At 36.6% G+C, this 288358-nt stretch overlaps 1 protein-coding gene across 4 annotated transcripts; it reads right to left on the bottom strand.

Moving 5' to 3' along the window:
- Positions 1–55113: 55113 nt before the first annotated feature.
- LOC149830032 (ASI1-immunoprecipitated protein 3-like) lies at positions 55114–219800 on the bottom strand. Of its 4 annotated transcripts, none has more exons than XM_090016269.1 (8): positions 219482–219800; positions 165266–165328; positions 163463–164212; positions 116603–116737; positions 114476–114559; positions 104379–104441; positions 104072–104158; positions 55114–55656 (listed from the first exon to the last, which is right to left on the bottom strand). In XM_090016269.1, the coding sequence occupies exons 1-8, from the start codon at positions 219770–219772 to the stop codon at positions 55378–55380; spliced, it is 1752 nt and encodes a 583-aa protein (XP_089872395.1). In that variant the 5' UTR covers positions 219773–219800; the 3' UTR covers positions 55114–55377. The 4 variants fall into 4 exon arrangements, with proteins under 4 accessions (XP_089872395.1, XP_089872398.1, XP_089872396.1 ...); XM_090016272.1 differs by having other exon boundaries at positions 163463–163879; XM_090016270.1 differs by lacking the exon at positions 55114–55656 and adding an exon at positions 55997–56133.
- Between the last annotated feature and the right edge of the window lie 68558 nt (positions 219801–288358).

Here is a 288358-nt window from a genome sequence, read left to right as displayed (position 1 = left end):
AAACATTTCTTCACTCCTTTACCAAGTTCATCTCAGAATACTTGGAAATTTCTAAATCAATTTTCAAAAGAGCATACATCCTTGCATTGCACAAGTATGATTCTTTGTGCATTTAGATCTTTAGGATAAATTCTTAGATTATATTTAGGCAAAGCAAAAGGCATAGATTCGATCATTGGTTTGATTACCCCTGGTAAAGGCGCCAGGAATGGTCGAACCTCGTACCGACGAGCGAATCCCGTCTCTCCATCTTCCCGCAATATTTTCAAAAATGGAGGCGAGTTAAATTTCTAAATATTTTTCAAATTAAGGTCAAGTGAGACCGCGCAAAATAGTTCCTCTTCTCTCTCTCTTTCTTTCTTTTCTCTTCTCTTTCTCTTTTCTTTCTTTTATTCTTCTCCCTTCAAAAAGGAGGAAAATAGAGGTTAGAAAAGGAAAAGAGAAGGAAGAGAGAGAGAACCACAAGAGAGGAAAAATTTTGCGATGATCACAGTTTTGGCGACCGTGATGGGACTCGTCTTCGTCTGGTTGAATCTATGCTTTTGCTTTGCTTTTATATAATCTAAGTCTTATTTCTTCATATGTCAGCTTCATTTCCATGCAAACCTTAGGAGCCTAGACTCTGTCCTAAAGCTGACATCATTGCATATAGGATCTAAGTATGGTTTGGTAGGACCATATTGAGGAGATTACATCCATGTTCACATTAGACTTAGGTCTTAAATACAACTCTCCTCAATTTTAGGGATTGAATGCAAAACAATGTATGCAAGTGTACGCTTCTTCTTATTTAAATCTATCTCTTTAGGACTTGCATTAGAGCCTTCTGGTTTTATTTGCATGTTGATCATATTTTGAAAACATCCCTACCTATATTGTCCCGGTCTTCACGTTGCTGGGCTGTCTCACTGAACCATAGTTCGGGAGAGAGCCTCACAACTGGGCCACTTATTTGGGTTCACGACCCCCTACCACGTACCTAAGGGCCATAGTCCGAGGTATATCGGTAGGTGCTCAAGGATGCTGGGAAGCCATTACCTTAGAATTGAAGAGATATCTTATATGCCACGTACTTCGAGCTTCGGCTTGAGTATATCGACGTACCTTGATTGGAAACAGATGATATAAATCTTAGAGTTAGGATTAAGGTCCTACAAGCCATTTCAAATATTGCATATAGAGTCAGCTTTAGGGAGTGCTGTTTGTGCATCCTTGCTTGTATATCTATGATTGTGTGATATTTTATATCTTCCTTATATTTTCCAAAAACCTGGGTATATATCTTCAAGATTTCCCCTTTGTTTTTAAAACCCAGGTGTGTTTTTCTTTCTCTTCTTTTTTTCCTTCTTCTAAAAAATTCTTCAAAAATTCTTCTAATCCTGCCTGCAAGTTCTTCAAAATTTAAATCTTTACCATTTATCCTCAAATTTCATTTATTCTCTTATCTTCTTCTGATTTTATATTCTTGTTTATATTTTCATAAAAATCTCTTTCCGTCAAGAGATATCTTTTTCAAAATGGCATTTTCTTTCATATTTTAGTTGGTTACTCTCCCTCGTAGGGTAAACAACTCAATTGTCACAAATTTTGTGGCGACCCAATCCCTAGTAATGGGATACAATTTTTAGATTTCAACCTAAATCCTTCCTTTCGTCAAAACTTCTCCAAAAGAGTTTCTTTGGTCTAAAAAACCTCCTCTTTCCTCTACAGAGAGAGCACTGATATCCGAAAATGGTTACGACAAGAGCGGGAAAAGAAACAGTTCCTCAACTCAGCGACAGTGAGGCGGAGGAGATAAGCTCTCCTAAATCAGTCAGGGGACAGGGTCAGAGCAAGAAGGATGACATCGATCCCGCTATGTATGACATGTTCCAAAAGATGATGGCAAGGATGATGTCGAAACAAGCCGAGGCCAAACTGAAAGAGGCAGTTCCTAAAAGCAAGCTGAGGAAGAAGCCTGTAAAGAAGCAAGTCAGAATCATCAGAAAGAAGGTGCAGCCAGACACTGCTTCTGAGGAATCAGAGTCAGTCGAGGAAGAGTCAGAAGAGGAAGAGCAGATTGTCTATAAACAGAATCCTCCAAGGCAGTCCGTAAAAATAGCTGCAGAAGAGCCTGAGTCCGTCAACAAGCCCAAGTCTGGGGCTCCAGCAGAGGACTTGATGAGCAAGCAGATGAAGGAGATGAATCGAGCTATTAAGGATATTCAAGCCAAGGGTAAGGGCAAGCAGACCTACACCGGCGAAGATTTTTATGATGGTCTAGATGGGGATGATAACCTGGAGAATCTTCCTCGCAAGTTTCTCAAATTTGATGGAACTGGCAACCCTAAAGCCCACTTAGCCACATTTTTTGCAGAGTGCAGCCGTTTCAGGAAAGATAACAGGGCTCTGTTCATCTGTTTTCCCCGCAGTCTAGAGGGTGTAGCAGCCAGATGGTATGCTGATCATGTGAATCCTATCGAACTACGAGAGTTCAATAAGGTAGTCAATCTGTTCATAGAGTGTTTTCTATTCAACACCGAGGTTTCACCTACGCTCAATCACCTTTACAACCTAAAGCAGAATGAGACTGAAAGAGCAGGAGAATTCATTCACAGGTGGAGAAGCACCTGCAACAAGATGAAAGTTCCCATTCCAGAGGAACATGCATTGCAAATAATCCTCAGCAATTTCTCTCAGCCCCTGAGAAGCCTCATTGCCACTTCTCCGGCAAAATCTTTTATCAAGTTGATTGAACGAGCCGAATGGCTCGAGGCAGGAATAGAAAGTGGGCTTTACGAGGGCATGCCTCTGACCAAAAATATCCAAGATCATAAAAAGAAAGTGTAGTTCACTCATGCAGCTGATACCTCTTGCAATGATCTTGATAGCAGCAGAAGAAACAGAAATGACAGCAAGAATGGCCAGAACCACGGCACAACTCAAAGGGAGAAGTCTTCCAAGCAGAACAACAAGCCGTCTCAGTCTAACTTTCCGCAAAAGGAAAAGATAAAGCGCGAAGGTTGGAGTAATGATCGTGAGTTCACTCCACTGAAGCAAACGCTCGAAGAATCCCTTGAATTCATGCTAGCCAAAGGATTGGTTAAACTCCTAAAAGTCGCGGATCCTCCTACGGTCATGGGAAGGTTCACAAATCAGTTATGCAAGTTCCATCGAGCAGTGGGGCATGATACCGATCACTGCTTCGTCTTCAAAAATATTGTTCAGGATTGCGTCGACAAGAGTCTCTTTGTTGAAGACGAAGAGGAAGATGACCTAGCCGTCATGACCAAGTCTCTCCCCGGCTACTCAGAAGACTGAAGATGTCAGAATTCTTCTACTTTTTCCCTCTTTTGCCAAGTCACCTTGTAGGGGGCCAGTCAGTCCAGTCTTTTTTGTGACCTTTTGGTCAAAATACTTGTAAATATTTCAGTTCTTTGTTATCAGTTTTTCGTCAATGAAATGTCAATTTTTCTTTATATCTCTAAAATCACAATATTTTCTTCCTCTGCCACATAGGGGCATTTGCTGCTAAAAATCTATATTTCAAAAATCTCTTTATCGGCTTCTATTAAAACCGCATTTAAATTCCTGTTTTTTTCAGAATGCGGGACTAATCCTGACATCATTCATGAGAGAAATGATATTACCTATGAGGGCCTTTTACAAAAATCATGAAAATTCAAAAATTCTTCGTTATGACCAAAGAGTTCAAACATTCTTCGGTCCAAGCTTTGTCAAAAAATCAACCCTTGTGTTGATCATGTTTTCAAAAATAGGTTTTCGAACCATCGCATTGAAAAATCAACCCTCGTGTTGATCATGCTTTCCGAAATAGGTTTTTGAACCATTGCATTGAAGGATCAACCCTTGTGTTGGTCTTATCTTCCAAAATAGGTCTCAAATCTTGTGTTGATCATATTTTTCCAAAAGTGATTTTTCAAAAACGTTATATTCAGAGATCAATCCTGGCATTAGTCTCTCATCTTCCAAAAATTGATTTTAAATCATTATAGTCAAAGACCAACCCCTGTGTTGGTCTTGTCTTCCAAGTTTGGTTTTTCAAAACCGTCACATTTAAAGATCAACCCTTTACGTTGATCTTATCTTCCAAAATGGGTTATAAATCATCATATTCAAAGATCAATCCTTGCATTGATCTTATCTTCCAAAAATGGGTTTTAAATCATTATATTTCAAAGATCAACCCCTGTGTTGGTCTTATCTTTCAAGATTGATTTTTGAACATTACCTTCAAAGATCAACCCTTGTGTTGATCTTATTATCAATTTCAAACTATTATTTTTAGAAATCAAATATGTTGTTGATTTTCTTTCAAAAATTAGATTTTCAAATCATTGCCTTCAAAAATTAACCCTCTTGATGATCTCTCATGTTTGATTTAAAGGATCAGATCTCGCGCTGATCATTCTTCTTATGATGGATTTTCTTCCCCTAAAATGATTTCTCATTTATCTTTTAAATAAACATTTTCCTTTCAAGATCCCATATGCAGGCAGGATCAGAAAAAACTCTTTTTTCTCTTAAACCCTATAAATTTTCAGGTAAGTTTGATATTTTTATCAGTTTCATTCATTTTATTCAAGTTTATATCAATTTTATCAAGTTTTATCAAGTTTATCAATATTTCCTCAATTCCATTAAATTTTATCAATCTTTCTACCCTTTCAGGTTAAGGGATAAACCTGATGCCTCTTTCCCATGAGGTATTTCCTTTTATTCTTTTACCCTTTCAGGTTAAGGGATAAACCTGATGCCTCTTTCCCATGAGGTATTTCCTTTATTCTTATTTTTCCCGCTCAGGTTAAGGGATAAACCTGACCCTCGTTGTCTGAGGTGTTCCCATTCAGGATAAGGGACAATCTTGAAACCCCTCGTAGGAGCCACAATGCTTCCTATGAGGATTCTTTCATAAATACAAGTTTTGCCAATCTTTATTGATTCTCTAGATTTATATCAATTTTCCTTCATTTACTTTTCTTAAATTCAGGATAAAAGGATAATCCTGAAACCCCTCATAGGAGCAACAATGCTACCTGTGAGAATTCTTTTCCAAAATAAATTTTCAAAATTTCTTTCCTTTCTTCTTCTCCATTTTTATAAATTTTATTCTTCTTCCCTTTCAGGTTAAGGGATAAACCTGAATCATTCCTTTCTAAATTCTCATCAAATGTCTATTACATTTCCCCTTCAGGATAAGGGAAAATCCTGAAAAACGCCGACAATCATTCTTGCTCAAATCTCAAGTATCTTAAAGAATGTCGGTGTCCCTTTTTTTCTTCAAAATCTCCATCAGAAAACCCAGTATTTACACTGGGGCATTTTTTTTTTTTTTGGAAAATTCAATACTCATACAGATAAACTTAGCACTCGTGCTAGTGTCTGGCTGACCGATCAGTTAGTCCTCAGGTCACAATCTTTCCTCAATTTTTCTCAAAGTTTGTCAATCTTCTATCTATTTCTATCCCTTCTCATCAATTTTCCTTCAAGATTCGAGCTTTGACTCGAACTTTCCTGCTTATCTTCGAAAATTTGAGTTTTGTCTCAAGTTTTCTTGCCTTCAATAAATGAATTTTCAAGTTTTCCTTCAAGATTCGAGCTCTGACTCGAACTTTCCTGCTTTCCTTCGAAAATTTGAGTTTTGTCTCAAGTTTTCTTGCCTTCAATAAATGAATTTTCAAGTTTTTCCTTGAGATTCGAGCCCCGACTCAAACCTCCCAGTTTTCTTTTGAAAATTTGAGTTTTTACTCGAATTTCCCTGCTTTCCTTGTAGAATCCGAATCCTGATTCAGATACTCTTTCAAAAGCTTACCTTCAAAATCCAGTTTTATGTCAAGCTTACCTTCAGAACTTTAAATTCACATTTACCTTCAAAATTCAGCCTCATGTTGGATTCTTCCCCCAGAATCCCACTGATATGTCAAAATTCGATGTTAAGCAAAGGCTTCATCATCAAGGATTTCAGGAATATATTGCCAACTTGCCATAAAATAGTTGTTGATCTCAAACTTTTATTACATAAAGAATTTTCTCAAATCTCCTTAAGTATTCCTTCCAAAAGGGTGAAGCTTCTGTGAAGAAAGGCTCAAACTCCAAATTTTCTGTTGGTCAACCAAGAGGATGAAGAAAAATCTTCGACATGACCGGTAAAGGAAATATTCAATGATGCAGAAGAGTCATAAATGAGCTGATATTGATCATAGCTATGGCACATTCTTAAAAATTATTCTTTGGCAGCAGGACAGTGGAAATATCCTGGGCAGTCTGAAAAGAACCTACCCAATCCATGTCTCCTCAAGTCAGCTAAGCTGCAAATCAAATATCCGCAAAGGGGATCTCTCAATTGTCGTCAAGATGAAGGCAAATTAAGCGAGTAGACCCCCAGGGCCAAAGAAGATTCGAAACATCTCCAAGATGACGAAGTTTGTGACGGATCCTTCCAGGGAAAGTTTGGATCACCGTCGAGATGAAGGCGGATGTGATGGACCTACCGACAAACCCTAAAAGATATTTGATTCCAGCTATCATCTAAATACATTTGAGCCAATACCATCATATATAATCCCTGAGATAAAAGAAGGATCGGAACATCTCCAAGATGAAGGAGTTTGTGACATACCCTTCCCTGAAAAAGAGAGAAAAGTCAGGACATCTCCAAAATGAAGGATGATGTGAAAGCCCAAGAAAGCCCCATGACTCAAAAGAGTGCAAAAAGATCATCATGGGAAAATACCCAGGATATCAAACTGCCCAAACTACAAAGAATCTCCTTTACCTATGTGAAATTCTTCTATCAATATCTGTTCATTCAATTACTTTTATGAAGCTAAGAATATTTCCTCTCTTTTCATATCAAGGAAATTGATAGCATCCTTGAAGAAGACCAACAACTAAATTTGACTTTGATCTTGGATTCTATAGAGTTAACCTAGTTGGGGGTAATACTCTAGGTGGAAAAGGGAACATCTTTCGAAAGTACTTACCTTCAATTACCTTGAAACAACTATAAATGTTATCATTTTGGCAAAATTTTCCAGCTTTCCTGATGAGAAATAAGAACTTGACATCTGTTTGGATATATCTTGGTGTTGCCTTTTCCTTCCTTCGCGTAGTCGAAAGAGTTGCCTTCCCCTCTTTCATAAGAGTTGCCTTCCTCGTCTTTCGTTTTGTCGAGAGACTCGCCTTCTCCTTGATAAAAGGATTGCCTTCTCCGTCTTTCGCTTTGTCAAAAGACTTGCCTTCTCCTTGATAAAAGGATTGCCTTCTCCGTTTTTCGCTTTGTCGAGAGACTCGCCTTCTCCTTGATAAAAGGATTGCCTTTTCCCGTCTTTTGCGTTGTCAAAAGATTTGCCTTTCTCCTTGATTAAATGATTGCCTTCTTCATCTTTCGCTTTGACGAGAGACTTGCCTTCTCCTTGTTAAAAGGATTGCCTTCTTCATATCCTACATTTTTCCTTCTCCTTACCAAAAGGATTGCCTTCTTCATATCTTACATTTTTCCTTCTCCTTGTTACAAGGATTGCCTTCTTCATATTTCACATCTTACATTCTCCTTGTTACAAGGATTGACTTCTTCATATTTCACATCTTACATTCTCCTTGTTAAAAGGATTGCCTTCTTCATATTTTACATTTTGCCTTCTCCTTGCTAAAAGGATTGCCATCTTTATCGTCATCTTCATATTTTCACATTTTCCCTTCTCCTTACCAAAAGGATTGCCTTCTTCATGTCTTACATTTTACCTTCTCCCTGTTAAAAGGATTGCCTTCTTCATATTTCACATTTTTCCTTCTCCTTACCAAAGGGATTGCCATCTTCATATCTTCATATTTTGCCTTCTCCTTGCTAAAAGGGTTGCCATCTTCATTTCCGTCTTCATATCTCGCTTTTTACCTTTTCCTGTCCAAAGGATTTGCCCTCTTCCATCTTTTTGCCTTGTCAAGAGATTCGTCTTCTTGATAAACAGTTCGCCTTATTCATCTTTCACCCCATCGAAAGATTCGCCTCCTGTTACCCTATTCATCATTCATTTTGTCTCACATCTCCTTACTTTTCATTTCTCACATTTTCCGGAAGAGTTACCCCATTCAGTTGAAGTATCTCTCCTGTCCCATCACGGTTTCAAGAAATTCGTATGGTTGTTCCCACTCAGGTTAAGGGTCAAAACCTGTACTTCCTGCGAGAGGTCATTAAATTCAAAAGTTGGTTTCAGTCTCAGCAATGAGACACCCAAGTTCATCCCTTTTTCAAGCTTTAGGGAACCCCATTTCCTTCCTCCTTTCGCAAACCCCTTTCGGATTTGTTCGTTCAAACTCCGAAGGTCCCATCATGGTCTCTTCACTCGAGGATTCCATATGGTCGTCCCCTTCAGGTTAAGGGTTAAGCCTGAACCTCGCCCCTCGAGGTATCTTCCTTTTTTAGGTTTGGTTAAACCTGAGTCTCGTTTCGACGAGGTGTTTCCTTCCCAGTCCCATCATGGTTCTTCATATCGAGGAATCCATGCTTTGATCCTACTCGAGCTTCATCTCATGAGACATTTGCCAAAAATGTCCCATCAAGGTCATCATATATTCCTTTCTCCATTCAATTCATCGTGATATATCTTCGTCCCATCCAAGTTAAGAGCTAAACCTGAGTCATTCAAAAGGCTGACCTTGTCTCGCCCACGAGACTTGATCTAAATTCTTATCTTTCATCATTTCAGGATCTTCGCCCAAAGTCCCATCACGATTTCCTCATCTCTATTATTCAGTCATATCATTTTCGAGGATTTCATCTTCCCAAGCCATTCAAGGATAAAATTTTAAACCGGAAAAATTATGTCTTTTGAAAAAATTCTTCCACACCCAGTTCAGATCTGCTGACTGGGGCATTTTCCAAAATTTGGAGTGTTTTCTTTGCCACTAAGCTCGGCTTTCAACCGGCTTAGTAGCAAAGAGGGGCATCTGTGAACACCCCAAATTTTTCAAAATCTTTTAAATATTCCCCTTTTGCCCCTAAATTCATTTTTTGAGTAAATGAGTCATTTTAAATCTAAATTCCAGTTCATTTCTAAGTTTTATTGAAATTAAATTCATTTCATATGTTTAAATTGATTTTGGATCTGGATCCATTGCCCAGATCCAAAATCTGAATCTCCTCGTTCAAATTTTAAATTAAAATTATAGAAAATACCAAAAATAGCCTTTAAATAACTCGGATAGTCCATTCGACATCCCTTTGGATCCATCACATTGTATTTGTCGATTCGAGTGTCAAAACTCGAACATTTTCTCAAAACCTGGGTCCAAACCCACTCTTTTGAAGAAATTTCCCCGAAATGGTCGGAAATTCTCAGAAAAATACTTTTGTAAATATTTCTTACAAAAATACAAAAAATTAGTGTTTAAAACTTAGTTTACTTTTAAAATCTTAGTTTTCTACTACAAAAATACAAAAAAATGGAAAAGCAATATAAAAATAAAAAAAATTTGAGGAAGGCAAATGGTTTTAAAACTTGAAAAATTGAATTTTTGCCAAAAACCTCTTTTTGAACCATTTTTTTTACAAAAAATTCTTTCAAGGAGGCCTTCTTTTGGAAATTTGGAAAATCTCCAACAAACATCTCCCGCGCATCCTCTCTCTCGATTCTCCATCATCGATTTCGAAACAACCTCTTCCTTCTTCACCTTCCATCTTCAACCGAAATCCCCTCTCAAAGGCTCTTCTTCAGCCTTAAAAGGAGATCACGGAGGGAGAGCAAGGGATCGCTCTTCACCCCCGCATATTTCCTTCTTCAGCTTCTTCTAGGAAGTCGACTACAAGATTCCCATCGCGCCTTCTTCTTCTTCATTTTCCTTGAAGGGAGTCCCACAACCGAGCTCCTCTCTTTCAGAACTCCAGCAGTCACAGGTAAGTAAGGGCTTCTTTCCTTTTTCTCTTTCTGTAAAATTCTTCTTTCTCTATTACGTTTTCCTTTATTTTTCAGGGTTTATCTCTTGGTTTTATTTTGTTTTCTCTCTCCTTTATGATCTCCCGTCTTCTTTTTTTTTTATATATATATATATATTTATGTGCATCTTCTTTTGGGTCTTCTTACGCACCATGGGCAAGGTCGAGTTGCTTGTGCAACCTCGATCCACCCTATGCAACATCAATTGAAATGACATCCATTCCAACATATTTTCCTCCATTTATATTTTATTTCTTTACTGTATAGTTGCTTCCATTGCCAATTTTTTTTTTATCCCCTGTTCGCATCACATTTTCATTTTAATTTTAATAATTGATTGATATTTTCTAATTTCTAATCCCCATTTTCGTTTCAACTTTGAATTTTCGTTTTATTTCCCTTCTTGTTTTTCCTGTTTATATCTGATTTTTTGTATTAATCACCCCTTTGCTCACGATGTTTCATGGATGCTCACGGTAGACACTCTCAATGTTTGTAATTTCTCTGCAAGTTCCCTATTCACGATAAACCATCGGGTTGTCTTAAGATCTAATGTATGTTCATGAAGTTTTGATATATGCTCAGTACCAAAAGAAAAGAAAAAGTGAGGTTCGTATTTGGTTCACTAGGAAATGGACAAATTCTGATTTATTCCTCTAAAACAAGATCTTAAAACATTAGCATATTCTCCCCATTTCCTTCATATCTCCTTTAATGGCTTGCCATATCGATTAAGAGAGTTTCACTTCCAAAGCATCAGCCACGAATAAGATATAACCTCGACCTCCAGAAAAAACATCAATATTCGATTGAATAAATTATTGTTCTCCAACGGCTGGATCAGTTAAATATGGCAGCGTCCTGCCATGAATATGCTTGTTGGAAATCTGCAAACAATCTAGAGTTGGTGATGGGCCTTCTCAATTGCCATGTTCGAGGACATTCATGCGTGAAGCATCAACAGACGACAATGAAAAGCATCCAGTTACAAGTTTTTTTTTTGTGGCGATAGAGGACAAAAAGTTGTTATAGCTAGCTGAAGCCTTGCTTAAAAGAGGCCTACTACAGTGCACTTCTTAAGAGGCAGCAACAGCAAATAGTGCCATTGTATCAAGCACTGCGAGTACTATTTCTGAACCACTATCTCATCGGCAAGTTGGAATGAAGGCAAAAAGAGAATATGATGGGGGCGATGATATCGAATGGTAAGAGTCTCAATCCGCAGGTATGATTTGATGGTTTCTGTGTTGTTAGAAGGCATAGTTTGGATTAGCAATTTCTCATTTTCATTAGTTTGCTTCTTAATTTTGTCCTCCCCACAAGTTTGAAGTAAAGTTTTGCTCCTACTCTTTCTTTCAGTTAGGCAAGTTTGGATAGTTTTATCGGACCCTGCCTTTGGTGGCATGACAGGGATATGTAAATAACATTTAGTGCATGTTCGATGTAGGACAAATTTTTTTTTTCTGTAACTTATTATTGGCTTTGTTTGCTCTTGGATGATCTTTGTCATCACACATTTCTTATGTCCATGTCTGTGTCTTGGTGATGTAGCTAACAGTGTTTAACACATTTTTTTTGTTGTTCTAAATAGAGGTTACAGTAGTTTAGATTTATGAAGAGGTTGATAAAAATGAGCTTATGTGGTTTAAAACGCTGGTTACATTTATTTCTGGATGGTTTGCAGTATTATTTGAAAGGGAATTGAAAGCTTAAGCAAGTTTAATGATTGTGTTAGCTTCCTGGGTGTGTGTGTCCATGTGCATGTATCAGTGTTTTCTTAAGATGCTAAAAAGAGGTTACTATTGTCTAGATTTATTAGAAGCATGATAAATAGGGCCCCCATAAGAATATAGTTGTGTGAAAAAGCAAGGCCGAGATGTGTCAATGGATTGTTGTTGCGTAATCTACCTATTTTCATTAAGTGAATTTAAGGCTAAAACTACTACAGAATTTGTCTGTCAATGCAAAATGGCATAAGATGCCCTTACTTGGCAAGCCTTGAAATACCAAGATGAAGGCAGCTATATCAAAAGACTGATGATAGAAATTTAATGGAGAATATCTTGGAGTAATTTTTATAAGTTTCATTGTCCTTCTTTACATCTGATTTTGTCATGAATCTTAGTTGCATCCTTTTTTTTTATTATTATTTACCTGTTTCAAATGGGACCCATCCATTTTATCTTGATCAATCAGACTCAATAAACTTTTTTTTTTTATGCTTAATCTGACGATTTGAAATGCTTGGATTCTCTGTTGAATTGGATCTAATATAGTGTTACTTGACTTTACAGAATGGGACTGCAACAGGAAAGTGGCAAATGCCTCTGTATTCTCATTAAAATGATTACGGATATCAGTGACTCTATATTCGTTGGTTGTTTCCTGTTACAGGCTATTTGAATTCCAAAGCTTGAGTGTTTAGAAATACACAATCTTAACTATGGTTGATGTTGTTTCATGATTATCATGACTGCCAAAGCAAGGTTTTCTGATTAGTCATGCTGCAATTTGGTCTCTCTGGCAATAATGGGGACTTCACTGTTGTAGAGTCCATGCCTTTTTCTTTCTTTCTTTTGTCCCTTCAGCACCAAGGATATTAATTGACAACATCTATTCACACCTGTAAATAGGCAAATCTTTAGATTCTCTCAGCCTTTCCTTTTATACATGCCATATCACCCACAATAACCCCACTCATTGAAATTTCCCCCTTGTTGCCACCTTACATAAACATTTTGTTTATATCGTTCATAACACTCCACTTGCTGCACAATTCATGTGAATGCCACCATTCACTCTCCAGCACTTCCACAGTCCACATTACACCATGTTTAAATACCATGTGTCACTTCACTGCACTACACAGGTGCACGCGCACAGCATATCACTATGCACCTTTATGCACTGCTGTGCATTTCTCACTATATCACCATCCTTCCCTCCACTTAGTCTGATTCATTCCAATACCATATTCCACATTAGTCCTTCTGCATTGCCCCTTTATTTTCTGTTCTCATAATCTATGCCATTGATTTTTGTTCCTTACAAATGTTTTTTCAATCTGCTCCATCCCATTCCATTGGCCTTGTAGCATCATAAGTTGTGGAATTAGCGTTGGCAGAATGCTTTGCATTCACCCGTACTCTTACTTCATTAAAGTCTGCATAGCTTCCTATCGTCTCTGCAATACTACAACATCATCGCACCTTCTCAGGACTTCATCCCACCTATTTTTTTTTTCTTCCATTTTCGTGCCAATAGTTACTTTCCTGCCTCACCCCTTTCACCAACTGGAATTTGTTTTTGCAAACTACGTTATTCCCATCTTTCCCTCTCTATATCACCTTCAGCCACCATTGTTTCTTTTCTTCACAGCAGCTTCCACCATATGACACTATGCTGCCTCTTTTCACTCTCACCTTTCCCTCAATACCTCCTGCTGTAAGTATCTCAACAGCATCCTGTTGTTACCGATTCACTAGCACTGTATTTTCCAGCCTTCACCTCTGAAAATGCTACAGAGCTGAGAAACTTTTTCAGTGATTCGCCGAGAAATGTTGTGGCTTCTCTTCCTCATGGCAGTTCACCAAAAGAACTGCCATAAATTGTGATTTCCCATAGTGGTTCATCACAAGCTGCTTGGCTATCATATTTCATAAATGGTTCATCTTGGACCATCTCGGTCCTTGCTTTCATCCAGCCTCATTATCTATAGTCCACTAGCTCATTTGTCATATATATATATCTATATGTATATATGTATATATATATATATACAACATATGCATGTATATATACATATGTATCAGCATACATATCATCCTTCCACCATTCATGTCTTGGTATATGAACATTTTTAGATATCCATGTGATATATGCAATTTATTTCCATTTTTTATTATTATTATTAATCAAGTGTTTTGCAGGGAATGTGAGGGGAGCATCATCATTTGAGATTTATATTTTCAAATATAAAACTTTGTAATAATTTAGATCTTAATGAGAATTTACATTTCCTGCTTTAGGTAGAATGAATGAGCATTGTAAATATCATGAATTACTTGTTCTTCATGCATTTTCCTTTATTTCTCAAAATCTCACATTAGTGAAACACGAATGGCACGTGCACCATTTTGTAAGAGGTAAATTAATCCTAAGTTGATGATCCACATCAATGGCCATAGTCAGGGTGTGGATAAAACTTAGTATTCTTATCGTTTACAAAATAACATTGGATCCACACTGGACCCATTTTCAAAATTCATCATATTTTCCTTAAATATTTTCTCTTTTTATCAGAATTTAACTTAAAATTAATTCAAAATATATACCAATGGCCATAGTCAGGGTATATTGAAAGTTAATTTCATTTTAAATTCTATAAAAGCACCAAATGTGTTTCATTCTTCACCTGAATTTAAATATAGATTACTATATAATACATTCAATGACCATAGTCAAGGATGTATTATATCTTCAATCTTATTTTAATTCATTTAAAGAATGGGATAGCTTTTCAAAATCCAATTTCAAAAATTTAAATTCATTCATCATTTAGGATAGAACTGCATCATATTTTCAAAATTACTTTTTCAAAAACTCCAAGTGATGTAAATATCTTCCTCAATCTATCTTCAATTCTTATCATTTTTAAAATTCAATTTCATTTCTCAATCTCAAAGTTCAATTTAACTTTGAGATTTCAAATTTATTTTATGTCCAAATTCAAATCAGATTTCAACAATCAAATTTGACTTTGACATTCCAAAATTCATTCAAAATTCCAATCCAATCTCCCAATTCAATTTAACTTTGAGATTCTTGATTCATCTTCTAAATTTCAAATCCAAGGTCTAATTTGACTTTGAAATTCATTTGTATATTCAAAGATTCAATTTCTAAAATTCATTTTCCAAGTTCAAATTAAACTTGGAAGTTCTTGATTCATCTTCTGAATTTAACTCCAAATCCATTTTAGGATCCAGGATTCAACACTCATATTGGATCTCAGATTTCAGATCCAATTCCTCTTTAGGATCCAGGATTCAACACTCATATTGGATCTCAGACTTCAGATCCAATTCCTCTTTAGGATCCAGAGTCCAATTCCACTTTTGGATCTCACACTTCAGATCCAATTCCTCTCTAGGATCCAGAGTCCAATTCCACTTTTGGATCTCAGACTTCAGATCCAATTCTTCTTTAGGATCCAAACTCCAATTCTACATTGGATCTCAGACTTCAGATCCAAAACCCATCTTAGGATCCAGAATCCAACTCTATATTGGATCTCAGACTTCAGATCCAATTCCTCTTTAGGATCCAGACTCCAATTTCACTTCGGATCTCAGACTTCAGATCCAATCCCACTTTAGGATCTAGAATCCAATTCTACTATGGATCTTAGACTTCAGATCCAAATCTATCTTAGGACCCAGAGTCCAACTTCACATTGGATCTCAGACTTCAGATCTGAATCCATTCTAGGATCCAGAACCCAATCCTACATTGGATCTTAGACTTCTGATCCAAATCCATATTAGGATCTAGAACCCAATTTTATCTCGGATCTCGGATCCCAGATCTTAAGTCCATTTTTAAGATCCAATTCCATTCCTAAATTCTAGATTTCAAATCCAGTTCCATTTTCAGATCTCGTCTGAATCCATTTTTACTTTCTATATCATTTGGATCTCTCAAGCCTGTCCTGATTTCAAATCTTAAGATTACATTTTCAAATTTCATCTTCTTCTCCTAAATCCATGATTAAATTCAAAGTCCATTTCTAACTTTGAAATTCCATTTTCTTTCATTTCAAAGCTTCAAATCTTTCTCTTTAAAATCAATAATTATTTCCCAAACTCTGAAAACTTAGAACTTCCCTGATCTATCTCAAGTTCTAAGTTAAATTCAAACATTTCTTCACTCCTTTACCAAGTTCATCTCAGAATACTTGGAAATTTCTAAATCAATTTTCAAAAGAGCATACATCCTTGCATTGCACAAGTATGATTCTTTGTGCATTTAGATCTTTAGGATAAATTCTTAGATTATATTTAGGCAAAGCAAAAGACATAGATTCAATCCTTGGTTTGATTACCCCTGGTAAAGGCGCCAGGAACGGTCGAACCTCGTACCGACGAGCGAATCCCGTCTCTCCAATTTCCCGCAATATTTTCAAAAATGGAGGCGAGTTAAATTTCTAAATATTTTTCAAATTAAGGTCAAGTGAGACTGCGCAAAATTATTCCTCTTTTCTCTCTCTTTCTTTTCTCTTCTCTTTCTCTTTTCTTTCTTTTATTCTTCTCCCTTCAAAAAGGAGGAAAATAGAGGTTAGAAAAGGAAAAGAGAAGAAAGAGAGAGAGAACCACAAGAGAGGAAAAATTTTGCGATGATCACACCTCTGTTCTGAAATATTTGCGAGAAAACTAGGAGACGGGATTCGCTCGTCGGTACGAGGTTCGACCGTTCCTGACACCTTTACCAGGGGTAATCGAACCAAGGGTCGATATCATGCCTTTTGTTTTGCTAAGAAATTATCTAAGAATTTATTCTAAGTCTAAATGCACAAAGAATCATGCTTATGCAAATGCAAGGATGTATGCTCTTTTCAAAAATGATTTTTGGAAAATTCCCAAGTATTTCTGAGATGAATCTGATAGTGAAGAAATGGGTTCTAACTTAGAACTTAAGATTTTTAAAGTTCCAAGTTTTAGAAGTAATCAGAGTTTTGGGAAAATAAATCTAGATCTTGAGAGAAATGATTTTGAAGTTGAGATAAAAGGTGAAGAAAGGAAATCTCAAAGTCATGAATGGACTTTGTATTTAGAATTTTGAATCAGGATAGAGATGAAAATTGGAATGTAATTCGAGTTTCAGTTGCAAAGCTTGAAATCAGAATAAGATTTAAGAGATAGAATTTGAGAAATAGAATTGGTTTTTGGAATTTTGAGAATCAAGACAAACTTGGATTTTGAAACCTGGGATGAAATGGAATTGGATTTAAGAATTGGAATTGAGAATGGAAGTTGGTTTGACATCTAAAATTTAAAATGGAATTTGAATCCAAAGTCTAGATTGAATTCTGGATTGAGAATCCTTAATGGGAATTGGATCTGAAATCTGAGATCCAATGGTGGAATTCGGATCTGAAGTTTGGAATGGAATTCGGATCTGAAGTCTGAGATCCGAGATGGAAGTAAATTCTGGATCCTAAATGCAATTTGGATCTAAAGTCTGAGATCCAAAGTGGAGTTGGATTCTGGATCCTAAGATGGATTTGGATCTGAATTCTGAGATCCAAACTGGAAGTTAAATTCTGGATCCTAAAATGAAATTGGATCTGAAGTCTGAGATCCAAAAAGTGGAGATCGATTCTGAATCCTAAAATGAAATTGGATCTGAAGGTCTGGAATCCAAGATGTATTTTGGATCTGGAGTCTGAGATCCAAAAAAAAAGTGGAGATTGTATTTATAAATCTTGATCCAAGTTGATCTAACTTTGGATTTGGACTTCTAAGAGTCTAAATAGGACTTTTGAAGATGGATCTGGGTTTTGAAAACCCAGATTGAATTTAAAATTTAGAAAGGTTCAAGCTTTTGAGATTCAGATTTAATCTCGAACTTTTGATGTTGAAGATAAACTTGAATTTGAATCAAAAGATGAATCAGAAACTTTCAAAGTTAATTTGAACTTTGAAGTTGAATTTGAATTTGGAAATTTGAAGTTTTTGAATATGAATTTGAAAATTTCAAAGTCAAATTGGACTTTGAAATTGAATTTTGAATCTTAAAAATGAGATAGAATTGATTTTTGAATCTATAAAATAGAATTGATTTAAGAAATGAAGAAAGGTACTCAAAATCACTTGGAGTTTTAGAAAAAGAATTTTGAAAACATGATGTAATTCTACCTTAAATGATGAATGAATTTAAATAATTTTGAAATTGGATTTTGAAAAACATATTTCATTCTTTAAATGAATTGAAATAAGATTGAAGATATAATACACTTCTGACTATCATCATTGAATATATTATATAATAATCATATCTAAATTCAAATGAAGAATAAAATACATTTCGGTGCTTTTATAGAGTTTAAAATGAAATTAATTCTCAATATATCCTGGCTATGGCCATTGGTATATGTCTTGAATTAATTTTAGACTAAACTCTGATAAAAGAGAAAAATATTTAAGGAAAATATGATGAATTTTGAAAAGGATCCAGTGTGGATCCAATGTTATTTTATAAAAGATAAAAATCCTAAGTTTTGTTTACATCCTGACTATGGCCATTGATGTAAATCATCAACTTAGGATTAATTACCTCTTACGAAATGGTGCACGTGCCATTCGTGTTTCACCATTGCGAGATTTTGGAAAATGAAGGTAAAAAGCATGAAAATAAGCGATTTATGATATTAATAATGCTCATTCATTCTATCTAAAAAGCTGGAAATGTAAGTTCTCATTAAGACCTAATTTATTACAACATATAAAATTGAATTTACAACTCCAAGTAATGATATTTTCCATATATTCCCTGCAAAACAACTGGATTAATATGAAAATAGAAGAAAATTGCACATAAAAAAAATGTTCATATGCCAAGATATGTAAGATCTAAAGTGTAGAGAAGATGAAAATGATATATACCTATGTACATATATATATGTATATATGAATCTATATACGTATATATATATATATAGGTGGAATGGAGAAGTACCAAATGGCTATGCATATGTACTATAGATATGTAAATATAATTTGCAGAGAAGATGAAATATGAATGCAGTACTGATGACGTGATTGAGGTATGGAAATATAGTAAATATAATGTGACATATGTTGTGAAGGTGAAAGTGTCATAAGTGTAGGGGGAAACATGTAATAGGGTACAGGGGAAGAGGGTACATAGTGGTAGTGGTTCTTGGAAGGTGAAGCATAGCAACAATGAGGTGGAGGACATATGGGATATATTTACTACAGTAGGTAAATGTTATGCTGAAGATACTATTCTAAAGAACCCAAGTGTGGTGGGCAGGTGCAACAACAAGTTGTATGTTTCAAGTGGCATGTTGCAAATGGGGTGCATATGTACTGCTGCAAGTGGAGTGGTAGTGATGATAACAAACCACAATGAAGGGTGATGTAGGTGCAGGAATACTGTGTATAGTGGAATAAAGTGAAAAGATCATTGCTACCATTATAGCAATTGGATAGTGCTAAGTGTGAAGGTGGGGTATGTGCAAGATGGCTGTTGTGAAATGCCATGGAATGTGCAGCAAGAAGCACAAAGGTTGCAGATGAGTGCTGCAACAGTGGAGGTATGAGGGTGAATTGTGGGTATTGTTGTAATTATAGCAATAAGATAAAGCCTTGTGTGTGGGGAAAGATAGGGATATAGTAGATGGAGATGTCTGGAATGGTTGTGGGGTTAGGTGAATAAAGTACAGATGTTGGGAAGAGTGAATTTGCAGGAAGAGGCTGGGACAAGGTTGCTGCAACAGCTTGAGGATTCACTGACGATAATGTTGGAGGATTAAAGGGCACAGAACTTGGTGGAGCTGGAGTTGCTGAAGTAACTGGAGTATACTTCCAACAACAAGATTTGACGCAGATTGTTCATGAGCATTGACATCTAAAGATGATGTATTTGGCGTAGGTGCTGGAGCTGTAATGCACAACTAGTAGATGGATACTACTCTGCTACAGTAGGTGCCCAACTACTATAAATGGAGCCTAACATGGGCGGGGTTGAAGTGGTGGAAATAATGCAGTTGAAGACAATAGTTTAACTGTATGGACTTTAGCAGCTTAAGACTTCCAAGCTTCCTTCGTGGGTCGAAATAGATGGGGCGCAGATGGAAATGATACAGTGAGGCTCGACTTTTTCCACTGAAATCACGCCCCCAAGTTAAGCAACAAAGATCCAATCACAAACTAAAAGTCTGTGTCACTATAACCTTAATCACTATCACACACGTCAACTACTGAAAAATACAACCCCTGGGTTTGCTGATTTTAGCTAGCCAAATAGCTACTTGCAGCTACTGGGATTTAAGCAAGAAAGAGTAGATTCAACCTGGAGGCAATTGCGAGCCGATATCAAGGGATATAATCCCAGGGGATGGTAACGGTAAATACCAAACACAGAACCAGTCGAAGGTGACTTGCAAGGGTTTGGTTTGTGGGTAATGGTTGGCAGTGCTGTGAGTATGTGTTGTTTTTCTTGATATCCCATCTGTGAGGTTGTTTGGTCCCAGATCCAATACCATTGAATTGACACAATTGAAGAAGTTGTCTGGGATCTTACTATTGAGCAACAAATCATCTTATAGACTGTCGGATCTGACCTCGTTTGCTTTCAAGGCATGCTTGAATCTTATTTTGAAACTAAGAGTCCCCTCCACAGCATTGATCGGTAGACCCTTTCAGCAAACAATTTTTCATAGTTGATTTGTAACAAACGGTAAGTGTAAATGGGAATTCACAATAACTAAAAGAGGATTTTACAGATGCAAACATTGGTTCATCTAACAGATATGACATGTCAATTTTAACCATCATACCTTTGAAATTCAGATAATAAATGAATGGGACTGTTAATCCTTGGCATGAAACTCCAGGCAACAAATTAACCAGCGAACCCAACCCTATCATCAAACTTCCGAAGTTTTAACAGTAAATAGATTTCTAATTGCAGGATGAATTGATTCATGCTTGAGAAAAGCAAATTCTATCTTCTGAACCTCTACTTACCTGGCCTGGAGAAAAGCCTCCAACGCTTGTGGATGCCTTAGCGAATTGTTCATGTTCACCAGGCAAGTTGGGGAAAATATTTTGAGAGCTACGTATGGATGCAAATGTTAACTATGCAAGGAATAGGAATAAAACTTGGCAAACTTAGAGGTGACATTGCACAATGTTGGACTCATCAATATGCGACAAGCTTGAGGAAACATGAATCAGACAGGAGATTGACGATATTGTGTGCCTTTAATAGAATCATAACGAAGATATATGCTATACTATGCAGGTAAATAGCAACAGGAAAGAAAGGATTTAAAACATAATGAGGATGGTTGCTACATAATGAACCAAGCGCACCACCCGATCGAAATCCATGGGCAAGATCATGCATCTTTATTATAAACATATATTTGGGGTAACATCGCAAAAACATCATCCCTAGGAACAAGAATCGCCCAGGTGGGCAATCTGCTTGAAACACCATTTCACAACAAAAAAAAAGTATAACCCGAATGGCACCCATCGCAGAAGAGATCGATGATTTTGACTTATAAATGAGACGGATACGTTCTCAGAGGTCATAGAAACACATTGTGGGAGTATATATCGCGAGATGCAAATACAACGGAGAAGTGCAAGATAAAATAAGATGAGGAATTCGAACCAAAGGAAAATTTACAAATTAGAAATAAAATGTTGGAATAATTCATGCCTTTTACTGTTGCACAAAGATGAGTTGAGATTGCACAGGCAACTCAACATCATCGATGGTGCTAAAATGGGGAGAAAAAAAAAACCAACAAGTCGGGAGTAAAGCGTAGAAGGTAAAGAAGGAAACTTAAAACATCGTAAAAACAAAGAAATGCTTTACAAAAGATCAAGAAAAGGGGGAAGAGGATGACTACTTACCTGATTGTTGCAGGGATTTTGAAGGAAAGACGAGAGGAACGACGCTCGGCTGTAGGACTTCCTTCAGAAAAAATAAATAAACAGAGGATTAGAGCCGTGTGGAGGGGTGAAGACGATGCTTGAATGCTTCCCCATTGCGTCCCTCTTAAAGAGAGGAAGATGGTTTTGGAAGGAGGCCATGTTGTTGGGGATCGACGATGGAGGAAGGTGTTTCGGAGATGGATGGTTTGAGGAGAAAAGCCATGAAGGAGTGCGGCTGAGAGTTAGAGAGGGTTTCTGAAAAACAGAGGTTGTGCGTGAAGCTTTGTTTGTGAATTTTTCTGATTTTCCAAAAAGAGGCTCTTTCAAAAGATTTTCATAAAAAGTGTTTTTAAAATGAGTTTTTTAGCAAAATTTAACTTTTAAAAGCTTAAACTCAATTGTTTTTCATGTAATTTTTTCCATTTTTTTGGTTTTTGTGTTATTTTTCATTTTTTTGTATTTTTGGAATAAAAGTCTAAGACTTTACGAGAAAATAAAGACTAGACACTAATTTTTTTGTATTTTTGCAAAGTATTTACAAGCGAGAGTTTTTCTGAGAACTCAAGGCTTTTTTAGGAAACTTTCTTCAGAAAATAGGTTTATATCTGGATTTTGAGGAAATATTTGAGGTTTAAAGCCTCGAATCGAGAAATACAGAGTTGGGGATCCCACAGAGTGCCGGATGAACTGCCCGAGCCATTCAGAACCATTTTTTTGGTATTTTTGTAATTTTAATTTGGAAATCAGACAACGGGGCTCAAATTTGGGTTTAAAACACTGGGTTCGGATCCGGAATCGAGTTGGATATATCGACATGGAATTTAACTTAGAAGATCTGAAGAATAATTGAAATTTGGGTTTGATTTTCTCAGAAGATGGAGTTAGGGGCAAAATAGGTTATTTTTACAAAACTTTGAAAAATTTGGGGTGTTCACAGATGCCCCTCTTTGCTACTAAGCCGGTTGAAAGTCGAGCTTAGAGGCAAAGACAACACTCCAAATTCTGAAAATGCCCCAGTCAGCCGATCTGAACTGGGTGGGGAAGAATTATTTTGAAAATATGACTTCTCAGGCTTAAAACCTTATCCTGAATGGTTTTGGGGAGATGAAATCCTCGAAAATGATATGATTGAGTAGAAAATGATGAAATCGTGATGGGACTTTGGGTGAACATCCCAAAATGGTGGAATAAGAATTTTGATCAAGTCTCACGGGTGAGACAAGATACGCTTTTTGAAATGATTCAGGTTTAGCCCTTAACCTGAATGGGACGAAGATATATCAAGATGAATTGAATGAAAAAAGAAATATTGGAGGACCTTGATGAGACATTTTTGGAAAAATGTCTCGTGAGGCAAAACTCAAGTGAAATTCTATCCTGATGGATATATGAAGCATGGATTTCTTGATGGGAAGAACCATGATGGGACTGGAAGAAAAACATCTCGTCAAAACGAGGAATCTCGTCGAAACGAGACTCAGGTTTAACCCAAACCTGAATGGGAAATCTACCACACTGATTTCTCAAATGGAGAAACCATAATGGGACCTTCGGAGTTTGGATAAACAAATCTGAAAGGGGTTTTGCGAAAGGAGGAAAATAGGGTTCCCTAAAGCTTTGAAAAGGGGACGAAATGGGGCGTCTCATTGCTGAGACTGAAATAGCTTTTGAAATCAATGACCTCTCACAGAAGGTTCAGGTTTGACCCTTAGCCTGAGTGAGAACTACCATACGAAATACTTGAATGAAGAAACTGTGATGGGACAGGAAAAAATACTTCAACTGAATGAGGCAACTCTTCCTGGAAGATATAAACAACGCTAGGTTGCATGAAAATGGATATTGAATATTTATTTCTTTTTCGAATAGCTAGAAAATTTTGCCAATAAGATAAAAATATAGTTGATTCAAAAGGCTTGAAAAGGTGCACGTATGTGCAAAGATATTTCCCTCTTTTACCTAGAGTATTTCCTCCAATGAGGTTAACTCCTCGGTTCTAAGAGCCAAATTCAAAATTTTAGCGTTGATGATTTTCTTCAGGGAAGCTATCCATTTCCTTGATATGAGAATAGAAGAAATATTCTTAATTTCATAAAAGCAAGTAGTGAAGAGATACTGATAAAGGAATTTCTCATGAGAAAAGATGACTTCTGGCAACTTTAGCAGTTTGATATCTGGGTGTTTTCCACGATGATCCTTTTGCACTCTTTTTGAGTCACTGAACTTTCTCGGTTTTTCTCATCATCCTTCATTTGGAAGTTCCTAACTTTTCTATCTTTTTCGAGGAAGGGTACGTCACAAACTCCTTCATCTTGGAGATGTTCTGATCCTTATTTTGTTTCAGGTATTATATAGGCTCAAAGAGTCTTTAGATGATAGCAGAAATCAAATATCTTTTAGGGTTTGTCGGTAGGTTCATCATACTCGCCTTCATCTCAACGGTGATCTGAACTTTCCCTGGAAAGATCCTTCACAAACTCCTTCATCTCAGAGATGATCCAAATCTTCTTTGGCCCCGGGGGTCTAGCTCGTCTATTCGTCTTCATCTTGATGATAGTTGAGATATCCTTTTTGCAAATATTTGATTGTTGCTTAAATGGTTGAGAAGAAATGGATTAAATGGATTCTTTTTATAGCTCAAGATGTTTCCACTGCCTGATTGCCAGATAGTTGTCTTTAAAACATACGCCATAACCATGATCAATATCAATTCACTTCTGGTTTTTCAACATCATTGAATATTTATTTCACTAATCATATCGAGGTAATTTCTTTCATTCTTTTGGTTGATCAACAGGGAAAGGTTTTGAATTTTATCCCTTTTCACAAAAAGCTTCACCCTTTTGAAAAGAATACTAGAGGTAATCTGAGGTGATACTTTTGTGCAATAAAGTATTGGAATCAACACATATTTTAGCAGATTGGCAAAATTTTCGAGAATCCTTTGCGAAATAATCACTCAATATAGATTTTGATATATCCTTTAGCTGAAATTTTGGAAGAAATAACATGAAAATATTGGTTTTATCACACAACATTGGCTCAACAGGGACTCAACCTAAGAGCCATAAAGAATATTGGATCCGTAGGGATTCATCCTACAGATTGAAATTTTGAAAAATGAAGTTTGATTTAATAGGAATTCAACCTAAGAATTTTGCAAAAGAATTTTTGACTAATAAGAATTTATCCTACAAACTGAATTTTCGAAGAATGAACTTGGTTTAATAGGAATTCAACAAAAGAATATAGATCAGTAGGAATTCAGCCTACAAAAATGAATTTGGTTCGATAGGAATTCAACCTAAGAACTGCAAAAGAATATAGATCAGTAGGAATTCAAGCTTCAGATTGATTTTTTTTTTTTTTGAAAAATGAATTTTGGTTCAATAGGAATTCAACCTAAGAACTGCCAAAGAATATAGATCGGTAGGAATTCAACCTACAGATTTACCTTTTGAAAAATGAATGTGGTTCGATAGAAATTCAACCTAAGAACCGTAAAAGAATATGGATTAGTAGGAATTCAACCTACAAATTGATTTTTTGAAAAATAATTTTTGGTTCAATAGGAATTCAACCTAAGAACTGCCAAAGAATATAGATTGGTAGGAATTCAACCTACAGACTGAATTTTGGAAAAAAATGAATTTTGGTTCAGTAGGAATTCGACCTAAGAACCGCTAAAGAATATAGATCAGTAGGATTTCAACCTACAGATTTACTTTTTGAAAAATGAATGTGGTTCGATAGGAATTCAACCTAAGAACCATAAAAAGAATATGGATTAGTAGGAATTCAACCTACAAATTAAAATTTGGAAAAACGAATTTTGGTTTAATAGGAGTTCAACCTAAGAACCGCAAAAGAATATAGATCGGTAGGAATTCAACCTACAAACTGAAATTTTGGAAAGAAATTAATTTTGGTTCAGTAGGAATTCGACCTAAGAACCACTAAAGAATATAGATCAATAGGATTTCAACCTACAGATTTACTTTTTAAAAAATGAATGTGGTTCGATAGGAATTCAACCCAAGAACCGCAGAAGAATATAGATTAGTAGGAATTCAACCTACAGATCGACTTATGAATGGTCTGAAGGGAATTCAAAATGAGAACTGCGAATTAATAGGAGTTCTACCTAAAGATCGTGGATCAGTAGGGGTTCAACCTAAATATCAACTAAAGGAAAGGGTCCTAAAGGATTTCAACCTAAGGACTGCGAATCAGTAGGATTTCAACCTAAAGCTCGCTGATCAGTAGGAGTTCAGCCTAAACATCGATGGAAGGAAAGGTCCTAAAGGATTTCAACCTAAGGACTGCGAATCAGTAGGGTTTCAACCTAAAGTTCATTGATCAGTAGGAGTTCGGCCTAAAGATCGATGGAAGAAAAGGTCCTAAAGGATTTCAACCTAAGGACTGTGAATCAGTAGGATTTCAACCTAAAGCTTGCTGATAAGTAGGAGTTCAGCCTAAAGATCGACTGGTTTGAGGAGGAATTTTGGTTCAAGAGGGATTTAACCTGTGAGCCATATTGGTTTGACAGGGGTTCAGCCTACGGGCTTTCGATTCTATAGGAATTCAACCTAAAGATCTCAATTTAAGAAGAAAGGATTCAATTTGTGGATTTGAAATAGACCATCATAGTTAGCTGTATATGGTTCGGTTTTCAGTATTGCCCCCTTATCTTGACTGGGGAAGAGATAAGATTTGTGAAGAACTGGCGAGAAATTTATGGAAGATTTGACTAAAGAGAAGAATCAAGGACATTTATGAAAATCATCTTTGTAAAAGAATTTTCACAGGTAGCATTGTTGCTTCTATGAGTGGTCTCAGGATTTATCCCTTATCCTGAATGGGAAAGAAATAAAATTTTGGCAAAAGTTGATAAAAAGGCTTGATAAAGAATCAAAAGAATCAGCAAAGCTTGAAAAATTGATAAAGAAAAAGATTTGGCAGAGATAAATGAAGCTTTAAAAGAGGAAGAAAGACATTCAGGACCATCCCTTATCCTGAAGAAAGAAGGACCTCGTAGGACAAGGTTTCAGGTTTATCCCTTAACCTGAAGGGGGATAAAAGAAGGAAAAAGAAATACCTCATGGGAAAGAGGCATCAGGTTTATCCCTTAACCTGAAAGTGTATTTTTGAAATAAGAATTGACAAGAAGAATTAATAAAATGGATGAACAATCAATAAAAATGAATAAAAGCTGATAAAATTGATAAAAAAAGTTGATAAAAGTTGAGAAAAAGAGTTTGATCCTGCCTGCATGTGGGATCTTTAAAATGAGAGAAGAATATGAGAAAATCATTTTTGGAAAGAAAGATTAGCCGCGAAAGCTGATCTTTGAAAGGGGATCATTCACGAGAGATCATCATGAGGGTTAATTTTTCAAAGCAATGATTTGAAAACCAATTTTTTAGAAAATATGATGAACACGAGGGTTGATCTTTGAATGCAATGGTTCGAAACCAATTTTTAGAAAATATGATCAACACAAGGGTTGATCTTTGAATGCAATGATTCGAAATCAATTTTTAGAAAATATGCTCAACACAAGGGTTGATCTTTGAATGCAATGGTTCGAAACTATTTTTTAGAAAATGTGATCAACACAAGGGTTGATCTTTGAATGTGATGGCTTAAAAAACCAATTTTGGAAAATATGATCAACACAAGGGTTGATCTTTGAACATAATGGTTGAAAAACCTATTTTTTGGAAAAGATGATCAACACGAGGGTTGATCTTTGAAAAGGGTTGGACTAAAATATGAAAAAATTTCACGATTTTTAAAAGACCCTCATAGGTAATATTATTTCTCTCATGAATGATGTCAGGATTGTCTCGCATTTTTTAAAAGAATAAGAATCTGATGGAAAGAGAATATTTTGAAGTGTAAATGAAAGTTTAAACAATAGAAGATGCCCCAATATCGCGAAAATAAATAAGAATTGAACCTCAAAGATAGGAAGGAAATTGACATTTCATTTATAAGCAAAATTGATAACAAAGACTGAAATATTTACAGGTATTTTTGACCAAAAGGTCGCAATAGACTCGAGCTGACTTGCCCTTACAGGATGGTTTGGTAAAGAAAAGACTCTAGTGTCATCGGCTTTTTGAACGATCTGAAAAAGGCTATGTCCGGACGGCGGGCAGCTCTTCAGTTTTCTCTTCTATCAGAAGGTGTTTATCGATGCAATCCTGGACGATATTTTTCAGAATGAAGCAGTGCTCTGTGTCGTGCCCCACTGCTCGATGATACTTGCAGAACTGTTCCTTGAAGCTGCCCAAGACTACTGAAGGATCGGCAGCTTTTGGCAGATGAATCATATTCTTTGTGAGCATATATTCCAGAACCTCCTCGAGTGCCTGCTCCAAAGGGGTGAATTCGCGGTCAGGACTCCAATCCTTGCGCTTTGGTTTTTCCTGATTCTTTTCCTGCTGCTGAGAATTGGGTTGGGAAGGCTTATTGTTGTTGGAAGACCTTCCTTTTTGACCTCTGAATCCTTCTAAATTGCTGACATGATCATCCTTGTTACCCTTGTTGTCGGATGAGGGACCAACAGAAAGAGTGAAATGGGCTTTCTTCTTTGCATCTTGATTGCTCCTTGCCATGGTGGTACCGTCATAAACTCCGTTATCTATTCCCATCTCGAGCCATTCAGCTCGCTCAGTCAACTCAATAAATGACTTGGAAGGGTATGGGAAAATGAGGCTTTTCAGAGGTTGAGAGAAGTTATTAAGGATGAGTTGAAGGGCATGCTCCTCTGAGATGGGGGTTCTCATCTTGTTGGAGGTATCTCTCCACCTAAGGATGAAATCTATGGCCTTTTCTTTGTCATCCTGCCTCAAATTGCATAAGTGATTGAGGGTTGGTGGTGCCTCAGTATTGAACATGAATCTCTCTACAAACAGGTTGACAACTTTATCAAAATCACGCAGCTCGACAGGGTTGATGTGCTCCGCATACCACTTAGTTGCTATGCCCTCCAAACTGTGAGGAAAGCACAAGAAGAGGGCCCGATTGTCTTCACTAAACCTGTCACATTTGGCGAAGAAAATTGTGAGATGGGCCTTTGGGTTGCCGGATCCATCGAACTTAATAAACTTTCGGGGGAGGTCTTCCAAGCTGTTGTCCCCATCTAAACCGAGGTAGAAGTCCTGTCTGGTATATATCCTCTTTCCCTTATCTCGAATCTGCAGATCTTTGACCATCTTAGTCAATACTTGAACTAAATCTTCTGTCGAGACCCCATCTTTGTTGACTGATTTAGGTTCTTCTGTCACTTTCTTGGGCTGTCGCAGATATTTTGGGATGAACACAAATTGTTCTTCCTCGGAATCCTCTTCTGTTGATTCTGTGCCCTCAGATGTGTTGTCCTGCTGGACCCTCTTCTTGTTGATCCTGACATGCTTCTTTACTGGCTTTCTCTTGGTCTTGCTTTTAGAGGATGTCTTCTTTGAACTTGCCCCAGCTTGCTCGGACATCATTTTTGCCATCATTTTTTGAAAGATCTTATACATTGCTGGGTCAACATCATCTTGCTCTGAATTATGTTTTCGAGACAATCTAAAAGAGTTTATTTCTTCCACTTCGCTGTCATTGTGTCGTTGAGCTGCCCTTCTTCCCGCTTTTGTTTGAACCGTGATGAAATGTTGACGTTTTCTAAAGAAATAAATGAAGGGTTCAGGACAAAGAATTTTTGAAAGGAAGAGAGATAGTGAAAGAAAATTTTAAAAGATTTGAAAAGAGATCCCTTGATGAAAAAGGATTTTATATGAAGAAGATAGAATGTACGAGGAAGAGTATTTTGAAGATGAATGACAAGACCTTGAATACTTTTGAAAAATTGCATGCAGGATCAAAAGATTTAGGTAAATCAGAAAAAAAAGGAAGAAATATGCCTGGACTTTTTGAAAGATAGGAAGATTAAAAAGACATGTCGAGTGTTTTTAAGAAAATGAAAAAATAAAGAAATGAGAGATATACAATCCTGGATTTGAGAAAACAAAAGAATTTTTATAAAATACATATCCAGGGTTTTGAAAAATAAGAATTTTCAAGATAATATCTAAAAAAAAAAGAATCAATTTATACAAGCAATAATACACAGAATAGCACTCCCTAGAAGCTAACTCTAAAATGCAATAATTTGAAATGGCTCGTAGGACCTTAATCCTAACTCTAGGGTTTTAGATCATCTGATTCCAATCAAGATATGCTGATATACCCAAGCCAAAGCTCGAAGTACGTGGCATAGAAATATTTCTCCGGTTCTAAGGTAATGGTTTCCCAACATCCTTGAGCACCTACCGATATACCTCGAACTATGGCCCTTAGGTACGTGGTAGGGAGGCGCAAACCCAAATAAGTGGCCCAGTTGTGAGGCTCTTTCCCGAACTATGGTTCAGTGAGACAGCCCAGCAACGTGAAGACCGGGACAATATAGGTAGGGATATTTTCAAAAACATGTTCAATATGCAAGAAATCAGATGGCTCTAATGCAAGTCCTAGAGAGATAGATTAAAATGAAAAGAAGCATACACATGCATACATTGTTTTGCATTCAATCCCTAGAATTGAGGAGAGTTATATTTCACACCTAAGTCTAATGTGAACATGGAATAATCTCCTCAATATGGTACATTCAAACCATACTTAGATCCTATATGCAATGATGTCAGCTTAGGACAGAGTCTAGGCTCCTAAGGTTTGCATGGAAATGAAGCTGACATTTATAGAATAAAGGCTTAGATAATATCAAAGCAAAGAAGAAAAAAACATTAAATTCGACCGGACGAAGACGAGTCCCATCACGATCGCCAAAACTGTGATCATCGCAAAATTTTTCCTCTCTTGGTGTTTCTCTATCTTCCTTCTCTTTTCCTTTTCAACCTCTATTTCTTTCTTTTTGAAGGGAGAAAATAAAAGAAAGAAAAGAAGAGAGAAGAGAAGAGGAACTCTTTTGCGGGGTCTCACTTGACCTTGATTTGAAAGTATTTAGAAAATTACTCACCTCCGTTCTGAAATATTTGCGGGAACACTGGGAGACGGGATTCGCTCGTCGGTACGAGGTTCGACCATTCCTTTACCAGGGGTAATCGAACCAAGGGTTGAATTCATGCCTTTTGCTTTGCTAAGAAATTATCTAAGAATTTATTCTAAGTCTAAATGCATAAAGAATCATGCTTGTGCAAATGCAAGGATGTATGCTCTTTTCAAAAATGATTTTTGGAAAATTCCCAAGTATTTCTGAGATGAATCTAATAGTGAAAAAATGGCTTCTAACTTAGAACTTAAGATTTTTAAAGTTCCAAGTTTTAGAAGTAATCAGAGTTTTGGGAAAATAAATCTAGATCTTGAGAGAAATGATTTTGAAGTTGAGATAAAAGGTGAATAAAGGAAATCTCAAAGTCATGAATGGACTTTGTATTTAGAATTTTGAATCAAGATATAGATGAAAATTGGAATGTAATTCGAGTTTCAGTTGCAAAGCTTGAAATCAGAATAAGATTTGAGAAATAGAATTGGTTTTTGAAATTTTGAGAATCAAGACAAACTTGGATTTTGAAACCTGGGATGAAATGGAATTGGATTTAAGAATTGGAATTGAGAATGGAAGTTGGTTTGACATCTGGAATTTAAAATGGAATTTGAATCCAAAGTCTGAATTGAGAATCCTTAATGGGAATTGGATCTGAAATCTGAGATCCAATGGTGGAATTCGAATCCAAAGTTTGGAATGGAATTCAGATCTGAAGTCTGAGATCCGAGATGGAAGTGAATTCTGGATCCTAAATGGAATTTGGATATGAAGTCTGAGATCCAAAGTGGAGTTGGGTTCTGGATCCTAAAATGGATTTGGATCTGAAGTCTGAGATCCAAAGTGGAAGTTGAATTCTGGATCCTAAAATGAAATTGGATCTGAAGTCTGAGATCCAAAAAGTGGAGATGGATTCTGAATCCTAAAATGAAATTGGATCTGAAGGTCTGGAATCCAAGATGTAATTTAGATCTGGAGTCTGAGATCAAAAAAAAAAGTGGAGATTGTATTTATAAATCTTGATCCAAGTTGATCTAACTTTGGATTTGGACTTCTAAGAGTCTAAATTGGACTTTTGAAGATGAAAACCCATATTGAATTTAAAATTTAGGAAGGGTCAAGCTTTTGAGATTCAGATTTAATCTCGAACTTTTGATGTTGAAGATAAGAAGATAAACTTTAATTTGAATCAAAAGATGAATAAAAAACTTTCAAAGTTAATTTGAACTTTGAAGTTGAATTTGAATTTGGAAATTTGAAGTTTTTGAATATGAATTTGAAAATTTCAAAGTCAAATTGGACTTTGAAATTGAATTTTGAATCTTGAAAATGAGATAGAATTGATTTTTGAATCTATAAAATAGAATTGATTTGAGAAATGAAGAAAGATACTCAAAATCACTTGGAGTTTTTGAAAAAGAATTTTGAAAACATGATGTAATTCTACCTTAAATGATGAATGAATTTAAATAATTTTGAAATTGGATTTTGAAAAGCATATTTCATTCTTTAAATGAATTGAAATAAGATTGAAGATATAATAAACTCCTGACTATGGTCATTGAATATATTATATAATAATCATATCTAAATTCAAATAAAGAATAAAATATATTTTGGTGCTTTTATAGAGTTTAAAATGAAATTAATTCTCAATATATCCTGGCTATGGCCATTGATATATGTCTTGAATTAATTTTAGACTAAACTCTGATAAAAGAGGAAAATATTTAAGGAAAATATGATGAATTTTGAAAAGGATCCAGTGTGAATCCAGTGTTATTTTATAAAAGATAAAAATCCTAAGTTTTGTTTACATCCTGATTATGGCCATTGATGTAAATCATCAACTTAGGATTAATTACCTCTTACGAAATGCTGTGCGTGCCATTCGTGTTTCACCATTGTGAGATTTTGGAAAATGAAGGTAAAAAGCATGAAAATAAGCGATTTATGATATTAATAATGCTCATTCATTCTATCTAAAAAGCTGGAAATGTAAGTTCTCATTAAGACCTAATTTATTACAACATATAAAATTGAATTTACAACTCCAAGTAATGATATTTTCCATATATTCCCTGCAAAACAACTGGATTAATATGAAAATAGAAGAAAATTGCACATAAAAAAATGTTCATATGCCAAGATATGTAAGATCTAAAGTGTAGAGAAGATGAAAATGATATATACCTATATATATATATATATATGAATATATATATATATAGGTGGAATGGAGATGTACCAAATGGCTATGCATATGTACTATAGATATGTAAATATAATTTGCAGAGATGATGAAATATGAATGCAGTACTGATGACGTGATTGAGGTATGAAAATATAGTAAATATAATGTGACATATGTTGTTGGAAGGTGAAGCATAGCAACAATGAGGTGGAGGACATATGGGATATATTTACTACAGTAGGTAAATGTTATGCTGAAGATACTATTCTAAAGAAAGCATTAAGTGCCCAAGTGTGGTTGGCAGGTGCAACAACAAGTTGTATGTTGCAAGTGGCATGTTGCAAATGGGGTGCATATGTACAGCTGCAAGTGGAGTGGTCGTGATGATAACAAACCACAATGAAGGGTGTTGTAGGTGCAGGAATAGTGTGTATAAGGGAATATAGTGAAAAGATCATTGCTACCATTATAGCAATTGGATGGTGCTAAGTGTGAAGGTGGGTATGTGCAAGATGGCTGTTGTGAAATGCCATGGCATGTGCAGCAAGAAGCACAGAGGTTGCAGATGAGTGTTGCGACAGTGGAGGTATGAGGGTGAATGGTGGGTATTGCTGTAATTATAGCAATAAGATGAAGCCTTGTGTGTGGGGAAAGATAGGGATATAGTAGATGGAGATGGCTGGAATGGTTGTGGTATTAGGTGAATGAAGTACAGATGCTGGGAAGAGTGAATTTGCAGGAAGAGGCTGGGACAAGGTTGCTGCAACAGCTTGTGGATTCACTGACGATAATGTTGGAGGATTAAAGGGCACAGAACTTGGTGGAGCTGGAGTTGCTGAAGCAACTGGAGTATACTTCCAGCAACAAGATTTGACACAGATTGTTCATGAGCATTGACATCTAAAGATGATGTATTTGGCGTATGTGCTGGAGCTGTAATGCACAACTAGTAGATGGATACTACTCTGCTATAGTAGGTGCCCAACTACTGTAAATGGAGCCTAACATGGGTGGGGTTGAAGTGGTGGAAATAATGCAGTTGAAGACAGTAGTTTAACTGTATGGACTTTAGCAGCTTAAGACTTCCAAGCTTCCTTCATGGGTCGAAATGGATGGGGCGCAGATGGAAATGATACAGTGAGGCTCGACTTTTTCCACTGAAATCACGCCCCCAAGTTAAGCAACAAAGATCCAATCACAAACTAAAAGTCTGTGTCACTATAACCTTAATCACTATCACACACGTCAACTACTGAAAAATACAACCCCTGGGTTTGCTGATTTTAGCTAGCCAAATAGCTACTTGCAGCTACTGGGATTTAAGCAAGAAAGAGTAGATTCAACCTGGAGGCAATTGCGAGCCGATATCAAGGAATATAATCCCAGGGGATGGTAACGGTAAATACCAAACACAGAACCAGTCGAAGGTGACTTGCAAGGGTTTGGTTTGTGGGTAATGGTTGGCAGTGCTGTGAGTATGTGTTGTTTTTCTTGATATCCCATCTGTGAGGTTGTTTGGTCCCAGATCCAATACCATTGAATTGACACAATTGAAGAAGTTGTCTGGGATCTTACTATTGAGCAACAAATCATCTTATAGACTGTCGGATCTGACCTCGTTTGCTTTCAAGGCATGCTTGAATCTTATTTTGAAACTAAGAGTCCCCTCCACAGCATTGATCGGTAGACCCTTTCAGCAAACAATTTTTCATAGTTGATTTGTAACAAACGGTAAGTGTAAATGGGAATTCACAATAACTAAAAGAGGATTTTACAGATGCAAACATTGGTTCATCTAACAGATATGACATATCAATTTTAACCATCATACCTTTGAAATTCAGATAATAAATGAATGGGACTGTTAATTCTTGGCATGAAACTCCAGGCAACAAATTAACCAGCGAACCCAACCCTATCATCAAACTTCTGAAGTTTTAATAGTAAATAGATTTCTAATTGCAGGATGAATTGATTCATGCTTGAGAAAAGCAAATTCTATCTTCTGAACCTCTACTTACCTGGCCTGGAGAAAAGCCTCCAACGTTTGTGGATGCCTTAGCGAATTGTTCCTGTTCACCAGGCAAGCTGGGGAAAATATTCTGAGAGCTACGTATGGATGCAAATGTTAACTATACATGGAATAGGAATAAAACTTGGCAAACTTAGAGGTGACATTGCACGACGTTGGACTCATCAATTTGCGACAAGCTTGAGGAAACATGAATCAGACAGGAGATTGACGATATTGTGTGCCTTTAATAGAATCATAACGAAGATATATGCTATACTATGCAGGTAAATAGCAACAGGAAAGAAAGGATTTAAAACATAATGAGGATGGTTGCTACATAATGAACCAAGCGCACCACCCGATCGAAATCCATGGGCAAGATCATGCATCTTTATTATAAACATATATTTGGGGTAACATCACAAAAACATCATCCCTAGGAACAAGAATCGCCCAGGTGGGCAATCTGCTTGAAACACCATTTCACAACAAAAAAAAAAGTATAACCCGAATGGCACCCATCGCAGAAGAGATCGATGATTTTGACTTATAAATGAGGCGGATACGTTCTCAGAGGTCATAGAAACACATTGTGGGAGTATATATCGCGAGATGCAAATACAACGGAGAAATGCAAGATAAAAGAAGATGAGGAATTCGAAGCAGAGGAAAATTTACAAATTAGAAATAAAATGTTGGAATAATTCATGCCTTTTACTATTGCACAAAGATGAGTTGAGATTGCACAGGCAACTCAACATCATCGATGGTGCTAAAATGGGGAGAAAAAAAAAAACCAGCAAGTCGGGAGTAAAGCGTAGAAAGTAAAGAAGGAAACTTAAAACAACGTAAAAACAAAGAAATGCTTTACAGAAGATCAAGAAAAGGGGGAAGAGGATGACTACTTACCTGATTGTTGCAGGGATTTTGAAGGAAAGAGGAGAGGAACGGCACTCAACTGTAGGACTTCCTTCAGAAAAAATAAAGAAACAGAGGATTAGAGCCATGTGGAGGGGTGAAGACGATGCTTGAATGCTTCCCCATTGCGTCCCTCTTAAAGAGGGGAAGATGGTTCTGGAAGGAGGCCATGCCGTTGGGGATTGACGATGGAGGAAGGTGTTTCGGAGATGGATGGTTTGAGGAGAAAAGCCATGAAGGAGTGCGGCTGAGAGTTAGAGAGGGTTTCTGAAAAACAAAGGTTGTGCGTGAAGCTTTGTTTGTGAATTTTTCTGATTTTCCAAAAAGAGGCTCTTTCAAAAGATTTTCATAAAAAGTGTTTTTAAAATGAGTTTTTTAGCAAAATTTAACTTTTAAAAGCTTAAACTCAATTGTTTTTCATGTAATTTTTTCCATTTTTTTGGTTTTTGTGTTATTTTTCATTTTTTTGTATTTTTGGAATAAAAGTCTAAGACTTTACGAGAAAATAAAGACTAGACACTAATTTTTTTGTATTTTTGCAAAGTATTTACAAGCGAGAGTTTTTCTAAGAACTCAAGGCTATTTTAGGAAACTTTCTTCAGAAAATGGGTTCATATCCGGATTTTGAGGAAATATTTGAGGTTTAAAGCCTCAAATCGAGAAATACAGAGTTGGGGATCCCACAGAGTGCCGGATGAACTGCCCGAGCCATTCAGAACCATTTTTTTTGTATTTTTGTAATTTTAATTTGGAAATCGGACAACGGGGCTCAGATTTGGGTTTAAAACACTAGGTTCGGATCCGGAATCGAGTTGGATATATCGACATGGAATGTAACCTGGAAGATCTGAAGAATAATTGAAATTTGGCTTTGATTTTCTCAGGAGATGGAGTCAGGGGCAAAAAGGGTCATTTTTACAAAACTTTAAAAAAATTGCGGTGTTCACAGTATCCACCTTGCTGGGTTCTCCTCACACTTGTAGTAATACAAGGCACGACTATGAGTTCTTTGCACCCATAACAGTGCAAAACACTGTTGTGTACTTATATTTGCAGTAATGCACACCATAGATGTGCTCTTCTTGCATTCATAGCCATGTAAAGCATTGTTGTGACCTCATGCATCCATGACATTTTGTCATAATCATTCATAAGTCACCCATTCCAATCATCCCCAGTAGCCTATAACATTCACTTGTTATATCCTCTATATTTCCACGAGTTATATCTATATTTTCGCATTGCACTTTTCATCAATGTCAAAAGTTGCTCGTACATGTTGATGTTATCCTTGAATATAGGCATCTCGCATGCATCTTAAAATCCATTTCACCATTTGCCTTCTTGACATCATGAGATATTGCCATCTCTCTTTTCATTTATGCTAACCAACTTTGTTTTACAGGAAATAAAAAATAATAATAATAAAAATAAAAATAAAAAAATAAATAATATATGTTATTTCTCTTCTTAGCTTAGAAGTTGTAAATTTCAATTTTAGAATGGTAATAGCCAGGACATTAATAAGAACGCTTATATTTCATGTATTATATTAGAATGTATGAGCATGTAAATATCATGAATTATCTGTTTCCATGTCATTTTCTTCTTTTATTCACGGATGGGAACACGAATGGCACGCGCACCATTCTAATAAAAGGTAATGAAATCCTAAGTTGACGAATTGCATCAATGGCCATAGTCAAGGTGTAAACAAAACTTAGGATTTTCATCTTTTATGGGATAACATTGGATCCACACTGGATTCTCTTTTAAAAAATCATCATATTTTTTAATATTTTTTCCTTTATCAGAGTTTAACTTAAAATTAACTCAAAATGTATATCAATGGCCATAGTCAGGATATATTGAGAGTTAATTTCATTTCAAACTCTATAAAAGCACAAAAAAAATGTATTTTATTCTTCATCTGAACTTAAATATGATTATTGTATAATACATTTTATGACTATAGTCAGAAATGTATTATATTTTCAATCTTATCTCAGTTCATTTAAAGAATGAAATATGCTTTTCAAAATCCAAATTTCAAATTCTTTTAATTCATTCATCATTTAGGATAGAATTACATCATATTCTCAAAATTCTTTTCATATTATTTCAAAATCCAAGTGATTTTGAGATAATCCTTCAAATAGCTTCTTCACTTCTCAGATCAATCTTCAATTCTTATTTATAAATTCAAATTCTCCTTTCTATTCTCAAATCCTATTTTATTTCAAAATTCAAACTTCAATTTCAAAGTCCAATTCTAGTTTGAAATTTCAAATTCATTTCTAGATTCAGAATTCAATTCCCAATTCAAATCAAATTTCAAAGTTCATCTCAAACTTTGAATTTCCAAAATTCATTCTTTAGAGTTCAAATTCAAATTCAACTCAATATTCCAGATCAAATTTCGAAGTTCAATTTGTGATCATCGCAAAATTTTTCCTCTCTTGTGGTTTCTCTCTCTTCCTTCTCTTTTCCTTTTCTGACCTCTATTTCTCCTTTTTGAAGGGAGAAATGAAAAGACAGAAAAGAAAGAGAGAAGGGAAAAGAAAGAAAGAAAGAGAGAAGAAGAACTCTTTTGCGGGGTTTCACTTGACCTTAATTTGAAAATATTTAGCAAATAACTCGCCTCCAATTTGAAATATATTGCAGGAAAAATGGAGAGACGGGATTCGCTCGTAGGTACGAGGTTCGACTGTTCCTCTCGCCTTTACCAGGGGTAATCGAACCAAGGATCGAATTTATGCCTTTTGCTTTGCCGAAAATATTATCTAAGAATTTATCCTAAATCTAGATGCACAAAGAATCATGCTTGTGCAATGCAAAGATGTATGCTTCTTTTTTTAAAAAAATGATTTGGAAATCTCCAAGTATTTTTGAGATGGACTTGATAATGGAGTGAAGAGATGGTTTTTGAATGGTAAAATCTAACTTAGAACTTGAGATAGATCAGAAAAGTTCTAAGTCTTTGAAGTAAATTAGAGTTTGGAAGAATAAATCTTGATTTTGAGAAAGAATGATTTAAAGCTGAAATGAAAGGAAATGAAGTTTTAAAGTCAGAAATGGACTTTGAATTTGAATTTTAAACTTTGGATTTAGGAAAGGAAATAAATATTTGAAATGGAATTTGAATCTCAAATTTGAAATCAAAATGGACTTGAGAAAATCAAATGGTATTAAAAAATAGAAATGGATTTTAGGAAATTCAGATGAGATCTGAAGATGGAATTGGTTTTGAAATCTAGAATTGGGAATGGAATTGGATTCTGGATCCAAGATCTGGAATCCAAGATGGAATTGGATTTTGAATCCTAAAATGGGTTCTAGATCTTAAAATGGATTTAGGATCTGAAATCTGAGATCCAAGGTAGAGTTGGACTCTGGACCCTAAGATGGATTTTGGATCTGAAGTCTGAATTGGATCCAAAATTTGAAATGGATTTTAGATCTGAAGTCTGAGATCCAAGATGTAATTGAATTCTGGATCTCAAATAGATTTTAGATCTCGAATCTGAGATCCAAAGTGGAATTGGATTCTGGATCCTAAAATGGATTTGGATCTGAAGTCTGAGATCCAAAGTAGAATTAGGTTCTGGATCCTAATATGGATTTGGATCTGAAGTCTGAGATCCAAAGTAGAATTAGGTTCTGGATCCGAAAGTGGATTTGGATCTGAAGTCTGAGATCCAAAGTGGCATTGGATTCTGGATCCTGAAATGAATTTGGATCTGAAGTCTGAGATCCAAAGTGAAATTGGATTCTAACTTTGGATTTTGGATTTTGAAAGTCCAAAATGGGACTTTTTGAAGATGGATCTTGGTTTTGAAAACCCATATTGAATTTAAAATTTAAGCAGGGTCAGGTTTTGAGATTCAGAATCAATCTCAAACTTTGATAGAAAAATAACTTGATTTTGAAAACAAAAGATAACTTCAAAGTTAAATTGAACTTTGAAGTTTGGATATTGATGGAATTTTGAATATAAAGATTGAATTTTGAAATTTCAAATCCAAATTGGGCTTTGAAATTGGAATTTAAACCTTTGAAATAAGATAGAAGAAGGAATTAAAATAGAGATTGAAAAGAGATATTTGAGATCACTTGGATTTTGGAAAAAGAATTTTGAAAATATGATGTTGTTTTATCTTAAATTATGTATGAATTTAAAGAATCTTGAAATTGGATTTTGAAAAGCTATTCCATTCTTTAAATGAATTAAAAAATAAGATTGAAGATATAATACATCCCTGACTATGGTCATTGAATGTATTATATAATAACCACATTTAAATTCAAGTGAAGAATAAAATACATCTTTGGTGTTTTTATAGAGTTTAAGATGAAATTAACTTTCAATATACCCTGACTATGGCCATTGGTATATATATTGAGTTAATTTTAAATTAAACCCTGATAAAAGAGGAAAAATATTTAAGGAAAATATGATGAATTTTGAAAAGGATCCAGTGTGGACCCAATGTTATTTTTTATAAAAGATAAAAATCCTAAGTTTTGTTTACATCCTGACTATGGCCATTGATGTAAATCATCAACTTAGGATTAATTACCTCTTACGAAATGGTGCACGTGTCATTTGTGTTTCACCATTGTGAGATTTTGAAAAATAAAGGTAAAAAGCATGAGATCAAGCAATTTATGATATTTACAATGCCCATTCATTCTATCTAAAACTGGAAATTTAAATTTTCATTAAGATCTTTCTATTATAATACATAAAATTGAATTTACAACTCCCAATGATGACACCTCCCACATCTTCCCTACAAAACACTTGATTAATATGGAAAATAGAAAGAAATTACACATATCACATGGTGATCAATGGTGAAATGCTTATATGCCCAGATATATATGATGAAAAGATAAAAAAAATGACATATATATATATATATGCATATATATGTATATGGATATATATACATATGAGTAGACGTATATATATTAATAGCTTGGGAAAACGTAGGGGCATATGTATATATATATATATATATATATATATATATATATATATATATATATATATATATATATATATATATATATATATATATATATATATATATATATATATATATATATATGAGTACAAAGCATCTAAGATCAAATGAGAAACTACATATGAAAAAGACATTCAGAATCTTGCCTTGAAATAAATGATAAAATGCATCTTTACACAATTGGTTTATTGTATAGTGAATGACATACTATGCACATGTATGATGGTTTAATGGATGTGCAAGTATTAGAGAGGAGGCCTGGGCGTGATATCATGGTGGTGAAGTCACTGTGGGTAGAAACAGGGTCAATCATTGGACCCTAACAATTTACTTTATATGAGACCATGGTCAATTGGTCTCAACATACCAGAACATGACACATAGAGATTTACAGGTCTGCACACAGTCATGATATATGTGTATACATTGTGTGGTTTAATGTAATATTGCAACGAATTAGTCAGATGATGACTTTCTCACCAGGCCACTAAAAGGGATAGTATCTACACTTGGGCTGACATATGCATAGAGGAAGTGTGTGTCATATTCTGATATATAATTGCCAATGAAGCTTATCTTGCCTCCAGTGGGCGGTGGAGTGAGGGCAACTAGTAAAAGATGGTACAAGTAATGACAGATGGCTATTGATATATAATAGGGAAGTGCAGAAATCATGAGTACCAGAGATAATAATGCAAGAATTATCATGGAGATTAATGAATAAGAGCTAACGATAACTTAGATTTATGAAAACATTGATTCCTTCACTTGGTTCTCTGCAACAGATCGACCTCAACATGCACAGCAGATCAAATCATTCACCCAGTCTAACATAGCACAGTGAATCAACAAGTCACTCCCAGCGGCAGGCCTACTTGCAGCAGGTACATTTCTACGAGTTGGATTCTGCAGACCACTTTCGACCATCCTAACAAGTGACTTTCCAGCTATATTAAACATCCCTGGCATATTCTGTTTTCTGAGCACACTCATACTGTCAGCCATTATGGTAGTTGTTAACGGTAACTGGCTTTTGGTGGCAAAAGGAATGATTGGATAAGTGGGGAAGGATGCAGGATGCTTGAATAGGATAGTGAACTGTTGGCAGTATAACATGTGGTAGGTGCAGCAGACATAGCAACAATAGATATATCCAACTTACAAAATGCATTTATCGTGACATATACCATTTGTGAAAAGCATCAAATGCTGGGTAAGTGAGTTGATACAGGTGTACTAACTCATAAAGCAAATTCATTTAATGCTAACATATTACTAACAGAATCTCAGAATTATGACTAAATCCAGACATGCATCCGACAGACTCTTACACGACTTTTGGAGACAAATAGTGAATTGCACAAAATCCCACCATGAAACCGCGCAAGGCTCACAATTTGTAGTCATGAGCCAAAAGGTACTCTAGTTGAGCAACAATATCCAACTAGAGGTTAGCCATCTGTTGGGGACTGTTTATCAATGATGAAGCTTCTTGTTGATCAATAACATTCAACTAAGACAACATTCAAAAGAGAACAAATCACAACAAATGAAAGCTCAGCATAACGCTACTTATTTTAGTGAGATTCACCTACCAAGCTCGGGCGTAATATCCAATAGGCAGTTGCTGCAATGCCCAGCACAAGTGATATTTGGCAATAGCTGTAAAATATGCCTTTCTGAAGAGTGGATTTTCTGGAATAAAAAATAAAAAACAAATAACTAACATCAATGAGATTCGATAATGATTTAAATAGAATGATCACTGAGGATTCCCACAGCTGAATTGATGTTGGCCTCTGATTAATGCCGGAGGGTGGTCATGCATCAAAACTTTGGAAAGTTACCAGATATCAGTTCATCGATCCAGATGGTCGATTTTAGTCAACAAGAAATACTCAGTAATTGCTGAAATGGGCAACAGTGTTCAGTGATTCCACATAATCTCAATGATCCACAAAACCATAAATCAAATTATTCAGTCATTATTGGACACTCTTGTTCATCAGATTTTCAACAAATGAAGTTTCTAAACATCCAGCAGTAAAAAAAAAAGATAAAAAAAATAAGTTTGCAGGCATGCTATGAAGTGCGGATGAATATACCTCATGATGTAGGGAAACACACAATAACAAGATGAAATTATACTTACAGGATTACAACCTGATGAATGTACTGAATATGAATGATAAATGAGGTAGGTGGAAGTTGTTGGTGGTGAAATATATGGAGGGAAGATGCAATATATGGCATATAATGAAGTCACGAAACAAAAAAAAAAAACTAGAGCAACCATAGGACTGCTGTGCTACCGAAATGCAGGAAGCCATGGTGGGTATGGTAGTGGGAGCTACAATGATATGGTGGGTTTAACTGGTGCATGGTGAATCAGAGATTCTGATTTTGACTAAGTCACTTAGAAAGGTGAACATAACCATTCAAAAAGAAATAAAAAAATGAGATAATAGCTAAACCTGACATTAAGCAGTGCATGAGCACCGAGGACAAGGGAGGGGTATCGATGCATTTTGACAGGTTGAAAAACTCCAAACACCTAAGCAACCTTTATATACAAGCAACAATCGAATCTCTGATATGAATGATGGTGGCACGCAATCAGTGACAAGAGATGGATTAATCCAATATTCACAGCAAAAAACCATAGACAAACCTGAGTATATAGCAGAAACACAGTCAATTTTGTTTAATGTTAAGCGATAAAAAAAATGATTAAACCACAGGATATCCTTTTCCATCGACAGTTCAATTCCTGCACTGTTACACAAGTGTGGCTTGGAAAGCCATTCTTGTATTCCTCACAATCCTGATCTGATGTCATTCTGGATACGTTATAGCATAGCTAAAATCTGTAATGTGATTTCTGAACCATAACTTACTTGGCATCATAATGGTGCTATTCATATCAACCAAGGGAAGTAACAGAGACCTGTGGGGGATCAAATGCACAAGCAAGGTTGCTGGAATTTATAAGCACAAAGGAGCCCACCTTCGCGGGGGATTGGAACAAACTGACCAAAGCGAGAAAAAAAAAAACAGGTTTAAGCAGGAAAGAGTATTAAATCAGCAAGAAAGGTTTTATGTTTTTAAACATTTGGACCTATCCTTGGTTCTTCAATTTCTCACACACAGAGGCGTTTGATTACCCACCATCGATCCATCAGAGAAGTTTGATATCAAATGAACTCTAATAAGCTTGAAAGGAAGGGGGCAGTAAACAATTTAACATATAGTTTTGGGCTAGTGGAAGCCCTTTTACATACAGACCACTTCATACATCGTGCAATTACACTTATTATGCATATAACAAAGCATGGATGCTGATAAAAAAAAATTAGACAGACTTTAGATACAAGCATCATAAAGAAAAATGCATATCAGACATTACAGAAGCTGATCACTGGTTTGATTCCTGACGAACTTGGAGGAAGACATAGGTTGGATAAAATGAAAGGGGAAAAATTGGACACTAATTACAAACTCTTATGAAGGTACAAAGAAAAAAAAAAAAAACTAAGAAAAAGAAAACGAATGAGAAATAAAGGAGAGCAAAGCATTATAAGCCAAATTGATTAATCATACGTTAACTGTAAATCACAAAACAAAAAAAAGTATTAGACTAACATGGCATGAATCAAAACGATGAGATGGGTTAACATACGGGTGTTTGAAGGCACATGTGAGCAACTAGGTGGAGATCCACGGGCAAATGAGAAAAAAAAAGACAGGCGAATGAGATATTCCCCTTGTTAATTTAGTAAGACTCTGTCAATCGACCTTTGAATCAGATATCAGCATCCAGACGAGCCTTCCCAAGGGAGTTTTACCAAATACTAGTTCAAAGACAGTGAAAGAGGGGCTTCTAACAGTTAATTACTGGAAGTTCGTTTGATCAGCCATCACATGGCTACTCGGTCGAATATAGGGAATCCTCGTGCGTCAATAAAAAAAAAAGAAATAGAAAATCACAATTCAAAACCCAAAAAAAAATGAGGATGAAACCTAGAAGGGAGACTGAAATCCAAAGAGGAACAGATGAAAGTTTATAACTAATCGGTGCTAATATAAGCAAGAATTTAAGATGTTGGAATACTCTGATTCTGTCAGTTTTGCACATCAGTGACCTGATTTCGCTATAGGCGAATCGATGCTACCGGTAGGTGCTTTACTAGAACGATAAACAAAAGAGAAGAGAGGAAAAGAAACAACAAATATATATATATATATATATATATATATATATATATATATATATATATATATATATATATATATATATATATATATATACAGAGACGAGAGGGGCGATCGGAAAGACTAACAGAAGGAAAATAGAATATGGAGCTAGAAGGTGAAGACATTCTTACCGTAGCTTGCAGAATTTTGTGAAGAGCGAGATTCCCCTTTTCCTTCTCTTCTTGCCCCAGAGACCTTCAAGAGGCTGTAGGGGTCTAGGAGGAGGAGGTCGGCCTTCGATGGAGATGATGGGTAATATTTGCAGATGATTCCTCCAGAAGAGTAGTCAATGGAAAAGCAAAATGGATGACCAGAGAATTACAGATGATGTTGATAATGGCTTAGCAGACAAACTCGATACAATGAGATTAAGAATGGGTGTCGATAAAGGATGATGAAAGTAAGGGATGCCCTTTCTTTTCCCTCGATGTCTGTTAATATAGACATCAGAGGAACCATCGAGAAGGGGAAGTGTCGAGAAGGAGCGACTGTTAGCGATGGAAGGTGGAAAAGAGGGGTAACCGTTGGAGATGAACGATGGTGAGGAGAGGAGGGAGGAGGATTGAAGGGTTGAGGAAGGATGGGGATTCCGTTGGAGATGAAGGGTGGATAGATCGATCGATCGAGGGAAGGCGATGGAGGAAACTCATGGAGGAAGTCGGTGATGGAGGGTTTTCAGAGGGTTCGTGAGGGAAGGCCGAGAGAGGGAGAGCTTCTGTGGGTTTTTGTTACGGAGGGCTTTTCCAAAATTTTCAATAAAAGGGTCCTTTTAAAAAGTTTTCTCAAAAAGGGGTTTTTAAAACCATTTTTTTGTAATTTTCTTTGCTATTTTGATTTTTTTGTTCTTTTCTTCATATATATATATATATATATATTGTATCTTTTTGTTATTTTCTATATATTTTTTTTGTGATTTTGGAATAATATTCCAAAATCTAAGCAAAATGAGAGATTTAAAAACTATTTTTGTATTTTTGAAAAATATGTATAAAAGATGAGTCTTCTGAGAAAACTTTTGAAATTTTCTTAGACAACGGGTTCGGATCCAAGGTTTTGAGAAAGTATTTGAGTTTTGGTTCTCGAATCGAGGAATATAGGACAATGGACCCAAACAAATGCCGGATGGACTGTCTGATCCTTTCAAAAATTTATTTTTGGAATTTTATGAATTTTGATCAAAATTTGGATAGCGAGGCTCAGATTTTGATTTTAACTGGATATGGACCAAAATTAAGTCAGATATAAGAAGATTGATTTGATTCCAGAAAATTCGAGAATAAATTGGAGTTTTGTTTTAAAATGACTCAATTTTGTCAGAAAATGAGGGTCAGGGGCAAAAGGGGATATTTATAACATTTTAAAAATTTTGGGGTGTTCACACAATTCAACTTTGAAATCCCAGATTCATCATTTGATTCCAAAAATCTGAATTTTAAATTAAGTTTATTCTCTCTTTAAATTCTCAAATTCTTTCTATAATTTTCTGAGTTTAGATCTTCAAAAATTCAACTCATTTTGGAAATCAAGAATCAAAGCTTCTAGGTTGGCTCTAAAAATTGTTTTTCTCTGAAATTCAAAAATTAAAAATCAAAATTCAATATGGATTCTCAAATACAAATCCATCTTCAAGATTTATCTGGATTTCTTGAATCCAATTCCAATTTTCAAAGTTTCACCTTAAAATTCTGGGTTTTTCAGATCCAATTCCATCTTGGATTCTAGATCCAATTCCATCTCAGATTCCGGATTTCGGATCCAATTTCATCTTGGATTCCAGATTTCACACCCAATTCTAATTCCAAATCCCATCTAAATTTCTTAAATCTCATCCAACTTTCATTCTGATTTCAAAACTTTAAATCTAGAATTCCACCCTATTTTCAAATTCCATCTTGACTTTCAATTCTAAAACCCCATTTTTGAAATCCATATTCAACTTTCAATTCTTATTTTCTAAACTCCATTCTTCAAATTCAGGTTCATCTCAAACTTTGATTATTTCAAAACTCAAGATCTATTCTGAATCTTAAGTTAGAAAATCTAACTTCTCTAAGTCTGTTTTCAACTTTCAAAAACCATTTCTTCATCATATTCTTCATAATTTCAAAAACACTTGGATAAAATTTCCAAATTCTTCTCAAAAGTGCATACATCTTTTGCATTTACACAAGCATGATTCTTTGTGCATTCTAGACTTAGAATAAATTCTTAGAAAATATTTTAGTAAAGCAAAAAGGCATAAATTCATTCTTTGGTTCGATTACCCTTGGTAAAGGCGCTAGGAATGGTCGAACCACGTACTGACGAACGAACCTCGTCTCTCATTTTTCCCGTAAATGTTTCAAAACGGAGGCGAGTAATCTTTTCAAAATCTTTTTAAGGTCAAGTGAGACCTTCGCAAAAGAGTTCATCTCTCTCTTCTTTTCTTTTCTCTTCTCTCTTCTTTTTTTGTCTTTTATTTTCCCCTTCAAAAAGGAAAATAGAGGTTAGAAAGGGAAAGAGAAGGAAGAGAGAGAAACCAAGAGGAAAAATTTTGCGATGATCACAGTTTTTGGAGACGGGTCCGTGAAGGATTGATGGATCTTGGCTCTGGCTTCAATAGGGAGGAAAAGGGTGCTTCCTTTGAATACTGAGTGGATCAGGCTCCTTCAGAAAAAAGAAAAGAAGAACAGAGGAAAGGGAGAAGAAGAAGATAAAAAAAAAGCGTGAAGATGATGGGGTGAAAAGTGGTGCGTGAAAGAGGAGTAGAGGAAATCTCGAACATGGGGAGATGAAAAAGCAGTGTCTGACCCCTTCTCCTGTGTGTCCCTTTTAAAGAGGAAGATGAAGAATCTGGAAGGGAGACTGTTGGAGATGAACGGGAGAGGAAGATGCGATCCATCAGAAGGTCGATCGAGAGAGAGCGATGGAAGAAGGCGATGATCGATCTTGTGTAACAGAAGGTCGTTACGGGCTCTTCAAAGGGGTCTCTTAGGTTTTAAAATTTTTCAAGAAAAGGGCTCTTTTACAAGGTTTTTTGGAAAAGGGTTTTTCAAAAAAAAAAAGGGGTTTTAGCTAAAAGGGATTTCTGAAAAGGCGGGCAAAACTAATTTTCTGAATTTTTGAAGGAAAGACCCGAAAATGTAAGGAAAAATGTGAGGATTTTAACAAGAGGGACCCAAATGAGGTCTTTGAAGCATTTTTACAAAATTTTTGTTTTAAGATTTTAAGATTTTTATGAATAATGCAGTATTTGTTTCAGAAAATGAACCTCAAAACGGATCTAGATCCAAGATTTTCAGAAAATGTTGGGTTTGGATCTCAATTTGAGATCAAATCCAGATAAAATGTCCGAGAAAATCCAAAGAATTGATTTTTTTTTGAAGAAAAAGAGATTCGGGATCATAATTGGATCCAGATATCCGATTTGGGTCAGAAATGAAAATTGAGTCTGAATTCCAATGAATCCGAGAAATAAATGGAATTTTGATTAAAGATTGACCCAGTTTATTTAGAGAACGAGCTTAGAGGCAAAAGGGGAATTTTTTGAATTTTTTAGAAAATTTGGGGTGTTCACAGATGACCCTCTTTGCTGCTAAGCCGGTTGTAAGTCGAGCTTAGTAGCAAAGAAGACACACCAAATTTTCTAAAATGCCCCAGTTAGAAGGTTTGAACTGGGTGTGGAAGAATTTGTTTTTGAGAAACATTATTCTCAGGTTTGGCACTTTATCCTAAGTGACTTTGGGAAGAAGAACGAAGTCCTCGAGAATGAAATAATTGGACAGAAGGAAAATGAGGAAATCTCATTTTCCTTTTTTGAGCACTAAATTCAGATGCATGATATATATTTGTTTTATTATATTTTAAATGATACACATTTCTTTGGAATAAAAGTATTTTAATTGTGTCATATTATTCTCTTTTGAATTGAGTATAATTATTTTGAGTGAAACATAACCATTCTGATGTTTTAAACCTATGTTTGAAAAAGTTTTCCCTAAAGATTTTAAAAAGTCATTTTTTTTAAAGGGTCTGAAATCTCGGGGCATTACATAAACAAGGATCACTTTAAATCGACTGCTCGATGTATTTAGTTGCATAGAGTACTGATTTAACATGGCATAATGGCTACTCTAGCGTAGTGACCTTTACGAGTACGGTGCCCTTGAAGGCGAAAAATGAAATGAGCCATGTGGGTAGGATTCCCACAATGAGAGCAGCATCGTGCCATGCATACTCACTTAGGTCAGTATTTTGCCAGAATTTTTTATAGCATCTTTCTTGTTTAACATGAAAAATGTGACATTCCTTTTAACACAGAAAACATCTTGTCAGAAATTTCAATATCTCCCATGTTGAACGAAAAAATTGATATGTTTATTTTTTGATAGATGCACACCGTTGTGTGTACTTTGCATCTTCTATGGTTTATTGAAAACCTAGGTCATAGTTAAGGCTTACGCTTGTGACTTAGATGTTTATGTAAATGCAGTTTTATGCAAATTTGAAACCTTTCCAATAAAGATTTCTAATGTTATGAATAAGGTAAGGCATTTGAAATCAATTTGGGTGATAGGGATCAGTCACCATTTGTACGCTTATTATAGCTCAGTTATATTTAGTAAAAATAGGAGCATGTGCACAAAACTGTGCAATGACAAAGTAAAGTGTAGAGAATAAAACCATGCATCGGACTAAGTAAAGTGCATAAAGCAATACCTGGGGAATGAAACCATGCATCGGGCTAAGTAAAGTGCATAAGCAGGGCCTGGTAAATGAAACAATGCATCATGATAGCGGACTCAGTGCAGAAGTTGATCCACGATCTGAGATCCAAATGGATCTCCACGCGCGAACGCTAAAATTATAAAAGGTAATTTCGTATAGGACCCAAACACTTGTGATTTGAGGCTTGAACACTATTTTGATAGGAGAGGTAAACATAGGAAAGTTGTGCAATGGGAACACCTTTTCAACGGATCCAAAAACACAGAATTTGGATCTGTGATGGTTGAGTTATGACATGATCTCTGAGATAGATGGACAGAACACCCAGAATAAATCGGTGACCAGTCTGACAGCTTTGAGAGGATTTTTGGCCCCTCTGTCGACTGAGTTTGGAAAAACTCAAAACAGCAAAGTTGTGTATAATTATTTTGTCTTTTCAAAAAGACAAACTTTGTAATTTTTAGATCTATATTCAGGCAGATATGAGAAAAATACGTTGAGATGCTTTCACAACTAATTGTTCAAATTTTAGTGTAGAAAAATTTTAGCATGCAGAAACAAACTGGAATTGAAGTAGTCAAACGAATGATTCAGCTAATCCCTAAAACATGAAAGATATGCATCAAGATGTTATTAATCCATAACTTCAATCAGATCAATAGACAAAGTTGAAATGAACAAGATATGACAGAAATACGAAACCCTGTCAGGAATTTCAAATAACAGAATCTAACTCAGACCACATGCAACAAAGTAATTTGTCTGGTATTTTCTACACTCAACGAGACTGAATCAGGCAAAATGGTAAAAAGAAAACTTGTAGAGCCAGACGTTATCTTTTCAACAAGCTATGGCTCGCAAATTTTTATTTAACAAATAAGAAGATATGATTAAAATATGGAACACTAGCAAAGATACAATTAACAGGACAAAACTTTAGTCTCTTCCAGACAATCAAAATTTGCCAAGAATTTTGAGGACTGAACGAAAATGACTCAGGTAAAATGGTAGACAAAAACCTTGTAGAGGAAAATCTTATCTTTCCAACGAGTCTAAGATCACCCAAATCGGACTAGTATATAGAGAGATAAGTTCCAAATACCTGGACAGTGTCTGACATCCCGAATGCATAAACGCTCATGAATCATCCAACAAAAGGAAAGCTGATTTTCCCTTTAGAAGAAAATAAGTTTTAGAAATCAGATGCAACTCAAACAATCTGAGTTTTGAAAAGATAGAATCACATAAACAACAACAATAATAACTTGAAAATAACTCCACAGTCTTCAGCAATTGTTTACAGCAGTCAATGATAGCAACCATGAAAAAATAGGAAATGACAGACAAGATACATTCAATTATTAATTCAAAAATAAATATATTCATATATACATTCATTCATTCATTTGAAATGAACCAGTCCATTAATTCATTCATTCTAAAATGAACTTTCTCTTACATATATTCATTTATTTATTAAAAAATAAATATGCTCATACATACATTCATTTATTCTGCCTATTTATTCATCACCAAATGAAGATGCTTATAAATATGTTCATTCATTTAGCAGAAAAATGAACCTACTCATACATATATTTATTCATTTATTAAAAAATAAACTTACTCATATATACATAAATTTATTTATTCAAAAATGAACTTGCTTATATATATGTTCAATCATTAATTAAAAAATAAATATACTCACTCGTAGCTCCTCAAGCGCATTTATAGCTCCTCGATGACCCTATCATAGTTATTAATAAGCTCAACTTGATTTCGTATAATAAATTCCTTTGCAGCAAGCATATCCTTCAACACATAGATTTCATTATGTGTAAGAGTTCACTCTGCATCTGCTCTACTTGTTGTCCTTCTGTGCTTTTGACTCATCGGCTCACATGCCTCCTCATCCTCCTCAATTGACCTCTTTTTGGAGGGACTGTCTGCAAAATAATGGGATTGAGCAGCTATATCCTCATTGTCACTAGCAAGTAACATGGAGGACAAGTTGATGTCTTCATTGTCGTCACACCAGTTTAGAGAAGAATAGGATGGGCTAATCATTTGTCCTATCTTGTATTGCCAACAGGATAGTTTTGTTAACTGCGTCAAGGTGATCTGTTGGTTGCTGAACATGACCAAATTGTTGGACCACTCGGCTGACCATTTAGAGCTCAACTTCATTCATGTTGTGCAACCAAATGTTTGCTCTCATAATGGCCTTTGTTTGCACAACCACATCATGATTCTCCTCCTCCTACTTTGCATCTTCATAGGGCCACAACTTTACCTAAACAATGAATATTCATTCATGGATAGTCTTATATTACATTACTTATAAACAAATATAAAATATTATAAAAAATACTTATATTTTCCTTGGTCATTGTATGTAATAATTTTAAGTAACAACCTCTGTCTAAGTGATGACCAGATGCTCTTCAATTAATCTCCTATTTTTTGCCTAACCAGTTCCACCTTACAACATAAAATTTTAGGGAGAATGTGACATCTCAGAGGCCTTACAATAGATATGTGCTCTCATATCCAAACCTATGGGAATTCATATAAGAATAACACATTAATGCATAAAATATTATATCAAAAATATTGAATAATACTTTAATTTAAATCAATAATTTAGGTACAAATGAAGGAATAACTACCTTCAACAACACAAATATGCCGGTGATGTTCATCCTTTCAATCCTTACGCTACTCAGACCTGCATAGAGGTGTGCAAGTGCAGTAGCTCTCCATGCATATTGTTCGACGCAATTCAAGTCTGTCGCCAGTTTAATATACAAACTATAGATCGACTTTCCACCATTATTGATGAATATATATGTGCTAATAGTGCAAGAATGCTCTCAGTTCCTTATCCAAGATATTATCGGTACCAACCTTCCCTCCAACACACGGTAGTGTCTCCTCCATTCTCTTCGACCTGCTAGGGTCAAAGTGGCTCCTCTGTCATGATAACTTTAGTCTTTCTCCTAGGAATGCATTATTCTTCGCTCTCAAATAAATAGTGCACATATTTCAAATCTCTCCACTAATATCTACTCACATGCTCCCCATGACACAGAAATCTGGTGATTCGTGCCACGTCCTCTAATGTGATGGTTATCTTAATATCAATAAACTGAAATGTATTGGTTGTCATATTCCATAATTGCATAATGGCCTCTATGAGGTGACTAATGTTTTATGGTGTGATCTCTAAGAAATTTCAAAAATGCATATGATCAAGTATATTCTTTGCATCCTCTAATATAGACAGGAACCACTACTGTGTTTGAAACTAGTGTAACTGATGCATATAGCTTTACGCTTACTCTCCTCACCTTGCAACTACTACCATAAATATATATGATAATTTAATAAATGATTAAATAGAAAATAGAAAATGATTGCAAACATCTTAAAAACATTTATATACAAAATAACAAATGACTAAAGTACCTATCCAGGACCATTGGACCTTCTTCCTCACTTTGATCTCTTTCTCGGAGCTTGGACTTCCTTCTCTGCATCCTCCCCTTGCTAAGGTGCATCCTCCCTTTTTTTCAGAGTTCCTACTCTCCTTACTGAGGTGCATCCTCTCATTCCCCTTGTTAAGGTGCATCCTTCCATTTTTTTCATAATTCCTCCTCCCTTTACTGAGGTGTCTCTCTCATTCCCCTTGTTGAGGTACCTCCTCTGCCCCTCTATCATCCATATTCTCCAAGGCCGTGCCTCCATCTTCATCTTTCCGATCATTGACGTTAGCAACAACTTCAGAGTGAGCACATAGGTCAAACTTCTTGTTCGTTGAGTCCTCCACCTCTTCCTTCTTAGATACTTTCGAGAAACATGATTGTGACAACAAACTCCATCCTTTTTTGCACATTTTGCTTCAGTTTTGTGACGCTCCTTTAGGGGTGGTGAATAACTGAGGTTGCATTTTTGTGATAAAAGTTGGACAATCAGCATTTTGGTCACGGAGCAAGCTCCCTCTCTATCCACGTGTCAAGCTGATGACATACATCATAGTAGATAGGATGATTCAATACATAGTTTTTCTTCTTTGGCATTTCTTACTTTGCTCCAACACTAGCAGACGATGTGGGTGTGAGCCCCTCAGACACAGACTTCTCAATCATCATATTGTGTTTAACTTTACAAAACTCAACATTAAAGTATACACAACACTAAGAAATAGAATTTATTCATTAATAAGAATAAATTAGTAGTTATAGTTGTTATTACTAGATCAGTATACAAAACAACTTAAAAAAAAAATTAACAGTGAACTAAACTAACGTCGAAAAAGTGGCCGAAAATAGTTGCCAAAAAAGTCGACAAATTTTTTTGCAAAAGATTAAAGAGGACCACAAAGAAACCCTAGAATATGCAAAAATAGCCTTGAAATGCAAACAATTACTTTTTAAAACCTCGAAGTCACATTTATTATATGTTGATTCACACAGTTTTCAGTGACTTTAGTATCAAATATATGTGATATTGCTAAGGTATTCGCAAAGTTACTATCACAAGGAGGTTCACAAAAATTGTTTTTACGTACTTCGCAAAGACATCAAAAATGTGTAAGAACATACATTTAAATGATAGTTAAAGAAAGGAGAAAGAAAGTATGCACAATTTTCCATGACTTTAGTATAAAATATGTGATTTTATGATTAATAGAGAAGACCACATAAATAACATAATTTTTTGCGCGCTTCAATAAGGCGCAAAAAAAAAATAGGCGAGCATCTTTTTAAGTGAGTTTGCAATACCCAACCAGTAGAGCAATATATTGCATGAACTTCTTGAGTTTTACCCATGCAAAGGGTAAAAAGGTTCTACCGAAGTTAGCTATTTACAATTTTGGTCATCAAACGGATTTAAAATTTTCAAGGTTTTTAAGAAAACACATCATTTTTTTACCAATTTTTCATTTTTTTTATCTAATAAGGTTTACATGCTCCATTTAGTAATAATCAGCTTTTGGTTAGCGATCGAGCGTGTGGACATGCTTTCTATGATTGAGTTATCAAAACTCATAAATCACATCTATTATGTTCCATTGAGTCAAAACAACTCACTATCGAGTTTTGACTATTGACACCGTACACGTCTAGAAGAGTAGCTGCTGACAGGTTAGGTGCGACTCATGTGATCTGTAGAACAGTGTAACAAAGACATCTTTGTCGGCCGTTATGACCCACTGCTAAAAAACCCTTTTGGCAGGGTTTTTTTTTGCACCCCGTCGTATCTTTTGGGATCTAATGGTGGTGTTGATGTATAGGCAGCTACACCTCTCAGAGAGAGAGAGAGACTAACAAGATTATGATAAGTTTTGTACATGGTAATCCCACATCCCTTTCAATTCACATTACATTTTCTTAAATTGTTAGCACACACCATGAACCCATCTCTGCCACTAAAACAAAGGAAATTAAACCGATTGTAAAGTCACATCTTTAGTCCTATTTGTTCCTCTGGCAACATCAGCCCTTTATAGCAAGGCAAACCAAAAAATATGCACAACCTAAAAGGGGCTGAACTACCTACAGAAATCTGCGGAACACTTCATGTTTTACCCAGCAGCCCTGAAGGATCCCCAGTCCTTGACCTACTATTGAATGATTTCTGGCTCTCGAGAGTAGCTGACTTACTTTTCTGAAAGATATCTGGTGATGGTTTCTCACTTTCGCGGGGACTGACCAGCTTCTTCTCGACATCCTCAAACTTAGCAGTTGCCCATGGTGCAGTGCCAACGGAAACAGCAAGGTTTGTGGTCTCATGTGTCAAGGATGAAATGGCATCACGTGTAGTATACCACGTGTTACCGCATTGCAGGCATTCCAACTGCATTGTCCCAAGAGCAGCAAAACAGATACTCATGTCAATCTTTGTCAATATCTTTTAATCCAGAAAACCATAAGGAATTAGAATATGAATGTCCAATTTTCCTTTTTCAAAAAAGAAAAAGAATATCATAACCGGTTTTGATGCCCTGCAAATGCACTCTGCATTATCATAAGATTTTCTACTAAGAGTCACCAAAACAATAAAACGTAAATATTGGGCAACCATAACAAGTCCTAGATAGCCATAATTTGGTCAGTTTCATAATAAATGAGAAATCCAACTCAGACCTTCAGCTGGGTTGTGGGTAACATTAGAGAAACAGGAAAACTAGTCGAAAAAGGGCCTATTTTAGCTTCACAGAAATCCTTTCAACATAGTCTCAAGATATTCTCAAACACAGTTCCCCATCCATAGAGCTCTTCAGCATTTTTGAGAGGCATTGACAATAATGCACTAAACAATCAATATCAACACCTATCAAATGAAATTCTGATAGTTAAAAGCTGAAACTGAAGATAAAAAAGAAAATAACCAGTAGGCTGTCATTCAAAACTTGAGAGTGTGCATTCTTATCAGTTTTACTGCTAGCAGAATCTCTGAAACTAGTTTATAAGCATCGTGGCTACGATATGCATTATAGCTATCAGGCAACTCAATATGATACGTACCCATATCTCAATACAGGTGCATCATATTTGTATTGGGTACAGTACACCATGATACAGGGCATACGATACACCCTTGTATCTTGTGAGATATGCATACCATTCATAATATATTTATCTTGATTATTAGATGTTCAATATCTTATGTAGTTCATAATTTTTTTCTGAGTTTGCATTATGACATTTTTAGAAGTTTTTCTAATTTTTTTTATTTTTCAGATTTTTAATAAAAGATTGATTTTTCAAGATATGATACGATGCATATCTTATTTTGGGTCCCGACTCCCAACCGATATGGGCACCGTTACACTTTTTACAACCTTGAAGCAAATATTGGCATCCAAACATGTACAATATATATATATTCTCATCAGTTTCATAATTAAAGAGAAATCCAACTCAAACTTTCAGCAGAGTTCCTGAAGACATTGAAGAAACAGGAAATCACTCAGAAGGGGGCAAATTTAGTTGGGTGTACTTCTCACTGGACTCTATTAGTGCAAGAGTCCCACAATTGTAGTATTTCTGGGTAGAAGTTTTGAGAGTAGACTTGATTTCTTGCCTCAATGTTCTCAAGTTCTACATCAACTGGCATTGTCTTGCCTAGTTTCTCTTCATATATTTGCTAAAGAACAGAGCATGCATCCCTGGTTTCTTTAAATTTGTCAAGATTAATTGCAATGCCCTGTTCTACTGACCCAAGAATCCATGACTTCACCATAGCATTATTCATCCTCCATTCCTTCATTATCCTATCATACTCGGCTACCCCAATTTTGGGCTTGCCACTAGTCCTATCCAAGAAACCTCTTAGGCCTCTTTCTTCGATAAATGCCAAAATAAATTCTGACCAATATATATATAACTGGTCCCATCAAGTTTAACCGGAAAATAGTTGTACAACTTCATCCTTGTCCATATCTCCAATAACTCAAAAACTCAACAATTGTCATCCAACATTCTTCAAGAAAGCAGCAATATATCCAATAACAGCAAATTTATCAAGAAAATGGTAATCAGTGTGAACAACCTCAAGAAAAGCTAGGGTTTGTAACCATGAAAGCACAACATTTTATTTCATGGATGAACATAATACGATGCAAGAGAGATACCCTTTATCTCTAGAAGAGCCCTTATTAAGGAATAACAACAATGCCCTTAGTAAGTAAACACACTACAATATTACATAAGGGCAATAAAGTAAACTGTACATAAGCTTTTAACTAAGAAACAAAAGAAAAGCAAACACTTCTATTTTTAACCACCCTCAAACTCTAAATACTAGTAATTAGAGTTTGAAAGTGATAAGTGCATGTGGTTGTTTGCCAATAGAAGTGACTCCAAGCTTAGAAAGGAGGGAAAGAAAAAGCAAGGATGTGAGAGGCTTAGTGAAGAAGTGTGCCAACTGATCTTCAGATCGAAGATAATGTACGACAATGGTACCACGATCACACTCCTCACGGGCATAGTGGTAGTCGGAACAAATGTACTTGGACAAGTCACTGAAGTCTGCTCTTAGCAATTTGAATGGCACTCATATTATCGCAATAAACTGGAGTAGGAACAGACTCAGCTATATCCATATCAGCTAACAACCATCTCATCCAGGCAATATCAGAGGTAAGATGAGAGAGAGCTCTATACTCTGCTTCTGCAGTGGACTTGGCAACACATTCTTGCTTCTTACTCTTCCAAGCAACAAGAGAGTCCCCTATAAAAATACACAACTTAGTGATTGAGTGAGAGTCTATAAGGTCCCCTGCCCAATCAGCATCACAGAAGCCATGAAGCTCAAGAGACGAGGTGGCGGAGAAGAGGATGGGGAGATGCAAGCTATCACGAATGTACCGCAGAATCCTAGTCACAGCAGCCATGTGAGATGTACAGGGAGCACTCATGAATTGGCATACCTTGTGCACAGTGTTAAAATGTATTCTTCAATCATTGTAATCATATATATGTATTTTATATATATAAGGGATGATACATATACATATATGGTATATATGTATTGTTAGAATACAGTTTGCATATGCGTATGGATCTGGATCCAGATCCATACGCATATTATATGAACACATGCAATATAACCTCATTAATGGCATTTTTGTAATATCACTGTACATGATTTACTTTATAATGTTTAGGGTTTTGGAGGTCGAGCATTGTAGTGCCGCCCCAGCCATTGTGAATCTCTCTCTCTCTCTCTCTCTCTCTCTCTCTCTCTCTCTCTCTCTCTCTCTCTCTCTCTCTCTTTCTCACTCTCTCTCTCTCCTTATTTCCTGTAAGCAAATATGATATGGTATCAGAGCATAGGTTAATCATGTGCGTGAAGAAGTTCTGAAACAGCAATCTCAGATCGTGATTCTTCAGCGTGAATAGTTTCAGCGTGAACATCAAGCCCAGATCGTGATTCTTCAGCGTGAACAACAACCCCAGCGTGAACAGCAACCCCAGATCGTGGTTCTACAGCGTGAATAGCAAACCCAGATCGTGATTCTTCAGCGTGAACAACTCCCAGCGTAAACAGGTCTTCAGCGTGATCATCTTTTTTTTTTATCTTAAATTTCATCTTCTGAATCTGAAATCTCATCTCTATTCTGAAAGGTGGTACCTCTTTTTTTTTTCTTCCCTTTTCTATCTCCTTCATTCATCGTCTGTGTTGATTTCATCTTTTCTTCAACACCAACGACTGGTTTTCAGACCTGTGTTGGTTCCATCTTCCCTCAACACAAACCGACTGCAGTTCCCTTTTTATTACAAACCAGTTTTCTCTAATTCCACAAGTTTTCTTTCCTTTATTGTTGTTTCCTTAATTGTTGTTTCAGTGTTCTTTCTGCAACACCTTTGGTAGTACAGGTATATGCCTTATTCAAGGTTTACTGATTGATTAAGTGATCTCAAATTTGTTTTATTTCTTCCCATTCATCTTGTTTGCTTATTCACTGTTTCACTGTTATGGATTTCTCTTCGTCATCCGGTCCCTCTGTCAATTTCTTGAGTCAACTCGTTACTGAAAAACTCGCTCATTCTAATTTTTTGACTTGGAAGAGGCAAATCCTTCCTTTTATACGGAGTCAGGATCTCGATGAACATTTGAGTGGTTTAGTTCCTATACCACCACGGCTTATTTTGCAGGAAACCAAGGATGTGAAGGGTGACACAATATCCATTTCTATTAAGAATCCAGAGTATACAGCTTGGAGGAAGCGGGATCAGTCTTTGGTTGCTTATATTACATCAACACTCTCTCAAGAAGTGTTGGTTACTCTTTCAGATGATTGCACTGCGGCAGATCTGTGGAGTAAGTTGTCTCAGACATACTCTCAGATATCAGAAGCCCGAGTTATGTACTTAAAAAATGAATTTCAAAGTTTGAAGAAAGGCTCCATGACAGTCATGGAATACATAGGCCGCTTGAAGAGTATTACTGATCAATTGGTTGTTGTTGGAAGTGTTATTGCAGATAAAGATAAAGTTCAACAACTTCTAAATGGATTGGGTCCTGATTTTGACATGTTTACCACAGCTTTATCATGCCTTCCTCACTTGCCTACTTACAAGCGAAACTTCTCCAGCATGAGATGATTATGAAGCAAAGGGCAGAAGGAAATGAATCAGCTCGTCCTCATTCAGTCTTGGCCATGGACACTTCTGTAGGTTTTGGACGAGGGAATGGAGGGCATCAAGGAGGTAGAGGCCGCGGACGTTTCGGGCAGGGAGGACGTGGTATCTGTTAGAAAGTGACTTTGAATATTTTAGGTTCGATAATGAACCCATACACATGCACATTAAGTGCGAATATACCCACTCAAGGAAACAACACAAGCACATCATGTGTTAATACATAAACCCATAAAAGGGATAAATATGACTTAAAGTCATAAGTTGAATATTATTGAAGAAATAGGAAGAAGAGGGTAAAAACCCTATACAATGGAGCATAAGCTCCTCCAAGGAGTGAAGGAATTACAAGGGGGAGACCCCTATTTATAACACAAGAGAGGAGCCACCTAGGGGGCTCCCAAAGGAGTCGTTGGGGGGTCCCCAATGACTCTTTGGGGAGCCTCCCTAGGTGGCGCAAACCACAAAAAAAGAAAAATAAAAAAAGAAAATTAAAAGTAAAATTACAAACATATTCCAAATGAAATATGCGTAAAACTATGAAATGTCTAAACTACCCCTATGCTTATAAATAGAGAAATATATATTTTATATATATAATTAGGATAATACATATGCATATATACCATATATGAATATGTATTATCCTTTATATATATAAAATATATATAATATTACAAATGTTGAATGATACATTTTAACACCCCCCCTCAAGCTTTGCGTAGGGGAACAAAAAGATTGAAGAAAGCAAGAGGAAGAATCTCAAGGCTTCAAGAGCCTTCAGTACGAATGTCATTGCAAATGTCTTCCTCCAACGTCTTTAACGATGAGCACCTTCCATGATCTATCCAAGGTACTTTTCCTCTTATCTTCAAGATCCTGAGGAACAACAACAAAGAACAAGTAAAAAATATCTTTGCACTTAAATCAAAAAAGAACATTCCTAACAAGGTGCAAAATTTATGCATAATAGGATAATTACTTTAGCATGAAAAGAAAATTTAGAAAACCAAAGTTTCAAAAATCAAATAGCATGTTAAAGAGTGAGCGGAAACGAATTGCAAGAATGCATAATGCATTCATAAGGTCTATCATTGGACAATCACAACCCCATAATGGGAAATAACAAAATGTTCCACTAAGGGACACCACAATAAGCCTACGAAGAGGCATAAGCTACATATGCTTTATTGAATGAGGGCCTTAAAAGGCCATAATGAGCATATGCATATACTATCATGAAATGAATTAACACATAAAGAAAATTATTAATGAACATGCTCCAAACATACTTTAGTCAAAATGAACACGGATGCAAATGTTTTAAAAGCATGATGAATATGAACTTCAAGAGGCTTTATAATTTTAACATGCATAGATCAACAATAGAGTTTTTCACATCTTTAGGGCGAAGATCTATGTCAAACAAATGTCATATATAAGAAGCATACAACAACAACAACAACAACAACAACTACGCCTTCATCCCAAAACAATTGGGGTCAGCGATATGAACCAAAAAATAAATTCATTTTGGGTCTTCCACATGAATCCTATTCCTCCAATCATTTCTATCCAATGCCATGTCCTCGGTGAGGTTCAAAGCATTCATATCCTTTCCTATCATCTCCATCCAAGTCTTCCTAGGCCTACCCCGACCTCTTTTAACTAATATATTTTCCCATTTCTCCAACCTTCTAACAGAAGCATCATTAGGCCTTCGCCGAATATGTCCAAACCACCGTAAACGATTCTCTCGCATCTTATTTTCAATGGGTGCAACACCTACCTTCTTATGTATCTCCTCGTTCTGAATCTTATCTTTTATTGTATTTCCACACATCCATCTAAGCATCTGCATCTCAGCTACACTCATTTTTTGAATATGATGTCTCTTGGCAGCCCAACATTCCGTACCATATAGTAAAGTGGGTCTAATAGTCGTCCTATAAAACTTTCCCTTCAACCGCAATGGCATTCTACGATCGCACAGCACTCCAGTTGCACTTTTCCATTTCATCCACCCAACCTTTATCCTATGATTTACATCTCCATCGATTTCTCCATACTTTTGAATTATGGATCTCAAATATTTGAAATAATCATTCACCGGTATTTCTTGCTCACCAAGCTTCACTACACTCCCATCACTACTTCGTTGCTTACTAAACCGACATTCCAAATATTCAGTCTTACTCTTACTCAACTTAAAACCTCTAGCTTCCAATGTCTGTCTCCATAATTCTAACTTAGCATTAACCCCAGCTCTAGACTCATCAATCAAAACAATATCATCAGCAAACAACATACACCACGGTACATTTTCTTGAATTGATCTCGTAAGCTCATCCATCACTATCGCAAATAGGAAAGGGCTTAAAGCAGATCCTTGATGTAACCCCACCGTTATTGGAAAATTGGTTGTCACCCCTCCACAAGTACGGACATTGGTTACTACTCCTTCATACATATCTTTAATTATACTAATGTACTTGAGAGAAACACCTTTCTTCATCATTGTCCACCAGAGAACGTCCCTAGGTACTCTATCGTATGCCTTCTCTAAATCAATAAAAACCATATGCAAATCTTTGTTCCTCTCTCTATATCTTTCAATAAGTTGTCTAAGAAGATGTATAGCTTCCATAGTTGATCTTCCAGGCATAAAACCAAATTGATTCTCCGATATCATGACAACCTTCCTCAACCTAGACTCAATCACCCTCTCCCAAAGTTTCATAGTATGACTCATGAGTTTTATACCACAATAGTTTGTGCAATCTTGTATATCACCCTTATTCTTATATAAAGGCACCAAAGTACTTTTCCTCCACTCATTAGGCATCTTATTTGTTTGCCAAATCAAGTTAAAAAGATTTGTCAACCATTATAAACCTTTCTCTCCCAAGCATTTCCAAGCCTCGATAGGTATACCATCTGGGCCAACTGCCCTTCTTGATTTCATTTTCTTCAAAGCCTCTGCAATTTCTTTCTTTTGAATCTTGCGCATGAAGTCACGATTAATCTCATGAAAAGGAATGGAGAACTCTCCAAGATCTTGAGCATGACTATCATTAAATAGCTTATCAAAATAATTTTTCCATCTCTCCCTAATCTCCTCATCTTTGACTAAAACCCTTTGCGTTTCATCTTTGATACATCTAACCATACCCAAATCCTTCGATTTCCTATCTCTCATCTTTGCAAGCCTATAAATATCCTTCTCGCCTTCTTTGATATCCAACTTGTCATAAACCTCCTTATATACCTTAGCCCTCGCGTTTCGAACAACTTTTTTAGCTTCCTTCTTTGCTATCATATACTTCTCCAAATTCTCATTATCACGACTCTTACTTAGATTTCTATAACACTCTCTTTTAACCTTAATAGCTAATTTGACATCCTCGTTCCACCATGATGTATCCTTACCTAGTGATGCACCGCCTTTAGACTCACCCAATACCTCCTTAGCCACTTTTCTCATGCCACCCGCTATCTTATTCCACATTGATTCTGAATCCTCCTTGAGACACCAATCAGCTTCCTTAACTACCTGCTCTACAAACATTCCTTGTTTAGCTCCTTTCAGTGCCCACCACTTAATTCTAGGATCTATCCTATGTCTAGCCCTTTTGCGGCATTGTCTAATTCTAAGATCTAAAATTAAGACTCTATGCATGATTTGACTAAATATATTAAAGCATCCACCCAAGATTCAAGAATGAATATCATTTGAGACAAAAGACTCATTTTGCATATCAAATACAAAAGATGCCGAAAAACTGTAAGCACTTCATATATAGATTAAATGTTAAAATATCAATTTGATTTAAAAACATATCATGGATATGATTCACTTGTATCTAAAAACACAAGTTATGAATGAAATTTTGCAATTTTCAATAGTAGTTCATCCACTACAATCAACTACCTCATTAGTCCTCCAAAAACTCGTAAATCAAGTGTATAAGCTACTAGATCAAGAATACAAATAAAATGCCATTAAAGGCCAAATGACACACACAAAAGTGTGTAAAAATACCTCTTGTCTACATATAATAATACTTGAAATAAGTGCATCAACGACAGGAACAAGAGAATACACGCCAACATGGACAAAAAGCATCTCTTGTCTACGTAAAAATACACTCAAGACCAAGTATGTTCAGATACTAGAACAAGAGTATTAAGCCAACCATGGGCTAAAAAACACAATACATCTCTTGTCTACATAAAATGGCACTTGACTTGAGTGAAAGAAGCCAACCATGGGCATACAACTCAGCGACTAGAACAAGGACACAAATGCCAACATGGATTAAAGATCACATACCATGGTGTGAATCAACGTGCCTTGTCTACATATGATAACACTCAAGACAAGTGTGTTTAGCTACTAGAACAAGAGAAACAAAACCAACAAAGGGCTACCAACACACAAATGTGTAATAAAATTTTTGTCTACATATGATGACACTTAGATAAGAGTTATAAAAGGAGAAGACTTTTGAGGTAATAAAACTTGTAATGACAAACATATATATAAATCAAAACCTTGAATCAATAGAACAATATTCTTCAAAAAGAATACTCAATACAACAATATTTTGGAATAAATGTGTGAATATATGCAAAAGCACAAAAGACATATGTGCAAATGCACTCATACGATTCATAAACAATAAAAGTTGTGCACAAATGTGCTTTTGTGCACACACACCAAGAATACTTGTATGCAAAAGCACAAAACACATATGTGCAAATGCACTCATACGATTCATAAACAATAAAAGGTTGGGTAATAATCCCAAAAACCTTAATTTTAATATACCTTAAAACATTTAAGGTTTCAAAACATCATATATTCATCACATTTATATATAAATAAGAGCATTCATAAAATCAATGGCCAAAAACAAACGAGTGGCACACTCATAATTAGAGATCATATACCAAATCATTCTAGAGTCCCAAGGTGCCCATAACTAACCTCAATCACCATCTATAATATGGCAAGTGAACAATCTAAAATGACATAACACAAGGTGCCCATAACTCACCTCAACAACCATCTCTAATATAATAATAAGGTCATAAAAAGAATTTGATGCATCATATAACATGTGATGGATAGAAGATAAAATGTCATAAAAAGGCAATGAACTCTTAGGGAAAACATTTTCCAAATATGTGATTTTTACAAAGAGGGCCGATTCAAAGGTCCAACATAATTAATCACAACAATATGTCATATAACAATAATGTTACATATATACGAGATTATGTTCAATCATGATCATTATACAAAAAGAAAGACTTTAATAAACACAACATGAAATATTTAAGCTATGTCATGTGTGAGAATTGGAATAATCCAAGAAACAAATCAAGCCTTTATAATTTGCAATTATACGTATACCAAGATGTAAAATGGCAATAATCTTAAATGTGCAAATTTGGGACAACATCTACCATGAGAAAATGTCTATGAGTAGACAATACGTATACAAGCATGAATACTTTATAAAAGAAGTGTACAAAGACACTCTCACAATACTTGAACAAAATACGAACAAAGCCTAATAATATCAAACATGCAATAATGCATGTATTTTATAAAAGATGCAAATGCTTGAGACTCTCAAGCTTTAATGCAATTTAAGACAAAGAAGACCATATTATGGCCAATGTAGGCATCCTTAGAGATACAATCAAGAGGTTTTTGCAACCTTATGTGAAAAATACAAACAAATACGTTTATAAAGTTGCATCATTAGAAGAAAAATAAAAAAATAAATGAAATCTTTTATACCAAAGGATGCAGTAGATACACTATGCATTCTATATAGTGTGGGAAATTCTTTTAAAAGATCTTTTACAATGGTTCGAACAACCTATTTATCACAAACAATTTTTCAAAAATCCTTTAAATAAACCAAAAACATTGAAACATCTTTAGGAGTTCTCATAAATAGTTATCATTAGCAAGAACTACTTATGATTCATAACAAAAATAAAGATGTGAGAGATTCTTATATAAGAATTATATCAAGATTTTCAAAAAACATGCACTAAAATCCATAAACAAGAGAGGAACTTAAAACAAATTAGACTTTATATGAGAGAAAAGAGTTTTAAACAAAGATCATTAATCAAGACATCATATATAATTTTTAAAAGGTAATTTATAGGTCAATCATGAAATACTTATGTAAACATCATAAATCCCACATAATTGAAGACAATTTTAACAACATAAATTACTATTATATGTGATGAGGAATCGATAGCCAAGAATTATATATTTGAATAATAAACAAGTTTACCAAATTTAAAAATAGATATTTTAAAATATACGAACACGCGAAATGTGAAAGGAAATGATTCCACTATCAAAAACACTAGATATTTTAAAATATAAGAACACGCGAAATGTGAAAGAAAATGATTCCACTATCAAAAACACTAAATGTGTAAGAAAAATAGTTTCATAATGCATAATATGTTAAGAAAAGAGATACATACCGAAAACTTTTAAAAAAAAAAGAGGAACAATGAATACTTCACCATTTCTTGAGCACCACGCTTTCCGTTGCGCCAAGAGACAACCCCATCGTAACCGGGCTGTGATACCATGTTAGAAAGTGACTTTGAATATTTTAGGTTCGATAATGAACCCATACACATGCACATTAAGTGCGAATATACTCACTCAAGGGAACAACACAAGCACATCATGTGTTAATATATAAACTCATAAAAAGGGATAAATATGACTTAAAGTCATAAGTTGAATATTATTGAAGAAATAGGAAGAAAAGGGTAAAAACCCTATACAATGGAGCATAAGCTCCTCCAAGGAGTGAAGGAATTACAAGGGGGAGACCCCTATTTATAACACAAGAGAGGAGCCACCTAGGGGGCTCCCAAAGGAGTCGTTGGGAGCCCCCAACGGTCACATTTGTGACTGTTGGGGGCTCCCCAACGACTCTTTGGGGAGCCTCCCTAGGTGGCGCAAACCACAAAAAAAGAAAAAGAAAAAAAGAAAATTAAAAGTAAAATTACAAACATATTCCAAATGGAATATGCGTAAAACTGTGAAATGTCTAAACTACCCCTATGCCTATAAATAGAGAAATATATATTTTATATATATAATTAGGATAGTACATATGCATATATACCATATATGAATATGTATTATCCTTTATATATAAAATATATATAATATTACAAATGTTGAATGATACATTTTAACAGTATCTTGCCTACACCTAATATTTCAGGGGCTTTTAATATAGGGAATCAGAGGAGAGTGCCCACTTGTTTCTTATGTAACAAACGAGGACATGTGAAAGTTGATTGTTGGTTCAATCCACAGAATAGAGGAAAATAAACAAAATTGAGAATAAATCAGCTATTGTTGTGGACACAAAAGTGCCATCCACAGATGTGCAACAACTTCTGTTATCAGCATTGTCACAGATGACAATCAAGCAAAATGAACAAGGTGAATGGTATGTTGATTCAGGTGTCGCCACACATGTTACGGGTAATGAGAGTAAGTTATCTCACTTACTGCCTTATTTTGAAAAAGGTAGTATAGTTACAGGAGATGGAACTTATCACTCCATTAGTCATACTGGCAATGCACATATCCCTATGTCAAAGTCCTCACTTCATTTGTCAAATGTCCTTCTTGCTCCTAATATTAAAAAGAACATTGTTTCTATAGCTAAACTTGTTGACGATATGAATTCTTCCGTCGAATTTACTCCCTCTTCTGTTTATGTTAAGGATCTACAAACGAAGGAGACGTTCGCTAAGGGGGAGCGACAAGGAAACATGTACGTCTTCAAGGAGATTCCTTCAGTGTCTTCGCCCTCAGTCTCAGTCCTCCAGTTGAAGTCGTCCCAGCATTCTTCAGTGTCTTCGCCTTCAGAGTCTCTCCTTTTTCCTTCATTGGAAGTTTTTAATTCATCTCATTGTAATAAGCCAGATATTTGGCATAGTCGTTTGGGACATTGTAGTCGAGGCTTCGTTGAAAATCTTGTATCTGATGGTCTCCTTCCAGAGTCTAGTTTAAGTTCATTTTTTGATGATAATAATAAATGTTCTTCATGCGCACTCTGCAAAAGCCATGTTCTTCCCTTTCATATTATAAATAAAAGAGCTTCAAAGCCATTTGAGATTATTTGTTCCGATGTTTGGGGACCCGCACCTATTCCTTCTCTTTCTGGCAGTCGTTACTATGTTGTCTTTATTGATTCCTATTCCCGTTATACTTGGATATATTTCTTAAAACACAAGCATGAAGTTTTCAAATATTTCGGGAATTCCATTCGATGGTCAAAACAAAGTTTGCTTGTGATATTGTGCATTTACAATATGATGGTGGAGGAGAGTATTCGTCGAACGAGTTTATTGCCTTTCTTCGGGATAAAGGAATAAGCCGACAGGTTTCTTACCCTCATACTCCTCAACAAAATGGGGTTGCGGAGAGGAAACACAGGCATATTGTCGAGAGTATGATGAGCATGTTACATGATAGCAATGTGCCCGTTAGTCTCTGGACAGAAGTTTTTCACACATCTGTTCATATCATAAATTGTGTTCCTATGGCACTTTTGGATCGAAAATCTCTCCATTATACTTTATTTGGGCAACATCCCTCTTACGATGAGCTGCGTGTTTTTGGTTGTGTATGTTATGTACATATTGATTCATCTCTGCGAAATAAGTTTCAGGACAAGGCTGTCAAGTGCAGATTTGTTGGGTATGCAGATGAATACAAAGGTTACCGATGCTATGACCCTACTACAAAACGTATTAGGACCTCCAAAAATGTTGTTTTTTACGAACAAAATTTTCAGGTCAATGACTCTGCAGTGTTGCCACCTCGAGACTTAGAAGTATATGATCCATGGATGAGCGCAGATCTTTTTGCTAATACAGGAGAAACATGTCAAACAAATTGTCCTTCCTTCGGCTTGAGTAGGGAGTTGAATGACTCACAAATGCATGTTAAATTATCTTCAGTTGAGCCACCCCCAGTAGAACGTTTCTCTGGACAGATATACACTAGACGGGACAAAAATACAGAGCCGAGGAATGTGGAGGAAAGCATCGCCAATGATTCGGCTCACGCATTAAGCATCCCATTCAACGATTGGTGAGTTATGAGACCTTCTCACTTGATTTCTAGTTATTTATGTCTCAGCTCACAAAACAGGATGAACCCACTCGTTTTAATCAAGCTCTTCAATCCCGTCATTGGACTGAAGCTATGAATGAAGAAATGGAAGCCCTTTATGAATGCCAGACTTGGGAAATAGTCCCTCGGCCAGAAGGAAAGAATGTTGTTGGCTCAAAATGGGTTTATAAAATAAAATATAAGCCTGAAGAAAGTATTGACAGATATAAGGCGCAACTTGTTGCTCGAGGATTCACACAACAATATGGTGAAGACTACGACGAAACTTTTAGTCCCGTAGTCAAAATGGGTACTATTCGTATCATCATATCCCTAGCAGTCGATCAAGGTTGGAGCCTTAGCCAGATGGATGTTAAAAATGTATTTTTGCATGGAACTTTAAAGGAAGAAGTGTATATGGAGCAACCACCTGGTTATGCCAAGAAGGATCCTATTGCCTGGGTGTGCAAACTAAGAAAATCTCTGTATGGGTTGAAACAGGCGTCTCGTTCCTGGTTTGAAAGTTTCTCTATGCAGATTCAGAGTTATGGTTTTAGAAGATGCTCTCTGGATCACTCACTCTTTATTTACCAAAAGGCGGACATTGTTATACTCCTTATATATGTTGATGACATTGTGATCACTGGGAGCTCAGATAGTCATGTGCAAGACGTGAAACAGTTTTTAATGAAAACTTTCAAGATGAAAGATTTAGGGGAGTTACGGTACTTTCTTGGTGTGGAAGTTGATAGACAACAAGACACATTGACACTCATGCAACAAAAATACACTCTTGACCTTCTGGAAAGAGCCGAGATGACGAATTGCAAACCAGTCAGCACTCCTAGTGTATTACATCAAAGGCTAAGCTCTGAAGATGGTCATCTTTGTGTCAACCCTACAATGTATAGAAGTCTCGTGGGGATGTTACAGTACTTGACCTTTACCAAACCTGATATAGTTTATGTTGTCAATCAGGTATCCCAGTTTATGCATGCTCCAACGGAGGGTCATATGGAAGTTGTGAAGCGCATTCTACGCTATTTAAAAGGAACTATAGGAGACGGACTTGTTTATCGCAAGAACGATAATCTGCATAGAGGACATGAACTCATCACTTATACAGACGCAGATTGGGCAGGGGATCCAGATGAGAGACGATTTGTCTCTGGATATTGTGTATATATTGGGCACAATTTAGTGTCCTGGAGCAGCAGAAAACAAAAGGCAGTGGCACGATAAAGTACAGAGGCTGAATACAGATCGATGGCTGCAGGCACGGCAGAAGCCACATGGATTAGACACTTATTGAGTGATCTTGGGGAGACAATTATTTGATCATTTCTTTTATGTGACAATCAAAGCACAATAAACATTGCATGTAACCCTATCCAGCATAACAGAACGAAGCACATTGAGATTGATCAACATTTCATACGGCAGAAAGTCGAGGTGAAGGAGATAGAACTATGTCATGTTCGAACAGAAGATCAAGTGGCAGACCTGTTTACCAAGGGATTAACAGGACGTCAATTTTGGCTATTGAAGAGCAAGTTGTACATGCTCCAAAATCACGTACAACTTGAGGGAGGGTGTTAGAATACAGTTTGCATATGCGTGTGGATCTGGATCCAGATCCATACGCATAATATATGAACACATGCAATATAACCTCATGATTTACTTTATAATGTTTAGGGTTTTGGAGGTCGAGCATTGTAGTGCCGCCCCAGCCATTGTGAATTTCTCTCTCTCTCTCTCTCTCTCTCTCTCTCTCTCTCTCTCTCTCTCTCTCTCTCTCTCTCTCTCTCTCCTTATTTCTTGTAAGCAAATCTGATATGTATATGTATCTTCCTAATTATATATATAAAATATATATTTCTCTATTATTAACCATAGGGGTAGTTTAGTCATTTCACTTAATTTTACACATATTCTATCTAACGAATATGGTTGTAATCTTTTTTTTATTTTTTATTTTATTTTTTTTATTTTTGTACTTCTCAAAGTACATTGGGAGCCCCTCTTTTAGAGATGTTGGGCCCCTCCAACGATCACAATTGTGACAGTTGGAGGGGCTCCAACATCTATAAGAGGAGCCCCTCCTTGCTTCTCTTTTGTGTTACAAATAGGGGACTTCCCCTTGTATTTGATTATTCTTGTAGGAGCTTTAGCTCCATTGTAAAAAGGTTTTTACCCTATTTTTCATAATAAAGAAATATTCTTTTAGCCTTTTGGCTTAACCCCTTTGTGGGTTTATGGGTTTAGCACTTTATGTGCTTTTGGTTGCCCCTTAGTGGGTTTGTGTATTTGCACCTTAAATGTGCATTTATGGGTTCATTATCGAACCTTTTGTTTTCTAACATGGTATCGGAGAAAGGTTGTGATCAGGTTGTCTCTTGGTGCATTGAAAAGTGTGTCAGTCAAGAAACTTCAAAGAATGGTGAAGTATCCATTATTTTTTTCTCTTTCTTGAAGCTATTCGGTATGTATCCCTTTTTTTAAAGTATTATGCATTATGAAATTATTTTCTTGCATGTGCTTCGTTATCATTATGTTTTGCACATTTAGTGTTTGTGGTACTTGAGAACTCTTATTTTTTACATATCACATTTCACTTGTTCGCATGTTCTAATATATTTCCTTTTAAAAATTGGTAAACTTGTCCTTTTTTATGATTGCTCAAAAATGGGCCGTATATCATATTTATTTGATGTCAATCCTATTTGAACTCGTGTATGGCTTTAGGAGTTTTTTTTTTATTATGTTGACTTCAAATATTAAAAGCTTGAAGTTCATATGTATTCGTGCCTTTGTGCACTTGTGAGAGTTCTCCTTGTGTCTTTGTGCACACTTCTTGTTTGTTAGCATTGTGTTTATAAACAAACATTTTTTTATAGAGATTTTTGCATACATGGTTGTGATAAAATTTGTTTATATGTATAGGAAGCTCTTAAAGAAAGTTGGGTTGAGATTGAAATTTTTTAGTATATGAAGGATTGTGATAATTCACATACTTCTCTACACTTATAAAATTATATATGTTTTCTTGCTAAATGAAACTCCGCCTGTGTATAACTGTTTAGTTATACACTGCCGGTCCCAAGCCCGGATAAAGGAGGAGGGTTGCGGTAGAGCTGTGACAGCCAGCATAAAAACTTAGTCATACCCTATGAATATGAACCAATATGAGAATTTCGTTGGGGCGTTCCCTACTGAGCGACGTGCTGTACTCTATAGGCCCGGAGGCAGTGATAAATGGGCAAGGGTTGCTAGGTCGTCGCCCGGAAGCGACGCGTCACACCGGCGCCCGGGTGTGGTGTCAAATAGGCAAGGGTTCCCTCACTTTGTTGGACAGGTGGGGGTAAAGAAGTTAGTCCAAGACCATAAAATTAGGTTAGCCACTTGGAACATAGGGTCTTTAACTGGTAAGTTGGTAGAGTTAGTAGATGTTATGTGTAGGAGAAAGATTGATATTTTATGTCTACAAGAGACCAAATGGGTAGGTGAGAAAGCAAAAGTGATAGAACCTTGGGGATATAAAATTTGGTATACAGGAATAAATAGGAATAGGAATGGAGTAGGGATTGTTATGAGTCGTGAGTTTATAGATAATGTAGTTGAGGTCCGTAGGAAGGGTGATAGGATTTTACTTATTAAATTAGTATTAGGTACGAATATTATTAATATTATTAGTGTTTATGCACCTCAAGTAGGTTTAGATGATTCCATTAAGCATCAATTTTGGGAAGATTTAGATGAAGTAGTGCAAGGGATATCTTATGGAGAAAGGCTTTTCATCGGCGGTGACCTTAATGGGCATGTAGGCATTAGTAGGGATGGATTTGAGAGTATCCATGGAGGCTATGGTATAGGAGAAAGAAACGAAAGTGGAGAAAGGATTTTAGATTTTGGTTTGTCCTATGATATGATCTTAGCAAACACTTGGTTTAGGAAGAGGGAGTCTCACTTAGTAACATTTAAAAGTGGGGTTAATACGAGTCAGATAGATTTTTTCCTACTTAAAAAGAGAGATAGGGGTTGTTGCATCGATTGTAAGGTTATACCGGGAGAAAGTGTAGATACACAACATAGAGTCTTAATTTTAGATCTTAGAATTAGACAATACCGCAAAAAGGTTAGACATATGATAGATCCTAGAATTAAGTGGTGGGCACTGAAAGAAGCTAAACAAGGAATGTTTGTAGAGCGGGTAGTTAAGGAAGTTGATTGGTGTCTCGAGGAGGATTCAGAATCAATGTGGAATAAGATAGTGGGTGGCATGAGAAAGGTGGCTAAGGAGGTATTGGGTGAGTCTAAAGGCGGTGCACCGCTAGGTAAGGATACATCATGGTGGAACGAGGATGTCAAATTAGCTATTAAGGTTAAAAGAGAGTGTTATAGAAATCTAAATAAAAATCGTGATAATGAGAATTTGGAGAAGTATATGATAGCAAAGAAGGAAGCTAAAAAAGTAGTTCGGAACGCGAGGGATAAGGTATATAAGGAGGTTTATGACAAGTTGGATACCAAAGAGGGTGAAAAGGATATTTATAGGCTTGCAAAGATGAGAGATAGGAAATCGAGGGATCTGAGTATGGTTAGATGTATCAAAGATGAAACGCAAAGGGTTTTAGTCAAAGATGAGGAGATTAAGGAGAGATGGAAAGATTATTTTGATAAGCTATTTAATGAAAGTCATGCTCAGGATCTTGGAGACTTTTCAATTCCTTTTCATGAGATGAATCGTGACTTCATGCGCAAGATTCAAAAGAAAGAAATTGCAGAGGCTTTGAAGAAAATGAAATCAAGAAGGGCAGTTGGCCCAGATGGTATACCTATCGAGGCTTGGAAATGCTTGGGAGAGAAAGGTTTAGAATGGTTGACAAATCTTTTTAACAAGATTTGGCGGACAAATAAGATGCCTAATGAGTGGAGAAAGAGTACTTTGGTACCTCTATATAAGAATAAGGGTGATATACAAGATTGCACAAACTATCGTGGTATAAAACTCATGAGTCATACTATGAAACTTTGGGAGAGGGTGATTGAGTCTAGGCTGAGGAAGATTGCCATGATATCAAAGAATCAATTTGGTTTTATGCCTGGAAGATCAACTATGGAAGCTATACATCTTCTTAGACAACTTATTGAGAGAAATAGAGAGAGGAACAAAGATTTGCATATGGTTTTTATTGATTTGGAGAAGGCTTACGATAGAGTACCTAGGGACGTTCTCTGGTGGACAATGATGAAGAAAGGTGTTTCTCTTAAGTACATTAGTATAATTAAAGATATGTATGAAGGAGTAGTAACCAATGTCCGCACTTGTGGAGGGGTGACAACCAATTTTCCTATAACGGTTGGGTTACATCAAGGATCTGCTTTAAGCCCTTTCCTATTTGCGATAGTGATGGATGAGCTTACGAGATCAATTCAAGAAAATGTGCCGTGGTGTATGTTGTTTGCTGATGATATTGTTTTGATTGATGAGTCTAGAGTTGGGGTTAATGCTAAGTTAGAATTATGGAGACAGACATTGGAAGCAAGAGGTTTTAAGTTGAGTAAGAGTAAGACAGAATACATGGAATGTCGATTTAGTAAGCAACGAAGTAGTGATGGGAGTGTAGTGAAGCTTGGTGAGCACGAATTACCGGTGGATGATTCTTTCAAATATTTGGGATCTATCATTCAAAAGTATGGAGAAATTGATGGAGATGTAAATCATAGGATAAAGGTTGGGTGGATGAAATGGAAGAGTGCAACTGGAGTGTTGTGCGATCGTAGAATGCCATTGCGGTTGAAGGGAAAGTTTTATAGGACGACTATTAGCCCCGCTTTACTATATAGTACGGAATGTTGGGCTGCCAAGAGACATCATATTCAAAAAATGAGTATAGCTGAGATGCGTATGCTGAGATGGATGTGTGGAAATACAATAAAAGATAAGATTCGGAACGAGGAGATACGTAAGAAGGTAGGTGTTGCACCCATTGAAAATAAGATGAGAGAGAATCGTTTACGGTGGTTTGGACATATTCGACGAAGGCCTAATGATGCTCCAGTTAGAAGGATGGAGAAATGGGAAATATATTAGTTAAAAGAGGTCGGGGTAGGCCTAGGAAGACATGGATGGAGGTGATAAGAAAGGATATGAATGCTTTGAACCTCACCGAGGACATGGCATTGGATAGAAATGAATGGAGGAGAAGGATTCATGTGGAAGACCCATAATGATTTTCTTTGTTGGTTCATATCGCCGACCCCAATTGTTTTGGGATGAAGGCGTAGTTGTTGTTGTTTGTTGTTGTTGTTTTCTTGCTAAATGAGTATTACTGGTCTTTGCTTAATACTTTTGACTCTCATCTGAAACTTAGTTTGTTTTGAGGTTCTCTCTTATTTGTGTGTCTTAGTGCACTTTTTGCGCAAAATTAATATATGAATTTGGTAATTCTTGAATATGAATTTCTCACATTTGAATTAAGTCTTTGTCTTTCCGTTTTTGTATGAACCTAAGTGGTTCTTATCAATAATAACTATTTGTGAGAACTCCGCGATCCTTGTGAAAAGAAGGATTGTAAAGGTCTTTCAATGTTTTTGGTTTATTTAAAGAATCTAAAAAAAAATTTATGGTATGTTGTATGAACCATTGTGTTCATTAAGAAAGATCTTTTAAAAAAGAACTTCCCACATTATATAGAATCTTAATATGCATTATTTAAAATTTCATAGTGTTTATTGCATAATAAGATCTTTTGGTATAAAAGATTTCATTAGTTTGGATTTTCTTCTAAATGGTGCAAGTTTATAAACTTGTTTGTTTGTATTTTTTCACATAAGACTTCCAAACCTCTTGATTGTATCACTTCTATTAAAGGATGCCTACGTTGATTGTAATATGTTCTCGTTTTCTTGCATTGAATTTCACTTGTTGAACATATAATTGCATAATTAAAGCTTGAGAGACTCAAGCTCTCCTCTTTCTTCAAATATTTTTTCGTTACATGCCTTTGTGCATGTTTGCTTTATTTTACGCCTTTGTGCGTATTTGTTCAAGTGTAGTTTGAGTGCCTTCGTGCACATCTTTTGTGAAAGCATTACTGCTTGTTTGAAATACTCTTTAAAGAGGCTTTTATATTTTAGTACCTTTCTCAAGGCTTGTGTATGTATTATTCCTTAGTAAACTTGGCTATTTACTCTTGTATTTGCCCATTATAGGACATTGTAAGTGATTATAGCACTTTTTATATTTTTGCATATCTCATTACAATCAAAGAATATTAAAGCTTGGTTTTACTCTTGATTATCCCAAAAAAGGTTCTTTCACATAAGCATTGCATATTCAAAAGAATGTTGTTTTTTAGAGAGTATTCTTTGCCTTTTATGACACTTTTATGATTGTCCATCACAAGTTGTTATGTTATGCATCAATCCCTTATGGCCTTGTTATTGTTATATCAGAGATGTTTATTGAGGTGAGTTATGTGCACCTCGTGTTATGTCATTTCAGATTGTCAACTTGTAGTTTGACTCTAAATGGCTTGTTATGAGATCTCCAATTATGAGTGTGTCACTTGTTTGTTTTTTGGTAATTGATTTTATGAATGCTTTTAATTATGTATACTTGTGATGGATGTCTAAGGTTTGAAACCATAGTGTTTCGAGGTATATTGAAAATTTGATGTTCTTTAATTGTATTTTCATTACAAGCTTCATTACCTCAAGTGTTTTCTCCTTTTATGCCCCTTATCTAAGTGTCATCTTATGTAGACAAGAAATGTTGTTCACACCTTCGTGTGTATGTTTAGCTCATTGTTGGCTTTGTTCTCTTGATCTGGTAGCTGAACACACTTGTTTTGAGCGCCATTATATGTAGACAAGGATTGTTGTTTCACATCATTGTGTGTGATGTTAGCCCATGGTTGGCTTTTGTATCCTTGTTCTAGTCGCTGATACACTCATTTCAAGTGTCATTTTATCTAGACAAGAGACGTGTTGTCACACCTTAGTGTGTGTTTTAGCTCATAGTTGGCTTTGTACTCTTGTTCTAGTAGTTGAACATACTTGATTTAAAGTGTCATTATATGTAGACAAGAGTTGTTTATTCACATTTTTATGTGTGATTTTTAGTCCATGTTGGCATTTTTTCTCTTGTTCTAGTCGCTGATACATTCATTTCAAGTATTATTATATGTAGACAAAAGATGCTTACACACCTTCGTGTGTGTCTTTGGCCCCTTGGTGGCATTATATTTATGATCTTGTTTTAGTCACTTATACACTTGATTTGAGGCTTTTTGGAGGTCTAATAAGGTAATTGCTTGTAGTGGAAGAACTTTTGTTGAGATTTACAAAATTTCATATTTATGGGAATTTGAAATTTGGTTTTAATATGAGATTTTCTAATTCATATTCATTTTATAGCACAATTGCTATGAGCACATGTTTTCTTTTAATCAAAGAATATATTTTGGTTGTTTTGTCTCATAAGTGAAACTTTTGAACTCTTGTATTTTATACACTCTCTTTTATCATATGCTCTTGAGCATTTCCTTTGTAAAATCTCCTTTAAGAGAATTGCTCAATTCAATAACACTTGTCTTTCTCGTCGTGGAAGCTCAAGTAATATACCTGATTAAAGAATGCTTGGAGCATTGTTCTCCAATTGTTCAATAAAATTCTTTATATTTTGGCATTTGTGTTCTCCATTTGTACCTTATGTACATTTTGTTCTAAGTGTTCTAGTGCCTTTGTGCACATATCCCTTTGTGGAAGTGGTGCTTATTTTGCACATTATCTCTTTTGAGATATTCTCACTGTAAGAAAGTGGTGGTGTTCCACCCAAGCACTTGAACCAAGCAATCAAAGTCTAGAAAGACACTTCACACATAACCCGTAAAAGGGTAAAAATGAAAAACACAAAAGTAAAAAAGATTTTTATTAAAATGTAGAATGCTTAAAAAGCATTTACAATAAGTGAGTTTACAATGGGTGATGAACCCCTTATTTATAATAGAGAGGAGGAGAGAGCTCATAAGGAGCTCTCCCTCTAGCAGTTGGAGGTCCATCAGCTAGAGTTTGGTCAAGTTCCAACTGGAACTTGACCAAAAAACTAACTATCTAGTTCTATTTGAACTAGATAGTTAAAATACAAAATAAATAAAAATAAATAATACAAAAAAAAATAAAAATAAAAAATTTGTTACATTTTAACACTCCCCCTCAAACTTACGGTACAATGAGCAAAAGTTTGTTTAAGAGAAAGTGAAATCGGGGGGATGCAAGAGGCTTGGTGAAGAAATCTGCTAACTGGTATTTTGATGTAACATATGGCAGATCAATGGTTTTATTTAAGTACTCCTCTCTGACATAGTGACAATCCATTTCAATGTGTTTGGTGCGTTTGTGAAACGTCCGATTGTTTGCAATGTAGATTACACTCTTGTTGTCACAACACATTCGTGAAGCATGTGTTGTTGCTGCTCCTATGTCGACAAGCAGACGACAGAGCCATACGACATTCATTGTAGTGGTTGTCATAGCTTGATATTCGGCCTTAGTGGAGGATAGAGAAACCTTTTGTTGCTTCTTGCACCTCTACGATATGAGAGATTCACCTAAAAATACACAGAAACTAGTGGTTGAGTGCATATTATTAGGATAACCTCCCCAGTTAGCATCAATATAAGCAATTAAATCTAATGATGATGAAGCAGGCAAGAAGAGTTCTCGTGAAAGAGAATTATTTAAATATCTAATAATACGTAGAAATGCTCCCATGTGAACAGAGGTGGGAATATGCTGAAACTGGCTGGTTGTATGTACAACATGCACAATGTCTAGCCTAGTGATGGAAAGATAGGAGAGTGCTCCAATAAGCTATCTGAAGGGGGTAGGATCAACGAGACGCTCTCCATCATCAATTTTCATTTTAACATTAACTACTTCAGGGGTGTCCACCGTCTTTTCATCTGTAATGTCAGACCTGGAAACAATATCATAAGCAAATTTAGATTGAGAGATCAGATATCCTCGAGGAGAATAAGCAACTTCTATTCCTAAAAAATATCGTAAAAATCCTAGATCTGACATTTCAAAATGGGTTTTAAAAAGAGTTTTTGTAACGCCCAAAAAATCCAGGACTTGTAACTTTTAGAATAGTTTAGAAAGCTTTGAAATCATACAATTATCAGAGTCTAAATAGTACTTCAGCGGAAAATGATATTTTTAAAACAAGTCGATGGACCTTGAGCACATTACAGCGTAAACTTTCCTTTACCGAATTTCGCACAACTATTGAAATCAAATGGTTTTAAAATGCAATTTTAATGATTGAGAATTTGTTTGTTGAAACCAAGAAGAAGTTTACTAAAACAGTTTTAGTAACTCAAGGCTTAATAAAAGGAGAAATTTTGAAATACACTTTATACCAAATTTACCAACATGTCCTCAGGAGTGAAACGTCAGGGAAAGAGCTCTATCTTGATCTCATCACGCCACCGTGCCATCGCAGACTGTATTACCTATCCATTACCTGCCCATAAAATGGGTCAGTTTCACTAAAAACTGGTAGGTGCACATATAGGACGATATAGAACATAGTTAAGCAAAATAATTTAATATGTCAAGTAGACAGGCAATTATATAGCAATTTAAATTTCAACAGATTCATGGAGTAACTATCATGAGCAAAATGCTAAAATTATTACAAACATTTCACTGGCACAAGTAGGCTAATTATTATAAACAAAGCACTGCATAAGCAAGCAAAATACGATGCTACATCGACCACACACACAATTTCATAAGTATTGAAACTTGTTGCATGCTATAGCTTTCATGTGTGCATAACTCAACAAATTGTGTGATCGGATTTAAATTATGTTTCGATATTAACTAGCCAAGTGGGTACGCACAAGGCACGACTCTAGAAACAGCCTAGACTGATCTGGGGGTTTATTATGCTATGTATATTAAGATAACCCGGATAGATGACTGAGTCCGCACCTAAGGGGATGGTCAATGACCAAGAGAGAAATCCCCAAAGCAGCATAAACAATGGATGCATCCCGAACATGAAGAGCTACCACCTAGGATAATTATGGTAGTCCCTTTCCCCTAACTCCGATGACTGGGAAAGCTGAGTCTTTTGCTCGTAACGGTCATTAATGGCCTGTCCATCGAAGTTTTTGTACCGTTCCGTCCTCTCTCCTGACAGGAGTCAGCGGTTCGAATGAGTACATCAGGAGTAGTTAACTGAAGACCCATTCTACATACTCTGGTCTTTCGACCCAACTCGAGTATCTTGCCGGTGAAGGCGGAAATCATCACTTATTTAGGTGATCTCAGCATTTTGTTATTTGCACTCATCAAGGTTGTCACAACCTACTCATCCAATCATCGCAACGTAAGAAGACGTATTTGTCAAAAGTACGGACGTACTTGTCAAAAGTACGACTACGATAAAAGGGATATGGTTTCACCAAAGAAACCCCAACAGATATTATCTGCATAAGAAGTAACACAACACGATTTGACAAGATAAGTCTTGAATTCATTTCAACAATATTTTGCATATTTCATGATACAAGGTCGTCTCGGATCTCTCGTCTGATCAACAAAGTACTTAACATGTTGTGCATGTCTAAAAGTACGCTACACTGAAAAAGGGAGGTGCATAGGCTTCTCAAAAGGAACACCTAACACACAACTTCATAACGATCCAAAGAATATATGAGTGCTCATTTGGCACGATTCATCCTTAAAGCCACAATGCCACATTAAGTTATTCACACAAGGCACAACACTATCAATCTTGCATCCAAAATTTATCTTAGTATCGACATGCGATACTAGATTGATAAATGAAGAATGGGTCCTTCAACAGAACCCCACTCATTCATAGGATCATGCCCCTGGTCGGGGTTATTCGAATTGGGTCGCAACTCAAATCGGGGTTATAAAACATTTCTCCCAAGTGTGGACTTGGGAGGGCCCAAATATGACTTCGCAATCTTGCGACTTAAAACTTAACTTTGCAAAAGCTGTGCAATTTGAAGAGCACTGGGTTGGCAGAAGGAAACTCGCTTTTAAAGAACTGCAATGCACAAGCACAACTTCTAGTGTTTTGAAAACAAGTGATATCAGGATAGGCACAAGACTATGTTTATGTAAGTACATATTTACCATAAATGTGAGCATATGCAGGTTATAACATGACAACAAGCAACTCTCGACTTGCGATGCCGCACATCGAGGGAAAAGCACATAAGTAATACACACGAAGTCATACCTCACTCAAGGGAAACGTGCAGGCAAAAATATATGCAAGCAAACAAGGGCATAGGTCTTGCACGAAGTACGAAACCACACATCAAACTCATAAGCAACTATGCAAAATAATGATCAAAGAATGAAATTGTACCTCGACCCATGAGCATGCAAACAAGATAATGCGAAATGCAGAAGCAATATAACTCTAAGCATATCTAGCATGTGCATCTTAATTATTTCAACTTAAATAGGTTCATTTATTGCCCTTTGTGCGACTTTACCCTACCTCAGAATGTTGTGTAGCTGCGTACGCCTACGCGTGAGGATAATACGAGGGTTTGGCCGCGGAGCACGAATGGGACCTATTGCGTAAATCTGCAAGAGTGTGAAACATTTAATTAAGCTAATCTAATTAATGGTGCGACGAGGACATGGGTAGGTTTAGGCGACAGGGACGAGCCACTGCCGAAAACAGCAAGGCGGCAGAGGCCCTCAGCTCCTTCCGACAGAACAATAAAATAGCAGGGGCTTCGGCCCCTGCCTGCCAAAATAGCGAATGGCAGGGGCCGAGGCCCTTTGGCTATGAGTCATGCTTTATATCTTTCTAGGGTCCCATCACTTTTGGTTTTGACTTTATAAACCCATCTACACCCTATAGGTTTCTTTCCAAGAGGAAGATCTTGAATGGACCACATCCTGGCCTTTTCTAAAGCATCCAATTCTGCTTTCATAGCTTCAACCCATTCTTTATGATTTTTGGCTTCAGAGTAAGAGGAAGGTTCAACATAGGATTGGATTAATGCTAAGGCAGCCCTATATGATGGTGAAAAGGAGTCATAAGAAACAAATTTGTTGAGAGGTCTAGAAATTCTAGAAGTCCGTTGAGGGGGAACTTCGGAGAACCTTTCTAACGCACATGGAGGATGTGGTTCTCCAACTCTTCGTCTTGTATACTGCAGTCCAACATCCCTATTGGTTTGGTCTCTACTATCAATGTCAGGAATAAAGGGGCTTTGATCATTGTCAAAGTTGGATTCGAAATCTTCTTCACCAGGTTTTGAGGTTAAATCAATTAGAAAGGAATATTCAGTAATATCCTTAGGTTTTTCACTCTCAAAAGCATTATCCTTTTCTAGAAAAGACACATTTCTTGATACATATAATTTGCCATTTTGAATATCATAGCACCTATAACCAGGGTTTTAAAACTCGCCGAGTCAACTCGGTGACTCAGCTCGGCTCGGCCCTCCAACGAGTCAACCCGGCAAGGTAAACTCGTTTTGCTAAAACTCGGCCTTGACTCGGCCGAGTTTTGGGCACTTTTTTCTTTTTTCAAAGGCTATGGGCAATTTTTTCATACGTAAGTGTTCATTTTTCAAAGAACAAATAGCATAATAACAATAGGCTTACCAACTTAATATAAAATCACAAAATTAGTAAAAGTCTATCAAATTTCACGTCCATCATTCATTCCTTTTGGTAGCTCCATGTAAGGAATCAAACCCAGTACCCCTTAATGTACATAGAGTGAATCCACTAATCGAGCTAACATACCTGATCCATCATGCAACCATCTATGCAACACTGACTTTGTTTGCATATTGATACTGCATACCAGGTGGTTGAAACTTGAAACACAAGATGAAAGTCATCATTATTCTTCTATATCCTCCATCAGATCCCACTTGAACTTGAATCAAAACTCCAAATCCTCCTCCTAAAGGGTTTGAGTTTATTTCTTTCATTAAAAGTTCACCACGCCACTACTTACAAAGAACTATATAAGTACATAGGTACATAGAGCAAATGTCCATAAGGAAACTTTGTTGCTGTGAGACCTACACAATAGTTGGCAGCCTGTTCAAAAACAACATCATAAAATGCCCACATTTATCATTATAATATATATACATCACAGCATTCTCATTATCCAAAGCTTATATGCATTTATGTGCAGATATATAAGGCATGGTCTAATCAACTCTACATCAGACAGACGCTTACAAATATCAAGATAAAGTTCAATGTTCCCAAAATTTTGCAAGGATTTTTTGAGGCCCTGCAACACACCAGCTATGTCCATATATTCAGGATGTAAACCATGATCGAGCATGGTTATTAAAGTTCTTGAAGCTAGTAATTAAGTCATTCTTTATATATTGTCGTGAAAGACTTGTTCCTGCTTGTGTAGTTTCTTTAGTAAATGTGAGATTTGAATTAAGAGCAGTTTTACTTGATGTTATTTTACTTATTAATTAATTAAACTAGTAATTAAGTCATTCTACAAACCTTTATATGTTTAAATGACAATTTATATATTGTCTTTCTCTTAAAATCAAAAGTTAACAAAACCCGGTCCGAGTCACCGAGTTGACCCGCCGAGTCACGAGTAAATAAAAAACGAGTCGATTCCCGAGTCACGGGTTTTAAAACCTTGCCTGTAACCTTTTTGATTCTCAGAATATCCAAAAAAGACACATGGGATTGCTCGAGGGGAAAATTTATCATTTTTGTCTTTAAATACAAAACATTTGCAACCCAAAACTCTCAACCTATGTCACACGAACTCGGCTCCAAGGTCGACGCACCCGCGTTGACACGCACTGATACGGGTGCGGACACGGCAGACTCGGTCAACCTGACCCTGGGTGCGGTCAACGCACCTAGGGTCATTTTGGTCCATTTTTTGGATTTTTTTTTTAATTCTGGGCTACAGAATTTAAAAAAAAAATCTTGGGGGGGGCGGGGCGCTAGGGGTGGCCCCCCCTAGACCCGCATCGGGGGGAACCCCTCCCTGTAAGGAAAAAAACCCTAAATCAGGCTTTACAACTCATCACCTGTCCCCTAATGGGCACAACTTTGACCGAGTCTTATATATATATATAGTCGAGTCCCCGTGTCCAAAATTTTTGAAATTGCGCCGCACCCGTGTCGCACCCGCACCCATGTGACATAGCTCTCAACCTAGAGTAGTCTGGTGTTAAATCATAAAGTTTCTCAATTGGAGAAATATTTTTCAAAGAAGAGGATGGCATTCTTTTGATAAGATAGGTGGCAGTTAAAACTGCTTCATCCCAAAACCCTTTAGGAACTTGACTTGCAATTAGCAAAGTCCTAGTGGTTTCCATAATATGGTGATGCTTGCGTTCAGCAAGGCCACTTTGTTGAGGTGTATGTGGGCATGATCGTTGATGAGTAATGCCATGTAGATTAAGATAATTTTTAAATTCTTCGAACATAAATTCTCCGCCTGAATCCGTGCGAAAAATAGCTATATTACTTTGAAATTTATTAATAATCATCTTATGAAATATTTGAAAATGAACAAAAACCTCATATTTATGCTTAAGGAAATAAATTCAAGTGTGTCTAGAAAAATCATCAACGAAGATGACATAATACACATAACTGCCTTTAGAAATAACTAGTGCGGGTCCCCAAACATCCGAATGCACTAACTCAAAAGGTTTTGTAGAGACAAAGGTTCTACTAGAAAAAGGTAATAATTTTATTTTACCAAGAATGCAGTCTGAACAAGCAAAATTTTCATATTTACAAAATTTTCCCAAACTTGGGAAGAATTGAATTTTAGACATATGAGGATGGCCAAGTCTTTTATGCCATAATTCTATCTCCAATTCTTAAACCTTTAGACAAAAAACATTCTTTGGTAATTCCAAAAAGTCCATGTAATATGTCTTCATTCTCTATGGCCTTCCCCAATCAGCTTCCCTGACTGGCGATCCTGTACCCAACAATCATCAGAAGAGAAGGATATATTACATCCATAATCAGAAATTTATGAAATAGATAAAAGATTCAAATTTAATTTTGGAATATATCTAACAATAGAAATACAAAAATGTTGATAATTTTCAAAACAACCTATTCCTTTTATTTAAAGAAATGTTTCATATGCTGTGAAAACTTTTGATATACTTAAGTTGTTTTTAAGGCATTCAGATAAGCATTTGTCATTTGGGGTCATATAAAATGAACCACCAGAATCTAAAAGCCAAGGAAAATTACCTGAACTGGAAACAGATGCAACTGCCGCTCCAGTTGAGGCATCAGTTGAAGATGATACCCCTTTGAGAAAAGGTTGGAGGATCTCCATCAGTTGAGCCATGGAAACAGGCACATCTTGATCTTTTGGCTCGGCTTCAACGGTGGCAACCCTTTTCTCGTCCCTCCTTTTAAGTTTGGGGCATTGGGGCCTGTAGTGCCCTGGATCATGACAGTGGTGGCAAATAACTTTTCTCTTGTCAAACTTACCATTCTGTCTTCCAAAGTGAGGTGGGCCGGTAAGTACGAGTATGATTCCCAGGCCAAGATACTGCTAAGACGGAATCATCATCAGCTTTAGGGGTGCTTTTCCGAAGATGATTTTCCTCCATTGTTAATTCTTCAATAGTTTCCACAATAGTGGGAATTTTTTCACGATGAAGGAGGGCCGATTTGGTGGACTCAAATTCTGGCCTTAACCCAGTTATAAACTAGTAGAAATGTTCAACATCGAGCTGCTTTTGACGAAGCTCAATATCCTCGGCACAGTGTCATTTGGGTTCCAAAAGAGATAGTTCTTCCCAGAGTTCGGATAGCCCATTGTAATATTCTTGAATTGATTTGTCGCCTTGGGTCATCATCCGAACCTTCTCTTGAAGATTGCACACGTGCAATATCTTTAAGGGAATACATATTTTTAAGGAATTCCCATGCGTTATCGGCATGATCAAACTTGGCAAGACTAGAACATTTTTTAATGTCAACACTATTGATAATCCATGACATTATTTTCGCATGTCTCATTCTCCACTCTTTCCATTTTTTTTCAAAGAGGCTAAAGCCTTGATTTTTTCTTCCTCTGGTAATGGGACCTCTTTATCTCCATCTTTCTTGGTAAGGGAAAGTTTAGGTTCCGAATCGGAACCATCTACGATTCCCCGCAAGCCTTTACCCCATATGTGATGCTTCATGATTGAAGCCCACGTTACAGAGTTTGTGTCACTTAATTTCATGGGAATGATGATGACTTTTTCATTGTCATCCATCGTTTACAAAAGATAAAAAAGAAGGATAGAAGAAAAGAAACGAGAAAAGAAAAAATGTGTGAGAAGGGAAAGAGATACAATACAACAATGTTGAAGCCCTTCAAATGATACGTTTTGAGGCAGATAATGAAGTGATGAAACACTTCTCTCCAAGTAACGAAAAATACCTTTGCAGGAACAAGGTGATAACACACCTTTTGCACAAGGGGCACGAAAACCGAGGCAGACTTTCTCCAAGATCTAATAATCCCGTAGCTCTAATACCATGTAAGAAAGTGGTGGTGTTCGACCCAAGCACTTGAACCAAGCAATCAAGTGTCTAGAAAGACACTTCACACATAACCCGTAAAAGGGTAAAAATGGAAAATACAAAAGTAAAAAAGATTTTTATTAAAATGTAGAATGCTTAAAAAGCATTTACAACAAGTGAGTTTACAATGGGGGATGAGCCCCTTATTTATAATATGGAGGAGGGGAGAGCTCATAAGGAGCTCTCCCTCTAGCCGTTGGACTAGCTCCAACGGCTAGAGTTTGGTCAAGTTCCAACTGGAACTTGACCAAAACACTAACTATCTAGTTCTATTTGAACTAGATAGTTAAAATACAAAATAAATAAAAATAAATAATATGTTACATTTTAACACTCATATGGTTCATTAAATAACCTTTTTAATGTTGATTCATTTCATTACATGATATCGTATGCATATGCTCACAATGGCTTTTTAATCTCTCACTCAATTAAGATTCATATATTTTCTTATATGTTGCCTCTTTAAAGGCTTCTTGTGTTGTTCCTTCGTGGACTATTTCTTTATCCCCATTGTGGTTTCTTATTTGTTCATTATTGGACCATGCAAATGCATTAAGCATCCTTATTATACATTTTCGCATACACTTTAAAATTTTCTCACTTTTACTTACTTTCAAGGATATGATTTTAAAGTTGGTCTTCTAGAAACATTTTGCATGCATAAGTAATTATCTTGTCTTGACGAATCATGTGCTTTAAATAAAATAATCATGCTTTTATTATGTATAGAATATCTTTTTACACCATTGTTTTTTTGATGAATCATATGATATGGTTTTGATTGATTCATCTTATTTGAAATATTCCACTTGATTAAAGTGCAAAGATATCTTTTACTTGGACATTTTCTTGGTTTGTTCCACAGGATCTTGAAGATGAGATGAAAAGAAGTACCTTGGATAGATCATGAAAGGTGCTCACCATTAAAGACAATTGGAGGAAACTAAAGACTCTTGAAGCCTTGAGATTCTTCCTTTTGTATTCTTCAATCTTTTCGTTCCCCCACGCAAAGTTTGAGGGAGGGGTGTTAAAATGTATTCTTCAATCATTGTAATCATATATATTTTATATATATAAAAGATGATACACACACACGTATATATATATATATATATATATCTTCCTAATTATATATATATAATATATATATATATATCTTTATTATTAGTTGTAGGGGTAGTTTAGTCATTTCACTTAATTTTACACATATTTTATCTAACGAATATGGTTGTAAGCTTTTTCTTTTTTTTATATTTTTTATTTTTATTTTTTGTACTTCTCAAAGTACATTGGGGGGCCCTCTCTTAGAGACGTTGGGCCCCTCCAACAGTCACAATTGTGACCGTTGGAGGGGCTCCAACGTCTATAAGAGGAGCCCCTCCTTGCTTCTCTTTTGTGTTATAAATAGGGGACTTCCCCTTGTATTTGATTACTTGTAGGAGCTTTAGCTCCATTATAAAAGGGTTTTTACCCTATTTTTCATAATAAAGAAATATTTTTTTAGCCTTTTGGCTTAACCCCTTTGTGGGTTTATGGGTTTAGCACTTTATGTGCTTTTGGTTGCCCCTTAGTGGGTTTGTGTATTTGCACCTTAAGTGTGCATTTATGGGTTCATTATCGAACCCTTTGTTTTCTAACAAAGAGCATGCATGATATCAAGACGAGCGATAGATAGAGAAGATTCCCCACAATGTGCCTATAAACAGTAGAATCATCCAGTGGTTGTCCATTTGAAGCCCGAAGCTTAGCATTCAATTCCATGGGAGTAGTAACCTTTCGAGAGGAATCAGCTAATCCTGCTCGAGAAATAAGGTCTGCAGCATACTTGTGCTAAGACAAGAGAATCCCATGACGAGAATAGGCAACTTCCAATCCTAGGAAGTACCTCAATTGTCCCAAGTCTTTCATCTCAAAATGAAGATCCAATCTTGCCTTAGTAGATGCAATCATCTCATCACCATCCCTTGTGACAATCATGTCATCAACATACACCAACAATAGGGTAATACCCTTTGAAGAACATACAAACAAGGAGGATCATGTGAGCTCCCGCGGAAACCAAGGGATACAAGTATAGAGCTGAATTTGGCAAACCACTTTTGAGGTGTTTGCTTTAGCCCATACTGCGCAACAAACACACTCTCCTATCAAAATCGAAGAGATTTGAGGGAAGTTGCTTGAGACTTCCTCCTTCAAATCTCTATTGAGGAAAGCATTTTTAACGTCAAGTTGTGAGAGGGTCCACCCTTTCACTGCAAGGTCCTAAGAGTAGTCATACGAGCAACAAGAGCATAGTCAATCCTAACCTGCTGGGCATAGCCCTTTGCAACCAATCTAGCCTTGTATTTTTCAACCTGGCCATCAGCTCTAATATTGATCCTATACATCCATATGCACCCAATGGCTTTTTTTTCCTTTTGGTAAGCGCACCAAATCCCATGCATGCATCATGTCCATAGCACCCAACTCCTCAACCATAGCCTTTTGCCAGTTAGGAGATTCAACAACCTCCTCATAGGAAGAAGGCTCTATATGTGAGAAAACAACAAGGAATCTCTGATGCTCAACATAGACAGCATCATATGAAACAAAGTGAGTAGGAGGGCAAGGAGTACGGGAACTACAACGAACCTGAGGTGGTGCAGTCTCAGCAGCAGGTTCGGAATCCAGCACATCACTAGGCATACCAGTACCTCTTGATTCCACTTGATCAGACAAAGGAACATGAACTTCTCCTCTGGTAAGATGAACATAAGTCTTAATAGGATTTTGGGAAGTAAGAGTCTCAATAATTGTTTCTTTCCTAATAGGAGTGTCTTCACAAAAACCATCCAAGAAGGATAAAGAGATAGGTCCTCTATCAGAAGTACCCTCAGCAAAGAAGTAGGGAATATGCTCAGAGAAGACAACATGCCTAGAGACATGCATCATATTTCCCTTCACATCAAAACATTGATATCCCAGGGCGACAACTTATCATGCCCCTGCTTGGAAATAAAACATAACATGTGCATCCAAAGACACGAAGCACTTCATAGTTTAGTTTCTCACCAAACACTATAAAAAAGGGATTGTCCCATAAAAAGTTGAGTGGGAGTCCTATTAATCATGTGAGTAGTGATGTTAACTGTTTCTCCCCAACATTGCCTAGGAACATGAGCATGAAACATAATGACTCTTGCAGTTTCCAAGAGGTGTCTTTTTCCTCTCAGCAACTCCATTTTCCTGAGGAATATGAGAACAGGTTCTCTGATGAAGAATCACCTTTTTAGTCAATATTGACTGAAACTGAGCACTCATCTATTCTCTTCCTGAATCAGAACATAAGACCTTCACCCTAGCAGAAAACCGAGTTCCAATAAGAGTAATGAAATAAAAAAAGATATTGACAAACACCTTTTGTTCAAAAAAATATCCATTTGTATCTGGAGAAATCATCTACGAAGGTTACAAAATAGGAAGCCCCCACTTTACTCAACACAGGTGAGGGTCTCCAAACATCAGAGTGGAAAATCTCAAACATACTAGAAGACTGACTACTACTACTACTAAAAGGAAGAGGATGACTCTTTTCCAGCTTACAGCTCTCACAATCTTCTACTTTACTAACACTACTATGTGGAGATCTCTTTAATTCTCCAGACAAAAACATGTGTTGCAATCTCTGGCAGGAAAGATGACCTAGACGTTGGTTCTATAAAGCAGATGGATCCAAGATGGCAGCACTGCACCGAGGAGAAATCTGATCACTTTGACTCATGTCCAGCCAATCAAGGTAGTACAGATAATTGTGCCTAGTGCCATGTCCAATCCTCTTTCATGACTGTTGATCTTGCACACAACATTCAGAAAGGGAAAACACAACAACACAATTATGCTTAGTGATCTAACTCACAGAAATAAGATTCACGGACAGAGAAGGGATTACATGAACATCAGATATAGTGAGATCTCCTGATACAATGGAGGGAACAACAAGATCTCCAACCTTGACCCAGAGATAGTGACACCATTAGCCATACAGACCTGACTCGAATGAGATTGACAATTAGAAAAAATAGATTCATTTGTCGTCATGTGAGACGACGTACCTAAGTTTATGAGCCATCTCGGAGAGACACACAGTACCTAAGGAGGAAGGAGCATAGGAGAAAGAAGCAGAAAGTTCAGGTGCACCGTCAGAATGAGTGAGCAAGTTGGAGAACTGTTGTTGGATCAACTCCAACACACGAGACTATGAAAGTGTAGAGACACTGGCAGATATAGTAGGCAAGAGCAAGATAGGATCAGATGCAGTTGTTATATATATATATATATATATATATATATATATATATATATATATATATATATATATATATATATATATATATATATATATATATATACTCCAAAATACCCGATAGGGGTATTTTGGTCTTTTCACATATTGTAAAAGTTGTTTTTATTAAAACCACCTTTTTTGTTTTTTATTTTCTTCACAAAGGAGACCTTGGGGGCCCCACTATTGGAGTCCCCAACGGTCATATTCCATAAGTGGGAGTCCCAAGGCATCCCTCTCTCCTTTTTGTTGTATATATATAGGGGGTGTTCCCTGTTAAAATGTATACTCAAAAACATTATTGTAAGTATAAATATATATACTTATATACATAGAGATACGTATACATATATTATATGTATACGTATCTCTATATATAAGTATATATATTTATACATTTTTCTCTTTTTACCCGAAAAGGGTATTTCTGTCTTTTTATATTTTGCGCTGTATCTTTTTCCTTTTATTTTTGTAATTCTTTTTATTTTATTTTTTCCTTTTTGCATATTCAAAAAGGTGCATTGGGGGTCTCCCCAATAGAGTCGTTGGGGAGCCCCCAACGGTCACAATTGTGACCGTTGGGAGCTCCCCAACGACTCATTTGGGGAGCCCCCTCTTACACCTATTCTTTCTTGTATAAATAGGGGTGTTCCCCCTTGTTGTAATATAAGCTTGAGAGTCTCAAGCACTTGCTTCCTTTTTATGAAATACATGCATTATTGCATGTTTATTATTTATACACTTTTTGTGTATTGTGTTCTAAGTGTTGTGAGAGTGCCTTCGTGCACTTCTTTTTTAAGTATTTATGCTTGTATGTGAATTGTCTCTTCGTAGACAATTTCACATGGTATCAGAGCTCGGTTGGTGATTAAGGATCGTGGGATTCTTCTTTTTTCGAGTGCCTCGAAAACCGTGCCTTCGAATTCTTAGAAGTTGAAGTGGTGGATCTTGCTTCTCAAATATTTTAGAAGGATCTTGTGCAAGCTAGAAGTTGAAGCATTGTGTTGGTACGCCTCTTTCTCCTTTTCTTTACTCCTTAATGGGTGAAAAAGAGTCTCACTTCGCTCTTGTCTTCAAGTTGAATGGGTTCAACTACCATATTTGGGCCGGGAACATGGAGGCTCACATAAAAGGTAAAGGATTATGGGGTTATGTGTAAGGCACAATTCCGGAACCAGAACCCAAAATAACCGTGATGGACGAAAACGAAATCAAGATTCTTGAGGGAGAGGAAAGGATCAAAGCTCTTGAAGAATACTCCAAGAAGCACGACGAATGGGAAATAAAGAACTTCAAGATTCTTTATTGGTTCTTCGCATCCGTCGAAACAAAGATTAATGCCAACATTATCAAGTTCAAGAAAGCATCGAAAGCTTGGCATTATCTCGAGAAAATGTATACATCAAGAGATCTATCCCATAAGTATTACCTTCAAAAGAAGGCCCTCTCCCTTACTCAAGGTGAAATGTCCATTAGGGAATATTATGCCGACCTCTCCTCCATTTGGGATGAGCTTTCCATGCTTAAACCAAAATGGAGTGGAGAGGCAATTGAACTCCGCCACAAGCAACTTGAAGAAGATCGGTTCTTCAACTTTTTGAATGGGTTAAGACCGGAATTTGAGCAAATAAGGTCATCACTCCTATCCTCATTTACTCCTCCATCTCTTGAAGATGTTCTCACCAAATTAAGTGGTGAGGAGACTCGTATGAGTTTATGTAAACAAGGATCAAATGTTCTTGTGGTTCCTTGTAATCATGAAGAAAACAATGAGGTCAATGCCGTATCAAGACCCGGAAATAATGTAAAGACCTATCGCCCTCCTCATTTCAAATTCCAAAATCAAGGAGGAGATGGTGGACAAAGAGGAAAGAGGGACTATAGCAAGACTATTTGTCACTTTTGTAAGGAACCGGGGCATATCAAGCCCGTATGTCCCAAATGAAAGAGGCTTCTCGCTATGTCCACCATCGGTGTACCACAAAAGGAAGAGGCATCATCAAGTGGGTCACTCTCGTTGAATCAAATAGTGGAAGTCCTTCAACCTCTTCTCAAGGGAGCTACATCCGGTGCCGCCGTGTCTACCTCTTTCATTCCAGGTAAAGTCTCTTGGCTTTTGGACTCAGGTGCATCTTTTCATATGTCCCCAAACATGTTTTCACTTTCCGATTTTTCAAAAAAATGTTTCTTCATCCTTTGTTTTCACTGCGGATGGAACCTTTCTTGAAATTAAAGGAATAGGTAATTTTGAAACTCAAGATTTTTCCATTCCAAAAATTAGATTTATACCTAAACTTAACTTAAACCTTCTCTATGTTTATCAACTCTCGGACCATGGATGCGATATTAAATTTTCATATGACAAATGTTTAATACAGGATCGCCGGTCCGAGAAATTGATTGGGGAAGGCTTTAGAAAAGGAGACTTATACTATATGGAATCTCTCCAAGTTCTAAAATCATTTTGGAATGTTGCCCGGAACAAAGATATAAACATATGGCACAAAAGACTTGGTCATCCTAATGTCACCAAGTTATCTTATTTACATTTTGCAAAGGATCTATGTAAAAGTTCATTTTCCTGTAATGATTGTATTCTCAGAAAAATGCAAAGTTTACCTTTTGAGCAAAGAACTATGTTCTCATCTAAAACCTTCGAAATTGTTCATTCCGATGTTTGGGGACTCGCACCTGTTGTTTCAAAAGGAGGCTTTTCTTACTATGTTATTTTTGTGGATGATTTCTCTAGGTATTCATGGATCTATTTCCTAAAGTACAAACATGAAGTTTTTACATGTTTTAAAACCTTCCACTCAATGATCAAGAATCAATTCAACAGTAATATAAAGATTTTTAGAAGTGATTCTGGAGGAGAATATCTCTCCAACCAATTTAAAACATATCTTGAGGATCACGGAATTATTCACCAAAGGTCTTGTCCTAAAACCCCTCAACAGAATGGATTGGCCGAAAGAAAACATAGGCACATCATTGAGACCACTAGGACCCTGCTTATTTCTCAAAACATTCCTAAGAACTTTTGGGCTGAAGCAGCTCTCGCTTCTGTTTATCTGATAAACCGCTTACCATCTAGGATATTAGGAAAAATATCCCCTTTTGAGATCTTATATAAACTTGAACCTGATTATAATAGGTTACGTGTTTTTGGGTGTAAATGTTTTATACTTACGGATAAAAATGACAAGCGCTCTCCCAAAGCTATCCCCTGCGCCTTTCTTGGGTATTCTGAAACTCAAAAAGGGTTTTGTTGCTATGATCTTCGAGATGATAAATTATATGTTTCTAGAAATGTAACGTTTTAAGAAAATGAGAGTGGATTTGAAAAAAATGTTTCTCAACAAGAAAATTTTGATTACTCATTCCTTTTTTATTTATTGGCTAGTAATGATGATATATCTAGTGATGATGATGTATCATCCAACCACGATGAGGAAAATGATGGTGATGTTGAAGAACATAACCCTCTCAATGATCAAGAAAACAGGATTTCAAGTGATCCGATAACCTACTCCCGTAGAAACCAAGACACCTTTAGAAGTGCCATTGACCAATATAGTGAGCTTGTACCTACTCTCGATCACCGAAGATCTGAGAGGAATAGGAGACCGCCAACTCGTTTTGTCTCTTTTGATTCTTTTTCACCCCGGTATAGGGCTTGTCTTAGTGTCATTCACTCTTATTTTGAGCCAAGGAATTTTGAAGAAGCTAAAAAATGTATAGAATGGCAAGAAGCCATGCAAAATGAACTTAGTGCTCTCAAAAGGGCTGAAACTTGGGATTTCCAAACTCTACCCATAGGAAAGAAAACTATAGGTTATCGATGGGTTTTTAAAGTTAAAACTAAAAGCGACGGATCCCTGGAAAGGTATAAAGCTCGCTTAGTTGCAAAAGGGCATGGGCAAGAGTATGGAATTGATTATGAAGAAACTTTTGCTCCTGCAGCCCGAATGGTTACAGTTAGGTGTCTCATTATTATTGCATCTATTAAAAATTGGAACATTTTTCAAATGGATGTAAAAAATGCTTTTTTAAATGGTGATCTTAACGAAGAAGTGTATATGGATGCCCCACCAGGCATGAAGATTCCTAAAGATAAAGTTTTTCGTCTTCGAAAGGCTCTCTATGATTTGAAGCAGGCTCCCAAAGCCTGGTATGACAGATTTACCAGTGTAATGTTGGAAAATGGTTTCTCCTCATGTTATACTGACATTGGTCTATTTACTAAAAAATCTAAGGCAGGGATTGTCATATTATTGCTCTATGTTGATGATATGTTAATTATAGGTGATGTTCAAGGAGTCAAGGGTATTAAGTTCGTCTTGACTTCAAAATTTGAGATGTCAGACTTGGGTTTTCTGACATATTTTCTTGGAATTGAGGTTGCCAATTCGCAACGTGGTTATTTTCTATCTCAGTCTAAACTTGCTTGTGAGATTATTGACATATCCGGGATTTCTGATGACAAAGTATGCGAAACTCCTGAAGTTGTGGGAGCAAAAATGAAAATTGACGATGGTGTTCCCTTAACCGATCCTACCCCTTACAGGCAGTTGGTAGGTTCGTTAATGTATCTTAGTATTACTCGACCTGACTTGTCACATGCTATACACATCGCCAGTCAGTTTCAGCACGCTCCCACAACCGTTCATATCAGTGTTGTTCTTCGCATCATCAGATACTTGAAGGGCTCAGTAAATAAGGGAGTATTTTTATCTTTTTCTGATTTAAAATTACTTGTTTATACTGACTCAGATTGGGGAGGTGACCCTACTAACCGTCACTCCACCACTGGTTTTTGTGTTTTCTTAGGTGAATCTTTGATATCATGGCGATGTAAAAAGCAACAGAAGGTCTCTCTGTCATCCACTGAAGCCGAATACAGAGCCATGGCATCCACTACCATGGAAATTGTATGGATTCAACGCCTTTTGGAAGATATGGGAGTGCCTATCAGAGAACCAACAAAGTTGTGCTGTGACAATAAAAGTGCAATCTATATTGCCAAAAACCACACCTTTCACGAGCGAACAAAGCATATAGAAATAGACTGTCATTATGTCAGGGAAGAATACTTGAAGAAGGTCATTGATCTACCATACGTGACGTCTGAGTATCAACTTGCGGACTTCTACACAAAAGCTCTTTGTTCACCTAGATTTTATTTCCTTCTTGACAAACTTGCGGTTATCACACCGTAAGTTTGAGGGGGGGTGTTAAAATGTATACTCAAAAACATTATTGTAAGTATAAATATATATACTTATATACATAGAGATACGTATACATATATTATATATATACGTATCTCTATATATAAGTATATATATTTATACATTTTTCTCTTTTTACCCGAAAAGGGTATTTTTGTCTTTTTATATTTTGCGCATATTCCATTTGGAATATGCTGTATTTTTTTCCTTTTATTTTTGTAATTCTTTTTATTTTTTCCTTTTTGCATATTCAAAAAGGTGCATTGGGGGTCTCCCCAATAGAGTCATTGGGGAGCCCCCAACGGTCACAATTGTGACCGTTGGGAGCTCCCCAACGACTCCTTTGGGGAGCCCCCTCTTACACCTCTTCTTTCTTGTATAAATAGGGGTGTTCCCCCTTGTTGTAATATAAGCTTGAGAGTCTCAAACACTTGCTTCCTTTTTATGAAATACATGCATTATTGCATGTTTATTATTTATACACTTTTTGCGTATTGTGTTCAAGTGTTGTGAGAGTGCCTTCGTGCACTTCTTTTTTAAGTATTTATGCTTGTATGCGTATTGTCTCTTCGTAGACAATTTCACATTCCCCCCTCTTTTAGTTATCTTTCCTCTCATTCTTTGTAGAGTGTTTTACACTCTCTTAATAAAATTATTTCTTTTTAGCCTTTTGGCATTACCCCTTTGTGGGTTCCCCTTAGTGGGTTTGTGTATTTGCATTTTATGTGCGTGTGATTTCGTGTCCTTTATTGGATCTTCAAGTGTTATCACTTGCTATTTATATTTTTTGACTATTTTCTTACATGGTAAGCTATTCTTTTGGTGCATCGGGATGCATGCCATTCAAAAATTGAGAAGGTGGTGAAGTATTTGTTACCTCTCCTTTCTTTTCTTCTCTTCTCCTTGGATTTACTCGGTATGAATTTTACATTTCTTAATTATTCTTTGTGCTATTTAGCTCATGCATTGTGCATGAGAAAAACATCTATTTTCTTTATCATTATACATATATATATATATATATATATATATTTTATGTTATGTCTTTTAAATTAAAATAAAAACAAAATGTATGCTTTGAAATTTTAAAAATGGTATTCTTATCATCATTGAACTTGTGTTTCTTATCTCTTTTGCTTATCTTAAGAAAACTAAATATATGTATCATGTTTGAATCTTGAAATTTTTCAAAACTTGCTTTAATATATATATATATAGTTATGTATGTTTGAACATGTGTTGTTAGCCTTAGATAGTTCGTTTGAACCAATCGTGATTATAAAAGTCAATCAAGTTCATATCTTAAAATAATTTGATAATGATGTTGTATAATTTTACTTGAACTTGTGTGTATAACAATAGTAATGATATTAGGTGTTTGGAACTTATGACTATGATCTCATGGAATTATCTTATATCTCTTGCATATGATTTAAATATTGTGTTGCATACTTGGTGGACATGTGTGTTCATTTTTAAAACTCTTGACTCATTGTACACTTAAAATATAAATTTTATATAATGTCTTTAGTACTTGCATATATGCTTAAATTTGTTGGTATGCATGTCTTTTGTATGAGATATGTGGCTTAGATTATTGCATATACATGAATCACTTTAATCTCTTTATGAAAATATATGCATTTGTATTTTCAAAAATCTCTACATATGCTTTGGTTCTCTTTAATAAGTATTGATTGTCGCATAGTAGACTTGTAAGTTAAATCTAAAATAGCTTCTTTCAAAATCAAATACATTGTTTTTATCTTCTTTTTAAGAGTCATTAGACCCCTTGCATGTAATATGTCTTAGTGCACTTCTCTTTTGATTGATGTATTCATGAAATTTTTTTGAAGAATTGCTTATAATAAGCATGATTGTTATTTGTTGAACATGTGACTCTTTCTATGATTTCATCTTAGTTGTTGAAATTGTAAGTTTGCAACTTTATATGTTCAAATTGGTTCTTTTTTATGAAACAAATCAAGTTAGCTCTTTACATAACTTGATTATGTATCAATGCTTCTTAAGCATTTTGATTATAAATAAAAATTTATTATTTCATGTTGTGTTCTTTTGTTTATACTTTTTATGGGTCTTGTTTGAAGTGTCTTTGATAGACACTCTTTTGAGAAATTCAAGTGTTTTTGTGGAAGACCACTATTTCATTACATGATTATAATTACAGGAGCATATGAGACCAAGTTTTCCATTATTGTAGATGATTTGAAATTTTGCTTTTCAAATAAGTATTTTGTTTGGAAAATGTTTTTCGTGAGTATTTATTGTCTTCTTATGGCATTTGTGTTGTCCATCACAGACTTTTATATGATGCAACAATCTTCTTGACCTTGTTATTATTGAATCAGAGATGTTTGTTGGGGTGAGTTATTGTGCACCTCGTGTTATGTCATTTTAGATTGTCAAATTGTAGTTTGACTCTAATTGACACTTGTGTGATCAATGATTGTGAATGTGTTGTATCACTCATTTGTTCTTTGGCCATTGACTTTATTATGGATGCTTTTAATTATGTGAATCTGTGATAGTTATCTATTTTTTGAAACCATGGTGTTTCAAAATATGGTTAAAATTGATATTAATTGCATTATTGTGTTTCTATTATAAGCCTTCTTACCTCGGTTGTCTTCTCCTTTTTATGCCTCTTATCTAAGTGTCATTATATATAGACAAAAGATGTATGTTCACACCTCCGTGTGTGTGTTTAGCCCATTGTTGGCATTGAGATTATACTCTTGATCTAGTAGTTGATACACTTGTTTTAAGTGTCATTATATGTAAACAAGAGATGTTAATTCACACCTTCGTGTGTGATTTTTGGCCCATTGTTGCCTTTGTACTCTTGCTCTAGTAGCTGATACACTTGTTTTAAGTGTCATTATATGTAGACAAGAGATGTTAATTCACACATTCGTGTGTGATTTTTAGCCCATTGTTGGCTTTGTACTCTTGTTCTAGTCGTTGATACACTTGATTTTGAGTATCACTATATGTAGACAAGAGATTTATTCACACTTTCGTGTGTGATTTTTTAACCCATTGTTAACTTTGTGCTCTTGTTCTAGTTGCTAATACACTCGTTTCAAGTGTCATTATACGTAGACAAGAGGTGTTTTTACCATGGTTGTCAGTCGAGGAAGTGGGAGCGAAAAGTGATACGGAAAGCAGAAGCGAGAAGCGAGGCACTTTCAAAATTTTAGGAAGCAGGAAGCGTGGGACGACTTAGGAGTGAATCAGAAAGCGTCTCGGAAGCAACCTAGGAAGCGAACTGGAAGCGACCTAGGAACCGAGGGGGAAGCGAAAAAAGAGAAAAAAAGAACAAAAAAAAAATAAAAATACAAAAAAAAATGAAAAAAAAAATGGGGGAAGCACGCTTCCCATAAATGGAAAGTGTGTTTCCCATAAATGGAAAGCGAGCTTCCCATAAATGGGAAACACGCTTCCCAAAAAAAAAGCAAGCTTCTCAGCGTGTTTCGAAAGTGCGATGTTTCGTGCTTCCCCAGTTACCTAGGCGTTTCCAGTAACTGGTTTTTACACACCTTCGTGTGTGTCTTTGGCCCTTTAGTAGCATGATGTTATGCTCTTGGTCTAGTCGCTGATACACTTAATATTTGAGGTTTGGAGAACTAGGAGGTGATTGCTTGTGATGGTTAAACCAATGCTCTAATTTACTCCTTCAAATATTTGAGAATTTTTAATATATTCAAAATTGTCTAACTCATCTTCTCTCCTATGGGAGATGATTGATTGAAATAATTTTATGCATCTTGCATTGCATTATTAAAGTTTGCAAAATATCACTTCTTGATAATTGTGAGAATGAAATTTATCGCAAATTAGTGTTGATTTGCAAATATCATTTTATAATATTTTTAAAATCTCTCTTTGAAATTTCTAAACTTTTACTGTTTATTTCAATGAAAGATGTTTATAGATAAAACTTTTTCACATACTCATATTATGAGTCTTCTTGTGTACTGTATGTCCCTTAAATAAATACTTGAGTATTGTTATAACTAAAGGTACTTGATTTTTAGATTAGATTCATGCTTGTTATATGCATTTTATAGTTATCTTTTTTATGTGCATTAAAAATACTTTAATTGCATGATGCATATGAAGTTAATTAGATCTTTCTAAATCTTTTGTGATGTTTACTCTCTTTCAATAAAGAATTTATTTCTATGCATGTGTGCATGTTTTCTCCTTTGTGAGCAATTTCTTGTGCCTTTATGCACATATCTTTCTTTAATAATATAGTGAGTTTATCAAGTTTCTTTGAGCTTGATCCTCTTAATGATATTTTCTCATGGTGCTTGATTGAAATGCGTAAAATATTTTTTTTATGCACTACTGTTTTATCTCTTTTGATGAATCATATGTTCTTTAATAATCGAATTTTCTCTTGAACAATGTTATGGTTTCTTGAAAAATGAGTTGATATATCTTGTTTGAAATATTTTATTCTTGTCTTTTAAATTATATTCGACAAAGATATTTTTTCTTATATACTTGGAACTCTCTGGTTTGTTCATCAGGTTCTTGAATATGAGATGGAAGAGTACCTTTGATACATCATGGAGATAGTCAATGAAGGTGCTAGGAGATGATCACCATTAAAGACAATTGAAGGCTAACATTTGCAAAATTCTCTGATATGCGAGATGGAGATTTCCATTTAAGATTCTTGAAGACTTGGAATCCTACATTATTGTATTTTCAAACTTTTCGTCCTCCCCACAAAAAGTTTGAGGGGGCGTGTTATATATATATATATATATATATATATATATATATATATATATATATATATATATATATATATATATATATATATATATATATGTGTGTGTGTGTGTGTATTTCTCTATTTACTCCAAAATACCCGATAGGGGTATTTTGGTCTTTTCATATATTGTAAAAGTTGTTTTTATTAAAACAACTTTTTTTTCCTTTTTATTTTTTTGTTTTTTTATTTTGTTCATAAAGGGGGGGGGGGGGGGGGGGGGCACTATTGGACCGTTGGGGCTCCCCAACATCTCCATATGCGGGAGGCCCAAGGGGGTGTTCCCAGCTCTTTTAGTTATCTTTTCTCTCATTCTTTGTAGAGTGTTTTAGACTCTATTAATAAAATTATTCTTTTTTAGCCTTTTGGCATTACCCCTTTGTGGGTTTATGTAATTGCACTTTACGTGCTTGTGAGTTCCCCTTAGTGGGTTTGTGTATTTGCACTTTATGTGCGTGTGATTTCATGTCATTTATTGGATCTTCAAGTGTTATCACTTTCTATTTGTATTTCCGCCTATTAACTTACATCAGTCACCAGTCCAGTAATGTTCTGAGCAAGGCGCCTCCCCACATATCCTCTATTATCCTGCACTGCCCTATTCTTCTTCAATTCAGGACAAAAGGCCCTTATCTGACCTTTACCCCACACTCATAGCATGTGATCTGACTAAGGTCCTTACGGAATGAGTTAGGGGTTTGTCCTTGTCTGGCTTCACCTTTAGCATAAGCTCCCCTGGCTACAGACAACACAGAATCTCCATTTGCTGCTCCATTGGTACACTTGTTCTTCCTCTCCTCAGCAATAAGTTCTCCCACCACCGGTTGGGAGCGGGTCTCTATGGAGAAAGGCACTCCTAACGTTGTCAAACTCATATCTGAGTGCCATCAGAAACTCAATCACCCTACTTTCTTCCTTCTTAAGTTCAAGATAAGCAGAGATGGCCTTATTTGTAATGACTGGAGAAGAAGGCTCCATCATATCCAATGATTCCCAAATATGACCCATAGTAGAGTGAAACTCCATAACAAATTTTCCTCCTGTCTCAACTGATGAATCTCCTGCGTCAGTTGATATAACCTAATCCCATCCACCTGCTGATATATCTCCTCAAGGACCTTCCATACCTTGGCAGCAGTCTCATACTTATGTTAAGAGCAATGCTCTTTATCACAGAGTTTAGTATCCATGACGTAACCCTGGCATTATACATCAATCACTCATCTAGCTTGGCTTCATACCCTTCAATATCAGGTGAAGGTTGACTTTTAGTCCCCTTAATATATCCTCCAAGTCCCTTCCCATATATATGAGTCTTTAAGAGTCTAGACCAATATATGTAATTTGTCCCAACAGATTTTACTGCAATATTAGCCACCAAATCATCCTTTCCATGACTGCAAATCACACACAATCCACACGATTGAGTGGGACAATGTGAGCAGTCCACAACAACTTCTACGGAAAACCCTCAACTTACAGAGAAAACTCCCCAAATCAGCTAGGCAGCCTCCTTTGTAAGCCAAAACAACATTCACAACACAGAACACTGATCCACAGTCACCACCTTGAATCAACCTTCATACAAACTCAACCCACAACCATATACCTGTTCCAAATGCAAAACCCCTTTGCACACTCTCAAACAGTAAGAAAAACAACCCAAAAACGGGTATAGAAATCCCAGCTAGAAACAGTTTTTGACTGAGTGCTCAGTTTTTCAAATCTGCAGGGGGCAGCAACCAAAAACAAGAAAAAAAACCCTAACTTCTTCATCCCAGCTCCAAAACACCTCAAATCTGTTTCATAAATCCCTAAAAAACACCTTCAAGTGAACATGCATCACCCACAATGCAGCTGCCTTCACGATCTTGCAACTCGTGATATGGGCACCTCCTCAAAGACGTCAAGAAGAAAAAGGAGAGAAGGAAGCACACGACAACAGCAGCAGCAGCTCCCTTGTCCTTGGCTCGCACACAAGCTCTGACCCTTTTATCTATAGAAGGGCTCTTATTAAGGAATGACAACAATGCCCTTAGTAAGTAAACACACTACAATATTACATAAGGGCAATAAAGTAAACTGTACATAAGCTTTTAACTAAGAAACAAAAGAAAAGCAAGCACTTCTATTTTAACAATCAGCAATACTCTAATCAACATCCCAGCAAAACTCAACAAGTTCCACAGCGAAAATTACAAAACAGTCAAAATTCTAGCCCACTGCCAGTCATAACTCATGAAGAAACCCTTCAAATCTCCCAAAATGCATCCAATCTTGCACCCAGCCATAGTCCTCTATCAAAAATAACCTTACTAGGACAAACTCCAGCTCTCAAAATTCTGGGATAGAATTTCCAGATTTACAAATCTGGCCAGAAAAACCTCACCAATCCAATATTGGAAATCCTGTAAAAAAATCCAATGCTCAGCAGATCAAGACAAAACTTCTCTCAAAAATCTTCAAAAATGATTATCTACTGAATGCCAAAAACTCACAAATCAAGTCTGGAACTTACACACCAGGTGCTGATCCCAAACATGATGTCTGCACTCCGTGTAATAATTCCAATGTTGGTCAGAAATCTGCCTTGAATGAAGCTCGCTTCCTTCTAAATTCACCCCTTCAGTCTCTCCTTAGGATATGGCCCTACTCTAACACCAGCTTTGGTTTCAACGGAGAGGCTCAAGAATGAGGCAGTAGAAAACTTCATTACAATTTGAGTTTATACAAAACCTTCAAGGGACGTTCCCTCTTGTTTACAACTTTTCCATGTCTAAAATACCTCTAAGCTCATATCATTTACTTCAATAACAAGAAACTGAATAATGACAGGTTTGCCCTTATACACTACAAGAATGACTTAGTAAACATGTTATGCACAACTTAAGACTTACTATTTACAAATAATCTAGCGAAGACATGTATACCAACCTGATATCTGTCACCATGGCCAACCGTAATGATGTCAGAAACTCCAACTTTCTTCTCCATGCATCTCTTGCATCGAACATTCGTCATCTGTTTCCAGGTTCAAATATCACCAGTGTGTAGGTTGAACACAAAAAATTGAATACTAAAATAGAAATTTGGTCTATTTAGTTTCCCTGTTCAACCCAATCAGCACCTTGGAAACATGATAAAAAAGTGCCCTCAAGTTCTGGAGAGAAATTGAACTGCTTTTAACAAACACAAGCACTTCCCGAAGGGACTTTGAGCACATGAAGAGAATGACACTCACTTGCATCGGCTCTTCCGATTGCTGAGGCTCCTGAGTTGATTTCTCTTCTGCAGTTATTCCCTCCTGAAAAGACAATCATGCAACCATTTTTAACAGTTTAACCAACTTGAGTTCATTACAGCAGAATATGTCAAAATGATGGGATGCTTATAACTATTAAAAAAAAAAAAAAATCAAAGATAGGTATTAAAAAGACTCCTGCATTACAAGCATAACATAAGAATATTTATCACTCCAAGTAGGTATGAACTGCAATTTCCCTCATCCTGACAAGTATAACAGAATTTGCCATAAAACTACATAGACCATTCTCATAATTGCAATAAAATTGAACCCTAGGAACTATAAGCAGCCAAAAAAATCACACATTCTATTGTATCCTTGTTATCTAATTTTATATATTTTTATCTTATTTTTTTAATCAATAGTTCTTTCCTTCTAGAGATTAAAAAGATGAGGGGGATTTCCTCAGTAATTAAAAAATATTCTCAATTTTAGTGCATCTATCATTCTATTTCCTTTCATATCTTCTCTATTTTCATTCGCCTGTTCCTTAATTTTCTTAACTGGTCGCATCTCTCAAGTTTTTCTTGGTTGTTTTTCTCCTTAATAAAGATATATCGCACAAGAATCTTTCATAAATTAAAAGGATCACACTTTGAAGATGTTATACAACAAAATTCTGAAAATGTCACAACATTCTCAATACAACACAAAAAAATTAATTTTACATAATATAAGTATCACAGTATAACAAGATTTTCCTGTTATTTTGCAAAAAACTTAACTTCCTTTTTCCATGTTCTTTCTTTTTATTTTTTCTTAAATCTTACCAATAGGATTTCAAGATTTTAATATGTTTATTTTTCCATATCTCCTCGCAACATTCCCTAGTAAAGAGATCTTTGAGTGCTGAACATCAAGGCAGCAAGAAATATTCAAATGATTCCAAAGCTGCAGACCAAAAATATATAAGTGGTACCTAAAATACCTACTCCAACATTGATTAAGTAAATCCAATTCATGGAGGTCATAAAATATATTGAAGTCTTCAAAACAACCATGTCACATAGATCAGGTGTGTTTTACAGGATATACAAAGGGAACGACATGGGCGTTTTCAAAAGGATGCATATTGGGGTACAGCTATACATATATGCACATATACATATATATTGGAGAATATTGGCTACCCTCAAGTGTACCATACAAACTGCTCATTCCTTCGCATTTTCTTGATGTATGAATCTAGCCCTACAGATATATTTATATGGTTTGTTTAGTCAAAAACATGTTTTAGTTCGTCTGATCATGTTGTATAAGAAGATTTTCTTAGTGTTGTCAGTATTGTATAATATCCATAGTCACCTATATAGTTCAAGAAAATTTCTCAAAAAGTGGTTTTTCTAGGAAAAATGTCAATAATTTTAAAAGTTAAAAAATATAAAAATAATAAGAAAATAATAGGTTTTGTATTATTTTTCTTGCAAAAATATAGGAAATAAGCTTGAAAAGTTTTTAAAATACAAAAGAGACAAAAAATACAAAAAACAGGCTTAAAATATATAAAAATAAGATTTTTCAAAAATATCACAAAAATATTGTGATAATATATTATCACAATATTTTGATTTTTGGCAATATTAGTGGCTTCCCTTAATTTGCCAATAATATCACCACATTGTCCAAATATCAATGATATAGGTGACTATGATCACATCGTACGATACGATACAGTGTATTATCGACTTGTAGGCCAATATGATATGACCACCATTGAGGTTACAATTATCAGGCTGTATTGAACCGTATGGTATGATACATGTGTATCATACGATACACCCTATATTGTATGAACCGATTTCCTTTTTTCCCTTTTTTGACGTCGGAAAAGTGGTGACTGACAACTTATGAGGGCCATTTTTAAGGCCCCAAGGGTCATTTTGACTCTAACTTTCTATCTTCTCCATCCCCAAAATCTCATTTGGGTTTTTATATCTCACATTTTTTAGATCAAATCAACCTCAATATTTGGGTTTTTAGCAAAACCAAGCCCTACGAGTTGTTTGAGCCTAAATATACTCCTTTCCTATGTCATATAAGTGGAGGTGCTGCATCATGGCAATTTCAAAAAACTTGGTGGCAACGGTGTGGATATATATAGTCAAGCTGGGTTTACTTTGACCCAGGTCTGAGTCAAATCAGACTTGGGTATTCGTAGTCCCAGGTCTAAAACAAACCTAGGCCAAAACAAACCCAAGTCTACTTTGATCCAGATCAAATTCAAAATTATTTGCTTTGACCCAAGTCTGAGTTAGACTTGCGTCAAAACATAACCCAAGTATAAATAGGGGTGGCAATCGTGTCAGGTTGGTGGGTTGGCGGGTCAGCATACCTCAACCCGAACCTGACCCGTTTATTAAACGGGTCGGTTGTGGCAAACACGAACCCGACCCGTTTTGTAACGCCCCAAAATTTTAACCCAGATTTTTCAGGATTTTTTTTTTTATGAAACCAACAAATGATTCTAGGGTTAAGCATTTCAGAACGATACAGGAAGGTAAAAGCAACCACACCATTTATTTTTATTTCAATAATAATAGAATCCAAACAGAGTTTATCACATCATCAGTCTTAAAACAAAAATTTCAATCAAAAAGCAATTAGGACCGCCAGGGAACAAATAGACCCAGTCCTGGTCAACGCCTCATCCTGCTTCGCTCATGGACTACTCTGTGCCTGAAAATGATAAAAATTATAGGAATTAGACTACCACGTCTAAGTAGGAAAACTGTAATTATTCTGGCAAGTAGATCATGTGTCAGGTGTGTGATGTGGGTGTCGTGTTTGATTTTCAGTCTATACATAAACACATAAGGAAGTCGATGCAACAGCAATAACAGACATATATCTAAATAAAAAAAAGTAGATTATATAACAGTTATACTAAATCACAAAAAGCACGTTATGCAACTACAACAATTAAGCGAGGTATTAAGCAAATAAAGCAGAACTTACACTAACATGAATAACATCTATATAACATCCATAATATGAATTCAATTAACTAATATATGCACAGTTTAGGATGTTGTTTCCTCATAAGCATCGAATATAAAGCATGATGAAAAAGTATGCAAATGTCTCTTTAATGACTCCACACAGTGATACCTAACTGTTCTAGTTGATGTTTATCTTTTCTTATCCCACGGGTACACACGGGCCAAGGCAACCATCACAGAAGAGAACGTTCGGGGGTATATTATTCAAGGTTGTTTTATTAACCCGAACATTCTAACTGTGACTGAAAATCCCAAGGGAGCGGCCAGTGACCGAGAGAAACTCCCAAAGGCCAAAACCAAAACAGGATGCATCCCTAACTTCTGCAGAAGAACAAAAGAGCTACCACCTAGGATATATTGGTAGTCCGGGTCCCCCAACTCTGAGGACTGGGACCAACGAGTTGCTTTACGCTCGAAACCAAAACATGTGTCCCCAGAGTTTTGTACCACCTACCCTCTCCAAGGTAAGCTCAAGAACTGAGTGGGTTAATCTTTTCATTTAATTTATTTTCCGAAGTACGGGGTATTTTCCCCAACTTCCCCCACTACCACAGCAGTAGAATTCCTAACCTTAGTCATTTTACTAAGGTGAAATAGGGCAGTCCCCATTTATTTGCCATATTGATTTCATAACCCACCCTAGGTGCTCCGGTGCCTTTAAACCAGTCAAGCACAATGCCCGGTGTCTTTAAACCAGTTAGACATTCAATCATTTATAATAAGTTCTTTCATCAGTTTCATTGCCATAGCCTACAAGCTAATAGTTCCAATACCCGTATCGGGTATTCAACCCATTTTGTCCATTAGGCAAGGTTTTCCAATGTAATACCCTACTAAGTGAAACTATCTTTTATTGGTTATAGAATATCAAATGACAATATTAACAGCATATTGCAACATCGACCGAACAAGACATACCAGATAATCTATCTCGAACATCACTAAGAAGCACATGATTTAATCCAATTTATTCTGAGAAAACAATGAATTCCACTTAAACAAATCACATCCAGCATACTTTAACTATGAGAAAGAAACTTATGAGACTGCAACATATAGAATTTCACCCAACATCATGCATACAATTATACACTCTTATACATGGTTTCAAGTACTCAGATCTGATCACATCTAACAAACTAATAGAAAACTTCAGACTTAATAGAAAACCCCAAATTAACGTATTGCTCTAGTATTACAACCATCAAAATAGCATAACATCTCTAGACTGTCATACTCTTAGAGATTTGTTATTTTAACAAAACACATATTCCTGATTTACTATTTTAATATGTCAATCATGCAAACTCACAATTTACTGTTTAAACATATCACCAATTCCGATCAGCCGTTTCAACCCTGAGAACCGGCAACCAGTTTTTTTTTTGTTTTATTTATTTTTTTATTTTTATCTTGAAAGCCATGCAGCATAATCGCATAACCCCAATCTGTTTTAGTCACAAATATACTGGTAAATATCACAGAACCATAAGCTGTATGGCGCCGCTGCAACCTTGCACAACCTCAAATAATCATTGTGACTTCTACCTTAGCTCATAAATGTTGAACATTTATTCCAGTCACCCTGTTGATCAATATAATCATGAATCATGCATATACAAGAATGAAACATGAATCATCCCACAATGATTTTATCACAGTTCCTAATACCATTTATTCAGGAAAAACCCAAATCCATTTTCTGTCGAACACCCTAAGGGTTCAAACCCTGACTATATGTATGATTACCAGGAATTTCCTAAAGTATACCTACTTTAATGATACACAAATGTCATCACTGTACACATGAAATCAGAGGAATTCAATTCTGATAAAAATGACTAAAGTCTGGTTACAGGTAGTTAACACATAGGTATTCAGACTTAATAGCAATTAATAATAGCATATTAATAGAGAAATGACCGGAAAGGAAATCTGATAACAGGTTAGACTTTACTCATTTACACAGATTCAGTTAAGCATCACAGGAGTTTGATAACCATTGTTATGTAATCTTAAATGAACCAGACTCAAGGGATCGGCTAACCTGCTACAAGTAAATTTCTATTATTTAGGAACCCTTTCACATTTTAACAACTTGTGCATTATAATGGTAACTGATATAACTAAAATTCATAAAATGTATTACAGTATACAACCAAGAGTCGAACCCCCACCCAAATCGATTTGGATTTGGGACTTTAGGGTTAGGGTTTGGGGGTTTTCCGGCGTGGGATTTACTGAAATCCCCAACTGTCACAACACCCCCCGTGATTTGGGGATTTTCGATTCCCCCTTCCCACTCACTCACACCCCCAACACGCGAGTTACCTACAGAAAAAAAACAGTAACCTACCATTATCCGGCGAGGTTGTTGCGGCATCCACGAGAGGGGTCGGTCGGCCTGGACAGCACCACCACCGACGAGGTTGGCTCTTCACTGCAAGGCCTCGAGCTGCAGCCCGAGATCGGAGGGTGATTCGAAGTTTAGAGAGGTAGAAGAGAGTGAGAGAGAGAATGGGACAGCGAGAGAAAGAGAGAGAGAAAGAGAGGTTCGGGGGTCCCCTATTGTAGGTGGGTGGCCTCCCGAAAAGGGAGGAAATCTTACCTGTCCGGCGGCTGCGGTGTGCTCCCCCACCTCCTCATCCTTACGCGTTAGGGTTCCACTGAACCCTAACGCTCGATACGTCAGGGGAGGGGTTTTCCCCCCCCTCTTGTTACGTGTATCGGGCAACCCATATCGGGTTGCCCTCCCCTTTTTATCCCTCCCTGTATTAAAACTTTACAGGGAGTGGGTCGGGTCCGGGTCCGACCCCCAACCCGAAATGCTGGACCCAATTTGATTTGGGTCCGGGTCGCTTGAACAGCAGTGGACCCAGGGGTTGGATCCACTTGGGTCCGAACCGTGGATTTGAAATATCTAAATTCTTAAATATTTATTTATATAATATTACTAAAATACTCTAATATGCGCATTTTTCTTTTGGATCCAATAACGGATCCTAGGCCCAAATCCACATAATTCTTAAGTTTTAGTATAAAATTTGTGGTTGTTACACGTTTAATAAACGGGTAACCCGACACGACCCGCCAACCCATTTAATAAATGGGTTGGGTCGGGTAAACGGGTTCTCAGGTTGGCGGGTCAGGTTGACGAGTCAGGTTGGCGGGTCGGGTTGACGGGTCGGGTCGACGGATCGGGTTGGCGGGTTGACCCGCCCACCTAACCCGTTTATTAAATGGGTCAGCCGGGTTGGCATACCCCCAACCCGAACCTGACCCGTTTAATAAACGGCTTAGGCGGGTCGACCCGTTTATTAAACGGGTTGGCTTAAGCCCAACCCGAACCCGCCTAAGAGGCAGGTTGGCGGGTCGTGTCAGGTTTTGCCACCCCTAGGTATGAACCTAACCTAGGTCAACTTTGATCCATGTCTGATCAGATTTGGGTCTGACAAAGGTGCAAACCCAGGTCTGATTGTAACACCTGCTATGCTAGGCGTTACAAAAGACATGATTGACAGAAATAACACTTTGGGATTAAGGCCCCCTGCTACCTCACGAGAAAGAGAAAGAAAAAGAGAAAAGTTTATGGGAAAATAAATGCAGCAAGGGTCATGCCAACCTTTAAGTCACGCCCAACTCTATGTGTATATATAGATGGTGTACAAGAATGCCCCTGCACATAAAGGTAAATTACAATTTTACACTAAGGTACAAATGTGATGAAAATACCCTTACACACTATAATACATATTCTTAACACGCCCCCTCAAACTGAACATGGGTTACTTATAACCAGAGAGAGTTTGGTCTTAAGGAACCAATGCCTTGCACAAGTTAACAACTTGGTATATAAATTTGCGGCTTGTTCTTCACCTTTGATAAAGAAGGGCTGAATCTCTTTGCTTTCAATTTTCTTCCGTATAAAGTGTTGATCTAACTCAATATGCTTCATCTTCCCATGCTGAACTGGATTGGAAGCAATGGTAATGGCACTCCTATTGTCACAAAATAATAGGGATCCAGTAACAGGTTGACGTAGGGAGAAGAGAAGATGACGTATCCATAAGACTTCTGCAGTGACAACTGTCATTGCCCTATACTCTGCTTCTATGCTAGATCGGTCGTGGTTCGTTGCTTACGACTAGCCCATGATACAAGATGATTACCAAGAAATACTCCATACCAAGGTTGCCAGACTAGGAAGTGAAAGCGAGAAACGATACGGGAAGCGGAAGCGAGAAGCGATGTATTTTAAAATGTATAGGAAGCGGGAAGCGAGGAATATTAAAAAAGAAATATAAGAATTGAATGAGAATCAAAATGAACCGCAAATAAAAACTAAAATAAAGTGACTAATATTAAATTTCATGATTTTTTTAGTGTAAAAATTAAAATTTTAACAAAATCTAAAAATAATGACTACCAATTTAGAGAAAACACATGAAAGTGATTAAGAAGAGTGAGAGAAAACACATAAAAAAACATGAAAAGTTGAGTAGGAAAACATATAAGAAGAATAGATGAAGCATGTGGAAAGCATAGGAGAAGCGTGAAGAAATCGAGGTTCTCATCAAGTTTCGGAAGAGTGGAGTATCGTTCTTCCGAAGCGAGTTTCCGAGAAGTGAGCTTCCCACCTATCTAAGAAGCTTCTGGTAACTCTGCTCCATACCCTGTCACAGATCGTTTAGTCACGAGATCTCCCACCCAGTCAACATTTGAGTACGCCTATATCAAAAGAGAAAGACTTGAGCTCTTATTGGGACTTTAATGTGCCTTAATATTCTTTTGGTTGCCGCCATATGACTCTTCTTGGGCTTATACATAAATTGTGAGACTTGACTTACAGCAAAAATCAAGTTTGGACAAATGAATGTGAGGTATTGCAGCACACCAACTAAGCTATGAAAAACTTGTGGTTCATCAACAACTTCAACATTCGGCTCCCTCATAACCAACTTAGTGTTCACTGCTACAGGCGTGGAGACAGGTTTGCAATCCAACATACCAAACCTATTAAGGAGGTTAAGAGCATATTTGTGTTGTGTGAGAGTTATGTACTAGTGCCTCCTGTTAACTTCGACACCCAAGAAATATCTAAGACTCCCAGGTCTTTCATATGAAACTTGGAGCTGAGGAGTTTCTTTAGCTTCATAATCCGAAAGGTATCACTTCCTGTAATGATGATGTCATCAACTACACCAAGACCACCTTGATATATTGCATGTCATGATGGAGAAACAAAGATTATTCACACTAACTTCGGATAAAGCCAAGGCTGCGTAGGGCACTACTAAAGGTTTCAAATCATGCCTGTGACACTTGCTTGAGGCCTTAAAGGGCTTTCTTCAATCGAAGTATTGTAGCGTGAGGATTTCCTTCTGCATACCCCGGTGGATGTTCCATGTATACCTCTTCATGAAGCACCCCAAGAAGAAAGAAATTATTCACATTCAATGTAAGTGACTACAAACCACGTACATTGGAGATGATGTGAATGTCGAAGTAGGAGGAAAAGAAGAAGAAGAAGATAATGATGATGATTGATGGTATATTTTTAATTTGGTTATTGTTTCATGTGTTATTTTTTTAAAAACTTGGTTATGATGTCTTATGCAGCTCATAGATACATAAATGCTTCATATGTGATTTTATGGTAGTATTTTGTGAAATTCATGGTTGTTTTATTCGTTATGAATTTTTGCTAATTTTTCATGATTTTTTTAGAATTTTTTGAAAATTTTATTAAAAATTTATGATTTATGATACGATACGATACATATCTTATTTTGGACCCGACCCATATGGGTAATGATACGATACCTTACAACCTTGGTTTTGAGTCACATCCACCTGCACCTTGGCCAACTTTAGCAATTGACATTGTGGCACTTCATGCACCTTTAAAACCATATATTTGATTTTTCTTTTTGCAGTTGTTTTATCCAGTCTACTCCAGATATCATACTTACTGGTAGATTTTTCAAGTTTAACATTCAACAAAAATATTACAAATATATGCATCAAAGTGGAACACAATACATGTGCATGTGTTCCATTTCCTAGTCATGGTACAGCAGCAGCACTCCTCTCACTTCAATTTCCTTGCTGAACGTCTGTGATGCTAACGGACTAGTCACACTCCATCGAGGCGAATTTATAAACTGCTTCTATATTCTCCTTCCAATCCTTCACTAACCAAAAATCCATATACAGTTGATTATGAAAATTCTAAGGTCGCCAAATTCTCAAACCTCCTTGTTCAGAACTCTCAAAATTCTCAGGTCCGTGTGTATCACATATCGCAATTGATACGACATCAAATGGAAAGTCCTTTAAAAGTTTGCATTGTGCTCTAAAATGATTATCAACCCTAAATCAGCTTGTTTGAAAGTTTCAAATATTGATACATGTATATAGAGATGTGTATGCTTTGGCACTTGACAAAAATCACAAGAAATTTAAATGTTCAACGTTACTATTGTGAAATTTTCCAATATATAGGGGAATAATAAAATTTCAACTTTTAGAGATCTTTTACGCCCTTAACCGCAAAATTGCAGTTTATCTTTCATTCTGTTCAACACTTTGTTTTGTGAAGGGTTTTAGTTTTGGCACACAATATACTTAAATATTTGTCATCTAAAGGAAAATTTCCCATTCCTTTACATATCAATACCATTAACAATTTCTACACTTGTTACCATTGTTATCTTCAAAATAAAATAATAAAAGCTGAGGAAGCATTTCCTAAGGAAGAATAGAGACAAAAAAATTCCTTCAGGACATGTAATATACGCAGCTCAGTTGAACATGAACGGAATTTGGAATAAAACAGAATTATTTGTAGGTACACACAAAGTCACACATACAGAAACAGAACTCCATGAACATACAGATTCACGTTTTATTACCATATGAGAGCAGTTAATAATACCAATGGCCTAGTTGAGAATCAAAATGCACTTTGCACAATATGTGACACATATAAATCAGTAAATAAGATAAATTGAAGTGAGTACATGGATGCACTACCTTCAGTTCAGTGGGAGACATGTTCAAAATAACAGATGGTTCCAATTCTTTGTCTAGCAAACGCCTTGCCAGCAGAGCATTGTTCTGAAAGTTGTTTTTAGGTCATCAATGTCACATGGAATAAGAACTTGAGGCACTTCATGCAAGATATATATTAGCAAGAATTACATAAGCAGCAACTGCAAGTAAGCACCAAAGGACTTCAAAGAAAAATTAACAATATGTTTCTCCAACAAAAACAAAACAAAAAGGTGCAAATACACTTCTAGAACATGCATCTTTAAATCACAGTAACAGATATTGGCGATATTTTGAAAATATCGCAATAATATTGATGTAAATTCATAAAATGATATTAAAGGCAAAATCTCGGGATATGTTGAAAATATCAAAAAATCAAATTATCACATATCACGATATTATCAGTTACTTTTTATTTTTTACTTCTTTTCTATATCTTAAGTATGTTTTTTTCTTCTTCTTTTTATATTTTTATTTATTTATTTATTTTATTATGTGTATTTTATTATATATATCTTAAGCAATTCTTGTTATTGTCTTACTTCTTTCTGCTATTTTTATGTTTTTTATAAATTTTTTAATCATCAAGATTTTCGCAAGATTGACCAACTAAACCTGACATTGCGAGAAATTGCCTTGCTGAGATATAGCCGAGACCAATATTTGTGGTTACACTTTAAAACTAGGAAGTCATCAGTACCAAATGAAAACAAAATTCAAAATAATTGGTAGGAAAACGCATCATAACTCTAAAGCTATGTCACATAAATTTGGACTCTGAATACGGGGATACACCCATTTTATTGAAATTTTCAATATGACTTGTATAAATATATATAGATCAGGAGTCAAAATGACGTGTCAGTGTGACATAGCTCTTAAGATATGCCATACAAGCACAATAAAGAACCGATTTGTTTTTAAGAAAATGGAAAAAATGCAATGTAAGTTGCATATCCCAGACATAAATGGAACGAAACTGAAAGTTCTGCATCGCTGCATCCACACCAGCACCCGCATCCACAACCGTACCGATGTGTAGGGGGTGTCAACGGGTCGGGTTTGGTTCGGACCCAGGTGGAACCAGACTTGGACCCGATTATCGGGTATGGTATTGGGTCCAGACCTGGGTCTAATCGGGTCCACTATAAGAGAAACCATACCTGGACCCAATAAGAACTACATGAACCATACCCGGTAAAATAGTATTTTTTTATCATTTTGACATTGAAAATTGCAGGTCTTAATCGGAACTCGGGTCGGGCCCGGGTCTGGTATAAAATGTCACAAACTATACCCGGATGCATGTATTAATCGGACCTGTGTGTTAATCGAGTCTTCTTATTTATCACCATACCCAGACCCTATAAGGTTTGGTCTGGGTCTGGGTCTGGGTCTGGGTCTGGGTCTGGTCCGGGTAAACCCAAACCGTTGACACCCCTACCTATGTGACATAGATGCCATCATTTCAGAAAGATTCAAATGGACATGTTTCCTCAATTCAGCTAATGGCTTTGCTTGATAAGTCCTTAGTGATTTCCAGAAGACCACCTTCGAGACAAACTCATCCTACCTTCTCTGGCATTGTTAAGCAAGAATTTTTCTAACAGTCTGATCTTCATCATCAAAGGCTACAAACTCAAATTACTGATTAATACCCACTAGTAGCTAATATTGCTTCAAATCTCTTCCTTGTTAACACAAACAACAATTTGCAGTGCACTTGGTTTAGAGCAAGAAGAACGTGGCTCATTTTTTGCATAAACTAGACAGATTATCCAGCTATTCACCTACGCCAAGGATTCATAATATACTGCATAACAAAGAATAAAAAAATTTAACAAGCAAAAGAAGTCCAGCAGAAGAAGATAATATCAACAAAGCCAAGGACCATAATCTAGGGCATATACAGCTGCACAGCCTACTCTACCTATGTAAAAAGCATCTGGACGCTAGTTGCCTAAATCAGAAGATCACTTATCAGATGTCATGCATATTTTTCAAGATGATGCATTTGGAATGCAAATACATGACAATACAGAAACCTACTTATACATCACAAAAAGTTAGTGAAGAAATGTGGATGCAAGAAATGCAGATGTAAACCTTAAGGTTGAAAATCAACTGCCGCATCTTTTGGTTATACTTTTGAAGGTCTGAGCCAAGACTCTCATGTGAAGCCTTTTCAAGAGCAGTAACAGCTGAAACAGCAGCATCTGGCCAACGAACGCTTTCCTCACCCTAAAAGAATGACCTCATTTCATCAAGGCATTAAGAAAAATAAAAGAGCAAACATGCCATTGATTCTCCACAACATCGCCAGCATATTGAATATGTGCTTCTAACTGATATATTTACCAACAAATACACAATATGGAAACCATAAGCAAGATGGATATCCTGAATCATACACCAGCTCCACACAGAAATTTAAAACAACAATATGAAACAAAAATGAAAAAGAAATCTGGTAGGTGCGGGTGCGGCGATGCGGCACTTTTAAAAAACTATATATATATATATATATATATATATATATATATATATATATATATATATATATATATATATATATATATATATATATAGTTTTAAGTTAACACTATGTGTATTTGTGTGCATTTATATATTTATATATATATATATATATATATATATATATATATATATATATATATATATATATAATATAGATAAAAATGGACTTGATTAGGGTTAACTGAATCTACATTTGGATAGAAATGGACCTCAGTGTGGTTGACTTCATCTACCAGAAAGGAAGTTGTGTCCAAGTGTTGCACCCACCTGGGTGCGAGTGCGATGCGGGTGCGGTGCCCTGTTAGAAGAGTCCGTGTGACATACATCTGGATGAAGGAACAAATATACTCCAGCCAGCACGATACAACTCCTATGAGATTCAAATTGATCAATACTGCCCATGCACTACGTAATCGAACATAGTTAATCACATCTCTGGAGAATGCCTCAAAATCGAGTTTGGATGCACTGAGTTAGCAGAGATATCAGAGTGCACCATTTTCTAAGCGAGTAAATTATGTCACAGGATACCTGTATCATGTCCCCTTGTATAATAGTCATATTGAAAACTTCAGAAAAATGATCATATTCATGCAAGATAGTCAGTTCCAAGGTTGTAAGTATTGTATTGATACCCATATCGATCAGGCCCAAATTAAGTGTTAAAATATTATGTCTCTTTAAACTGTAAACTGAAATACCCATCAGGGGTATTTCAGTCCTTTTACTCAATAGGTGTCAGCCACCCTAATGGGCTAACATTTTTACTTTTTCATTTTTTATTTACTTTTGCTTTTTACACTTTTTTTCTTTTTGACTGTTGTGAAAGGGACAGCTCCAAATAGTTGTTGGAGCTGCCCCAACAGTCACAAATGTGACCGTTGGGTGCAGCTCCAACAGTCATATTGAGCTGCACCTGTGGCTTCTTTTTGCATTATAAATAGGCCTTAGTGGCCCTTGTAAACATATCCTTTTTTGTGAGTGCATATGCAATAACAATGCTTTTGTAAAGCCCCTCTTGGGAACTTATGAATTGAAGTTCATTTTGTTTCATGCTTTTGTGCATGTATATCCGTGCCTTCGTGCACTTGTGAGTGTTCTCCTTTGTGCCTTTGTGCACTCTTTGTATTTCTTGTATTGTGGTGTTACACACAATCTCTTTTTGTAGAGATTTTCACATGGTATTGTTAAAATATGTACCTAATCATTTAATGTAATATATATATTTTATATATATAAGGTATATATATACATATATTAATATATATGTATATGTATCTACTTATTATATATATAAAATATATATTTCTATTTGTTTAGCCGTAGGGCTAGTTTAGTCTTTTCCTCTATTTTGCACACATTCATATTTTTGAATGTGATTGTAAATTTATTTTCTTATATTTCTTTTTCATTTTTATTTTTTATTTTTATTTAATGTACCAAAAGGTACCTTGGGGGGCCCACTCACATAGACGTTGGGCCCCTCCAACGGTCACATTTGTGACCATTGGAGGGGCTCCAACGTCTATGAGTGGAGCCCCTCCAAGGCCCCCTTTGGTGTTGTTATAAATAGGGGTTCTCCCCTTTGTATTCTCTTATGGCTTTGAGTCAAAGCCCAAGTGTTCAATAAAGTGATTCCATTATTTTTATGCCTTTGCGCATTTGTGAGTTGTGCTTTTGTGCACAAGTGTTCTAAAGTGTTCTTATTGTGCATCCGTGTCGGGTTCATTATCAAGAATATTAAGGTCTTGATCTTAGTATCTTGTTGGAGATACTTTTACATGGTATCAGAGACTCGTTGAAGGAGGAGGATCGTGCATCTCGTCACTTGTGAAGTACCTCGAAAAATGTGCCCTCAAGTTAGTGAAGTTTTGGAGTAAATCATTTACTTCAGGCAATATTTTAGAAGCAACTTTTGTCAAGAAAAGTTTGAAAATCCTTTAAGGTACGCATTATTTTCTATCTTCTTTCCTCTCTAATGGGTGAAAAAGACTCCCACTTCTCCCTTGGGTTTAAACTTAGTGGTTCGAACTACCATGTTTGGGCCGGCAATATGGAAGCCCATATCAAAGTGAAAGGTCTTTGGGGATACGTTCAAGGTTCCATATCGGAACCCGAACCCAAACTTTCTATCATAGAGAAAGGGGATATTAAGATTCTTAAAGGAGAAGATAGACAAAAGGCCCTAAAAGAATATTCCAAAAAGCATGATGAGTGGGAAATGAAGAACTTCAAAATATTGTCTTGGATTTTTTCATCCGTTGAAACCAAGATCAATGCCAACATCATTAAGTTTAAAAGGGCCTCCGAAGCTTGGTTGTACCTTGAAAAAATGTATACTTCAAGGGACTTATCTCACAAATACTATCTCCAAAAGAAAGCTTTGACTCTTCAACAAAACGATTTATCTATTCGAGAATATTTTGCCGAACTATCATCTATTTGGGATGAGCTTGCTATGCTCGAACCAAAATGGAGCGGAGAAGCTATTGAATTAAGACACAAACAACTAGAGGAAGATCGATTCTTCAACTTTCTAAATGGTCTTAGACCCGAATTTGAGCAAATTCGGTCCTCTCTTCTATCTGTTTTCACTTCTCCCTCTATTGAAGATGTCATCACCAAGATAAGTGGTGAGGAAACACGTATGGGGATTAGTAAAAATAACTCAAGCATTTTTGTTACGCCTTCTCAAAGTGATTATGAAGTGGTTAATGCTGTGTCAAGACCCGGAAATAATTTGAAGACCTACAAACCGCCCCATTTCAAAAATCAAGGGCAAAATGATCGATATGGCAAGAGAGATTATAGCAAATTAACTTGCCATTTTTGTAAAGAACCGAGACATATCAAACCCATTTGTCCCAAGTGGAAGAAATTTCTTGTCACGGCTTTAGCATCCCAATCAGAGGAACGACCTTCGTCATCAAATGAGTCTCTTTCGCTTCATCAAATTATGGATGTTCTTCAACCTCTTCTCAAATGAGGCATTTCTGGAGCCGCTATGTCATCATCTTCCTCTCTCGGTAAGTCATCTTGGCTCCTTGATTCCGGTGCTTCATTTCATATGACTCCAAGTCCTTGTTTTCTTTCTGATTATTCTAAAAAATTTCTTCCATCTTTTGTCTCAACGGCGGATGGAACACCTCTTGAAATTAAAGGAATGGGCAATTTTGAAAAACAAGACTTCTTTATCCCAAAAATTTGTCTTATACCAAAACTAAACCTAAATTTACTTTTCGTTTCTCAACTCTCGGACTATGGTTGCGATATAAAATTTTCTTCTGATAAATGTTGGATACAGGATCGCCAGTCCGAGAAGTTGATTGGGGAAGGCTCTAGGAGAGGAGACCTCTACTATGTTGATTTTCTTAAAATTCCCAAGAATCAATTTTGTAATGTTGCTTAAAACAAAGATATTCATGTATGGCATAAGAGATTGGGTCATCCCAACATTGTTAAAATCTCTTATTTGCCTTTTATTAAGCATCTTTGTAATGAAAATTTTGTTTGTAATGAATGTATTCTTGGAAAAATGAGAAGTCTTCCCTTTCCTCAAAGATCCATGTTTACAACAAAACCTTTTGAAATCGTTCACTCCGATGTATGGGGTCCGGCTCCAGTGATATCTAAGGGAGGTTTCTCATACTATGTTATCTTTGTAGACGATTTCACTAGGTTTAGTTGGATATATTTTCTTAAACATAAACATGAAGTTTTCTCAACTTTTAAAACATTTCATACGATGATTTTAAATCAATTCAATGGAAATTTAAAAATTCTTAGAACCGATTCGGGTGGCGAATATCTTTCCAATGAATTCAAAAGTTATCTTGAAAATTATGGAATTCTCCATCAAAAGTCTTGTCCTAAAACCCCCCAACAAAATGGGTTGGCTGAACGAAAACATAGGCATATTATTGAAACAACACGAACTTTGCTCATTTCTCAAAATATTCCGAAAAAACTTTGGGCTAAGGCAGCCCTTACATCTGTCTATCTCATAAATAGACTCCCATCTGAAAACTTGAACAAGATTTCCCCATTTGAAAAATTATACGAAAAAAATCCTGATTACAGCAGGTTAAGGGTTTTTGGATGTAAATGTTTTGTCCTTACTGATAAAAATGGCAAACTCTCCCCTAAGGCCATTCCTGGTGCCTTTCTTGGTTATTCTGAAACTCATAAAGGCTTTCGCTGTTATGATATTAAAAGTGATAAACTATATGTTTCAAGAAATGTAAGCTTCTTGGAAAATATTAGTGGTTTCGAAAAACTTGAAACTAATGACGAGAATATAGACTATTCATTTCTGTTTGATTTATTGACTGAAGATGATGATACTAGTGATGATGAATCAAATCAAAATGACTTAAGTAATAATGAAACCCATTCTGAGTCATCAACACTTCATCAACACATCAATGAAGAACCACATAGGGATCCCATAGCCTACTCTCATAGAGATAGGAATACTTTCAGAAGTGCCCTCGAAAGATATGATAGTGAGTCTACTCCTTCGAGTGAAGAAAATCTTCGTAGGACCGAAAGACCAAGAAGACCCCCTTTCTAGGTTCATCTCATATGAGTCCTTCTCACCTAAATATAGAGCATGTCTAAGCGCCATTCACTCTTACATAGAACCTAGGAACTTCGAGGAAGCACGAAAATGTCCGGAATGAATAGTCGCTATGAATAATGAACAGAAAGCAAAGACCTGGGAGTTTCAAGACCTCCCTAAAGACAAGAAAGCAATAAGGTGTAGATGGGTGTTTAAGGTCAAGACTAAGAGTGATGGGTCCCTTGAGAGATATAAGGCCCGTTTAGTTGCAAAAGGATATGGTCAAAAATATGGGATTGATTATGAGGAGACCTTTGCCCCGGTAGCTCGGATGGTCACCGTCTGATGTCTTATAATCGTTGCCTCAATCAATAAATGAAACATCTATTAGATGGATGTTAAGAATGTTTTTTTAAACGGAGATCTAAACGAAGAAGTATATATGGATGCTCCTCTTGGAATGGAGTCTCCTAAAGGAAAAGTGTTTTGCCTTCGGAAAACACTTTATGGTTTAAAACAAGCTCCCAAGGCTTAGTATGATAGGTTTAACTTCGTAATGTTAGAAAATGGTTTTTCATCTTGCTTTACTGATACTGCTTTGTTTGTTAGAAAATCTAATGCAGGGATTATTCTTCTGCTACTATATGTGGATGACATGCTTATAACTGAGAGCGATTCTAAAAGGATTAAAAGCATAAAATCCATTTTAAAGGATAAGTTTGAAATGTCTGACTTGGGTTTCTTAACTTATTTTTTGGGTATTGAGGTAGCATACTCTCATAGAGGATATTTTTTATCTCAAACTAAGCTTGCATCTGAGATTATTGACAGGTCAGGTATTACAGATGATAAAATTTGTGAAACTCCTGCTATAGTAGGAGCTAAAATGAAGATTGATGATGGTGTTCCTCTCTCCGATCCTACTCCCTACAGGCAACTAGTAGGATCGTTGATGTACCTAAGTATCACCAGACCAGATATCTCACATGCGGTGCATACGGCAAGTCAGTTTCAGCATGCACCAACTTCTGTTCACATGGGTGCTATCTTATGTGTCGTAAGATACCTAAAGCACACTATCAATAAGGGAGTTTTTTTGTCTTCCTCTTCTGAGTTAAAATTGATTGTTTATACCGACTCTGATTGGGGAGGTGACCCAAATAACCATCACTCCACCACTGGTTTTTGTGTATTCTTAGGAGACTCATTGATCTCATGGAGATGCAAGAAGCAGCAAAAGGTGTCTCTATCATCAACTGAAGCCGAATATCGTGTCATGGCGACTACTACCATGGAAATTGTTTGGATTTATCAGTTGCTGGAAGACATGGGGATCACTATTGAAGGGCCTACCAAGCTTTGCTGTGACAACAAAATTGTGATTTATATTGCTAAAAATCACACTTTTCATGAGCGGACCAAACACATAGAGATGGATTGTCACTATGTTCGGGAGGCGTACCTCAAAGGAATCATTGACCTTCCATATGTCACGTCCGAATATCAATTGGCGGATTTCTTCACTAAAGCCCTGTGTGCTCTGCGTTTCAACTTTCTTCTTAGCAAACTCTCGGTCATCCTGCCCTAAGTTTGAGGGGGGGTGTTAAAATATGTACCTAATCATTTAATGTAATATATATATTTTATATATATAAGGTAATACATATACATACATTAATATATATGTATATGTATCTACTTATTATATATATAAAATATATATTTCTATTTGTTTAGCCGTAGGGGTAGTTTAGTCTTTTCCTCTATTTTACGCACATTCATATTTTGAATGTGATTGTAAATTTATTTTCTTTTATTTCTTTTTCGTTTTTATTTTTTATTTTTATTTAATGTACCAAAAGGTACCTTGGGGGGCCTACTCACATAGACGTTGGGCCCCTCCAACGGTCACATTTGTGACTGTTGGAGGGGCTCCAACGTCTATGAGTGGAGCCCCTCCAAGGCCCCCTTTGGTGTTGTTATAAATAGGGGTTCTCCCCTTTGTATTCTCTTATGGCTTTGAGTCAAAGCCCAAGTGTTCAATAAAGTGATTCCATTATTTTTATGCCTTTGCGCATTTGTGAGTTGTGTTTTTTTGCACAAGTGTTCTAAAGTGTTCTTATTGTGCATCCGTGTCGGGTTCTTTATCAAGAATATTAAGGTCTTGATCTTAGTATCTTGTTGGAGATACTTTTACAGGTATCAGAGCAAGGTTGTTTGGAGAAAGAAATTGGTGTGATTCTTCTCAATATCAAGTGCCTCGAAAAACGTGCCTTCAACTTTTTGGTGATTGGAATGGAGGCTCTTCTTCATTCAATATTTAAGAAGATTACTACAACAAGAAAGATTTAAAATCTTAATGTGGTACGTATTATTTTCTTTCTTCTTTCCTCTCTAATGGATGAGAAAGACTCCCATTTTTTCTCTTGGTTTCAAGCTAAATGGCTCAAATTATCACGTGTGGGCCGGAAATATGGAAGCTCACATCAAAGGGAAAGGGCTTTGGGGTTACATTCAAGGCTCGATTCTAGAACCCGAGCCTAAAATTACTTTGGTTAAAGAAGGGAAAATCAAAATCCTTGAGGGAGATAAAAGAACTAATGCTCTTGAGGAATATAGTAGGAAACATGAGGAATGGGAAATGAAGAATTTCAAGATCTTGTCTTGGATTTTCTCTTCCGTTGAGACAAGTATTAATGCCAACATTATAAAGTTTAAAAAGGCTTCTCAAGCATGGGAGTATCTTGAGAAGATGTATACTTCTAGGGACTTGTCCCATAAATATTATCTTCAAAAGAGAGCGTTAACTCTTGTTCAAGGTGATATGTCTATAAGAGAGTATTTTGTGGAACTCTCTTCAATTTGGGATGAGCTTGTCATGCTTGAACCCAAGTGGAGTGGAGAAGCCATAGAGCTTCGTCATAAGCAATTAGAAGAAGACCGATTATTCAATTTTTTGAATGGGCTAAGGCCCGAGTTTGAGCAAATAAGATCTTCTCTCCTATCCTCTTTTACCTCTCTTTCTCTTGAAGATGTCTTAACTAAATTAAGTAGAGAGGAAACCCGTATGGGCATTAGCAAGCAAAATCCTAGTGTGCTTGCAATGTCCACAAATCAAGAAGAATGTGATGGTGTTAATGCCGTTTCTAGACCCGGTAACAATTTAAGAACATATAGACCTCCTCATTTTAAGAATCAAAATCAAGGTAATCAAGGAGGAAGAAGAGATTATAGCAAAATCTCGTGTCACTTTTGCAAAGAACCGGGTCATATCAAACCGGTTTGCCCAAAATGGAAGAAACTTCTAGCAATGGCAACTACATCTCAACCATCCAAAGAGGAATCTTCAAAAGAAGCTCTATCTCTCAATCAAATTGTGGAGGCTCTTCAACCTCTTCTAAAGGAAGCTATTTCCGGTGCCGCCGTATCCACCTCTTCTCCTCCAGGTAAAACGTATTGGCTCTTAGATTCGGGTGCATCCTTTCATATGACCCCAAACATTTCATATCTTTCCGAGTATTCTAAAAATGTGTCACCTTCTTTTGTTTCGACCACGGATGGTACTTCTCTAGAAATTAAGGGAATTGGAAATTTTAAAACCCAAAACTTCTTTATTCCAAAAATTAGACTTATACCAAAATTAAATTTAAACTTGCTTTCCGTTTCTCAACTCACGGACCTTGGGTGTAACATTCAATTCTCATCTAATAAATGTTTAATACAGGATCACCGGTCCGGGAGATTGATTGGGGAAGGCTCTAGGAAAGGAGACTTGTACTATGTGGACTTTCTTCAAATTCCTAAAAACACCTTTTGTAATGTGGCCCAACATAAAGACATAAATGTTTGGCACAAGAGACTTGGTCATCCCAACATTACCAAGTTATCCTATCTACATTTTGTTAAAGATCTTTGTAAAAATACTCTCTTGTAATGATTGTATTCTTGGAAAAATGAGAAGTATATCTTTTGAACCAAGAACTATGTTTAGTACTAAACCTTTTGAAATTATTCACTCGGATGTTTGGGGACCGGCACCTGTCACATCCAAAGGTGGTTTTGCTTACCATGTGATTTTTGTGGATGATTTCTCACAATATTGTTGGATACATTTTCTTAAACATAAGCATGAAGTTTTTTCATGTTTTAAAACATATCATATGATGATTAAAAATCAATTTAATAGTAATTTAAAGATATTTAGGACCGATTCCGGAGGTGAATATCTCTCTAATGAGTTTAAGAAATATCTTGAGGATTGTGGCATTGTCCATCAAAGATCGTGTCCTAAGACCCCACAACAAAATGGTTTGGCCGAAAGAAAGCATAAGCATATCATTGAAACCACTAGAACCCTTCTCATTTCCCAAAATATTCCTAAAATTTTTTGGGCCGAAGCGACTCTTGCTTCCGTCTATCTTATCAACCGACTTCCATCCAAAAATTTAGATAAAATTTCTCCCTTTGAGATTATATATGAAAAAGAACCTGATTATAATAGGTTGAGAGTTTTTTGTTGTAAGTGCTTTGTTCTTACCAATAAAAATGATAAACTCTCACCAAAAGCCATTCCTTGTGCTTTCCTTGGCTATTCGGAAACTCAAAAAGGATTTCGATGTTATGACTCTAAGAATGATAAATTATATGTTTCAAGGAATGTAACTTTTTTGGAAAATGATAGTGGTTTTGAAAAAAATGAATCTCATTTAGAAAATGCCGATTACTCCTTTCTTTGTGACCTTTTATCTAAGGATGATGATATCTCTAGTGGTGATGAATCAACATATAATAGTGAAAATGAAATGGTTGTGATCAACAATAACTCTAACTCTTCTACCCCTCAAGAAGAAAATGTATCTAGAGAACCCATCACTTATTCGCATAGAGATAGAAGCACCTTTAGGAGTGCTATTGAGCTATATAGTGAACCTAGTGAGACTATTTCCACTCATGATTCTCATCCTAGGAGAACTGAAAGAACTAGAAGGACTCCCTCTAGATTCGTATCTTTTGATTCTTTCTCTCCTAAATATCGAGCTTGTTTGAGTGCCATTCACTCTTATTTTGAACCAAAAAAATTTGGAGAAGCCAAACAATGTACTGAATGGAGAGAAGCCATGGAGAGTGAACTCAAAGCTCTTAAGAAAGCTAACACTTGGGAATTTCAATCTCTTCCCAATGGCAAGAAAACTATAGGATGTCGATGGGTGTTCAAGGTCAAGACTAAGAGTGATGGTTCTCTTGAAAGGTATAAGGCTCGTCTTGTAGCTAAAGGGTACAGTCAAGAATATGGGATTGACTATGAAGAGACATTTGCTCCAGTAGCTCGTATGGTTACTGTCAGATGTCTTATCACCATTGCTTCAATTCGAAAATGGAATATTTACCAAATGGATGTCAAAAATGCCTTTTTAAATGAAGATCTTAATGAAGAAGTTTACATGGATGCTCCACCTGGTATGGAAATCCCTAAAAATAAAGTTTTTCGTCTTCGTAAAGCTCTTTATGGACTGAAACAAGCACCCAAGGCTTGGCACAATAAGTTTAACAATGTAATGACTGAAAATGGTTTCACTTCATGTTATACTGACACTGCATTGTTTGTTAAGAAATCTGATGCAGGGATTGTTATATTATTGTTATATGTTGATGATATGTTAATAACAGGTGATGATATCAAAGGAATCAAAAGCATTAAATCTATTTTGACTTCAAAATTTGAAATGTCAGACTTAGGATTTCTGACATATTTTTTGGGAATTGAAGTTGCATATTCTCAGAGAGGCTATTTTTTGTCTCAAACTAAACTTGCTTGTGAGATTCTTGATAGATCAGGAATCACAGAAGACAAGGTCTGCGAAACTCCGGAAATAGTAGGTTCGAAGTTGAAGATTGATGATGGGATTCTCTTAAAATATCCCACACCTTACCGGCAACTGGTTGGATCCCTAACGTATCTCAGCATTACCAGGCCTGATATTTCTCATGCAGTACATGTTGTTAGTCAATTTCAACATGCACCTACTACAGTCCATATGAGCGCCATCCTTCGCATCATCAGATACATAAAGGGTACAGTAAACAAGGGAGTATTTCTATCTTCTACGTCTGAATTAAGTTGAATTGCTTATACTGACTCTGATTGGGGAGGTGACACAAATAACCGTCACTCCACCACTGGTTTATGTATTTTTTTAGGTGAATCATTAATCTCTTGGAGATGCAAGAAGCAGCAAAAAGTATCGCTTTCATCCACCGAAGCTGAGTATAGAGTCATGGCATCTACTACCATGGAGATTGTTTGGATTCGCAACTTGTTGGAAGATGTGAATATTCAAGTTCAAGGGCCCACAAAATTATGCTGTGATAATAAAAGTGCAATCTACATTGCCAAAAATCACACATTTCATGAGCACACGAAGCATATCGAGATGGACTGCCACTATGTTCGTGAAGAATATTTAAGAAAAAACATTGACCTTCCTTATGTTACATCAGAATATCAACTGGCAGACTTCTTCACCAAGGCGTTGTGTTCTCCAAGATTTAACGTCCTTCTTGGCAAACTTTCGGTCGTGACACCCTAAGTTTGAGGGGGAGTGTTAAAATATTATGTCTCTTTTAACTATAAACTGAAATACCCATCAGGGGTATTTCAGTCCTTTTACTCAATAGGTGTCAGCCACCCTAATGGGCTAACATTTTTACTTTTTCATTTTTTATTTACTTTTGCTTTTTACACTTTTTTTCTTTTTTACTGTTGTGAAAGGGACAGCTCCATATAGCTGTTGGAGCTGCCCCAACAGTCACAAATGTGACCGTTGGGTGCAGCTCCAACAGTCATATTGAGCTGCACCTGTGGCTTCTTTTTGCATTATAAATAGGCCTTAGTGGCCCTTGTAAACATATCCTTTTTGTGAGTGCATATGCAATAACAATGCTTTTGTAAAGCCCCTCTTGGGAACTTATGAATTGAAGTTCATTTTGTTTCATGCTTTTGTGCATGTATATCCGTGCCTTCGTGCACTTGTGAGTGTTCTCCTTTGTGCCTTTGTGCACTCTTTGTATTTCTTGTATTGTGGTGTTACACACAATCTCTTTTTGTAGAGATTTTCACATTAAGACCATATTGTATCGTATCATAAAATATCATAAATTTTTAATAAAAAAAAATTAAAAATCCAAAAAATCAATAAAAATCAGAAAAAAAAATCTAAAAAGTTATATCACATGAAACAATGATGAATAGCACAAAATACAACCATAAAATCACATATGAAGCATTTATGTCTCTATGAGCTATAAGACATCATCAAACATCAACTAATATAGAATCATAGATAGTATTGCATGCATATCTCATAAGAACAATGCAAAATATTAAATATCTTGCAATTAAGAATATCTCACAAGACCCGTACTTCCATATTACATAAACCAGTGTTGTGAAAAGCGTTGAGGCGTAGCGAGGCGCTCAACCAAAAACCGAGGCGAGGCGTAAGCCTTGAGGCGTAAAGCGTAAGCCTCAAAAATTTTTTTTGAAAACTTTTAAAAAATTATAAAAAAATATCTAAAAATACAAATAAATAAAGAAATGCGTTATTGATGAAATTGACAACCAATAAGAAATAGAAAATGTCAAATAAGTACTAAAAAATATAAGATTAACATATAAAAGTAACTAAAACCTGATTACATAACTAAAAAATATATGAGATTAGCCTACAAAAGTTAAAATATATGGGATTAACCTATAAAAGTTAAAATATATGAGATTATTCTAAAAAATATGAGATTAACATATAAAAGTAACTAAAAAATTGATTACATAACTGGAAAATATATGAGATTAACTAAAAGAAATTAAAATATATGAGATTATTCTAAAAAATATGAGATTAACGTATAAAACCTAACATCAAACCATGACAGTATATCATACACCTAACATCAAACCATGGCAGTAGAAGTAAATTTAGCCACAAACAACTTAGTTATTGTATTGTGGAATAATTAAAGATTGATAAAATTGATTAAATACTTAGTATCAAGAGCATTTACATTATTATGCCATAAAATAAGTTTGTTTGCATGTGCACACAGTGTTCTGGCCAATGAATGGAAACTCTAAATAAAGTAAAGTAAAAGGGTAAAGAAGACATGAGAGGGATCCCCAACATGAAAAGAGATCTGATATTTTTTTATGACATAAGAAGCGAACCAATACAATTAGCCAGAATCCTATATATTCCCAAACCTATACCATGTGCTTGAAGTTAGACTATTGGATTTGATTCCTGAATTAGTTATACTTGTCAAATTATGTGTTGAAAACTACGTTTCTATAAGCTAAGTAACCAGTGAAACTATGGTTCTCTTTACTGATCCAACTGTGATTTGCATCTTTTTATGAGACAGCGTGCAAAATACAACACTCCCAGTGTGGATGCTATTGAGAAAGCAAGAACAGTTCAACTGTTACAGTTGTATAAACTGCAGTGAAACAACCGTGACACTTTCATTAACGTGACACCCTTTTCTAAGATCTAGTTATTTAACTAATCCTAGGGATGATGTTTCTATATATATACCTATATATCCATTATTTTTGTAGAATAAGATTTAAGTCTGAGCAGAAAATTGGCCTATTGTTGGCCCATCTTTAAATTCTTGTATAATAGTCTACTACACTTCTAATCTTACTAAAAGTGAATCTAACTTATTGCTTATGACTTGAATAGTAAATTCCAGGACAAACTAATTAAAGTTGAACGATTAAACCTATACAAAGATTCTCACAAAGCACATATGAACAGACACACCACAGGGAGCACTTTGGAGTGGAGATAATAATAGATCGATAAGAGAATCCTGGTATTAATTCTGTGTAAAAAGGTGAATGTGGATATGATGAACATATAAGTGATCACTTTATTGAAGGGGAAAAGTGGGCATGAAAATCAATTATATAATTTCCTTCTTCGATAGGCATGTATCTATGGATTATATAGAGAGAGATTCAGATGGCATATGCTAGCTGTTGGAGAGTATAATTTGCTAATGACATAGGATAAAGTTAATTACCCACTTAGTTCTTAATTTCATAAGGGGGTTTACTGTTTTCATACAACTTGCAAAAGATTGGTGTTTGAGTTGGACTCCCACTGCATAAAAGTTAGAAAAAGTTGGAGAGAAAATTCAATAGGACAAAACCAGTGTTATTAAAAGCCTCACCTTGAGGCGCGTACGCCTCACCTTGAGGCGCGCCTCGCTCTGAGGCGTACGCCTCAAGGCGTATGAGGCGTGCGCCTCAGGGCTTTTGCGCCTTATGCCTGCGCCTCAAGGCACAAAGCCCCTCGCCTTGAGGCGAGGCGCGCTTTTTGCGCCTTGAGGCGCGCCTCGCTCTGAGGCGTACGCCTCAAGGCGTATGAGGCGTGCGCCTCAGGGCTTTTGCGCCTTATGCCTGCGCCTCAAGGCACAAAGCCCCTCGCCTTGAGGCGAGGCGCGCTTTTTGCGCCTTGAGGCGCGTTTTTAATAACACTGACATAAACAAAAATATTATGGCAATAGTTGCACTCGATTTTCAATTGGTTTTTACTCATTACCTGAGTGTCTCATTGCCATTATGGATCATCTATGCCATTTTTGTTGGAAGAGTGTGAAGCCTGATTTCTACCTTGATATAAATATCTAATTTTTGTGGATTCCCGATGCAAATCATTTTTGGAGGGTAGCTTTGTAATCTTACTCATAATAAAGATTTTTTACCTTAACCTACTTCCTTAAGTGAAAAAATTGTGAAAATCCACTTCTACTTTAGCAAACCACAAAATCCTTCTCCCTTGTACACGGATTGACACCCAAATCGCTCTTACGAGTCCTAGGGTGCGTGGATACCTGTCTAATGGCTTCCACACAAATGAGGGAGTCAGACATCAAAAGGTCTTTAACACCCAAAACTGAAAATTTAAGATTTGGTCATTTTTTAATTGTTGACCCTGTATCGTACGATACGGTATGGTATGATACTGGCATGTATTGTACGATACATACGATATAGCTATAATACATACAACATTGGTCAGTTCAAGTAATACAATGGTCAGCCAACTATTTGCGGAGAATCTAGAATTGTTTGAGGTTGAGTGATATATCTAAGTGAATGACCTCACTGTTGATCTATGACCTAATGTATTAGCAATGAAGAACTGGTGAATGCTTCAGCCATCATTGATGGAACTTTCTCCTAATCTCTAGATATGGCCACCTAATGAACTTAGCAACTAGGCTTCCCATCAGCCTCCATTTTTCATGCTTTCTACTTTGGTCTTCTCTTTCCTGTTCTTTTATGAATTTGACTAATATGCCTATAGCTTCCCTAAAAGTTCGGGTGCTTGGGAGCTTTTTACAAAAAGTACCAATCTCTGTGGGACCTACAAACAGTAACACAGACATACGAGGCAGTCCCCATCAGGAAACTGCTCTGCCTTATCATCTTTTCTGCTTAAAACCTGAAGATGGGAAGCAGGACTCTAAATCTTTTGTGACATCTCTATCTGCAAAGAAAGGTTAATGCTAAGGAGTAGTGTTTCATTCTTCTTTTCTTTTACGATAGTCACAACATTATTCTTTTCTTTTATTGATATCATTGAGATTCATGAAATTGATATCATTACAAGTATTTACATGTTATCCACTAAAAGCACAGGCAGACATAAACATCTGCATACACATACTGTACTTTTAGCAAATTCTTTGTTCTTATGATACACCTTTGACTGTCAAATTCTAGCACTCAATCTGTTCAAGTGGATTTCCCCCTGTTAGTGTACAACAAGGCTGAAAAAGCAAAAACAAATGGTAGGAGTGTTCTGAGATGAGACATAAGCCTCAGAAAGTAGCAAAACATAAACATTCACGACAAACATAAAATATTCAAAAAAAAAAATAATAATCACAAGAATTTCATGAAATTGAATGAAAATAGAAACAAAACCAAATAAATGAGAGACGTTACTATCCAACATATTGTGAGGAATCACACCAGACTATGTGTGTGCAGAGGAAGAAGATGAGACGATGTAAAAGGGGCGTCAATTGTGATTGTGTGTACTCACCATCGTGCCCTAATATATTAAGAATACAATGTGGGTCGGGTCTGGAATATAACGTCAGACCCAAATACAATAGACAACCCATGGAAAATATGTATAAGTATGAATCGGGGTCCCAGACCCGTATCCGAATAACACCAATCTCAATTGTTAAAATACATGTAATCAATATATATATACAACAACAACTACGCCTTCATCCCAAAACAATTGGGGTCAGCGATATGAACCAAAAAAGAAATTCATTTTGGGTCTTCCACATGAATCCTTTTCCTCCAATCATTTCTATCCAACGCCATGTCCTTGGTGAGGTTCAAAGCATTCATATCCTTTCCTATCATCTCCATCCAAGTCTTCCTAGGCCTACCCCGACCTCTTTTAACTAATATATTTTCCCATTTCTCTAACCTTCTAACTGGAGCATCATTAGGCCTTCGCCGAATATGTCCAAACCACCGTAAACGATTCTCTCGCATCTTATTTTCAATGGGTGCAACACCTACCTTCTTACGTATCTCTTCGTTCCGAATCTTATCTTTTATTGTATTTCCACACATCCATCTAAGCATCCGCATCTCAGCTACACTCATTTTTTGAATATGATGTCTCTTGGCAGCCCAACATTCTGTACCATATAGTAAAGCGGGTCTAATAGTCCTCCTATAAAACTTTCCCTTCAACCGCAATGGCATTCTACGATCGCACAGCACTCCAGTAGCACTTTTCCATTTCATCCACCCAACCTTTATCCTATGATTTACATCTCCATCAATTTCTCCATACTTTTGAATGATGGATCCCAAATATTTGAAATAATCATTCACCGGTATATCTTGCTCACCAAGCTTCACTACACTCCCATCACTACTTCGTTGCTTACTAAACCGACATTCCATATATTCAGTCTTACTCTTACTCAACTTAAAACCTCTAGCTTCCAATGTCTGTCTCCATAATTCTAACTTAGCATTAACCCCAGCTCTAGACTCATCAATCAAAACAATATCATCAGCAAACAACATACACCACGGTACATTTTCTTGAATTGATCTCGTAAGCTCATCCATCACTATCGCAAATAGGAAAGGGCTTAAAGCAGATCCTTGATGTAACCCAACCGTTATCGGAAAATTGGTTGTCACCCCTCCACAAGTGCGGACATTGGTTACTACTCCTTCATACATATCTTTAATTATACTAATGTACTTGAGAGAAACACCCGATAGGGGTATTTTAGTCATTTCACATGTACCCGATAGGGGTACTTGTTTTTCTCCTCTTTTTATTTTTTGTATTTATTTTTTTATTTTCTTTTTTTATTTCCTTTTTTTTTACCCACTTAAGGGGCCCCACCATTGAGTCGTTGGGGACTCCCAACGACTCCATAAGAGCCCCCTTTGTGGCTCTCCTTTTGAGGCCATGTGGCCTCCCCCTTCTCTCATTTTATTTGTATAAATAGGGGTGAACCCCTTTGTATATTTTCATTCTTGAGAGCTCCCTCTCTTTCAACAAAGAGACATTTATATTTTGTGTTGTGTTGTCCCTTTGAGGACTTGGCTATTATCTCTTTTGTTTGTCCATCGGTGGACATTGTAAGTGCTTATAGCACTCTTTGTATTTCTGCATATCTCCTTACATGGTATCAGAGCCTTGTGTATGCTCTTGATTCTTGATATAGCTAGTTGACTAGTTATATTTTTTTATTTTGTATCTCTCTTTCTTGGTTTGTCTTCTTGAGAGAGGTTAAATGGAAGGAGAACAAAAGATTGATCTCTCCTTCAAACTTAATGGTTCCAACTACATGATGTGGGTCGCCGCCATGGAGAACAACCTCAAGGGTAAAAAGCTTTGGAGATACATTATGGACACCATTCCGGAACCGCTACTCCAACTCACCAAGATGGATGGTGATCAAGAAAAAGCTCTTGAAGGAAATGCCTGCATGAAGGCCATTGAAGATCACCAATCTAACGTGAAAGATTGGGAAAGCAAGCATGCAAAGATTCTTGCTTGGTTCATGAACAATGTGGAGCTCAAAATTTGCGCCAACGTTGCTAAATTTCTGATGGCAAATGAAGCATGGTTCTTTATGAAAGGTATGTATACTCAAAAAGACCTTGCTCATCAATTTTTTCTCCAAGAAAAAATCCGGACTATTAAGCAAGGGGAAATGAGTGTAAGAGATTACTTTAGCACTCTTAGACCCTTATGGGATGAGCTATCTTTACTAGAACCAAAGTGGGTTTCTAGTGAAGATGTGGAACTGAGAAGAGAACAAATGGAAAAGGAACACTTTTTTCAATTTCTATATGGGCTTAAGCCCGAATATAAACAAGTTAGATTTTCCCTACTTCATAGATCTAAGCCTCTTCCTTTGGAAGATGCCATAGCCGAAATATGTCAAGAAGAAACTTGTCTTGTCATGATTAAGGGAGAAGATAAGTTTTTGCCGTGTCTAAACCCGGCAAACATGTGAAAGCCTATAAGCCTCCACACTTTGGGAGGCAAAATAACTATAATGGCAACTATAGAAAAGTCATTTGCCACCATTGCCAAGAATCGTGTCATATAAGACCTAATTGCCCTAAGCTAAATGAAGCACCAAAGAATAAGGTTGTCTCCGTTGAAGAGATTACTCAAAAAGGAGGAAACTATCAAAGGGAAGGAGTCCTCTCTTGCTCAACTATCGGAAGCACTTCAAATTCTACTCAGATCGCCATCAACCTCAGGTGCCGCCATAGCTTCTTCTTCTCCTCCAGGTATGTCTTATTGGATTCTTGATTCTAGAGCTTCCTTTCATATGACCCCTCTTGAAAATGGGGGGTTTCTGATTTGTGTAATAACTCTAAAAACTCTTATGTTTCAACCGTCGATGGTATATCTTTACAAGTAAAAAGTTTTGGAACTTTAAATTTTTTCAAAGATTTCTTTGTGCCAAACGTAAGAGTGGTACCTCAACTTAATTTAAATCTCCTCTCTGTTTCTCAAATATGTGATCATGGATGTGAAATCTCCTTCTCAACTAAGGATTGTTCTATACAGGATCTCCGGTCCGGGAAGCAGATTGGGCAAGGCTATAAGAGGGGAGATCGCTATTACATGAGCAACTTGAAACTTCCCACTAACTCTTTTTGTAATCATGTCCAAGATAAAAATATTGAAACTTGGCATCAAAGACTTGGACATCCAAGTTTCTCAAAAATGTACTTCTTTCCTTTTGGAAAGAAATTTTGTAATGAGAAACATTTTGTTCGCAAGAATTGTATTTTTGAAAAAATGAAATCCACTCCTTTTCCAAATCAAACTTTTGTGTCCAAAAGACCTTTTGAGTTAGTCCATTCGGACGTTTGGGACCCTTCTCCGGTCATATCGAAAGGAAAATACTCCTATAATGTTACTTTCATTGATGACTACACTAGATATGTGTGGATCTATTTTCTCAATTTAAAATCCAAAGTCTTTGACTTCTTTAAGAAATTTCATATGATAGTCAAAAATCAATTTTCAAGTAATATCTATACTCTTAGATTTGATTCGGGTGGAGTGTATCTATCAAATGAATTTCAAGATTATTTGGAAACACATGGCATTTGTCATCAAAGATCTTGTCCTAGGACTCCTCAACAAAATGGTCTAGCCGAAAGAAAGCATAGACACATTTTGGAAACCACTAGGACACTTCTTATCTCCAAAGAAATTCCAAAATGTTTTGGGGCCGAAGCCGCTTTAACTTCAACTTCATAAATAAAATGATATCTTCATCCTTACAAAATACATCTCCATATGAAAAACTATTTGAAAGAACACCTGATTTCAATAGATTAAGAATTTTTGGGTGTAAATGTTTTGTCCTTACACATAAAAGAGACAAATTATCTCCTAAAGTTATTGAATGTGTTTTTTTTAGGATATGGTGAAAATCAAAAAAAAATTAGATGCTTCGACCTTAAAAATAACAAACTATATATATCCAAAGATGTGACCTTTTTAGAAAATGAAAATGGTTTTGAGAAAACTAAAGATATTGACAAAAGCGAATATGCTTTCTTATTTGATCTTCTCTCTCAAGAAGATGGGACTCCTTAAGAAGAGGAAATCTCTAATGATTTGTTGAATGATCTAGAGGATATTCCTCTTAACAATGTTGAAAATGAAAGTGATAGACCCATCCAAACCTATGTTAGGTGTGGTCAACAAATTCCCATGAGTGCCTTAGAAAAATACTCTCAAGGTTCCAACATAGAAGAAACCTCTTTAAGGAGATTTGGCTGAATCTCCAATCCTCCTAATAGGTTTGTTTCCTATGAGTCTCTAACCCCAAGGTATAGAGCGTGTCTAATTGCGTTACACTCTTTTCATGAATCTTCACATTATAATGAAGCCAAAAACATTCCCCAATGGGTTGAAGCCATGACTTAGTGCCCTTGAAAAGGCAAAAACATGGGAAATAACTTCATTACCCACTGGAAAGTGATCGATTGGATGTAGATGGGTCTTCAAAATTAAAACTAAAAGTGATGGATCATTAGAACGATATAAAGCCCGGTTGGTAGCAAAAGGATACGCTCAAGAATACGGTATAGACTATGAAGAAACCTTCGCGCCAGTAGCTAGGATGACTAGTGTTAGGACTCTTATTGCGGTTGCGTCAGTTAAAAAATGGCCTATAGATGTTAAGAATGCATTCCTAAATGGTGAATTAAATGAAGAGGTTTACATGGATCGTCCACCAGGAGTATGTATTGGTGAAAATAAAATTCTCAAACTTAAAAAGGCATTATATGGTTTAAAACAAGCTCCAAAGGCTTGGCATGATAGATTTAGCAATATAATGACAAGTTTGAATTTTCGTTCATGCTATACTGACATTGCTTTGTTTGTGAAAAGTGCAGGGTCTTCAGTAGTTATTCTACTACTTTATGTTGATGATATGATCATCACTGGAAGTGATGAGCAAGAAATCAATGATATTAAGAAAGCTTTAAAAGAAAATTTTGACATGTCTGCCCTTGGTTTCTTAAGATATTTTTTAGGAATTGAAGTAGCGTACTCTCCTCGAGGGTGCATTCTCTCTCAAATGAAACTTGTTGCTGACATTTGTTCCAAGTCTGGTATCTCCAATGATAAGAAGACAGAAACCCCTGAAGTTATCAATGCAAAATTAAGGTTGGAAGATGGAACACTCCTCGAGGATCCTACTCCCTACCGCCAACTTGTTGGATCTCTGACCTACTTATCCATCACTCGGCCAGACATAGCTCATACAGTTCGCTCAGTCAGTCAGTTTCAACATGCACCTACAACTGTGCCCATGAGTGCAGTCTTAAGGATAGTCAGATACATCAAAAACACCATAACTAAGGAAGTTTTTCTTTCCTTTTTGTTATCACTTGATTTAATTGTTTATACTGATGCGGATTGGGGAGAAAATCTCAATGATAGAGTCTCAACTACTGGTTTTTGTATTTTCTTAAGTGACTGATTTCTTGGAGATGCAAGAAGCAGCACAAAGTATCATTGTCCTCAACAGAAGCAGAATATCGTGCTATGGCCACTACAACCATGGAACTTGTGTAGTGATATGGGCATAGTCATCTCTACTCCTTCGAAGATGTGTTGTGACAACAAAAGCGCAATCTATATCGCAAGCAATCACACCTTCCATGAGCGTACTAAACACATCGAGATGGACTGCGACTACGTTCGTGATGAATACCTAAGAGGAACCATAGCACTGTCTTACGTAACATCCGAGTACCAGTTGGCGGACTTCTTCACTAAAGCCCTTGCAGCTCCTCGTTTTATATTCCTTATCAGCAAGCTTTCGGTTATATCTCTGTAAAGCTTGAGGGAGGGTGTTAAAATACATGTAATCAATATATATATACATATAAACATATATATTCAATTATACCCGATAGGGGTATTTTAGTCATTTCATATGTACCCGATAGGGGTACTTGTTTTTCTCCTCTTTTTATTTTTTGTATTTATTTTTTTTATTTTCTTTTTTTATTTCCATCTTTTTTACCCACTTAAGGGGCCCCACCATTGAGTCGTTGGGGACTCCGAACGACTCCATAAGAGCCCCCTTTGTGGCTCTCCTTTTGAGGCCATGTGGCCTCCCCCTTCTCTCATTTTATTTGTATAAATAGGGGTGAACCCCTTTGTATATTTTCATTCTTGAGAGCTCCCTCTCTTTCAATAAAGAGACATTTATATTTTGTGTTGTGTTGTCCCTTTGATGACTTGGCTATTATCTCTTTTGTTTGTCCATCGGTGGACATTGTAAGTGCTTATAGCACTCTTTGTATTTTCGCATATCTCCTTACATGAATACCCTCCCTCAAGTTGTGCATGGTGTTGCACCATGGACAACTTGTTCTTTAAGAACCAAAATTTTATACTTGTGAGACCCTTGGTAAACAAATCAGTGACTCGATCTGTTGTTGGGACATAAGCTGGTTCAACCTCTTTGTCTTCAATTTTCTGCCGAATGAAGTGTTGATCGATCTCAATATGCTTTGTGCGACTATGATAGACAGGATTGAAAGTTATTTGTATAGCACTTTGGTTGTCACAGAAGAGAGTAGTGGGCAAAACATTCTCGCCTAATTCAGTGAGAAGATAACTTAACCATGTGGCCTCTGCAGTGGCTGCTGCCATAGACCGATATTCAGCCTCAGTGCTGGATCGCGCAATGGCACGTTGTTTCTTGCTGCTCCGGGCTATGAGATTCCCATCAATAAAAATGCAATACCCTGATATTGAGCGCCTGTCATCTAGGTTTTCAACCCAATCAGCATTTGTATACACGCCTAGTCGGTGTCGTGCATCTTTAGCTTTAGTTTGATGATAAACTAGACCATCCCCAAGTGTCCCTTTCAAGTATCGAAGAATCTGCTTGACTGCATTCATATGCTCTGTGCGATTGGCTGCATACACAATGTTTGGTCTAGTAAAGATGAGATATTGGAGCATACCAACAAGACTACAATATTGTGTGTGATCTCCATATGTTTCTCCATCTTGAGAGCCAAGCTTATGATTAAGTACACTAGGAGTGGAAAGAGGTTTACAATCTTGCATTCCTGCCTTATCTAACAAATCCAAAGTATACTTATGCTGCATTAATGAGAGACGTTCATCTTGCCTATCGACTTCAACACCCAGGAAATACCGCAAATTGGCCAGATCTTTATCTTAAACTTCCGACTCAGTAAAACTTTTGTGATTTCTATGTGATCAATCGAGTTCCCAGTAAGGATAATGTCCTCCACGTATATAAGGAGGAGAGTGGTTACCTGAGGATCTCGGAAGATAAATAGAGAATGGTCCAAGCGAGATCGAATGAATCCATGCCTTTGAATTTCAAGGGAGAAACTATCAAACCATGAGCGGAAGGCCTGCTTTAGCCCATAAATGGACCTTTGTAGTTTGCAAACATGTGTGCTTGGACTATTTTCTGCATAACCGGGGGGGGGAGTTGCTCTATATACACCCCTTCTTTCAGACTCTCATGGAAAAAGGCATTTTTGACATCTAGTTGACTGAGGGGCCATCCATAATTGACTGACAAAGACAAGATTAATCGAATGGTTCCCATCTTGATCAAGAGGCTAAAGGTTTCTTTGTAGTCTTGTCTATATGCTTGTGTAAAGCCCTTGGCTACGAGTCTCACCTTGTGTCGTTCAATGGATCCATCAGGTTTGTACTTTATTTTATAAACCCATTTAGACCCTACAACATTCTTTGTCTAAAGGTCTGGGAACAACCATCCAAGTCCCACACTCATGTAAAGTCGCTATCTCCTCATTCATAGTTGTCACCCATTTGACTGATTTAGATGCTTGCAAGAAGATGACAAGTTCATCATGCTTTTCAATTTGAGAAATGAACAACTGCAATTCTGTGGAGAAGTTATCATAACTGACCCACTGTTCGATGGTATGACAAATTCTTGCAAACTGCCTGGTGTTAAGATATGTAAGATATGCATATACATGTGTATATGTATACATATACACATATGTATGTTAAGATACAGATTTACATATACATATATGTATGTTTAAAGTGCTGTAAACCGAAATACCCATCAAGGGTAAATAGGCGTCAGCCCAATAGGGGCTGACAATCCTTTTTATTTCTTTTTTATTTTCTTCTTTTTCTGTTTTCATTTTTGCTTTCTAGGTTTTTGTAATATTGGGGAGCAGCTCCAAGTGACTATTAGAGCTGCTCCCAACAGTCATAATTCTGAACGTTGGGAGCAGCCCAACAGTCACCTTGGGCTGCCCCCAATGGTGAACTTGTTCTATAAATTGGCCTTAAAGGCATTGTATTCTTTAACACTCTTACGAGTGAATTTATGCAATATCAACATTTGTAAGACCCTTGTGTGGGTAGTTCGGTGATTCAACCAAGCATTCAACTTGATTGAGAGTTTATTCTTACATGTTCTTGCATGTGTATCGGATTCGATCCATTTCATTACATGGTATCAAAGCTTTGGTGTTGTTCCAAAGGACGTTTGCTAGAAAGAAGATCGTGATCAAAAGAAGGATCTTGGACTTGGGAAAATTCTGGTTGTTGCATCGGGAAGCGAGCCATCTCAAAAAAAAAAAAAAAAACCTTGTATCACATCCTTTTTCTCTTTTCCTCTTTCTCACCTTCTCTTGTTTTTTGTTTTCTGTTTATTATAAATGGAGAATGAGAGGGAAGTGATTGTCTCCATTCTCATACGCTTAAATGACACCAACTATGTGATGTGGGCATCCATAGTAAAACATAAAATATGGGAAAAGGGGCTTTGGGGTTTAGTTGACGGCTCCGACAAAGAGCCAAAACTCATCCTTACAAAGTTCGAAAATGGAAAAGAAGTTGTGACTCAAGGAGAGGAAATGGCTAAAGTCGTTTCCGAATACGAGAAAAGGTGGAAGGAATAAAGGATGGGTCATTCCAAAATTAATGGATGGCTCATCAATAGTGTGGACATTCATAAATGTTCTAGTTTGGCAAAGTTTGACTTCGCTAGTGATGCTTGAAAATACCTTAAAGACATGTATAGTCTTAAGGATATTGCGCATATATGTAATGTCCAAAATAAAGTGAGAACAATGACTCAAGGGGAGATGAGCATAAGAGAGTAGTACAATGCATTATCTCTCCTTTGGGATGAATTGCCTCTTCTTGAGCCAAAGTGGCATTGCCCACAAGATGTTGAGCTCCGCAAAAATCAAATCAAAGGGGAGCATTTTTATCAATTCATAAATGGGCTTAGGCCCCAATTTTAAGGAACTAAGTCCGCTCTTCTTCATAGAGGAGTTTCTTCCATAGTTGAGACACTTGAAGAATTAACTATGGAAGAGAATAGGTTGAAAAAGTCATCCACTTCTAAGAATGAAGAATACGTGTTTGCTATGTCAAAGCCCGAAAATCATACCAAGAGTTATAAACCACCTCATTTTGTAAGAAATGAAAATGATAGAAACCCCAACAACTATGAAAATAGGGGTGATCATGAGTCAAAGAAAGGTGGAAAAATTATTTGCTATCATTGTTATGAACCGAGAGACATCAAACCATTTTGTCCAAAAAAAATGAGGATTATAAAGAAGAAAAAAGAGTGGCTTCGGTTGAAATTAGTGAAGTGGAAGACTCCAAATGCATCAGTTCACTATCCTTAGCTCAATTGATGGAGGCATTGCAACCTATGTTTAAAGCTCAATCTCCTTATTCAGGAGCGACCGTATCAACAAGTGACAACCATGGTAAGACCTCGTGGATCTTAGATTCTGGTGCTTAATTTCATATGACCCCTAATGAGTCCATACTATCCGAATGCAAATCTAACTCAAATGATTTTTGTGTTTCCACTGTCGATGGCACCTCTTTAAAAATCAAAAGTTTTGATATTTATCGAAAAACACCAATATTTCATATACCAAATATTAGAGTAGTACAAAAATTAAATTTAAATCTCCTATCGGTTTCTCAAATTGCAGACTATGGTTGCAAAATAGTTTTCTCATCTAATGATTGTTTAATACAGGATCTCCAGTCCGGAAAGCCGATTGAGCAAGGCCATAGAAGAGGAGACCTCTATGTTATGGACAATCTTGAATTGACAAAACAACTTTTTTGTAATTTTGTGAAAAAGAAAAATATAAAAATTTGGCACAAAAGACTAGGACATCCCAGTGTGACCAAATTATAATTTTTTTCATTTCTCTCAAATTGTAAAAGGAAAAATTTTGTATGCAAATATTGCATTCTTGGCAAAATGAAGTCTTTACCTTTTGGAATAAGACATCTTATAACTAAGAATCCATTTGAATTAGTGCATTCGGATGTATGGAGGTCTCGCACCGGTCGTATCCAAAGGTGGTGTTTTTTATTATGTTTTGTTTGTGGACGATTATAGTATAGACACTCTTGGATATTCTTTTTAAAAAAAAAATCGGAAGTATTTAATTGTTTTAAAAAAATTCATAGTTATATAAAAAATTATTTTAAAACCAATATTCAAATTTTTAGAACTGATTCTCGGGGAGAATTTGTGTCAAAAGAATTTAAAAGTTAGCTTGATTTAAATGGGATTGTACACCAAAAATCATGTCCATATACCCCTCAACAAAATGGTCTTGCTGAAAGAAAGCATAGACACATTATTGAAACCACTAGAACTCTTCTAGTATCTAGAAATATTCCAAAGAATTTTTGGGCCGAAACGGCTCTTACGGCAGTCTACTTGATAAATAAAATGCCTTCAAAAAATATTGAAAACATTTTTCCTATTGAAAAACTTTGTAAAATGTCTCCTGATTACAAAAGGTTGAGGGTTTTTGGGAGCAAATGTTTTGTTCTTACCAATAAAAATGATAAACTCTCCTCTAAAGTCATTCCTTGTGTGTTTTTGGGCTATGCCGAAAACCAAAAAGGATATAGGTGTTATGACATTGAAAGAAACAAATTATATGTTTCTAGAATTGTTTCGTTTCTTGAAAATGAAAGCGAGTTTACCAAAGATAATATCCAAGAGAGTTATGATTATTCGTTTCTCTTTGATCTAGTCAATGACAAGATTGAAAATATTCATGAGAGTCAAAACATTCACGTAACAAATGAAATGGGAATAGGAGTCTTGACAATGTGGACCTATCTCATGATAATTTATAAATTTATACTCGTCGTACTTAAGATAACCCACAAAGTGCTTTAGAAAGATATTCTCAATGCCAAGAAGAAGACCCTTCTAACCTTAGAAAATCCATAAGAATTTTGAAAGCTCCTAGTAGATTTGTATCGTATGATTCCTTTAAACCTAGGTTTAGATCTTGCCTAATAGTCATTCACTCGTATTCCGAACCTTAATCATATCATGAGGCTAAACACCAGCATGAACGGATTGAGGTCATGAATGACGAGTTGGAAGCATTAGAAAAGGCAAAAACTTAGAAAATCCAAACCTTACCTAAAGGAAGAAAATTATAGGGTGCAGATGGGTTTACAAGGTAAAAACTAAGTACGACGGAATATTAGAAAGATATAAGGCTAGGTTAGTAGCCAAAGGATATAGTCAAAAATATGGGATTGACTATGATGAGACATTTACCCCAGTTGCTCGCATGACTACTGTGAGAACTCGCATTGCTATGGCATCGATTAGAAAGTGACCCATATTTCAAATGGACGTTAAGAATGCATTTCTAAACGGCAACCTAAATGAAGAAGTATACATGGATCTTCCTCCTGGCTTATCTTTAGCACATGAAAAAACTCTCTGATTACGTAAGGCCTTGTATGGCCTAAAGCAAGCTCCAAAAGCTTGGTACGATAGGTTCAGTGATGTGATGACGAAACTTTATTTTAAATCTTGCTTTAGTAATACTGCATTGTTTGTTAAGTCTTCTAATGCAGGAATGGTGATTCTATTGTTATACGTAGATGATATGATAATCGCATAAGATGATAAGTAGGGAGTTAACCATATCAAAGATGTGCTTAAAGCCAACTTTGATATGACAGATCTTGGGTTTTTACGATATTTTCTCGGAATAGAAGTTGCCTACTCAAATCGTGGTTATTTTTTGTCACAGACTAAATATGCAGCGGAGATCATTGAAAGATCAGGATTCTCAGATGAAAAGTTGGTCGATACTCCGGAAGTCATAAATGCTAAAATGAAGATAGATGATGGAGAGCTCTTGCAAGATCCAACGCCCTAGAGACAAATGATTGGGGTTTTGTCTTACCTCTCTATTATCTGACCTGATATATCTCATTTTATTCATTCTGCTAGTCAATTTCAACATGCTCCCACTATAGTGCATATAAGTGTTGTAATGAGAATTATTAGATATATTAAAAAATCTATTAACCTTGGTTTGTTCTTATCATCCTCTTCCTCACTATAAGTCATTGCATATTCTGACTCTGATTGGAAAAGGGATGTCAATGATAGACGCTCAACCACTGGTTTATGTGTTTTTGTAGGTGACTCTCTAGTCTCATGGCGATGCAAAAAGCAGCAAAAGGTGTCACTCCCAATTGAAGCTGAGTATCGAGCCATGGCAACCACTACGTCTGAGTTAGTTTGGTTGAGGCAACTTCTCAAAGACTTGGGGGTTCATACTGCAGAACCTTCAAAATTATGTTGTGACAACAAGAGCATTGTTTACATTGCAGGCAATCATACATTTCATGAAAGAACGAAACACATTGAGATGGATTGTCACTACGTTCGTGAAGAGTTTCTGCGAAAGACTATCACACTACCTTATGTTTCATTAGAATAACTCGCGGATTTCTTCACCAAAGCGCTACCATCACCCAGATTTCACTTCCTACTTGGCAAACTCTCGGTAGTTGTACCATGAGTTTGAGGGGGGTGTTAAGATATGTAAGATATGCATATACATGTGTATATGTATACATATACACATATGAATATGTATGTTAAGATACAGATTTACATATATGTATATGTATGTTTAAAGTGCGGTAAACTGAAATACCCATCAAGGGTATTTCAGTACTTTCACTGTAATAGGCATCAGCCCAATAGGGGTTGACAATCCTTTTTATTTCTTTTGTATTTTCTTCTTTTTCTGTTTTCTTTTTTGTTTTCTAGGTTTTTGTAATATTGGGAGTAGCTCCAAGTGACTGTTGGAGCTGCTCCCAACGGTCATAATTCTGAACGTTGGGAGCAGCCCAATAGTCGCCTTGGGCTGCCCCCAATGATGAACTTGTTCTATAAATTGGCCTTAAAGGCCTTGTATTCTTTAACACTCTTATCAGTGGATTTATGCAATATCAACATTTGTAAGACCCTTGTGTGGGTAGTTCGGTGATTCAATCAAGCATTCAACTTGATTGAGAGTTTGTTCTTACATGTTCTTGCATGTGTATCGGATTCGATCCATTTCATTGCACCTGGGTAGCACATCAAGTCTCTGATCATGGTTCGTATTGCGTCGTGTATAGATAACCCTTTTAAACTTTATGACATCCGGAGCGGACCCCTGTCCATCGGGCGGCTCATCCCGTTGTGCTTGTACATGTGGCTCATTCTGTACAACGGGTTGCATAAGATCTGACAGGGTACCGTGTGTTAAAATGTATTCTCTTATATATATATATATATATATATATATATATATATCAAACCCGATAAGGGTATTTATGTAAATTCACATATTTTACGCATATTCTCACTTGAGAATATGATTGTAGATTTTTTACATTTTCTTTTGTTGTATTTTTCTTTTTTGTCTTTTTTATTTTTTTTATTGATGTGACATGAGGGGGCTCTCAATGTACATGTTGGAGCCCCCTCTAACGGTTAGAATACACACGTTGGAGGGGCTCCAGCGTGTGTATTGGAGCCCCTCCCCCCCATGACTCCAAGGCCTTATGATATAGGGGTGATCCCCTTTGGGTTTTTCTATGCTTTTGTAAAGCCCCTCTTGGGACCCAATATATTAAAGTTGATATTTTTTATGCTCTTATGCATTTGTATTCATACCTTTGTGCACTTGTGAGAGTTTTTCCTTGTGCACTTTGTGCTTCTTGCTTTGTGTTTATACACAAAATCTCTTTTTATATAGATTTTCACATGGTATCAAAGCAAGGTTGCTTGGGAAAGAAAGTCTTGTGATTCTTCACAATATCGAGTGCCTCGAAAAGCATGCCTTCAATTTTTTTTGATTGGCGTCAAGACTTCTTTTCATCAAATATTTTAGAAGATTACTACAACAAGAGTTAAAATCTCTTTGTGGTACGTATTTTTTCTCTTCATCTTATCTCTCTAATGGGTGAAAAAAGACTCTCATTTCTCATTTGGCTTTAAGCTTAATGACTCCAATTATCACGTATGGGGCGAAAATATGGAAGCCCATATTAAAGGAAAAAGGCTTTGGGGTTATGTTCAAGACTCAATTCCGGATCCGGAACTCGAGCCTAAAATTACTTTGGTAAGTAGAGAAATCAAAATTCTTGAGGGAGATGAAAGAACGAAGGCTCTTGAATAATATAGCAAAAAACATGAGTGGGAAATGAAGAACTTCAAGTTTTTATCGTGGATTTTCTCATCCGTTGAGACTAGAATCAACACCAATATCATAAAGTTTAAAAAGGCTTCTCAAGCATGGGAGTACCTTGAGAAGATGTACACTTCTAGGGACTTGTCCCATAAGTATTACCTCCAAAGGAGGGCGCTAACCCTTCTTCAAGGGGAGATGACTATAAGGGAGGACTTTGTCGAACTCTCTTCCATATGGGATAAACTTGCTATGCTCGAACCCAAGTGGAGTGGTGAAGCATATAGCTTCGTCAGAAACAATTAGAAGACGATCGATTTTTTAACTTTTTGAATGGGCTAAGGCCCGAGTTTGAACAAATTAGATCTTCTCTCCTATCCTCCACCTCTCCCTCTCTTGAAGATGTCATTACAAATTAAGCGGGGAGGAAACTTGTATGAGTATTAGCAAGCAAAATCTAAGTGTTCTTGCAATGCCCATAAATCAAGAAGAATGTGATGGAGCAAATGTCGTTTCTAGGCCCGACAACAACTTGAGGACATATAAACCTCCTCATTTTAAAAACCAAAATCAATGATCCAATGGTGGTCAAGACAAAAGAAGGAACTATAGCAAAATTGTGTGCCACTTTTGCAAGGAACCGAGTTATATCAAACTGGTTTGTCCTAAATGGAAGAAATTACTAGCAATGGCAACCACATCTCAACCACAAAAAGAGAAATCTACAAGTGGAGCTCTCTTTCTAAATCAAATTATGGAAGCCCTTCAACCTCTTCTTAAGGGAGCTATTTCCAGTGTCGTCGTATCCACTCCTTCCTCTCCAGGTAAAACCTCTTAGCTTTTATATTTGGGTGCATCATTTCATGTCTCCAAGCATTTTTTTTTTCTTTCCGAATATTCTAAAAATTTGTCACCATCTTTTGTCTCAATCGCGGATGGCACTTCTCTTGAAATTAAGGGAATTGAAAATTTTGAAATCCAAAACTTCTTTATTCCTAAAATTAGATTTATACCAAAATTGAATTTAAACTTACTTTCCATTTCTCAACTCTCGGACCTTGAGTGTGACATTCAATTCTCGTCTAATAAATGTTTAATACAGGATCACCGGTTCGGGAGGTTGATTGAAAAAGGCTATAGGAATGGAGACTTGTACTAAATGGACTCTCTTCAAATCCCTAAGACCACCTTTTGTAACGTGGCCCAACATAAAGACATAAACGTTTGGCACAAAACACTTGGCCATCCCAACATTATCAAGTTGTCCTATTTGTATTTTGTCAAGAATCTTTGTAAAGTACTTTCTCTTGTAAAGATTGCATTCTTGGAAAAATGAGAAGTATGCCTTTTGAACAAAGATCTATGTTTACCACTAAACCTTTTGAAATTATTCATTTGGATATTTGGGGACTGGCACCCGTCATATCCAAGGGAGGTTTCGCCTATTATGTGATTTTTGTGAATGATTTTTCACGATATTATTGGATATATTTTCCCAAACATAAGCATGATTTTTTTTCATGTTTTAAATCATATCATATGATGATCAAAAATCAATTTAATAGTAATTTAAAGATATTTAGGGCCGATTTTGAAGGTGAATATCTCTTTAATGAGTTTAAGAAATATCTTGAAGATTATGGTATTGTCCATCAAAGATCATGTCCTAAGACCCCACAACAAAATGGTTTGGCCGAAAGGAAGCATAGGCATATCATTGAAACCACTAGAACCCATCTTATTTCCCAAAGTATGCCAAAAAAATTTGTGTTGAGGCGACTCTTGCTTCCGTTTATCTTATTAATCGTCTTCCATTCAAAAATCTAGGTAAAGTCTCTCTTTTGATATTCTATATGAAAAAAGAACCCGATTACAGTAGGATAAGAGTTTTTGGTTGTAAGTGTTTTGTCCTTACAGGTAAAAATGATAAACTCTTACCTAAAGTCATTCCTTGTGTTTTTCTTGAGTATTCTGAAACCCAAAAAGGATTTCAATGTTATGATACTAAGAATAATAAGTTATATATCTCAAGGAATGTAACGTTTTTGGAAAATGATAGTGGTTTTGAAAAAAATGAATCTCATTTAGAAAATGCCGACTATTCCTTTCTTTTTTATCTATTATCTAAGGATGATGATATCTCTTGTGATGATGAATCAACATATAAAAGTGGCAATGAAGTGGTTGTGATCAACAATAATTCTAATCCTACTACCTCTCAAGAAGAAAATATAACTAGAGACCCTATCACCTATTCTCATAGAGATAGAAACACCTTTAGAAGTGTTATCGAGCAATATAGTGAACCTAGTGAATCTATCTCCATTCATGATTCAAATCCTTAAAGAACTGAAAGAACTGAAAGAACTAGAAGAACTCCCTCCAGATTTGTATCCTTTGATTCTTTCTCTCCTAAATATCGGGCTTGCTTAAGTGCTATTCACTCATATTTTGAACCAAAATATTTTGAAGATGCCAAACGATGTACTGAATGGAGAAAAGACATAGAGAGTGAACTCAAAGCTCTTAGGAAAGCCAACACTTGGGAATTTCAAACACTTCCCAGTGGAAAGAAAATCATAGGATGCAGATGGGTGTTCGAAGTCAAAACCAAGAGTGATGGATCTCTTGAGAGGTATAAAGCTCGTCTACTAGCTAAAGGGTATAGTCAAGAATACGGGATTGACTATGAAGAGACATTTGCTCCAGTAGCTCGCATAGTTACTGTCAGATGTCTTATCACCATTGTGTCCATTAGAAAATAGAATATTTATCAAATGGATGTCAAAAATGCATTTTTAAATAGAGACCTTAACGAAGAAATCTACATGGATGCTCCACCTGGTATGGAAATTCCTAAAAATAAAGCTTTTCGCCTTCGTAAAGCTTTTTATGGCACGATAGGTTTAACAATGTAATGACTGAAAATGGTTTTTCTTCATGTTATACAGACACTGCATTGTTTTTTAAGAAATCTGATGCAGGACTTGTTATATTATTATTATATGTTAATGGCATATTGATAACAGGAGATGATACTAAAGGAATCAAAAGTATTAAACCTATCTTGACCTCAAAATTTGAGATGTCAGACTTAGGTTTTTAGACATATTTTTTGGGAATTGAGGTTGCTTTTTCTCATAGAGGTTATTTTTTGTCACAAACTAAACTCACTTGTGAGAATATTGATAGATCAGGAATCACAGATGACAAGGTATGTGAAACTCATGAAATCATGGGTTCGAAGAGGAAGATTGATGATGGCATTCTTCTAAAAGATCCCACGCCTTACAGGCAATTGGTTGGATCCCTAACGTATCTCAGCATTACTAGGCCTGATATTTCTCATGCAGTACATGTTGTCAGTCAATTTCAACATGCACCTACTATAGTCCATATGAGCGTCATCCTTCGCATCATCAGATACATAAAGGGTACAGTAAGCAAGGGAGTATTTTTATCTTCTTCTTATGAATTAAGCTTAATTACTTATACTGACTCTGATTGGGGAGGTGACCCAAATAACCGTCACTCCACCACTGGTTTTTGTATTTTTTTAGGTGAATCATTAATTTCTTGGAGATGCAAGAAGCAGCAGAAAGTATCGTTGTCATCCACCAAAGTTGAGTATAGAGCCATGGCATCTACCACCATGGAGATAGTTTGGATTCGCATGGATTCGCAGCTTATTGAAAGAAATGAATATCCAAGTTCAAGGGCCCACAAAATTATGTTGTGATAATAATAGTGCAACCTACATTGCCAAAAATCACATATTTCATGAGCGCACGAAGCATATCGAGATGGACTGCCACTATGTTCGTGAAGAATATTTAAGAAGAACCATTGACCTTCCGTATGTTACATCAGAATATCAACTGGCAGACTTATTCACCAAGGTGTTGTGCTCTCCAAGATTTAACTTCCTTCTTGGCAAACTTTCGGTTGTGACACCTTAAGTTTGAGGGGGGTGTTAAAATGTATTCTCTTTTATATATATAGAAAGATACATATACATATATATATATATATATATCTAAGTATATATAAATATATATCTCAAACCCAATAAGAGTATTTATGTAAATTCACATATTTTACGCATATTCTCACTTGAGAATATGATTGTAGATTTTTTACATTTTCTATTGTTGTATTTTTCTTTTTTGTCTTTTTTTTATTGATGTGACATGAGGGGGCTCTCAATGCACATGTTGGAGCCCCCTCTAACAGTTAGAATACACACGTTGAAGGGGCTCCAACGTGTGTATTGGAGCCCCCCCCTGACTCCAAGGCCTTATGATATAGGGGTGATGCCCTTTAGGTTTTTCTATGCTTTTGTAAAGCCCCTCTTGGGACCCAATATATTAAAGTTGATATTTTTTATGCTCTTGTGCATTTGTATTCGTACCTTTGTGCACTTGTGAGAGTTTTCCCTTGTGCACTTTGTGCTTCTTGCTTTGTGTTTATACACAAAATCTCTTTTTATAGAGATTTTCACACTGTGTGCTCCTACATGATGCTCCAGTTAGAAGGATAGAGAAATGGCAAAACATATTAGTTAAAAGAGGTCGGGGTAGGCCTAAGAATACTTGGATGGAGATGATAGGAAAGGATATGAATGCTTTGAACCTCACCGAGGACATGGCATTGAATAGAAATGATTGGAGGAGAAGGATTCATGTGGAGGACCCAGAATGATTTTCTTTTTTGGTTCATATCGCCGACCCCAATTGTTTTGGGATGAAGGCGTAGTTGTTGTTGTTGTTGTTGTGCTCCTATATGATCGAATAGTTCAGTTGCAAGCCATGGTTGGTATCCTTCAACCTCTTGATTGTGGCCATCTGCACTCATTAAATCTCCAGCAATAGTCTCATCGAAAATGTGTCACGAGACCCTGATGCGATGAGTGATGGGATCATAGCAACGATATCCTTTGTATTGGTCTGCATATCCCACAAATTTACATTTGCACGCTTTATCCTGAAACTTATTACGCTGAGAACTGTCAATATGAGCATAACACACCCAGCCAAACACCCGTAATTCATTGTAATCAGGATAGACTCCAAATAATATAAAATAGAGAGATTGGTTTTCTAGGAGCTTCATTGGCCGGCGATTTATGATATAAGCAACTAAATAAAAGGCTTCCGTCCATAAATTGAGAAGAATATGGCTATCGTGTAGCATGCCGAGTGCACTTTCCACAATATGACGATGGTTTCTTTCCGCTACACCATTTTGTTGAGGTGTGTGTGGACAAGATATACGATGACTTATTCTGTTATCTTGAAGAAATTCAGTGAATTCTTTTGATAAATACTTTCCCCCACCATCACATTGGAAATGGTGAATTGTAGATGAAAATTGATTGCAAACTAGGGCATGAAATGAGCGAAACAGCTTAAACACCTTAGACTTGTGTTTCATAAAATGGATCCACGTATATCTGGAATAGCTATCTATGAAGGTGACATAATAACGACTTCCAGATAAAGAAGATTAAGGAGCAGGTCCCCAAACATCAGAATAAATAATTTCAAAAGGATGGAAAGCTCTTTGATTTATTGAATTAAAAGGAATAGCATGACTCTTACATAATTGGCAACTAGAACAAAGTGAAACATCGGACTCAAGATGCAAACTGAACTTCAGGACAAGCCCTTTTGACACAAGTTTCTAAACAAAAGAATGATTACAATGAGCTAAGCGACGATGCCAGATTTCTGGCTTATTACACTGAGAAAGACTAAAAACATTTTTAGACAACGATGGCAAAACTGGTTGAGTGTTTGATGTGTTGGAGGAATCATCACGAACAAAAAAAGCTTCATTGAGGACATACATATTTTCCTGTCGTTCTCCTTCAACGAGCGTCCTCTTCGTGAGAAGATCCTTGACACAAACAGAAGGAGTAAATTCGACAGAAGAATTAGTATCATCCACAAGTTTAGAAACGGAACAATATTTTTAACAATACTGCGAGAATGATAAACATTAAATAAAATCACGGAAGAATTAAGTAATGAGAGGAAAACATTTCCGACATGAGAGATAGGACGGAGAGCACCATCGCCAGTTTTAATATTGTATTTCCCACGATAAGGAACAGGTTTCGAAATCTTACCAAAATCACCTATCACATGTGCGGCAGCCCCGAAATCAATGTACTAAGTCCCTTGCTCACTTTGTTTGAAGCTCAGTCATGAAAGTGCAGATATTAGGAGATTCTTCACATTATCCTTTTCATCATCCTTAGGCCCTTCCCCTGACTTTCCTCGTGCAGAAGTCCCAGTGCCATTAAATTTACCTTTGTTCTGCGGATTGAACCAACAATTTGCCTTAATATGCCCTCTTTTGTTGCATTTAAAACAAGTGGGTACATTCCTGGAACTCTGGTTTCCTGAAAGGTAATGATGTTTCATACTAAAGGTGGGCAGCAGTCCATGGCCCCCTTGGCCATTTCGTCCCTATCCACGTCCTCCTCGAAAACCGCCACATCCCCTGCCTGACATAAAACTTGTGACTAGAACATCATGGTTGGTCGAATTGGAGGCCATCTCCTCACCTCTGATGGAAACTTCGTACTGTAGTAGCTTTGCTCGTAGATCTTCAAAATTAGGCAACGAAGGTAGACACAGAAGAGATGTGACTAGCATGTGATAATCAGAGCCAAGTATGTCGGTTGAACTTTATCTCTATCAGAAATTTCGCAACCCACCATGGCTAACTGGTCTGTAATAATCTCGACTTTATTCATATATTATGTGACAGATAAAGAGTCTTTTCTCAAAAGTTGGAACTCTCTTTTCAAATATAAAATTCTGGCCTCTGAGATCTGGGAGTATGTATGGGCCAATGTCTGCCATAGTTCCATGTCCAAGCACTCATCTGGAAGGGCCACTAATACCTCCTGAGACAGAGTAGAGGTAATGTAAGCCACAATTGCATGATCTTTTCTCTTCCACGCTACAAAATCTGAGTTGCGAATCAACTTACTGGAAATCTCCCCTTTATCATCTCGTTCCTCTTGCAAAACAAATTCTGGTGGGGCATGAATTGTTCCATCAAGGTGTCCAGAGAGATCTAAACTCCTAATGAAAGGCAAAATTTGCCTCTTCCAGGTTAGGTAATTGGAATTGTTGAGTTTTTCATATATAGTTTTTCATATATAAGTTGACCAAGAAAACTCGATGAAAGAGAAGGAGAATCCATAAATGAAGCAAAAATGGGAAAGGGGGCAAAAGCAAAGCAAAGAATAGTTTGAAATTAGCAGTCTGACGTATCAGTCTAACACAACAGTCTGATGTAGCAGTCTATCTATTCTTCATTTTTTTTTTTACGATGAATCACTATTCAGACTTCCAACAAAAAAATACTGCGCAGACGCGAAAAGGTACGTCCAATAAAGATTTAAAAGTTGATATGTTAACCCCTTTTTTTGTTTGTTTTTTTTGTGTTGGGGTTAAAGAACTGCACAAGAATAATTCTGATGTGCACAAAATTCTATCAGACTAGCTATCAATTCCAGAAGAGGATATAGATATGTTTTTAAATGTCACAGATTTAAAAAAAATGGGGTTCGTGCTTAGAAGAGAATATAGATCTGATAAAGGGGTCAGATTTCAAAAAGCCAACACTAAGGCAAATCTCATGGGACAATCAGATCTGAGAGAAAACTGATGGTTGAAACCGAGAAATAGAAGATGCATATCTGAAAACAAAGACGCAGATCTGAAATTGAAAGACGCAAATCCGAGATTAAATTTAGATTTGTTGAGATCTAAGAAGAGAAAGAAATGATTAGAAAGGAGAAAGAATGATTAGAAAAGAGGGAGTTGATGAGAAGATTAGAAGAAAAGCCAGAATCACCGTAACCTGGAGTTCGAAGGTTGATCTCTATAGACACGCCTTCCGGGATCAACTTCACGCCCTTGGATAAATATCAGATGAGATCCTGCTTTGATACTCACACCAGACTATGTGTGTGCAGAGGAAGAAGATGAGACGATGTAAAAGGGGCGTCAATTGGTGATTGTGTGTTTAACGACTCACCATCGTGCCCTAATATATTAGAATAAAATATGGGTCGGATCTGGAATATAACATCAGACCCAAATACAATAGACAACCCATGGAAAATATGTATAAGTATGAATCGGAGGCCCAGACCCGTATCTGAATCCCAGACCCGTATCCAAATAACACCAGTCTCAACACATATTTCAATTTTAAAATGATTTTTCAATTATAATGATTACATATGTATATCTAATTAATCATGGTTTTCCACAACGTTGAACCAAAAACTGAGTATGCATAAACAATAGAAGTAGATTTCACAAATAGACAAAAATAAAAAGAAAATATACAATGATTTTCTATTTTTATATCAATTTTGGACTGGAGTTGTTGCATTTCATTATGTTCATATCATCCAATGGATGAAGAGTACTCTTGCTTTTGGAACTGCAAAGTATTCACTCCTTCACCACAACTTTTTTCTGCGTGTGGAGCCTTTGCCAAAGAGGACTACTTGACCTTTGGGCCCATCCCCCTTCAATGAAGTGGATAGAATCCAATACACATGCAAGAACACACCTTCAATCAAGTAGAATGCTTGATTGAATCAACACATCACCCACACAAGGGTCTAATAAATTGTTATTGCATATCAACAGCTACTTTGGAGCTGATCCCACTAAAACTCAAAAAATAAGAAGTGAAAAATACAAAAAAGCAAAAAAAAAACTTAGGTTGTCAGCCCCTAATGGGTTGATGCCTATTACAGTAAAAGCACCAAAATACCCTTTAAGGGTATTTCGGTTTACAGTTGAGTAAATATACATATAAGTATATGTATATGTATATGTATACATATACATATACATATACGTAAATCTTAACACCTCCCCTCAAACTCATGGTACAACTACCGAGAGTTTTCCAAGTAGGAAATGAAATTTGTGTGACGGTAACGCTTTGGTGAAGAAATCCGTGAGTTGATACTCTGATGGAACATAAGGCAGTGTGATAGTCTTCCGCAGGAATTCTTCACGAACGTAGTGGCAATCCATCTCAATGTGTTTCGTCCTCTCATGAAATGTATGATTGCTTGCAATGTATACAATGCTCTTGTTGTCACAGCACAATTTTTAAGGTTCTGTAATATGAACCCCCAAGTCTTCGAAAAGTTGTCTCGGCCATACTAACTCAGATGTAGAGGTCGTCATGGCTTGATACTCAACTTCAATGGAGGAGAGTGACACTTTCTGTTATTTTTTGCATCGCCATGAAATTAGAGTCACCTATAAATACACATAAACTAGTGGTTGAGCGTCTATCATTGGCATCCCCTTCCCAATCAGAATCTAAATATGCAATGACTTCTAGTGAGGAGGAAGATGATAAAAACAAAACAAAATTAGTAGATTTTTTAATATATTTAACAATTTTCATTAAAGCACTCATATGCACGGTAGTGGGAACATGCTGAAATTGACTAGCAGAATAAATAACATGAGATATATAAGGACGGGTAATAAAAAGATAAGACAAAGCCGCAATCATCTGTATGTAGGGCGTTGGATCTTGCAAAGGCTCTCAATCATCTGTCTTCATCTTGGCAAATATGACTTTCGAAGTATCGACCAATTTTTCATCTGAGAGTCATGATCTTTCAATGATCTCAGTTGCGTATTTTGTCTGTAACAAAAAATAACCACGATTTGAGTAAGCAACTTCTATTCCGAGAAAATATTGTAAAAACCCAAGATCTGTCATATCAAAGTTGGCTTTAAGCACATCTTTGTTATGGTTAACTCCCTCTTATCATCTCCTGCGATTATCATATCATCTACATATAACAATAGAATCATCATTCCAGCATTAGAAGACTTAACAAACAATGAGTATCGCTAAAGCAAGATTTAAAATAAAGTTTCGTCATCACATCACTGAACCTATCGTACCAAGCTTTTGGAGTTTGCTTTAGGCCATACAAGGCCGTACGTAATCAGAAAGTTTTTTCATGTGCTAAAGACAAACCAGGAAGAGGATCCATGTATACTTCTTCATCTAGGTTGCCGTTTAGAAATGCATTCTTAACGTCCATTTGAAATATGGGTCACTTTCTAATCAATGCTATAGCAATGCGAGTTCTCATAGTAGTCATGCGAGCAACTGGAGCAATGTCTCATCATAGTCAATCTCATATTCTTGACTATATCACTTGGCTACTAACCCAGCCTTATATCTTTCTAATATTCCGTCGTACTTAGTTTTTACCTTGTAAACCCATCTGCACCCTATACTTTTTCTTCCTTTAGATAAGGTTTAGATTTCCCAAGTTTTTGTCTTTTCTAATGCTTCCAACTCATCATTCATGACCTCAATCCATTCATGTTGGTGTTTAGCCTCATGATATGATTGAGGTTCGAAATACGAGTGAATGGCCATTAGGCAAGATCTAAACCTAGGTTTAAAGGAATCATATGATACAAATCTACTAGGAGCTTTCAAAATTCTTATGGATTTTCTAAGGTTAGAAGGGTCTTCTTCTTGGTATTGAGAATATCTTTCTAAAGCACTTTGTGGGTTATCTTAAGTACGACGAGTATAAGTTTATAAATTATCATGAGATAGGTCCACATTGTCAAGACTCCTATTCCCATTTTCATTTGTTACGTGAATGTTTTGACTCTCATGAATATTTTCAATCTTGTCACTGACTAGATCAAAGAGGAACGAATAATCACAACTCATCGTTCATGGCCTTAACCCATTCTTGACGATGTTTAGCCTCATGATATGATTGAGGTTAAGAATATGAGTCAATGGCCATTAGGCAAGATCTATACTTTGGTTCAAAGGAATCATATGATACAAATCTACTAGAAGCTCTTGAAATTCTTATGGATTTTCTAAAGCTAAAAGAATCTTCTTCTTGACTTTGAGAGTATCTTTCTAAAGCGCATGGTGGGTGATCTTCGATACATCGAGCATAGGTTTGTAAATTATTGTGAGATAGGTCTACATTGTCAAGATTCCTACTAACATTCTCATTTGTCTTGTGCATGTCTTGGTTCTCATGAATATTTTCACACTTATCATTGACTAGGTCAAAGAGGAACGAAGAATCACAACTCTCTTGGATATTTTCTTTGGTAAAACCTTTTTTATTTTCAAGAAATGTAACATTTCGATAAACATACAATTCGTTTCTTTCAATGTCATAACACCTATATCCTTTTTTGTTTTCGGCATAGCCCAGAAACACACAAGGAATGGCTTTAGGGGAGAGTATCATTCTTGCTGGTAAGAACAAAACATTTGCACCCGAAGACCCTTAACCTTTTATATTCATGAGACATTTTACAAAGTTTTTCAATAGGAAAGATATTTTCAATATTTTTTGAAGGCATTCTATTTATTAAATAGATCGTCATAAGTACGACTTCGACCCAAAAATCTTTTGGAACATTTCTAGATACTAGAAGTGTTCTAGTGGTCTCAATAATGTGTTTATGCTTCCTTTCGACAAGTCCATTTTGTTGAGGGATGCACGGACACGATTTTTTATGTATAATTCTATTTAAGCCAAGATAATTTTCAAATTCTTTTGACACAAATTCTCCTGCGGAATCAGTTCTAAAGATTTGAATATTGGTTTTAAATTGATTCTTTATATAACTATTACATTTTTTAAAACAATCAAATTCTTCTGATTTGTGTTTTAAAAAGAATATCCAAGAGTGTCTACTATAATCATCTACAAACACAACATAATAGGAAACGCCTCCTTTGGATACGATTTGTGCGGGTCCCCATACATCCAAATGTACTAATTCAAATGGATTCTTAGTTATAAGGTGTCTTGTTCCAAAAGGTAAAGACTTCGTTTTACCAAGAATGCAATTTTTCACATATAAAATTTTTTTCTTTACAATTTAAAAAAAATGGAAACAATTGTAATTTGGTCACACTAGGATGTCTTACTCTTTTGTGCCAAATTTCTATATTTTTCTTTTCCACAAAATTACAAAAAAGTTGTTTTGGCAATTCTAGATTGTCCACAACATAGAGGTCTCCTCTTCTATGGCCTTGCCCAATCGGCTTCCCGAACTGGAGATCCTGTATTAGACAATCATTAGATGGCGAGTCTCTTTTATGAAAAAACTATTTTGCAACCATAGTCCACAATTTAAGAAACTAATAAAAGATTTAAATTTAATTTTGGCACTACTCTAATATTTTGTATGTGAAAGATAGGTGTTTTTAATAAATATCAAAACTTTTGATTTTCAAAGAAGTGCCATCAGCAGTTGAAACACAAGAATCATTTGAATTAAACTTGCATTCGGTCAATATGGACTCATTAGGGGTTATATGAAATGAAGCACCGGAGTCTAAGATCCAAGAAGTCTTACCATGGTTGTCACTTGTAGATATGGCCGCTCCTGAATAAGAAGAATCTCGAGCTTTAAGCATAAATTGCAACGCCTCCATTAGTTGAGCTAGAGAGTGAACCGATGCATTTGGATTCATCCACTTCACTCCTTTCAACCGAAGCTACTCTTTTGTCTTCTTTATAATCCTCCTTTCTTTTGGGACAAAAAGGTTTGATGTGTCCCAGTTCATAGCAATGGCAGCAAATAATTTTTTCACCTTTTTTAGAATCATCATCACCCCTTTTTTCATAGTTGTTGGGGTTTCTACCATTCTCATTTCTTACAAAAATGAGGTGGTTTATAACTCGGTATGATTTTCGAGCTTTGACATAGCAAGCACGAATTCTTCATTCTTAGAAGTGGATGATCTTTTCAATCTATTTTCTTCCATAGTTAATTCTTTAAGTGTTTCAACTATGGAGGGGACCCCTCTTCTATGAATGAGAGCGGATTTAGTTCCTTCAAATTCGAACCTAAGCCCATTTATGAATTGATAGAAATGCTCCACTTTGATTTGATTTTTGCGGAGCTAAACATCTTATGGGCAATGCCAGTTTGACTCAAGAAGGGTCAATTCATCCCAAATGAGAGAGAGTACATTGTAATACTTCCTTATGCTCATCTCCCCTTGAGTCATGGTCCTTACTTTGTTTTGGACGTTACACATATGCACAATATCCTTAAGACTATACATGTCTTTAAGATATTTCCAAGCATTACTAGCGAAGTCAAACTTCGTCAAACTAGAACACTTTGAATGTTCACACCATTGATGAGTCATCCAATAATTTTGGAATAACCCATCCTCTATTCCTTCCATCTTTTCTCATATTCAGAAACGGATTTAGCCATTTCCTCTCCTTGAAGCGCAACTTCTTTTTCATTCTCAATTTTTTCAAGGATGAGTTTAAGCTCATTTTTGGTGCCGTCAACCAACCCCCAAAGCCCTTTTTCCCATATTTTATGTTTTACCATGGATGCCCACATCACATAGTTGGTGTCATTTAGGCGTGGGAATGAAGACTATCACTTTCCTCCCATTCTCTATTTACAATAAGAGAAAAGAAAAGAAGAGAAAGAGTGCAATACAAGACTTTTTGGAGATGAATTGTTTCCCGATGTAACAATCGGAATTTTGTTGAATTTTGCCAAGTCCACGATCCTCCTCTTGATCACGATCTTTCTTCTAACAAGCACCCTTTGGAACACCAAAGCTTTGATACCATGTAATGAAGTGGATTGAATCCAATACATATGCAAGAATACACCTTCAATCAAGTAGAATGCTTGATTGAATCAACACATCACCCACACAAGGGTCTAATAAATTGTTATTGCATGTTAACACTCCAGAGAAAGAGTTAAGAAATACACGAGGCCATATGGCCTATTTATAATACAAGGGCCACAAAGGGAGCAGCCCAAAGTGACTGTTGGGCTGGGAGCAGCTCCAACAGTTACTTTGGAGCTGCTCCCAATAAAACTCAAAAAATAAAAAGTGAAAAATACACAAAAAAAAAGCAGGTTGTCAGCCCCTAATGGGCCGACGCCTTTTACATTAAAAGGACCAAAATACCCTTGATGGGTATTTCGGTTTATAGTTGAGTACATATACATATATGTATATGTATATGTATATATATACATATACTTATATGCATATGTATATATATACATATACATATATATATATATATATATATATATGTATATCTTAACACCCCCAAGGATAAAACTTTTGCCTGGCGTGCACAGGGAAAATCAATACCCAAGATCACTTGAAGAAGAAAGGAACACATCTAGTGAGTTGGTGCTACTTCTACCACTTGGATAAAAGGACACTACAACACATATTATGTGGTTTTGTCCATTTACAAATGTGCCTGGACAGACATCTCACTGAATCTTAATTCTGCAAAGCTGCCTAAGGCATCATTTGAGACCGGGACGCTTCATATGGCTTGATAGGAATCAGGGAATCTTCAAAGGGAAGTCTTCAATCCAGATAGCATTGATTGACTAATACGTAGAGACCTATTGGCTTGAAACGTGAAAAAAATGGCCAGAATGATACTTCCTGGAGCAGCATCACTAGAATGGAGAATGTGCCTTCCCTTATCCTGAAAAATTTGTACTGGGAAGTCCTTTGTATGGGTCACCCCTTGTCACGTACTTTTTTTTTAATGAATTTTATTTCTCTCAAAAAAACACCAGCTATAACAAACTTAAACCTTAAAATAAGAGCCAAAATCAAGAATGCAAAAATAATCTCATAAAGATAAAAAACATCTATTTCAAAAAAAGAAACCCACAAAAATTAACAAAACTTAAAAATAAAAATGAATAACAAACAAATAAATAAATAAGAAACTTTTCAGAGGAAATTATTTTATTTTCAAGTGATTCTACACAAAATAACTCTAACAAAAAATAAATCAAAACATAAAGTCAAGAACCAAGAACTAAGATTACGTACATAATGTAACAAGAAAATAAAATACAATAAAACCACAACCACTTCATAAGAAGAATCAACAAAAAAAGAAAGCACAAAAAGATAAGGAAAAAAGAAAAGAAACAACTTATTCGCCTCCTCCCCACCCTGTGAAGAAATGCCCTTTTCATACAAAATATACAGTTTAGGAGTTTGTTAGTTTCAACCCCAACAAAAGATATGGCGAGATAGATGGACTATTTCCCTCTAGATGAATATAAAAGTCACTTTAGCATCTGATAGGGGTATCTCTGACCACATAAACATCAATGAACTAGCAAAAAAAAGGTCAAGGATGTAAGTTCAACCTAAACCTCACCCACAGACAGGCCTGAAGTTCACTTTGCCTCCATTAGCCTTAAAAGTCTCAAGGTATGCATATCAGCACAGATGACCATAAGCTTACATAGTATAATAACTGTAGTTTGTATCTTCTGGTTCTATTATAGATATCCATGTCTTTTCATTCTTATTGTATACGTACATTCTTCATTTACTCTTGCAGGCCTCAGCAGTGAAAAAACTTGTCTACTATGTCACAGGGATTCGGCCAACCAGGTGCCGCACCCGTGTCGACGTGATGCGGGTGCGCGTGCGGCACCCGGTGTGGTCAACCCGACCCTCGGTGCGGTCAACGCACCCAGGGTCATATATGTTCAACTTTTGGACTTTGAAAAAAAAACGGCCGATGAAATGGGCTGAGGAGAGGAGGATTAGGGCAAAAAAATTTTGTTTCTATAATATATTTAGGTTGATTTAATTGTGGTGTTAGTTTTTATGATGTAGAATAGAATTGTAGATTGTTAATTTGATTTATTGCATGCATGCATGCATGCATGCATGATGAATTGATTTGATGATATTACGATAATTGTTTTTTATTTTATTAGTGTTACTGTCGTTAACTTGTTAACTGTTAAAACTTAAAAATTATATATATATATATATATATATATATTGTTTATATTTTTGCCCCCCGCACCCCGCACCCAAGTTTTTTTAAAGTGCCACATCGCCGCACCCGCACCCATGTGACATGTCTATAATTAACTTCGATATGATTGAAAGATGCATAAAAATTATACATATTACAGTGAAAGAGGAAGATATACCAAAAGATGCCACACACTACAGAATGGAATATGATATGAAAGCAATATAATACAATGACTTGACAGCCACAACGATTGGAAAGAAATTCTTTTTAGATACAAAGTAACATGATAAAAAACTACAGAGAACATTTAGATGGAAGGTAAAGCCTGACCTTTTGAGTTTTCTCTTGAGATCCATTTGATGTATCCATGGTCTTAGCTGACAGACCACCATGGCTATTAGAAACAGCCCCAGCCTTAGCTGTATTGTCTATCTGCTCCTTTGTGTCACGTACAGAGTAAATTGCTTGAAGCAGCTTCTCTAATGACTTATCACGATAACTATCTCCAGTAAGTGCTTTGAAGTTTGATAAAATTATATAAAACTCAGAAGCTTCATTTGTACAGCTTCCCGGAGTTTCTGCTTTCATGAACTGATCAGATCTAGCTGTGTCATCGTCCCTAGAAACATTAATGGAAGAAATCTGTTTCCTCCGGAGATTTCTCCTGGTTGAAAAATGATCATCCTGATCAACAGAACCCTCTTCAACTTCCAAGTGAGGAAGCTCTCCTAAGCGTTCTCGAGTTTTCTGAACAAGCAGATCAATTTCGTGCTGCTTACTATCTTCATAATCCTTATCAGTAAGCTTCCAGAGTTTTTTTTCAACTGTGTCATACACTTTTTGCACAATAAAACCTGGATGTACTGAACGAAGTGGTAGCTGCTTTCCTAATGGAACAAAATGCACCACACATTTGTGCATAACAGCTTCAGCAGGCACCTCATCACGGTGGAAGCTATAAAACAGCTCCCGTGTATCACATGCCTGCCAGCTTCCTCCACCTTTTTTGTCCGCTTCCTCAGGGCGATAAAACCACTGTCCTAGTACATCCATACTCCCATCCCTTGCCTGTGTAATATCCTAGAACCAAAAGTGGAGGGAAAATGAAAGCAACCATACCATACAAGGAAGACAACAAAAGGTTTTATTGTGCATTTGATAAGATTAAAGGGCATTCTCTAGTGTCATCGTTGACACAATTCCTCCTAACGGCAGCATTTGAACCACAAAGCTAGAAGCAGAAACTAAAAGACTGCAAGTATCTTTGCAGATCATATATATCAAGTCAATACATGTGCATACATACAAAACGTGTTTGTGTGTGCATGTGCATGTCTTCAATGGAGTCAAAGCAAGAAGAATTGATTCTTTGGGCTTAAGTTTGTGCAGTTTTTTCTTCTAGAAAGTCTGACTTGTTCTACATTTGCATCCACCCATCTACATCTATGCTGATGTTGACTATCCATACACCAATGAAATTTCAAATTTTGCCCAGAATTATTAAAAATTTCCTGTTAGCAACTTAGCATCATTTTGGTTCCTTGCTTGCATTTCATAATTGGAACAACTTAATTCCAAAGGTTTGGTTGGAATTCCAGCTGTTAGGTCTAGTCTAATGGCTAATCCCCCTCCCTCTTGTGTATATATTGGGGTTAGACCCCATTTAAAGTATGCTTGCTCTTGAACATTCTTTGTTAATAAAATTATTAATTTTTATATTGTGCTCTCTTGTGCCCACTGTGGCCTGTGAGTGTGTGCCCTTGGTGATCTATTTGCTATTTGCCTTTGGTGGCCTTGTGTGTGTTGAAGTACTGATTGTGTGAACTTATTGCTCTCTTGGATCTATTTCTTTATAGTCACCTTTTTCAACCAGTACCATGCAAAATAGAACTAAATTTTCCAGTGCCTTGCTCTGAAGAGAAAGGAAGAAGTTACTATTACGAAAAATAAGGCAAGCTCAGCAAAGAATAACATAATGAACCAATTAAGCACAAAAATCGTTACACTTATGTGAATATATCATACTCTTATATGATCTCAACTACTATTTATGTGGTCAACAGCTGATCCATAAGAAACCAAATAAATGATAGTGTTTGATGCAATCCAAAGGAGCAGATAAAACACACTTACCTTAATTATTGCAACATAAGGCTTCACATTTGCCACTTCAGGAGTTAAAAGTACAGGATCCTCCTATAAGAAAATAAAAAAGAAATGACAATAATGAAAAGCAATAAACAACCTAACAAGCTTATCTAAGGACATTAAAAAGCTTTACCAAAGAATTCCCTCCATGAATAAACAGAACTACATTTGTAGTTTCAACCTTCAAAACTTAACAATTGCCTAAGACCTCGTGAATGGTTCTAATAATCCTTGGCAATTTCTTCAACAATATGATTGTACAATGATAAGTGAAACTGATATACGGAAATAAAGGGCAGTTTTAGAGTTTCTTTTTTTCTGATGTATGTGGGTTGGTGAGATGCCAATGAATCAAATGAAGAGTATGCTTCACTGACTTATTTTTTGTGACCTGAGCCCTCAAACAGAAAGCATCTCTCTTGCTGTCTTATAGCATTTGAAGCCAATGCAAGAAGCCAGTGCCTTGCCACAAGGGTTGCATGATGTACCTCGAGGATTCACACACCAAAAAGAACTACAGAAACAAACACATATTGGCATGCAAACATACACTAAAGAAATAAAAGGCCATTTGAGAGTTTCTTTATGTATATATGTATATATGGAAAATGATTAGCTCATAAATGCTCTAGAATATAAACACTTCATAAAGATACAGTTATGGGTGTTTTTTGCTAAATCTGAACCTACAGATGTGTTTAGCATTGTTTATTTACTAAAAGTGGTGCTTTGAATCAAATTAATTTGACCAGAAATTTATTTTATCATCAAATTTTAGAGCAATATGAGCCATTGATTTTTTTATTACTCTAAAAATGCATCTAAACATGAAAAGTGACCCATATAAATAACATGTTTTAATAAGTAAATTATAGAAAATTACATTCCTAAGCTCATACCAAGTAAACACTTACACATGCTTTTTTAAGCCATTTAGGATGGTTTAGGAGATAAGCCTGTTAAGGACCTATGCATTACTCATAACTAAATAAATAGACAATTATATAAGGGAAAATATTTGGCGCTAATGAAGATCTGGAACTCATGAGCTAGAAACTATAGGTGCAAACTGTATCAACTTAATGTAACCACAAACATGTGTTCAGCATGGCTTGTTGCTGAGGATTGGACCTTGGATCATGTTTTCCAACTTAAGAACACATTTTTTGAGTTATGAAGTTTTGGCACATTGTAGGCCATTGCTATTTTAATCCCTTTAAAACCTACAATCATGTGATTCAAAAATCATTTCCTACTAAATATACCGCATAGAACACATAAACATTTAAAAAAATAACGGCATTTCTACCCTATAGTTCTCTGTACCTTCACTAGTACCAGATATTTACCCTATATATATTGGGTAATATTTGGTCATGGCAACTTAACCACCCAAATGAGCTGAAAATCATAGGTGTGAGTCATGTAGACTGAATTGGAACCCATAGATGTGTTCAACATGGTTCAAATGTTAGGAATCGGCCTTTTTATCATGTTTTTTAGAAGAATAAGTACGATTCTGCAAGCTGAAAATTTTTGGTACATGGTAGGCCATTGATTTTTGACCAGAAACCTACCTACACATCGTAATGAGATGATCCAAGAGCCAATTCCAACTAACCAAACCATGTAGATTACATCAGCGTGGTTAGATTCACGAAAAAAAATCACTCGTACCTCATGGCATCCTAACCGAATATCAAGCCTACTACACACACTCACACAGTGATGATAGGGTGCTCCAAAAGTACTTACACCCACCTAAGTAGAAACCATGGGTCTACAGTGCGTCTTCTCAATCAGACCTCATAACATATGCAGCATAGTTTCTTTGATAGCAATCATCCCTTGAACATGATTAGGTTTTTTTAAGTCATGAAATTTCGACACAATGTAGGCCATTGAATTTTCAAGATCTTAAAAGACTGACACGTACATCACAAATAATCACAATCTAAAACTTGTTCTTTTACTAAGAAATGCATGTAGATGAAATCTGTAGTATTTGATTGGCAAAAAATCATAAAAAAACTTAGTTGCAACTAGATGGTGTAGGTGCTCTTGGAGAACCCTATCATTATATGTATTTATATATTTAGTCTTTTCTGATGGATATGGGTGTGACAATGAATCTCTCTCTCTCTCTCTCTCTCTCTCTCTCTCTCTCTCTCTCTCTCTCTCTCTCTCTCTCTCTCTCTCTCTCTCTCTCTCTCTCACACACACACACACACACACACACATACATATATATCCTTTCTGATGGATGTGGATGTGACAATGAATCAAATGAACAGTGTGCTTCCATGACTTTCTGTTAATGGAAAAGAAATCCCTCTTGCTGCTTCCAACATTTTTACATCAATGCAAGAAATCATTGCTTTGCCTCCAGGGTAGCATCATGCAGCTTGAGGCTTCACATGACAAATTTTCTTTTTTTAGAAAAAGATTATTCAAAATATCAGCAAGAAGTACATCAAAGCAGCAGCAGGAGCAATGAATTATGGACACAGCTAATAAGCATGAAAAAAAGGCCTAAGCCAATCAAGTTCATCAAGACAACATTCCCCTTTGATGCTTAACACAACTCTTGATTAAATAGAAAAAATCAGAAACATAAATTTGAGTTCCCTTGAAGATACAGCATTTCCGGTCTTTCCACATATTCCACCAGCCTAAGACTCTGTTTGGAAACTGACAGTCGGATGGAGTTTATGCAATTAAAAAGGCAGCAGCTACCGAATCACCTCTAAGAGGTGGTAGTTACCAAATCCCAGATTTGGAGCAATTACAAAGGGGAGATGGTTTCACTTACTCTCCCAAATGCATAAACTCCCATCCCAGCTGCTAATTTACAAACCTCCACCACCAAGGTAGTTTCACCATATTATTACCAAATGCATATACTCCCATCCCAGCTACCAGTTCCCAAATAAAGGCTAAATGGAGCCAACATTGCGACACTAATCACCATCTCTTGCCTTTTCTTCAAAACCCCACAAACATAGATCTCCTATGGGATCGGCCTCATTGACTCCAAACCTAATAAAATGACCAGAATTTTTGTTCAATTCTTTGGAAGAAAACATATTGTCGAAACATATGGAAAACTGTTTCTGCAGCACCCATATACATACAGCATCTGCTAGCCCCATAAACATGCTCTCTCTCTCTCTCTCTCTCTCTCTCTCTCTCTCTCTCTCTCTCTCTCTCTCTCTCTCTCTCTCTCTCTCTGGTCATCCCCAATGTCATCTCATATTCCAAGGTGTTGGGGAGGAGCAAATTGTAAATGGTCCTAACCTTTTGCTTTTTGCAAAAAATGCCCACTCTTAAGACTCAATCCTGCAATCGCTCACTAGGAGCCTGAGCTCTCTCTCTCTCTCTCTCTCTCTCTCTCTCTCTCTCTCTCTCTCTCTCTCTCTCTCTCTCTCTCTCTCTCTCTCTATATATATATATATATATATATATATATATATATATATATATATATATATATATGTACATCCTAACTGTATTAACCAATTCAAAAAATCATACTTGCAAGTATTAGCTTAATCTGCACCTGCAGATGTATTCTTTGTAGCTTATTGAGTAGAAATCATGTACTGCATTAGCAAGTTTCAAGTTACATGTGCTTTTAGAGAGATCAAAAAGCAATGGCTAGTATAGCACTAAAATTCTATGATTAAAGAAAGTTTTTTTGTTAAATTAATTCAATCAAAAACATGTTTCTTAGTAAATAAACAACGATAAACACATCTACAAGTTCAGGTGTAGCAGAAAATACATACATCTATAATTATTTGAAGTGGTTAGGAAGATAAAGCATAGCACTTATACAAGTATGAGAGACCTTGGATGTAAACAGGGTTGAAAATCTGGTGGTGAAAATGCCATGATGCTGGGAATCAGCTTTGCTCAAGGGGTTTTCAGATGTTTGCTAAGTAGTCGTACGTTTTCTGTTTGATTTTGTGTCAAAATTATCAATGCCTCCCTTGGGTTGCCGTTAGCCCAATAGAAACGGTCCAGCGTGATTCCCTTACCCATTATGGTTAGTCTTATCAACAAATTGAGATTAAATTGTAATTTCAATGTTAAATGATTTAATAAAGAATAAAAAACAAGTTTAAAACTTTTGAATAACTCCTTTTTGTAGCCATAGGAGCCCATAGATGACTCTCCATGATCACCAACCCTATAGCTCAAACCCAATGTCTCCCACTGGCCGTGTAGTCAAACCATGATAGAATGGTTTTCTCCCATTATTCATGGCTCTCCAATTGTATTCAAATCTAGCTATGAGGTTCATACACTTAACTAGATTTGTCGATCACAACTGGACCATCAATAATGCATAGATTTAAACATATCTTAAACTCATGTATGACACATCTATAGAGAACAATTCTTCGGATATACATTTTGTAGAGTGATATAAAACCATATCAGTAGTAAGCAGATAACTAATTGTGAGTTCATTAATTTCTATTTTATCAAGAGAATAATAACATTTCATCATTATTTCTCCACTCTTCATCAAGGTAATAGAAACCTGATTATGACAATATATTTGAACTAGCCTGGTGGTTATGCCCTATGTCACATAGGTGCAGGTGCAGATGCAGATATGGGTGCAGGTACAAAGGATGTGACAAGGCAATCTCAAAGAACTTGGGTGCGAGGGTGCAGATATATATATATAGATAGATAGATAGATACACACACACAAGTGTGCGTGTGTGTGCATTTATGTATTTATATATAATATAGAGAAGAGTTACCGGAAGCTTCTTAGATAGGTGTGAAGCTCGTTTCCCAGAAACACGCTTCGGAAGCGCGATACTCCTCGCTTCAGAAACTTGATGAGAACCTCGATTCCACCATGCTTCTATGTTTTCCACACGCTTCATCTATTCTTCTTATATGTTCTCTTACTCAACTTTTCATGTTTTTTATGTGTTTTCTCTCACTCACTTCCATGTGTTTTCTCTAAATGGGTAGTCATCATTTTTAGATTTTGTTAAAAATTTAATTTCTACTCTGAAAATCATGAAATTTAATATTAGTCACTTTTATTTTAGTTTTATTTATGTTTCATTTTAATTCTCATTCAATTCTTATATTTCTTTTTTTATTCCTCGCTTTTGGCTTCCTATACATTTTAAAATGCATCGCTTCTCACTTCCGCTTCCCGTATCGTTTCCTGCTTCCGCTTCCTAGTTTGGCAACCTTGATATAGATAAAACTGAATTTGGTTAGAGTTACCTGAATCCACTTTCAAACAAAAATGAACCTTAGTGTGGTTGACTTCACCTTACACAAAGGAAATTGTGTCCAAGTGTCACACCCGTGCGGAGGGTGTGGGACGGGTACATTGCACAGTTAGAAGTGTCCATGTTACAAAGGTTATGTCTAGCTTCAAATCGTTAATAAAGTGGTGTATCCACATGGCAAAAGTGGTAGAAACAATGCAAGTAATACACTGTTTCTTGTATATATTGTGTTACACGGCCTTGTTTCTTGCATGATAAAGAAACTACAACTCTTCCAAATAATAAAATATATCCAACGGTGGATTTGTCATCATCTTTGTTCCTTATAAAGTTTGACATTAAAATATTATGCTACTGTAAATTCATCCACCTAATAACATATCTTTACGTTTAAGTCCCTTTCGGTACTAAAATATTCTTCTAACTGCTTCCAATGTGTCCAACTGAATTATGTCGGTGCTAGCTAAGTAGACCTTAACCAAAACTATTATATGGTGTCATACATAACACGTCATACATCAAGCTTTCAACAACTTGAGCATAAAGGATGTTCTTGTCCACCCATACAATCATTTTTGCTTAATTTCACCATTTTAGCAATGGGAGTACTAACGACTTGTAACTTCTCATTCTAAACCTTTTAAATCAATGACCAATGTATCTTTCTTCGTTCAAACATAATCTAGATTTTTTATCCCTTATAATCTTTATTCTAAGAACATAAGATGTCTCTCCATGTCTTTCATTTTGAATCAATGTCACGTGGACTCTCCTTAATCCTTACTGCACTCATGTCGACATAGATGTTGGTGCAGGTATGATGCCCAATGCGGCAGGACTTAGGTCCCACCACACCAAGTGCGGTCAACCTGCAACTGAGGTCAAAAAGGTCTAAAAATGGACTCGATCAACACTGAGCAAGTCCTTTTTGAAAAATAAAAAGTAAAAGAAATGGATAAAGGGGGTTAGGGCACATCTCAAAAACCCCTCCTCCCTATGTCACATGGATGCAAATGCGGATACAGATGCAGGTACGAGACACGTCGCAGAAACGCTTGGTACAATATGACAATTTTCAAAATTAGGACTCGTGGACACGACTATACATATGTTATATATACTTATAATATATATATATGTAAAATTATATTTTATAGAAATATTTTGGTTGTGTCAAACACCATGTTGAACATGTTGGATACCATGTCGAACATGTCAAACATTGTATTAGGAGTTTGAACACTGTATCGAATGTGTCAGACACTGTGTCAAGCGTGTCGAACACAGTGTTGGACGTGTCTACCGTATCAGGCACTATGTTGATTGTGTCCTATATGAATCATAACATTTCTCGTGTCCAAGCCTATGCCATGTCAACATGCAATTCGCCCCCTAAGGGGTGTGTCCCTATGATATGGCTACCCCCTCTGTTGTGTCATGTGTGCTTCTCCTCCTACTACGCCCTCATGCTTAAATCATTGGCATGACAAGGTCCCCTTTGGGGAGGTTCTCCATCACGTGAGGTAACTCTCTCTCTCTCTCTCTCTCTCTCTCTCTCTCTCTCTCTCTCTCTCTCTCTCATTTTGTTACTAACGCCTAGCCCTGTAGGGGCAAGTGTTGATTTGGTTTGACATGAATCAGACCTAGTCTAATTCAAATGAAATCAATACCTGGGTGTTGACCCAGGTCTAGCTCAACTAAATGAGACCTGGGTTTGGACCTAGGTATCATTCAATCTGAATCAAACTTGGGCCTGACCTAAGTCTTATTCAATCTGAATCAGATCTGGGTCTAGGTTTAGGTTTGATTCAATTAAATAATACCTTAATCTGGGTCCAGATCTTATTTTAACTATCTCCAATCTAAATCTGGGCCTAGATCTGATTCTGACTCATTTATTATTATTATTATTATTATTATTATTATTGTTATTGTTATTGTTATTATTATTATTATTTTACCCTACCTGCAACCTCGCACACAAGTTCCCGCACCCGTACCCACACCTATGTGACATAGCTTCAAATTGTAACCATGACTTGGTTTTGAACTTTTGACAATTATATCATTATTGTTTTTAGTCAAAAGAATATCCACATGAAATAAAATATCAAATTTTCTCTTTTAAAAACATAAATATAGTGGTTGAACATATTAGCCACATGCCTAATCTGAGTAATGGCTTACAAAATATCAAATACTATTGACACGGTAATTGATAATTCTATATAGGAAATTTTTAAAGGTATACAACTTATCTTCTTAACCCTAAACAACCTGGCCATTCCATAAAGATGGTGTAATATCTCACAAATTTCGCCTCTATTTTAAATTTAATAAATATAATTTTTTTTTATTTAAATAATGATATTTTCGATGTCTGAAAATAAAATAAAATATAATACATATATATTAATATATACATTGTGGTTGATGTTAAAGTGAATCTTGATATGGATCTTGGACCCATTGCCAAGATCCATGATCCATTTATGATATAGATCTTGGATCCGTTGCCAAGATCCATGATTCAATTGTAATATGGATCTTGGAACCACTACCAAGATCCATGATCCATTGGTGATATGGATCTTGAACCTGTTGTTAAGATCCATAATCCATGTATGATAAGGTAAATTAATTTTCTTTTTAAAACTAAATTTATATTAGAGATAAGATAATAACAAGATAATATACATAATATATATATATGAGTCTTGGTCTAGAAAGACTTCTATTTCCATAAGGAAATAGAAGGCTTTCTATTTCCAAAACAAAAGGGACGTCCCCTCTATGGGAGCCCCTCTTGTTTTATAAAACCACATATGAGCCCTCTCTATATATATATACAGATTTTGAGAGAGAGAGAGAGGGCCGAACTGAAAAAAAAAAAGAGGAAAGTGCAGAATCATGATAGAGAGAAAGAGAGAGAGAGAGAGAGATCTTCTCCAACGCCTCCTTTTCGTGAATCTACAAGGTATGGGTTTCTCTTTTAGTCCGTTAGATAAGATCGGCATATGTTGAATCAAACATGGGTTTAAGGGAAGGGAAATAAACCTAAACCGATTTTCGATAAAGGGGTTTTTGTACAGCAGGCTAGGCCAATTAAATTTGTATTGTTTTTTGTTGTAACAGCCTCACCTGATTATGTGTATGGGGTTGTTAATCGTTGAATATGTTGTATGGATGTTTTTTTTTTTTCAGCATAAGTAGTTCTATGGTTTGTGGTTGAAAAGAAACATAAATCAGCGTTCACGCTGGATTTTTAAGGCCTTAAAGAAATCGGTTTTTCACTTGTTCTTACTTTGGGTTTTAAAACCATCAAAAGGAAGCTGTGTGGCTGTAAGCATGCACGTGGGTTTTAAAACCATCAAAATATGTATGGTTTTAGGTTCCACGATGGGTTTTGAAAACAGACAAGGAATCTGCTTCTTTATGGCATTCATATTAGGTTTAAATCATTTAACATGTTGTTTAGTTTTTTGAATTGTGCATATGGATCTGAATATACTTGCTTAATATGAGTATACATGATACTTGTTGTTTGGTTTTATAAAAAAATTTATTGTGCATAGGGCAAAGAATATATTGATCTACTAAACTTTGATTTCTCGACTTCTTGACTGTCTTGATCATTTATCTTGATTGGGATTGACGAACCTACAAATGTAAATTTTCTTTTAGGAACTAATGCTGTGAAAAAATTCTGCTGGGATTAAATGTTCTGGGCATATATATATATATATATATATATATATATATATATATATATATATATATATATATATATATATATATATTTTTTTTTTTATTTATTATTTTTCTGATATGCGAGTTTCCTGGACTCTATGCATGTTGATGAGATCAAGATCTGTTAAAATGTAATTTTCTTGGATTATGGCATATAATGGTTCAGTTTAATGTGTATCTTGAAATTTTTCATATATAGAAATCTTGTGTTTTGGGTTGTCAACATTCAGCTTATGTCCGAATAAAATGACAGATTCTTGATTCTTCAGTTGGGTTTGATGGCTTTGGTATACGATAAAAGAAAATCTGGATTTTATTTATTTGACATACCTTGGTACTACACGAGTACCTTGAACTGAATATGGCTTTAGGTACAGGATGATCTGAACTGTTATAATCACAGTCGGAAACAAGGTCGAACCAGATTTAAATAGTAATCTAACTATATAATCTTGGTATTTCAAAAGCCTATAAATTTGTATTTTTAATAAACAAAATCCGTGTAAAACCCACACAAAAACATGGGGCAGATCCGGATCCAACCCAGACCCGCCAACCCGTTAGGGTTAAGAAACCACAGGGGCGAGGGTTTCTTTTAAACCCTCTCCCCCGCGCTGCTGAGTACCCCCCTTCCTCCCTCTGCCAAAAAGGGAAACCCCTTTGGGGTTTCCCGATTCGAGCCCTCCCGTGCTTTTAAAAGCACGTAAGGGTGAGGGGGAAACCCTCACCCCTACGCCTCCCACGTCCTCTCCTCCTCACATCTCTCTCTCTCTCTCTCTCTCTCTCTCTCTCTCTCTCTCTCTCTCTCTCTCTCTCTCTCTCTCTCTCTCTCTCTCTCTCTCGTTGCGATTTCTGGCAAGCCCTGACACCGCCGATGCCTCCCCCTCTGTCGCTCCTTGCGATTTTCGGCAGCAATGCAACCGACCCCTCCCGTTCCCTATTTTCAACAATCGCGACCTCGCACGACAGTCGACCCCGCCCTCTCTCCAGGTATGTCTTCTTCTTCGTCTTCCTCTTTTCGGGCTGTCGGAGGGCCGATCGGAGGCCGGCGGCCCCCTGTCGTGCCTTCCCCTTCTCCCCCCTTTCTTCTGTGTTCGCAGGGAGGCCGGCAGCCCCCTGCCGCACCTCCCCACTCTCTTTTCATTCGCCGGGAGGCTAGCAGGAGGTTGAAGCCCCCTGTTGTGCCTCCCCTCTCTCCCTGTGTTCCCTTCTTGGTAGGGGAGGGATCGAGCCCCCTTCTTGTGCTCTTTTTTTTTGCAGAGGAGGGGTCGAGCCCCTCCCTGCGCTCCCTATTGGCAGAGGAGGGGTTGAGCCCCTCCCTTTCTGTTGTTGGCGGGCAGGGGCTCGCTGTTAAATTATGTATATATTAATATATATATATACATATACTTATATATATATACATTCGTATATATATAAGTATATATACATAATTTATTTTCTTTTTCTGTACAACCAAAAACCCGATAGGGGTGTTTTGGTAAATTACCATGTAATCTTTCCTTTTTTATTTTCCCTTTTTTTCTTTCTTTTTCCCTTTTTTCTTTTTTTATTTCTTATTTTTCACTTTGGAGGACCATAAGGGGCCCCACCCATCTAGTCGTTGGGGCCCCAACGATCATATTTATGACCGTTGGGGCTCCCAACGACTAGAAGGGAGCCCCCTTTATGGTCTCCTTTTTAGTTCTCCTCCTCTATAAATAGAGGAGGCTCTCTCCTTGTAAAAGCATGGGGTTTTCACCCTTCTTTTTCTTTCTTCAATAATATTCAACTTATGACTTTAAGTCATTTTCTACTTTTGTGAGTTTTGTGTGTACACCTTTAGTGTTTGTGTTCTTGGCTCTTGTGGTCACTCTTAAAGAGTGCTTTTGCTCTATTGGTGCTTCCGCCTCTTTTCATTACATGGTATCAGAGCTCGGTTGGTGATTGGGCTTCTTTTTGTTATCTTGGGACATGTGCCTCTCAAGCCTTTGAAAAAAAAAAAGAATATTTGGTGTCGATGGAACGTGATTCTAAAGTGGAGCTTTATTTTAAGCTCAATGGGTCCAACTATCTTATGTGGGCCTCCGCTATGGAAAATCATCTAAGAGGTAAGAAACTTTGGGGTTTTGTTATTGGAACTATTCCCGAACCCTCTCTTGTTCTCACTAAAATCGAAAATGAGGTTGAAAAAGTTTTAGATGACGATGAGCGCATCAATCCAAAGTTGAGGATTGGGAGAGTAACCATGCCAAAATTTTGGCATGGTTTATGAACAATGTAGATCTTAAAAATTGTGCTAATATTGCCAAATTTAGAAGGGCCAATGAGGCATGGTTCTTCCTTAAGGGTATGTATACCCAAAAGGATCTTGCTCGACAATTTTTTTGTCAAAAAAAAATCCGTTCCACCAAACAAATGGATATGAGTGTCCGGGACTACTTTAGCTCTCTAACCCCTCTTTGGGATGAGCTTGCCCTTCTTGAGCCTAAATGGGTGGCTCCGGAAGATATTGAGTTAAGAAGGGAACAAATTGAAAAGAGCACTTTTTCCAATTTCTTCATGGTCTTCGACCGGAATTTGAACAAGTTAGGGCATCCCTTCTCCATAGAATTAAAGTCTTACCCATTGAAGACGCCCTTGCCGAAATATGCCAAGAAGAAACTCGACTTGGCCTAAGCGTTAAGAGTGATGAAGTTTTGGTCGTTACTAGGCCCGGATCAAATGTAAAAGCATATAGACCTCCTCACTTTAACAAAAATAATGGGCCTAGAAAGGGAGTGATATGTCATTATTGTAATGAACCGGGACACATTAGACCGGTTTGTCCCAAACTTAGGGAAAAGTAGCCGCGGTTGGAGAAAATTCTCCAAAGAAGGAAGAAGTACCAAAGAGGGAGATATCAAAGAAACTCTTAATCATATCTCTGAAGTTCTCCAACATATTCTCAAGACTTCTTCTTCAACATCCGGAGCCGCCATCGCCTATTCTTCATCACCTCCAGATATGTGGATACTAGACTCTGGTGCTTCTTTTCATATGACATCTCATAAAAACTCTCTTTCTAATGTTTGTTCCGAACCCATATCCTCTTATGTTTCAACGGCCGATGGAACATCTTTGAAAATTGAAAGTATTGGAACACTTGATTTTAAAAATTCTCAAAACTTTTTCGTTCCTAAAGTAAGAATCGTTCCAAAGATTAATCTAAATCTTTTTTCCGTTTCCCAAATCACCGATCATGGATGCCAAGTCTCTTTCTCACCTAAAGATTGCGTCGTGCAGGATCTCCAGTCAGGGAAGCTGATTGGGCAAGGCCATAGAAGGGGTGATCTCTATTTTATGGATTTTTTGACTCTTCCATCTAAGTCATCTTGCAATCTTGTAAAGGACAAAAGTATTGGAATTTGGCATGAGATACTTAATCATCGAAATTTTGTAAAAATGTTTCTTTTTCCTTTTTTGAATAATACTTGTAAAGACAATCACATGACTTGTAAAGATTGCATTTTTGGGAAATCTAAAGTTACTCCATTTCCTTAAAGAAATTATTTCACCACTCGGCCTTTTGAACTTGTTCATTCCGATGTATGGGGGCCTTCCCTTATTTTGTCCAAAGGAGGATTTTCGTACTATGTGGTCTTTATTGATGACTTCACTAGATTTACATGGATTTACTTCTTAAGTCGCAAATCTGAAGTTTTCTCCTTCTTTAAAGAATTTCATGCGATGGTTAAGAATCATTTTTTGGGAAATCTATCAATTCTTAGGTCCGACTCGGGAGGCGAATACATGTCCAATGAATTTCAAAGTTATTTAAAAGAAAACGGAATTTGCCATCAACGTTCTTGTCCAAACACTCCGCAACAAAATGGTCTTTCGGAAAAAAAACATAGGCACATAATAGAAACCACAAGAACGTTATTAATTTCAAAAAATATTCCAAAATCCTTTTGGGTCGAAGCGGTTCTAACCTCAACATACCTTATCAATAGAACCCCTTCATCTTCTTTGAAAAATCTTTCTCCATTTGAAAAACTTACAATATTCTCCCGATTATAAAAGACTAAGAATTTTTTGATGTAAATGCTTTGTTCTAACTCACAAAAATGATAAACTTTCTCCTAGGGCTATTAAATGTATTTTCTTAGGATATGGCGAAAAACAAAAAGGTTATTGATGTTTTGACATACTCAAAAACAAACTTTATATCTCAAAAGATGTCACATTCCTAGAAGAAGAAAATGGTTTTTCGCACCAACCAAATGAAAATATTGATTATTTCTTTTTATTTGACTTGTTACCTCAAGAAAACATCATAGATGATCATATTGATCCTAGTGAACCTCTCATAGAAGATCATTTTGAACATCCAAATAATGATCGAAATTTAGAAGAAAATGTTTCAAGACAAATACAAGTCTACTTTAGAAGGAATGAATGAAATCCACCTTGTGCCCTTGAAAATTTCTCTCAAAGTGAGTCGATCGAAGAAACCTCTCAAAGAAGATCAAATCGTATTTCCAAAGTACCAAATAGATTTGTATCTTATTATTCTTTTTCTCCAAACTTTTGAGCATGTCTACTTGCTCTTCACTCCTTTCATGAACCATCTCATTACAATGATGCTAAACAATATGCTCATTGGAATGAAGCTATGGAACTAGAACTTAATGCTCTTAAAAGGGCACAAACTTGGGAAATCATTGATCCACCCAATGACAAGAAACCCATTGGATGTAGATGGGTTTTTAAAGTAAAAACTAAGAGTGATGGTTCATTAGAAAGATATAAGGCTAGGTTAGTAGCCAAAGGATATGCCCAAGAGTATGGGGTAGATTATGATGAAACCTTTGCCCCAGTTGCTCGAATGACTAGTGTTCGAGCTCTTATTGCTATAGCCTTTATTAAAAAATGGCCAATTTTCCAACTTGATGTCAAAAATGTCTTTTTGAATGGAAATTTAAATGAAGAAGTTTATATGGAACCTCCTCCAGGTATGAATTTAAATAGAAAAAATTTAAAATTGAAAAAGGCCTTATATGGACTTAAGCAAACTCCTAAAGCTTGGTATGATAAGTTTAGTAATGTATTAATCAATTTAGGATTTACTTCTTGCTATATTGACACTGCTCTTTTTGTTAAGAAGACAGGTGACTCCATTATTATGCTTCTGTTATATGTTGATGATATGATCATCACTGGGAGTGACAAAAAGGGGGTAAATGATCTAAAGTCTATGTTAAAAGAAACTTTTGATATGTCTGATCTTGGATACTTGAGATATTTTTTAGGGATTGAAGTAGCTTATTCCGCGTGCGGATACATCCTATCCCCCACCGTCCAGATATAGCTCACCTATCTATCCATCACACGTCCAGATATAGCTCATGCGGTTCATGCAGCAAGCCAGTTTCAGCATGCACCCACTTCGGTTCATATGGCAGCCGTAATGAGAATTGTGAGATACATCAAAAATACCATCTCCAAGGGACTATTCTTATCCTCTTCCTCATCTCTTGAGTTAATTGCTTTTACTGATGCTGACTGGGGAGGAAATCCCAATGATCGTATCTCAATTACGGGTCTTTGTATTTTTTTAGGTGAATCTCTCATTTCGTGGAGATGCAAGAAGCAGCAAAAGGTCTCACTATCATCCACTGAAGTTGAATATCGGGTCATGGCAATGACAACTATGGAAATAGTATGGCTCAGAAGTCTCCTTGGTGACATGGGCGTCCCCATTTCCACTCCCACCAAGCTCTGCTGTGATAACAAAAGTGCGATATACACTGCCAGCAATCACACTTTTCATGAGCGGACCAAGCATATCGAAATGGATTGTCATTATGTTCGAGACGAATATCTCAGAGGAACTATCACATTACCATATGTTACTTCAGAATATCAACTGACTGACTTCTTCACCAAGGCGCTCCCAACTCCATGATTTATGTTTCTTCTCAGCAAACTTTCGGTCTTCTCCCCCGTAAAGTTTGAGGGGGCGTGTTAAATTATGTATATATTAATATATATATATATATATACATATACTTATATATATATATATATACATTCGTATATATATAAGTATATATATACAAATATGTATATATACATAATTTATTTTCTTTTTCTGTACAATCAAAAACCCGATAGGGGTGTTTTGGTAAATTACCATGTAATCTTTCCTTTTTTATTTTTCCTTTTTTTCTTTCTTTTTCCCTTTTTTTTCTTTTTTTATTTCTTATTTTTCACTTTGGAGGACCATAAGGGGCCCCACCCATCTAGTCGTTGGGGCCCCAACGATCATATTTATGACCGTTGGGGCTCCCAACGACTAGAAGGGAGCCCCCTTTATGGTCTCCTTTTTAGTACTCCTCCTCTATAAATAGAGGAGGCTCTCTCCTTGTAAAAGCATGGGGTTTTCACCCTTCTCTTTCTTTCTTCAATAATATTCAACTTATGACTTTAAGTCATTTTCTACTTTTGTGAGTTTTGTGTGTACACCTTTAGTGTTTGTGTTCTTGGCTTTTGTGGTCACTCTTAAAGAGTGTTTTTGCTCTATTGGTGCTTCCGCCTCTTTTCATTACACTCGCCCCCTGCCGCCTTTGGAATTCCGGCAGGCATGGACGATGCCCCTGTCGCCTCTCACTTTTCAGGCAGGCAGGGGCTCGCCCCTACCGCCCTCCTATTTTTGGCTGTCAGGGGCGATGCCCTTGCCACCTTTCGGTTCCTGGCAAGCAGGGGCGACGCCCCTGCCTCCTCTTTGTTCTCGAGAGGCAGGGGCTCGCCCCCTATCGCCTCTCTGATTTCAGTAGGCAGGGGCATGCTCCTGCCTCCTCTCTTTTCCGACCGACAGGCAGGGGGCCCCTACCTGATCCCCCCTTTCGGTAGGACCAACGGGGGCTCCACTTGTCTGCCCGGAGCAGTTAGTGCACGTCACCTTGTGTTGGGACTTGGCAAGCTTGAATCCCAGTGGTATACTTGTATAGCTGGTAGGGGTTTGCTTAACCTCAGCCTTCGGGTTAGCCGGTCAGGTCTGGGCTCGCCAGGTTGCCGAGCCCACACATGCCGCCCCTACTTTCACTGCATCGGGTCAACCCTGACTCAGTCAAAAGTTCCTGTATGTTAATTATCACCTTTATTTGTTTACAGATTTGTGCAAGAGAGCATGCTCGCCCCCGCGTCAATTTTGAGGTACGAGTTCCCCTTTTGATCTCGTGTGAAAAAATGAGCACAGATGTGTTTCTCATGCAGTAGTTAATGGATCCAATGTAAGAGATAAAACATAATCACCAGAACCGATAGATTAGCTAATGGATCCAATTAACAAGTCATCACCTGGATACATTCATTTCAGTCATATAATGCATTTTAAGGAGATGAGACAAACAAGGTAGAAAAGATTAGAAATGGTATAAAATTTAGAAATAGCGCTCCTTTGCGACTTCAACTTCTTGGTATCTTTTGCTTGACAGAGTATTCTTCAAGAGCTTCAAGATTTGCCTAGTAATGTAGTTCTAGTGCTATGCTAATCTTGGAATATTGTTTTAAAAAGTTATTTTGGTTCATTATACATGATAGACCTTTTGACAGACAAGGTGGCCCAAGAACAAAGCATCTCCATCCTGGAGTATGGCATAACACATGTATGAACTATGTAGTATGGTCAAATACCTATAGTTAGCAGCTAAAACATATTAAGATATAGCTTTAAATGTTGACATAGTGCTTTCAAATATGTTATGTTGTACTCTTCACAGCTCACTCTGAGGAAGCTAAAATACTGGATGGCTTGTGAAGGTTTCAGCCATATGCATGCTAGAACAGATTTTTCACATGCCTGTGATTAACTATTGATGCGTGACCAATGTCCAATTGTAATGTCAACTACATGAGAATTTTGTGAGCACGTGTAAAATCTGAAATTTTAGATTTATGTTACATATGTATTTGTTGCACAAGGGGGCATATGTTTAAAGAGATCCATGAATGTAAACTTGTCTGTGACATAAGTATGGTGGACTTAATCTGATGCATGGAGTTCTTCTTATGTTTTAGTTTGATTTTAGCATGTTGGATATGAATGCATGCCTTATGAATGCATGTTGTTGCAAAGTTTGTTTTGGTACAGGTGTGCAGCTGGAATTCAATTTCTAGATCGGGGTTATGCTCATGTGTGTGGATGTTAACACATGTTATGAATGAAAAGTTTCATGTGCCTACATTTATGGGGCATGTTTATTTATCGTGCATTTATGGATTGGTTTCAAGTGTATGTGCATATATGAAATCGATGTGTGTTTAGCATGTACAATCCTGCATAAATGTTATCATATACTTATGAATCATGAATAAATGCATGTGTGTTAAGTGATTCCATGAAAGCAATTTCACATGGATGGTGAACACATGCATATGACTATGGTAGCTCATGCACATTGTTAAATTGGTATGAATGAATGTGCATTTGAAATCATGTTGATATCATTGCATAAATTGCATATTGTTATGATTTTGTCGATGTTCGAAATGAATCATCATGGGCCTGGTGGGCTTCGAGCTTTGGTTTGCTCTTCTTTTATGTATTTTAAATGCATCGCAAAAAATCACATTTATTTTTATTGCACTATATTGCATTGTTCTATGTGTTTCTATGAGCAGGAGTTCCGTGATGGTTCTCGCAGGAGTAGATGCGAACTCTTGCCTTTGCTTTTACATGATGAATTGCAAAATTCAATAATTGGCTTTTAATCAAAAAAATAATGAATAAGAACAGTGTAATATATGTTCTGGGATCTCCTATCGAAAGAATGAGAATCTTAGATATTCGGTTTTGGGAGACTAGGAGGATACAAAAACTTTGTGTGCTTTACTTTGATCCTGATATTGAGGTTCTTTCTCCTGACCACGGTTTTAGGGAGAGTCTGTTATTTTACCTAGGGGTAGTGTGTTCGACACAGCTGTTGTTTTGATATACCAAGAAAATGGCACTATTGGATATGGAGGTCCTTAGTATCCCGACATTAGATGTGGAGGTCTAATGTTCCGAAGGTGATTCGATCGAGGGCTAAGTTTGAAACTCAGTAAATAAAATACAACTTGTGTGTTAAGCTACCTTGGGAACCTAACTTGACCTCGGAAAATTGTACTTGTTTGGTGTATCCACGGGCAACGATAATTAAAAAGAGGAATTTAAATTGTATGCATTTAATAGGGCATGCATATGAAAAGAAAAACTTTAATGAAAGATAATAAAGTGTTCATGCATTGCACATAAATCATGCATGATCCTGCTATGCATTAGAAAATGCATATTTTACCTGTTCTCTTAATCGTTAAATGTTGATGAATGCATATTATTGTTTCCTAATACATGTCATAGGGTTATATTGCTTAAATAGTGATTTCTGTTATTGCTTATATGTTCTTTCATGCTTAATAAATGTTTCATGTTGCATGAATGCTTAATTGAATTATTTAATTGTCATAACTACATTCCTCTAAATTATTGTATGAAATCTTATTTGTATTCTTTAACTCATTTATTTCATTAGAGGGGTTCATACACAGAATTCTTCGGATTTCTGACACCCTCTATCTGTGGTTTTTCACAACCGCGGAAGACTAGTGAAGCGACTGGCTTCTGGTAGAGCTACGAGTGTCACACTTTTGTTGGACAGTTCACAGAGGGACAGCGTGGCTCGGTCTTTTCTTTATTTACTTTTATGTCATTAAAATAACTCTGATATGTCTTTTGTAATTATTGTTAGGTACTCTTTCTTTCATGATTAATAAATAATGAGTTGGGATGATAAGTGATAAGCTCTATTGTGGTTGGTTGTTTTCAGAGTTACCGGAAGCGCCTAGGCAAAAGGGGAAGCGCGCTTCCCCGAAGCGCGCTTCGGAAGCGCGAAACGTCGCGCTTCCGAAGCGTGAGGGGAAGCGTCCCCCTTTTTTGGGAAGCGCGCTTCCCTTTTATGGGAAGCGCTTCCCCCACGCTTCCCCCTCGCTTCCCCATTTTTTTCATTTTTTCGCTTCCCCTCGCTTCCGGTTCGCTTCCTAGGTCGCTTCTAGTTCGCTTCCTAGGTCGTTTCCGAGACGGTTCGGAATTTTCTTCTAAGTGGTCCCACGCTTCCCCGCTTCCTAAATTTTTTAAAGTGCCTCGCTTCCCGCTCCCGCTTCCCGTATCGCTTCCCGCTCCCGCTTCCTCGACTGGTAACTCTGGTTGTTTTATACAATTGAGAGTGGAACCCTAAAGATCTAGGGTTTCTAGGAATGTTTTCGCAATGGTTTAAAAAAAAAATCTGCATTTTTAAGAGGTATGAGTTGGGGTCGTTACAATCCGAGTTGTAGTGAATGATTAAAATGGTTTTCAAACTAGTTTTTGACTTGTGTCAATATTTATTTTCCTATGCACAAGCCTATGATATTCCAAAGCCGGTTTTTTTTAATTAAGATAGGCATTATGAAATCTGATTCTTTTATACAATCTAATTTTATTAGAAACTGTCCAAAACTGAATCGTTTTGGATATTTAATTAAATCTGAGATTAATAGATGCTGAAACTGGTCGGTTTTAAAGGGGTGAATTTTTGGGTTAATATGAAAAACTTGATTTGAAAGATTTGTTTTAAAAACTGGAATTTGTCTTATGTTGTCCAAAAATCTTATTGTTATTGAAACTATGAAATCGGGTCGGTTATAGATGTTTAAATTGGATCTAAACTTAATAAGTGTTGAATTTGATCGGTCACAAAAAGATTGGATTTTAGGCTAATGTGATAAATATGATGTGCTTGATAAGGTTTGCCTAGCAATAAATATGCTTTGGTGTCATGTCTTGTGCATTGTGAATACTAAGTGTGTTCGTCTACGAGTGACTATTATTCACCGAAATTTGCAATGTCATTTAAATTTTATTAAATTGTGTAATGGTTATGTGTGAACCATTGATGAGCTTTTGGAAGACAGGTGCATGTGTTTCTTTTAAAATAACATGTTTTAAATGCATTGCAAAATTGTTTTATATTACTCTTCAATTAATTACATTATTGAGATTGAAAGAGCAAAGGCCCAAAAGTGTTAATGCATGTTGATTTGCACAATTGTTTTTGTGTAAAGAAATCTTAATTGATTAAGAATGGTAAAAGAGATCAAACAATGTAATAATTTTTCTTCCTTAATGACCCTCTAAAAATGTAAGACCCAGGGATGGTGATCGTGGGGGACCATGAGGATACTAAACGTCGTGTACATTGTTTTTCCCAAGAACCCGATGAGTGGTTTGTGTTCTCAGCCACAGTTGTAGGGAACTCCCACCACTTTAACTGGGGTGGTATTGTTAGAATCAGCTGCAATTATTGGTATACCGAGAAAGTGGCGTCAATGAATGTTGATTTTCTTGTTGTCCTGGCATTAGGTGATGATTCTTAATGTTCTGATTAATGGTGATGATTTTTTACGTCGATCGAGGAGCAGGTGAACACAGTAAATAAAATACAAATTGTGCGTTAAAATACCATAGAAAACTGCTTTGAACCTCGAGAATTTGACCCATTTTGAGTATCTGCGGATATTATATAAGTGAAAACTTAATTGTGTACATTAAGTAGGAGCATGCATGCAAAAGCGATACTGATAATTAAAGTTAAAAAGTTATTCATGTATGTCGCATTGATTCATGCACCACTAAATGTTTAATTTAGCATGAGATTGTTGGTTATTTAAATTGAACTGCTTATATTGCAAGCTTGTTTTGAATATTTGATGTTTGTTGAGCCCTCTTAAGCTTATGTTTAATTTGATTTATGTTAATTTTCTTACGGTTGGATTTCGAAAGGGTCTTGTACGAGAACTTTGGTTCTTGCCCCGTTTTTTAAAAAATTATTTTCAGGTAATGAGGCACAGAGATGGAGGGACCAACTTAATGGAGGGAGCGAGAGTTATGTTTTGGTAGCCAGGATTATGATTGAGTGGGCAATTTTTGTTTTGAGAAAACATGTGAACTCTAAATGGGGTCTATTCAATTAAATTAAATTTAATTTTGGTTAATAGTTTGATTTATTTTATGTGTAAAATGATTGTTGGGCTGCATATATTAAATTTGTAATGTGCCCTAGGTCCCTGGGATGTCTTTCTGCGAAGATTTAAAATTATTTATTTATTTGTTTAAGTTGAGTAAGAGTAAGACAAAATATATGAAATGTTGGTTTAGTTAGCAACGAAGTAGTGATGGGAGTGTAGTGAAGCTTGGTGAGCAAGAAATATTGGTGGATGATTGTTTCAAATATTTGGGATCTATAATTCAAAAGTATGGAGAAATTGATGGAGATGTAAATCATACGATAAAGGTTGGGTGGATGAAATGGAAAAGTGCAACTGGAGTGTTGTGCGATCGTAGAATGTCATTGTGGTTGAAGGGAAAGTTTTATAGGATGACTATTAAGCCCGCTTACTATATGGTACGGAATGTTGGGTTGCCAAGAGACATCATATTCAAAAAATGAGTGTAGCTGAGATGCGTATGCTTAGATGGATGTGTGGAAATACAATAAAAGATAAGATTCGGAACGAGGAGATACGTAAGAAGGTAGGCGTTGCACCCATTGAAAATAAGATGAGAGAGAATCATTTACGGTGGTTTGGACATATTCGGCGAAGGCCTAATGATGCTCTAGTTAGAAGGATGGAGAAATGGGAAAATATATTAGTTAAAAGAGGTTGGGATAGGCCTAGGAAGACATGGATGGAAATGATAGGAAAGGATATGAATGCTTTGAACCTCACCGAGGACATGGCATTGGATAGAAACAAGGTTTTAAAACCCGTGACTCGAAACTCGACTCGTTCTTTATTGACTCGTGACTCGGCGGGTCAACTCGGTGACTCGGACCGGGTTTTGTTAACTTTTGATTTTAAAAGAAAAACACTATATAAATTATCATTTAAACATATAAAAGTTTGTAGAATGACTTAATTACTAGTGTAATTGATTAATAAGTAAAATAACATCAAGTAAAACTATATCTAACTTATAATTATTCATCTAATAGCAAGAAATCGAACAACCAAGCAAAACAATAATTCAATATTTCAATAGAAACAAGCTCTAAAGTAAAGTTAAGTTAAAAACTTACAAAAGTAAGAGTAAAAACTAAAGTAAAGATAATCATACTTGAGCAATCTGCCAATGTATGTCAGCAATCAACTTTCGCATCTCAGCAATAACCATACTAGACCCATGGCCATATAACAAAATTACAAAGTTCACAAGTATAAAGTTAATTATCATAACACAATGACAAAATCAAATTTCAAACATCCAAAATTGATCCACTTTTACAAAATATGATATCTCAATTCTCAAGTCAAGAGTCAATGGCTCAAATCTCAAATAGAGGCGAAGTGCTATTATTTGGAACTTCATTTGAATCAATTCTTGAGTTGGAAGTAGAAATTAATGGCTGAATTGGAGTACTAGTGGTTCATTTTCCCTTGCATCTTCATCTTCAACTCCATCACCACCTTCATCATCAATAAGATTAGCTTCTTCAATGTTTTCAACTTTCATCTCCAAGTCTCTTAAGAAATCCTTCATTCAATAAAATATGACACATTTGAGTTAACATGTAATAGAGAAAGACAAAAAACTAAATTAAAAAAAAGATTTAATCAAGTTAAAATATCAAACAAACTTTTACCTCATCTCCATCTAAAACTCCTTCTTGCATGACTCGTTCATCCATTGGTGTTTGCAAATATATATTGTCCAAAGAAATTGGGTCAAGACGTGTTCTCTTTAACTGATTTTCTCTCAGACGTAAATTATAATGGACAAACACTAAGTCATTAAGTTTCTTTTGAGCTAATTTATTTCTTCTCTTAGTGTGAATTTGACCAAAGGTACTCCAATTTCGTTCACATCCAGATGAAGAACATGTTTGACTAAGTATACGAATAGCAATTTTTTGAAGATCAGGAGCACATATTCCGTGCATTTTCCACCATATTGCTGCATAAAGCCAAAACACACAAAAATGAAAAGTTGATTAAAGAAATATTATTTTGCACAACACAACAATAATGTTAAAGATAAATCACCTGGCTTATGCTGATCTCTAGTCATAACAGCTATAGAAGTACCAAAATTTGCACTTGCGTCTTCAAATAACTCAAGTTGCTTGCATGCTCTTACTCTAGCTGAAATATTTGGCTCCAACTTCTCAATACATTTAATTAAACTACGCCTTACTTCAGGATGCTTTGTGAATTACATGAAATAGTGCAAATAGTCAAATACATTAAATTGATAATTGATAAAAAAAAGTTCATATTCAAAATTTAAAATAATTAATAAAAAGATATAAACAAATACATACCTTAGAAAATTGTGGACTATAGTGGTATTTGGGATTGAGATAGTATGTTGTTGCATGAAGAGGGTGATGAAGTTGATTTTCCCAACGATTGTCAATTATTTTCCAATAAGGTTTATACTTTTTCTCCTCATTGTCATGAATTTCTTCTATAGCCTCTTTGGCTCTATCCATAGCTTCATAAAGATAACCCATTGTAGGATTTTCTTCTCCATCAACCATTCTCAAAACTTTGACCAGAGGTTCTATAGTTTTAACAGTTGATTCTACGACTCTCCAAAAATTATTATTCAATATAATATCCTCCATCTCTTTCCCCTCAGCAAATGATGAATATTTAGAATTGTTCCATTCATCTGATGCCATCATTTTTCTAAGACCACTTCGATGTTCTAGCAAAGATTGAAGCATGATAAAATTAGTGGCAAATCTTGTAGTAACCGGTCTTAGAATTTCTTTCTTATTAGAAAATTGAGTCCTCGTTAGGTTCAAAACAAAAGTATGATTGTAGATGAACTTCGTGATCCTTTTTCCTTTTTCCACACATCCAGCTATGCTTAATGCTTTTTATCTTAGACAAATCTTCAAGCATGAGATCTATGCAATGAGCTGCACAAGGAGTCCAAAATATGGTTTTCCTCCTATCCTCCAACATCTTTCCAGCTGCTTGATAGTTGGCTGCATTATCTGTGATTATCTGCCATTTTTTAATTTCAAAACATTATTAACATACTAGACAAATTATAAATAGCAATGTTCAATAGAAAATTACAACAGAACAAAATGATATACCTGAACAACATTCTCTGCACTTACTGTTTCCACCACATCATCAAATAATTTTAATAAATTTTCTCGATTCTTCACGATACTTGTTGCATCAACTGATTTCAAGAAGTAAATACCCCTTGGACAATGAACCAAAAAATTTATCAATGTCTTTTGTGTTGCATCTTTCCAACCATCAGTCATAATAGAACAACCCATTTCAGCCCAAGACTCCTTGTATTCTTTGAAATAATCATCAATTTTTTTAATTTCTTCTTGTAATAATCTTCCAGAAATCTCAGATGAAGAAGGCGGCTTCAATCCCATTCCTACTGAGGAACAAACTTCAATCATCTTCGTAAAATAAGGAGAATTGGCTGCGTTGAAAGGAATGGTTGAATGATAAAAAAATCTCGCAATAGTTGAACATAACCTATCTCTAGCTTTTTTATCCAAAGCTGCTTTTATTCCAAGTTGTTTCATTGATGGAGACCCTGCCTTCACTTGAACAAAAGCATCAAGATTATGTTTTTGGGCATCATTCATCAATTTTTTCCCTTTTATATATCTTTTCTCAGTAGACTCATCACTTTCATCTGACAAGTCCATATCATTATCATTTACTTCAACAAATGAACCAATCTCATTTACAATATTTCTCTTATATAATTTGTGTTCCTTAAATGACTCCAAATCCTTACGGATTTTTTTTCTTACAGATTTTTCGACTTTGTCGCATGGTTTCACCTCTCCTTTAATACTAGCAAGATGATACTTAAGTCTATTAATGTCACCACTCATTTGTTTTGTACACCAAGTACATTGTACCCTCTTCTTTTTCTTATCAAGTGGTAAACCAAAATCCCACACAGGGTCCTTTCCTTTGGTGAATGTTGTTGGAGTCCTTGAAGATCCTTCTTCTGACATTTTTTTGATGATTTGATAAATCTAAACTGTTAAATTTGAAAAGTTAAAAACAATGATACGGTTAGTAGATTATGTACAAAGTTATGATTCCACACAGGGTCCTTGACTCTTTGTCATGCCATGTTTCCCCTGACACGTTGCAGAAATCATGTACTTTTAAGATAGACAAGAAGAACTGCTAGAAGAACAAAAGGTTACATGTGACATTTAGATGATATTTCGGCGAGATCAGAGAAAAAAACAAAACAGGAAACTATGGAGGAAGAATATAGGAAATTCAAGAAATTAACACATAGGAAATTAAAAAGAAATTACAAAACAGAAAAATCAGTAAAAAGTAAAAACAAAACAAAGAATTAACAAAACAGAAATTGAAATGTATTGAAAAATAGACAATACATGTAATGAAAGACAGGAAGTTCAGTAAAATAAAAAAAAATGATACTTGGCAAAATGGAGAGCAAAACTCAGTAAAATAACAAAACAAAAAAATAAACTTAGTAAAATGAAAACAAACAGAAATTCTGGAAAACAAACTGCAAATAAAAAAACAAAACAAAAATATGAAATTACCGAAACTAAAACAACAAATGCAATGAGATTGAGACTAATGATACACAGAAATGAACATACGACAAATAATGAACTGAAATAAAAAAAAACCCACCAAATTTGAAATGCAGGTAAAAAACTTTGCAGATATGAGAAACTGCTCTAATACAAGATGAACAAATGATTCAACAATGAGATTAAACAGAAAGCAATTAATGCAGGAAAAATGCGGATAAAAATGAAAATACAAAGCAACAGAAATGACATGCGAAAATGAAAACTTAGAGGAATGTTGTGCAACTCACCATGTAATGCATGGTGGCGTACGCCTCAGGTACAGAGGCATATGCCTCAGGTACAGAGGCGTACGCCTCAGGTACAGAGGCGTACGCCTCAGGTACTGTCTCACAGCATAAGACTCAACGCCTCGCTTCGCCTCAGTGTGCATACAACATACATACCTTCACAAATCTCTCCGAAAAAACTCGCCGAAAAATCTGCACTCGCCGGAATATCTCGCGGCGACACATTGTTTTTGCTGGAGAAGATGCGTCGGATTTGCAACGACGCCTTACTGTTCACCGTCGATGTGTTTGCTTCGTTCCCAAAAAAAATAACGATACATACCTTCACAAATCTCGTCGGAAAATCGTGCCAGAAAATCTCGTCGGAATATCGCGCGGCGAGACACTGTTTTTTGCTGGAGAAGATGTGTCGGATTTGCAACGACGCCTTAATGTATTTAATCGATGTGCTTGCTTCGTTCCCAAAAAAAATAACGATACATACCTTCACAAATCTCGTTGAAAAATCATGCCGGAAAATCGTGCGAGAAAAATGCACGGCGTCGCTGTTACTGTTCACGCCAGAAAATCCTTGTCGGCGTCGTTGTTCATGCCAGAGCTATCGTCGGATGGCTGAAAACTGAAGAGTCGAAGACCTTCTCGGCTTCTCCTCTCTTCAGTCGAGAGTCTCGAGAATGCTTGAAAACTGAAGAGTCGAAGACCCTAAAGACCCTTTAAGGGTTTTCGTTAAAAGGTAAAGTTTTTTTAATTTCAAAGTTGCCATTTTCACTAAACCAGCGGGTCTTCAGTGACTCGTGACTCGGTCCGAGTCGCCCGAGTCAGAGCGATCCTTCCAGCGAGTTTTGTCAAGGCAAAGGTGGCAGAACTCGCCCGAGTACGCCATGACTTGTGACTCGGCCGAGTCAGCCCGAGTCAAGCCTGAGTCTTGGCAATCCGAGTATGCCTAGCCGGGTTGACTCGCTGGAGGGCCGAGCCGAGCCGAGTCAACGAGTTGACTCGGCGAGTTTTTAAACGTTGGATAGAAATGATTGGAGGAGAAGGATTCATGTGGAAGACCCAGAATGATTTTCTTTTTTGGTTCATATCGCTGACCCCAATTGTTTTGGGATGAAGGCGTAGTTGTTGTTGTTGTTGTTTAAAAAAAATCACAATTTTTTTAGGGTAAGTTTGGGGTCGTAGTAAATATGGGAGGAAATTGTTCTACTTTTCATGCAAAATCCTATTTATTGTTATGATATCTTAAGTTTTCATTTATTAGGACCCTTTTCTATTAATATTTCCATATAGTACCATTTCTATCAGTGTTGTATGTATCGTACTGTATCGTTACTTTTAGAGAAACTGATATGATACACACTCGTATTTGTGTATCGTACGATACACACTTGTATCAACTCGTACCGTACTATACAAGGTGTATCGTACGATACACCTTTAACGCGCTTTAAAAAATCCGAAAGTTACTTTTTTACTTTTTGGGTTTTAAATACCTCTTGAGGGTCGACTCCCTCATTTGTGTAGGATAAGGTTGCCAAACTAGGAAGCGGAAGCGAGAAGCAAAGCATTTTAAAATTTATAGGAAGCAAAAAGCACAATTTGAAAGCGAAATAGGAATAAAAAATGAAGCAATATAGTAACTAAATAAGAATTAAATTAGAAACAAATAAAAACTAAAATAAAATTGATTATTCTTATATTTCATGATTTTTTCAGTAAAAGAGTTAAATTTTGTTAAAATCTAACAATGATAGTTACCAATTTAGAGAAAGTACATAGAAGTGAGTAGAAGCGTGAGAGAAAATACATGAAATACATGAAAAGAACGCGAGAAAATGTATCCTGCTTCTGAAGCGAGTTTTCGGAAAGCGCGCATCCCACCTATCTAAGAAGTTGTCGGTAACTCTGGTGTAGAGGCCATTAGAGGGGAACTCACGTACCTTAGGAGTCGTGAGAGCGATTTGAGGGGTTGATCCGTGCGCAAGGGAGAGGGATTTTGCGATTTTCTCAAGAGTACATTTCCACCCATTTTCCACTTAAGAAAGTGCGTTAAGGTGAAAAAATTCTTAATTTTTGCTTCTTATTGAGTTTTTTGGGGGAAATTGCTAGGACTTAAGTTTGTTATGTGTATATAAACTTGTCGAATATTTGTAATTTTTGTATGCCTGTATTTTTATTTGGTGGTTAATTGTTTATGTTTTATTTTAGATCTTTTGACGTAGTCTTCACGTTCACAACATAGAGATAATCTTGCATGGCAATACGGCAGAATCATGGATGGTGTACCACGACCAGGATCATCATTGAGATGTCTGTTTTGTAATGCTATTATTGGAGGTGGATTTTATAGATTTAAGCAATATATTGCAGGTCAAGATCATAATGTACATCCATGTGATTCTCCATCTATTCCTGCCACTTTTCGTGCTGATGTTATTGTTAAACTAGAAGAAATTCGAAGAAGAATTTTGCAAAAAATCAAAGACGAAGGACTTCGAACCATTGTTTCGGATTTTAAAGAGGATGATGATGACCCAATTGCCAAAAAAATAACCAAAGATAAAGAGATCATAGTGCGGCAGTTGGATGGAACTCTAAGAAAATATTGTCCTAATGTTTGGCAAATAGGCTCTAGAAGATAGTTTAGGTTTAGGATCTTTATAGTTTAGAACTTTAGAGATGAAGATTTGGATATAAGACGTTGGTTAAATGTAATGTTTTTAGATATCATGAACTCTTAGTAGTTTAGTTATGACTTATGACATTTTAGTATGTCTTGGATGTAAATTTAATATTGTGAGATAAGGCTTTAATTGTGTTTAAAATTTAAATTATGTAGTTACCTTTTATTTACATTGTTATTCAGTTGCATGGTTTGTTATTAATTTTAACAGGAGAAGAAGAACAAGAAGATGATGATGACGACAATGATTATGATTATTGAGGCTTTATATAATATTTTGTTTTTGTTTATGTAATATGAAAGTATGAGTCTTGTAGCATGTTCTTAATTACAAGTCTTATGTAGCTCATAGAGGCATAAATGATTCATACGTGATTTTATGGTTGTATTTTGCAATTCATCATTGTTTTATGTGATATGATTTTTTAGAGTTTTTGCTATTTTTTTTTAGATTTTTTTGAAAAAAAAAATTATTAAAAATTTATGATACGTTTACGATACGACTAAGTGTTACTTTGGGCCTGACCGATACAGATAACGATACGATACTTACAGCCTTGATTTCTATATCTCCTTAAGATCCTTTTTTTTAATTTGTTACTCTCTCTCTCTCTCATATGGTTTAGTACTAACATCAAGCAATGCTATATAGCTCATTGGTTGCATACGAGTTAATACTTTCATATCTCGTGGACTGGCTTAGGCTGGGCCCACAGAAAAAAACAGATGAGGTGTGGGCCTGGATAAAATAGTATTTGAATTTTGAACAGAGTGAGCCTAACACTACCAGAGCATGATACTACAATGCCAATGTGAGGAACTCTTGTCCTTGCTTGGAAGATGCAATGATTAGGATGGTGGTAACCTTTCATCCTTTCATTCCTTTGAGTGTTGTCTGCTGAGTAAGGAAACTGCCCTTCGTGCAATGATTGGAGCAATGACAACCTCCTGTGAAACCATTTAAAAAGTGAAGAGCCCCAACATTATTTTATTTTTTCTGGTTCAAATCCTACTTGAACCTTATTATCTAAGATATTCCTGGTTTCTTCTTTTAAATAAAATGTTACATTGGATAGATAATAAGGTTTGCAAAATGGGATGAATGATTCTGCTTTATAGGTGGATTCATGACAATCCTGCACCATGTTGCCTCTGCTTGAAATTCTAGGATTTATAAAGCCATCTTTTTTTATTCCATCTTGTTGGATTAGATGTGATTACTAATCAATGATCATTTTAGTGATTTGTGTGAGATGGGTGAGTCATAAGTAAATGTTGATAAATAATACCCATTATCAAATGATATGAAAATGAATTTTACAAGATTTAGTGGTTCATTTGGAGAAGCTACAAATAAATAAAGAAAAATACTTTTCTAAATAGGCCATGCTCCATGCTGGTTTGCACATACCCCGAATTTCCTGTCAAATGAAAGTAAGCAGCAGCAACTCAATCACTGTGATTGAGTTTGGTTGTCTAACCATAGTTATTGTCTCTGTTTCTATTCTTTGAAATGTGAATCCCTTCAAGTATCTTCTACCTTTTTAAACATAAAGAGTTCTGATTTTCCGAACTTAACAAAGCAAGGAAAAAGAAAAGAACAAAGGATTAAGTTGCTTACTTTTATGTATTAACATTTTAACATCATTTTTAAGTTCGAAAATTGTTAGAAATTTCATGCTTTGACAAGTTTGTCCTTTGTAGTGTATGTTTTGTATAATATTGTTTTCATAGTTAACATCTCTAATGTTGCTTAAGGTATGAACTTGCAATTGATAATAAGATGGGGCACTACTTGGGGAAGGGGCGATCATTGCTTTGGCAAAAACAGGGTGTGTCAGCTGCTTTGACATGATGATACTGTAACAGTTAAATGGATAATGAATTATAATCATAATTTTTTATCATGTTATATGTTTTATTTACATAAATAAGTTAATGTTACGACTAAAAGCCCGTGTGGCATCACTCATATTCTCTTTTTCTTTCCCGTGCAAATGCACGGGTTTGGCATTAGTATGTGTGTGTGTGTGTGTGTGTGTGTGTGTGTGTGCAAAGAAACCAAGATACAAAAACCAAAAAATCCCACTTTAATGTTCAAATATGCACTAAATTTTTGTAGAAATAATAAAAACATTAGAAAATTTTCAGATGAATGATAAACCCCTGCCTCAAGACTACGATTTAAGACAATCAGCTCAAAATCAAAATAATCACCTCTCATACCCCCACACCCTATACCTCATGGCATCACCTAAAAAGCCATACCTGCTGTGGATTAGCACATAACAAGAGAGAGAGAGAGAGAGAGAGAGAGAGAGAGCTGGCTTGCTTGCCTTGCTGGAAAAGCTCACCCATCTCTGCCAACATGACCGGCAAATAAGAGTGGGGAGGGTTGAGGGTGAGAGGGCATAGAAACAAGAGGTAAGAGGGATAAGATTTTGAATTGACCCTCCCCTCTTTGCTTTTTTTACTTTTTTTTAATGCTTTAAAGTTTAAATTTTAATGGCAGCTAACTCAGCCTATTCATGCTTGACTTGCTGCTAAGCTTAGTCATCTAAGTTAACCTCTAAATTTAGCCTGTTCTGAGCTAATATGAAGTCACCTTCTTTTCTTGACTCGGTAATTGCGAACCGAAAATTTATCTATGCTACAATGAGACCATTTCTTTCTTGGTAAGTCATCTAAACCCAATGGATAGTACATACTTTTCTAAATGGACTACATCTCATTGTTTAGCTTTTACCCAATCTAATGACTCATGAGTTGAATAACCTTATTATAGGTCAAACTATTAGCTATATCATTAAGATCTACTGAGCAACATAACTTTTCAACTAAATAAATGTAATAATCATCTAGATATGAAGGATCTAACAAGCACTTATAACTAGTTTGTCTATTGAGAAGATCTACTGAGCAGCATAACTTTTCAACTAAATAAATGTAATAATCATCTAGATATGAAGGATCTAACAAGCTCTTATAACTAGTTTGTCTATTGAGAAGGAGAAGGATCACTAGAAGTCAGTTCATCATTATGTGGCTGCTCAGATGGATCATCAAATTGAGAAGTTATATAGGTTATCATCATCTCTAGGAACACCAATATCAATATTTATCCATCTAAAAATTCATACTGTGCACTCAATCAAGCCTATATTGGGATGAGAAAACTTGTACCTTTTGGATCCTTTTGGGTATCCAACAAAAGTACATTAAACTGACTTATTATCTAGTTTGTCTTTTGATTGATCCAAATTTTTTACATGAGCTATAGAGTTTCATCTACAAAACTTAAGTCTAGTTTTACACCGGTCCATAATTTATAAGGTGTATAAGTATATCGTGCATGTACATAGTTGTGCAAAAACACAAACAATTCCGCCCTTGGGTAGAGCTACAAATGTGTTAGGCCCTCCCAAAATTCCAAAATTCCAAAATTGGTGGTTCTGACGAAGGCCCAAAAGGTAGGTCCAGATTTTTGAAGGACAAGTATTTCAATTTGAGCCCAACACACTCAAGAGGATCGAACCTAAGATTCTTAAATCGTGGGACCTGTGGTACACATATCGGTGGTACAGAACCCTACTGGACACAGTAGGGAAGAGGTCTGAGGTTTCTCGTGGTTGCGGATTAAGCAAAGCAGCGAAAACATAATTAAATGCTATGTCACATGGACTCTTCTAACAGGGCACCACACCTGCGTCACACTCGCGCCCCGGCGGGTGCGACACTTGGACACAGCTTCCTTTGTGTTAAGTAAAGTCAACCACACTGAGGTCCATTTCTATCCAAAAGTAGATTCAGTTAACCCTAATCAAGTCCATTTTTATCTATATTATATATATAAATACATAAAAAGACACAAATACACATAGTGTTAACTTAAAACTGTTAAAAATTATATATATATATATATCCTCCCCACACCCCTGCACCCAAGTTTTTTTAAAGTGCCACATCGCCGCATCTGTAATCGTACCCGCACCCACACCTATGTGACATAGATTAAATGGCTAAATCAGGTGAGTGAGGTTTGGACCCGATAAGCGTTTCGGATGTAGTTTCAGTCCAGAACTGAAAGGTTCTAGCCTAAGGGTTCTAGGGGCACCTAGGGACGTGTGTGAGGGTTTGGGATATGATCTAAACACAGGAAAAGGCTGTTAATGGTCAAGGGTTATTGATTTAGGGAATTCAAGTGTTTCGGGCACCCGATAAGATGCGGTTTTGGTTTTTAGGAAACCAACGAAAGTTAATCTAAGGATATGAAAGGGTTGTAGAGGTACCTTGGAGGTCTATAGCAAATTGGGATGGAGTTCCCCACGTTCTGGAACTTGAACACACGAATTGCAATGTGGAGATGCCACTCGACTCACCGAAATAACAAAACACACGGTTTGGGATGTTAAGGGAGCTCGGACTCCAGAGAAGGGTTGGACGTCCAACCCTTTTAGGCCTAATATGCTTGGAGGTCCAGGGAAGACTAGAGGTTGCAAGAGAGGACAGAGAGGAGATATAGAAATGGGAAAGAAAGAAGAGAGACAAAGACGTTAGGGAGAAAGAGGGGGAACGGCTAGGGAGAGAGAGAGAGAGAGAGAGTCGTGAGAACTTCAATGAATTCAATTCAATAATGGAATAAGTTCCCAAGACCTCCTTAAATAGAGAGAGTTGAGGTTGAGTCCTAATTACCCAACACTTTATCAAATTAGAAAACTCAATCACATCTAAGCTAGAACTCCTACTTATCTAAGGACTCCAACTAATTAACCAAATTAATTAAGGACTCTTAATTAAAAGCAATCAATCTAGACAATTAAATCTTCTAGAATGGGGGACATCCCCTAGGACTCTTATGGATTCATGCCCTGTCATATAGGGCCCCCTCTACAAATTGTACTGCTGCCTGGTGATGCCATGTGTCCAACTCCTCCTTTTTCTGATTGGGACTTTAAACAATTAAATCTTTATTAATTGGAGAAGCCACATCAGCTTCCGTATGATTACCCTGGGAGCACACAATGTTGGCTGACCCTGATGGAGCTCTAGAGGTATCATCCGGATCCTGGGCACTGAATATAGATCCCTGCCACTTTTTAGACCGTAACAAAATGGCAACATAGATTGAGTCATCTTCGAGAGCATTCTGTTATACCACCCTACTAGACCATTTTGCTAAGGTTGCATTGTTGTTTGTCATAGAATTCATGCTCTTGACATTGGGTATAAAATTAAGTTGAGGCATACTCACCTCATTGGTCAATCATTAGAACTTTAATATTGCATTCTAGCTAATTATCCACTTGTCATAAATATTTCCTAAATTTTTCAAGTGTCTCCAACATATTTGATATAAGATAAAGCATATACTTGTAGCTTAAGTTGTCTTTGGTGCGGATGTGCATATAGTATCAATGAGTTGAAACTCATAGATGTGAGTTGTTTTGACTCAATCTGACCCTGCAGATGTGTATGGCATAGTCAATTTGTTAGGAATCGACACTTGGACTGTGTTTTTATACCCCAAAAAAACTTTTTTAAGTCATGAAAATTTAGTGCATTTACAGATGTTGATTTTTTAATCACCAAAAAACCTATACGCACAATAGATTCCTCTTATTCAAAAGACGATCCCCAACAAACAAACCATGCAGATTATATTTGTAAGGTTAGATTAACTTAAAAAGCACGAGCAATACGATAGTGATACTGTATGCACATCAACACTAGAGACTATATGTGTGTATCTCAAATGATTTTAAAGCTCTAATTACTTCTTTAGGAAAATGTTTTCTTGCCATCTTACCATGTATTAACGATTTGCGTTTATGATGTTTCATCAAAATTACGCGATAATTCCAATTCCAGAACTTTTTTTTTATTTTCTAAAATTGATGTGACCTAGTCTTTGGTGCCAAACATTCGCATCCACAACTAAAGCACAATCAAGATAAGCAAAAGATAAAACTTTATTATTCTCACAAATTTTAAGTTTAAACAATCCATGATCCTTGATGAATATTCTCTCAAACCTATGTCACACAGGTGCAGGTGGAGGTGTGGATACGGGTGCACATGCGGCAATGCGACACTTTAAAAAAACTTGGGTGTGGAGTGTATATATATATATATATTATTTATTTATTTATATAATTTTTAACAGTTTTAAGTTAACACTACATGTATGTGTGTGCATTTATGTATTTATATATAGATAAAATTGGACTTGGTTAGCGTTAACAGAATTTATTTTTGGACAGGAATGAACATCGGTGTGGTTGACTTCACCTGACACAAAGAAAGTCGTGTCCAAGTGTCGCACCTGCATGGGTGCGGGTGCGATGCCCTGTTAGAAGAGTCCATGTTACATAGTCTCAAACCTATGTCACATAGGTGCAGGTGCGGGTACGGGTGCAACTGCGGCGATGCGGCACTTTAAAAAAACTTGGGTGCAGGGGTGCGGGGAGGATATATATATTAATAGTTTTAAGTTAACACTACATGTATTTGTGTGCATTTATCTATTTATATATAGTATAGATAAAAATAGACTTGATTAGGGTTAACTGAATCTACTTTTGGATAAAAATGGACCTCAGTGTGGTTGACTTCACCTAACACAAAGGAAGTTGTGTCCAAGTGTCGCACCCGCCTGGGTGCGAGTGTGACGCGGGTGCGGTGCCCTATTAGAAGAGTTTGTGTGACATAGTCTCAAACTTGTTTTTGACCATGCTCTCTCACAGTAATACTTCCTAGATTGAACTAGACTTTAAAACCTTCGTAATCAAGGTAGGTACAAACACCAAATTACACCTCATGGACAGTAAACAACATATCAGTAAACCTGCACATGATACATCAAGCCTATATTATCCAACACTTCAAAAGCGAAAGAAAGAATTGTCAATGTCCCTCAACCAAATGGAATTAAGCAGTTCACTAAGGGTGTGTTTGCAATCACCTAAAAATATCCATGCGCAGAATTAGTTGGAGGAGAAAAAAGTCAGCGACTCCCTCTCAAACTTTTCCTCCTTGTTTTACTTCCCCCTGTTAAAATACGATGATCTCCACGTTCACCTGTGCAAGAAAAGAGAAACACAATATTGGGAAAGAGGCTGCAGAAAAATAACACGTTAAAGTGTTCCGCGTGTTCTCATTGTATTAGGGTATGAGTATTTAACTAATACATACTTTTAGGGTCAAAAATACCCTTTAATAACAAACAGAATTGCAACATTCTATGTTTGGATCTAGATCTGATCCGGTACAAAAATCGGGTCCAGTCCTACACAGACACAATAACGACTTCTTTTCAGCCTCCCTCAAGTTGTGCATGGTCTTGAACCATGAACAACTTGCCTTTCAGAAACCAGAATTTGTCCTTTGTAAGCCCTTTGGTGAAAATATCTGCAACTTGCTCATCGGTTCGCACAAACATAGGCTCAATCTCCTTTTCTTCAACCTTTTCCCTGACAAAATGTTGATCTATCTCAATATGTTTAGCTCGACTGTGATAGATGGGGTTAAAAGATATATTGATGGCACTTTGATTATCACACAACAAAAGTGATTGAGCAATCGATTCTCCCATCTCTGTTAGGAGATGTCTTATCCATGTAGCCTCAGCAGTGGCAGCAGCCATCGATCTATATTCAGCATTTGCATTCGACCTAGCAACCGCCTTTTGCTTTCTACTACTCCAAGACACCATATTCGACCCAATGAAACTACAATAACCAGATATTGATTGTCGTTCATCTAGGTCACCCGCCCAATCAGCATGAGCATAAATAATGATTTCATAGCCACCTTGATGTGCACCAGCCCATCACCAACTATACCTTTTAGATACTGTAGTATTCGCTTAACTGTCTCCATGTGCGGTGTATGAGGTTCATGCATAAACTGAGATACCTAATTAACCGAATACACTATGTTAGTTCTAGTAAAAATTAGGTATTGTTGCATGCCAACTATGTTGCGATACCTAGTGGGATCCTCATATAAATCTCCTTCTTTAGAACTCAGTTTCTGATGGATGATACTTGGAGTTGCTAATGGCTTACAATCTTTCATGCCTGCCCTAATAAGAATATCCATTGTGTATTTGTGTTGAGTAAGAGTAAGGGTATCACACGTCTTATCAACTTCCACCCCAAGAAAATACGGCAGATCTCTCAGATCTTTCATTTTGAATCTCTGATTTAATAACTTCTTTACTTCCTCAATATGACCTCTGCAGTTCCGTGTGATAATAATATCTACGTATATCAATAGAAAAGTGGTAACATCTCGTTCATTGTGAATGAATAATGAGTGATCTAGAAGAGATTGAGAGAAACTGTGCTTCTGTATTTCCAGTGAAAAACTCTCGAATCATGACCGAGAAGCTTGTTTCAATCCATAGAGTGCTCTTTTCAACTTGTATACATATTGATTGGCATCTTGTTCTGCGTATCCAGTGGGTTGTTCCATATAAACTTCCTTTTTAGGTCTCCATGCAAAAAGGCATTTTTTACATCTAGTTGGCTCAATATCCATCCATGTTCAATGGCTAGACTCAAGACAATACAAATGGCCCCCATCTTAACAACAGGACTGAAAGTTTCATCAAAGTCTTGTCATTGTTCTTGTATGAACCCTTTAGCTACAAGTCTAGCTTTATACCTTTCAATGCTCCCATCTGGTTTATATTTTATCTTGTACACCCACTTCGACCCAACCACATGTCTATTTAGTGGTCTAGGTACAACTTCTCATGCACCACATTCATGTAGAGCTTCCATTTCTTCATTCATCGCTTTGATCCATCTTCTGGAACTCGCAGCTTGATAGAATGTGAGAGGCTCATCCTCTTTATTTATGGATGTTAGGAACAGTTGAAAATCCAAAGAAAAAATTTTATAGCTTACCCACCTGTCAAGTGAATGTCAAGTCCGGGTGGATCTTCTGATATCCAACATCTGTGGAGCGGAAGTAGAAGGACCAACATCTGTGCAAGGGATTGATGAGGGGTCTTTCTCACGCCGAGTGTAGACAATACCCTTATACCTTATTGGCTCCAAGTTTTATGTGGTAACATCTTCTGGTTGAGAGGCATCTGCTGATTCCTCACATACCTCTTCCTGACTGCAACCTGTAGGGCAATCATCCCTAGTATTGGAGAAGAGTTCTGAATTTAACCATGGATAGTACACCTCAACACTGGGGCTTGGAGTAGCAACATGAAGGCTTGGATTAGCAGGTTGATTGTCAAAATTCATCTTGTCAAAAATGACATTTCTCGATATTTTGACATGCTTGCTCAATGGATCATAGCACCTATACCCCTTGTAGTTTTCATTATATCCCAAGAACCTGCACTTTAAGGCTTTGTCCTGAAACTCATGTCTCAATGAACCGTCAACGTGAACATAGCAAACCGATCCAAACACACGTAATTCATGATAGTCGGGATGAACGCTAAATAGGGAGAAAAATGGTGACCTATTTTCTAAAATGGTCATGGAAAGCCGATTTATCAGATGGACTGTGGAGTGAAAAGCTTTTGTCCATAGGGTGATAGGGAGATTACTCCCATGCATCATGCTTATTGCACTCTCAACAATATGTCGGTGCTTCCTCTCAGTAATCCCATTTTGTTGAGGTGTATGTGAGCAAAACACTCTTCTCTTTATCCCATTATGCTGAAGAAAACTAACAAAATCAAGAAGAGAATTCACCTCCTCCATCACATTGGAAATTTAGAATGTTTGTAGAGAAATGATTTCTGACAAAGGAATAAAATTTTTTAAACAATCAAAAAACTTTTGATTTGTGTTTCATAAAAAATATTCAAGTATAGCGTGAATAACTATCAATGAAAATAAAATAATATTTACTGTCGGAAACAAAAGCAATTGGGGCAGGACCCCAGACATCAGAACATATGACCTCAAAGGGCCTTGAAGCTCTCTTATTGATTGAATTGAAAGGCAAAACACAACTCTTACATAAGTGACAACTAAGAAGCTTTATATCACTAGCTTCTGGACTCAGACTGGACTTAGGAATGAAATTATTCAAGACAAGTTTTTCATTAAAATGGTGACCACAGTGACCCAAACGACTATGCCAAAGAGTTGGCTTATTACATTAAGAAATGGCAAACACATAATTGGAGGAAACAAATGATGGATGTTGATGAGGCTTCAAGGATGAACAGGCAGAATGAACGGAGAATGAGGGATCTTTTTGGAAGATATACATGTTGTCTCGTCTCTTTCCCTCAACGAATGTCTCCCTCGTGCGAAGATGCTTGGCATAAACATAAATTCAACTATAACGCCCCAAAATTTCGAACTTTATAAACCCTTTGAAATAGTTGAAAAATTCCTTTTCTTTACAGAGTTTATTTTTTTTAAATCAGCAGAAACGATTTTTTTAAAAGAAAAAGGACAAGTTTGACAACTTCAGGCACGTTAGCGAGAGAACAAGAATTTACCATGGACTATCTGCAATAATACTTAGAAAATCATTTCTTCTATTAAAAGAAAGTGTCAGGTTTATACAAAATTTGAATTTCCTACAGGGAAAAACCGTGACAAAAACCAAAATGTCAAGGAGAAGAACTACGAGCAGAAACAGTCGATCCTGAAGTCATCTCGCAGTCGCGTCATCGCCTGTGATGCACCTATTTGTCACCTGTACCCATGAAATTGGTTAGTTTCGCGAAATACTAGTAGGTGAGCACAAGAACAGAAAGAACTAAATTAGGCGTAAATAATTAATGCAGCAAATAATAACGAGCAAATTAAGCAAATGAGCTAAGTGATTCTACTTGAGCAGGTAAGTCAAGCAAATAAGCTGATCAAGAGAGCTTAAACAAGCAATTTACGTAAGCAAGCTAAGCAGATAAACTGGAGAAGCAAGTTAGGCATCTAAGTTAAGCATGAAAGTTAACACATGAGTTATCTGCACGCGAGCTAAAAGATAAAAGACTGAGTGCAACAAACTGAAAAGGTGAGCATGCTCAATTTAGTTATTACTTGTTAACCAGACACGCGGGTACATATATGGCACGTGAGTCGAAACAGCCGAAACCAAGCCGAGAGTTCATTATGCTATGTATTTTAAGATACCTCAGTTGTCTGACTTAATCATATTCCTATGGATACGACCGATGGTCGAGAGAGTAAGTCCCCAAGACCTGATAGGGATGCATCCATAAGGCTGTCTTTTGGTAGCCCCTATCCCTTAACCTCCGATGACTGGGGAAGCCGAGTCTCTTGAATCGAGTGCGACGAGGTTTCTTAGTCGTCATCTCATTCTTCATGCTCTGGTCCATTAGACCAAACGAGCATCTTTCCTGTGAAGGCGATCTCATTTTTATGTGTTTTCAAAAACGTGCACAAAGCACTAATCGACGTGATAAGACCAACTCATTCAATCATCGTAGTACTAACATGCCTCATATGTTCAAAAGTACACTACGAGGAAAGGGTTATAGGACCTCAATAGGAGCCTTAGCAGTGTGTTTCGCAAAGATATAATGTTTTAAAAAATTATTTTAACATTCTAAATCTTTCGAAACGATCAACAACTTGCATACATATGACATGGATTTTCTCGAATCTCTCATCTGATAACGCAGTGTCTAGATACTACGCAAGTCTCGACACTGGTCTTGATAAATGGGCTTCGCAAAAGAACCCATCGCCCAACAGCTTGATCTTGCCCCAGATTAAGGATTTTCAAGAAACATATCGGGTAAACGAAAATAGTAGAAAAGGTATTCCTCTCGAATACGCTGAGTCGGGGAGGCTTAGATGCAATCGCGCATCACCCCAAAACGGGGGGGGCAACTTGACCGGCAGAACTGTGCAATCGAAGAACGGGGAACCTCGTTAAGGACCCAATTAACTTCGAGGTTGCGTCGTTTAAGCCTCAAATCCACCATAGTTGCAAGAGCGAGAGTGGTGGAGGCCGAAGCACATTCCATGAGGTCGAGACCATGGAATTGTACGCGAAGAATGCAACAGTGAAAAAGCATGTACTATGACAAGGCAAAAATGAAAGACAATAATGCGAAAAGCAAGAGCCTGGGCGCGAAGCGCGATGACAATGCAAAATGACAGAAATAGGAAGTGTGAAAGCAAAGGACAAGGATCGCGAAACCGCGTCCTTGAGCAAAAGACAGAAAGCAATAAATGCGAAAGCAAAAGCCTGGGCGCAAAGCGCGACGGCAAACAGAAACAAGAAATGCAAAAGCAAAGGACAAGGATCGCGAAAACGCGTCCTTTAGCAAAAGATAGAAAGCAGTAAATGCGAAAGCAAAAGCCTGGGCGCAAAGCGCGATGGCAAACAGAAACAGGAAAATGCGAAAGCAAAGGACAAGGATCGTGAAACCGCGTCCTTAAGCAAAAGACAGAAAGCAGTAAATGCGAAAGCAAAAGCCTGGGCACAAAACGCGACGGCAAACAGAAAAATGCGAAAGCAAAGGACAAGGATCGCAAAATTGCGTTCTTGAATTAAAAGCATACTTATATACGTATATGTATATAAATATGTAATTAAGTCCTTTCGATCTTTAATTATTTAAGCTTGATTCAATTATTTAAGTCCTTGTGCAACTTCCCCTACCTTGGGGTATCGCGAGGAAGAAGTCGTCTACGAGCGTAGGTGATCATTGGTTTGGTTCGCGGGGCGCGAACGGGCTCCGTTGCACAAATTACAAAAGTACATTGTTTAGCATGCATTTAAACGAATAAGAACAGGAAAAAGACTCGACTTCTCCACAACCCAATGCAAGGGTCATCGGCCCCTGCTGATTCGAAAAAGAACGGGGTAGGGTTCGATGACCCATGCCGCCAAAGGAACAGCTGCAGGGGTCATCGGCCCCTGTCGGATATTTAAAGAAGGGCAGGGACCATCGGCCCTTGCCATGTTAAAAATAAGAGGGGCAGGGGCCATCGGCCCCTGCTGGACTCAAAAGAGGAGGGGGCAGGGGCCAATGGCCCCTGTCGACCTCGACAGTCATCGGGGCAGGGTGCAATAGCCCCTGCCGATGCTTTTGAAAAACAAAGCAGGGCCTTTTGGCCCCTCCCTGCATCTAACGGAAGAGGCAACGAGAGGGAGGGGACTCACCTTAGGCTGCCGGCGAGGAGGGAGGTGGAAGGTTATCGGGCGGTGGTTGTCGAGACGGAAGCTCGTCGGAGAAGAGGGACGTCGCCGGCGGGGCTCGCTGGAGAGGAGAGCGAGGGAACGAGGGAGGGATGCAGAGAGGCGAGAGAGAGAGAGAGAGAGAGTCGGGGATCGGAGGAGAGGCTCGTAAGCCCTCCCCTCTCCCCCTTTTATAACACATAGGGGGCGGGCGGCCCCCTGTGTGTCGCCCACGGCCAACCCCTGAAAGCCCCTTTCAATGGGCAGGCTGGCTCGGGTATGGATCCGGGTCGGCTCCAAACCCGACCCGGGTCCCAATTTTTTATTTTTTATTTAAGTTGGGTTTTACATCTGAGGCGTTAACATCAACAACAAGTTTTGAGACAAAAACAATATTCTTCTGAATATTAGGAGCATGAATAACATTTGAAAGATTAAGAGAAGATTTGGACATGGGTATAATGGCATTTCCAATATGTGAGATGGAGTGATGAGAATCATCTCCTGTGACTATGCTATTCTTACCAACATAAGGAGTAAGATTCAAGAGCTTACCCGCATCACCCGAGACGTGGGTCGCGGCTCCAAAGTCAACGTACCAAATACCTTTATCATTTTTTTTCATATTCATGCCTGCCAAGGCTGCCAATAGCAACTCTTTTACTTCTCCATCCCCCTTAGCCTCTGTTTGTAGGGTTTTTCCCTTATTTTGAAGGTTGAACCAACAATTTGCTTTAATATGCCCTTTCTTATTACATAGGAAGCAAGTAGGAATGGGCCTTTGTCCCTGTATATTGGGCGTTGGAAGTAGACCACGACCCCCAAAAACATTTCTCCCTTGTCCTCCCCTTCCTCGAAAAGAGTTTCCTCGTCTACTTCTACCATAAGTTAGGCCTGTGGCCAGCACATCCTGAGTTCCTGAATGTGTATGGGTGTCCTCAGAAAACCCTTTCAGGTTCATTTCATACTACAGTAGCTTTGCACGAAGATCTTCAAATTTTGGAAGCTCTGGGAGACAAAGTAAGGACGTCACCAGAACATGATAGTCTGACCTCAATCCACTTAAGGTCTGTTGCACCTTGTCTTTATCACTGATGAGACATCCTACAATAGCCAGTTGATCTGTGATGCCTTCTATTTTATTCAAGTACTCCATAATAGACATTGAATCTTTCTTCAACATTTGAAATTCTCGCTTGAGCAACACGATTCTCGCTTTAGAGATCTGCGAATATGTCTGAACTAGCTTGTCTCATAGTGCTTTGGCTGAACAATCATCGAGAATGGCTACAGGAACTTCTTGTGAGAGTGTTGAGGTGATGTATGCCACTAATGCTTGATCTATTTTCACCCAAGCAACATAATCTGGATTTTTGAGAAGAACAATAGATTGCGCCCTTTTATCGTCCTTCTTTTCCTGCGAAGTGAACTCTGGAAGGGGTGAGACTGATCCATTTAGATGATCAGAGAGATCCTGGCTCCTTATAAAATGAACAATCTGCCTTTTTCAGATCAAGAAATTGAAATTATTCAGCTTTCAGAGACTAATTGGCTAAGAAAGTTAGAGGAAAGGCCAGACTCTGAGAAAGTTGAATCCATTGGAAGATATTGTGAAAAGGAAAGAAGAAAGAGAAATTTCAAGAAAAAATTCTGGACCAAATTTTAACTCACAAAGAACTCAGTTACTCGAATATTCTGTCCTCTTTTTTTTCTTTTTTCTTTTTTGGAAGTATGACAGATATATTGTATTCGGGTATGATAAGAAAGAAAAATTGATCAACTAACTGAATATCAACATTAAATCAGTTCCAGATTAAGTGGAAACGCGAAACGAGAATATGAATACTTCAAGATAAAAGATATTGCAGACAGAGACAGTAGAAATATTAATTTCAGCGTATAATATTCAGATCGACAGTAAAAAAAAGAAAACCGAATATCAACAGAAAATGGTTCCAGATTAAGTAAAAACATGAAAAACAGGAATACGAGTATTTCGAGATAAAGATTATGCAAACTGAAAAGTCAGAAACATTAATTTCAGCAAGTATAGGATTCTGGTCGACTGCCAGAAACTGATCGATGTCGCTTCACGTCGAGAAACCGAAAATGATGTCAAGAGACCCAAAACAAGAACCCCTTTGGTTTAAGAAAAAAAGGAGTGTAGGTAGGCGGCAGTTTCTCTTTTCGAATAGATTAACTGATTCTCAATCTCTAGAGATTCAGATCTGAAGAAGAAAATAAATCTGTTCAGAACTGAAATAGAGAAGGAGGAAGAAGACGCATAAATAAATCTGAAGAAGAGGAAAGAAGAAGGTGTTGACGTTCTTACCAGATCTGAAACAGAAAAGAAAAGAGGAAGAAGACGCAGAAATCGGGGTTGGAAAAAATCAGATCATCTCCTTGGTCATTCCTTCTGGAAAAACAATCCCAGGCCCAGTTTTAACACTGCTCTGATACCATGTTAAAATACGATGATCTCCACGTTCACCTGTGCAAGAAAGGAGAAACACGATATTGGGAAAGAGGCTGCAGAAAAATAACACGTTAAAGTGTTCAGCGTGTTCTCATTGTATTAGGGTATGAGTATTTAACTAATACATACTTTTAGGGTACAAAAATACCCTTTAATAACAAACAGAATTACAACACTCTATGTTTGGATCTGGATCCGATCCGGTACAAAAGTCGGGTCCGGTCCTACACAGACACAATAACGACTTCTTTTCACCCCCCACCCCAAAAAAGAACATCAAAAAAGCGGAGACCTTTTTTTGTGTGTGTTTGAAACACAGTTTGGGGGGCATTCAAAAAGTCACAGTCAACTTTTTTTTTACCTTCTTCCAAACACACCCTCAGGGAAGTGCTCCTACACGCTAAGAGCTGCAACCTTTGCTGGAAATATGATTATTATCCCTGAGAGATTCTCAAATGCCTCATCAGGAACGGAAAAGAAAGGTGCAGTCAGAGGCAGTCAAATTCTGTTCTTAGAGAACATAGGTTGCCATAAAAAATGGTCCTTTAACAGACATTGGGATCAAGAAATCATGTCTGTCTCTGATACCACATATAGGAGCATGAGGCGGTGGATGTAAATAGGTTGAAAACCCGATAAGTGAAACTGAGAAAAGGTTTTGCTTAGGGGATTTTTCAGATGTTCACTATGTTGTCCTTTTTTTCTTTTATTTTGTGTTACGTTTATCTATGCCTCCCCTGGGTTATGCTAGCACAGTAGAAACAGCCACTATGATTTCCTCATCCACTATGGTAGCCTTATCAAGAAACCGAGATTAAATTGTAATTTAAATGTTCAATGAGTGTTTTAGTATAAACAAGTTTCAAAATTTGGACAAGTCCTTTTGATAACCAATTTGGTCTGCAGCTTAGTCATACAGTTAAGAGTAACAGCACCAATTCCCTTCAACTCGTATGAGCCCATGGATGAGGCTCCATGGCCACCGACCCCAGAGTCTAAGAACAATAGTTAGGACCAGCAAAAATGTATGTGTATAGGGTTAATATTTGGTGCCATTGAAGCTGCCGAACTATCAACTATAAATCACCTTCTGTTTTGAGATTTTTTTTTGGTAGATCAGACCTTATGGATGTGATCAACAAGGTTTGTTTAGTAGAACATGTGTTTTGAATCAAGTGATTGTGGCATGTAAACAGACCTTTTGAAGGCTTCAAAAATCAATGTCTCACAATGCACTAGAATTTCACGACTCAAAAAATCATAGTTTTATCAGTGTTGTACGTAGGATGCCGTATCGTATGATACGGTACGATACATATCGTTACTTTGGGGTTTTGTGATACGATACACACTCGTATCGCGATAGGAGTGTGTATCGTACCCATATCGGATGTATTGTACGATATATCATGTTGTATCATACAATGTGATACACCTTCTGCACACTTTAAAAAGCCGAAAGTTATTTTTTTCATTTTGGGTTTTAAATATCTTTTGAGGGCCGAATTCTCCATTTGTCTAAAGGCCATTAGAGGTGAATTTTCACTGTTTTTTCACCCAAAGAAATTGGTTAAAGTAAAAAAAGTGCATTTTCGTCATTTTTTCACTCAAGAAAATGAGGTAAGGTAAAAAAATCTTTATTATGAATAAAATAATAAAGCTACTCTCCAAAAAAAACACTTTGAGGGCATTGGCCCCCTACTACCCCCAGCCAACTTACTGTGAAGTTGGATCCGCAAAAATTAAAGATTTATATCAAGGTAGAAATAAGGTATCACACTCCTCCTACAAAGATAGGATAAGATGATCCGGCATGGCAATGAGTCACTCAAGTAATGAGTGAAAATGAATTGAAAATCAAGTGCAACTATTGTCATAATATTTTTTAAAGTTATTTGTATCGTGTCATGTCGTACGATACGGCATGATACGTATCATTGCTTTTTTGTCCAACGATACGATACACACTCGTATCGTGATACAAGTGTAATTTGTTACGATACACTCATGTATCAACCAGTACCATACGATAAGGGTATGACGCACTTAAAAAGACCCGAAAATAGGCCTTTTTCATTTTGGGTTTAAAAACCCAAAATGAAGAGGGCTTTTGCGAAAAATGGTAGACTTCTACACATGCGTAGAGGCTCTTGGAAGGAAACTCATGCACCCTAGGTTCCGTGAGATCAATTTTGGGGTTGATTCGTACGCAAGGAAGAGGGCTTTTGCAATTTTTTCAAGAGTACATTTTCACCTATTTTTCAACTCAAAGAAGTGGGTTAAGGTAAAAAAACTCTATTATTGGCTTGTTATTGTGTTTTTGGGGGAAGATGGCATCGAAAGATCCAGCATGGCAATGGTGCACTCAAGTAACGAGTGAAAACTGATCAAGAATCAGATGCAACTATTGCCAAAATAGTTTTTCGAATGGTATCGCTCGGTTGAAGCATCATTTAGTCGGGACACATCATAATGTTCATGCACGTTAAGGAAATTGTCGGATGTCGTAAAATGGCAATGTTGGCAATTGCTTGATGATCTGAAAGGAAAAAGACAAGAAAGAGAGTTGAATGAGGCAGAAATGGGTATGTGAAGCTTTAGGAGGATGTATATTACGAAGATGAGCTCATTACTTCTGATCCTACAGCCCATAGCATAGGATCAGAAGTATGAAGTTTTGAAGTGAAGGGAAAAAATATGGTTGGTGCTAGTAGTAGTGTCGCAGACACAAAAAGAACAGGAGGAGAAAAAAGAAGAGAAGCAGAAAGATTTTAAATGCTAATGTGAATGAATTGAAGGCTTATTGTGATGAGATGATGCAGTTATGGAGAGAGACTGGGTGTAGCATCATGATAGATGGGTGGAAAGATAGAAAATCGAGGACCTTAATAAATTTTATTGTCTATTGCCCCAAAGGAACCATGTTTTTTAAATCAATTGACTTATCGGATACACCCAAGACAGCAAATATATTGTTGAAGGTTTCTTACCAGGTTGTAGAAAAGGTTCAGCCTTAAAACATTGTACAGTTCATTACTGATAATGCAACAAATTATAAGGCAGCAGATAAAGAATTGGCAGAAAATTTTGTATTATTCTTTTGGACCCCGTGTGCTACCCATTGCATAGACCTCATGCTTGAAGACATTGACAGCATAGATGAGGTATATCAGACAGTTGAATGATGCCAAGAAATTACTAAATTTATTACAATCATACATGGGCTTTTAGTCTAATGAGAAAGTATGTTGGTGGTGTTGAGTTTATTCATAGTGCAATTACTAGATTTGCTATGAATTTTTTGACAGTGCAAAGTTTAGTAAAGAATAAAGTTACACTAAAAAACATGTTTTCATCAGATGAGTGGAATGCATATCCCCATGCACAAAAGAGAAAACCCAGAGAAACTGTAGATATTGTATTCAAAAGTGAATTCTAGGATTCATGTGTGAAGTTATTGAGAATAATTATACCTTTGGTGAAGGTTCTTTGATTGGTTGACAGTGAAGATAGACCAGATATGAGTTATCTCTATGAGGCCATGGATAAGGCAAAAGAGGTCATTAGAGATAATTTGAAGTGAAAGAAAAAATTCTACATGCCTATATAGAACATCATTGATTATAGGTGGAGTGAGCAACTGTGAAAATATCTCAAAAATGAGATAAAGTGTGCGATAAGCACAACACCACCAATGTGCACAAATGCACAAGAACACTTAGAACAAATGTACACAAAGGTACAATAAAGAAACTCAAATGCACAAAGGCATACAAAATATAAAGAATTTTATTGAGAAGAATGGATAACAAAAGCTCCAAGAAGTGCATTTTACAAAGGGGGAACTCCCCTATTTATAAGAGGAAAAGGAGCCTTGGAGGGGCTCCACTAGCTGTTGGAGCCCCTCCAACGGTTAGAATTCTAACCGCTGAAGAGGCTCAACAGCTAGTGTTGAGCCCTCCAAGTTGACTTTGAGTCAACAAAAAATAAAGACATAAAAAGTGAAAAAGAAAAAAGAAAAGAAAGAAAAGTAAAAATACAAAAAGAATTACAACATATTCATAATTATGAATATGCGCAAAAGGAAGAGAAATGACTAAAAATACCCTTGCGGGTAGAAAAAAAGGAAACATATATATTTACATATATATATATAAAGATAGATACATATACATATATACATCATGTATATGTATCTCTCTTTATATATATATGTAAATATTTACATAAAGAAAGATACATTTTAACACCCTCCCCCAAATTTAGGGCACAATGACCGAAAGTTTGCTAAGGAGAAAGTTGAATCTTGGAGAGCAAAGCGCCTTGGTGAAGAAATCTGTCAACTGATATTCTGAAGTTACATAAGGAAGATCGATGACTTTTTGTAGATATGTCTCTCGGACATAATGGCAGTCCATCTCAATATGCTTTGTCCGCTCATAAAACGTGTGATTCTTAGCAATATAGATTGCACTCTTATTATCACAACACAACTTTGTGGGTTCTTGAATTGGAATCCCCATGTCTTGCAGCAACTGATGAATCCAGACAATCTCCATAGTTGTAGAAGTCATGGCTCGATATTCTGCTTCGGTGGATGATAGAGACACCTTCTGTTGTTTCTTACATCTCCATGAGATCAGGGATTCACCTAAAAAAATGCAAAAGCCTGACGATTATTTGGGTCACCTCCCCAATCAGAGTCAGTATATGCAATTAAATTTAACTCAGAAGATGAGGAAAGGAAAACTCCCTTGTTTAAAGTTCCCTTTATGTATCTGACAACTCGGAGAATGGCACTCATATGAACGGATGTAAGAGCATGCTGAAATTGGCTTGCAGTATGCACGGCATGAGAGATGTCCGGCCTTGTGATGCTAAGATACATTAGAGATCCCACAAGTTGTCGATAGGGGGTAGGATCCTCCAAAGGTTTCCCATCATCGATCTTCATTTTTTATCCCACAATTTCAGGGGTCTCACAGATTTTATCATCAGTAATACCTGATCTGTCAAGAATCTCACAGGCAAGTTTAGTTTGAGACAAAAAATAGCCTCTATGAGAGTAGGCTACCTCGATACCAAGAAAGTAAGTCAGATACCCCAGGTCTGACATTTCAAACCCTTCTTTTAAAGTGGTTTTAATGTTTCTGATGCCCTTTATGTCACTACTTGTTATCAACATATCATCAACATACAACAGTAAAATCACAATTCCTGCATCAGACTTTTTGACGAACAGAGCAGTGTCAGTGTAGCATGAGGAAAAACCATTTTGAACCATCACATCATTAAATCGATCATACCAAGCCTTAGGGGCTTGTTTTAAACCATAAAGTGTTTTTTGCAAACGAAGGACTTTCCCCTTTGGTACGTTCATACCAGGAGGAGCATCCATGTAGACTTCTTCATTAAGGTCCCCATTTAGAAAGGCATTTTTAACATCCATTTGGTAAATATTCCATTTTTTAATAGATGAAATGGTGATCAAACACCTTACAGTAACCATTCGTGCAACAGGAGCAAAGGTTTCTTCGTAATCGATGTCGTATTCTTGACTATATCCTTTTGCGACAAGACAGGCTTTATATCTTTCGAGAGTGCCATCACTCTTGGTTTTGACTTTAAAAACCCATCTACATCCTATTATTTTTTTTCCTTCTGGAAGACATTGAAAAACCCACGTTTTGGCTTTGTTGAGGGATCTAAGTTCGTTGTCCATGGCATCCCTCCATTCTATCATTTCCTTAGCTTCTTTAAAAATTTTAGGTTCTTGATATGAGTGATGGCACTAAGACATGCCCTATGATTTGGAGAAAAAGACTCATAGGATATAAATCTAGAAGGATTTTTCCTAGATCTTTCAGTTCTTCAAGAGTTGTTGGAAGATTCACTAAGGTCACTATATTTCTCTATTGCACTTCTAAAAGTGCTTTTATCTCTATATGTATAGGTAATTGGTTCATTTATCATTTCTTCTTCATCATGAATGGTTTGAGGAATACTTTCACTTATATCCTCATTCTCATTTAATTCATCATCGCTAAAAAAATCTTCATTTCTAGATAATAGTTCAAACAAAAAAGAGTAATCGGCATTATCTTCATGAGTTTTGTGTTCTTCAAAACCACTTATGTTTTCTAAAAAGGTTACATTTCTTGAAACATATAGTTTATCATTTTTAATATCATAACACCTAAAACCTTTTTGGGTTTCCGAATATCCCAAAAACGCACAAGGAATAGCTTTGGGAGATAATTTATCATTCTTATCGGTGAGAACAAAACATTTACAACCAAAAATTCTTAACCTATTGTAATCGGGTTCTTTTTTATACAAGATTTCATATGGAGATATTTGATTCAAGTTTTTGGATGGAAGTCGGTTGATGAGATAAACCGATGCAAGAGCCGCTTCGGCCCAAAATCTTTTTGGAATTTTTTGAGAAATTAGCAAAGTTCTTGTAGTTTCAATTATGTGTCTATGTTTTCGTTCGGCCAACCCATTTTGTTGAGGAGTTTTGGGACAAGACCTTTGATGAACAATCCCATTATTTTCAATATAACTTTTGAAATCATTTGAGAGATATTCTCCCCCGGAATCGGTTCTAAGAATTTGTAATTTACTATTGAATTGATTTTGTATTAACATGTGAAAAACCTTAAAAGTAGAGAAAACCTCATGTTTATGTTTAAGGAAGTATATCCAACTATACCTTGAGAAATCATCCACATAAATAACATAATACGAAAAACCTCCCTTAGACACAACGGGTGCCGGTCCCCAAACATCCGAATGCACAATTTCGAAAGGCTTAGTTGAAAACATAGTTCTTTGTCCAAAAGGTAAGCTTCTCATTTTACCAAGAATACAATCATTACAATTGAAATTATCTTTACATAAGGTTTTAGCAAAATGTAAATACGAAAGCTTGACAATATTTGGATGCCCAAGGCGTTTATGCCAAACATTTATATCTTTATGTTGGGCAACATTACAAAAAGAGGTTTTTTGAATTTGAATAAATTCCATGAGATAAAGATCTCCCTTCATAGAGCCTTCCCCAATCAACTTCCCGGACCGGCGATCCTGTATCCAACATTTATTTGATGAGAATTTGATATCACACACATGATTCGATAGTTGAGAGACGGAAAGCAAATTTAAATTTAGTTTTGGTATAAATCTAACTTTTGGAATAGAAAAACCTTGTCTTTCAAAATCACCAATTCCTTTTATTTCAAGAGAAGCCCCATCCGCGGTGGAGACAAAAGAGGGTGACAAATTTTTTGAGTATTTAGAAAGTGAAAAAACATTTGGAGTCATATGAAAGGATGCACCCGAGTCTAAGAGCCAAAGAGTCTTACCGGGAGGAGAGAAGGTGGTCATGGCGGCTCCGGAAACGGATCCCTTGAGGAGTGGTTGAAGAGCTTTCATGATGTGATTGAGAGACAAAGCAGCATGATTGGAAGTAGAAGGACCTTTCTCCTTGGTTGGTTGGAAAGTAGTAGACATAGCCACCATCTTCTTCTATTTAGGGCATACCGGTTTAATGTGACCCGATTCTTTGCAAAAATGGCATATGATCTTACTATAATCTCTTCTTCCATAATGCCCACCATTTTCTCTTCCTCCTTGATTTTTGTTAAAATGAGAGGGTTTATAGGTTTTAACATTATTCCCCGGTCTTGAGACGGCATAAGCACCCTCATCCTCATCTTTAGAGGGAACGGCCAACACACTTAGATTGGTTTTATTCATTCCCAATCTAGTTTCTTCTCCACTTAATTTGGTAAGCACATCTTCCAAAGGAGGGGAAGAGAAAGAAGATAAGAGAGAGGATCTAGTTTGTTTAAACTCGGGTCTAAGCCCATTTAAAAAGTTAAAGAAATGATCCCAGTAATTTATTTTGTTTATTTCAATTTTAATTTCAAATCTTTACTTAGTTATGATGTTTTGTATGATTGTATATATGTTATTGTCTTATAATTGATTTTTGATTTTCTTGTTTATTTTTTAGACTTTTGGTGGGGTAAGTTTTTGAGAGTTTTTTTTCATTCACATTCTAAGACAAAAAAGTGCAAGTGGATGCGAGAGAAACTGGAGTGTCTTTAAGCAAATTCATACCAAAAGAAGAAGCAGATTGAAGCACAAAAGGCTCAATGACCTCATCTACGTTCGCTACAACTTACGACAGAAACATAGGGATATAAAATTATAAGATTTTTTCGTCATTTTCATTCAAAACTCAACTAATTTTAATTTTTTATATCATCTTTTTAGGCAAATTGAAAAGTTATATGCAAGGAGGCACAAAGAGCAATTTGATCCCATCAATTTGGAACATTTTGATGAATTGGATGCATGGGTTGAAGAAAAAGCAGAAGCTCTTATGAATAAAGAGGACATTCAATGGATTAACATGTAAGGATCACAAGAGGTAGATGATGAAGACCCCACGTATCTTGGGGATGACGTTGATGTCAAAGAAGGACAAGAAAAAGATAATAAAAATGATTGTGATTATTGATGTAGCATGTATTCATGTTTTATTAAAAAACTTGTTCTTGTGAGATATTTTTTTTTATGTAATATGAAAGTATGACTCTTATAATATGTAATAGAGACATAAATGCTTCACAGTGTGATTTTATGTATGTAATTTGTGCAATTCATCATTATTTCATGTGATATGATTTTTTTTACTGAATTTTTTTTATTTTTCTTGATTTTTCTTGGTTTTGGGGGATTTTTTTGAATTTTTTATTAAAAATTTATGATATGTTTACGATACGGTGTTACTATTGGGTCGACCGATACGGGTAATGATAGGCTACTTACAACCTTGATGTTTTTGTTTATGTAGTATAAATGTATGAGCCTTGTGGCATGTTCTTAATTGCAAGATATTTAATATTTTGCATTGTTCTTATGATATAGTTGATGTTTGATGATGTTTTATGCATCTCATGGAGACATAAATGTTTCATATGTGATTTTATGGTTGTATTTTATAATTCATCATTGTTTCATGTGATATGATTTTTTTTTATAATTTTTTGCTAATATTTTCTGATTTTTCTTGATTTTTTGGAAAACTTTTTATTAAAAAATTATGATACGTTTACCATACAATACGAAATGGTATTATTTTGGGCTCGACCGATACGGGTAACCATACGATACTTACAACCATGATTTTTATAATGGAATAACATGATCCAAGATTTGATCCTTAGCAAACAAGCCTATGTCACATGGCTACTCTATTTTGGCCTTCGTACCCTGTCCCTTTATATACTAGTCATATTGAAAACTTTATAAAAATGATTGTATCCATGTGACATAGAAACAAACTATGTTGAACACATCTAGTCAAATTGAGTTGAGATAGCTTCTTGAACCTATACCTATGATTTCCGACTCAATAGTTTCGTGCCTTCAAAAGCACCAGATATTATATATATATATATATATATATATATATATATATATATATATATATATATATATATATATATATATATATATATATATATCGGTGCCTGGTACACTTATCTAGAAGGTAATATATCTTCCAACCTTTTCACTTCTACACCAGATTCCCATCTTCTCAGAACTTTCATCTAGACAGAATCAAGCAAAATAAGCATTGTCATTGCAAAATTCATCTTTTCTATGGATTCCAATCGCAGGGAAGCAACTCAATCAGTAGCAGTGACAAAAAAAATTCTCCAAATGCCAAAATCGCAATTTCTCAAGAAGTAAAATAATTTTGTGCAAAATCCCTCAATTCCCTTGCAGTCAAGCAAAATTAAATATTCACATCACAAGAAAAAATGAATGGATTGCCACGATCACCACATAAATTATTCCAAATTCAACTGAAACCGATCAAAGCCCTTGAATTCCCATGATAATGCAAGCACGACCAAGGAAGGAAACAACAGAAGCAAAGAATTCGAACACATACAAGCTCGTACACATTTCCGTCAAGCTCAAACGCTGAGTAGTGTTTCTTCTTGTCGCGGCCCTTCCCAGAGACCTTGACGACATCACCAGTGGGCTTCAGGTCGACGGGTGCCACTTCGTCCTCCTGGTTGTCGGGCTCCACAGCCGCCGCCGCCTCCAGCCCTAATTTCTTCTTCTTGGAAGAGGGAGCCGACGAGGACGGGGGTGGCGGTGGCCCTGTAGCGGCCGGCGGAGAGTTGGCCTCCTCCTCCTCGTCGCTCGTGGCGACCTGAGCGAACCGCCTCTTCCTCATTGTTCTCTCTCTCTCTCTCTCTTAAGACTAAAAGACGCCTTTGCCCGCCAAATGTGCGAGGACGCAGCCTATATTTATAGGCAGCGAGGGTCGGAGATGGTTCCATGTTCGTTGATAACTCGGATCGAATAAGGACTCGTGATTACATTCCGATTCTATCACGAATCGCGGCAGAGAGGCTAGTCAGGACTCGGATTGCAAACATTTATAGTATGGATCGGTCACTTGCCCAAGTCCAAACCACAACCATTTTTCAAGTTTCGTCACACTTATAGAAATGAACTTTTTTGGACCTTTAGGGTCCAAACAAGATGCAATGTCGGTAGGGTGTCAATGGGTTAGGTTTGACTTGGACCCGACCTCGACCAAACCCTATAGGGTCAAGGTTTGGTGATAACAAAAAGGTCCAATTACAATCTGGTTCAGATTCAAAGGGTCCAATAAATATATGGAACTGTGTATGGTTTGTCAAATTTCATATCTGACTCGGGCCAGACCCAAGTTCTGACTCAGTTTTTTAATGTAAAACAGATATATTATTTTAACAAGTATGGTCCAGGTATGGTTCATGTAGTCCTTATAGAATCTGGGTGTGGTGTCTCTTATGGTGGGTCTCATTTGGACCCTTCAGACCTGATAGCAGCATCTTAAACCAGATATGGGTGTAAAACACACAAATTTTTTATATTTTATGAGAAATAATAGTGAATTTAAAGCTAAAATATTATTCAAAATTAAGATAAAAAATAAATTATAATTCGATCATTAATCAGGATTCAGAATAAATTTCAAGTTGAGAATTTATTCTTAATCATGGTTTTGATTTTAATCGGATTTAATCTAAATTTAAGTTGAACTTAAATGGAATATAATTTGAGTTTCAATATTAGTCAATATTTGAATTAAGTGTATATTTCAATTTGGAGTCTTATTGGATTTTTATTTTAATTTCTGAAGTTTTCTCAATTTGGATTTTGGTTTGATAATTTAAATTTAGATTTAATAAATATATCTCAAATATTATTAGATTTGAGTTTCATTCGAATCTAAATCAAGACTTAATTGAATGTTAATTCAAGTTTGAAATATACCATAATTTGTATTTTTGTCGAAACTGAATTTGGAATTCTGGATTGAATTTAGAAATAATAGAAAAAAATATTTAAAAATGCAAATTAGCCTAAGATGAATTATAAAAAATATCTAATAAAAATTTAAAGTTGATTTTAGTGAAATTCGCATTCATAATCAATTTTTTGAAAAAGATAAGATTTAATAAAATAATTGGTAAATTTTATCGAAATAAAGTCGAATATGATTTCAAATGAATTTAGGATAATTTGATATGTGTGTAATATAATTTCAATAAATTTGAATTTAGTTTCATGAGTTTGAAATCTAATTTATAAAAAATAAAATAAATTATATTCAAAACAACAATGGGTCCTGCCGACTATGATAAAAAGCACTTTTAATTTCATTTATGAGAAAAACAATAATTTTAGAAAATAAATTAAATATTCTAGATAAATTTAAAAAAATAATAGTGTGAACCAAATGTCGTGTTCCAGAAAATGTAAGACTTAGAAAAAAATTGTTTAAGTGTTAGAAACGCACCCACACGCCCCAAGGGTTTCATCGACCCCATTGAATTCCTTTTTTTCAAAAATTATTTTTAAAGAATTCGAATTATCCTCAGAAAAAATATTTAAAATAAATAAATTAAAATACATGTATATTCAAATTTCAATAGATGATATGTATTTACATTTGAACTTAATTTAATTTAGAGTCGTTTCATTTTATTCCATAATTGAGTTTTTGAATAATTGAATTTGAATTCCAAGTGAATTAAATTGGAATTTATTTAATAAAATGAAACTTGTAAAATAATTAAATTTAATGAAAGGGTAAGAGTCCATACGTGGGTCATCTCATCCTATGTGGCACTCCATTTAAATGTTAAAATGTTAAAATAAAGCTTAAACTTTAAAATCAAGTTAAATTGAAAATTTACTGAAAGCCTGAAACAAGGCTAAAAAGTCAAACTTACCATTTTACTTAATTAGAAGTCTTCTATGAGTGGGGTGTCCCCTCCTAAGGGATTCTACTAGGGGGGTGGCTGGACAAAAAAAAAAGAAATAATATGAAAAAAGAAAAAAGAATATAAATACACAATTGACTTGTCAACTTGCTTGCCAGGCAAGCAATTTGACATTTCCAACTTAAGAAAGTGCTAGGAAAGAAGTGAGTGAATAAAATAGAAAGGAAAGGTAAAAAAAAATCATGAAAATGAAATAAACCATAGATTAAGATCAATGCCTAGGATTTCCTCCAACCCTTAACCTTCCCTAAATTTTTTATGAAGCATGGGAGGGGCTCACGCCCACTCCCCCCTATTTGCATCCTTGAGAAATTTCCCCCCTTCTTGCCTTCTATTTCTTTCTTGCTCCTTATTTTCTCTCTTTCCTCCCTTCTTCCCTACAAAAATCCTAGTGCATCTATCCTTAGCCCAACAAAGAAGACACTTACATACATGTGAGGAGCGAAAGGAGCCCGTTGGCGTGGTCGTTGCACTTGTTGGATGGTCGGTTCGGGATTTGAATCAAATTTTGCACCCATAAGTGCCAATTTTGTCAAAAAGGTAGGCTTTTCTATACTCTACACATAAATCGGAATTCGTAGGGTTTTCAAAAAAAAAAAACCTTCTAAAAATTGATTTTTCCCAAAATCAAGTACGAGGACTTAAATTGAATTTTTGATAAAAGGAATAAAAAGTGAAAGTTTGATAAAAGCTATATTGCACTTAAGGATAAAGGGTCGATTTCGACTACCCTTAGGAAAAATTGATTCAACCACAAAAGTAGTCAAATTCTCAAATTAAAAATAAAAAGAAACATATATGCATGCTATCAATTTTGTAAGAAATAAAATCAATAAATTTTATAAAATACATGTATTACGTAGTTTTTTTTCTATAAATATTGGTTAGAAATAGTAAATCAAGTTTATGTGAATGTACTATAAAAACTAGAATGATTTCCATGGTTGTTGTCATAAAAAAATATGTGTTTCATTATATTAGTTATCTTAGAAATAAATTCTGTAATTTTTAGAAAAATCATATAATATCGAATTATTTTCATGCAAATTTTAGTTAGATATTATAGTGAATGTTCATATAAATTCTTTGTGATTATAGCATGATTTTTTTTATTTTATGTCGTAGAAAAAATATGGGTTTTATATGTGTGATTGTAAAATTTACCGAAACTATTTTTGAGGAAATAGGGTTCGGGGAGTTAGGTCTATTTTATGTCCTAACAGCTACAAAAACATGACTTACCCATGGTAGATTAGTTAAAATTAATGTAGAGGTGCTTTTATGGCTTTTTTAGATTTGTTTATGAGAAAATAACTCGGAAGTATGAATTCGAGTGGCCTTTTTTGGCCCACCTGAATGCATATACTCGTTAATATGTATTTTCGGCTTGACACCCGACGGATAAATCGCTTGTATCTTCCTTGTCTGGAGGTCTTTTTGCTAGCGGTTTATTACATTAGAAAGCTAACAAAATTTTACATCTTCTGAAATTTTGAGCTCTATTCATGGACCGAGCACTGTTCTATGACAGTCACAATAGAAAAGTACATGTTTGCACCAAAACGTTCATAACTCCCTCATACAAATGAATTTTTATGAACGATTTGTGTCATCAGATAATTAACAAAAATGTGTACAAACTATGAAAAAAATAGCTTTGACCGTTGACTGAAAAAATTGTTGTAACCTTTATAACAGTCGAACCGAGTTGGGTTTTCACAATTTTGGAACTGGTTTAGGAGCTCGCTACCAAATACTTGCATAATTTATGTATTGGAATACATACTTTTACGAACGAATTCCAGACTGTATATGGATTGGCAAAAGCTAGTTTTTTATAGTGAATTATACGCCCACCTATGGGGCATGAATTGAATGCTAAGTGAATGAATAAGCTTTCCTATATGACCTATCGCTAATTATGGGACCTTAGTATCCATTTTGCAAACTTAATTGCAAATGTTAAAAGGATTGTACCTGCTATAATTTATGTTCATATGACGGATATGGTGATGATGATGATTGGTGTGAGTTTTATGAAAACACTTTTGAAAACAATATTTTTAATCAAAATCAAGTGAAAGCCAATCACAAAAAATATAAAAAACAGCTCTCACGAGTGGTGGAGTCTGGGTCGATCTCAAGGAACGAGAAATACTCGCATTCAAATACACAGCTACACTACTCTTTATTGCCAAAATAAAGAAAAAGAATTAATTAAATAAATGAATAACTAAAGAGTACTATCCTGCGCAAAGGGCTTAAACGAGTAAAAGAATAGAAAGGCCTTATTACAACCTAGTGAATTGAATAAATGAAATAAAATCTTAATCTAAAAGAAAATAGAAAAATAGTCTTTAGTGCCGAGGTCTTTTTGTCCCTTCTTAATTGATTTGCTTTCTTTTATCCTTCCCTTTGTGTACCCTTTAGGTACTTAGGTTGAACACTTTTCTATGGTTTGCTAAAGGGCTCTTTGAGAGAACCTCAGATGGTACTTTGAGGGCACAAAAAGGGCTCTACCGCACGTTCCAACCGCTTCTTTTCAAAAAAAAAAACACAAGCACAACAACAACGAATAGAAGTAAAACAAATCTAAGCTTAAAAACAGTAAAGACAATATCTAAACTGACTCTAACAAACCACTACAAAACAAAATAGCATAACTAACTAACAAATTATGGAAAACGTTAATTTACGTTAACTAAATCACAACTAACAACCTAAAATAATCTATGAAATAAACAACCAAATGAATTAATTAACTAATGACGTGAACAGCCTACTAAAAACATCAAGCATGTATAGAAGAACAAATAATGAACAAAGAAAAATGTTGGTAAAATGAAGCAAAATATACTATAAACTATTAATGCAAGACGTGATTTTCAAACCACTACTAAAACTACTTCAAACCAGCCCAACCTAAAACACATTAGCCATCTAACTGTTTCAACTTAAAAACCGTGAATAAACACTTTCGACTAACCTAATTTATCATCACATGAACTTAAAATAATGGCAAACAACAAATTGATTGTAGCTAATTGAATTAAAAAAAAAAACTAAACTAACTACATGTAATAAACTAATAAATTAATCTTAAGTCAAGAGAATGTAAACCTCAACTATTTTACTAACACCTGAGACAATTTTAAAACAACGTAATACATAATAATTTAGCTAACTAGAAGTCAATGATAAAAAGATATGTTAAACCTAAAGCTAATATTGAAGTGCATAACTATTTTTACAAAAAGGATGCCTTCGACGTGCTGAACAACGAGTAATATTATTAACTAAAGATACCTAAACAGCTACCTACGGCTAAATGATAAACAATAAATACCTTATTCTAATCAACGTCAATGTTTACCTATTGTCACGACTTTAAAAGAAGCTAAACTAGTTTAGGATTCTAAAATAATCAACGTGATGACTAAAACAATCAAACCCCACTAAACAACTATTGAAATAATAGTTTAATGAAATCAATGACCTAAATAATAAACTAATGCAATTAACGACTCATGAACTAATGCAATCAACGTCTAATGTAATTAATAACTAATGCCTTATATCAAGTAAAAAAATTAATATACTAACTCAGTATGTCATAGCATCTAACTTGTTAACAACAACAAAAAACAAAATATCAAGAGAGCAAGTTGCGTGAAGGCAATCAACGCAGGCCCTTGCGTTGGCTTAGCTTCGATCAGCAATACACATACACACCGTCAATCACTCTATGCAGTTCGCAATTGATGTTGTCGGCTGAATGGTTATGGTCACAATGTTTTCACACTATGATTGGCTGATTCTCAAAAAAACATAATAACGTCAAACGTTATTTGGTTGGAGCCTAGACGTTGCAATTTGTGATCGTGAGCAGATCACGACCTACAATAAAAAAAATTCTTCTTTATAAAACATCTAGCAGGCCCGATCATGCCCGATCAAAGGGCTCTGCGTGATCCTCACAACAACAAAAAGAAAGAAAGAAAAATTTACAACAACTAAAACTATTGTACTCTATTTAAAATAGAATACATGAATTTAAACTATGAAAATGCAGAAAAACAAGAAATATGCATGTGATGCTATGATCCTAAACTACGGAGATGGGGGAGAAGAGACAACTCATGATTCGCCTCCGATGAAAGGGTTGAGAAGAGAGTGGCCGCTCCTTTGCATTGACGATGCCCGTTGAAGAGAGATCCACCGACGGGAGAAGGGTTGAGAAAAAGAAGAGGGAGAAGAAGAAGGGAAGAGGAGAGCCGATGGGAGCGAGGGTTTGAGAAGAGAAGGGAATACGTTTTTGCAAAAGAGGACAACCCTTCTCAACCCATACGTGGGCTATTTAAAGAAGAAGGGTTTTGGCTACTTTTAAAACCTACTCCTATAACTATTATGAAATTCCAAAAGGAGCTTAAAAACAAAACAATTTCTAAAAAAACTCTAAAAACCTACATTTTATCTCAACTATTTAAACTTTCTAAAAACTGTAGCACCGATTTATTTTTTTTAATCTAATTTGAGTAAAAAAATCTAAATCCTAAAGAAAAATACGACAAACTAATTTCTAAACAACACTACTTCGCAAAATTATCTTGTAATTTATGCTTTTTCTGAAATTTATCTTTTTTATGCATTTTCTCAAAACTAACGATAAGAGTGGGATTTTAATGCGATTTCTTATTGGATCATGCATGAATTAAATGATAAAATAAATGCTTGATCAATGATGATTTGAATGTATGGATGCATTCAAACTTTTTAAAAAATTATCGTGTTGTTATGCATATGCGCGTATGTTTGAAAAGACTGAAGCATGAGTTATCGAATGCAATGTCTTAAAATATGCATTCATTGGCCCTAAAGTGGTCGAATCCCTTTAGTAGATTTATATATAGTGTTGCAAGTAAATTAATTAAATTAAGAAGTTTAACATGTAACACTAAAAAAAGGTATTTGTGAGGAGAGGGCAAGTGATACTTATGGCTTTGTGAAAATATGTTTTGAGCATGGAAGGTTGCACCTCTCCAATCACAAAGATAGCAAAAACCTTTGCAATAGACTGTAGCGTAGATGAAAGAAACTTGTGAGTACATGTAAAACCTACGTAAAAAAAATCCAGAACCGGGTCGAATCTGGATTCGACCCAGATCCAAACCCAGTAAGACCTCTCCCCGTGCTTATTTAAAGCACGCAGGGGGGTAGGGTTTATCATTTGAGAAACCCTCCCTTGTTGCCTTTTTCTCTCCTTGTTCGCTCGACACCCCCACTGCTCCCTCCGACTGTCGCTCGCCTCCTTCCCTCATCCTCTTCTGTTCGTTGGAGGCCCCCTACGCCGACATTCTCACCGACCCTCTCTCTCCCTCCCTCTTCTCTCTCCCTTGTTTTCTCTCTGCTCCCCTCTCACCCTCGCTCGATCCTCTCTCTCTCGCTCATCTATCGACACCGATGTCGGTGACCTCAGCCCCCATCTGACGCCCCTTTTTTAGGAAACTCTCTCTCCCCTTTCTTTGTCTGTCTTCTTCTTCTACTTCTTCCTCTTCTTCCTGGTCTTTTGTACAAACGCAGGGGAGGGCTCGACCCTCCCTTCCTTCGTTGTTCGCAGGGGAGGGGCTCGGATAACCCTATTTAAAAGCATGGGTATGAGTTATCGGCAAGGTTTATGCTGAGAAACCTGTACCATTACTAATATCGCAAGACATGTGCAACATGCTGATGCTGCGATATATTGGATAAAAGATTCATGGCGATCTTGTATCCTGCAATGTTATTTTAAATTATTAGAAGATAGAACCTTGTCAAACTAGATACTTGTTGCACCATTTATTTTTGAAAAACTTTGCTGATTGGGTTTCTTTTGGAGAAACCCATACCCCTCTCTTCGAAGTCGTACTTTAGACATGTACAATATATTCAGACTACGATAAGTAAGGTGAGAGGTTTGTGGTCACCTCGATACGTGCATTGACACATTATTGTAACCATGTAATATTGATGTTCGCCTATATAGGCAATAAGCTTGTGTCGGTCTAAAGGACAAGAACATGTCAAATTTAAGCTCAAAGGTTTACACCATGTACTATTGTGAACACCCCAAAAATTTCAAATTCTTTTAAATATTCCCTTCTTGCTCCTAAATCCATCTTTGAGCAAAATGAGTCATTTTTAAATCTAAATTCCAGTTCATTTCTCAAATTTTACTAAATCTAAATTCATTTCATATGTTTAAATTGATTTTGGATCTGGATCTATTGTCCAGATCCAAATCTGAGTCTCCTTGTTCAAATTTTAAATTAAAATGATAGAAAATACCAAAAATAGCCTTTAAATAGCTCGGACAGTCCATTCAACATCCGTTTGGATCCATCACATTGTATTTCTCGATTCAAGGGTCAAAACTCGAGCATTTTTCTCAAAACCTGGGTCCAAAGCCATTCTTCTGAAAAAAATTTCCCGAAATGGTTGGAAATTCTCAGAAAAATACTTTTGTAAATATTTCTCAGAAAAATACAAAAAATTAGTGTTTAAAACTTAGTTTTGTTTTAAAATCTTAGTTTTCTACTAAAAAACTACAAAAAATGGAAAATGATGCAAAAATTAAAAAAAATGGGGGAAAGCAAAAGGTTTTAAAACTTGAAAAATTGAATTTTTGCCAAAAACCTCTCTTGAACCACTCTTTTTACAAAAATTCTTTCAAAGGGGGCCTTCTTTTGGAAATTTGGAAAATCTCCAACAGCTTCTTCCCGCGCACTCGCCTTCTCCTACCACAGCCTTTCATCCTCAAACAAACTCCTTCTCCCTCAGCCCCTGATCTTCAACCACCTCCCTCTCTCGAAGGCTCCTCTTCCCCTTTAAGAGGAGAGCACGCAGAAGGATTCAGGATCCGTTTTTCACCCTGCCATTGTCTCCTCTTTCTTCTTCACGATCATCGTCTTCTACCCCTCCACCTTCTTCTCCTTCACGGATCCGCTCCCACCTCCCCATTGCATCCGATTCCTCCCCAACTCTGTTTGCCTAATCCTCTTTCTCTTCCTCTTCAGCAGAAGAGGATTTCCAGGGAATCAAGAATCAAAAGCATCCGCCTTCACCACTCCGGGCCCAGAAGCTCTCTATCTCTCTGACGACAATGCTCTGAAAAGGTGCCCTTCGTATACATCCCTCCTCCAGGAATTCATTTGTCAAGTGAGTACCCTTCTTCCTTCTTTTGTTTTTTTGTTTTTTTCTCTTTTTTTTTAGTTTTCCTTCTGTTTCATCTACTTAAAGCACATCCGGTAGCATCGGATTGCCTATGGCAATATCGATCTACCTTCGTGTAATATCAATGGAGTCTTAGAACTCCCACATTTTCTGTCTTTCTTTTATTTTTTTTAATTGTGTAATTCCATGTCTATGCTCTATGTTTCAATAAATTGACATTTCTTTTATAATTTCAACTGAAATTCGTCATCATCTTGCATCTGACTATGACTCACAAAAAGAGATGTCTGGTCTGATTCAAAAATTCAGATGAGACTCATCTCGTGAAGAGCCTCAATCGATCCCCTGATCTCTCGTTTTCTGATGGTCATAATCATCTTGCTGGTTTTGTATTTCTTTTGAATTTTCCCCAAGAAGACATGATCTGTCCCCCTTTAGTTATCATTTCACTATCACTTTTCATGTTCTCAATCTCTTCTTCTGAGTTATTTAGTTTTCCAGCATCTCATTATAGGCATTTTGCTGCTGTCGAAGTTCGTTTCATCATAGCCATATCAATATCATTCCTATTAATGCATTGACTGGCGACATTGTAAACCCTTCTCGTTCAATGTCTCCCTGAATCCAAGTCATGGTATACCATAACAAAGGCATCCGGTGTTGCCTTTTTCACTCGTTTCAATATTCCAGCCTGTGGTTATTACACTATCAGATGACAATCTTTGTCTCTACCATGAAGTGTCAGATTCCATATGTGAGTTAATGCAGTTATCCAGTATCGGCAGGCAAGGGCATGCTAAAAAAAAAAAAACAATCCCATCCACATCATAGTTCAGTCGTGTCTAGGGTGTTCCCCCAACATTTAGTATCATTCTGCACCTGTATAGCATCATGACTCACATTATTGATGTTTTGCCATGTACAAGTTGAAAACCGATGTCAATTTGAAAATCAATACTGTTACTGATGGAGGAAGCTTGGCTACAGTTCGTTGATCTTCCAAATAAATGTGTTTGTTATGACATTATAATCTCCAAAAGGAGATTCTGGCAAACGAAACCAGCATTGTTCCTCCCCCTGCATTTACAGATTCAGATCTAAGTTAGACTAAGGTCGGATAGGGAGGAATTGAAGATGATTAAAATGATTAGGGGCCTTAATCCAGTTCATGGATCTGGCAATATTCTTGACAGCCCTGTAAATATGAATTCTCTTCTTGTCCTGTTAAAATATAATTTTTTTCATGATGTCTGCTGTCATTGATCGATGGGAAGAACCTGTGTCGGCACAACAGTTAGTTCTCAAATAAAGATTTCTCATCTCACGGTGGAGGAAGGTGTCTGTGTGATGCTCTAGAAAGAAGGACAAGACCTTCATATTCTGAATGGTCCATCCTTTTCCATAAGGTAGGTATGACGGAATCCCCATTTTTGTGAGCATTAGATTATACCAAGGTTATTTGGTCTGGGGGGCTGCCTTGGATGTTACAGGATGAACAAGGAAGGAGTTGTACTTTGGGGTCATTTTGTTTGCTTCACCCCTTAAAATCTGCGTTGCAAGGTAGGTATCATAACAGTCGCAAGATAAAGCTTGGCCTAGGATAAGAACAGACACTTATTTGAAATATTCATTCAGTAATCTGTGTACGTGGCATCAAATTTATCATTTAAGTAAGCCCTGCTGACCATCTGTTGGCCCCTATATTACTAAAAAAACAACAACACATTTCTATGCCTCTTTGAATCATTTACACAGTGTGCTTACAGTCAAGATATTCAGTAAAGATAGGTTCTTCAAAGCCTTCTGTATCTTTGTAAATCTCGATTTCAGACTTAAGTACCAGTTCAAATCTTAGTGAAAAGTCAGTATATTCTACTTATAACTTTTCGCAGCCTCATTGGTACAGGGTAATATTCAAAAAGGCAATAAAGGTGATTCGTTGGGGCGTTCCAGCATGTGAGTCTATGAAATCTTGGGTATATGTGCATATGTTACTGCAAAATGTTCCTCAATGCATCATTTTTTTTTACTCTACTTTCTTTCTCTGATTTCATTATATCCCTCTCTTGCTTATCGTAATTGATTTGCTATATTTGGTTTGTAATAATTCTGTTTGATTCCACGATTATTTTCTAAATTTTAATTGACAGTCTGCCTCATTTTAGCTTGTGTTGGGACAGGTCTTTAGCAGCATTCCATTTATATAATTCATTGAACCTCCAGCATTTTTTTTTGCCTCACCTTTATGTCAACCGATAGACTCTCTGATTTACTTGTTGCTCTGGTTTGAATCCTCTGTAATTCCATTGGTTTACTTACATTATCATGCTTTCAAATGTCCATTGGTCATTAATGTAACTCAGCATCTACCGGGGTCTGATCCATGGTGAAACCCATATGCTTTGTATTCGATATCACCGTGAACCCAATTTCTGGACAGGATATGAGGACTGCTCATCATCCCTGTCATAGCATTTCCTATTACTCACCATGAAGTTCACTCTCCTCAACATCATCATAGAAAATGTCGTGCAATTTGATCCTTGAACTGTGCATTTACTCTGCTACCTTCAGGTATGCGTATATTCATATTCTTATTTCCATCTATACTTGGCATCCGTTATATCTATACCATGGCATTACCCTGTTTTGTATTTTCTACAGCATTTCTCTTTGCTTTGCTGAATTTCATCTATCTTTGTTTTGGCATCTCATTCATCCCCTATCCCCTGTATCCACACGCCCGCTGCCAGTCACCTATTCTACATATATGTTAATATATATATATATATATGTATATCTATATATATATATGTTAGTATATATATATATGACATATATATACACATATGTGCATAAATGTTTTAAATGGCTACACTTCCACGCCTGAATCACCTACATTATTTTGAGGTATTAAGTGCAAGGTAAGTATATAAATGTCTCATAGTTCGTATCTTTGAAATCAACATGATATGTGCAAGTCCATCTCTATTTGTTTATACTAACTATGTGTTTTGCAGGGAATATGTGGGAGACACTATTATTAAGAGTTGTAAATTCCATTTCATGAATTGTAATAGTTAGATCTTAATGAGAATTTACATTTCTTGTTTTAGATAGAATGAATGAGCATTGCAAATATCATGAATTACTTGTTTTCATGCATTTTTTTGCTTTTATTACTCAAATTCTCACAATGGTGAAACACGAATGGCACGTGCACCATTTCGTAAGAGATAAATTAATCCTAAGTTGATGATTTACATCAACGGCCATAGTCGGGATGTAAACAAGACTTAGGATTTTTATCTTTTATGAAATAACACGGGATCCACATTGGATCTATTTTCAAAATTCATCATATTTCCTTAAATATTTTCTCCTTTTATTAGAATTTAACTTAAAATTGACTCAAAATATATACCAATGACCATAGTCAGGGTATATTGAGAGTTAATTTCATTCTAAATTCTGTAAAAGCACCAAATGTATTTTATTCTTCTCTTGAATTTAAATATAGATTATTATATAATACATTCAATGACCATAGTCAAGGATGTATTACATCTTCAATCTTGTTTTAATTCATTTAAAGAATGGAATAGCTTTTCAAAATCCAATTTCAAAAGATTCTTTAAATTCATTCACCATATAGGATAGAATTGCATCATATTTTCAAAATTTCCTTTTCAAAATTCCAAGTGATTCTTCTTTCCTTCATTTCTCAGATCAAATCTTATTCATAAATTCAAATTCAACTCTATTTCTCAAAAGGATTCAAGAATTCAATTTCAAGGTCCCATTTGACTTTGAAACTTCAGAATCATCTTGTATTTCAAAATCCAAATTCTAAATCAAATCCAAAGTTCAATTTAACTTTGAAATCCATTTATATATTCAAGATTCAATTTCTAAAATTCCTTTTCCCCAATTCAAATCAGACTTAGAAATTCTTGATTCATCTTCTGAATTTAACTCCAAATCCATTTTAGGATCCAAGATTCAACACTCATATTGGATCTCAGACTTCAGTTCCAATTCCTCATTAGGATCAAAACTCCAATTCCACTTTTGGATCTCAGACTTCAGATCCAATTTACTTATAGGATCCAGAACCAATTTCACTTTGGATCTTAGACTTCAGATCCAATTTTCCATTCTAGGATCCAGAACCTAATTCTACATTAGATCTCAGACTTCAGATCCAAATCCATTCTTAGGATCCAGAATCCAATTCTACATTGGATCTCAGACTTCAGATCCAAATCCATCTTAGGATCCAGAGTCCAACTACACATTGGATCTCAGACTTCAGATCTAAATCCATCTTAGGATCCAGAACCCAATTCTACATTTGGATCTCAGACTTCAGATCCACTCCATTTTAGAATCCAGAACCCAAGTCCATCTTAGATTCCAAATCTCGGATCCCATTCTGTTTAGGATCCGGAATCCAATTCCAATTCTAGATTTCAATTCCATTTCTATTCTTAAATACCATTTAATTTTCTCAGATATATTCTAAATTGCAAACTTCAAGGTCTAAATTCAATCCCATCTCAAGTATTCATTTCCTTTCCTAAATTTAAGTTCAAAATTCAAAGTCCATTTCCGACTTTGAAATTTCATTTCTTTTCATTTCAAAACTTCAAATCATTCTTTCTCAAAATCAAGTTTTATCCTTCCAATCCTGATTTATTTCAAAAACTCAGAACTTCTCTGATCTATCTCAAGTTCTAAAGTTAGATTCAAACATTTCTTCACTCCCTTATCAAGTTCATCTCAGAACACTTGGAAATTTTCTAAAATGTGTTTTTCAAAATAGCATACATCTTCACATTGCACAAGCATGATTCTTTGTGCATTTAGAGTTAGATTAAATTCTTACATTATATTTAGGCAAAGCAAAAGGCATAGATTCGATCCTTGGTTCGATTACCCCTGGTAAAGGCGCCAGGAACGGTCGAACCTCGTACCGACGAGCGAATCCCGTCTCTCCATTTTTCCCGTAAATTTTCAAAACGGAGGCGAGTAATTTTCTAAATATTTTCAAATAAAGGTCAAGTGAAAACCCGCAAAAGAGTTCCTCTTCTCTTTCTTTCTCTTCTTTTATCTTCTCTCTTTCTTTTCTTTCTTTTATTTTTCTCCCTTCAAAAAGGAGGAAAATAGAGGTTAGAAAAGGAAAAGAGAAGGAAGAGAGAGAAACCACAAAAGAGGAAAAATTTTGCGATGATCACAGTTTTGGCGACCGAGATGGGACTCGTCTCCATCTGGTCGAATTATGCATTTGCTTTGCTTTTATATAATCTAAGTCTTTATTTTAACATATGTCAGCTACATTTTCATGCAAACCTTAGGAGTCTAGACTCTGTCCTAAAGCTGACATCATTGCATATAGGATCTAAGTATGGTTTGGTAGGACCATATTGAGGAGATTATATCCATGTTCACATTAGACTTAGGTCTTAAATACAACTCTCCTCAATTTTAGGGATTGAATGCAAAACAATGTATGCAAGTGTATGCTTCTTCTTTATTTAAATCTATCTTCTTTAGGACTTGCATTAGAGCCTTCTGATTTTATTGCATTTTGATCATATTTTGAAAACATCCCTACCTATATTGTCTCGGTCTTCACGTTGCTGAGCTGTCTCACTGAACCATAGTTCGGGAGAGAGCCTCACAACTGGACCACTTATTTGGGTTCGCGCCCCCTACCACGTACCTAAGGGCCATAGTCCGAGGTATATCAGTAGGTGCTCAAGAATGTTGGGAAGCCTTTACCTTAGAACCGGAGAGATATTTTATGCCACGTACTTCGAGCTTCGGCTTAAGTATATCGGCATACTTTGATTGGAATCAGATGATATAAATCTTAGAGTTAGGATTAAGGTCCTATCAGCCATTTCAAAAATTGCATATAGAGTCAGCTTTAGGGAGTGTTGTTTGTGTATCCTTGCTTGTATATCTATGATTGTGTGATATTTTATATCTTCCTTATATTTTCCAAAACCCTAGGTATATGTTTCAAAATGCCCTCTTTATTTTTAAAACCCAGGTGTATTTTTCTTTATCTTCTTATTCTTCTAAAATTTCTTCAAAAAATTCTTCTGATCCTGCCTACAAATTCTTTAAATTTTAAATTCTTTAAAAATTCTTCAGCTTGCTTTTAGGAGCTGCCTCTTTCAGCTTGGCCTCTGCTTGTAAATGGTAAAGATTTAAAATTTAAAGAATTTGTAGGCAGGATCAGAAGAATTTTTTGAAGAAATTTTAGAAGAATAAGAAGATAAAGAAAAATACACTTGGGTTTTAAAAATAAAGAGGGCATTTTGAAACATATACCCAGGGTTTTGGAAAATATAAGGAAGATATAAAATATCACACAATCATAGATATACAAGCAAGGATACACAAACAACACTCCCTAAAGCTGACTCTATATGCAATTTTTGAAATGGCTGATAGGACCTTAATCCTAACTCTAAGATTTATATCATCTGATTCCAATCAAAGTATGCCGATATACTTAAGCCGAAGCTCGAAGTACGTGGCATAAAATATCTCTCCGGTTCTAAGGTAAAGGCTTCACAACATCCTTGAGCACCTACTGATATACCTCGGACTATGGCCCTTAGGTACGTGGTAGGGGGGCGCGAACCCAAATAAGTGGTCCAGTTGTGAGGCTCTCTCCCGAACTATGGTTCAGTGAGACAGCTCAGCAACGTGAAGACCGAGACAATATAGGTAGGGATGTTTTCAAAATATGATCAAAATGCAATAAAATCAGAAGGCTCTAATGCAAGTCCTAAAGAAGATAGATTTAAATAAAGAAGAAGCATACACTTGCATACATTGTTTTGCATTCAATCCCTAAAATTGAGGAGAGTTGTATTTAAGACCTAAGTCTAATGTGAACATGGATATAATCTCCTCAATATGGTCCTACCAAACCATACTTAGATCCTATATGCAATGATGTCAGCTTTAGGACAGAGTCTAGGCTCCTAAGGTTTGCATGAAAATGTAGCTGACATATGTTAAAATAAAGACTTAAATTATATAAAAGCAAAGCAAATGCATAATTCGACCAGATGGAGACGAGTCCCATCTCGGTCGCCAAAACTGTGATCATCGCAAAATTTTTCCTCTTTTATGGTTTCTCTCTCTTCCTTCTCTTTTCCTTTTCTAACCTCTATTTTCCTCCTTTTTGAAGGGAGAAAAATAAAAGAAAGAAAAGAAAGAGAGAAGAGAAAAGAAGAGTAAGAAAGAGAAGAGGAACTCTTTTGCGGGTTTTCACTTGACCTTTATTTGAAAATATTTAGAAAATTACTCGCCTTCGTTTTGAAAATTTGCGGGAAAAATGGAGAGACGGGATTCGCTCATCGGTACGAGGTTCGACCGTTCCTGGCGCCTTTACCAGGGGTAATCGAACCAAGGATCGAATCTATGCCTTTTGCTTTGCCTAAATATAATCTAAGAATTTAATCTAACTCTAAATGCACAAAGAATCATGCTTGTGCAATGTGAAGATGTATGCTATTTTGAAAAACATATTTTAGAAAATTTCCAAGTGTTCTGAGATGAACTTGGTAAGGGAGTGAAGAAATGTTTGAATCTAACTTTAGAACTTGAGATAGATCAGAGAAGTTCTGAGTTTTTGAAATAAATCAGGATTGGAAGGATAAAACTTGATTTTGAGAAAGAATGATTTGAAGTTTTGAAATGAAAAGAAATGAAATTTCAAAGTCGGAAATGGACTTTGAATTTTGAACTTGAATTTAGGAAAGGAAATGAATACTTGAGATGGGATTGAATTTAGACCTTGAAGTTTGCAATTTAGAATGGATCTGAGAAAATTAAATGGTATTTAAGAATAGAAATGGAATTGAAATCTAGAATTGGAATTGGATTCCGGATCCTAAACAGAATGGGATCCGAGATTTGGAATCTAAGATGGACTTGGGTTCTGGATTCTAAAATGGAGTGGATCTGAAGTCTGAGATCCAAATGTAGAATTGGGTTCTGGATCCTAAGATGGATTTAGATCTGAAGTCTGAGATCCAATGTGTAGTTGGACTCTGGATCCTAAGATGGATTTAGATCTGAAGTCTGAGATCCAATGTAGAATTGGATTCTGGATCCTAAGAATGGATTTGGATCTGAAGTCTGAGATCCAATGTAAAATTAGGTTCTGGATCCTAGAATGGAAATATGGATCTGAAGTCTAAGATCCAAAGTGAAATTGGTTCTGGATCCTATAAGTAAATTGGATCTGAAGTCTGAGATCCAAAAGTGGAATTGGAGTTTTGATCCTAATGAGGAATTGGAACTGAAGTCTGAGATCCAATATGAGTGTTGAATCTTGGATCCTAAAATGGATTTGGAGTTAAATTCAGAAGATGAATCAAGAATTTCTAAGTCTGATTTGAATTGGGGAAAAGGAATTTTAGAAATTGAATCTTGAATATATAAATGGATTTCAAAGTTAATTTGAACTTTGGATTTGATTTAGAATTTGGATTTTGAAATACAAGATGATTCTGAAGTTTCAAAGTCAAATGGGACCTTGAAATTGAATTCTTGAATCCTTTTGAGAAATAGAGTTGAATTTGAATTTATGAATAAGATTTGATCTGAGAAATGAAGGAAAGAAGAATCACTTGGAATTTTGAAAAGGAAATTTTGAAAATATGATGCAATTCTATCCTATATGGTGAATGAATTTAAAGAATCTTTTGAAATTGGATTTTGAAAAGCTATTTCATTCTTTAAATGAATTAAAACAAGATTGAAGATGTAATACATCCTTGACTATGGTCATTGAATGTATTATATAATAATCTATATTCAAATTCAAGAGAAGAATAAAATACATTTGGTGCTTTTACATAATTTAGAATGAAATTAACTCTCAATATACCCTGACTATGGTCATTGGTATATATTTTGAGTCAATTTTAAGTTAAATTCTAATAAAAGGAGAAAATATTTAAGGAAATATGATGAATTTTGAAAATGGATCCAATGTGGATCCCGTGTTATTTCATAAAAGATAAAAATCCTAAGTCTTGTTTATATCCCGACTATGGCCGTTGATGTAAATCATCAACTTAGGATTAATTTATCTCTTACGAAATGGTGCACGTGCCATTCGTGTTTCACCATTGTGAGAATTTGAGTAATAAAAGCAAAAAAATGCATGAAAACAAGTAATTCATGATATTTGCAACGCTCATTCATTCTATCTAAAACAAGAAATGTAAATTCTCATTAAGATCTAACTATTACAATTCATGAAATGGAATTTACAACTCTTAATAATAGTGTCTCCCACATATTCCCTGCAAAACACATAGTTAGTATAAACAAATAGAGATGGACTTGCACATATCATGTTGATTTCAAAGATACGAATTATGAGACATTTATATACTTACCTTGCACTTAATACCTCAAAATAATGTAGGTGATTCAGGCGTGGAAGTGTAGCCATTTAAAACATTTATGCACATATGTGTATATATATGTCATATATATATATATACTAACATATATATATAGATATACATATATATATATATATATATATATATATATATATATATATATATATATATATATATATATATATATATATATATATATAACATATATGTAGAATAGGTGACTGGCGGCGGGCGTGTGGATACAGGGGATAGGGGATGAATGAGATGCCAAAACAAAGATAGATGAAATTCAGCAAAGCAAAGAGAAATGCTGTAGAAAATACAAAACAGGGTAATGCCATGGTATAGATATAACGGATGCCAAGTATAGATGGAAATAAGAATATGAATATATGCATACCTGAAGGTAGCAGAGTAAATGCACAGTTCAAGGATCAAATTGCACGACATTTTCTGTGATGATGTTGAGGAGAGTGAACTTCATGGTTAGTAGTAGGAAATGCTATGACAGAGATGATGAGCAGTCCTCATATCCTGTCCAGAAATTGGGTTCATGGTGATATCGAATACAAAGCATATGGGTTTCACCATGGATCAGACCCCGGTAGATGCTGAGTTACATTAATGACCAATGGACATTTGAAAGCATGATAATGTAAGTAAACCAATGGAATTACAGAGGATTCAAACCAGAGCAACAAGTAAATACGAGAGTCTATCGGTTGACATAAAGGTGAGGCAAAAAAAATGCTGGAGGTTCAATGAATTATATAAATGGAATGCTGCTAAAGACCTGTCCCAACACAAGCTAAAATGAGGCAGACTGTCAATTAAAATTTAGAAAATAATCGTGGAATCAAACAGAATTATTACAAACCAAATATAGCAAATCAATTACGATAAGCAAGAGAGGGATATAATGAAATCAGAGAAAGAAAGTAGAGTAAAAAAAAAATGATGCATTGAGGAACATTTTGCAGTAACATATGTACATATACCCAAGATTTCACAGACTCACATGCTGGAACGCCCCAGCGAATCACCTTTATAGCCTTTTTGAATATTACCCTATACCAATGAGGCTGCGAAAAGTTATAAGTAGCATATACCGACTTTTCACTAAGATTTGAACTGGTACTTAAGTCTGAAATCGAGATTTACAAAGATACAGGAGGCTTTGAAGAACCTATCTTTACTGAATATCTTGATTGTAAGCACACTGTGTAAATGATTCAAAGAGGCATAGAAATGTGATTTTTTTTTTTAGTAATACAGGGGCCAACAGATGGTCAGCAGGGCTTACTTAAATGATAAATTTGACGCCACGTACACAATATACTGAATGAATATTTCAAATAAGTGCCTGTTCTTATCCTAGGCCAAGCTTTATCTTGCGACTGTTATGATACCTACCTTGCAGCGCAGGTTTTAAGGGGTGAAGCAAACAAAATGACCCCAAAGTACAACTCCTTCCTTGTTCATCCTGTAACATCCAAGGTAGCCCCCCCCGACCAAATAACCTTGGTATAATCTAATGCTCACAAAAATGGGGATTCCGTCATACCTACCTTTTGGAAAAGGATGGACCATTCAGAATATGAAGGTCTTGTCCTTCTTTCCAGAGCATCACACAGACACCTTCCTCCACCGTGAGATGAGAAATCTTTATTTGAGAACTAACTGTTGTGCCGACACAGGTTCTTCCCATAGATCAATGACAGCAGACATCATGAAAAAAAAATATATTTTAATAGGACAAGAAGAGAATTCATATTTACAGGGCTGTCAAGGATATTGCCAGATCCATGAACTGGATTAAGGTCCCTAATCATTTTAATCATCTTCAATTCCTCCCTATCCGACCTTAGTCTAGCTTAGATCTGAATCTGTAAATGCAGGGGGAGGAACAATGCTGGTTTCGTTTGCCAGAATCTCCTTTTGGAGATTATAATGTCATAACAAACACATTTATTTGGAAGATCAACGAACTGTAGCCAAGCTTCCTCCATCAGTAACAATATTGATTTTCAAATTGACATCGGTTTTCAACTTGTACATGGCAAAACATCAATAATGTGAGTCATGATGCTATAGAGGTGCAAAATGATACTAAATGTTGGGGGAACACCCTAGACACGACTGAACTATGATGTGGATGGGATTGGTTTTTTTTTTTTAGCATGCCCTTGCCTGCCGATACTGGATAACTGCATTAACTCACATATGGAATCTGACACTTCATGGTAGAGACAAAGATTGTCATCTGATAGTGTAATAACCACATGCTGGAATATTGAAACGAGTGAAAAAGGCAACACCGAATGCCTTTGTTATGGTATACCATGACTTGGATTCAGGGAGACATTGAACGAGAAGGGTTTACAATGTCGCTAGTCAATGCATTAACAGGAATGATATTGATATGGCTATGTTGAAACGAACTTCAACAACAGCAAAATGCCTATAATGAGATGCTGGAAAACTAAATAACTCAGAAGAAGAGATTGAGAACATGAAAAGTGATAGTGAAATGATAACTAAAGGGGGACAGATCATGTCTTCTTGGGGAAAATTCAAAAGAAATACAAAACCAGCAAGATGATTATGACCATCAGAAAACGAGAGATCAGGGGATCGATTGAGGCTCTTCACGAGATGAGTCTGATCTGAATTTTTGAATCAGACCGGACATCTCTTTTTGTGAGTCATAGCCAGATGCAAGATGATGACGAATTTCAGTTGAAATTATAAAAGAAATGTCAATTTATCGAAACATAGAGCATAGACATGGAATTACACAATTAAAAAAAATAAAAGAAAGACAGAAAATGTGGGAGTTCTAAGACTCCATTGATATTACACGGAGGTAGATCGATATTGCCATAGGCAATCCGATGCTACCGGATGTGCTTTAAGTAGATGAAACAGAAGGAAAACTAAAAAAAAAAGAGAAAAAAAGAAAAAAACAAAAGAAGGAAGAAGGGTACTCACTTGACAAATGAATTCTTGGAGGAGGGATGTATACGAAGGGCACCTTTTTAGAGCATTGTCGTCAGAGAGATAGAGAGCTCCTGGGCCCGAAGTGGTGAAGGCGGATGCTTTTGATTCTTGATTCCCTGGAAATCCCCTTCTGCTGAAGAGGAAGAGAAAGAGGATTAGGCAAACAGAGTTGGGGAGGAATCGGATGCAATGGGGAGGTGAGAGCGGATCCGTGAAGGAGAAGAAGGTGGAGGGGTAGAAGACGATGATCGTGAAGGAGAAAGAGGAGACAATGGCAGGGTGAAAAACGGATCCTGAATGCTTCTGCGTGCTCTCCTCTTAAAGGGGAAGAGGAGCCTTCGAGAGAGGGAGGTGGTTGAAGATCAGGGGCTGAGGGAGAAGGAGTTTGTTTGAGGATGAAAGGCTGTGGTAGGAGAAGGCGAGTGCGCGGGAAGAAGCTGTTGGAGATTTTCCAAATTTCCAAAAGAAGGCCCCCTTTGAAAGAATTTTTGTAAAAAGAGTGGTTCAAGAGAGGTTTTTGGCAAAAATTCAATTTTTCAAGTTTTAAAACCTTTTGCTTTCCCCCATTTTTTTTAATTTTTGCATCATTTTCCATTTTTTGTAGTTTTTTAGTAGAAAACTAAGATTTTAAAACAAAACTAAGTTTTAAACACTAATTTTTTGTATTTTTCTGAGAAATATTTACAAAAGTATTTTTCTGAGAATTTCCGACCATTTCGGGGAAATTTTTTCAGAAGAATGGGTTTGGACCCAGGTTTTGAGAAAAATGCTCGAGTTTTGACCCTTGAATCGAGAAATACAATGTGATGGATCCAAACGGATGTTGAATGAACTGTCCGAGCTATTTAAAGGCTATTTTTGGTATTTTCTATAATTTTAATTTAAAATTTAAACAAGGAGACTCAAATTTGGATCTGGACAATGGATTCAGATCCAAAATTAATTTAAACATATGAAATGAATTTAGATTTAGTAAAATTTGAGAAATGAACTGGAATTTAGATTTAAAAATGACTCATTTTGCTCAAAGATGGATTTAGGGGCAAGAAGAGAATATTTAAAAGAATTTGAAAAATTTGGGATGTTCACAACTGTGAGGATTTCTTTTGAGAAATCCATACTCGTCTCATCGTGGTTGTACTTTTGAATAAGTATGTTGCGTACTGCGATGAGTATGATAAAAGGTCTATGTTTACCTCAAACATGCAATGACACGTATTTGAAATCACATAATGATAATGTTTTCACCCTCATAATAAGTTGACCCCTTTCATTGTTTTTGTACTTTTGGACATGTATATTCACTATAAGAAAAATTCATATTAGCGACGAGCGCTATCCATCGCTAAACACGTTAGCGATGGATAGCATCCATCGCATAACCGTAGTGGCTAAACTGTGACAAAATTTATTTGTCGCCAATCCGTTGCTAAATAGAGACTGATTTGGTTATGCGACAGAATTTAATCTGTCGCTACTCTTTAACGAGGGATACATATCCGTCGCTAATGTCCATCGCCAATTTGGCAACGACTATTAGCAACAACTTAAATTCCATCGCAAACCAACGACTGCTTTAAATTGGCGACGGAGTAGCGATGAATAATATCCATCGCTAATTTAAAAAATATATATATATATATATATTTGAAATATTCTTAAACTCAAGAAAAAATTCTCGTTATACAATTCATATAACCTGTTTATAAAAAATAAAGTACACATAAAAAATACATATACAGGTGAAACAAATTTAACACAAGTTCTAAGTTAAAAAAACTTTAACAACCAAATACAGTCACTGCCAAGTTATAATTAGTTATAAGTACGTCAACCAAATTAAACAATTGAATATAATCCTTGCCAAGATTTTGGGCATCATCCTCTTCATTTTCTCGATCTGCCCCTCCCTCCATGCCTCTATCAGCTCCTCTACGCTGATCATCTTCAGCATCCTACAAGAAAACTAAAATTTTAGTATTTATAAACAAAATATAATAAAATAAATTATATGCACTGCACCTAATCTAATGCAACAAAGTAAATGGTTGAAGGACATATAGACTAACAATAAACTGAAGGACATTAACAGAATTCAAATATGTGTTCTAAGTCTGGAAAAAAAATTTATAGTGATTCAATCATGCAAATATTTGTTCTAAGGTTGTCAAAGAATGTCACACCGATTCGCGCATGTATATATGGTTTATAAGGCTGTCAAATAAATGTGTTATGTGTCACAATCATGCATATATGTGTTACAAGGCAGTAAAAAAACTTCCATATTGATGAAATCATGCTTATATGTGTTATAATATTGTCAAAAAACTTTCATAGTGATTCAATCATGCTCATATGTATTCTAAAGCAGTAAAAAAACTTTCATATTGATTCAATCATGCATAAATGTGTTCTAAGGAAAATTTTATAGTAATTCAATTATGCATATGTGTGTTCTAAGGCAGTAAAACAATTTCATAGTGATGAAAGCATGCTTGTATGTGTTCTAAGGTTGTCAAAAAACTTTTATAGTGATTCAATCATGCATATATGTGTTCTAAGGTTGTCAAAAAACTTTCATATTGATTCAATCATGTATATATGTGTTCTAAGGTTGTCAAACAACTTTTATATTGATTTAATCATGCATATATGTGTTATAAGGCAGTCAAAAAACTTTTATATATGCTAATATCATGCTCATATGTGTTATAAGGCAGTAAAAGAACTTTCATAGTGATTCAATCATGTGTATCATGTTTTAAGGTAGTAAATTTTTTTTATAGTGATTCAGTCATACATATATGTGTTATAAGGCATTAAAAAACTTTCATATATGCTAATATCAGACTCATATGTGTTCTAAGGTTGTCATAGTGATGAAAACATGCTTGTATGTATTCTAAAGTTGTCAAAAAACTTTTATAGTGATTAAATCATGCATATATATGTTATAAGGCACTAAGAAAATTTTATAGTGATGAAATCATGCATATATGTGTTGTAAGGTTGTAAAAAAACTTTCATAGTGATTCAATCATGCGTATATGTGTTATAAGGGTGTCATAAAAATTGTATAATGAATCAATCATGCATATATGTGTTATAAGGTGTCAAAATTTTTTATAGTGAGGCAATCATGCATATATGTATTCAATCATGTATATACTAGCTTGAAATGTAACGACATGAAACAAATGACATGAATCTTTATACCTAATTGGCACCGGAGCTCATGTTGAATGCAGATAAAGTTCTCCTTTCCTGAAAAAAGTTGCACAACTCATTACAGACAATGTTGGGAATGACTTAATTTAAAAAGTATTGTATTTTGTCCTCAAGACGCTGACAGACACCATCCCAAGACATAGCAGTATAAATCAGACGTTGGGAGTTGATGCTGAAGGGAGAACTCTGAGAGCCATGGCTGCAGAAGACAACGACTGCTGTGGTGTTCATGTTACTTCCAAACCAAAACACACGACCCTTTTTGGGTTCACCGGTTGCAATCACCCATGCTGCAGGATCAAAAGGCGAATGTTGAGTGGAGTCATCGCCATATCACTATATCATTTGTTGCTCGTATGACTCCTACAAAGTAATGATTAGAATATGAATTAATAATTAAGAATTATAATATTTATGATAACGTAATTCATAGTAACTTGTATATTACAATGTTTATTAATACAATAAATACATACTGATGTCGCTCTTGCCTTCTCTGATACAAAATCTTCTATGCTCTTACGTTTATGTGTTTCAACAAACACATCTTTGTAAGGCACAATGTCTCCTTTTTCTGCTTCCAGCAATGTTAAATGATAAAAAAATTGATTAATAAGCATGCAGAAATACTTACAAATTTGACAATATATATATATATATATTGATGAGTTACCATTTTCTTCTGGTGGCTCCTAAAAGTCCTAGATCCACCTGTGTGTAGATGGGCATCGGACATCTTCGCTCGGTTTTATGCAGCCTTTGCTGAGCGGTTTTGAAATTCATTGCTCGCCCACTTGTCGCACATGCCCTCCCAATAATCTCTCATGATAGTAGAAGGCACATGGCCTTTCCACTTGTAAACACCCCAAATTTTTATTCACCTCTCCGACATTTCCACCAAGCATTATCATCCAGCCTCTGAAATTGCCGAAGGGCAAAATGGTCATTTTCTGAGCTCAGAACTTGCAAAAGTCTAAATTGCATCTGCAACTCTCAAAATTTCTCTATTTTAGCTCAGATGTTCAAAATTCTACTCCTGACAGGAGACGGGAATCTCCAAATTTTGGTTCAGGATTATATTTCATAAGACATGTCATCGCATAGCATTGCATGAACATTTCATATCACTGCACTGCACAACATGTCATTTCGAGGTCCAGAACTCTCGATTTCAAAATTTTCAATCAAGATTCGAATTTCAACTATTTTTAAAATCGATTTCAAAACCCTGGGTCTTCAAAATTGTCAATTCTTCCCATTTTACCACCAGGACTCTGAATTTCAAAATATTTTCTCAAGAAAATGATCTGGATAGTTTTCAATATGGATTTCAGCCACCTTATCTCAGATTTTGCCCTTTTGTCAACAATTTCAAATATCTTCCTTTTACAAAATCACCCTATAGGGGCCAACTCTTTTCAAAATTTCTGTTTTGCCAATTAGTCCAGATTTTATGAAAATTCCAAAAAGAGGTTTTATTGTCTTGTCCTTATTTCAACAAAGAAGCAATGTGGGGCCCACTCTGAGGTGGTGTCACATAGGCTTTTCTTTTGAAAAACCTGAATTTTGAAAAAACAAAAAATATAGGAGCCTTGTCCTTGGATTGGCGCCACTTGTCTTTTTCACTCTCCTCCCATTTCCCTGCCATATGTCAGCGTGGGGTTCACCTAGAGGTGGCGCCACATGTCATTTTCTCTCTTTTTCCATTTCTTTGCCAAGTGTCAGTGTGGGGCCTCTCTAAGATGGCACCACATGTCCACCATCTTCACCCTGTGCCATGTGTCATTCCCAAGTCACCATGAGACGCCAAGTGTCATGTGCTGCCCTGTTCAGAAGAAGTAAAGCTTGTCTCCTCTGAGGTGGCGCCATTTGAAGTGTGCCTCCTGCAAAGGACACGTGTCAATCTCTCCCTCCTTCAGAAAAAGCAGGCTGACACATGTCTCTCCTTACTTTTCTCAGAAAAGTAAGTGACACATGTCACTCCTAGCTTCCCTCAGAAAAGGCAAATGACACATGTCATTCTCTACTCTTCTCAGAAAAAGCAAATGACACATGTCATTCTCTGCTCTTCTCAGAAAAAGCAAATGACACATGTCATTCTCTGCACTTCTCAGAAAAAGCAAATGACACGTCATTCTCTCCTCTTCTCAGAAAAAGCAAATGACACATGTCATTCTCTGCTATTCTTAGAAAAAGCAAATGACACATGTCATTTTCTGCTCTCTTCAGAAAAAGCTAGAATTCAAACATTCAAATCCTTCCAGAGGTGGCGCAAATCCTGAACTTCACCTTTTCTATCTGGTCTGAGATGGTGCCACATGTACTTGTCCCTCCTTCTCTTCCCTCCGCCACATGTCAGCCTCTGCTCCCTCTAGAAAAAGCAGAAATTTGAATGTTCAAAACTCCTCAAAGGTGGCACCATATGGCATGCTCCTACTTCCTCTAGAGTCAAATCTCAAACACCTTTTGAGGTGGCGCCATTATAGAACCCCACTTGGTTTCAATTTTTGTTTTATTTTATTTAAAATAAAAGTAGCCCACCATGAGGAGGCGCCACATGAGGGCTCCCTGCAAAAAGCAAACTTTGAATTTCAAATCCCAGGTAGCACCCTCTGAGGTGGCGCCATTTGGGAGACTCCTGCAGAGAAAATCAAGCAAGCTTTTTGAAAATTTTCAAATTCCCCTGCTGAGGTGTCTCATCTACAAAATTCTTATTTTATATTTTTTTCAAAAATCCAAGTGGCATGCCCTGAGATGGTGCCACATGAAGGGCTCAGATTGATCCTGTTTGAAATTCGAAAATCTCAAAAAATGCTATAAATACAAGGTCCCATGCTCAACTGAAAGAGGGCTCCTTTTGGATTTGGCATTTCAACTTAGAATTCTTCTACTACACGATTTTGAAGTTCTGAATTCACGCCCCCTTTGGCTCAGTGGAGAGGGTGTATCGAAGTACCAACCTTGCTCGCATCAATCCCAATTCGATCTAGGCGTGGATCGATTTTCGTGAACCCTCGGAGCCTCGGATCGAAGGACGAAAGAAGCCATTGATAACCGTTCATTTCGGGAGTTCCAAAGTTCCAGGAAAACACAAGGTGCAATTCTATTCCTATTGATTTCGATATAATAATATCATTGCTCGATTCGTATTATCGTTTTGAAGAAAGAGCTCATCCGAGTGATGGATCAAGCTATTCTCATAAAATGACACAGATCAAAGGATGTCTTGCATGCTTTCTTGATTAAATTTCCGCATTCCATCATGTTCATGCATTAAAATAGGGTAGATTTATATTTTATTTCATTAAAATAGCATGCTCTATGATTTTTTTTGATGTTTCATGCATTCAGCTTCATTTAGGTCACTCTCTATTTTTATCAGTCAGTCCACACATCATTTAATGCATTTATTTTTTTATTAAAAATGCTGAGAAAATCATAGTATGCGCCCTTAGGTGTCCCTAACAATCTTCCAAAAATTCGAAATGATTTGAATTTATTTACTGCGGTAAATGTTAAAAATGGTAGGTCGGGTTTTGTTACCCGGGATACGTTTTGAAAATCCATTTCCGACTTGTAAAATCGAGATCTCTCTCATATGAGATCCAATTTTCGATCCGAAAGATGTTCTGAACTCGGGATGATGTTTAAGTTTTAATCTGATTTTCTTAGATTTGTCTGAAGTTTTTTGATGTCTGACAAAAATCCGAGAGTTTGGGACATGTGTCAGAGCTTGATTTGAACCTCTGAGACTTTGGATCGACTTAAGTCGGTGGGTTCTCTTTGGGTATTGCTTCAAATACAAATCTGTAAAAAGTGAATGTCATGTTCAGAATGTCCTCTATTTGCATCTGCAAGATTATGATTTTTAGAATAGTTTTAATATCTGTTTCAGATTTTTATTGTCAGTCTTCTATTTTGTGATATTTATCTGCTCTATTGATTTAGGCATGAAAAATCATATTTTTATCTGTGTTCCTGTTGATCAAATGCCAAAATCACAAAAATAAAAGTTGTTCTTGTATGTGTCGTTAGTTACTCAGTTAAATATCAAAAATTGCTATGGTAGGATGTTATTTTTTATGTAATTTTACATCGGATCAGGTTGATTTTGCCTCCGTCAGAACAAAATTCTAGTTACCGAACTCACCGTAGTTGAAATCCCGGAGCTGTAAAAAACAAAATTGCTTATTTTCATGTCGTTTAGCAGTTTGCAAAATCTCAGATGTTTCTATGGTGGAATTCTCGTATTACTGCATTAAGTGTTACATTTGGTTCAGGTCCATAGGCGAAATTCGCCCATTTTAGGATTTTCTGTAAATTTTTGCATCTAAATCATGCCATTCCGTGAGTTTTAGCATTCTAAGCTGTTCATAAGGGTAGAGGGGTGCCTCATACCTAATTTGGTGTGATTTGGAATTCGTTTGATGCTCGGTTTAGCCGTATCATCAAAATAGGGCCCCGCGGGACCCAAATCCAAGCAAAAAACAAGCGAAATTCGTTATTTGGGATGAATTGCAAAATGTCAAATTCTGATTTTACTGTCCTAAGGTGTTTAACAGCATGTCATCATGCCTCATACTGCATTTCATCATCATTTGGTTCAATTCGAATTTCAAAATCTCAATTTTACCAAAATTTCCTTCAAAAAACCCTGATTTTAAAGGTGTAACTTCAATATTAAGAGTATTTTGGTCATTTTGACCACAATTTCAAATTTCAAACTATTTCTTACTGAATTTCTTGCATTTACATCATTTCAAATATCAAGAAAGCATGGAAATAGGGTTTATATCCAATTAAGTCCAATAATTTCAGAATATTATTGAAAAATCTTGGAAAACCCCACATATTTGAGCTAACCCCATTTCAAGTTTGGCAGGAATATTCAGAAGAAGGAGCTGAAGTCTGCAATTTCTTTTATTTCATTTAATTAGTGATGTAATAATGAAAATTTTGGAATAAGAGATTTAATTTTCTGCTTAGATTAGGATGCATATCATATAGTTTGAATTCATGCAATATCCTGTTTAAGTGATTCATGTATTTTATTCCAAAAGCACTATGTATGTACACAAATGGCACGTGCACCAACTCTTAGGGAGTTGGTGAACTCGGTGGAGTCCATATTTACGGCCCTAGTCGGAACATGGACGGGACCCAGATCCATCATCTTTCTACCAGTCACACTGAGCCTACACTCTTAGGCTATCTTAAAAATGCACATCATATTTCCAATTTTACAAAATATTGTGAATTAAATCAAATAAACTTTGAACATATTCATGGCCACAGTCAGAATATGTGAATGATTTATTTTGACTTAATACACATTTTCCCAACAAAATCTCTCAGAAAATCTTTTCAAAGTGCATTCATACATCCAAATCATCTGCATCATATGCTTTTCTCATGATTTTCTCGAGAAAACTTCATTCCATGGAAATCACTTTTTCAAGAAACTTCTAAAATTTTCAAAGTCGGATTTTCCAAGTCAAGTTTTCCCGTGATTTTCCCTGAAAATATTCCTTGCTCAAAATTCATTTCTAAAAGGAATTTCTCATCTTTTTCAAAATCGATTTCAAGGATAAGATTCTTAGGATTTCAGTTTCCCGAGTTTTGACTTTCCATCTCCAAAGATTTTTCCAATGAATCTCAACCATTTTCCAAAGAAAGCTTTCAAAACTTGAAGTTTTTCTGGCAAACATTTTCCCTTCAAAGATTTACCCCTTTTCTCAAGAATTCTCTCCATTTTCCCAGGACTTTCCTCCATCCATGATTTTCCCCACACCTTTATGAACTTTCTCGTGATTTCAAAACCCTTTCATCTGAGTTTCCTGAGAGATGAACTTTCATCCTTTTCCTGAGAAATATTTTCCAAATCTAAAGCATTTTCTGAGCATGCATCATGTTTTCCAACCTACATTTTACAAAAATTTCATAGCACATGCCTGAATTCTTTGTGCATTTAGGATAGAACACAATTTTGATAATTTATCTAAGTCAAGCACAATTTTGGTCCTTGGTTCGATTACCCCTGTTAAAGGCGGCAGAAACGGTCGAACCTCATACCGACAGGTCGAGCCCCATCCCATGAATTTTCCTGCTATTTTCAAAACAGAGGCGAGTATTTCAAAACAAATTTCCAAAATCCGGTCAAGTTTGACTCGCGAAAGCATTTTCCTCTCTCTTCTGCAAGGAAGGGAAGACGGGATAAATTTTGCGACGATAACACCACTGCAGTAGATCATCTATCCCACTAGCTGCTTTTTTTGTTGTTGTTTTCATATTCTGTAGCATGTCGGCAAATCGATTGACAGTCACCTTCTGCCACACTACCCTCGTGTTTTTCTCCTCGTTCACAATCACAAAGTGATGAGAAGCCTATAAATACTTTCAGAAAGTTAGCACACATGAGTATAACAAAAAATTAAATATGAAACACATTAGTTATGATAAACGATTGCATATCATGAATGAGGACATTAATTTGTCCAACACCTCCGTCGGGTGCTCTTTTCATTGCGCGATCGGTCCTAGAAGATGCTGCAGTAGTGACTTCCTAATTTCTCGTATTACTTCTTACTGCTCGAACCTCGCACTGCACATGAATTGATACACATTAACAATGGACTGTCGATATACACTATTTATAATATAAATATTGGACAAGTTACAATGAAATACTTACGATCGACTATCAATATACACTATTTGAATGAGTCATCATGTGTCACACTGAGAAGACCCTACATCCGGCGTTGTCTCATGATGTGTATGAGTAGCTGGTGTAGGTGGGTCATGTGTAGGTAAAACATCACCTACAGAACAATAGATTAGAAATTCACACAATGCATATTTAAACTAATCAAGTATATAATTATTTAAATGATATACCTAGCGAAGCATTACGTGAAGACGAAGGTTGAGTCTGCCTATCACTGAGCTGGGATCCTATAAAGACGATTAACAAGTAACAATGTTTATACCAACATATAAGCAAAAATATAATGAATGCCTATATTTAAATATAACACAAATACATTTACCTAATGATGTCCCATAGCCTTCACTCGGTCCTCGACCACTGTGACCTCCATGAACCATATTCTAACAAATAAAAATGATATTTAGATCAGTTACACGATATGCGATTTCATGAATACATATTCAAATCGAAAATAACTTCATGCAAGCATAGATACAGTCACATCAAACATGACAATACATTCAAATCATTCATAGCATATCAATGTCAAACATGTACCTACAGCAAACACACTCCAATATTTCGTTAACTACCACCTCATAACTACTACCTCATCAAATATGACAATACATTCAAATCCTTCATAGCACTTAAACATATATTTTACTAGATCGAGTATGCTTCCTTATCAGTTGTTTCACTTTCAGATTCTTCTTCTTCCTCCTCCTCTTCGTCTTCTTCTACATTGGGTGCCCATCCACTTTGTATATCATTTGGATCATATTCTTCAATATATGTGCCATCGGATAATGGAGATGTGACATACAGACCATGTGTGACATCGTGATCATAAGAGAAGTTATACATATCATCTGATTGATAGTAATCACTCTCTTCAATTAACTTGTCTTCCTATAATTGATCATACTCGGGGTATAGTTTAGACTTCACCTTACAAACTGTCTACCATTCATTTCTATCTGACTTTCTTGTACTCAAATATGAAGTATAGTAAACTTATTGAGCTTACGAGGCTAATATGAATGATTTATATGTTCCAAACCTTGATTTATGATTCACCTTCACAATGCTTAAGGCTTTGTCGACTCTTGTTGTTGTGGGATCAAACCAATGACAATTGAATAAAGTTACACTATTATTAGTGCCTAAGTAAGTCAACTACATTATTTCTTCTAAAACATCGTAGTAGTCATGTTCATTTTCACCGTAGCCGCAACCCTTGACGCATACGCCACTATTCATCATTGGCTTGTTGACACCGTAGTCTTTTATATGGAATCGATAACTATTTACAATGTACCCATTGTAACATTGCACAACCTTGGTCAGACCACTTTGTAAATCACATATTCTTTGATCTTTAACATCACCATGGCGGACCTACAAGCATAAACAATGATTGTGATCACGACCAATTAAGTAACTTATTGTTGTTTATACGGAAAGAATGTATGTAATCGTCCTTACCAACTCTTTCAACCATGCCACAAACTTATTTTCATGCTCTTTTTGTACTTCTGCATCAGTGAGATGTAGAAGTTTTTTTCGCAACTCCAGATCAAATTGTTTGCACTTAACAAATACTTATATTATCGAACCATATACACACGTATCGAACTTAGTGTTACATATTAAGTATACTTACTCGATGTATGGGTCGATTGCTGAGCAATTAAAAAGGATATAGATTTGTGCTGCGTCTTGCTCTCGATCTTCCAAGAGTCTTGATTGGCAACTACCAAATGTATGCCCAAGTGGTTGAAATATCGATAATTTGTCAGCTACAGTAAATTGTTTACCATCATTATTATGAGGTGAGCATGTATAACGTGTTGAAATGTGAGGTTCAAAGTATATAGATGAGACATTTGAAATATCTTCTAAAGTGTATGCCTCACAAATAGAGCCCTCTACTCTTGCATTATTCTGAACCTTTTTTTTAGGTCAAACATGCATCTGTCAACAATATATATCTCAAATTACAATAAATTTCTCAATAGCAATGAAAAGAAAAATAAAAAAAAATATACCTTTCAAATGGGTACATCCACCGATATTGCACAGGACCACCAACCCTTAGTTCACATGGCAAATGTATAATCACATGTTCCATAACATCGAAAAATGCTGGCGAAAAAACTTCTCTAGCTGACAAATAGTAGTGATGACAAAATCCTTGAGATTCTTTACCTTAGATACTATTATATCTGATGCGCACAATGTTCTAAAAAATCTACTCAACTCGGACAATACCCCCTATATAGGTTTGTCTAATATATCATGGAATGCTAGGGGTATCAACCGTTGCATAATGACATGACAATCTGGATCTTCAACCCATATAACTGTCCCTCGTCTATCTTCAGAGCCCGAGCAATGTTAGAGACATATCCATCTGAAAATCTCAACTATCTCAAACATTGACATACCTGCTTTACTTGATCTGGTCCAAGCACATACCTTGCCTTTGTTTTCAGTACTTTGTCATTGTACTCTTTGAGTTCCAATTCTAGTCTTTTATATATTACTTTTAAATCCATACGGGCCTTCGGATTATCCTTCATTTTTTCTTTCACATTCATTACCATATTGAACACATTATCAAACACATTTTTCTCTACATGCATCACATCTAAATTATGTCCTATCAATAAGGTCGACCAATATGAGAGTTTCCAAAATATAGATTTCATTATCCAATTGTGATCCTTCCCAAATCCAAGGAAGAACGTCAGGCTACGGGCATCTGTCAGTCCACATGAAAAGTATCACAGTCTTCTTAAAATCTCTATGCCAGACAACCTTGTGGGTGGACCTTCCATTTCAGTTGTGCCTGCTCGAAACACATTCTTTTATCATCGAAATAAATAGTTGTTGGGTAGAAATCGACAATGACAATCAAACCAGCATGACTTCCTTCCATGCATCAATCTAAAAGATTATGTATCCTCCATGCAGTACGAACATGTCAACCTCCCATATGTGCTCCAACCAGAAAACATACCATATGCAGGAAAGTCACTGATTGTCCAAAGAACAACAACCTTCATATTGAAGTTTTATTTTTTATCAGCATTGTACGTTTGAACACCGTCATCACACAATATTTTCAGTTCATCAATCAATGACCTTAAATATACATCAAGATTTTGGCCCGGAGAAAACGGACCATGGATCAATAGAGACAAAAAAAGATTTTGACGCTTCATACACAAGCTTGGAGAAAGGTTGTATAGGGTGACAAATACTGGCTAACACAAGTATGGGGTTGATCTACCCCAAAATGAATTAAATCCATCTATACATAAACCTAGCCTAACATTTTTCACTTCCATTGCGAAGTTTTGATGAGTACGATCAAAGTGCCTCCAAGCTTCTGCGTCAACAGGATGTGTGATCTTGTCTACATCATGTCAAACTTTATTTGCATGCCATATCATTTGTTTAGCTGTCCTCAAACACATATATAGTCGTTACAATCTAGGAATAAGAGGGATGCAACAAAGTGACTTGTATGACACTTCTTTTGACCTCATGCCACCATTTCCCCTTGCCTTTGGCTTGAACCGAGGATGTCCACATGATGTACATGATCTGCTATTTTCTTGATCTTTGAAATACAATATGCAGTGATTTGAATAAGCATCTATCTTTTGATATCCCATACCTAGAGCATTGACCATAATCTTCGCACAATAGAGATTTTTTGGCAATTTCTCATATTTGGGCAACATACTCTTCATAATAGAACACAAACGGTCAAAACATGATTGACTCAAATTATACTCTGACTTCAAATTCAGTAGTTGAAGAACTGCAGACAAAATAGTGTGACTCTTGCAACCATTTCACAGTGGCTCATCAACATCTCTCAGTAAGTCATAAAAGCTACTAGCTGCATCGTTTGTTGCTTCTTCCTCTATTCCAGTTGGTGCATCACTATGTCCCATAGCAGAACCCATTTCTGGTTCTGCGACATCAAATATCAAATCCACATATTGATTATCATGCACCACATCCACCCATGCATTAAAATTATTCCAAAATTCTTCACCATGAAGCATCCAATTCTGATAACTACTATCAAAACCTCTCATGTATAGGTGATGTCTAACGTCATGAGATTCTGCAAATCGATTGTTCTTACACATCGTGTAGGGGCATCTAATCCGACTGGTGAGATCCACTATACTGACACTTGCCGTTGCGAATTCAATAAAACTGTCAACACCATCCATATATTTATGCGACACCTCATTATCAACTATCCTACGGTATATCCATTCACGGTTTGTAGTCATTTTGTCCTATAATGTTACAGATATTATCATCACCAGTTAAAAGAGAATCTTAATAATGTTATGATGAAAAGAATATCTAATTTATCTACTAATTTTTGTTTGATGATTGTTTATGAGCAATTTTTTGTTTTAATTAAAGCATAAATTTTTTCTCCTCTATACCACAAACATGCTTAACACAAAATGCAATTCTATGAACTATTATGCATGCATTGATAATTCAATATTTTTGTGTGTAACACTTTCACATCATATTTATACACATCACGAGGATATTTAAAAATATGAAATCACATTCCATAAATTGCTACATTCATTTGAAGCATGTTTTAATGATACCATTTCACATGAAAGACATAATCAAATAAAAAATAACTTCATGTAAGCATGGATACAGACACATCAAACATTGCAATACATTCAAATAATTCATATCAAAACAATATCAAACATGTACCTGCAGCAAACATACTCCAATATTCTTCTAACTACTACCATGCCTAGCATGAAATCCATACTCCAAAAATTAGAACACTTATATTTTCATACATTAAAATCATGTTCAGCATGATCTCCAAACTCCATCAAAGTAGTCCTAGATATCTACAACTAAGTGAGTGTGTGAATAGAAAGGTGTTGCATCCAAGAAATTAAATAATATGTGATGCGCTTGCATCACTTACTCACCACGGGTATTTACTTGATTTGCATTTTGCTTGTTTATTTTCGCATAATATTTTAAGCCGCATGCGATGCTTAGCATTAAGCATAGCGCATTTTGCTCTGTTACGCACCTGCAATGCACATTACTTTTGCCAGCCAAAGACAAAGAAACAAGAAAGTACCAGCCCGGCAGAGCAAACACAATAGTAGGGGGCAAATCCCTTTGTCGTTGTTGCTTAAACAAGGGTAGGGGCGAGAGCCCCCTGTCGGAAAGTACCAACGATAGTGGTGCGGGCCCCCTGTCGACCGAGCAAACACAACAACAGTGGGGGAGGATCCCCCTGCCGTTGTTGCTTAAACAAGTGCAAGGGGGCTCCGCCCCTGCAGATAGACCCCTCCTGCTGCTGGAAAATACCAGTGGTAGGGTGTAAACCCCCAAATTTTCATTCACCTCTCCACCCAACATCATCATCCAGCCTCTGAAATCACCAGAGGGCAAAATGGTCATTTTCTGAGCCCGGACCTTGCAAAAGTCTGAATTTCACCTGCAACTCTCAAAATTTCTCTATTTTTAGCTCAGATGTTCAAAATTCTACTCCTGATAGGAGACAGGAATCCCCAAAGCCCGGTTCAGGATTACATTTCATAAGACATGGCATTGCATATCATTGCATGAGCATCTCATATCACTGCACTGCACAGCATGTCATTTCGAGGTCCATAACTCTTGATTTCAAAATTTTCAATCCAGATTAGAATTTCAACTATTTTTAAAATCAATTTCAAAACACTGGGTCTTCAAAATTATCAATTCTTCCCATTTTACCCCCAGGACTCTGAATTTTAAAATATTTCCTCAGAAAAATGATCTGGATAGTTTTCAATATGGATTTCAGCCATTTCAACTCAGATTTTGCCTTTTTGTCAACAATTTCCAATATCCTTCTTTTACAAAATTGCCCTACAGGGGCCATCTCTTTTCAAAATTTCTGTTTTGCCAATTAGTCTAGATTTTATGAAAATTTCAAAAAAAAAGGATTTACTGTCTCGTCCTTATTTCAATAAAGAAGCAATGTGGGGCCCACATTGAGATGGTGTCACACATGCTTTTCTTTTGAAAAATCTGAATTTTTGAAAAACCCAAATTATAGGAGCCTTGTCCCCTGGATTGGCGCCACTTGTCTTTTCTTTCTCCTCCCATTTATCTACCAAGTGTCAGTGTGGGGCTACCTTAAGAAGCTGCCACATGTCATTAGACCCCCTCTTCATTCCATGCCATGTGTCAGTGTCCACCATCTTCACCCTGTGCCATGTGTCATTCCAAGGTCACCATGAGATGCCACGTGTCATGTGTTGTCCTGTTCACAAAAAGTAGAGCTTGTCTCCCCTGAGGTGGCACCATTTGAATTATGTCTCCTGGAAGTGACACATGTCACTCTCTCCTTTCCTCAGGAAAAGTAGATGACACATGTCACCCTCTGCTCTTCTCAGAAAAGCAAGTGACACGTGTCATTGTCTTCTCTTCTTAGAAAAAGCAAATGACACATGTCATTCTCTGCTCTTCTCAGAAAAAGCAAATGACACATGTCATTCTCAGCTCTTCTCAGAAAAAGCAAATGACACATGTCATTCTCTGCTCTTCTTAGAAAAAGCAAATGACACATGTCATTTTCTGCCTCCTTCAGAAAAAGCAACAATTCAAATATTCAAACTCCAGGCTGAGGTGGCGCAAATCCTGAAGTCTCCTCACTAAATTCATTTTTTGAGATGGTGCCATGTGTCCCTTTCCCTCCTTTTCCTCCCTCTTGCCACATGTCATTGTAGGCGCCACTCTGAGATGGCGCCACATGTTAGTCTCTCCTTTCCTCTAGAAAAAGCAGAAATTTAAATTTCAAACTCTCTCTGAGGTGGCACCATCTGAATCCTCTGCCTTTCCTTCTGACACATGTCAATGAAGATGCTCCGAGATGGCACCACATGTCAGTCTCTCTTTTCATCAGAAAAAGTAGGATTCAAACCCCTTTGAGGTGGCATCTTCTGCTTCCTCTGCTCCTACCTTCTGACACATGGTAGTGTGGAGCCACCCTGAGGTGGCGCCACATAGCAATCTCTCCTTCTTCCAGGAAAACCAAGCTTTGAATTTCAAACTCCAAGAGGACATCCTCTGAGGTGGCACCATTTGGGAGACTCCTGCAGAGAAAATCAAGCAAGCTTTTTGAAAAATTCCAAATTCCCTTGCTGAGGTGTCTCACTCACAAAATTCTTATTTTTATTTTCTCAAAAAATCAAAATGACATGCCCTGAGATGGCACCACATAGAAGGTACAGATTCACTGTGTTTGAATTTTGAAAATCTCCAAAATTTCTACAAATACCCTAGCCCATGCCCAACTCAGGGAGAGCCCTATTTGAGAATTGAACTTCAGAATTCCATTTTCTTTCTTTCTTGGTTTCCTCTGGATTCACGCCCCTCTGGAGCCCATTGTCAAGGTAGTCATTCATTTTGGGAGTTCCAAAACCGCAGGAGAACACAAGGTAAGCACCCCTTTTCCTCTTGATTTCATCATGATTTGATTCATGTGTCGTTTGAAGAAAGAGCTCATCCGAGGAATGGATTGAGCTATTCTCATAAAACGACAAATATAAAAATATATAATTATACTTCCTTGATGATTTTTAGCATTCATGCATTTAGATAAATTTAATTTGCATTTTATTTCATCAATTTAGCATGTTTCATGAGTTAATTAGGTTTAATTTAGCATTTATTTCAATTCTGCTCAATTTCAGTAGCTCTCTGTTTTTGTCAGTTAGTACACACGTCATTTTATGCATTTATGTTTCGTTAAAAATACTAAACAAATCATGGTATGCGCACTTAGGTGTCCCTAGAAATGTGCCAAAAATTCGGAAGGATTTGAATTTGTTTACTGCGGCAAACATTCAAAAAGGTGAGTAGGATTTTATTACCCGGGATGCATTTTAAAATATCATTTCCGATTTATAAAATCGAGATCTCCCTCATGAGAGATCCGATTTTCAATCAGAAAGATGTTCAAAGCCCGAGATGATGTCTAGTTTTTAACATGATTTTCGCAGTTTTTTATGAATTGTTTTGATGTCTAATAAAAATCAGAGAGTGCGAGACACGTGTCAGAGCCTGATTTGGGCCTCTGAGATTTTGGATCGACTTAAGGAGATGGGTTCTCTTTGGGTATTGATCCAAATCCAAATCTGTAAAAAATGAATGTTATTTTCGAGATGTCCTCTGTTTGAATCTGAAAGAGTATGATTTTTACAACAGTTTTAAGATCTGTTTCGGATTTTGCTTGTCAGTCCTCTGTTTTGTCACATTTGTCTGTTCTGTCGATTTAGGAATGAAAAGTTATATTTTTATCTATGTTTATGTTGCTCAAATGCCAAAGTCATGAACATGAAAGTTGTTTCTGTAGGTGTCGTGAGTATCTTTGTTAAATATAAAAAATTTCCATGGCTTTGTTTTATTTTATTAGCATTTTATATTAGATTAGGTCGATTTTACCTCCATCAAAACCAAATCCCTGTTACCGAACTCACCATGTCTCAACTCCTGAGGCTGTAAAAACCAAAAATGTTCCATTTTGGGTCCTTTAGCAGTCTTTAAAATATCAGAAGTTTTTATGGTGTAAATTTTGCATTATCATATTAAGCATTGCACTTGGTTCGGGTCCGTAGGCGAAATCCACCATTTTTAGGACTTTCTTTAAATTTTAGCATTCAAATCATATCATTTCATAAATTTTAGCATTCTAGGCTGTTTATCAGAGTATGTAGATGCTTCATACCGAATTTGGTGTAATTTGGAATTCATTTGAGGCTTGATTTAGCCATATCATCAAAACAGGGCCCCGCGGGACCCGAATCCAAGCGAAATTCGTTATTTTGGATAAATTGCAAAATATCAAATTCTGATTTTACAGTCCTAAGGTGTTTAGCAGCACATCAGCATGTCTCATACTGCATTTCATCATCATTTGATTCAATTTGAATTTCAAAATCTCAATTTTGCCAAGTTTTCCTTCAAAAAACCCTGGTTTTAAAGGTATAACTTTATAATTGGGGGTATTTTGGTCATTTTGACTACCATTTCGAATTTCAAACTATTTTCCACTGAATTTCTTGCATTTTAATCATTTCAAATATCAAGTAAGCATGAGAATAGGGTTTAAATCCAATTAAATCCAATAATTTCATAATATTATTGGAAAATCTTGGAAAAACCCACATATTTGAGCTAACCCTATTTCAAGTTTGGCAGGGACATTCAAATGATGGAGCTGAAGTCTGCAATTTCCATTTATTTCATTTATTTAGTGATGTAATAATGTAAATTTTGGAATAAGAAATTTAATTTCCTGCTTAGACTTGGATACATATCATATAGTTTGAATTCATGCAATATCCTGTTTCTATGATTCATGCATTTTATTTCAAAAGCACTATGGATGTTCACGAATGCCACATGCACCAACTCTTAGGGAGTTGATGAACTCGGTGGAATCCATATTTACGGCCCTAGTCAGAATATGGACGAGACCCAGATCCATCATCTTTCTACTAGTCACATTGAGCCTACACTCTTAGGCTATCTTAAAAAAAAAAGCACATCATATTTCCAATATTTTCAAAGCATTGTGCATTAAATCAACTAAACTCTGAACATATTCATGGCCACAGTCAGAATATGTGAAGGATTTATTTTGACTTAATACATATTTTTCCAACAAATTTCTTAGAAAATCTTTCAAAATGCATTCATTCACTCATATCATTTGCATCATGAAATCATTGGTTTTCCCATGATTTTCTTAAGAAAACTTCATTATCAAAGAAATCGATTTCTCAAAAAACTCTGAGTATTTTCCAAAATCGGTTTTCCCAAGTCAAGTTTTCACAATTTTCCATGGAAACCAGTCTCTCAAGAAACTTCTAAGTTGGATTTCTAAGATCAAAGTTTTCCTCGATTTTCCTTGGAAAATGTTATTTTCTTAAGATCTTTAAAAAGAGTTTTCCAATCTTCCTCAAGAATCAAAAATTGATTTCCAAGTATTTCAAAGGTAAGATTCCCAGGATTTCAATTTCCCAAGTTCAGTTTTTCTTCTCCAATGAGTTTTCCTATAAATTTTGCATCATTTTCCTAAGAAAATTCTCAAAGTCCGAGTTTTCCTGAGAAGTGTTCCCCTTTTCAAATGTTCACCTTTTTCTCAAGAATCACTTCTATTTTCCCAGGATTTTCAACTATTCGTGATTTTCCCACACCTTTATGAACTTTCTCATTTCAAAACCTCTTTCTTCTGAGTTTCCTGAGAAATTGACTTTCCCTAAGAAATAGCTTTCAACTCCAAATATTTTCCAAGCATACATCATGTTTTTCCTACTTCCATTTTCCAAAATCTCATAGCACATGCTTGAATTCTCTATGCATTTAGGATAGAACATAATTTCGATGATTTAGCTATGTCAAGCACAATTTTGGTCCTTGGTTCGATTACCCCTGTTAAAGGCGGCAGGAACGGTCGAACCTCGTACCGACAGGTCGAGCCCCATCCCATGGATTTTCCCGCAATTTTCAAAACGGAGGCGAGTATTTCAAAACAATTTCCAAAATCCAGTCAAGTTTGAATCGCGAAAGCGTTTCCCTCTCTCTTCCGCAAGGAAGGGAAGAGGGGGGAAAATTTTGCGACGATAACAGGTTTGGCGACCGAGATGGGACCTGTCTTCGTCTGATCAAAATTGTGCTTGACTTAGTTTAATTATCAAAACTGTGTTCACAAAATGTCAGCTCTTTTACTTTTAATATCATGCGAACCTAGGAGCCTAGATTCTGACCTAGCTGACATTGATTACATATAGACTAGGCATGGTTTGGTAGGACCAGATTGAGGAGAAATTTTCATGCTCACATAGACTTAGGTCTAAATATAACTCTCCTCAATTTAGGATCTGAATGGAAACAATGTATGCTTCTTCAAAATTTTCAAAAATCTATCTCTCTAGGACTTAGAGCCCTCTATTTCTTGCATGTGATCATTTTTTCAAAATCTCCCTTACCTATCATTACTCGGTCTTCACGTTGCTGGGCTCTCTTCCAGAACCCTAGTTCGGGACAGAGCCTCACAATTGGGCCACTCATTTGGGTTAACACCCTCCTACCATGTACCGCGGGCCACAGTCCGAAGTATCTCGGTAGGCGCTCAAGGATGTTGGAAAACCTTACCTTAGAACCGGATTTGAGATTATATGCCACGTACCTCGGATTTCAATTCGGGTATATCAGCATAACTAGATTGGACAAAGATGATCTGAACCTAGAGTTAGGATTAAGGTCCTACAGCTGTTTTCAAAATGATGCATCTAGAGTCAGCCTTCTAGGGTGTGCTGTATGTGCATAAATGTTTGTGCGAGATGTGATTGTATGCTACCTTTATTCCTCTCACATTTTTTCCAAAAATATTTTTCAAATTTCCATATTTCTCACTTCTTCCTTTATTTTCTCAAACCCTGGATGATTTTCCCAAATATCCAATTTCTTTCAAAACTTCAGGTGATTTTCCATCCTTCCGTTCTACTGGATCTCGAATTTCCAGCTGCATTTTCATCCTGCCTGCAATTTTCCAAAAGCATATGGATTTTCAATTCTTTTGTCTATTTGCAAAATTCTTTATCTTATTTTTCTCGTGCATACCTTGATTATTGCGGTGGAAATTGTTTACCCACTTGCCTTCTCCTTATTCTAAATCCGTTTGCGGATTGTTTTCCAAGAGATATCTCTTTCCTTCAAAATGATGTTTTTCCTCGTGGTTGACGACCTCGCCTAGGTAACAAGGCACATTTTCCGTTGTTATTTCTCTTACAAAAAATGATAACACAATTGTTGTAATTTCAGCGGCGACTCCATCCCTACTCATGGGTTATTGTTCCAATTGTCTACCATATCGTCAATAATCATTTTCCTCCCGATCCAAAATTCTCTCAGAGTCTAATCAAGACTTTATCCTGCAGAGAGCATCCACAACATTTGATGGTTCGAACAAGGTCAGGAAGAAGAAACACATCACCACAGTACTCCTCAGCCTCAGAAGAAGAGATGGGCTCCCCGCGACCCGTCAGAAGTCAAGAACAACAGCAAGAGGACGATGGCATAGATCCTCAAATGTACGCGATGTTTCAGAAAATGATGAAGAGGATGATGAGTGAGCAGGCTGGCACCAGCTTAGACAAAAATCCATTCAGTCAGAAAATTAGAGATCATGTGGCCAAGAAATCAACCAAGGAGCATGTTCAAGATACTTCGGACGAAGAAGAATCAGCAGATGATACCGAGGAAGAATACGAGATCATTCATGGAGCAACTCGCAAACCAAAGGTCCAAGCAATAGAAAAACCGCTTCAAGCACAATTCAAAGAAATGGCCAAAGTTGTTAAAGACCTGCAAGCTCGCGACAAGGGCAAGAAAGTCTTCACTAGCGAGGATTTTTACGATGGATTAGAAGGAGACAAAGAACTGGAAAATCTGCCCTGCAAGTTCATCAAGTTCGATGGTTCTGGTGATCCCAAAGCCCACAGCGCCATGTTCTTCGTCGAATGCTCCAAATTCAAGAGAGACAATAGAGCCCTATTTCTCTGTTTTCCTCGTAGCCTAGAAGGCACTGTCGCCAAGTGGTACTCCGACCATATCAATCCTATCGAGCTGCGAGGATTCAATAAGGTGGTCAATCTATTCATCGAGCGATTTCTGTTCAATACTGAAGCGCTCCCAACATTGAGCCATCTCTGCAATCTAAGGAAGAATGAAAATGAAAAGGCAAGGGACTTCATTCGCAGATGGAGAGAGATCTGCAACAAAATGAGGGATCCTATATCAGAGAGGCATGCCTTATCGCTGATCCTGAACAACTTCTCACAACCTTTGAGAAGTCTTATCTCCACCTCGCCTTCCAAGTCTTTCATAGAGTTTACTGAACGAGCTGAGTGGCTCGAGATGGGGTTGGAGAACGGTGTCTACAATGGTATCACCCTCATCAAGAACAATCTAGATCCAAAGAAAAGGCAAATTTCACCTCCTCCGCCAATATCAGCCGCAATGATAGCAAAAGTAGTAAGGGCAACCATGCTGATCGAGAGGAAAGACAGAATAACAAGCTATCTCAGCCCAACTTTCCACAAAGGGAAAAGATAAAGCGTGAAGGTTGGAGTAATGATCGTGTGTTCACTCCTCTCAAACAAACACTCGAAGAAGCCCTTGAATTCATGCTGACTAAGGGATTAGTGAAGCTCCCAAAGGCCACAACTCCTCCCACCATCATGGGAAGGTTCAAGAATCAGTTTTGCAAGTTCCATCGGGAAGTAGGGCATGACATTGATCATTGTTTTGTCTTCAAAAATATTGTTCAGGATTGCATTGACAAGAGCCTCCTTGCTGAAGAAGAAGAAGAAGACGAGTTGGCCATCTTGACCAAGCCTTTCCCAGATCATTCAAAAAATTGACAATGCTAAAGTTTCCTGCTTTCTTCCTTTCGTTTTGCCAGTCACCTTGTAGGGGCAAGTCCGTCCAGTTTTTGCAACCTCTTTGTCGAATGCTTATAAATATGCAGTCTTTTGTTATCAGTTCTGCTCATCAATAAAATATTAATTTTCTTTATCCAATACTTCTTCCTTTTGCCCCATTAGGTCACCTGTTTTCGTTTTAAAAGAATCTTTTGTGCCCATTCTTTTCAAAATGAGGGGCAATCCCAACATCATTCACGGGAGAAATGAAATTACCTATGAGGGGTTTTCAAAATCGTGAAATTTTGAAAATTTTCTACAAACATCTTCGTTATGATCACCCAAAAATTTAATATTTCAGTCCAATCTTTTTCAACCATCGTGGTGATCTTCTTTTATTAAATTGGTTTCGAACCATTATCTTTAAAATCAACCCTTGTGTTGATTTTCTTTTCCAAAATTATTGTTAAACCAATTCGTTTTCAAAATCAACCCTCATGATGATCTCTCTTCAAAATCAACCCTCATGTTGATTCCCCTTTCAAATATCAACTCTCACGCTGATCATTCTTCAAAATCAACCTTGCAGTTGATTTTCTTTCCAAAATGATTTCTCACTTTCAAAATAACATTTTCCTTTTACTTTAAAGATTCCATGTGCAAACACTTTCTCACTTCTCATTTTGCTTTTATCATTTCAAAGGGATAATATAATTCTGTTTCCTTTCCTCAATTTTTAAACATCAATAAAATTATTAAATTTGCCAATAGTTTGACACCATTTTATTTGCATCTCTCTCCTTTCCACAAACATGTCTCTTGTAAAGAACGATCTTGAGTATGTCTCTCAATCAAGAAGCATGTCACCTTATTCCTCGATTATCCTTCTTTGTATTCAAAATTTTCCTCCCTAGTTACACTGGGGCATGTTTTTTTGAAAAATCTATCTTTACCTCAAAACATCCTGTATGCAGGCAGGATAAACCAATCTCTCATTTTGCATGTATATGCACCCACTTGCATTATTTTGCATTCATTTACATTTCATGTGCATTTGCATTAAATCTGCATCCATTTTTTTAACCCCTTCAGGTTAAGGGATAAACCTGAATCATTTCCCATGATTTTCTAATTTCTATTCATATCCCCGTTCAGGATAAGGGGTTAATCCTGAAAATCAGACCAGATACATCTAAATATGATGGTCTTTTTCATTGCAAGTCAAATAATCCAGTACTCGAACTGGCCATTCTCAAAACTTTCAATCCCTGTCCTCGCACTATCGATTTTCAAAAATTCAATCTTCTGATTAAAGATTTTCCTTTAAGATTCGAGTACTGACTCGAACTTTCCTGCTTTTCTATGAAGATTTGAGTTTTAACTCAAGTTTTCTTTCCTTCAAAATCTAAACCTTCCAGTTTCCTTTTGAGATTCGAGCCCTGACTCAAACTCTCCCGCTTTCCTTCGAAGATTTGAGTTTTAACTCAAGTCTTCTTTCCTTCAAAATCTAAACTTTCCAGTTTCCTTTTGAGATTCGAGCTCTGACTCGAACTTTTCTGCTTTCCTTTAAAGATTTGAGTTTTAACTCAAGTTTTCTTTCCTTCAAAATCTAAACCTTCCAGTTTCCTTTTGAGATTCGAGCCCTGACTCAAACTCTCCTGCTTTCCTTCGAAAATTTGAGTTTTAACTCAAGTTTTCTTTCCTTCAAAATCTGAACTTCCCAGTTTTCCTTTGAGATTCGAGCCCCGACTCGAACTTTCCAACTTTCCTCTGAATATTTGAGTTTCGACTCAAAAATCTGAATTGGCCTAGTTTTTCCTTTGAAGATTTGGGTTTCGACCCAAACTTTATCTCCTTAGAAACCAAACTTCCTAGCTTTCCTTCGAAGGCTCGAGTTTCGACTCGAATCTCCCGGCTTTCCTTGTAAAACCTGAGTTCTGATTCGAATGGTCTTTCAAATCCAGCTTTTGAGTTAGGCTTACCTTCAAAATCCAGCATTATGCCAGGACTTACCTTCAAAATTCCAACTTCGTATTGGATTTACTTTCGAAATTGAGTACCATCTCAGTGATGTGTCAATTCGGATGTCAAGTGATCTCTTTTACTAAGGATTTCAAGAACACTTTGTCAATTAATTACTTGTTGATTTCAGAATTTTATTGCACAAAATTTTACCTCAGTTTACCTTCAGTATTACTTCCAAAAGGGCAAAGCTTTTGTGAAGAAGGATTCAAAATCCAGATTCTTTCTATTGGCCAACCAAAAGGATGAAAGATAAATCCTCGATATGGCCAGAAAAGAAGATTCAATGTTTTGCAAAGCCATAGATGATTGATATTGATCGCAGTCAATGGCACATTTTTAAAGACCATTCTTGCAAAAATGAGGCAGTGGAAATATCCTGAGCGCTAGAAAAAGAGAGAATTCATCCAAGCCCTGTCTCCTCAGAATCACCTAAGCTGCAATTAAATATCTGCAAAAGGGATCTCTCACTTGTCGTCCAGATGAAGGCGAATTAAGCGAGTAGACCCCCGGGGCCAAAAAAGATTTGAAACATCCCCAAGACGACGGAGTTTGCGACAGATCCTTCCAGGGAAAGTCCAAAGCACTGTCGAGATGAAGGAAGATGCGATAAACCTCCCGATAATCCTCAAAAGATATTTAATTTCAGCTATCATCCAAAGATCTCAAACCCATGAGCCAATATCGTCAAAGAAGGATCGAAACATCTCCAAGTTGAAGGAGTTTGTGACATACCCCTCCCAAAAGAGAGCAAGAGAGGAAAAAGAAAAAGAAAGAGAGAAAAAGTCAGAACATCTCCAAAATGAAGGCGAATGTAACTGAAGCCCAAGAAAGCCAAAAGAGTGCAGAAAGATTATCATGAGAGAAGCTCCCAGGATATCAAACTGCCAAATCTATCAAGAATCTTCTTTAAATTTGTGAAATTCTATTATCAATATCCTTTCATCAATTGCTTTCATGATATCAAATTCTCTTTCCTGCTCATATCAAGGAAATTGATATCTTCTTTGAAGAAGGTCAATCACAATCAATTTGGATTCAAAATCTTGATTCTATGAAGTCAATCCCGTTTGGAGGTAATACTTCAGGTAGAAGAGAAGGAATATTTTCACAACAATGAGCATCATTTTCAATTACTTTGAATCAACAAAATTTTCAACATTTTGACAATATTTTCTAGCTATCCTGACGTTAAGTGAGAGCTTGATGTCCATATTGAAGCATCTTGACCCCTTCGAGAGATTTTCCTTTGTCGTCTTTCAGATTGTTGAAAGATTAGCGTTCTCTCCGAATGGATTGCCTTTATCATCTTTCGCGTTGTCGAAAGAATCGCCTTATTCCCTTGGATCGCCTTTGTCATCTTTCGCCTTATTCCCTTGGATCGCCTTTGTCAATTACTTCCAAAATTCATAAAAATTGGTACCTGCACTTGTTATAACCCTAATGTCGAATTGGAATTATAAAAATAATTTTTTGACATTAAATTAATCCGAAAATTGCATTAAACCCTAAAATATGCTATTTTTGACCTAATTCACCAACCAGTCTCAGTCCAAGACCTGAACCAGGGGTCAAATCTCCATGGAAACTTATGAAATTTTACAGAGACTAACTAATAAGAAAAACAGAGATTTCCCAATTTACAGATCGGAAAAATCATCTACAGTTAGGGAGAAACCCTTACGACAATCTGAGCTAAAATATATCACTCTTAACAGGGATTAAAACAACTATTCCAGATTGAAAATACAGACATAAATAGCAATCTTAAACAAAAATCTATGAAATTTTAGTGGTGATTAGTAGACCGAAAAATAACAATACTCACTTTTTACAGATCTAAAATCGGATCTGTGGTTTGGGATTTATAACTAACACAAGTCTGATTAGGGTTTTGGTAAACCCTAACGAGTTTTAAATTTAAGAACAGATTCTCTGAAAGGGGAAAAATACTAAACAGTGATCAAAAAATCCAAAAATTTCACAGCATACATATCTACTCAATGTAAATCCATAGCATTTTACATATATAAAATCGGATATAAGATGAGAGAAATATCATCACAGCAAGTTACCTTCTTGATTTTAACCACGATTTTAAAGCTTTAAAAATCCGATTTGATGTCTGATTTTTTTGACAGAGTTCCCGAGGTCAAAAACCTCTGATTTTTCTACAGTAACTCAATAACTCATCCATGCATCACATATAAAAAAATCAGAAATAAAAATGAGAACTTCAATCCGAAATAACATTATCGTTACTGTTCTAAACCTAAAACACACAGAAATTTAAGAAACTTGAAAAACCATGCATTAACTAATGTAAATAAATAAAATAAACCATAAAACAGTAAATAAAACTTATTTCTATGCTATAGAACGTAAAACAAACATGAATAAACCATGAAAATAAAATAAAAATAGGGAATCAATGGCTAAAATTTGATATCATCTTTAAAACATAGATTTAACCCATTAAAAAGGGTAAATCATATATTTTATTGGTTAATAATGTAAAGAATCATATTAAAATCAATTCTATTGGATTAAAATCCCTGTAAATCACCCAAAACAGGATTAGATCACCTTCTTGGATTGTTCTTGCTGATTCTTGAGGTGAAACCATGGTTGGATCTTCATAAGGAGGGGTGTCCAAGCCTAGATCTAGGTTTAAATCATGAAAAACACTAAATAAAATATTAAAAATTGAAGAAATTATTTACCTTGGAGTTGCAGCAATGGAGGAAGGCTGGAGAGGAGAGAGAAGCTCCAAGAATCCAATAGGAGGTGGCTGGAAAATTTGTCCCCCTTATAGCCCCTTTTTATAGAAAATTTTTAGGTTTTTAAAAAAATGGAAATTTTGGAAATTTTGGACTCTAAAGGGGGGGCGATTTTGGTGTGACTTTACCTAACTAACCCTAGCCTAGATTATCCTAATTAATACCTAATTAACCCCTAGACTCTCCTAAAAAATCCCCAAATGTAATGCCACTTGGCATTTTCTACATTTGGCTTTTTAAAACACCTTTAAAAACCTTTAAAAACACTAGTTTTAAAAACTAACTTTCAAAAATGAGTTTTTCAAAATGGTTTTGACTCTTCTAAACCTCTAACACTAACCAAGACATCAACTAACCCTAGTCTAGCCCTGACTGACTCGAATATGGCACCACCCCGAGTGGGCCCTACTTGAGTTTTTCAAAAAAAACGATTTTAAAACTTGAAATTGAAAGAGTTTTCAAAAGGATTTTCAAAGACAAACTTCAAAGTTATAATTTTTGAAATAGAATAGGGTCCTAACTAGGTTAGAACTCCTCTGGATATGGTGCCAACTGAGTGGGCCCACATCGAGTTTTAGAAATTTTGAAATAAACACTGAAAATGGCTTTGAAAAGGGGTTAAAATCGATATTTGAAATTCAAGATCTTTGAAAATAGGGTCTCAAGCGAACTGGAACTCCGGGTTAGAGTCCTGAACTCTTAGGACTCTGAGATTTTAGATTTTAAAAGCCAAATGAAAGAATTTTCCAAAAGATTTTATCAAGAAATGATGAAATAAGTCAGAAAACACAGTCAGGGTTAGACTCTTAACTCGACCGAACTCTAAAATAGAGTTTTGAACTAACTGGACTCTGTAAAATGACCTAAATTTCAAAAATAATCGAAAAAGACTGAAAATGGAAGTAAAACAGACTTCAAAACAGACTCCTGACCGGATCAGGACTCTGAGACAGAGTCCTGATCGGACTGAAACTTTCAAAATTTTGAGAAATTTGATGAATAGAGGAATTCAGAAGCGACACCACCTCAATGGGTCTCATCTGTGAATTGAAATCGATTAAAATTTGGATTTGAAATGAATCCAGATTGTTTCCTTGAGAAAATATTTTGAAATATAAAGTCCTGGGGTTGGAAAATGACAGAGTGTTGAATAAAAACCCAGGTTTTGAAATTGATTTTGAAATAAAAGCTTTTAAAATTCAAATCTGGATTGAATGTTTTGAAATAGGAGTGCTGGATCTCGAAAATGAGATGCAATGACATGCAATGCTATGCAATGCACTTAAATGATATGCAAAAATGTATGCAGTGATATGCAATTACATATAAAATGGACAAACACTGGATGAAGGTGAAAATTTGGGGTGTTTACAGATGCCTCTCTTTGCTACTAAGCCGGTATAGGGCCGAGCTTAGTGGCAAAGAAAACATACCAAATTTGAACCATAAAAATGCCCCAGTTAGATAAATCTGACTGGGTATGAAAGAATTAGTTCAAGTGATGATGGTAGATATGAAATGGAGAATAAGGAGAAAATTTTACTTCAAAAAGAAATGAGATTCAGGTTTTTGCTCTTAACCTGGATGGGACAGAAAATACCTCGTGTAGAAACGAAGCTCAGGTTTAACCCTTAACCTGACCGGGAAATGAAAATGGAATACCTCATCAAAGGAGGCCCAGGTTTATACCCTTAACCTGATTGGGCAGAAAATGGAATACCTCGTCAAAGGAGGCCCAGGTTTGTACCCTTATCCTGATTGGGCAGAAAATGGAATACCTCATTAAAGGAGGCCCAGGTTTGTACCCTTAACCTGATTGGGCAAAAAATGAAATACCTCGTCAAAAGAGGCCCAGGTTTATACCCTTAACCTGATTGGGCAGAAAATGGAATACCTCATCAAAGGAGGCTCAGGTTTGTACCCTTAACCTGATCGGGCAGAAAATGGAATACCTCATCAAAGGAGGCTCAGGTTTATACCCTTAACCTGATCGGGCAGAAAATGGACGGAATCCTCGAAAGAAGAGACCGTGATGAAACCTTCGGATTTTCGCACAATGAATCCGATAGGGGTTTTGCAAAAGGAAGGAAATTGGGGTCCCTAAAGTTTGAAAAGGGATTGATTTTGGGCGCCTCATTGCTGAGACTAATTAACTTTTGAAATTGCCTTTTGCTGAAATTGGTGGCTTAACCTCAAGCCGAAATTGGACTGTCTATGGTGGGACAGTGGGGACACAGGGAAGTGTGTGAATCTGAGAGCCCGTGCGCTCAGATTATACCAAAGAAGGGAAGGAATCTTGAAAACTCCCGTAATCAAGTCCTAAAAGGGATAACAACTGATGTCAGGATGCGCCAAAGATGAACCTCAAGCTCTCGCTTCATGCCAAGATAGCTAGAAAATATTGTCAAAATGTTGAAAATTGTTGTTGATTCAAAATAATTGAAAATGATGCACATTGTTTTGAAAGTATTCCCTCTTTTCTACCTGAAGTATTACCTCCGACTGGGTTTAACTCCGTAGAATCAAGATTCGAATTCAAATTGCTTACGATTGGCTTTCTTTCAAGGAAGCTATCAATTTCCTTGATATGGACGGAAAAGAAAGTATTCTTGATATTGCGAGAGCTATTGGTGAAAGAATATTGATAAAAGAATTTCACAAAATTAAAGAAGATTCTTGATAGATTTGGAATTCTGATATCCTGGGATTCTTTTCTCATGATGATCTTTCTGCACTCTCTTTTTAGCAGATTGAAGCTCTCTTGGATTTTTTGGGAATTACATCCTCCTTCATTTTGGAGATGTCTTGACTTTTCTCTCTTTTTTTTTTCTTGGGAAGGGTACGTCACAAACTCCTTCATCTCAGAGATGTTCCGATCCTTCTTTTCTCTCAGGGATTATCTTGATAGTTATTGGCTCTTTGGTAGGAAATCTCTTGATGATAGCTGGAATCAAATATCTTTTAGGGTTTGTCGGTAGGCTCATCACACTCGCCTTCATCTCGACGGTGATCTAAACTTTCTCTGGAAGCATCCGTCACAAACTCCGTCATCTTGGAGATGATCCAAATCTTCTTTGGCCCCGGGGGTCGACTCGCTTAATTCACCTTCATCTTGACGACAATTGAGAGATCCCTTTTGCAGATATTTAATTGCAGCTTAGGTGATTGAGGAGATATAAAAATTGAGTGGATTTTTCTGTATCACCCAGGATATTTCGACTGCTTTATTTTTTTCAAGAATGGTCTTTAAAAATGTGCCATTGACTGCGATCAATATCAATCACACATGGCTTTGCAACAACATTGAGTTTTCTTTACTGGCCATATCGCGGATTTATTCTTCATCCTTTTGGTTGGCCAATAGAAAGATTTTGAACTTTGAATCCTTTTTCGCGAAAGCTTTGTCCTTTCGGAAGTAATACTGAGGGTATTCTGAGGTAGTAATTTTGTGCAATAAAGATTTTTGAAATCAACAAATATTTAATGACAAATTGGCAAAACTTTCTTGAAATCCTTTTGTGAAAGCGAGCATTTGAAGCACAACGCCACACATCCATGACAAAAATTCTTTTCTCCTTTCCCCAAAGGAGAAGATTCAGAAATTGGAATTTGGGAATTACTCTTCTCTTCCCTAAAGAGGAGGTGTTTGCAAAACGAACTTTCGAAGAGAAATTAAGCTTTCGTCAAAACTTCCTAACATTAGGCTTCTCTTATGAAATTTTGTTTTGCAAACGGTTCACAAAGGCACGAGTCCCTTCAAACTCTCCCTGAAAAGGGGCTAAGTGAACGAATTGGATAGCATGTGAAAAGAGCGAGCTCCCTCGAACTCTCCCTATACAAAGGGTCTCTCGCAAGAGAAAATAATTGAAATTGGGTATCGGGTGACTCAAAAGGGTCAAATTTTGGAAATTGGAATTTTGAAATTTGATATTTGAAATTGGAAATTGGAAATTGGAAATTTGGAAATTGGAAATTGGAAATTGGAAATTGGAAATTGGAAATTGATTGACCCGAAGGTCGAAATTGTGAATTGGTTTACTGAGAATGACATGGGTTCTATAGGGATTCAACCTAAGAACGACATTGGTTCTATTGAGAACGACATTGGTCCCGTAGGGGTTCGACCTACGAACTATCAATTCCATAAGAATTCAACCTAAGGATCATAGCTTAAGAAGGAATGATTCCAACTTGTGAGCTTTGAATGGACCACGTGCTAAACTGGGTTTTTGAGGGAAGATTCGAATCGGAATTCAACTCTTCAAGAAAAACTAGATGAATTGGATTTTGAAAGAAAATTCAAGTCGGAACTTGGATTTTCTAGACCAACTCTGAAGGAAAAGAAAACTCGAGTCGGAACCCGAATCTTCGAAGGAAAACTAGGTCCATTATGGAAGGAAAAGAAATCCGAGTCAGAACTCGAATCCTGAAGGAAAGGTAGATCAATTTGGAAGGAGAAGAAATTCGAGTCGGAACCCGAATCCCGAAGGAAAACTAGATCGGTTGGCAGGAAAAGAAATTCGAGTCGGAACTCGAATTCCGAAGGAAAACTAGATCAACTAGAAGGAAAGAAGATTCGAGTCGGAACTCGGATCCTGAAGGAAAACTAGACCGGTCAGAAGGAAAAGAAATTCGCGTCGGAACTCACATTCCTGAAGGAAAACTAGATCAATTAGAAGGAAAGGAAATTCGAGTCGGAACTCGAATCCCAAAGGAAAACTAGGTTAACCAAAAGGAAAGAGGATTCGAGTCGGAACTCGAATCCCGCAGGAAAACTTAAACCGGTGTGGAAGGAAAGGAAATTCGAGTCGGAACTCGAATTCCGAAGGAAAACTAGGTTAACCAGAAGGAAAGGAAATTCGAGTCGGAACTCGAATCCTGAAGGAAAACTAAATTAGTGGACACTGAATTTTAAAGTGTACTAGTGCAAACACCGGATTTTGAAAATGTGCCAATACAAGCATTATGTTTTGAAAAATTACCAGTACAAATACCGGGTTTTGGAAGATTACCAGTACGAGTGCTGGATTTTGGAAGATTACCAGTACGAGCATTGGATTTTGAAAGATTACCAGTACGAGCACTGGATTTTTAAAGGATACCAGTTCGAGCACTGGACTTTAAAAGGCTACCAGTACAAGCACTGGATTTTGGAAGGATACCAGCATGAGCACTGGATTTAAAAAAAAGTACCCGCACGAACGCTGGGCTTTGAAAAAGTCTTACCAGTGAATACTGAATTTAGAGGGTTCGACCAGTAAAAACCAGATTCAAGAAGTTCGACCAGTGAATACTGGATTCAGGAAGTTCGACCAGTAAAAACCGGATTTTGGAAGTTCGACCAGTGAATACTGGATTCAGGAAGTTCGACCAGTGAAAACTGGATTCAAGAAGTTCGACCAGTAAAAACCGAATTTAGGAAGTTCGACCAGTGAATACTGGATTCAGGAAGTTCGACCAGTGAAAATTGGATTTAAGAAGTTCGACCAGCGAAAACTGGATTCAAGAAGTTCGACCAGTAAAAACTGGATTTAGGAAGTTCGACCAGTAAAAACCGGATTTAGGAAGTTTGACCAGTGAAAACTGGATTCAGGAAGTTTGACCAGTGAAAACTGGATTTAAGAAGTTCGACCAGCGAAAACTGGATTCAAGAAGTTCGACCAGCGAAAACTGGATTCAAGAAGTTCGACCAGTAAAAACCGGATTTAGGAAGTTCGACCAGTGAAAACCGGATTTAGGAAGTTCGACCAGTGAAAACCGGATTTAAGAAGTTCGACCAGCGAAAACTGGATTCAAGAAGTTCGACCAGCGAAAACTGGATTCAAGAAGTTCGACCAGTAAAAACCGAATTTAGGAAGTTCGACCAGTAAAAACCGGATTTAGGAAGTTCGACCAGTGAAAACCGGATTTAGGAAGTTCGACCAGTGAAAACCGGATTTAAGAAGTTCGACCAGTGAAAACTGGATTTAGAAAGTTCGCTTCACCCGAAGGTTGACCGGTAAAAATGGTTTTGATAAAAACTCGGCCCGCAGGACGAACTTGAAAAAGGTTGGTGTTTAGAAAGCGCTTGATGATTGTAATGTGAGATTTTCAATCTTTTACCCTCACGCTAACCTAGACAAATGCCACGAGTCTCAGAATTCATCCCTTATCCTAAATGTGTATTGGATTGATGCAAGTTGATGTATGCAAAAATGCAAATGAATGCATGCAAATGCAAAATGATGTAAATGAGTACACATGTGTGCAAAATGAGAGATTTGCTTGTACCTGCCTGCATACAGGATGTTTGGAAGACAATTTTTAAAATAATGCCCCAGTGTAATGGGGGAGTAAGATATTGGATGAAAGGATAAATAATTGATATTTGAGGAATGTTCTCTGAAGATAACAGTGGAAAGATTGACGATGTGCTTCTTGATGAATTCGGGAGACACTCTGAAAGAGGTTACTCCTTGTAAAAAGACATTTTGTAAAGAAGGAGAAATACAAAAGATGATGCCAAACTATGAGGGAGATTGATAATTTTATTGATGAAAGAGATGAGACCATGCCATCCATACAAAATGACGAAAGCAGTACTCGGTATCATGCCCCATGGCCCGATGAAACTTGCAGAATTGATCTTTAAATCTTCCCCTAGTGATAGGAGGATCATCGACTCTTGGGAGCTTAATCATCTCTTTGGCCAACATATATTCAAGGATTTCTTCACGCGGTTGATCTAGGGGAGTAAAGTCACGTTTAAAACTCCAGTTGTCGTGCTTCGACTTTTCTTGAGGTCTCGATCCTTGCTCAAAAGATCGCTGAGGTTGCTTATCATACTGAGGAATCGACTCACCTTTTTGCTCATTTTTGTTGGGGTTTGGTTCCCCTGGGCCAGAGCTGTGATCTTTCACATTTCCCTTATAATGGTTCTTGTTGTTGCTGGTAGAGTAGGTAAAATGGGTTTTCTTGTTAGATTCCTGCTGACTGCTGCTTTTGGTGAATATTAAACCTTCATAAGATCCATTTTCCATACTCAACTCAATCCATTCAGCTCGTTCTGTCAGTTCTATGAAGCTCTTCGATGGAGATGTAGAAATCAGTCCCCTCAGGGGTTGCGAGAAGTTGCTCAGGATCAAAGATAGTGCGTGTCCTTCTGCTATTGGCTCACGCATCTTATTGCAAGCGGATCTCCATCTGTGAATGAAATCCCTGGCCTTCTCGTTTTCCTTCTGCCTCAAACTGCAGAGATGACTGAGAGTCGGGAGTGCTTCAACATTGAATAAAAAGCGCTCAATAAACAAATTGACCACTTTATCAAACTCTTTCAGCTCTATGGGATTAATATGCTCTGAATACCATTTTGCTGCAATACCCTCCAGACTGCGAGGGAAACAAAGAAATAAGGCTCGGTTATTCCTCCTGAACTTGGAACACTCTGCAAAGAAAAGGGCGAGGTGTGACTTTGGGTCACCCGAACCATCAAACTTAATGAATTTCTTGGGGAGGTTATCGAGATCATCATCCCCATCCAGTGCATCATAGAAGTCTTCACTTGTAAAGACTCTTTTGCCCTTGTCACGAGCTTGAAAATCCTTAACCATCTTCATCACATCTTTCAGTTGTGACTGCGTAGGGTTGTCAACAGACTGATTCTTGGATTTGTAAGCCGACCCCTTGCCCTGAGTTGACCTTTTGAATTCATGTTTATTTTCACATTCCTTGTCAGCATCGTCAGCTGATTCTGACTCATCAGATATTTCCTCATGACGACTCTGCTTTTTGCTGATCTTAACATTCTTGACGGCATGACCCTTATCTTTCTGTCTGGTCTGAATTTGCTCAGTACTGGCCTCAGCTTGCTCTGCCAGCATCTTGGTCATCATTTTTTTGAATATGACGTACATTTGGGGATCGATGCCATCATCCGCCTGCTGACCCTGACTCTGGATTGATCGAGGTGAGTCCATCTCTTCTTCTGAAGCTACTGAGTACGCGACGCCTTCAACTGATGTGGTTTTCTTTCTGGATCTTGTATGAACCGTCAGATATCACAAATTTTCTCTTGAATGTGGCTGGTGCTCTCTGCAGAGCAGAACTGATGGTTAGGCTTCTGAAGGAAATTTGGTTTGGAGGAAAATATTTGTTGAGAATTTTGGTAGACAATTGAAATAATATCCCATCACTAGGGATTGAGTCGTCGCTGGGATTACGACAATTGTGTTGCTATTCTTTGCAAGATAAACAACTGAAAATATGCCTTGTTACCTAGGCGAGGTCGTCAAACCAAAGTGAAATATAAAATAAAGGAATTTTATTGAGGGGAAAAACACAATTTTATCAATAATACACTTGACAGAGGGGAGGGGAACAGACAATTTTCCACCACTCCGGATAATCAGAAGATACACGAGGACCAGGAAAAATAGTAAGACTGACAAAGGAATCCCAGCCATGTCTGGCAGAATGGTATGCTCCGGACCACTGATCTGATGCGAGATCGAATTCTGGCAGAACCCCGGCTAGTGGACGAATCTCTACGCGCTTCTGCCTCTGAGAGAACTGCCTCACACACCGCTCTAGATGATAGTATGCGCAGAAAAATGGGCCAAGTAGTCTCAATTGCTTGCCGTAAGCATAAGTATATCTGGGAGGTGATTCCTGGCGATCAAAGTAGTCCCATACGACCTCTTCCTCCTGAAGGTTGTCGATCAAGAACCGGTATCACGCAACTGGAAGAAGCTTCTCTCCATTGTATTTGAATGAACTGGCTCAGACTGGCACATGTCGGAGGAACCAAGACTGCAAGGCATAGGTGCACCCTTCAACTAGGATCGACTCTCCGAGTGTGAAACGAGTCAACCCTCGGTATAGAAAAGCGAGTGCGGCCATGGCTATTGAGAGGTGGATGGTCTGTCGACTTCCCCATCTCCTCATAAGCTGAACTATTCTGATATTGTAAACACCCCAAATTTTCACTCACCTCCCCGACATTTTCACCAAACATCATCATTCAGCCTTTGAAATCGCCGGAGGGCAAAATGGTCATTTTCTGAGTTCGAACCTTGTAAAAGTCCAAATTTCATCTGGAACTCTCAAAGTCTCCCTATTTTAGCTCAGATGTTCAAAATTTTATTCCTGACAGGAGACAGGCATCTCCAAGTCTTGGTTCAAGATTATATTGCATAAGACATGTCATTGTATAGCATTGCATGAGCATTTCATATCACTGCACTGCACAACATGTCATTTCGAGGTCCAGAACTCTCGATTTCAAAATTTTCAATCCAGATTAGAATTTCAACTCTTTTCAAAATTGATTTCAAAACCCTGGGTCTTCAAAATTATCAGTTCTTCCCATTTTACCCCCAGGGCTCTGAATTTTAAAATATTTCCTCAGGAAAATGATCTGGATAGTTTTAATATGGATTTCAGCCACCTTATCTCAGATTTTGCCCTTTTGACAATTTCAAATATCTTCCTTTTACAAAATTACCCTACAGAGGCCAACTCTTTCCAAAAATTCCTGTTTTACCAATTAGCCCAGATTTTATGAAAATTCCAAAAAAGAGGTTGTTGTCTTGTTCTTATTTCAATAAAGAAGCAATGTGGGACCCACACTAAGGTGGTGTCACATAGACTTTTCTTTTGAAAAACCTGAACTTTGAAAAACCCAAAAAAATAGGAACCTTGTCCCCTAGATTGGTGCCACTTGTCCTTTCTCTCTCCTCCCATTTACCTGCCATGTGTCAACATAGGGTTCACCTAGAAGTGCCACATGTCACCTTCTCTCTTCAGCCATCCTTTGACACGTGTCAGCGTGAAGCCACCTTAAGATGCCGCCACATGTCATTAGTCATCCTCTTCATTTTATGCCACGTGTCAATGTCTACCATCTTCACCCTGTGCCATGTGTCATTCCAAGGTCACCATGAGATGCCACGTGTCATGTGTTGTCCTGTTCAGAAAAAGTAGAACTTGTCTCCTCTGAGGTGGCACCATTTGAATTATGTGTCCTGCAGGTGACACATGTCACTCTCTCCTTTCCTCAGGAAAAGCAAGCAACACGTGTCAATCTCTGCTCCTTTCAGAAAAAGCAGAGGACACATGTCTCCCTCCTATTTTTCTCAGAAAAGTAGATGACACATGTCATCTCCAGCTTCCTTTAGAAAAAGTAGAAGACACATGTCACTCCCTGCTTTTCTTAGAAAAAGCAAGTGACACATGTCACCCTCTGCTCTTCTCAGAAAAAGCAAGGGACACGTGTCTCTCTCTGCTTTCTTCAGAAAAAGCAAGTGACACATGTCACTTTCTGCCTCCTTCAGAGAAAGCTAGAATTCAAATGTTCAAACTCCAGTCTGAGGTGGCGCAAATCCTGAACTTCACATTTTCTATTTTGTGTGAGATGGTGCCACGTGTCCCTTTTCCTCCCTCTTGCCACATGTCATTGTAGGAGCCACCCTGAGGTGGTGCCACATGGCAGTCTCTCCTTTCCTCTAGAAAAAGCAGAAATTTAAATTTCAAACTCTCTCTGAGGTGGCACCATCTGAATCCTCTGCCTTTCCTTCTGACACATGTCAATGAAGATGCTCTGAGTTGGCGCCACATGTCAGTCTCTCATTTCATCAGAAAAAGTAGAATTCAAACCCCTCTGAGGTGGCGTCTTCTGCTTCCTCTGCTCCTACCTTCTGACACGTGGCAATGTGAATGCTCTGAGATGGCGCCACATGGAAGTCTCTCCTCCTTCCAGAATAAAGAAGAATTTGAATTTCAAACTCCAAGACAACACCCTCTGAGATGGCGCCACATGGAGGGCTCAGATTAAGCTTCTTTGAATTTTAAAATTTTCCAAAAATCTCTATAAATACAAGGCCCCATGCCCAGCCTAGGGGAGCTTCTTTTGGATTTAGCATTTTCACTCTCAGAGCCCTGTTTGAGAATTGAACTTCAGAATTCCATTTTCATTCTTTCTTGGTTTCCTCTGGATTCACGCCCCTCTGGAGCCCATTATCAAGGTAGCCACTCATTTTGGGAGTTCCAAAACCGCTGGAGAACACAAGGTAAGCCTCCATTCCTATTAATTTCACTATGATAATTCTTTTGGTTTGATTTGTGTTGTCGTTTGAAGAAAGAGCTAATCCGAGGGATGAATTGAGCTATTCTCATAAAACGACATATATAAAAATACATAATTATACTTCCTTGATGATTTTTAACATGCATGTAGTTAGCTAGATTTAATTTGCATTTTATTTCATTCATTTAGTATATTTCATGAATTAATTAGGATTAATTTAGCATTTATTTCAATTCTGCTTATTTTCAGTAGGTCTCTGTTTTCGTCAGTCAGTACACACATCATTTCATGCATTTAGTTTTTATTAAAAATCCTCAAAAAATCACGGAATGCGCCCTTAGATGTCTCTAAAAGTTTGCCAAAAATTCGGAGCCATTTGAATTTGTTTACTGTGGTAAACATTCAAAATGGCAAGTCGGGTTTTGTTACCCGGGATACGTTTTGAAAATCATTTGCCGACTTGTAAAATCGAGATATCCCTCATGGGAGATCCGATGTTAGATCCGAAAGCTGTTCTGAACTCGAGAGAATGTCTAGTTTTTAATATGATGTTTTCAGATTTTTCTTATTTTTTTTAATGTCTGAAAAAATCCGAGATATCGGTACACGTGTCAGAGCCTAATTTGGGCCTCTGAGATCTTGGATCGACTTAGGGCTATGGTTTCTCTTTGTGTGTTGCTCCAAATCCAAAACTGTAAAAAGTGAAAGTGGTGTCCGAGATGTCCTCTGTTTGAATATGAAATACTGTAATTTTTAGAATAGTGTTGACCCCTGCTTCGGATTTTTCTTGTCAGCCCCCCTGTTTTGCTACATTTGTCTGTTCTGTTAGTTTAGGCAGAAATAGTTATATTTTTATCTGTGTTTCCGTTGATTAAATGCCGAAGTCATAAACATGAAAGTTGTTCATGTAGATGTCGTGCATAACTCTGATTAATTTCATAAATTTCCATGACCGTTTTATATTTTTTGGGCATTTTACATCAGATTAGTGTGATTTTTATCTCTGTCAGAACTAAACCTCTGTTATTGAACTCACCATGGCTGAAATCCCGAGGCTATAAAAACCAAAAATGTTCCATTTCGAGTCTTTTAGCAGTCTGCAAAATATCAGAAGTTTTCATGGTGTAAATCTTGCATTATCATATTAGGCATTGCATTTGGTTCGGATCCATAGGCAAAATCCATCATTTTTAGGACTTTCCTTGAATTTTAGCATTTAAATCATATCATTTCGTGATTTTTAGCATTCTAAGTTGTTTATCAGAGTGTTTAGATGCTTCATACCGAATTTGGTGCAATTTGGAATCCATTTGAGGTTCAGATCATCCATAATACCAAAACAGGGTCCCGCAGGACCCGGATCCAAGTGAAAAACAAGCGAAATTCGTTATTTTGGCTAAATTTCAAAATGTCAAATTCTGATTTTACAGTCCTAATGTGTTTAGAAGCATGTCATACTGCATTTCATCATCATTTGATTCAATTTGAATTTCAAAATCTCAATTTTACCAAGTTTTCCTTCAAAAAACCCTGATTTTAAAGGTATAACTTTATAATTAGGGGTATTTTGGTCATTTTGACCCCAATTCCGAATTTCAAACTATTTTCTACTGAATTTCTTGCATTTACATCATTTCAAATATCAAGGAAGCACAAGAATAGGGTTTATATCCAATTAAATCCAATAATTTCATAATATTATTGGAAAATCTTGGAAAAACCCACATATTTGAGCTAACTTTATTTCAAGCTTGGTAGGGACATTCCAAAGAAGGAGCTGAAGTTTGCAAATTTCTTTTATTTCCTTTATTTAGTGATGTAATAATGTAAATTTTGGAATAAGAGATTTAATTTCCTGCTTAGACTAGGATGCATATCATATAGTTTGATTTTATGCAATATCCTGTTTCTATGATTCATGCATTTTATTTCAAAAGCACTATGGATGTTCACGAATGGCACGTGCACCAACTCTTAGGGAGTTGATGGACTCGGTGGGATCCATATTTACGGCCCTATTCGGAATATGGACGAGACCCAGATCCATCGTCTTTCTACTAGTCACATTGAGCCTACACTCTTAGGCTATCTTAAAATGCACATCATATTTTCAAAGTTTTCAAAATCATGTGCATCAAATCAACTAAATTCTGAGCATATTCATGGCCACAGTCAGGATATGTGAAGGATTTATCTTGACTTAATGCACATTTTTCCAACAAATCTCTTAGAAAATCTTTTCAAAGTGCATTCATTCACTCATATTATTTGCATCATGAAATCATTGATTTTCTCAAGATTTTCTCAAGATTTTCTCAAGAAAACTTCATTCTCAAGAAATCGATTTCTCAAGAAATTCTAAGGATTTTTCAAAATTGGTTTTTCCAAGACAAGTTTTTCCACAGTTTTCCCAGGAAAATGATATTTTCTTAAGATATTCAAAAGAGTTTTCCAATCTTTCTTCAAGATCCAAAATCGATTTCCAAGTATTTAAAAAGGTAAAATTCCCAGGATTTCGATTCCACAAGTTTTGAATTTCCTTCTCCAATGAGCTTTCCTATAAATCTTCCATCATTTTCCTAAGAAAACTCTCAAAGTCCAAGTTTTCCTAAGAAGTGCTTCCCTTTTCAAAAAGTCCATCTTTTCTCAAGAATCACTTCCATTTTCCCAAGATTTTCAACTATTTCTGATTTTCCACATCTTTATAAGTTTTCTCATGTTTTCAAAAACCCCTTTTTTATCTGAGTTTCCTGAGAAATTGACCTTTTTCCTGAGAGATTCTTTCCAACTCCAAAGTTTTTCTAAGCATACATCATGTTTTCCAACTGGCATTTTCCAAAATCTCATAGCACATGCCTGAATTCTCTATGCATTTAGGATAGAACATAACTTTGATAATTTCGCTAAGTCAAGCATAGTTTTGGTCCTTGGTTCGATTACCCCTGTTAAAGGCGGCAGAAACGGTCGAACCTCGTACCGACAGGTCGAGCCCCATCCCATGGATTTTCCCGCAATTTTCAAAAACGGAGGCGAGTATTTCAAAAACATTTTCCAAAATCCGGTCAAGTTTGAAGCGCGAAAGCGTTTCTCTCTTTTTCTCTTCCGCAAGGAAGGGAAGACGGGGGAAAAATTTCGCGACGATAACAGGTTTGGCGACCGAGATGGGACCTGTCCTCGTCTGATCAAAGTAATGCTTGACTTAGCTCAATTATCAAAATTATGTTCACAAAATGTCAGCTCTTTTACTTTCAATATCATGTGAGCCTAGGAGCCTAGATTCTGACCTAGCTGACATTGATTGCATATAGCTTAGGCATGGTTTGGTAGGACCATATTGAGGAGAAATTTTCATGCTCACATAGACTTAGGTCTAAATACAATCCTCCTCAATTTAGGATCTGAATGCAAACAATGTATGCTTCTTCAAAATTTTCAAAATCTATCTCTCTAGGACTTAGAGCCTCTATTTCTTGCATGTGATCATTTTTTTCAAATCTCCATTACCTATCATTACCCGGTCTTCACGTTGCTGGGCTCTCTTCCAGAACCATAGTTCGGGACAGACACTCACAACTGGGCCAACTATTTGGGTTAACACCCCCCTACCACGTACCGCGGGCCACAGTCCGAAGTATATCGGTAGGCGCTCAAGGATGTTGGAAAACCTTACCTTAGAACCGGAGTTGAAATTCTATGCCACGTACCTCGGATTTCGATTCGGGTATATCGGCATAACTGGATTGGACAAAGATGATCTGAACCTAGAGTTAGGATTAGGGTCCTACAGCTGTTTTCAAATTGATGCGTCTAGAGTCAGCCTTTTAGGGAGTGCTGAATGTGCATAAATGTTTGTGCAGGATGTGATTGTATGTATGATTTTCTCAATTCTTTATTTCCCAATGTTTTAACTCATTAGGCCTTTTTCAAAACATCCTTATTTTCCACAAGATGTTTTTCTCAAACCCTGGATGATATCCAATTTCTTTCAAAACTCCAGGCGATTTTACATTCTACCTTTCTACTGGATCTCGAATTTCTAGCTGCATTTTTATCCTGCCTGCAAAATTTTTCAAAATTTCTCACATTTTCCTAAGTCTCATTTTGAGTCTTTCTCTGTTTTCAGTTCGATGGCATCCAGTCAAGTCGATCCTATCTTTCCTGAAGGTCACATCTCCTTCGAGGTGCGATAAGGTCGTCCTGAACATCGAGCCCTTAGCACCAGAACTTTCATTCCCTGGTGGTATTATTCCTGGCTAAAGAGCTTTTCCCGAATGTTCCCGGACCATTTGAGCGAGTGCGGATTAGAGCTGGCATCAGCAGTCGGAAAGCAGACCATCAATGGCAACCTGATCCATGCAATGGCAGAGCGATGGAATCCTCGAACGTGTACCTTCTGGTTCCCATGGGGAGAAATGACCGTCTTAATGGATGAATTTTCAGAAATCATGGGGTTGCCAGAACCAGCTGGTCGACCAAGCGACCCATTAGAGCATCAATTCCTTATCAATGTCAAGGGTTTGGACCCCCGAGACTCCTTAGCTCGTATGACAGGCCGCCGATCTTGGCCTCTGATCCAGTTAGAAGGAAATGAATATGTTGACCTACTTGAGTTGTACCGCCAGTACGGAACCTTCGTCGAAGTCAGCTCGCTTTCAAGAACAGTCAAAGAAAAGATTCAGAATGCAATGGTTCTATGCACTGTAGGACTGTCCCTTTTCCCAGATGGACAGAACTACATGGACATCAGGATAATCCAGCTTATGAGGAGATGGGGAAGTCGGCAAACCAATCGCCTCTCTATAGCCATGGCAGCGCTCGCCTTCCTATATCGAGGTCTGACTCGATTCTCACTTGGAGAATCCATTTTAGTTGAAGGATGCATCTACGCACTTCAGTCCTGGTTTTTCCAGCATGTTCCAGCTCGAGCAAGCTCTTTCAGATACAATGGTCAAGAACTCCTTCCAGTGGCGCAGTATCGGTCTAGGATCAACAACATTCAAGAGGATGACGTTGTTTGGGACTATTTTGATCGGCAAATATCTCCTCCCAGATATACCTACGCTTATGGCAAGCGGTTCAAGTTGCTAGGACCATTCTTCTGCACTTATTATCAACCAGAGAGATGTGTTCGGCAGTTCTCTCAAAGGCAGCAGTACGTTGAAGCCCGACTGTTATCAGGAGCTATGGCAAAGTTCGATCTCACCTCCGCACAATGGTCCGGGGCATATCATTCTGCCCGCTACGGCTGGGATTCCTTTGTCTCTCTTAAAATCTTTCCAGGTCCAAGAGTGTCTGCCGACTATCGTGAATGGTGGCAAATTGTTTGTCCCCCACCTCTTTGTCAAGATCCATAAAATCTTATTCTTCTCATTTTAATAAAATTCTCTTTCCTTCCATTGTGGTTTGATGACCTCGCCTAGGTAACAAGGCATATTTTCGTTGTTTATTTCTTTTGCAGAAGGAATGGCAACACAATTGTCGTGATTCCCACGACGACTCAGTCCCTAGTAATGGGACATCTTTTCCAAATTGTCTACCATATTTTCAGCAAATATTTTTCCCAAAAGCTAATTCCTTCAAAATCTAATCAGGTCTTTGCCCTGCAGAGAGCATCCATACCATTTGATGGTTGAGACAAGATCGGGCAAAAGAACCACGGCATCCCAGTACTCATCAGCCTCGGAAGAAGAAATGGGTTCCCCTCGATCCGAGAAGAGTCAAGAGCAGCAGCAAGAAGATGACGGCATAGACCCTCAAATGTATGCCATGTTCAGAAAAATGATGAATAAGATGATGAATGAGCAGCCCGGGACCAGCTCAGAAAGGAATCCATTCAGAGAAAAGTTCCATGGTCGTAGGAGTAAGAAGGCTCTCAAGAAGCAGATCCAGCCAGAAGAGATTTCAGATGAATCAGAGTCCACTGAAAATACTGATGAAGAATATGAGGTGCCTCCGGCATTTTAGAAGCGTGGCCAAAGTAAAAGCCGCAGATCAAAGAGCAGAGATAAAGAAGAACCGTTGCAAGCGCAGTTCAAAGAAATGGCCCGAGTTGTCAAGGATCTGCAAGCCCGCGATAAGGACAAAAAAGTCTTCACCAGTGAGGACTTCTATGATGGCTTAGAAGGGGATGATGATCTGGAGAATCTTTCCCGTAAATTCATCAAATTCGATGGTTCCGGCGACCCAAAAGCGCACCTTGCCACTTTCTTTGCTGAATGTTCTCGGTTTAAGAGGGATAACCGAGCATTGTTTCTATGTTTTCCCCGCAGCTTGGAAGGAGTTGCAGCTAAGTGGTATGCTGAGCATATCAACCCCATCGAGCTCAAGGAGTTCGACAAAGTTGTGAATCTCTTTATTGAACGCTTCTTGTTCAACACAGAAGCGCTGCCTACATTAAGTCATCTCTGCAACTTAAGGCAGAATGAGAATGAAAAAGCACGGGACTTCATTCACAGATGGAGATCAGCCTGTAACAAGATGAGAGATCCTATCTCGGAAAGGCATGCATTGTCCTTAATCCTCAACAATTTCTCGCAGCCGTTAAGAGGATTAATCTCCACAGCGCCGTCCAGGACCTTCATTGAGCTGACTGAACGAGCCGAATGGCTCGAGCTGAGTGTGGAAAATGGAGTCTATGAAGGCTTCACCTTTTCCAAGAACAACTCCCATGGTGAGCAGAAAAAGAAAGCTCACTTCACTTATTCTGCCAACAACAACAGCAAAGGCCGAAATCAACACAAAGGGCAGAAGAAAGATTACTGCTACAGCTCCGGCAGTTCGAACAACAAGGATCAGAAAGCAAAGCCTGCTCCTCAGTACAGCAAGCCTCCTCAGCAGGATCAAGGGCCGAAACTGCGTGAGAAGACCAAACATGAAGGATGGAGTTACGACAGAAAGTTTACTCCTCTTGACCAATCACTCGAGGATGTGCTCGAGTACATGCTATCGAAAGAGATGGTCAAATTGCCCAGATTGGCCGATCCCCCTGTGCCCATGGGGAAATGGAAAGATCAGTTCTGCAAGTTCCACAGGACAGTGGGACACAACACCGAGAACTGCTTTGTTCTCAAAAATATCGTGCAAGATCTCATTGAAAAGAATCTATTGGTAGAAGGAGAAGAAGAAGAGAAAATGGACATTCTCAACCACCCCTTCCCTTCGCACACCACAGCAGTAGTGTCTGCACAACCCTTTCTACCGCATGAACATATCAAGCCATGTTCTGCGCAAGATCTCCAAGTTCAGCATCAGGTGACGGTGCTACGACAAGCAGCTCCAGATTCTAAGAAGATGGACTTAATTTCAGCATTCGGTAAAATGAAAGTTGCGGAAGCACCTGTGAAGACAGTTCCCAAGTCAAAGGGAACTCCTACCTTCTTCAAGCAAAGTGTCAAACCTAGGCTGGAGAATTCAAGTCAAAAGCCTCTGACCGCTCTATCCAATGTCTCCATCCTTGACTTGGCCAAGAATTCCAGCAAGCACCGACAAGTACTGGATGATCTGCTCAGGAAAATC

This window comes from Nuphar pumila, chromosome 8 (assembly GCF_984573655.1).
Source record: "Nuphar pumila chromosome 8, dmNupPumi1.hap1.1, whole genome shotgun sequence".
NCBI lineage: Eukaryota > Viridiplantae > Streptophyta > Magnoliopsida > Nymphaeales > Nymphaeaceae > Nuphar > Nuphar pumila.
This window is presented reverse-complemented; position numbering and strand designations above follow the sequence as displayed.

What these genes read in the sequence shown, in the direction of transcription:
- LOC149830032 (XM_090016269.1), bottom strand. Translation starts at nt 219,772, where the DNA reads ATGAGGAAGAGGCGGTTCGCTCAGGTCGCCACGAGCGACGAGGAGGAG. An exon ending in TGTCTCCCACTGAACTGAAG is followed by an intron (nt 104,442 to 114,475) that starts GTAGTGCATCCA and finishes TTGTCTTTTCAG; the next exon opens with GAGGGAATAACTGCAGAAGA. An exon ending in AATCGGAAGAGCCGATGCAA is followed by an intron (nt 104,159 to 104,378) that starts GTGAGTGTCATT and finishes ACCTGGAAACAG; the next exon opens with ATGACGAATGTTCGATGCAA.